Source organism: Hypanus sabinus, chromosome 30 (assembly GCF_030144855.1).
Source record: "Hypanus sabinus isolate sHypSab1 chromosome 30, sHypSab1.hap1, whole genome shotgun sequence".
Taxonomy (NCBI): domain Eukaryota; kingdom Metazoa; phylum Chordata; class Chondrichthyes; order Myliobatiformes; family Dasyatidae; genus Hypanus; species Hypanus sabinus.
In genome coordinates, this window is record NC_082735.1 from 13,608,408 (window position 1) to 13,896,765 (window position 288,358).

At 42.2% G+C, this 288,358-nt stretch overlaps 2 protein-coding genes and 1 long non-coding RNA gene across 10 annotated transcripts; 1 reads left to right on the plus strand and 2 right to left on the minus strand.

Annotated features, from left to right (window-relative positions):
• Positions 1-9,803: 9,803 nt before the first annotated feature.
• On the minus strand, positions 9,804-144,589 carry LOC132383342 (uncharacterized). The gene is made up of 3 exons (XR_009508628.1): positions 144,293-144,589; positions 140,787-140,814; positions 9,804-9,957 (listed from the first exon to the last, which is right to left on the minus strand). It is a non-coding gene; the product is annotated as an uncharacterized LOC132383342 (long non-coding RNA).
• A 21,183-nt stretch (positions 144,590-165,772) lies between these two features.
• Positions 165,773-196,305, minus strand: cdca8 (cell division cycle associated 8). Of its 3 annotated transcripts, none has more exons than XM_059954352.1 (11): positions 196,162-196,305; positions 191,140-191,245; positions 186,382-186,510; positions 184,935-184,975; positions 182,948-183,035; positions 171,407-171,489; positions 170,738-170,805; positions 168,180-168,266; positions 167,822-167,939; positions 167,578-167,664; positions 165,773-165,906 (listed from the first exon to the last, which is right to left on the minus strand). In XM_059954352.1, exons 2-11 carry the CDS (start codon positions 191,237-191,239, stop codon positions 165,871-165,873), a joined length of 837 nt encoding a protein of 278 aa, XP_059810335.1. In that variant the 5' UTR covers positions 191,240-191,245; positions 196,162-196,305; the 3' UTR covers positions 165,773-165,870. The 3 variants fall into 3 exon arrangements, with proteins under 3 accessions (XP_059810335.1, XP_059810338.1, XP_059810336.1); XM_059954355.1 differs by lacking the exon at positions 196,162-196,305 and adding an exon at positions 195,814-196,068; XM_059954353.1 differs by lacking the exon at positions 196,162-196,305 and adding an exon at positions 195,661-195,738.
• Positions 196,306-196,578: 273 nt separating this feature from the next.
• Positions 196,579-214,487, plus strand: airim (AFG2 interacting ribosome maturation factor). Of its 6 annotated transcripts, none has more exons than XM_059954358.1 (5): positions 196,579-196,951; positions 208,350-208,640; positions 209,699-209,878; positions 211,186-211,304; positions 212,549-214,487. In XM_059954358.1, exons 2-5 carry the CDS (start codon positions 208,360-208,362, stop codon positions 212,596-212,598), a joined length of 630 nt encoding a protein of 209 aa, XP_059810341.1. In that variant the 5' UTR covers positions 196,579-196,951; positions 208,350-208,359; the 3' UTR covers positions 212,599-214,487. The 6 variants fall into 6 exon arrangements, with proteins under 6 accessions (XP_059810341.1, XP_059810340.1, XP_059810344.1 ...); XM_059954357.1 differs by lacking the exon at positions 196,579-196,951 and adding an exon at positions 202,115-202,157; XM_059954361.1 differs by lacking the exon at positions 196,579-196,951 and adding an exon at positions 202,199-202,292.
• Positions 214,488-288,358: the final 73,871 nt, after the last annotated feature.

Here is a 288,358-nt window from a genome sequence, read left to right on the forward strand (position 1 = left end):
CTATACATTCTATAGTAATGTATGCATATGGGGGCACACTTCTTTACTGATATTCTGAAGGGAACATACACAAACACAAGAGCATGAAGAAAGCAATGCTTCTTTTATTCTACTAGAAACCACAAAGAATATTTTATTTTATTTAGAGATGCTTTTATGTATTGTTACTGCCGCATGATTGGCAAATTAGATACTTGCATTAATGAGCAGGTGGGAGCAGGTTCACCTCATGAAGTGGGGACTGAGAATATGTACAGTATGTATATTAGTGCAAAAAAAGAGAGCAAAATAGCTAGTTAGTGTTCATGGACTGTTCAGAAATCTGATGGCAGAGTGGAAGAAACAGTTCTGAAAACATTGAGTGCATGTCTTTAGGCTCCTCTACCTCCTCCTTGATGGTAGCAATAAAAAGAGGGTATTCCCTGAATGGAGGGAGTCCTTAATAATGGATGCCACCACTGAAAATGTCCTTGATGCTGGCAAGGCTAATGGCTATGATGGAGTTGGTTGAGTTTACAACTATCTGCAGCTTTTACCGATGCTGTGATCGCAGTCTTCCATAGCTTAACTCTAGTTCACCTAAAAGCTTTTGCAGGGGTGGAGGAAAAATATATTGGAGAAGATAGTGAGGACCACAGTCAGCACTGGCTTGGGTTCTTGGTAAAAACATTGGTCCAGATAATCACACTATGCCAATCAATATCTGAGCACAACCTAATCATTAATCTTTCTCTCCTAACAGAAGTGAACTATTTTGTTAGATCCATCAAGCCCATGTTACTTTAATCCTTACATTTCCCTTGGTATATGCTTTCAGACATATATTCCTTACTGTAGATGCTGCCTGGCCTGCTGAGTTCCTTCAGCATTTTGTATGTAATGTTTTTAGGCTTTGGTATCCTGAATTCCTTTGTATTTTTTTAACTTAAATTTGTAACCTGCTGCTTCCTCGTTGCTGTCAAATCCATTTACACTCCAAACTGACAAGAATGGAAGAGAAGTACAGAAGGACAGAGGGGAGCACGGTTCTTGCTGGAAACCATTTCCCATGCCTTGGGAGATACCTGCTGGAGAAGGCTGATATGAGTTATGAAATTCACCACTGGGACAACACAACCTTTATCTTGAAGACATGAAACCTTGCACCAGACAGTGACCTTTGACCTCTGATCTCTTGTAGCTGTGCAACTGTGGGTATCCTCCAGCAGGCGTCAGAAAGCACTGGAGAACTACCATCAACATACTGCATAATTCGTAACAGAGTGGAATTTTGTGTTCTGTTGTGCTTACTATTTTAGATCCAGCACAAGAAAGAGGAAGTAAACATATTACAGTAGCAGCTAACCTCTACAGTTTGTTAAAGTGAAAATCTAGACAGCCAAGAACCGTGAATAACAATTCCGAACACTCTTTTTGTAAACCTTTTGAAAATTAAACTATCACGAACAGGGAGCGAGGCACTTTTAATGTTTACCTTACATAATCCTCCAGGTCCATCGGCGAGAAAGACAAGTCAGTGTCAGCACCCTCTCTCAGGCCAACACCCATACATCGAGACTCTGCTCACTGTCAACCAGCAATGGTGGAGCAAAGTTCAAGGTTCTGTGTAATCTAGACTACCTTTGTCCTTGATTCTATTACACGACAATCCTGGTGTTGCTCCGGCCCAGCAGGAGGTTAGAAGTGCCAATCCAGCTTCTGAAAAGCTACTTGGTTTTGAGAGTAGATGAAACAAGTAAAGCTGGAAGAAATCCATGGCCTCATCTCTCTTATCCGGGAAATGGAAAGCATACTGAAGATCCAGTCTCACAGTTGTGATTATTCTTAATAAAGGGATTAAAACTGTGACAACATGGATCTTGCTGTTGTCTGGTTCTTTGAATCAGGTCAGGACCATCCTCAACTCTCCTATCCCAGTGGCCAAAGAGCTCCTCTTCCATTCCTGCAATACACAATCCACCCATCGAGATGTAGCAGAGCCGTGATTCTGAAACAATACACAGCACCTGTCAAATAGTTATCATCAGCTGAATATATCATTCTTCTAGGTTTATCTTCCCAATAAAGCATTGACCTGTGAAAATTGTTTGTATATTTTCATTATATGGTAAAAAACTGCAGCTGTTTGATAGTCAGATCCCATGGGTCCATAAGATAGTCCCCATATATTGAAACAGATGCTTAATTAAACAGAAGATGTCTCTGCTGAAAACTGATTAATTATCTAACAGATTAATTAACTGATAAGTTGTGACTCCATGAAGAATCTCGTCTCCTGCTACTCTGTTCTTAAAGCCTCCTTGCTTTAAAATGACAGCAGTCGTCAGTATATGATAAATAGATCACTTCCCTCCAATCAACTTTGTAGAAAGCTCATATCTCCATATTTTCCTTTGTTTACTGTATCGAGAATATTTTATTAACTTTTCCAGTGTTTATGACATGGCCACTTAATGAGGTGAATTTTCACAGATGCGAAATTTAATTTAAAAGTAGTTTTAAAAGACAAACATGGAGCTGTCTTGAGAATTCAAGTGCTAAGCAGGCTGACCAGTAGTGGTGATTTTCTTTGACCTGCTTGCTAAAGGGATAGACATAACTGACGAGTCTAGTTTTAATCATCATTCAACCATAATTGAAGACCAATGAATCCAGCCAAATGGAACATTCCTCCAGGGCCAATGTGCAAAACACAGGACCAACAGTCATCCATAGCACAAGGCACATATCGCACATGTCGGATAGCAAGTAAGCATACAGTCACACAGAAGAAATATATAGCCCAAGTAACTGATGGTTCATGGGTGTTATTGGCAAGAACAAGCAGTTCTCATACACACACCATCCAGTTTGTCATTCAATAGATTGTACTGAGGGCAGCACCAATGGGAACCCAGCCCAGCATGGGCACTGCGCTACACTGCCTTCGACGTCTGTTCTCCTAGACTGAGGCAACAGGCAAGCCTGTGGCTTCAGGCCTAGTCCTCACTCGAACCAAAGCCACGCAGCTCCCCCGCCATTTGTCTCACCAATAAACAGGGGAAACAGAATTGCAGCATTTTACATTACCAAGGTGTAACAGGGTCTTGCAATCTCAAGGGAAAGGTGCAAGACAATCATCAGTTGATTGGTGGCACATCACCTCCACACACTGAGTCCGATGCTCTCCTGTAATAGGCCGCAACATGATACACACCAAGTCCATCTCCTCCTCCTCACTGATGGTGTAGACCTGAAGTACTTGGAGTTCTTAACGTCCTTGTGATGTCTTGTGATCATAGAAAAGACATTTTAAAAAGACTGTACACCGTTGGTTGGCCTCATGAGAGAGGCCATTGTGTTGAAACGCGCTGCCATCTTACCAGAAGGCAAATACTTATCTTAAATTTTATTTAAAGTTTAAATAAAATTTTATTTTAAGTTTAAATTTTATTGACATATCATTGATATGTCAAATCAATCAAAGATCAACGTCGTTGTGTTGGTGGAAAAATCCCCCTACATGTCTCTATTAATCTGAAAACAGAACCAATTTTTATCTTTTCAATGACTTTCCATTACCAACCAGATTTTTTTTAAATCACTGGAAGTTTGAAATAAAAACAGAAAATACTATATTTACAGAATGCATTGATATAATATTATTCTGACTTCAACTGTTGCACGATGCAATTGCAGTTCCCATTTTCCAGTTGGGAATAACTCTGACATTCCATAAATATTTTATTATTTTCCCATTAATAACTTCATATCCACTATTTGATTGCAGATGATATCCTAGTGGATTGTATCTCAAATAATGGTGAGTCAGAGTACAGGAAGGAAATAGACAGCCTAGGACATAGTGTTATAACAACAACCATTCCTTATCATCAACAAAACAAAAGAGTGAGTCGTTAAATTCAAGAAGGAGAACAGTGCCCATGGTCATCTTTACATCAATGGTATTGAGGTCAGGAGATTTGAGAGCTTCAAGTCTGTAGGAATGTACATGAACAACTGTCTGTCCTGGTCCAACCAATCTGATACCACAGCTAAGAAAGTTCACCAACACATCTACTTCCTCTGGAGACTAAACAAATTTGGCATGTGCCCTTTAATCTTCACCAACTTTTATCAATGCTCCATAGAAAACATCCTATCTAGAATCATCTCAGTTTGGTATGGCAACTGCTCTGTCTGTGACTACAAGAAACTGCAGAGAGCTGTGGGCACAACTCAGCACGCCAGAGAAGCCAGCCTCCTTTCCATGGACTCTGTCTATATTTCTCACCGTCTGACTAAAGCAGCTATTGTAATCAAATACCTGCGTGTTCTTTAATCTCCTCAGCTCTTCAGAAAAGGATAGAAAAGCTTGAAAGCAGGTGCCCCAGGCTCAAGTACTCTTTCTGTCAATTGGTTTTAAGTGGTTCTCTAGTAGAATAAGATGGACTCTTGACCTCACACTTACCTTGTTTTGACCTTACACCTTATTGGCTCCTTGCATTGCAGTTTCTCTGTAACTGTAACACTTCAATGTTATCTCATATTGATTTACCTTGTGCTACCTCTATCACTGTTGCAGTTAATTGCTTGGTAGGAATGGTATGCAAATCCAGCTTTTCGCTGTACCACAGTACTTGTGAAAATAATATGCCAATTTAAATCCCATCGCCCTCGAGGCATTCCCACCAAATTGCCGACAAACGTAGTTGGGTGTCAAATCTTAACAAGCTTTTAATGTTGAATGGTATTCAGAAATATTCAGAAGTATTAAAGTTAATCAAATGAATAAGAAGATTTTGTAATATCAAGAATTTTTAAATGGTATTAAGGATTCAAATAAACTCAGACAATGATAATAAATAATAAATCTTAGCCTGTCAGATGGTGGAGAACGTTGCTGGAGGAGAGCTCATTGGTCAGCTCAGTTGCCAGCTCTGCACCAAGGGTCAACATCAGTGAAACACAGCAGTAGTGGATAGTCAGAGCATTAATGTAATAAATCTGTCAGCAAATCTGAGACTTCCACGTTTGCATAAGGTTTCATGGAAATCCCAAACTTTTTCCCAACTACACAGAGACCAATGCAAGCTGAAAGATTTACTTTATGCCTTTACAACCGGGAGAAATTCCATGCAAGAGCATGCAGTGATTGTGCAACACTGTAGTGACTTACGTAGAAAATGATTTTGACCTGGCGATGCATACAGCACATTCCAGCACGTGCAAAAGCAAAATGCAAATTGCAGATGACATTTAAAGGCAGGTCTCAGTATCTACATAGCTTCATGAGACTTTCTACTCTGTTCTAGAAATCAATATGGAGAAACTAGTTGGTCTTGCAGAGAGATCTAAAAGTTGACTGGAGATGAGTAGACTGGAAAAGGAATGGGCTACAGTCTAAAGCTATCCAATGGCCTACATTAGAGAATGGATCAATGGGCTGTGATCTGCCACTAACAAATAGGTCTTGATGTCTAGGGCTGACCATTTGATTATGATATGCAGCTGTCCAATAACCTTTGGCATTCAGCTTGATGTTGGACCACAGTGAAGAATTGATCAGTGGCCTGCTGAGCAGTTGACCAATGCACAATGATCTGGAGCAGACCGATGGGCTGTAGTGTGCATCTGACTGACCCCGACGATCATCCACCTTGTGGTGGTGGAGAGGCCTGTGTGTCCCTGTGATCCCAAGAGCTATTACACCTGGAGCTCAGCTACCCGGCATTCAGCTTAATGGTAGGTTCACCCATGGCGGTAAGGTCAAGAAGGAGGTTCCAGACAAGCAGCAATCCAACCAGAACATGGCAGAAGATGATGACACATCACAAAGGCAGTGCAGGTGGAATAATGCTGCAACAGCGAAACGTCCCCAGCAGTCTTGCATTCCATGTCAGTAGACACAAACCAGGACACTGTGGTGGACTGCCTGTACAACAAGGCCATTCATAGGCATTAGGAGAGTCCACCCTAGCCAACCCTATAGTAGAATATCATAGTTGACTCCAGTGCTTGCACTATTTTAATACACCTCACCAATGAAGTCTCTTGGAGTCCTGACCTATGGAGTGTGAAATGCAGCTAATCAATAAGCTGTTGTGGAAAACCTATAGCGATCATGGACACACTGACAGCGAAGTACTCTTTGAGTCCTACTGGTGACATGTTGAGGTTTGGCTCTGAAGAATAAATGACCCATTAAATGGTGGTGTGGAATTAGCTAGAAGTCATGACTTTTAAATAAACATAAGAAGAACAGGTCTGATGTAAGGTACCAAGGGCTGGATCTGAGTCTATAATTCTTAAATATCTTTTTTATATTTTTAGGTCTTGTGCAGAAATATCAGTTTCATGGAGAAAATGCCATCAGCTGTGATTAAAATCTTACCTCGATGCAAAGCTAAGCACACAGGTAAACTTAATTTAATCTAACGATCAATATTTGTTACACAGTAATGGCCAACTTTACCAGGAATTATTACGCTTTGATTGTAATCAGCCAGTAAAATCTGTCACTTGTAAATGGCAAAATGCCTTATTTAATTGGCCCATCCATATGGGCTGATGATTAGCATTGCCCCCTGACTTGTTTTTTGTTGTTAGGAAATGTGAGATTAACTAGACTTCCTGATATATTCAATTTGTATCTGACACCATTTCAAAATAAATAGTAAAATTAATTACCCATCTTGGTTTGATACCAATCAGAATATTAATTTCCCAACTATTTATTTGTAAAGATAGCAATTAGCTTTATTTGTCACATGTACATCAAAATTACAGTGTAATGCATTGTTCTGCATCAAAACAAATAAGCGTGGGTTGTGCTGGGCAGCCCACAAGTGTCACCGTGATGCCAGTGCCAATACAGCATATCCACCAGTCACACATCCTAACCATGCTTCTTTGGAATGTTGGAGGAAACTGGAGCACCCAGATGAAACACACAAGGTCATGGGGAAAACATACAAACTCATTGCAGACAGCAGCGGGAATTCAGCCCTGATCTTACCGCTCGCACTTCTATGGTATTATGCTAGCCGCTATGCCACTACACCATGTTTTCATTTATCAAACACAGGCATTGCTAGAGTAGCTAACATTCAATAGGTTTCAGTAGGTGCATTTAATGTCAGAGAAATGTATACAATATACATCTTGAAATTCTTTTTCTTCACAAACATCCACGAAAACAGAAGAGTGCCCCAAAGAGTGAATGACGGTTAAATGTTAGAATCCCAAAGCACCCCCAGCTCCCCCCTCCTAAGCATAATCAGCAGCAAGTCAATGCCCCCCCACCAGTAAAAAAGCATTGACGCCTTCCACTGAACACTCAGGAGTGCAGCAAAGCATCAATAAAGACACAGACTTGCAGTACCCAAAGACTACTTGTTCACCCGGTATTCGACATACCACAGGTTCTCTCTTCCTAATAAGGGAAAAAGAGGTGTCCCCGTTTCACAGCGAGAGGGGAGACATAACAAACAACTCACGGATTTATGGTGTTATGTTGTTGAGTCGCTTCTTTCGAGCTCTGTGCCGAAAGAGCTCGAGTCTCCGGGCACACAGCCAGCAGACAGCTTGCTGCTTTCGATCTTCCATCTCCCACAATGTTTCCTGCAGCGGCACCGACCTCCAGACCACCTGCCTGCAGAACCATGGAAAACTGATGCCCTGAAGGCAAGCCGTGTCCTTGGCATATCAGTCATGAGACCCCGAGATCAAGTCCCAATCCAGAAAGAACCAAAGTCAGTGGTTGATTCGTTTACCAATCTGAAGGGAAGCCCCTAGTAAAAAGAAACCGAGCATCTCACACACACTATTTCTATCTAAAGCTGAAAGCAGATGCCATGGCACAAAAGCCAGACAATAGGAGAGAGCTGCCTTTGACTGGGCCAATCGGCAATGGACACAGTGGAGGTAGCTTTTGAATGGCAAGTAAGTTTATACTTTATGTTACAGTCATAATGGATATCAGCAATACTTTGTCTACAAATCTGTTTGGGTCATCTTCTCAATCCGGTGCTCCTGATGCGACCTCCTTTGTCAATCACCTTCACTTCATCCACAAAAAGCAGGATTTCCCGGTGGTCAACTACAGGTAGTCCCTGAGTTACGAATGTCCAACTTACAGACAACTTGTACTTACGAACTGAGGAAGGAGAATGTCATCCGCCATTTTAAGTCAGATCGCGACACCGTCCGCCATTTTAAGTCGTTGCCATTGACACTGTGTTGAGTGTTTAACTTTATATTTGGCTTAAATTTTTCTTAGTAAGATTCACCCTGACTCCGCCCCCCAATCCGGTCGGCTGGTGGCGCAGTGAGATCAGCGCTGGGCTCAAGAGTGGAGGTTTCCGAGTTCGATCCAGTGACAGACCGCTCCCGTGCTGGGTTGATATCGATCCAGTGACTCCTGTATCATCTGTGCCTGGATGATGTCGAGCTCGCAACTCGACCTTGTAAAAAAAAACACTGCCACCTCCAGTTTAAATTCCCACGCGGAATATTGTGGAGGATCAAATACCCAAACCCAGCACAGCCTCCACTTGTCCCATTTAACCTATCTCAGTGTGGTGGAGTTTCGGACCCGGGGAATTCAGTGTGGTGGTCCTTAGGACCCAATGGACCTCGGGAGCCGGCAGAGCTCGTGACCCGCCGCCCGCAGTGTTTCTGTTCCATTGATGGGAAGTGATCACAATTGAAAATAAAGTGGAAATAATAAAGCATTTGGAAAGAAGTGAAACAACATTGGTCATTGGAAAAGCGTTAGGCTACAGTCATTCAACGATCAGAATAATTTTAAAGGATAACGGATAAAGTGAAAATAATGGAGCATGTGAAAGGCCCTGCCCCGATGAAAGCTACAATTATTACTAAGCAACGCAGTGGTTTTATTATTGGAATACGTATGTTTCTTAAGTGTTTTATATGCATAGAAAGGTAAAATATATACTATGTATTAAGACAAATGTTTGACTAACTGACACTAAATAATACCGGATGTACTTGCTCCAACTTACGTACAAATTCGACTTAAAGATGGGCTCAGGAACAGAACTCATACGTAACCCGGGGACTGCCTGTATTTTAATTCCAATCCCCATTCCCATTCCTACATGTTAGTCGATGGCCTCCTCCACTGCCATGAGGAGGCCACTCTCAGGTTGGAGGAGCAACACCTCATATTCCATCTGGGTAGCCTCCGACATTGATTTCTCTAACTTCCAGTAATTTTTCTCCCTTCCCCTTCCTTCTTCTTTGATTCCCTTCTCTGGCCCCCTCTTGCCCCTTCTCTTCTCCTCCCCTGCCTATCACATTCCTCTGGTTTCCTTCCTCCTTCCCTTTCATCCATGCTCCACTCTCCTCTCCTACTAGGTTTCTTCGTCCTCAGCCCTCTTCCTCTTCCACCTACCACCTTCCAGTCTATTACTTCAAAGCTTCTTATCTATCCGTCCCACTGTTACAGATATTCGCAGTCTTGATGAAGGATCTTGGCCTAAAATGTTGACTGTTTATCCATTTCCATAGATGCTGTCTGATCTGCTGAGTTTCTCCAGAACTTTGTGCTGCTTATTGCTAAACTCAGCTTTCTAGCACAGTGGCATGACCTTTCCAAATAGTCAGAGTTGTTGGTGATAAAGTTAAACTTTTAACAAATATTCTTTACCTAGTTTTTTGTTGTAAACGAGAACCAATCTCCCAATCTTAATGTAAATTTCAAGCAACAATCAGTTGGAAGTTGAATGCACAGCTTTGCAAAGTGAAGTGACCAGGAGACATGTTGTCTACATTAGCCAAGTGCAAAACAATGGGGTTATGTCACCTAGCACATCAAACATGGTTACAAGTTGCGATGTTTGTGTACTCATACGGTGTGCCCTCACAGCATTAATTGTGGATGTTGTGGATCTTCGTCACCAGAAGCTTTTAAGACCATCTGTGTGAGTTACTTTATCCCTGCAAAGGTACCTGGAAAAAAAATCACATGTAGATTATGTTATTTAGCAGAAAATAGTATAAATATCAGAAACATTGAAGATTGCAATGAATGACAAGGAGAATGACAAAAAGAAGAACTAGAATTCATTCTTCAACCTTCAGTTTCTGCAATGGACGACTCGTTTATCTGCAACTTGTAGAGATGTCTGTTTGGTTTGTAAGGAAGTACCTGTGTTTGGATATCCTTTGTCGTTTGGAAATCTTCGGTCATTTGAACATTCTTTATAATTTGGCAACCATTTTATAAATTAGAAACCCTTTGTGATTAAGTGTGTGTGGAGAGCTATTTGTCTAAATTTAACTGTATATCATTAAAAATAATATAAACTGTGGTTAAACTAGTTTGTTAGCTGGAAGTATTTCCTCTTTGGTAGGGAGGGGGAACCCACCACTCAAGCAGTGGGCATTGGCAGCTGAAACCTCACCAGAGATGCTAGACAGGGAATTATAGTAGTCCATGAGAAGTACATAGATACAGTATAACCTCCCTATATTGAAGGTACCCATAGATATCTACTGTATGTCAAATAGGGCTTAAAATCTACTTCTGTGTTTATTTCATTTCTTTTATTTTAGCAATACAACATGGAATAGACCCTTCCAACCCTTTGAGCCACATCGCCACAGCAACCCCCGATTAACCCAAACTTAATCACAGCACCAGTTAACCTGCCCAGTGCACCTTCAGACTCTGTGAGGAAACTGCAGCACGTGGGGAAAACCCACACAAGAAATCCAATACCATTACACCCCACCCACCCAGCTCCCCCCTCGCCTGGTTTCACCCGCTATCTGTTAGCTTGTTTTCCTTCCCTTCCCCCCCCCCCACCTTCTTATTCATGCTTCTTCCCCCTTCCCTTCTAGTGAAGGATCGCGGCCTGAAATATCAACTGTTTACTCCTCTCGATAGAAGCTGCCTGACTTGCTGAGTTCCTCCTTCAACTGTGATGCTCAACATTTCCAGTGCCTCTTGTATTTCAGGTGAACTTCTGTTGTAGAAGATGGCACCCTGACATTTGTGCAACAGGTTACTTGTATAAGTTGTCTGGGTGTCCTTGTATACACAATTGCAAATGGAATAGACAAATCTACATTCATTTGCAGGCACTGTACTAAGCATAAGGAGAAATGGTACTGAAGCAGTTGATGATGATCAGGCTGGGACTGATGAACTCTGACAAGGATGTTATAGAGTTGGAATGATTTTTTTTTTTAAACTTTTTTTATTGCATTTTTAAATGATTATAAAGTATGAAAAAACAATGTATATAACCCATACCCCCTCCCCTTAACCCCTCCCCCCTATGACCTCGGCCAAGAACATCCACTTTCTTTTGTTGCAGGTGTGCCTCCATCTGGTGGGCATTTTGTTAATTGTTGACAGCAGTCACTCCTGATTGTTTCTTTACAGCTCTATTTGGATCAGATCTTTAATAATAACTGGAGCCAGGTAGTTTGGCAAAACTGAGCTGGGCTTGATGTTGGTGAATAACTGCTGCCTGACAGCGCAGTTGTCAAACCTTTACACCAGACTGCTAACAAATAAGAATAGTCTGATGAAGTGGGAATTAGCAAGTAGATCTTTCATGTTTTATGTGAAGTGGACAAGCAGGGTGATTTTCTGCATGCTCTAAGTAGTTACCAGCATTTTAGCTCTGCAGGAACGGCTTGATGAGAAACACAACCATCTCTGAAATGCAAATGTGAAGCTTTACAGTCATGTTGCCTTTATGAATCCAGTGCTCTCAGCCATTTCTTAATATTAAACCTGAGTGAATAGAATTAGATGAAGGCTGACTTTATTACTCAGAAATTAGGTCACCAGGCTTCTCTGCGTTCAATAATATTGTGCATGATCTGTATGTAACCTTAGCTCCACATTCCCGTCTACTCACGGTAACCTTTCACCTCTGTATCTCTCAAACCTTTGCTCCTAAGGAATTTGTCTCAGAGTTCAAAGTTCAAATTTATTATCTAAGTATGTATATCATATACAACCTTATTCTTCATCTTCTTGCAGGCAGTCCCAAAACAGTAGAATCTATCAAAAACATCACACAGCAAAACTGACAAACATCCAATGTGGAAAAGAGGACAGATTGTGCAAATAGTTAAAGAAATGCAAACATATAACTCACAGGACATAAACTGCAGAGTCCCCGAAAGTGAGTCCACAGCTGCAGAGTCAGTTCGGCCATGAAGCCCGTCCAGGAGCCCGACGGCTGCAGAGCAACAGATACTCCTGAACCTGGCGGTGCAGAACCCAACACTCCTGAATTGCCCGCCCAGTGACAGCAGAAAGAAGAGAGGCAGATGGGTCAAATGCAGTCAGACGGCACTGAACACCTGCTTAATTCTCACTCATGGCCTCAACAATTTTAATCTTGCTCGGTGCTTTAATCAGTGCAGAGTAATTGAGCCAGGCACAGGTTCATCTTCCGCTATCAGGCTGTCTCAATTGGCCTTACAAATATTTAAAGTTCCTTGTTCCAGTGCTCTCTGAAGGGGAGAGATTCACAAAACTTTGTTTTGCTTCATCTTAACTAAGTTATTGAGAACCTTGTGAATCTTAATCTGCTTCATTTTAAGCATAACGTTTCCTCAGAGGAAAATCTGCCCAGTCTGGGAATGAGTCTTGTAAACCTTCTCTGCAAGCTTCCCCTTCATTAAGCATTGATGCTGTTACGTACTCGTGATACATGACAGTGGAGCCCTTGTCATGTGACTGGGGTTGAAGCTGTACTGGACTTGAGGTGATGGTCTTGTGATGGTGGAATGACGTCATTTTCCCGCCAGTAGAGATCATGTGACGGGTTTTTTTTACAGGTTATAAAAGGTAGACCCCACCCTGTGAGGAGGGGCAGTTCGTGGCTGGATTTGCCAGGTTGACTTCTTGTCACTGCGTGTTTGAAGTGATGACGCAGTTTAGCTGAAGGATGAAGTTTTTATTTAACGCTAAAGTTTAAAAGGTCATTGCCAGCAGGTTCATTATGATTCTGTTAGTTCGAAATTAGAGGAGAGTGAAGATTCGAAGTTGGAAGTTAAAGATCGAGGAGAATCGCTTTCTACGGTGAAATGGAGGCGACCTTTGTTTGATCCTTATTTGGAAGGATTTCGTTGACTATCTTCGTGTTTATCCCTAGGTTTAACTAGAAAGGATTGAAGGTAGTGGAGAAGGAAAGGTCAGTGCCTTTAAGCCATTCTGTTTCATGAATTCTTCGTGGGAAGTTCGACGTCGGGGATCGAAGCAAGCGACGTGAAAGAGAACCTAAATCGTCCTGTAAAGTCTCTCCTGTTAAATGGACTGTGAGCATATCGAACTTTTGGCAATACCACTTTTAAGAACTGTTTTTGGAATATCACTTTAAGAACTGTTTGGGCTGCCGCTCAGCAGCTGTTTCCGGTTACGGTAGTGTTTGTTTACTTTTGGGGGGTTTGTTTTCTGTGTTTAATAAACGTGTTGTTTGTTATAAGAAACCCTTGCCGAACTCATATATTTATTGTTGCCTGAAAACGTAACAATGCACATGGTACACACAGTGTGCTTCTGTCTGATGAAGGCTGCAACATTTCACCCTTTATTTTAGTAGTTATGCACAGAACCAATTAATTGTTGAAGATGATGATATCTTTGAAGGCTCCATTTCATGATACTTGTTTACTTATTCTCCACTATTCCTGAGCTAGCTGTAGTACAACTGCTGATCTTGGTACAACGTTTTACAGCACCAGCAGCAGAGGTTCAATTCCCACCACTGTCTCTTAGGAGATTGAATGATCTCCCCGTGACTGCATGGGTTTCCTCTGTGTGCTCCAGTTTCCGCCCACATTCCAAGGATGTACAGGTTAATCATTTATGAGCATGCTACGTTGGCATCAGGAGCACAGCAACATTTGCAGGCTGCCCCAGCACATGTCAGTCATTGATGCAAAACTTCCACACTTCTCTGTGTGTTTCAATGTACATGGGACAAATAAAGCTAATCTTTGGTGTGACCCATTGTTTGCAAGGCTGCAATATACTGTATCAATTGGAAGCTGCTTTTGCAGTTGAGTATGAAACTACACACATTGTTTAAAATGGCTGGCATTTGCTCCCAGAATATCCTCCTACATTCCTCAAAGAGCCAGGATTGGGTCTCTCAGCTGATTTACAATTGATTCACATTTAGCAAAGTAGTAACGTTGCACAAAATAATGGAGGGTATCATTGGAATGAAGGAACGTGGCTGGTTACCTGCTTCAGAATAGTATCATGGATAGATGCATCTGCAATAGATAGTTTGGTAAGGGCGCAGTCAAGTAGATTTTCCAGTCATATTAGGTCCTGCTGCAGGCACAGCTCTGTCCTTGAAGGATCCTCCAATTTAGTCCATCTCGGTGCTATTAGGCTACTCTTGGTGTTGGACATTGAAGTCTCCCACCCATGTATGTTCTAAGCTCCAGCTCCACTGAGTGATGTTTCTAAGTGCTGAAGGAGCACTGATCCTAAGAGCTGGAGAAACACAGAGGGAGAACAATGGGTGGCAACCATGAAGTTATTTCCATGTTGACCTTGTGCTATGAGATTTCATGTGATCTTCAATGATTGACGACTCCTCAAGCTACTCCTTCGTGACTTTGTACCACTGTTTGAACCTTTCTGGTGGATCCATCATGCTGATAAGGCAAGTTGCATCCAAGGATTCTGATGGAGGAATCTGGGACATTGGCTTATTTATAATTCTATATGCATATGCATATGGGAGTGTTCTCTGACTAGTTGGTATCAGTAGTTCATCTGAGTCACCGGATCTCAGATAGACTTTCCAATGTGTCCAGATTGATGCCAGATGGCATAACCAGCTTTGTTCTTATTGCACTTTAATATAGTGATCTTGAAACAACCTAATTTCTCTGTATGTCATTTCAGTGGTGCTCTACACATCACTGAAACAGATAAATTTTAATGATATTCCAATTGTGAATTTGTTATTACTGCAGCTATCAACTCCAGATTATTTAATTAATTGAAGTTAAATTAGTCAGCTCCTACAGTGAGATTTGAACTCAGGTCTACAGATTGTTATCCAAGTCATTAGATCACCAGTCTATAATAAGCACCACACACTGCTCTTTTATAACTTTTTCATTATTAAATATTGCTGCTTCATCTCCAATGCAATGTTCATGTCCTGTGGATGTGCTCTTGCCCGATATAGAAAACTGACCTTAATCATTTGACAACATTGATTTTAGAAAGTGACATAACATTGATTTTAATTGTATTACAACTGTCCTTCATATTTTGCTTATCTTTCATGAAATTATCCCACCACGTCACTAGTTTCTTTGCAGTGTTTAGACAACTCTTTGCTACTTGTGACTTCTTCTACAGATGTATGAGTTTCACATGTATAATAAACTTAATACTTCTGAGACCTAGATATTCTCATTTGCATTTTCCCTACTGTAACTTACTGTTTTCCTCTTGGTTTTACTCCATACTCATTTTGCAATTAATTCATTACCTATGATAATGTCGAAAACAAAGGGGGGCAAACCCAGAACCTGAATTTAATCCAGTTATCATTTTCAAAGGTGACAAATGATCAACATATCTACCCCAACTTTAAGCTTCAAGATTAGTTATCAAGTGTACATCAAAATACACAGTGTAATGCATCATTTGCACGTGTGTTTGGGGCAGCGCAAGAGTGTCACCACACGTTCCGGCGACAACATAGCAAGCAACAAGACAACAAAGGATAAACAAAGCCCGTTCCTCCCTCCCACCCACGCACACAGACTGTTTTTTTAATCTCTGGGAGAAGGTTCCGGTCTCCAGCCTGTACACTCGGACTCAAGCTTGCAGACATTTGGTTTCAACTTCCCAGTCAACTCACAGGAGATTTGCAGACTTAGCTCTGGACAATGGGCCTTGTCTTCCAGACTTCCAATTCGAACCTCAGGCCTTGATCTTCGACACTGGTCCCCGGATACGTCACTCACCGTACTCTTTGCTCAAACTTGTTCCTTCTGCCCACATGAAACTCCAACTCTGAACCCCACCCCCCCCCCCACCAAAATCTCGCTGACTTGCGATGGATCCACTTTCTGCTGGCCCACATCCAACATCTGACCATAGATGTCTCACCTCCACGCCTCTGGACTTCAAACATGGAGTAGAGATTCAGACACCAGTCTGTCCTCTGATTCCCCCACATCTCTGACCCTAAACCTAAAACTGCCCCTGACTCCCCTCTCTGTCACAAAACCATCCCTACAAATGTAAAAAACAATTAAAAAGCAGCTAAGTCTGAGTCACAAAGGAAGGAAGAGCACAGTGCCACATCGAATATTCCTTAAACTAAGAACAGTTTCAGATGAAACACAGGAACCCGTGCTTCAGTGTCGAATTGAAAGAACGAATATATCTTATTAGAGACATAGTATAATATTGGGCCAAATGATTACTTCCTCTGCTATAAACTTCTTTGGTATTGGGGACAGAAAACAGTAGGGAGCTAATCAGGCCCAACAGAAAAGTTTCATAGTAACATTTCTATTAAGAGAATTAGGTTTTTTTTAGCTGCTGATATAAATCCACTTGGGCTTCTCTCCCATGTTTTATCCTGTCAGGTACTCCCCTGGAGATTTACTTTCATTTGACTCTATTAGTTGTGACTAATCTTCCGTTTATATGACTTGTAAATGAGCCCATATGTTCCAAGGTTTCCTTCAAAAGCACTTTAACTGGTGTAAATGAAAGGAGTTCTGGTGGGGCATTTTTGGTAGAGGTAAGCTTGAAGAAAAACCTAACTGCTGTGTTGATGGGTTGGATTAGACTGGTAGCTAGCCTGTAGCTCAGTAAAGAACCACTGTTCATCTGCACTGCTTGTGTCGATGTGCATGTGTGCAGCAGAGCAGGAGAGTTCAGGGCATGCCGAGGGCCAGGTGCAGGCACATGGAGGGCAGAGGCATTCTGTAACATGGTGCTGGAGTCACTTCCCAAGTGGCCTTCAGAATTAAAATCAGAATCCGGATCAAGTTTATTATCACTGACATATGTCGTGAGATTTATTAAATATAATATACTGAAAAATTATGAATTACAATATGAGAAGTATAAAATATAAATAAGTAGTCCAAAAAGTGAGGTAGTGTTCATAGATTCATTGTCTGTTCAGAAATCTATTAGCAGATGGGAAGAAGCTGTTCCTAAAACATTGAGAATATATCTTCAGGCTTCTGTACCTCCTCCCTGCTGGCATCAATGAGAAGAGAGCACATACTAGATTGTGAGGGTCCTTAATGATGGACGTCAGCTTCTTGAGGCATGGCCTATTGAAGATGTCCTCGATGGTGGGGAGCTAGTGCCCATGACGGAGCCGGCTGAGCTTACAACTTCCTGAAGTTTTTTCTGATCCTGCGCACTGGTGCACCCATAGCGGACAGTGATGCAACCTGTCAGAATGCTCTCCACAATCGAGTCCTTGGTGAAAACAATAACTCTAGGTGGATTATCTAGCCTGGTCCTCTTCATCTGAATACAATTTCTGATCTACACTTGGAAGTTAAGTGAAAGGAAATGGTTTGTTTATTTTATTGAATTTTAATAAAGATTTGATGTTCTAATTAGATTACAGAAATGGTGTATTATGTCTTCATGTTTTTTAATGTTTAATTTTCCTAGCTATTTAAACTACTTTAAATCATATTAAACTACATTAACTCAACAATCATTGTGTACCGCTTTAATGCTCATGTACAGCTAATCATCAGACACACTTGGAAATGGGAGAAGAGGATCTTACAAGCATGCGCTCAGGAAGACGTCAGAAGCCATGGGGCCACTAAAGTTGAGAACAATATGGGTGTCAATATCTCTGCAGATCTATACTGGGCACAACATATCAATGCAGCTGCCAGGAAAGCACAACAGCAGCTACATTTCATTCTGAGTTTGAGGAGATTTGGAATGTCACTAAAAACACTTGCAACTTTCTACAGATGTACGGTGGAGAGCATTCTAACTGGCTGCATCGCCTTCTGGTTATGGAGAAACTACTGTGCAGGAGTAAGATAAGCTTCAGAGAGGTCTAAACTCAGCCAGCTCCATCTTGGGCACTAGCCACTGTAGTATCGAAGACATCTTCAAGGATTGATGCCTCAGAAGGGTGGCATTTGTCATTAAGGACGCTCGTCACTCAGGTCAAGCTGTGTTCTCATTGCTGTCATCATGAAGGAGGTACAGAAGCCTGAAGGCATACACTCAACATTTCAGGAACAGCTTCTTCCCCTCTGCCGCCAATTTCTTAATGGACGTTGAACGCATGAATACTATCTTACTACTTTTTTTATTTCTATGTTTGCACTACTTTTTTAATTTAACTATTTAGTATATAGATGTACATAATTACTGTGATTCTGATTTTTTTGTATTATTATATATTGCATTGTACAGCTGCCGCAAAGACAACAAATTTCATTACATAGGCTGGTGATATTAAGACCATAAGACAAAGGAGCAGAATTAGGCCATCTGACCCATCAAGTCTGTTCCACCATTCAATTATGGCTTTATTTATATCTCCCACTTAAACCCAGTTCCCAGCCTTCTCCCCGTAACCTTTGATGTCATGTCCAATCAAGAACCTATCAATCTCTGCCTTAAGTATACCCAACAACCTAGCCTCCGCAGCTGCATGTGGCAACAAATTCCACAGATTCACCACCCTTTGGCTAAAGAAATTCCTCTGCATCTCCGCTTTGAAAGGCCGCCCCTATACCCTAAACCTGATTCTGACTATACAGAAAGCAAACATGAAACAAGGTTTCAGCCCTGAGCCATCTATTTTGTACAGTAACAATATTTGTAGATTCTGATTACCTGAATATATGTCTCAATAGCTCTTGACTTTGATTTTATGAACTAACTATATTCCATAAAGTCCATTATAGTTCTCTGGTTAAACTCAAAACAGTGTGAAAAAGAGGCTACTACAATGATATTTTGACATTTCCATTGGGGTTAAAGCATTCTGTTGACATATCCTAAGTTTGAAAACCACCAGATTCAACAACCTATTTGATGTCGCTTGCCATGGTGCAGCTGATCACAATACTCATTTGTGGTCACTGATGTGCAACTCACTACCTGGTCTTAATACGACCTTAGACCAATATAGACAGTGGGCCTGAACACTTAAGGCAGCATCTAAGCGTAGTAATAAGGAGTCCTTGCAGCTTAAGGAATCTTGTCACAAGAACTAAGGCGCCATTAAAGACAACGAACAAAAGCAATGTGGTGGACAGGATCACTTGTGGAGGCTGCAATAACAACTATGTCGGCCAGACAGGACATAAAAGCTCATCTCATTTACAGGACACAAAATGGTGGCACGGAGACGTGATCCATTCTCACTGATCTTGGTACATGTAGACCAAGAAGGATACCACAGTTAACAGGGACACCGCGGAGGTTCCAGCGTAGGCCAACACGAGGCAGGCATGAGAAATTTAGAAGCATGGTTCTTTTCTGATAATTCCGTAAACAAACATATTAAAAGCGACACCATCTACAGAACCCTGCGAGCAGAAGAAATGCGAGCCAATAGAATTCAAAGGTCAACTGTAGGGGTTTGAGGCAAGCGAATGGGGGGGTTGCTATATAAACAGAGAAAAACACCAACAACTTGTGCACTGAAGATGTCACCTCAAATGGTGATGAAGCATCTGCAAGCTAATTGCCAAGCTCGGTGAACACTGCAAATCAAGCCCTAGCAATAGTTAATGCTGTAAATCTAAGGGGCATTTCTTCAAGATGGTGTCGTGCTATGTTCAAAGAGTGCTCTAGTTGAAGATCAACGTCTCAGTGTTGCCAAGATGGCGCTAGCGATATACGGCGATGTTCTGCGGTTAAAAATCAATTGTTCTAGACGCACGGTGTTGCTGTAACAGCTCCTCGAGAGGGAGTCATGGGCCCAGCTTTCCTTGGTTGCTTCACCAGTGACATTTCTACCACCACTAGGTCAGAACTGGGGATGTTTGAGATGTGTACAGTTCAATTTACAGCTCCTTCGGGAAAAGAAGAATCACATTCATGTTGCCTGCCATATTCATGATCCCTGATCTTTACAGATAGTGAAGAGAAGTTTAAGCGTGGCTTTTATAGATAGTATTTACCAATATTCCACTGGGGAGGTATAGGGCACTCCTTCCCTTGGTAGCCTGTAGGCCACCCCTGGGCAAGGTGTAGCACTTGTTTAATATCACCCCCCCATACCCCAATCAGGGTCAAGTGAAACATGGAAACAGCTGGTGCATATCGCAACTCCTGGTTATGTAATGACTGAGGCTATCCAGAAGAAAGCAAGGGCCACCATCTTCTGTAGTAAAATTTGCGAAGATTGATCGTGGTCACGTAGGCCATGATTGTCCACATCATACAACACAGCACATAATGATGATGATGGTATCTATGTAGATAGCATAGGGTTGCAGTGATCATTACTGGGAGATAGAAACATAGAAATTTATAGCACAGTACAGGCCCTTCTGTTGTGCTGACCTTTTGACATACGCTATGATCAATCTAAACCAGCCCTCCTACATAACCCTCCATTTTCTTATGATCTATGTACCTGTCTAAGAGTTTCTTAAGTGCCTCTTGGGTATCTGCTTCTACAACAACCCCTGCCAGTGCGGTCCATCCACCCACCACTCTTTTGTGTAAAAATCAACTTACCCCTGACATCCCTCCTATACTTTCCTCCAATTACCTTAAAATGATGCCCCCCCCCCCCCATATTGACCGTCACACTAAAGAGGTCCCATTTCCCATTAACAAGCACTATGTCATAACTTGCATCTATTAGGAAACACGTTAAGGTTTTAATATATAATATTCAAAAGCCAATATCTGTAACTTCACTCCCTTGCTTCTTCCATTGAAACATAGGTATAGATTATTTTGGCTGTGTACTCTAGATTTGAAGCGCTTGGTCAAATTTCAAGAGCACAGGGAAATAATCAATATTTTCCATCACATAAATCTGAAAAATAAGTATTCTGGGCATCCTTGTTTTGATAGATACTTTCATACCATATTTCTTTAACTGCAGTTTTAGGAGAGAAATCATAAATTAAATGCAATTTTAATTACAATGCAGCTCTGATTGCTATCCCGGCATAAACTATATTTGTTTGTGATGTTATTTTAATGAGTAAAGAAGCTGTGTCTAATAGCAAGCCAGATGGAGAACAGCATATGGACAAAGTATCTGAGGAAAGAAGCTACATTTAAAATGAACAAATTATTACTCAGAAACTGAGCCCCCTCCCGAAAAAAAACAAGCGGTAATTAAGACAACAGTTAGCGTCAGTCATCCTCTTCTAAACCATCGTCACACTTTTTTATTGCTAATTTATCTAGCTGAGCCAAGAGCAAACTTTACATTGCAATTGTTCACAGCAAGGTTCACAAGGGAGAATTTATTTACAACATTATTTCCCCAAGATATACTAATTGTTGTCACTTTAAATGCTCCCACTTGTGATCCAAATTGCACCCTAGGTAGACTTTATTTATTGGCAGCAGATGGCTCTACTGACACTCATTTCACTATTTTCTTTACAATTTTATTTTATTTTATTATTGTTATGTGCACTCATTAAAATGAAGGATGGATTTTTATTTTATCATCCCCAAGTGAGCTGCAGAGTTCTTTACTTTCAAGTCGGAGAGTTAGAAGGCAGACCATTGTCACATTCTTTGGTTTGAATTCTTGCCCTCCTTTTGGACACTGGACTCTAAAGGTGTTTCTTCTTACAAAACCCTGACTCCTCTGACTCCTAAACCAACTTCTTTATGTTAAATTGATAATACCTTGAACAGCATCAAAAATATCACTGCCAACAATTCAAAAGTAGCCAGAAAATACTTGCACTTTTTTTTTAATTGAGGAAGATTTTGGTAAATAAAAGATTGTGAATTGTTAACTCTTTTCACTGCTCTCCCAAATTCAAAGTCCAAACTTCAAAGTACATTTATTATTACAAACAGGGGGAATGTGTAGTGAGGAGTGGCTGTTGACGGGGCAAAATTGCAGTCGACAGGTTGAGTTCCAACGTAAAAGGCAGACAAAATCGAAAAGCGTGAATACAAGACTGAAGGTGTTATATTTGAATGTGTGCAGTGTACAGAATAAGATAGATGAACCTGTAGCACAATTACAAATTGGCATGTAAGTTGTAGGCATTACTGAATCATGGCTAAAAGAAGATTATACAGTAGCCAGGAGCTTAATGTCCAAGGATACAAATTGTTTCAAAAGGACAGACAGGAAGGCAAAGGAAGCGGCATTGTTCTTTTAGTAAAAGATGAAATTATTAGAAAGGGGTGGACATAGGGTCAGAATATATTGAATCTTTGTGAATAATGCTAAGGAACTGCAAGGGTAAAAAGACCCTGATGGGAGTTGCATACAGACCCTCAAACATTAGTAAGGATGTGGTCTACAAATTACAACAGGAGATAGAAATGCATACCAAAAGGGCAAAGTTACAATAGTCATGTGTGATTTCAATATGCAGGTAGATTGGGAAAATCATATTAGACAATAGACAATAGGTGCAGAAGTAGACCATTTGGCCCCTCGGGTGCTGGATTCAAAGAAGGGGAATTTCTAGAATGCCCAAGAGATGGATTTTTAAAGCAGCTTTTGGTTGAGTCCAATAGGAATCAGCTATTCTGGATTGGGTGCTGTGCAATGAACCAGAATTGATCAGAGAGCTTATGGTAAAAGAATCCTTAGGGACAAATAACCATAATATGATCGAATTCACCCTGAATCTTGAGGAGAAGCTAAAGTCAGATGTATCAGTATTACAGTGGAGGAAAGGGAATTACAAATGCATGAAGGAGGAGTCGGCCAGAATTGATTGGAAAAGAACACTGGCAGGGATGACGGCAGACAGCAATAGCTGGAGTTTCTGGAAGCAATTCAGAAGGCACAGGATATATACATCCCAAACAGAAAGAAATATTCTAAAAGAAACCAAAAATTAGTAGGAAGTTAGAGGATTGGATAGCTTTTAAAAACCAACAGAAGACAACTAAAAATTGTCATTAAGAAGGTAAAGATGGAATAGTTAGATAGATAGATAAATAAATACTTTATTCATCCCCAAGGGGAAATTCAACATTTTTCCAGTGTCCCATACACTTATTGTAGCAAAACTAATTACATACAGTATTTAAATCAGTATGAATATGATATGCATCTAAAATCACCCTCCCAAAAAGCATTAATAAATAGCTTTTTAAAAGTTCTTAAGTAGTTTACTAAAGTGCATTGAGTGGTAACTTAAGCTCAGTCCTAACCCCGGCACTTTAACATGTCTTCCCCTGGTGGTTGAATTGTGGAGCCGAATGGCATTGGGGAGTAATGATCTCTTCATCCTGTCTGAGGAACATTGCATTGACAGCAACCTGCCGCTGAAGCTGCTTCTCTGTCTCTGGATGGTGCTGTGCAGAGGATGTTCAGGGGTTTCTATGATTGACCGTAGCCTACTCAGCGCCCTCCGCTCTGCCACCTATGTCATACTCTCCAGTTCTGTGCCCACGACAGAGCCTGCCTTCCTTACCAGCTTATTAAGACGTGAGGCATCCCTCTTCTTAATGCTGCCTCCCCAGCACGCCACCACAAAGAAGAGGGCGCTCTCCACAACTGACCGATAGAACATCTTCAGCATCTCACTACAAACATTGAATGACACCAGCCTTCTGAGGAAGTACAGTTGACTTTGTGCTTTCCTGCACAGGGCATCTGTGTTGGCAGTCCTGTCTAGCTTCTCATCTAACTGCACTCCCAGATACTTGTAGGTCTTAACCTGCTCCACACATTCTCCATTAATGATCACTGGCTCCATATGAGGCCTAGGTCTCCTAAAGTCCACCACCATCTCCTTGGTCTTGGTGAAATTAAGTAAGCCAATAATATTAAAGAGGATACCAAGAGTTTCTTCAGATACATGAAGTGTAAAAGACAGGCGAGAGGGAATATCGGATGGCTGGAAAACAGTGCTGGAGATGTTGTAATGGGGTACAAGAAAATGGCAGATGAACTGAATAAGTTCTTTGCATTAGTCTTCACTGTTGAAGACACTAGCAGTATGGTACAAGTTCTAGATGAGAGGGTCATGAAGTGTGTGAAGTTACCATTAGTAGAGAAAAGGTTCTTGGGAAACTGAAAAGTCTGAAGGTAGATAAATCACTTGGACCAGATGGTGTGCATGCCACAGTTATGAAAGAGGTATCCACAGAGATTGTAGAGGCATTTGTTATTGTCTTTCAAGAATCACTAGATTCTGGAACGGTTACGGAAGACTGGAAAATTGCAAATGTCACCTCACTCTACAAGAAGGGCGAGAAGCAGAAGAAAGGATACCATAGGTCAGTTAGTCTGCCTTCAATGGTTAAGAAGATGTTGGAGTCAATTATTAAGGTGGAGATCTCAGAGTACTTGGAGGCACATGATAAAATAGGCCATAGTCAGCATGGTTTCCTCAAAGGAAAATCTTGCCTGACAAATTGGTTGGAATTCTTTGAAGGAATAACAAGCAGGAAAGACTAAAGAGAATTGGTTGATGTTGTGTACTTTTGGCAAGGTGTCACACATAAGGGTTCCTAACAAGCAACGAGCCCGTGGTATTACAGAAAAGATTCTAGCATAGATAAAGTGGTAGCTGATTGGCAGGAAGCAAAGAGTGGAATAAAAGGAGACTTTTCTAGTTGGCTGCCGGTGACTATTGGTGTTCCACAGGGGTTTGTGTTGGGAATGATTCTTCTTATGTTTACGTCGGTGATTTGAATGATAGAAATTATGGCTTTGTTGCAAAATTTGCATTTGACAAGGAGGATAGGTGGAGGGGGAGGTAGTTCTGAGCAGAAGCTACATAAGGTCTTAGATTAAGAAGTTAGCAAAGAAATGGCAGATGGAATATAGTGTCAATATATAGTGTATAATACAAAAATCCGGAGGCACAAAGCGACTATGGAGTCTTTGTGCTGAATTCCCTAAAGGTTAATTTGCAGGTTGAGTCTGTGGTGAGGAAGGCAAATGCAATATTAGCATTCATTTTCAAGAGGACTAGAATATAAAAGCACGGTTGAGACTTCATAGTATTGTGGAGTATTGGGAGTAGTTCTGGGCCCTGATCTTGGAAAGATTGTGCTGAAACTGGAGGGGGTCCAAAGGAGGTTCATGAAAATGACTCCAGGATTAAATGGCTTGTCATATGAAGAGCATTTGATGGCTCTGGGTCTGTATTCACTAAAATTCAGAAGAATGAGGGGTGACCTTAATTGAAAACTGTCAAATATGGTGAAAGGCTTCGATAGAGTGAATGTGGAGAGGATATTTCCTATGCTGGGAGAGTCTAAGACCAGAGGACACAGAATAGGGGGTATCCTTTTAGTACAGAGATAAGGAGGAATTTCTAAAGCCAGGAAGTGGTGAATCTGTGGAATTCTTTGCCACGGGCAGCCGTGGAGCCCAGGTCTTTATGTAAATGTAAGACAGATGTTAATAGATTCTTGATTGGTCAGGGCATGAAGGGATACGGGGATAATGCAGGAAACTGAGGCTGAGAGGAAAGATGGATCAACCGTGATGAAATGGCGGTGCAGACTCAATGGACCAAATGCCCTAACTGCTCCTATATCTTGCAGTGCCAAAGTCTGCATACATTATGCAACCTTGAGGTTCATCTCCTTACAGGCAGCCACAAAACAAAGAAACTCAAATAGACCCATAAAAAAACACTGTTGAACACCCAACATGCAGAAAGGAAAACAAAACAAATTGTGCAAACAATAAAAAATAAGCAAATAGCATTCAGAACAAAAGTGAATCCATTGACACAGCCCCTGCCTCAGTTCAGTGCAGAGCTCAGTAAGCATTCTGGAGGCCTCAGATACTGTAAATATATAACCATATAAAACAATTACAGCACGGAAACAGGCCACCTCGGCCCTTCTAGTACGTGCCAAACGCTTACTCACCTAGTCCCAATGACCTCAGGGCCAAAGACCAAGAACGAATGGGTTTCAGCTTAACACTCCGCGAGGTTTGCCTACTTTGGTGCTGAACTGACTTTGCCGCTGTGACTTGCAGCCATTGAATTTGCCTCAGCACTGATCTGACTCCCTGGCTATGGCCTGCAGCCATCGGCCTCCTGGACCAGCTCCACTCACCCCCGTGGCTATGGACTCACTTTCAGGGACTGTGGTTTATGTTCTGTGTGTTTTTGTTTGTTTTTATTATTTGCACAATTTGCTCTTTTTTCCACACGTTGGATGTTTGACGGTCTTTGCTGAATGGGTTTTTTTAATGGGTTATATTGTATTTTTGTGTTTTGTGGCTGCCTGCAAGAAGTTGAATCTCAAGGATAAATACAGTATACATAGTTTGGTAATGTAACCCTCAGGCTCGGCCAGCACGTGTTCGTCTAGGGGAAGACAAATTCTGACCCTGCCAAACATAGAAATCTCGCTTGTGGGGATGCTGTGTGATGTGTTGCCTGGTTACAAATCCAAACCGCAAAATATCAAACAGTACACCATACGCAACTAAATGATGCACTCTATAAATCTTCACCTGAATATAGGGTTAGTAAAGAAAATAAAAAGAAAAAGGGCCCATTTTAAGGAAAAAGTCAAAAGTGCACGTTGGAGCTCACTGATACAGCCATTCATCAACCATTGACCTCCTCCGATCATCGCTGACCTTTGGACCCTTCATCCCAGTCCATTCTGTCCGGTGGTCTACCAGCTCTCTCCACACGCATCTCCCTTCTTCTTCACTCGCTGACAAAAGACTGTAAAAATATCTCTTACCAACCCACAAGAAAGAACAACATTTCTCTCATTGGATAGCCCCACATTCCAAAACCCTGTTATCTCTGGTCATAACCAAGCATTGCTGCTACAGAGAAACCATTACATCAACAGTGAAACCTTACAGCATGTTACACTAATCAATATACTTTGAACTTTAATGATAGTTAAACTACTTCAACAGTTTGTTTTTCAAACTTAACAAGTTTCTTCAAGGGGTGCCTACACTAAAGGTGTTTAAATCTTCTCTTTAAAAGGAGTTCAGTGAGATCCTGTCTCTCTGCTCCCCTTCCCTTATGTGATTGTTGTTACCCTCTGGCTTTTCGAGCATTTACCCACCAGATCCACTCCCTTTCCTTTCCGGTCCTGTTGAATGGTTTTAGCCCGAAACATTGACTGTTTATTAATTTCCATAGATACTGCCTGACCTGATGAATTCCTCCACCATTTTGTGTGGTACACTGTATCTCCAGCACCTGCTGAATCTCTTGTGCCACCATCTGCAATTTTTTTGCCTGCTTCTGCCTATCTCACACTGCCTCTCTCTCCCAAATCTACTCCTCCGCTGCCTTGCCGCCACCTACTAGTTATTCTTAACCTCTTGTCAATTCAGCATCACCAAGCCGCCCATTTCACTCCATCCCCTTTCCTCTCTACACTGGCTGTCTCCCCTCTCCACAATCATTCCTGATGCACAGCCTCAACCTGAAAACCCAGCAGTTCCTTCCTATTCTTAGATGCTGTCTGACTCATTAAGTTCCTCCAGCACCTTTCAGATCCCAACACCTGCAAAGTTAACCTGCATTTAATACCCACACCATATTTAAATGCATTTGCTCCCCATTCTCACTGAAGCTAGTTAAAGTTAGCAATGTTTTGTGGTTTAACTTGATTTGAAATTGATTCTGCTTGGCAAAAGAAAAATTCTCAAACTTTTAATTACCAGGCCAGAAGCAGAATTTTCAAACAGATGGACATTGCACTGGCCAGAGGCTCCAGCCTGGGGTGCTGGTTATCACTGTAGATATTTATCCGGATGGAATAGCGATGGCGTACTTCATCGAAGTACCAACTTGCTGGTGTGAAGAGAGGCAGCAGATGCTCCAATGAATCACAATATCAGTTCCAACTCAAGGACTGTCAACTATGATTAAATCAGGCATGTCACTGTGTGGGGCACCCACTGCTGAACAAGGCAGAAACATCCTGTCATCAGCTCCTGGGTCTTTGTGATAGCTGGGAAGGTTACTGCGGATAAGGAGGAAAGAAAGACTTGCATTTTATTCAGTGTCTTCCATGCCCTGAATACACTGCCGAATGTTTAACAGCCAATGAAATCAGAATCAGAATCAGGCTTAATATCACTGGCACAGGTCATGAGATTTATTGTCTTTGCAGCAGCAGTATTATGCAGTACATAATAATAGAGAAAAACATGAATTACAGTAAAATATATACAGTAAGTAGCTGATTAAATAAGTAGTACAAAAATAAAAATATAGTGAAGTAGTGTTCATGTGTTCAATGCCCATTCAGAAATCGGATAGCAGAGATGAAGAAGCTGTTGCTGAATCATTGAGAATGTTCCTTCAGCTTGTGAACCTCCTTCCTGATGGGAACAATGAAAGGATGGCATGTCTTGGGTGATGGAGGCCATTAACGATGAATGGCTCCTCTTTGAGGCATCACTCCTTGAAGGTGGCCTGGATACTACGGAGGGTAGTGCCCATGATGGAGCACACTAACTTTACAATTCCCTGAAGCTTATTTCATTCCTGTGCAGTAGTCCCCCCCATACCAGGTGCTAATGCAGCCAGTCAGGATGCTCTGTCTGGTACGTCTGAAGAAATTTGCAAGTGTCTTTGGTGACATACCAAATCTCCTCAAACTCCTAGTGAAATATAGCAATCTCATTGAGCCCAGGGGTTTTTTCCAGGCTGTGACTCTATGGGTGGTCCTCTGTGTTCTGGCTGGTCAAGGAACCAGCTACGTCATGACTCATGCATCTTCTTGTGTGTTCACGTGAGAGAGAAAAATGTTTACGAAGGTCACCCAAAAGATGGTTTCCCCTCCAAAACAAGGTTCACATTCTCTCCATACTGCATTGGAGAGCTGGGGTCCACAGACGCCTTGCTTAACGATATTTATCCGTGACATAAAAAAGGTTGGGAACCCCTGTTCTGGAGTATAATTTGATCCCATGAACTTCTGAATCAGGAGCAAAGGTAGGCATGGTGAAGACAATGACAAATGCAAATATATGTCAGACGTTTGATCCACATTCTTTTAATCAAACTATATACAGTGGCCTTCATCTCTTATGTAATGACAATACCCTAAAATGGTCAAATTTACAACCCATCAGGGGTAAGTTTTTTACTCAGAGAGAGGTGAGTGCGTGGAATGGGCTGCCGGCAACAGTAGTGGAGGCGGATACGATAGGGGCTTTTAAGAGACTTCTGGACTGGTACATGGAGCTTAGAAAAATAGAGGGCTATAGATAAGCCTAGTCATTTCTAAGGTAGGGACATGTTCAGCACAACTTTGTGGGCTGAAGAGCCTGTACTGTGCTGTAGGTTTTCTATGTTTCTATCAGAATATGCCTCACTTAGATTGAGTGTACTGATGTCTTTATTTGCCCTTGAGAAGGTGGTGCTGAATCATTCTTCCCCATTATCCTTCTTCTGACAAATGGTCTCTAACCTCTCTTTCCAGAGATTCCGCCTGACCTTATCAGTTCTTACAATATTTTTGTTCAAATGTCCTGCACCTGCAGTTTATTACTCATCCTTCCAGCCCTCTTGCTCACAACTACCATCGGTGCATAATGGCTGAGTGTGTAGCATCTTACAAAATGCAGTGAAGTGGTTTAATCTCAGCTACATCAAAGGACAAGGATAGCAGGTACATAAGAACAGCAATGTCCCTTTGAGACAGCTAACATCTTGACTTGGGGAACGTACTATTGTTGTTTCAGTGCTGGGTCAAAATGCATCTGTTCCTTACCTAAGAACACAATAGAGATAACTTCAGTACAAATATTGCCATGACTTGCTATTGAAACATAGAAACATACAACTGAGAAACAATTCCTTTCAGCCCACCTCATCCACGTTGACTGTAATAACAATCTATATCACTTGCTGACATTGGGTGCCTATCGTTCTATTTATATCCTGACTAGCTGTCAGTCTAAATGCCTTTCCAAAGTTGTAATAACAGCTGCTTCTACTACCTGCTCATTCCAGATATTCAGAATCAGCTTTACTATCACTGTGCAAAAGTCTTTGGCACATATACTGTATATAGCTAGAGTGCCACAGTATATAGCTATGTGACATGAAATTCACTGTTTCCTGGCAGCAATGCAATGAAATGAGACATAAAAATTACCATAAATTGTAAAATACATTGCGCAAGATAAAGTAACAAAGAGGTAGTGTTTATGGACTGTTCAGAAAGCTGATAGCACAGGGGAAGATGTTTCTAAAATGTTAAGTGTGGTTCTTTAGGCTCTTGTTCCTCCTCCTCCATGGTAGTAATGAGAAAAGGGCAGTTGTTACATACCCTGTGCGTATCTTGTGACTGTCTTATGACCATGATGTAATTGAGTATCTTGTGAGCATGATGTAATGGTCTTGTGATGGTGGGGTGATGTAATTTTCCCGTCGGTGTGAGGTCACATGATGGCCTGTTCCAACAGGTATAAAACGAGAAAGCCTTCTGTGACGCAGGAGTTTTGTGTTGGTTAGTTCGTCAGTTACTTCGTTAGCTTTTAGTTTTGCTGTGTATTCGTCTCATAATGCAGTGTTGTTTTAAAACAGTTTTGCTTTCTATTTTAAGGTGCAAAGATTGGTGCTGGCCCAATCGCTGCCAGTTTTGTGTTTTGCACCTGTGATTTTTTCTTTACAGTCCAGGATTGGAGAATGAAGAAAGAAGTGGGGGAAAGTTGATGTCGTTCAATGGTTTTAGAAAGGATCAGCCTTATTGAATCTTCACTCAAGAATAATGGCCTGCATCTGAGATAACCTCTGCAAGAGCAGAAAGTTTTGGTGCAGTGTCTATCATCCAGAATAAAAACATCAGTTCCTTTAAACCATTTTATTTCCTTCATCATGAATCCTTCTGACAAGGCATATTTCGGCTAGGACCAGCAGTAACATCACGTCGTCGAGAAATTCTTTACTTCCAGGAAGTCTCTCCTAATTGACTGTATAAATCACTTGGACTTTCAAATTTACAACTTTAAGACTGTGTTCGAATTTACCACTATAATAATTGTTCCAGAGTTGCCGTATAGCAGTTAACTTCTGGTTAAGTTAGTCGTTTGACTACTTTTCACTATTGTTGAGCGGAGTTTAATAAATGTTATATGTTTGTTTATAAAATCCTGACTCTATTCTATATTCATTGTTGTTGATTATGTAACAGGAAGTCCTGGATGATGAGAGTCCTTAGTGATGAATACCACCCAAGCTGTTAGACGACTGTTCACCCAGAAGCTAGAAGATTTGGATCACAAAGTATTTAAAGAATTGGATAACTGGCCTGAAAGCCTGTACGGAGCTACAAGGTGGAGCAAGCTTACTTCTGAGCTTAAGTAACCTGATTTTCAACTGCCCGAGACGGGGTACCTGACCGAGGAGTGGGATTGGTGGAGACGTATGACAGAATCGTGAGCCCTGTCAGCCTTTGAGGGAAGAGAGCCATTGTGCTCTACCATTCTCCCCCAGGGTAGTGCCTCAGTAATCCGGCCACAGATGAATTGCTGGAGAGCCCAATCGTCACCTCGGTTGAGCCGTGCTGGTGGCCTGACCTTGCACCTCAGAAGCCTCCACCTCCCCTGCAGGGCTCATGTGAGGCAGCTCCTGCCTGGGTGGCAGTGACAGCCAAGGCTTCTGCCATCAAATCTTACCTTATGGCTAAAGTGGAGTTGGTTTCATTTCCCCACGCTGGAAAGGATGGATTCCGGGAGCCACACAACCATTCTCAAAGTTTCCCTACAACATTTACCACTGCTCTGTGGAGCCTAGAACCTAGTTTGGCAAAGATAGACAACTCCATACAGACTTTCGGGTAGGGCATCCAATTCACGAAGTACTATCTCTACTAGCTTTCTCGTTTATTCACTCCTATTAATTCACTCTTTTTGTGTAGGCTTATATTTTATCCAAGGCCTCCACAACAAAATGCATGTAATCTTGCCCTCATGGGCACTGGGATTGAGCCACCTCTTTACCTCTGCCTTGCCCTGTGAACTGCAGATGCAGATCTCACCGTTAATCAGTGTGCAGTGCCAGACTCTGATCTGGAGTGGTGTTCAGTGTCAATCTGAGGGCTGAGCCCCCACTGCCACTGACACCTTGCTCACTTTTCAGCAAGAGGGGTCCCAGGAGCTGTTGTGAGTCTGAAAGGAGAGAGGTACAATGAAGGGGCACTGTTGAGTGGAATGGACCAAGCAGAGGTGAGAGTAAGAAAAGAGTGCTTTCCTTTGTCTCATGGAGATTGGAACATTAAAACCTACGGTGAAGGGCATCGCTTGCATTGATGACCTGTGATGTGTTGGGGCAGTACGCTGTTGGTGCTAACGTGGCATGCCCACAGCTTAATAAGTAGGTCACTTTAACCTGTATATCTTGGAATGTGGGAGGAAACAAGTGGACCTGGAGGAAACCATAGGGAAAACATACAAACTCCTTACAGACAAAGTAACAGGAATTGAACCACGATCTTCTGATTATTGGTGCTGTATGCACGAACTGCCTCATTACCGTGTGCACTGCACCATTCGCAGCTGGTAGACCAGGAGGGACTGTGGGCTGAATGGGAAGCGAGATGTGAGAAAGCATACTGGATACTTGCTGCAATCTCATTTTCCGTGATCTCACTGGCCGCAAAGACTGCAGGGGCTCATCCAGAATTGCCAGCAATTTCTCCTCTAGGTCACTAAGCTGGCAGACATGGACCACCCCCTGCCAGCTGGCTGTGGCTCTCTCCAAAAATGAAAGCAGACTATACTGGAGCTACACTTCAGGTCAGGGAGCATCTGTGCTGATCCAGTTCCACATTCTCTTGTCCAGCAGAAAGGAGAGCATGTTACTGAGGGTTCTGCAATGAGCAGGAACAGTTCCCTATATTTGGTTCCTTAAGGTTTTACAGCGGGGGTGGTAATGGGGATAAGCTCCCACTACCTACTAAATGCTCCCAATGGTGTGCGCCTCAAAGAGCCTCTGACAACCAAGTACAGCTCCTGGTCTTCATGTGCGGCATAGCTACTAAGCTTGACAGATGAAGGGGTCAAAGTTGGGTTACTGGCACCTTAAAACTAGTCACTGGGCAGATGGGGTTCATCAGCCGTGGTTGGCAGGTCGCCTAGGAGAAGGAAAACTCTGATTTCAAACTTGCGCTGCCTTGCGGCTGAACTCATTCATGGGGAAGGCTTCGGGAGTAAACCCCAAGGGTGGGGGGGATTCTAGAGCTGGCATCCTTAAGGCAATCCTACATTGAGTTCAACACAGACTGGCAACTGCTGCATTGCTCTATCGGTCTCTGCCATTCCTTTCGGTTTATCAGATGTGTGGAGAGGGGGAGCTTGCTACATGTGCAAATCCAAATCGTACTGCCCATCTAGAGAGCTAGGTTGCAACATTCCATGGTGGACCCTGACCAATGGAGACCTCACTCTCAGTTCCCTCTCATAGCTGCATAGCTGCAGGTTGCCGCTGTGAAATGTGGGTGTAGAAACCTAATGTGGCAGTTAAAATGTAGTTGTGCATCAGCATGTCAGGTGATGAATTGCACTATGAGAGTTGGCAACTGCTGTAACTAGAACACGGCTGCCACGCCAGAGATCCTGGTTCAGTCCTTATCTGGCTTCACCTATCACCTGCCAGCTTGTAATCCATCCTTCTCTCCAACTATTCTTCTTCGGGCTTCTACCACCTTCCTTTCTAGTCCTAATGAAGGGTCTTGGCCCGAAACGTTGGCTATTTATTTCCCTCCATAGATGTTGCCTAATCTGCTGAGTTCCTCCAGCATTATGGATTTCCAGCATCTGCAGAATGTCCTGTGTTACTAGTTTAGTCCTGACCTCTGCTGCTGTCTGCATGGAGCTTGTGTATTGTCCCTGTGACTGTGTGTATGTCTTCTGGGTGCTCTGGTTTCTAACCCTATCATAAAGACCTGCATCTTAATAAATCAATTACCCACTGCAATTTGCCTCTAGTGTACACGTGAATGATAGAACCTGGAGGATGAGAAGCTGATGGGAATTTGGGAAGAACATAAAATAAACTGAATGATGTAAATGGCTGGTTGCTAGTCAGTATGGAGTCAATGGGCCAAAGGGTCTTTCTCCATGGTGTTTGGCTCTATGGCAGCTTGGAATGTGAGTAAGGCTGTGGTGCAATTGTTTGGTGATGGGAAATTAAACTAGACATGGTGGAGAATCTCAGTAGGTCAGGCAGCAATCACCCTACTGGAGGATGGAAGCGAAGAGGGATTGGAACACGGTGAAAAAGGATCAGTTGGGCCAGGAGACTAGATGTTGCTACAAGTCAGGGGTCATCAGAAGTGGGTGAAGGAGGAGGAGTCTGGAGAAAGAGGAAAATAGAAGAGGCCGTGACTCGCACTTGAGTTTGATTAAAGTGAGGAAGAGGTGTGCAGGTCATCAATCTCATTTTCTCATCCTGCTCAATCTGGATCCAGTGGCAAGACGAAAGTCAAGACAACTGGAGACAGGTCAGGATGCGGTGGACGACCAGGGTGACCTCTGTATCTTGCCGTGCTCTTTGTGCTCCACAACACGTGCTGGAAATGCCTTCCTGCCCTTGAACCAGCTGGTGGTTTCCTCCGCGCAGTCCGCTGAATCAAGTCTTCATATGCTTTGGGTAGACAAGTCTGAAGTCACGGGGGGTTCAGAAAAACCTCAATGGCTATTCTCACCTGGTTTGGCCAGCCTGTCAAAGCCATTCCCTGGGGTGTGTCCTCTGTCGCATGCTTTTTACAGTTTTCTTGGAGCCACAGGTGAGAGCTGAGTTCCAGGTGAGAACCAAAGGTGGAGGACCTTACCTGGAAGGTACAACAGGTCTTTACACCAGAGGTGCTACCCCTCCCTGACACCCCATACACCCCAGTTCATCGCAACATTGACTGATGTTTTATGTGGCAACCAAAGCAAATACAGGAGAGATGGAAAGCTGTTAACCCGAGCAGACATCAAGCTGTTACTGAGGTCAGAGACAGTGCTGAGAGACTTCCTATTTGCTGACGACTGCGTTCTCTACACAAGCTCTGAGTCCAACATACAGGACATCATTGACATATGACAACTTTGGTCTCACCATCAGCACCAAGAAGATGGAGGTCATGCACCAAGCAGCCCCAGATCAATCCTGTGTGGAGCCATCCATCTTGGTGAACAACCAGCAGCTCCAGGCAGTCGACTGGCTCACGAATCTTGGTAGCACCCTCTCAAGGGCAGTTCGTATGGACGAGGAGGTCAGCTGCCAGATCACCAAGGCTAGTGTCACTTTTAGGGGACTATTGTCTGGCAGCGAAGGGGAATTACTCTGAAGACCCAGTTGAAAGTCTACCACACAGACATCCTACCCACTCTCCTCTACGTGCACGAAACGTGGACCATGTACACGACTGAACCGCTTCCACTCATCGTGCCTACAGAAGGTCATGAAAACCAATTGACAAGACAGAATTCCTGACACAGAAGTGCTGTCTGCAGTCGACATGCCCACCACTGCTGATGAAACATCAAGTCAGATGAGCAGGCCATGTCGTCAGGATGGCAGACGATCACAACCCCAAGCAGTTCTTCTTCGGAGAACTGTCCACAGGGAAGTGCTCTTGTGGTGGTCAGCTAAAACGATTCAAGGACACACTCAAGACTTTGCTCAAGGCCCTTGAGATCAAATACACTTCTTGGGAACTTGCAGCCTTGACTCGTTCACCCTGGTGCAGCCTTCCCATTAAAGGTGAAAAGAATCGCAATGCTGAAGTAAAACAGAAGTGATAACAGTGGAAAGAATGAGCAGCAGGCACCTCAACTGCAGGACCCTCACACACTTGCCCCACGTGTGGGAGTTACTTCCTAGCCTGGATTGGACTCATCAGTCACTTCCAGACACACACACACACACACTCACACAACCCCCCACCCCACAAAACAATAGTATTTACCAAGACTGTACTGTTCAGAATTTTGGAAAAGAAGTAAAAGACGATTTTGCTGGGTTAAAGGTCAATAATGTCATAATGGTGGAGGCTGTGGAGAGAACATCCTAAAGCAAATAAAGCCTGGAAGACTATAGCCTGATATTAGTGGTGGAATTATAGTCCAGTTGGAGATATGTCTGAAAGCCTCCTTGAGGTAAAGGCCAGTTTGACAAATAGTAAAACCACCCTAGTCAGCGGGTTTCATGGTAATGTAGACTTGATCCTCAGTGGCGAATTTTAAGTTCAGCATGGGGTTAGATAGAGTGATTGAGGGAGGTGTAGATATTGACCTGACCCTTAAGTTTCAAAGTTTAAGTTCCAAGTAAGTTTACTATCAATATGCATTCATGGCCTCTTTATTAGGTACACCTGTGCACCAGCCTTTTCATGTGTGTCCAATCAGACAATCATGTGTCAGTAACTCATTGCATAAGAACATGCAGACATAGTCATGAGGTTCAGTTGTTGTTCAGACCAATCTTTAGAATGGGGAAGAAAGGTTATCTAAGTGACTTTGACTATGCAGTGATTGTTGGTGCCAGACGGGGTGGTTTGAGTATCTCAGAAACTGCTGGCCTCCTCAGTTTTTCACGCACAACCTCCTCTGGAGGTTATGGAGAATGGTTCGATAAACAAAAAAAATCCCTTGCTAGTGAGGAAAATCAGAGAAAAAGCCAGACTGGTTCAAGCTGACAGCAAGGCGACAAATAACCACACATTACAACAGAAGAGCGTCTCTGAGTGCAAAACGCGTCGAACCTTGAAGAGAACAGACTACAGCAGCAGAAGACCATGAATGTTCATTTATTGGCCACTTTATCGGTACAGGAGGTATCTAATAAAGTGATCACTGTGCATGGACTGTATATGTTACCATATACCACCTTGAGATTTATTTTCTTGTAGGCATTTACAAGGAAAAAAACATAGAATTTTATGAAAAACTATACAAGTCTGACAAACACTAATGTGGAAAAGAAGACAAACAGCATAAACAAAAATAATGCTGAGAACATGACTTGTAAAGAGTCCTTGAATGTGAGCCAGTAGATCATAGGATCAGTTCTGAGTAATGGTGAATGACATTATCCATGGCAATTCAGGACCTTGTTGGTTACAGGGTAGTAACTGTTCCTGAATCTAGTGGTGTGGGACCTAAGGCTGCTATACCTTCTTCCCAATGGTAGTACAGGTCCACAATCCCTTATCCGAAATTCTGAAATCTAAAAAGCTCCGAAAACCAAAGGTTTTCTCGCCAACAGCTGACGTCACTCACGTGTGACGTGGCAGCTCTAGCAGAGGCCGCCAGACGTCAGTTGTGGCTCAGCGCTCGTACTGGTTACACGTGCATTTGCTGTTCGCTGATATTTTGTGTTCACTGTTGACTTTGTGTTTAATTTCATTGTGAAAATGTCAAAAAGAGCTGCAGATACCCCTATGGGTAACAATGAGAAAAAGAGAAGGAAGCATCTATCATTATCAATAACGCAGTAAGTGGAGTTATTGCAGAAGCTTGATCGTGGTGTGTCTGTGCGGTGTCTTACTGAAGAATATGGTGTTGGAACTACCACTGTATATGATTTAAAGAAACAGAAAGACAAGTTACTGAAGTTTTATAGTGACAGTGATGCTCTACATTTATTCCAATAAGTCATTTACCATGTTTTCGATTCAGTTCGTTTGAAGCTGTGTATTTTTATGTTTTATCGAATGTTTTTGTTGGAAATAAAATATTTTTCTTGTCATTATTCCCTAAACAATACAGTAGAACTATTTACATAGCAGTTACATTTTATTAGGTATTATAAGTAACCTAGAGATGATTTAAAGTATACAGGAGGATGTGCGTAGGTCCAGAGCTCCATCGGATCCCAAAGTCCACCAGCACTGAGACAGGTTAAATAAGGGACTTGAACACACATGTTTTTTGGTATACATGGGGGTTCCCAGAACCAATAAGGAGGGATTCTGAAATCCGAAAAATACTGAATTCCGAAATGCAACTGACCCCAAGGATTTCGGATAAGGGGTTGTGGACTTGTAGTGAGAAGAGGGCATGACCTGGATGGTGGGGGTGTTTAATGGTAGATGCTGTTTTCTTGTGGCAGAGTTCCATGTAAATCTACACAATGGTGGGGAGGGCTTTGCAAGTGATTGACTTGGCTTTATCCACCACTTTCAGCAGCTTTTTCTGTTCCTGGGTGTTGGTGGTTGCGAGCCAGATGTGATGCATCTTATAGAAGCTTCTCAAAGGTTTAGATGACATGCAGACGCTACGCAAAGTTCTAGAAAAGTAGAGGCCTTCTTTGTGATGACACCTAAGTGTTAGCCCCAGGACAGATCCTCTGATATGTTTATGCCAAGGAATTTCAAGCTCTCCACGTCTGTTTACCAAATGAGGACTAGCTTATGGACCTCCACCCTTTTTTGTGGTAAAAATTCCTTTCAAATCCCAGAAAACACAAAGAAATTGATGAGTCTTCATTTCTAGGCTGTACAATCTACCGGCCATCGATAGCTATGTACAATAACCCATAATCTGGCTTGATTGCTTTCCCTTGATTGAAAAGACTTGTGTTGCTGCATCAACACCACATGATATGTGATATCACCTGTATCCATCTTTGCCAATTAAGACTCCAGTTAGCGGTGATGTTCCCAGTATTAAGATGGACCTTCATTAGTCCCACACTTAGCCCACTCCTATAGTATAGCTCACTCAAGGTTCAGTTCTCATTGTCCTAAATTATTCTGCCTCACATATTGTCATATATGGTGTGTCCTGTCTTCTAGCTATCAACAGAGTTAGCATGATTTATCTTGGATTATTATCATCTGAGATGTGACTAATTTCTCATGAAGGCGATGATTTATTTCCCTCCTGCAATTCTTCTCACTGTCATATTCTCCTGAAGACTTCCTCTGATGCAGTAATGACATCCATTTGTCATGGGGGGGGGGGGGGTGTTGTTGGGAGCAGACCCTAAAGCAAGACACAGACACTAATCTGCCAGGAACAGGACTAGGTGTAGAAGGAAGCAAGGGAAGTGAGGAAGAAAGGACTCTGGAGATGACACAGGCCCAGGACGAGACAAGGATTCCAGGCCTGGGCTAGGACTTGACAAGGACATGGAACTGGGGACTAGGAGCCTGGGCTTGGACTCCGAGCCAGAGACTGGACAAGGCCCCAGAACCTGGGTCTTAACACGGCTCAGACCCCAGAACCAGGCAAGGACATGACGAGGTTACAGGATGAGGAGAGGCAACAGGACTGGACGTGAGACTCATGGACAGGACAAGGGAACCCCACCACAGGACGGGGGAATCCCAGCACCAGGCTGGGCAAGGTACTCCTGGGCTGGGCGAGGCACATGGACATGACAGGAACACAGAGCCTTGGCTTGTACAGGACAAGGACCTTGGACGTAACTCGGACTGGATGAGACTCCGAAGCCTTGACTTGGTTGAGGAAGAGACAGGAACACAGAGCACAGAGCCTGGATCGAAGAAGAGTCAGGAACATGGAATACAGAGCCGGGACCCCTCCTTGGATACAGGATGTAGGACTGGGACTCATTACACAGAACGCTGAACACAACAAGAGAGTTCGCAACGCTAATTAGCGGCAAAATGGCCAGACCTACCTAGCAAAGGTGTGGACATGGAGAGGCAGTTCCAAACAGGGCAGGGCTCTGGGGGAAAGGGGGAAAGGGGGAAAGGGGGAAAGGGGGAAAGGGGGAAAGGGGGAAAGGGGGAAAGGGGGAAAGGGGGAAAGGGGGAAAGGGGGAAAGGGGGAAAGGGGGAAAGGGGGAAAGGGGGAAAGGGGTTATGATAGGAACAATCCAGCAGTCAGAGGCCGAATCCTGAAGCTATTTATGAGGCCAGCCCAAACCAGAATCAGCTGCCTTAACAGAAACTGGGGAAACCCAGAAAACCTGGAATAAGGAGCGTAGACCAGACTGTGAACCGGAATACGGATTTCACGGACTGGACCATGACACCGTTATGTTTTGTTATGGAGTCCTGTGGACATCCTGCATGCTGCAATGATCATACAACTCTTCTGTTGATTTGACTTCTATATGTTAAAGAAGTCACCAAGATATAAAGTTCTAAAATTATTTAAAAATCAAAAGTAATATACTTTTTACCATGCTTTCAGTAAAAGTGAGCATTTTTTTCTTGATCAATATATCTATTCATATGTATTCATGTTCCAACAGTAGTTGTAATACTAGTTGGCCAATATGAGATGAGACTACTGTTCTTGGTCAGCATTTGATTATTAAAAAATATTTTTGATTCCATCTATCATCAAAGGACTTTTATTAATTTATTTTTTAGAGATAGGCCCTTCCAGCCTTTTGAGAGCCGCACCTACCTAGCAAACACTGATTCAACCCTAGCCCAATCATGGGACAATTTACAATGACCAATTAACCAAAACCAGTAGGTCTTTGGACTGTGGGAAGAAACAGGAGCACCTGGACAAAACTCCCGCATTCACAGGGAGAATGTACAGGCTCCTTGCAGATGATGTCACAATTAAACTCCAAATTCCGACTCCCCAAGCTGTAGTAGCATCGTGCTAACCGTTACCCTACTATGGTGCCCATAATAGGACAGTAGTTACTTGCCATGTTACTCCAAAGGCTATTTGCATTCATAAAATTATCATCTAACCCTACATTACTGTAACGTTCATTGCTTTGGCATATGTTTTTAGCTTCTCTGTCTCTTTTACATCCTGTGACTATTCCATACCCTGTCTATGTAGGGACAACGGATCAATCACATAGACATTACAACAAGGTCTGCTACAATCCTGTGACTTTGTTCTCATTTGCGTGTAGATTTGCTCATTTTATTTTTACTCCCACTAGATCTGACTTACTTAATGGGTGAGAATATTTGTTCTGCATCATCATACAAAGTGCCGTCGGAATATTTTGTAAAAATATTCTCTAACAATACAGTTTCCACTATAAAGGGTCTCATCAGGTTCTTGTCCAACCTCCCTTTTACTGTCTCAGGTGGGAGTTACTGTCAGAAACTTCTTCTTCTCTTATTCTCTTCCTTTGCCCATCTTTCAATCTGTTATCTATCCTACAGCTCCTGTTTGTACATGATAACCCTCTCAGTTCCCAATTAGTGAAGTTAGTCCTGCCCAGTCGTTCTTACAGCAATGGTTTACAGCTGTCTGTGGGACTAATCCACAGCTCCCCACTCCTCCACTTGAACTGATGCAGCCAAAAAATCAGCTCTGTGTACCTGCTCCCTGATCATTTTTCAAACTGTCTATTGCAGCTCAAAAGGTCTGCTTTGATAGCATTTGATCAAGTGTTTTCTTGCTGTTTTCTGCTCATTGTACATTTAAATCAGCTGCTATATACAGCACAGACATCACACCGCTGGACTGTTACATTTTCTGGTTTTGTCATCTTCATTATGGCCATCACACTTCATGGAAACGCGTCATAGGTCATTAGCTTTATCATTTGCAGAAGATCTACATCAGATTTCTTTGGACATGGCTTTCTGCCGCAACTTACCTGTGGGATCTTCTATTATCTTTAGTCTATCTTTAATTGTCCCACATTCTCAAAAACAAATAAAGTACATAAATGCATGAGAGCAGGGGGAATATTTAAGCTGCATACTTTACCTCGAATATCATATTCGACAGACTCATGGATGAGATAAATTGATAATTAATAGGATATCTAATAAAAGCTTAAATTAAAAAGAGGAAAATTGCCTTCATAAGTGGGGGTTTTCCTAAAATAATTTCAGTGAGTAAATTGGAATAAATCGCCAAGGTACAATTTACCAAAAGTTATCTGGTGCTATTAACGTGTGTGTTTGTCAAGTTCAGAATGAATAAGGGAGAAAAGCTAATTGGCAAATTTGTATTAAAAATGTTCACAACCTTCCCCACAAACACTCACAAATCAGATAGTAAGGCTCTGAGACATCAGAAGTAAGGGGTGAGAAAAATTTCAATGTTCAAAGTTCGAAATAAGTTTAAGGACTTCTCGTCACCTCCTGAACCCAAAGTAAGTCTTGCATTTGTTGATAAATGTTTTGTGATACTGAGATGCCGGAGAGTGTGCATTAGTATATTTTTCCTATATGAAACAATTATATACAAAAATGCTTGATGGAAACTGTAAAGAAGGACAGTTTTAGATGTGCACGGTTGAGCGACAACAGTTCAGTACAAAATAATTAACATGCCTCAGGATGATGTCTCAGCTTTGAAATCTGAGGTCCTGACATGAATTCTGTGCAAGAATTAGTTTAGAGTTAACACAATGCCTATTACAGAAAATAAAAGTAGTCACAAGGCAGATTTGGTTCATGATAATATTGAGATTTGGAGAGATATCAGAATGAGTAGAATTATCCATTAAATAGGCATGCTTAGATGGTAAGCTGGATAATATTTACAATCAATGGTCTATAGATCCTATCATGAACTGTACATTGAAAGAGTTTCATGATCCACAATGGTGATGTCATAATATTTTGCTTGAGCCTAATCTTCAGAAATCTTGGTCAGCAATGCAACCATATCTGCAGGAGGGGCATGAGTAAGTCTACCTATATTAATAAGACTAGATGGATGTCCTCCAAGGAGACCACAGTCTTGTTGTTGTGTTTGGAGCCTTGCAAGCCTCAATGACCCAGAGAGCTACATTGGCTCTTGGTAGGGCCACCCATGCTAAACAAGTCAAAGGATAGAGGCTACACTAAAAGTGGTACACCAGTCCTGTAGGTTCGGGGGTTCAGCTCAGGGCTAACAACCCAGACTGGTAAAAACAAAATTGTTATGGAAACAACAACGAAGAATCCTTCCACACCTGAGTGTGATGGTATTCCTGAGTCTCCATCTGGGACTTGCATGACTGACAGTAGTGAAAACTAAGTGGATGCTACTGACATGGTAAAGGAAGCTCTGAACACCATGAGAGATGGAGGACCTTCATTGCTGCCCTCAACACCAGTGGTATAATGGGCATCTGGTGGCTGGTGAATGGATGTACTGTTAAGTCAGTTTGTGATCAATATTCGCAAAAGTTGACAAAAGCTAAACATATTATCTTGTTCTTTTACTTCTCTGACTCCTTTTGGCTTTTGTTAATCTATAAAAATACTGAAATCCAATGGACTTCATTAAACTGATCTCCAAGAGGTTTGAATTTGACCCTAGTATCAAAGGATCTATAAATTTAACTGCTTAACCACAACAAAAGTGTGTTTAATGAGGAACAAGATAGTGCCAATACAGATGTTAACTCTTCCACAATGAGGGAGTCATATGAAATGCTCACTTCTCATCAATCTAGAATAGGAACGTTTTGGCCTAAGTTATATGTTTTAGATATGAAGTGTTCTAGGATATCTATTGGCTCCATGTGTGTGTTTGCACCACAGACAGAGACTTTTGAGATACATTTCTTGCTCCTTGATGCCAACTTATTTAATGCTTTGACATTCTTTGCACACTGACTGACTAGGGCACCCTTTGTAAAAGCTAGATTATAATTGGTTATTTTATGCTGAAGTATTAACCTGCTCCATTGTGTTTACTCAGTTAATGAATTGGTTCCAGTCTATTTAACAGTAAACTACCCTTGCACTTTTCCACATTATTTCAATTTAGGCTATCATTTGCCAGTAATTTATCTTTGATGCACAAGCAAATATTCAGAAATGAAATCATTCCAAGCATTCAATATTTCACTTCTATGCATTTCAGACAGGTTGAATTTGCCAGGTATGTACTTAACCCTATTGATTCCGATCGCATCATACTGTCAAACGGATACACGATCACAATGTAGAATGGAGTGCATTTATCTGTTTAGGTGGAACAGTTTATTCTCAGTGGTATCATGGATGCATTGTGGTTTCAGAAACTGGGCTTCATTTTTGACTGTGTGGAGTTTGCATACCCTCCATGTAGGCTCCAGTTTCCTTGTAAATTGTAAAATCAAGGTGGTAGCGTAAAGCATCCCTAATGTAGGTGGGTGGGAAGAGAACGTCCGAGGTTGTTAATGGCCATGGTTGAGAGAAAGGTTTAAAAGAAATAAGAAGCAGGATGGGAATGACGGGTTGCTTTTGAGAGTCAGCACAGATTTGATGGCCAAACTTTCTATATTGTAAAGAAATGTGAGTGTTGGCAAATCACCGCATCCAGAAATGCTGCTCTCTAGAACAAGTGTTTTCACACTTTTCTATCTTTTCCAGCACCCTTTCTCGTTGATTATCTTGGTTCCTGTTTACAATGGTGCTGAACTTCAACACTTCCAATTGGGTTGGAGGAACATACTATACGTCAAACCTGTGACACAGCTTGTCAGGATAGTGAAGAAGATGCTTGCTTTCATCGGTCAGGGCACTGAATAGAAGAGTTGGGCCATCATGTTACAGCTGCACAAGATACTTGGAATATCCTATGCAGTCCTGGTTTCCTCAGCATCTGAAGGATGTGATTAAGCTGGAAAGGATGAAGAAAAGATCTAAAAGGCTGTTACCAGGACTGAAGGGTTTAAGTTTTCAGGAGATAATGAATAGGCTGGAACTTTTATTTTCCCCCTGGAGCAGAGGAGACCAAGAGGTAACCTTATAGAAGTATAGAAAGTCATGAGGGATATGGATAAGGTAGGAGGGGAATCATTTTAAAAGGTCTTAAGGGGAAATTTTTCCACCCAGAGGGTAATGGTTGCATGCAACAAGCTGAGATGGAAGTGATACAGGTGGATAGAACTACAAAATCTAAGAATATTTTTGGACAAGTTTATGGATAAGAAAGTTTTAAAGCAGGTGTTGCCAGGCATGGACCCTAGCTTAAGAGTATTGCTCCATGGCATAAAAAAGGTTGGGAACCCCTAGTTTAATGGGCCAAGCAGAGGCAAAAGGGACCAGCTCATGTGAGCAACTCAGCAGCATGGATATATTCAGCTGCATGGCCTCCTTCTGAGCTGTATATCTCTGTATCATCAGTTCTAGCTTCCCGTTTTCTTATGCCTCATAGGAAAACACAGTAATCTTAATGGGAAATTGGGTGGCAGAGGTCCTTATTTTACATACAAAGTACATTTACTTCAAGAAAGGGGAAAATTCTGTAACAGCCTGGCACGTCTTCCTGCTATGAACACGCCATCCAAGGCAAATAAACCACGGGCAGCCTTCTTGTTTACTTACTGAATCAACAAGATATTGTTTTAGTATTGCCACATGTACTAAGTTACAGTGTCTCGCATATAGTTTATATGAATTATCATTATGCTGTCATTGGGCTAGAGTAAGCTAGAACAATAACAAAGCAGATCGAAGTATACTAGAGTGCATGGCAAGTAAATGATTAAGTGCACAATCTTAACGAGGTAAGATTGTGATGTCAGGAGTCTAGTTATTGTACAAGAGGTCTGTTCAAATGTCTGATAACACTGGAATAGATGAATGTGCCTTCAGCCCAGTCTTCAGCTCAATGGCAGAGGAGAAAGTCTGGGATGGGTGATTATGCTGGCTGCTGGTCAAAGACTCCACATTGACAAACATAGGAGTGACATCAGACCACTGTAAGTGCAGTCCATTTAGAGAAATTAACATGTATTATGAAAGAGATACTGGTACAAACTTCTATAGATGCGCAGTGGTGAGTATACTGACTCTCTGTGTCACAGCCTGGTGTGGAAGCACCAGTGCCCTTGAACGGAAAAGCCTACAGAAAGTAATGATACAGCCCATTCCAAAAAAGGTAAGACCTCTCCACCATTGAGCACATCTACAAGGAGCACTGTCACAGGGACAACGGTTTCCACCATCAAGCACCCAGGTCATGCTCTCTTCTCACTGCTGACATCAGGAAAGAGATACGGGAGCCTCATGTGCCACACTCCAGTTCAGGAACAGTTGCTCCCTCAGCCTTCAGGCTTCTTTCCAAACCAGATGGGCTAAACTTACTCACCCCGATACTAAACAGATGCAACATACAGTCTCCTATGTAAAGACTCTGTAACTCATGCTCTTAATATTTATAGCTTTATATTTATTTATTATTTTTGCATTTGTACAGCTTTTGCCTTCATTACCCCTCAACCATCAGTCTTCTGCACATTGGTCATTGGTCTTTTTTTGCTGTGTGCATCTTTTTACTGATTCTATTGTTATGATCTCAGCCCCCTCCTTTGTGAGAATCGCAAGAGCACCCGTTGAAGGGGGGGGGGGGGGTCAGTAGACCCAGTCGGAGAGAGAGAGAGAGAGAGAGACGTGCCAAATTGCAGGTACCACCAGCGATACAGAATAAAGACAACAGCGACTATTGTCTCATGGAGACCACGTGAAAAGCCTTTGGGCAAGGTGGACTGGTTGAGAGAGAGATTGCATCATCCCAACCTGATTGACACCTGCGACCCCATGAGGAAGTATAAAGGAGAGTCTCAGGGGGACAGCCCCTCAGATGCACCAAGAAGACACGAGAGTGTCCCGCAGCAGCGGGAAGCCATTCTGAAGGAAGCCACGTGCGTTAGATTCCGGGATTGGAATCTGTGGCTGGAATCACAGGAAACCGCTTTTACCTAACATTGGGGAGAGGAAACCAACGCTCCCCCGATTTCACGGATGATTCATCAAGACTCAGCAAGTTCTTTCTCTTCTCCCCCAATCTCTCTCTCTCGGTCGCCCCACGAAAAACCCAGCGATTTCCAATGGGCTGAGGCCGGCAGACTTTCAGAGTGACTTTTATATTTCCAACGGACAATCTATTAACCCCTAGACATCAGCAGAGCTCATTTAATAATGATGATTATTAATATACCCGCGCTTTAGATTGAGTGTTGACAATGTGCCCTATCTGAATGTATGTATTAACCCTACTTTTGTGTCCCTTTACGAATAAAACGTTTGAAAATAGTGACAACAGACTTCAACAGACCTCTCTATCTTTGCTGGTAAGTTATCCAGTTACGGGATTCGTAACAGTTGGGGGCTCATCCGTGATTTGACACCAAATTGGGAGACCAGTGAATCGGGCTTGTAAATCAAAAACTTGAATCTGGTTACGCGGGTAGCCAGACGGGAAACCAGCAAAGATGGACGTGGGTGAATTTATGAAAAACCCGACGGTGGGGGCGCTAGAGGCGGCCACCAAATCAGACTTGTTAAATTTGGCGAAGGGGTTGAACCTCACAGAAGTGAGGTCGTCCATGAAAAAACGGGAGGTACGAAGGGCCATAACTCAGTATTCCGTTGGGAAGAACGTGTTTGAAGATGAGGTATTGGAAGATATCCCTGACAAAGTACCATCAAGTGGGACGGTTCAGTTAGAGGTGGAGAAATTAAAGTTGGAACATGAACTTAAGTTAAAAGAGCTGGAAGTGGCGGAGAGAGAGAGAGAGCTGTGAACGAGAGCAGTTTAAATCTGGCCAGTTTTGACTTGGCCGAGACGTCTTTGCCGACCTTGTGCCACGAGGGTTCCGAGGGTAGTAAAACGGAGAGTAGTAAAGTGAAAGGGGGTAAGGGAGAGGAGATAGATCTGCCTTTAGCGAAGAGAAAGGTCCTAAAGGTAGGAAATAAAGATGAGAAACAGATAAAGGTGTTAGAGTTCTAAAGGTGTTACCGATAACGAGAGGAGGGCAGTCCTAGATGGAAAGGATACCCTTGCCTCAAAGGAGTCTGCTGAAAAGGCCGAGGAGGTTGTTTCAGCTCGCAGGGTTGCGCCTTCCCTGGGTGGGAGCCTCCCAGAGAATAACTGGGAGGATCGGGGGAGGTTAGAATTTGAAAAAGGTACGGGTGTTGAAAGCCTGGAAGAGGCCAATGTCCCATTTGAGAGTGTCCGAGATGGGGATGCCCGAGGGGCTGAACCTAGTAACGGAGCTCAGAAGAAGTCTGAGGTATCTGACCCAGTGGAGCGGGGGTGGCCGTCCTTGTGGGTCAGATGGACTCGGTTCAGTGGGAAAAGGGTTAACCTTGGTAACCGGGGAAAGTGTGAGTTCCCCGGCGTCTGTACTCGAAGGAGTGTTCAAAGTTAATGCAGAATTTAAGAATGGGGGGATGAGGATTGTTGGCGAAGGAAACAAAAAGCCTGTAGTTTCCAAATCGAAGGAAGAAATCTTAAACCTGGCAGATCGCTCACAGAGTGAGCCGGGGAATAGCGGGGCCCCCCACTTTATTGTTATGCCAGGATGGGGCGTGAAAAGGCTGCCTTCGACAGGCTACTTGAGCGAAGAGTTCGAATCAAACACCAATAGCCTGAAGGGGACTGATAAAAGGGCCAGCCACCTGGGTAAAATCAAAGAGTTGGGTGGAAATGGTCTAAGTCTGGGGCATGGTGTTGCTAAAATAACCCCGATGAGCGGGGCGGGCGGGAGTTCACCACAAAAACCTACTCAAGTTCCCCACGGGGGGGCTCGCCGGAAAAGAGGCGATGGTTAATGGAGATGCCATTGTTAGATAGCCAGGCAGGTTGAGCAGGTTTGCACCAAAGCCTGTGAATAATAAAGACAGCCCTTTGGAGACCTGCCGGTTAAGTTAAATGACTGAAACAATTAGTATTCGCGTAAACTTTTGTAAATGCACCTAAGCTAAGGACACACCTCCTTAGTTTTGTTGCTTAGAAAAAAAAATTAAATAGGTGGTTATTGAATTGAAGTCTGATGTACGGTTCGCAATGTTAAGATATGAAAGAAAGGGACACTGTAATCGTTAACTATTTAGATACTGACTTGAATGTATAACGGTAGTATTTTGTGAAAAGAAAAACTTGTGTATTGTGTTAGATCCAAAACTCCGGTAAGACTGTGGACCACTTCGTTTTAACCGCTGGTAAAACGTCTTTTAAGAGGGGAGGTGTTATGATCTCAGCCCCCTCCTTTGTGAGAATCGCAAGAGCGCCCGTTGAAGGGGGGGGGTCAGTAGACCCAGTCGGAGAGAGAGAGAGAGACGTGCCAAATTGCAGGTACCACCAGTGATACAGAATAAAGACAACAGCGACTATTGTCTCATGGAGACCACGTGAAAAGCCCTCGGGCAAGGTGGACTGGTTGAGAGAGAGATTGCATCATCCCAACCTGATTGACACCTGCGACCCCGTGAGGAAATATAAAGGAGAGTCTCAGGGGGACAGCCCCTCAGACGCACCAAGAAGACACGAGAGTGTCCCGCAGCAGCGGGAAGCCATTCTGAAGGAAGCCACGTGCGTTAGATTCCGGGATTGTAATCTGTGGCTGGAATCACAGGAAACTGCTTTTAACTAACATCGGGGAGAGGAAACCAACGCTCCCCCGATTTCACGGAAGATTCATCGAGACTCGGCAACTTCTTTCTCTTCTTCCCCCCCAATCTCTCTCTCTCGGTCACCCCACGAAAAACCCAGCGATTTCCAATGGGCTGAGGCCGGCAGACTTTCAGAGTGACTTTTATATTTCCAACGGACAATCTATTAACCCCTAGACATCAGCAGAGCTCATTTAATAATGATGATTATTAATATACCCGCGCTTTAGATTGAGTGTTGACAATGTGCCCTATCTGAATGTATGTATTAACCCTACTTTTGTGTCCCTTTACGAATAAAACGTTTGAAAATAGTGACAACAGACTTCAACAGACCTCTCTATCTTTGCTGGTAAGTTATCCAGTTACGGGATTCGTAACACTATCAAGTTTCTTTGTATTTACTGTGAATGCCCGTAAGGAAGATGAATCTTGAGTAGTATATGGTAACGTATATGTACTTTGAAAATACATTTACCTTGAACTTTGAAAGATCACCAGTGTAACGATGGTACAACTTGTTGTGTCCCAAATGAATAAGGGATCACCACCAATGAAAGGCAATAGTGATTATTGATTTGAAAATCCTTCCCTGCATTTGGGAGGATCAGTTGGAAATGTGGTAGCTCTACGTTAACTTTATTGCAATTGGATAAGCTGTCCATGGAGGAATGCTGCCGACTGGCACATCCCAGGCTGCAGGAGTACATGCTGAGGGATGCACTGCAGTTTGGTGCAGCCACCGTAAGGGCTCAGTGGGGAAGGACCACAGTATAGGTTTCTTCCAACTTCTCTGACGGTGGTGTCTGAAAAGAGGATGCTGTCCAAGTTGCATGCCATCTCGGACAATGTCTCTTATCCTCTTCATAATGTACTGGTTAGGCACAGGAGTACATTCAGCCAGAGACTCATTCCACCGAGATGCAACACTGAGCGTCATAGGAAGTCATTCCTACTTGTGGCCATCAAACTTTACAACTCCTCCCTCGGAGTGTCAGACACCCTGAGCCAATAGGCTGGTCCTGGACTAATTTCCACTTGGAATAACTTACTTATTATTATTTAATTATTTATAGTTTTATATTGCTATATTTCTACACTCTTCTTGGTTGGTGTGACTGTAACGAAACCCAATTTCCCTCGGGATCAATAAAATACGTCTGTCTGTCTGTCTTCCACCACTGGAGAGGGAGGGGCTGGGTTGGATGAGGAAACCCCTCAATTATTGTAGTGGTGTACCTCTCCATGGGTCCACATTGGTGACAACAGCCATATTGGTTTTGAGGACTATAACAGAGCAGTGTTGAAATTATTGACTATGAATGGAAGTTGAAAAGGCATTGCATGGTTTATTCCTGTGAATAATGTTTTTATGAATAAAGTTTATTTTGATACAAAAATTGGATCAGCTTCTCTGTTGCTGCATCTGGTATCCCTGCACGTAAAAGACAAGGAGTAATTTCAGTCCTCCTGTGGATCTCTTGATGTGGATTTCAGACTGGTATGTGGTGCCCTAATGCATCTAAACTAGGTGCTTTGGCAGTATTACAAGTTCAGAGTCCAATTCCAATGTCACCTGTAAGGAGTCTGTATATTCTCCCCATGGAATGTGCGGGTTTTCTTCTGCTGCTCCGGTTTCCTCCCACAGTCCAAAGACGTGTCTGTTAGTAGCTTGATTGATCATTGTAAGTTATCCTGTGATTAGGCTACAGTTAAATCGGGGTGAGCGGTGCAGCACAAGGGGCCAGAAAGATCTGTTCCATACTGTATCTTAATAAAATAAGCAATAACTAAATAAATCTAGCATCCTTAAGAAAGAAATAATGCTATTTGTATATAATAACCATTTTCAAGGATAGTGGTTGATATGGGTTTTGTGGTCCATTTGTTACATTGTGTGATTACAATCCCACTGATTTAAAAAGAGAATGAGCTGAAATTTTTGAACTAAGTTCCCTGATTTGTGCACACTTCAGAGGCCGTTTAATTTCTGCCTTGTTAAACATGGAAGTAATCCACATTTGTAGCAAACTTTTTGCTCTTACTTCCTCAGAAATTGAAGAGTGAGAGGTCAAGCATATTTTTACGAACCTCTAGACAAGACTTCCTTTGTAACCGATGGCCCATTGCAAAAAGAAACCTACTTGCATCTTGTGTTCCATTCAAAGTAATTGCACCAGAGTGGAAAGAAGCTTCTGGAATGAGCTGACAGGGGAAGTGGGAGAGTCAAGTACATTAATAATATTTAGAGGCAATTAGGTGGGTACATGAATAGAGAAGGTTTATCAGGAAAAATACACAAAATGCTGGTGAATTCGGAGATCGGGCAGCAACTAGGAAGTAGAATAAATAGCCGATGTTTTGGGACCTTCATCAGGACTGGAAAGGAAGGAGAAGGAAGCCAAAATAATAAGTCGGGGAGAGGGGAAGGAGTGCAAGCTGACAGATGACGGGTAAAACCAGGTGAAGGGGAAGGTAGGTGGGTGGGAGAGGGGCAATGAAGCTAGAAGCTGGGATGTGATAGGTGCAAGAAGTAAAAGGCTGAAGAAGAAGGATTCAGAAAGGAGAGTGGACCATGGGAGAAAGAAGAGGAGGAGGAGGAGCACCAGGGGGAGGTGATGGGCAGGTAAGGAGAAGAAAGGGGTAAGAGGGGAGCCAGAATGGAGAATGTAAAAAAGTAAGAAGGGGGAGTGGGAGAAATTACCCAAAATTAGAGAAATCAGTCTTTGTGCTATCAGGTTGGAGGCAACCCAGACCTCTATAAAGTGTTGCTCCTTCAACCTGAGTGTGGCTTCATCGTGGCAGCAGTGGACCAACATGAGTAGTGGAATTGAAATGGTTGGCCACTGGGAAATCCTGCCTATTGTGGATGCAGCAAAGGTGCTCAACAAAGGTGTATAGGGATATGGGCCAAACTCAGGCAAATGTGACTAACTTAAATGGCAATCTTGGTTGGCATGGATGAGTTGGGCCAAAAGGCCTACATTGTTCCAAATGCCTTTGTGACTCTATGAGTTACTGCTGTAAAGGGGGTTTCTTTTTTTTTCTTTGTTACTGTTGGGAAAGGGTTTCCTTTTGTTAACTAGCAGGAATGCTAATTTACTGATAACGAGAATGGTATTCCTTTGTAAACCAAATGGGGATTAATGTTCTTTCTTCTGAGTCTGTAAGCTTTTGTTGACGGGCTTTTGGGCAGATTGGCGCGAGGGGGTCGAGAGAGAGGACGCAATGCTCTAAGCTGGGCGAGGATTGGACCCCAAAGGGGGGTCCGAGGCTGGGAGATTCTCCGAGGAGGGGGGGGGATGAAGCTAGATGTGCTTGGTTGACCACTCGGAGGGTCCTGAGCTGTTTGGAGAGTCGAGGAGTTCGGAGGGTCCTGAGCTGCGAGTCAAGGAGCTCGGAGGGGATCGAATGGTGGCCAGAAGACTTCAGAAATTGAGCTCCAACGGTTGTGCACGAAGTGGTTTGGACTTTGATAAGTTTGGCGCCTTTTCTTTAATTTTCTCTTCATATATACTGTATCATTATTAATCATGTAGTTATAGTAACCTTTATAAATTGTACTCATTTAATCGCATATGGTGTACTGTCTGGTTTTGGGCGAGGCGGGGACATCACACAGCTGATTACCCAGTTTGGCGGGGCCGAAGGCTGCTCCCCCTAGACAAGAACGAGCTGAGCGAGCCTGAGGCGACCCAGGGAGATACACTGCTTAACTAGACAAATTCTAACATAATCTGCCAATGAATATATCACAAACACCAGACCACAGATACATTGCTCCAATAGTATGGAAAAACATGACCACTTTAAAATGCAATTTTGTAACCAGTTTTTGACACAGAGTTGGTAACCATCGCAGGAAATGTCTAAAATGAAATTATAGCTGAAATGCTCTTTAAATTGTGTCTGCGGCGAAGAGCTGGTGTGCCTTTGTGGGTGTGCGATTGCTGGTTATCGCTGTGTGTGTGTTGGGTGGGGTGGTTGCTGTTGGTAGCCTGGAGGTCGTTGTTGGAGTTCCGACTAGTGCTGACAAAATGGTGGTGGGACCATGGGTTGTCCATACTGTTTGGAGATTGAGGAGTGACAGGTTGGGATGTTTCAGCAGTGGTGAGCTCCGCCCGGTTATTGGAATAATGTCCAGCCCTAAAGGGGCGGAGGCGTGGGTGGAGCGGACTTCTCAGTTGTTGGGTGAGTGGCAGTGCTTGGCTGAGGAAAAGCGACAGGGACGGGTTGAAAGTTTGAGTAGGCGGGCTGGTGACTTTGTTAGAACTGTCAGGCGCAATTACCTCAAAGTGACTGCTGCCAGTTCTGGGAAAGTGTGGGAAAATGCGTGTGGTTCGACTGGAAGTCAAATGCTGCAGCTGGGGGGCTTATTATATCTGTGGCAGGAGATTGGTGGGAAGTTTTTAGGGTATCCCTTTTTGCCTAGGGGGGCAGATAAATTGCTTGTGGTGCCAAGGGGATCTGTCAAGGGGATCAGTTGTTCCGTTGATTCGAGAGGTGTCGGGAAACTTAGAGGAGGCCCAGTGGGGGAACGGCTTGGGGTCTCTGGGGGAGCACGTTCCCAGCAATGTACCAAGGAACTCCCGAAAGGAACAAACCCTATTCCTGAAGGCTTAGAGGGGCCATGCGCACAGGTGTTGTTACGGATGGATGGAAGTCAAGTTAAAGCCATCCTCGGCACCGGGGCGCCGGTGAAGTTGCTGTACAGTTTGTTTCATAACCGTTATTGGAAGCATTTACCCATGACAACATTGAGGACACTGGAGATTCGGGGTACCAGTGCCGGTGATTATCCAGACAACGGTTGTTGGTCAGTGAAAATGGAGTTCTTAGAGGCAAATGTGGAGGAGACTGAGGTTCATGAATCATTAATGCTGATGTGTCCGGACCCTGCTGAGATGGGCAGCGTTTCTATTCTAGAGAGAACCAAAACCCTGCTGGTGCGCTTGGGAGCCTGCCCGGAGGAGGCGGGTGAGCGCTGTTTGGAGGCATTGTCGATGCACCCAGGGTTTCGAGCTGCTTGTGCAGACGTGTGTAGCAGCATTGGGCTGATACCGAATTCAAACAAGAGCCAGTGGTGGTACGGCCTGGGGGAAGTATCTGAGGGTGAGACCCTCTTCGTGGATGCTGCGAAATACCACAAGGGAGGGGAGTTGACTGCTGAAGACACCTCGGAGAGAGAGAGGTTGCGGCGACTGGCCCCTACAGCCGTGGAAGATGTAGGCAGCGTGTGTATGGATTATATTGTGTTGAAGAGGCGCACTGTCAGTGACCAGAATATGGCCCTGAGGGCCAGAGAGGCGATGGCCTGTCTGAGTGGTGTGAAGTGGTTTAAGGTGCTGGATCTGAGGAGTGGATGTTGCCAGATCCCGATGAGTGGGGCCAACAAGGAGAAGACGGCCGTTATAAATTCCCTAGGAGTCTACAGTCCGAAAAGATGCCACAGGGCATATCTGGAGCCCTTGCAACCTTCCTGCAGGGCAGGTGGAAGACCATAGGAGATGTGGAGGCGTTTGGAGTTTTGGTGTATGTGGATGATCTATTGGTATTTGGATTTGCCTCAGGAGAATATGAAGTGAGGTCGTTGCAGGAGCAGCTGAGAACTACCGAGTTAAAGTGTTTTCGGGACACGTGCCAGGGCTGGTGAAGGTCGCAGCTCTTGAGAGACTGTCTCTACGGAATCAAGTTTGAAATGAAGACGGAGAGACTGGAGAAAGTGATCTGGAACCATTCGGAAGACTTACAAGTTGGAGAGAATGAAGAAAGTTGTCTGACTGAGGGTAATAGCAAACTGAGAACCCGGAGAGGGGAGTTTGTGGAGGTGAAGAAATTACAGACGAATCTCAGAAGAGAGAAGCGGAAGCTTGAAGGGAACCTGAAGATGACCATCGACAGTTCAAATGAAGTGCAAAACCTGAAAGTTGATCTGGAAGAAGTCATGAGGAAGAAAAAGCTGGAGAGAAGTGCAGTGAATACTGAACAGGAGGCTGAAGAGACTGCGGGAGCAGTGCAGGCCACGTGTTTCCATTTGGAGAAGATCAAACAGCAGCTACCGATCACAGGAATGAGGAAGAATACAGATTCGATGGATGATGTGCTGCATGTGTGGTACATGCTGCCTTTTGCTGACTTTCCCTCGATTGAGGAAGAGACCTTTGGCCCTTTTCCCATTGAGTCAGGTGTAGCGGGGAGGGTTAGCTGTGTGCAGTGTGGGGCATGAGTGAGAGGTTGAGAGAGGAGTTGGTAGTGGGTCCAAGGTATCCCCAGTTGTGTCCGAGCCTGAAGGGTTTAGGTGAGGGGGTACGGAGGCCTCAGAAGAGTTAGGGAACTCCCAGATAGTTGGCCTAAGTAGCACCTGAGGAACAGGTGAGGGTTACTGTGTGGGGAGGAGATGTCACTGTTTGTGCTTGGGTTACGGTGTGTTGGCAGGAAAGGTGGCGAGTTATTTAGTAGTCATGAGGACATGACTTTTATTTGATGGAGGAAGTGTGTAAAGGGGGTTTCTTTTTTTTTCTTTGTTACTGTTGGGAAAGGGTTTCCTTTTGTTAACTAGCAGGAATGCTAATTTACTGATACCGAGAATGGTATTCCTTTGTAAACCAAATGGGGATTAATGTTCTTTCTTCTGAGTCTGTAAGCTTTTGTTGACGGGCTTTTGGGCAGATCGGCGCGAGGGGGTCGAGAGAGAGGACGCAATGCTCTAAGCTGGGCGAGGATCGGACCCCAAAGGGGGGTCCGAGGCTGGGAGATTCTCCGAGGGGGGGGATGAAGCTAGATGTGCTTGGTTGACCACTCGGAGGGTCCTGAGCTGTTTGGAGAGTCAAGGAGTTCGGAGGGTCCCGAGCTGCGAGTCGAGGAGTTCGGAGGGGATCGAATGGTGGCCAGAAGACTTCAGTAATTGAGCTCCAACGGTTGTGCATGAAGTGGTTTGGACTTTGATAAGTTTGGCGCCTTTTCTTTAATTTTCTCTTCATATATACTGTATCGTTATTAATCACTTAGTTATAGTAACCTTTATAAATTGTACTCATTTAATCGCATATGATGTACTGTCTGGTTTTGGGCGAGGCGGGGACATCACACAGCATCCACACCAGCTGATTACCCAGTTTGGCGGGGCCGAAGGCTGCTCCCCCTAGACAAGAACGAGCTGAGCGAGCCTGAGGCGACCCAGGGAGTTACACTGCTTAACTAGACAAATTCTAACATAATCTGCCAATGAATATATCACAAACACCAGACCACAGATACATTGCTCCAATAGTATGGAAAAACATGACCACTTTAAAATGCAATTTTGTAACCAGTTTTTGACACAGAGTTGGTAACCATCGCAGGAAATGTCTAAAATGAAATTATAGCTGAAATGCTCTTGCATTAATGAATTCCAGATGCTTTGTCTATTCTACTGTTATTACAGCCTTAGTGTGTATATAAAGGCTGGAGATAAAATATCATTAATCTGAGTGAGGAACATTGGTTAATCCCATCTTCAGCTGCAGAGTTACGCATGAGCAAGTTTGCCAAATTAGTTGGCAGATCTTCAGAGAATATACTCTTTCAGGTGCTTCAGCTGATGTACAATCCGATGACCACAGTGAATCTTTCAATCTTATTATACCCTTCCTCTGCACTCACATGGACAGGGAATTAGCCTCCAGTTCCAAAGGCTGCTGATCTCTTTCAGTTCTCTAATAGAAAGGTCTATTGGCATCGCTATTGTGTCTGTGTCCAAGCAATGTTAACCCCATGAGAGATATCAGAGTAGAGTTTATAGTTGATGATAAACTTCATAATTCATTAATAGTCTCATTACTTGACGGATGTTGAAGAAATGTCAAGAAATCTTAGGAGAATATAAAATGTAAGAGAAAAATTATTTGTACAGATTTGAGCCAATGATTTTATGATTTTTTAACTAGAACAGCAGGTCTTACTTTTTACATTTTTTGTTTCACACATTAGTTTGTTAAGTTTGCGTGTTTAAATTTGTAATAAGGAATTGTTGAGGCGTGATCCACACATTTTGTACGATTGGAACATGACTGATTGTACCACAACAAAGAAGGGACTAGCAGGTTTTGTGTGGGTTACAAAATACTGTATTGATGAAGTAAGTCCTGAAGAAAGACCTGAACCCGAAACATCAACTATTAATTCATTTCCGTAGATGCTGTGAGTCCTGCTGATTTCCTCCAGCTTTTTGTGTGTGTTCCTTCAAAAAAAAATTATATTGTCCTGTATTTCTGCAAACAGGTAGCATGGCAGATATAATATAGTCAACAGAAGAAGGTTACCTGCTTAACGTTGCAGTCTGACCAAATCTGCACCAGGAACTACAACAGGGGAGTTTGTATGTTCTCCCTGTGACCACCTGGGTTTCGTTCCACGTTCCCAAAGAGTCAATGTCAATAAACAGATGGATCTCCACCACACTTCCATAAAACCGTAAGACGTGGGAGCAGAATTAGGCCATTTGGCCCACTGCACCACCATTCAATCATGGCTGATCCCATGTTTTCACCTCCTCAACCACATTTCTCGGCCTTCTCCCCATAACCTCTGATGCCATGTTCAATCAAGAACCTATCAATCTTTGCTTTAAATACACCCAACGACCTGGCCTCCACAGCTGTATGTGGCGACAAATTCCACAAATTCACCACTCTCTGGCTAAAGATATCTCTCCGCATCTCTCTTTTCAATGGACGCTCTTCTATCCTGAGGCTATGCCCTCTTGTCCTAGACTCTCCCCCCATGGGAAACATCCTTTCCACATCTACTCTGTCTATAAACAACTCAAGCCAAACAACAGTGCTTATTTGAAGACAGCTTCTGGCATCTAAGCATTGTGTTACAGATTCCACCTCCTCGCTGAGAGGAAAATGTTCTTGCTCATGCCACCTCTAAACCTTCTACCCCTTAACTTAAACTTGGGCCCTCTGGTTATTGGCAACGTTTAAAATATCTGCCTAGTGGCGCCAACCTGGCATGCCTATAAATCACTAACCGCTAACCTGTGCATCTGTGGAATGTGTGAGGAATCTGGATTACCTGAAGGAATCCCACATGGCCATGAGGAGAATGTACAGTGATGAGAATTGAACCCTGCCTGGTGAGTGATCACCGGGGCCGTAAAGTGATTGTGCTAATCACTATACAAGTGGGCCGCCCAAGCTTACTCTTTGTCCAGTTAAAATCAACAAAGCATAACACTGCATCAAATGAAATGCCAACGTGGCACTCAACCCTGTGGGATTATTTTTATCCTATGAGTTAAATTAAGAAAAAGATTCTCTCATTTGTGGTATAAACTATCTGTGTGTATAAATATATCTCTACAAGTGCCTGCGTCTCTTGATTGTTGCATATATTACTTCAACTTTCATTTGCAGCCTAGAGTTACAGTGTAATTGACATTGGGAAACAAGGACTATAGAGACACCATCAATCAGCAAGTGATCTGAATTTAACAACGTAGACATATAGACCACAGGGTCATATCTAGTGGAAAATAAGCCTTCCATTTTAACTAGAACCATTCTTCCTTTTAATATAGAGTATATTAATACTCCAGAAGCTCATCTCCCTGTCCTACCTCCATTTCTTAATTTAAATAGCTTCTGTCAAAGTCTTCTGGGACTGTAATCTTTCTTTGGTACGAAGTCTAATTAAAGATGAAAGGTAATAGTCTTTGAAATTTGAAATGAATTGGCATAGAGGCCTAAACAGCAGTGTTCATCTTATGTAATTTTATCCAGGGACATTTAATATAAGCTGAATTGAGCTTTGGGCCTGTTTTAAGATAGTACCGTCTTTTACAATAATCCTTTGTCATTATTTGGTTATCTGAGATCTAATTGATTTGGCTTAATGTGCATCGCCTCCATTCATATTTGAATATGTAAGTTACTTCATGCAAATTATTGCAAGGCATCTGCGTGGCAGTTATGGTCCAAAGAACGAGAGGCTGTAAAAATGAGCCCAGAGTTAATGCAAATATGAGTGAGGGCTTCATTGGAGGAAGGGCTGAGGGAAAGAAGTAGACTGAGCCTGGTGTGGGGAAAGTAGAGTTAGATAACTGTGAAGTGGTGAAAGGAGATGCTGAGAAAAGTGAAATATTTGACAGCTAAGATCTAAACTGGCAAGATCTTCCTTATGTATTCCTGGAATGAGGATAACCAGAGTTCAATACCCATCTCTAATCACCCTTGGACAGAATAATTAATAGCAAGTGTAAGGCATTAAAGTATGCTGTACAATTCATAATGTCATGGCTAATGATGCACTCTGGACCCATTGTCATGCTCTGTCCCCATATCAAGAAATCTGTTGATCATTCTTTTGAATGAACCCTGTGACTGAACCTCAACAGAATTTCAGGGTGGAAAATTTTGAAAATGCACCATTCTTTGAGTGACAGACCTTTTCGTCATCTCAGTCCTAAACAGTTTATTCTTTATTCTCAGTCTGTACCCTCTGATTCTAAACTGCTCAGTTTACAAGAAGCTTCCACCCTGCACCTACCCTAAGAGCATTGTATGCCTCAATGAGTCACCTCTCATTTTTCCTAAACTCCAGAGAATACAAGTCTACTTTCCATCTCTCCTCATATGACAAAATCACCATCCCAACAACCAGTGTAGTGTATCTTCACTTGGCTCCCTCTACAGAAGTCGATTTATTTTAGTAAAAGATACCATCACTGGGCACAATGCTCCACAGATGGTTTTACCAAGGCCTTGTGAAATTGCTTGAGTCATCTTTGCTCCTGTACTCAGGTCCTCTCATAATAAAGACCAACATGCCATTTCCATTGTTTGATGCACCCTATGTTATTCTTCAGTCTTTATATACAAGGATAGCTTGGCATTTTTGAACTTCAACGTTAACCAGTCTATCACCATCTTAAAAATCACTCTGCTTTTCTACTTAGTCCATCAACATGGATGAACTCAACATTTTTAACATTGTTTCATCTGCTAAATTCTCATCCACTCCCTTAGTTTGTCTATATCCCCTGAAGGCTTTTTACATCCTTCTCTGTACTTGTCATCCCACCTTCTATTATATCATCAATGATATGGAAATAAGACTTTTCAATCCCCTTGTCCGAATCATTATTGTAGATTATGAATAGTTGGTGATCAAGCACCAATCCTTAAGGCACTGTACTGGTCACAGACTGCCAACTGGTAAAGGACCTGTTTACTTCTCTTCTTTGTTAACCAATTCTGGGTCAATATTAGTCATCATCATCATTATGTACTGCACCATATGTGTGTGATCATGTTCTTTGATCATGATTGTTCTAGCAAATCTTTCTACAACAGTGGCTTTGTCTGGACAGTGTCTTTACAAGACAGGTGACTCCAGCAATTATCAATATTTTTCAGAGATTGTCTGCCTGGCGTCGGTGATCACGTAACCAGGATGTGATATGTCCCAACTGCTCTTACGACCATCCACCACCTGCTCCCATTGCTTCAATGTGACCTTGATCAGGAGACTAAGAGGGTGCTACACCTTGCACAGAAGTGACTTCCAGGCTAGCAGGGGGAAGGAGTGCCTTCACCTCATTTGGTATAGACATTGTCTCCACCCTGTCACCCAATATTAGTATATTATCCAAAACAGCATATGCACTAACATTACTCACTAATTTCTTGAATGTCGTCTAAAGTTTCAAATACTGTAAGTTACCTCTACTGATCCTCTTCCATCTACTCTACTTAATGCCTCCTCAAAAGTTCCAGATATTAGTTCAACGCACAACCCAAGGGCAAGAAAAGGCAAAAGGCCCATTTATTCCCATTCTTCGCTTTTGATATGTTAATCAATTCTCATTTTGTCTCAGTTTGTAACCCCCAAATCACATGGTTTTCCTTCTGAAACTCTACAGCTGCCACATCTCCTAAAACCTCTGCAAGTCACATCCTCAAAACTTTCAATAATGTATTCAAAGATGATCATAATCCTTGTCATAACTGGATTGGATCCACTCAATTCATTTTTTGGCATTCTGTTATTGCTTCCTTCATTATAGATTACAGCAGAGATTCAATCTGTAATCATTATAATCCAGCACGGATAGTCCATTTTTAATGTAATGCTACAAGTTGTCATAAGCTGACTGAAGACTCCCTGGTCTGTTTGCTCTCAACAGATTCTCACTGTGTCTCCATTTCATGTAGGTTTGGATCCATTGCAGTAGAGCCTGAAGCAATGGTTAAAAGAAATGATTCTTGGGCAGGTAAATCACGAAACTCCAGGCTGTTTTGATTTGTCAAAGCAATTTGATAAAATTTGCTCAGCCATTTAAGGAATTGCTAAGTGTCAACCATATTGATCTGGGCCTGAAGCCACAGATGGGCTAGAACAGCTAACCTCCTTCCCCAAATTCAATGAACCAAGTCTTTTGTGACAAGCAAGAATTTCCTATTCAGTAATTAATAGAAATTAAAGTTTTGATGGATTCTGTTGATTAATTAGACCTTGGTGAGTCTCAAAACTCATCCCTCTGGTTGAGTATAAGGTTCTGGATTACTAGTTCAGCAGCATATCCACTCTGGTGCCACTTCAGTGAACCATCTTGGCAGGGAACTGAAGAAATCCCTGATGACAAAGCGCTTGATTCACACCTGGCATTTAAATTGGAAAGAAAATAAGGTCTGGCAAAGTTACAGAGCCTTCTTACTGTCAGTTACAATTACATCACAATTGATTACCAACACAAATTGGAAGCAGTTTGCATTGTTTAATTCCAATCAGTTCCACTGTCTCATTGCAATCACTAATGCGGTCTCATTCCAGCCAAGTTACACTTGTTCAGATTGAAAATTAAGTTTAAAATATTCCATTTGCCTTGGTAATGCTGTACTCCAGAAGTGCAATACCAAGCCAAGCATCCATCCTTGTTACAAGACAAACTATAGATGTATGGAGTAGATCCATGCTTTCTGCAGCATCTATATTATTCCATGTATGGATTAACTACTTTTGTGTGAGAAAGAAAGTAATGAGCTCTCTGCCCAAGTCTCCAGCAAATGATCAGCAAGTGGTCATGCCAAGAATGTTTCCACTGTCCACCTTCAGGAGAATTGATAATTACGCGTTAACGTCAGTGGAGGCCCGGAAAGTTGTCTCTCTCCATCAAGCTGCACATAACTTTTTGCCAGAAGGGTGAAATTTAAGCAGAAAATAAATATGTTGTGTTTCAGTAGCTGCTGGTACTGAGGAGTTGCAGTAATCTTTGCTAACAGACCAAATACAATTTGGATTTCTGTTGGCATTTGTGCTTTATGTGAGCTGGCTTCTCCTTATAATGTTACCATTTATCTTCTTTCTATTCCTCTCATTCTCACTTCATCCTCATTGGACCTATGGTCTTTCCCTCAACTGCTCTATGGGAGCAAACATTCACCACTCTGAGAAGAATTCACTTGCATTTCCCTTAGGATTTATTATTAATTTTATTACCTCTATTTGCTCCTACTGACATGGTGTCACATTTTTGTATCTTTGCATTTACCTGATTGAACCGTTTCATAATTTTAAAGATTTCATTTGGAGAACTTCCCCTTTAAACAGAATTGAAAGAGCAGCAAAGAAATTGGCGGGGAAAGTGTTAAGGGAAATTCTTGCCTGACTAACCTGTTGGAATGCTTTGAGGGAACAGGATCACAAGCAAGAGAAAATCTGAAGATGCTGGAAATCCGAGCAACACACATAAAATGCTGGAGGAACTGAGCAGGTCAGGCAGCATCTATGGGAAAAAGTACAGTTGACTGGAGAGAAAAAGGAGTAGATTTGAAAAGTGGGGAGAGGGGAGACAGAAATGCCAGGCAATAGATGAAACTTGAAGGCGGAGGGATGAAGCAAAGATCTAGGAAGTTGATGAAAGAACTTAGCGTAGGCCATGGAAGAAAGAAAAATGGGGGAGGAGCACCAGAGGGGGTCAATGGGTGGGCAAAGAGATAACATGAGAGAGGGACAAGGGGATGGGAAATGGTGAAGAGGGGGTGGGGGGGGGAAGGCATTACTGGGAGTTTGAGAAATCGATGTTCATACCATCAGGTTGGAGGGTGCCCAAATGGAATTTAAGGTGTTGTTCCTCCAGCCTAAGTATGGCCTTATCTCAACAGTGGAGGAGGCCATGGATGGACATATCAGAATGGGAATGGGAATGGGAAGTGGAATTAAACTGGGTGGCCACTGGGTGATCCCACTTGGTCTAGTGGATGGAGTGTAGATAGTCAGCGAAGTGATCTTCCAGTCTACATCGGGTCTCACCGATATGCAAAAGGCCACACCGGGAGCACTGAACACAGCATATGGCACCAAGAGGGCTCACAGGTGAAGTGTCACCTGACCTGGAAGGATTCTTTGGGGCCCTGAGCGAGGTAGTGAGGGAGGAGGTGTAGGGGCAGGGATATCACTTGATCTGCTTGCAAGAATAAGTGCCAGGAGGGAGATCAGTGGGGAGGGACAAATGGACAAGGGAATTGCATAGGGAGCGATCCCTGTGTAAAGAAGAAAGTGAGGCGAGAGGGAAAGACGTGTGTGGTGGTGGGATCCAGTTGGAGATGGCGGAAGTTACAGAAAATTATGTGCTGGATGCAGTGGCTGGTGAGGCAGTAGGTGAGGACAAGAGGAACGCTATCCCTGGTGGGACGGTGGGAGCATGGGGTAAGAGCAGACATGCATGAAATGGAAGAGATGTGGTTGAGGGCGGCATTGATTATAGAGGAAAGGAAGCCCCTCTCTTTGAAAAAGGAGGACACCTCCTTCATTCTAGAATGAAAAGCATTATCCTGGGAGCAGATGATGTAGAGACTGAAGAATTGAGAGAAGGAGATGGCGTTTTTTTTATAAGTAGAGGGTGGGATGAGTTATAATCCAGGTAGCTGTGAGAGTTTGTTGGTTTATATTAGACATCGGTGGATAAGTTGACTGCAGAGATAGAGGCAGTGAGATTTAGAAAGGGAAGGGAAGTGTCAGAAATTGGACCAGGTGAATTTGAGGGCAGGATGGAAGTTGGTGGAAAAGTGGATGAAATCATTGAGTTCAGCACAGATGCAGGAAGCAGCACTAATGCAGTCATCAATTTAGTGTAGGAAAATTGCAGGATTGTCACCAGTGTAGGCTTAGAACAAAGACTGTTCCACTTAGCTGACAAACAGACAGGAATAGTTGGGACCCATGTGAGTGCCACTGGCTACCACTTTTGTTTGAAGGAAGTGGGAGAACCTCAAGGAGAAATTATTTAGAGTGAGGACAAGTTTCACTAAGTGGAGGGGAACTAGTTGGTTGAGGGAAGCTAATTGGGTAAAGGATGTTGTATACTTGGTGATGCACCATCAATAACTCTCCAAGACGTGAGGCGAGATATTGGCTTTTATTGACTGGAAGAAAGAACAAGCAGCAATTGACCACCATGCTACATCCCAATCGCCTTTATACCGGGGTCTATGGGAGGAGCCACGGTCAGTGGGAGGGGCCACAGGAGCAGTCAGCAGTGGGGGCGTGTCCAGGCAGGTATATGTCGTTCACCACACTTGGATTTTCAGAAGACCCTTGAGAAGATGCTGAACATGGCTCTGCTTAACTAGTTATGAGCCCATGGTACTACAGGAAAGATACTAGCATGTATAGAGACTTGGTTGATTGGCAGGAGACAAAGAGTGAGAGTAAAAGGAGCCTGTTCTGGTTGGCTGCTGGTGACTAGTGGGGTTCCACAGGGGTCTGTGTTGCTTCTTTTTACATTAAGTGTCAATGATTTGAATGATGGAATTGATGGATTTGTGGCCAAGTTTGTGGATGATACAAAGGTGGGGGGAAGGTAGTGTTGAGAAAGCAGAGAGTCTGCAGAAGGACTTAGACAGAATATGAGAATAGGCAAGGAAGTGAGAGATTAAATATAGTCTAGGGAAATGTTTGGTCATGCAGTTTGGTAGAAGGAATATGGCGTAGATTATTTTCTAAAAGAGGGTGAAAATCCAATGGTAGCATTCATTTCCAGAGAACTAGAATAAGAAAACAAGGATGTAATTCTGAGGCTTTATAAGGCACTGGTCAGACTGCACTTGGAGTATTGTGAGCTGCTTTGGGCCCCTTATCTAAGAAAAAAATGTGTTGGCATTGAAAAGGGTCTAGAGGTGGTTCATGAGATGATTCTGGGAATGAAGGGGTTAACATATGAAGAGTAGTTAATGGCTCTATGTGTGTTCTTGCTGGAGTTTAGAAGACAGGGGTGATCTCATTGAAACCTATCAAATTTTGAAAGGCCTGGATAACATGACATGGAAAGGACGTTTCCTGTAGTGGGAGAGTCTAGGACCAAAGGGCACTGCCTCGGATTAGTCTATAGTCCCCTCACCTAATAGTAGAAATCCATGGCATAAAAAAGTTTGGGAACCCTGATATAGAGGAATGTCCCTTTAGAATAGAGATGAGGAGGAATTTCTTTAACCAGAGGGTGGTGAATCTGTGAAATTCATTGTCAGAGACAGCTGCGCAGACCAAATATTTGGATATATTTAAAGCAGAGTTTGATAGGTTCATCATTAGTAAGGGTATCAAAGGATGCGGGGAGAAGGCAGGAGAATGAGGTTGAGAGGGATAATAAGTTGGCCATGTTGGAATGGCAGAGCAGACTTGATGGGCTGAATGGCCTATTCTGCCTCTATGTCATATGTTCTCTTGATCTGCATCCATATTGCTGCAGCAAGGCAGACATCTGTACCAACCCCACTGGTGTTTGGACTATGTTCAGTTATCTCAGGACAACCTGGGACTTACAACTGATACTTTATTGAATAAAAATCTGATAATCTAGCACTCTAGGAGCTGGCACTTCTTTTGGTTGTTAGGACATTACTCCTATTAATAGTCATACACCATGGAAATGAGCCCTTTGGCCCAAGTTGGCTTTGCTGACCAACATGTTCATCCACACTGGTTCCATTTTCCCACCTTTGACCTATATCCCTCTAAACAAACATTTCACAAATCTTTATATGCCAAGGACCAATACCATTAAGTAAGGGGTCCATGGAACCCAACTCGGGAGCTCCTGCTCTAAATCTTTCCAATCCATGTACCTGTCCAATTTTCTTTTAAATATTATTATTATACATGCTCAAAGGCTTTCTCTAGCAGCACGTGTAAGTGCCATTCTCTGTGTGAAAAAAAATTGCCCTTAGGTTCCTATTATATTTTGACCCTCTCTCCTTAAACCTGTACCTTCAAATTCTTGATTTTTCCAACCTTGTGAGAAGTGGATTCACCTTGTCTATGCCCTGTTGACTTCATACGCCTTTATCAGATCACCATTCAGTCTCCAGCGCTGCAAGAATAAAACACCAGCCTGCCCAGCATTTTCCTGATGCAGATATTGTCTCCAGTTACCATCAGCTAAGTCTGTAGCTCCAATCCAAAGGGGTCTAATAGCTAAACTTGGCAGCTGTGGTTTCACATGTTTCGGAGGGAATTGCTCAGCAGTTCAAGCTTTCCCACTACCGTGAATTTAAAAATCTAGTCCGCGGGATGGAGCTCCCCTGTCCTGAATTAGCTATTTGTTACATAATGTATACATTCAAACGTATAGTAAAATGTGTCATTTTGCATCAGTGACTCACACAGCCCAATGATTGTGTTGGGGACAAGTGTCGCCATGCTTCCAGTAGTAACATAGCATGCCTGCAGATCACCAACCCTAACTGTACATCTCTGGACTATGGGAGGATACCAGAGCACCAGGAGAAACCCATAGTGTCATGGTAAGATCATACAAGCTCCTTATCGACATCAGTGGGAATCAGAGCCTGGTTCGTGATTGCTGACGCTGTAAAGCGATTGCGCAAACCACTACCCTACTCTGCCGCCCCCTTACACCCATGTTCCATGTGCCTGCACCACCTGACCTAGGAGAACTTGCTTTTCTCTAACTCTGAGGATTTTGTTGGTGTTGTTTCTGTAGCATCAAAACAGTATCACAAGAGAAATTTGCTCTGAACTTCAGCATGGATCATTTCCCAATTCTTTGTAAATTTAATGAAAACTTTGTGTGAGGACATGTTTTCACATATGAAAGCAGCTCAAGAATATTTTATATAATTGGTGACAACAAAATCCCTTTGCTGCTTATTGTGCAGTTGCCTGTGACAAGGCAGAGCCCTAGCTGAACATGTGGGTGTTTGGGAGTTCCAACTGTGTAGGATAGGAGCAAAAGTAGGATACCATTGATAAAACTTGCACTTAGGTCTCTACTTACAAAACCCAAGGCTAAATGACTGGATATAGCAAAGTTTTGGCACTAAGAAGTTGTAGCCTAATAGTCCTTTTGGAGATGGTGCTCAGAATGATGAGGGGCTACAGGACCAAGCTCGGACAGAGATGGGAGAGAGGAAGGATATGTGTTAGGGTGGAGGCACGGACATTGGAGATCCAGCCATTGAACAGTGGAGGTGGATGCATGGGAAATGGGTCAGGATTGGACTGCAGTTGGTTGGGAGCTGAGGAGAGGATGGATGGTGAGTGGGAACGGGCCAAGATATTCATCGACTGGGTGAGGTAGGGGTAAATCTGGGGAGCCAAGTTTCAGAGCTAAAGAAGCCAAAGCTGGTAATCACTGAGAATACAAATGAAATATACTTTGCCTCGTAAGAAAAGCAAAGAAAACTAAACAATTAAACCAACAGGCAATAACTCTGTGTAATTGGCTAATTAACACCATAAGCAAAGATCAAACTGAATGAAACTGGGTGAGTTATATTCATAGTGACACAGCTTTTACATCAGGGGCACTTTGCTCAGTTCTTGTAAACACCAACCAAGATGGAACAGCTATGAGGTGGAGAGATGATGAGGGTGGAGTGGGGCAAGCAGTGACTCTGTAAATGTCATATCCTACTTTGAAACGCAGTTTTCTTGCTTTTAAGAACCATGAAGAGAAATATCAGTGTTTTGGATGAAAAAAAATCATATAAGATTTGAAATTCCCTCTTTAACATATTTGCCATTACTGTCTTAGACATGAGTAGATATTGTTCTGTGAAAAAGCAATGCTATTCTTTGTTTTACACTCCAGGTTGTTTTTAAGGTCTGCCCCTGTAACATTGGGCCAGCAACTGAGTCCTAGGCCCCTGCTTGTCCCAAATAAATCATGGTCCCAGTCTCAAGCAGTTGCAGTGTGTCAATACTCCCATCTGCAAGCATTGTGGATTCCCTCAATGAAACTAATGAATTACTATGAAGCCTGCCTTTCACCATGAATTGAAAGCATTGGATTGCACTAGTTGTTTTCTATACATGATTAGCTGCAGTAATTGTAAATTCTCCTGGTTATTTTGCTTTTGTTTAAATCAAGATTGCCAAAGATAATCTGGAAAAATCCATGAAAGAACTTCTGATTTATTTTTCTCATGCTTAAAAAAAGAAATGGAGCAATTTTATTGACAATTTTTAAAAATATTATTCTTCATAGCACTTGCCAATGAAGGAGTGGAGATGTGGACCTATGGATACAAACCTACATGATGCTTAGTTTTAGTTTCAATGCCTTATGAAAAGTTCAATGGGCAGCACTCAGGGATTAAGACTTTGAGTACAAAAATCTCGCCTCGAGAGCACCTCCTGAAATTTAAAGGTAGATTTATTATCAAGGTATGTATGCAGTATACAACTCTGAGACTCATCTTCTCCAAATGGCCACAAAACAAAAAAAAACATAGAAGCTGTTCAAATAATGAAAAACATCACTCCTTCCCTGTATGAAATAGAAACAAATCACGCAAACGGCAGCAAAAACAGCAACCCCCAATGCAAAAGACACCATGCAAATGGCAACAGGAACATGAATCCCATGCCCTCCCCCCACCAGACACACACACACACACACACACACACACACACACACACACACACACACACACACACACACACACACACACACACACACACACACACACACACACACAAATCCAGGTACACTTAAGAAGTGCGGTTTCTAAGATGAAACATTAAACATGCACCACATTTGATCTCTTAGTATATATCAGAAAGCCAACAACCAAGTTGCACCAAGATCCACAAAGACAATAGAATGGCCAAATAAAGAAAAATTTCCCAACATTCATGGATCTCATAGCAGATGCTAAAGCAGTGGTGAGAAAACACATTTGGGAAAAGGTCTGCACAGCTCTATGACCAGTTTGATAAGGGCCATTTGAGCCCATGTACAGTAATGTCACAGATTATTAGGCCAGTTTGTAATCAGGCTGTGGGAGCCCTTTATGGAGATGTGCCCAAGTATAGCCTAGGTACATTCCATAAGGGAGAATAAATAAGGAATTAAAGTCCAGAACTCTCTGAAGGACCATAATGATGAAGAGGAAAATAAAGCACAATAAAGAGGTCTATGATAGATAACAGGCACCTGATTATAAAACTTGACAGGAGACTCAAGAAAGGAAGTAAGTAAAGTTAGGAGAGCATGAGGAAAATTTAGCAGGAGCACAAAACAGGAGCAGGAGAGGGCCACCAGACCCCTCAGATCTGTCCCACCATTCAAAATAATTATGGCTGATCTTTGCGGGCAACAAATCCTCTTCTGCATCAGTTCCTCATAGCCCTCAGTTCCCCAATCTTTATAAGTGTATCTAGCTCCACTTTCAATAAAGAGGAATCCAGATGCAGTGAATTCCAGTTAATTGGGCCATTGGTTAATTGGGACAGTCATTTATTTGGCAAACTCTTAAAGAACAAAAGCTAATTAAGAAAGAGACATGATTCCCATCTTTTATTCGGGACACTATGATGCTTATTTGGGGCAGGAGACAATTGGCAAATGGTTTCTAACTAGCGTAAGTGGCATGCACTTGTTTGGCTATTAGACTTGGGGCAACAATTTTAAAATAGCTTAAGTTGTGTGCATTTGTGTTAAAAATGCAGTGATTTTTGTCACTGATAGTTGGTGTGAAATAAGCAGAAAGACAATTCAGAGCTGTTTTGCTCGCCACAGTTCCAAGCATTCAGGCTTGGAGATGCTAGAAACAGCCAGGAGTGAAAATGAAATGATTTCAATACTTCAGTAAGTTAGAATTTGAAGGTATCAGTGATAATCTTGGATGTTCACAATTGATCAAGTTTAATTGACATTCAACCACACATGAATACCCACGAATAAAGCCAAATGAAACAGTGTTACCCTGGGACCAATGTGCAAAATAGGGCACGAGGCACGTACAAGATAGCAAACACATACAAGGTATCAGTAAATTACAGTCACACGGAAAGAATACAGTCCAAGACCCTGAGTCCATGAGGTAATCTGCAGTCGGACGCGATAAGGCTTGTCTTCTGCCAAGCAAACACTGAGAAACAGCTCTAACTCCAGTTCGGATGCTGCATCATACTGCCTCCAAAGCCTCTCTCCTGAATGGCTTGAGGCCTAGTTCACACTATGACCGAGGCCATGCACGACTCGCCATCGGGTAGTGAATCAGACTAGAAGCGCTCCACATTAACAATGTCCAACGGTGTGTTGTGATCACAAGTGTCTGAGACTGCAATCCAACTTCACGCACTGTAAGCCAGCTCTCCGACGCACGCAGCAGCACCTTCAGTTTCACCACTACTGAGCAACTGCTCATGGGATCAACCTGCAGAAGTTAAAGTTCTTAATATCCAGCAGAGTCTTGCGACTATAAAAGTACGTTTAAGAAAAGACACTAAAACCTTTGGCTGACCCGGTAAATGCTGCTGTGACTGAGTGTGCTGACTTCCTACAGGAAGGTTACATTGAAAATTAAGTTTTGGAGGATGAAACTTCAAAAGGATTGTTTGAACGCAGTCCATTATCTGCACTAGGAGTCTGTGTTGATTTTGTTCATTTACAGTCAATCAAAAGAACATGGCAGCATACAATTGAGTGAATTATCCATCAATAACTATTAGGAACTAATACACAGTTTTATAGCACTGGGAAAGTATTGATAGTATCTTAATTTGTTTTGTTTTTCATTTAAATACATAATTTGTTCCTCAGCTAAACAGCAGTTTGGCCTTTTTATACCTTTTTAACTATTTCCATGAAGCTTTGGCTAATGGAACCAGCCACTTAAGCAGGTCTAGATGTACTGGACCCAATGTGCCCTAATTAAGCAGAATTCACAGCATCATCAACAAACATGTAAAAAGCCAGTAGAAAAAGAAGTGGGGTCAATTAGGCAGAAAAGTTGATTGGGGAAGAGGGCATGGCTGAGATATTAAATGAGGACTTCACAGCGCCAAACTTCCAACCACAACCTTGTTGTAGTTTGGAGGAACACACACAAAATGCTGGAGGACCTCAGCAGCTGGGCAGCATCTGTGGAAAAGAGGACGGTTGACACCTCAAGGCCGAGACACTTCAGCAAGACTGGAGAAAAAAAGAGGAGGAGTCCGAGCTAGAAAGTGAGGGGAGTGGAGGGAGAAACACAAGGTGATAGGTGAAACTGGGAGGGGGGGAGCCGGGAAATTGATTGGTGAAAGAGATACAGAGCTGGAGAGGGGGAATATAATAGGAAAGGACAGAAGGCCATGGAAGAAAGAAAAAGAGGAAGGAGCACCAGAGGAGATAAGGTGAAAGAAGGATAAGAGGGTGGGTGGGGGGAGGCATTACCGAAGTTCGAGAAATTAATTTTCATCCCATCAGGTTGGAGGCTACCCAGATGGAAGTGTTGCTTTTCCAACTTGAGTGTGGCCCCATTGCAATACTAGAGGGTGCCATGGATGGACATGTTGGAATGGGAATGGGAAGTGGATTTAAAATGGGTGGCCACTGGGAGATCCCACTTCTTCTGATGGATGGAGTGTAGGTGCTCGGAGAAGTTGGTCTCCCAATCTATGTTGGGTTTCACCGATATATAGAAGGCCATGTTAGGAGCACTGGATATAATAGATGACCCCAACAGACCTACAGGTGAAGTGTCGCCTCACCTGGAAGGACTGTCTGGGGCCCTGAATGGTAGTAAGGGAGAAGGTGTAGGGCCATGTGTAGCATTTGCTTTGGTTGCTAGGATAAGTGCCAGGAGGGAGATAAGTGTGGAGATATGAATGGACAAGGGAGTCTCACAGGGAAGAATCCTTGAGAAAAGCAGAACATGAAGGGGAGGGCAAGGGAAATATGGCTTGGTGGTGGGATCCCATTGGAGATGGTGGAAGTTACGGAGAATTATGTGCTGGACATAGAGGCTGGTGAGGTAGTAGGTGAGGACAAGAGGAATCCTATCCGTTGGAGGGGTGGTGGGCGGATGGGATCAGAGCTGACATGCGTGAAATGGAAGAGACGCGGTTGAGGGCAGCATTGACGGTGGAGGAAGGGAAGACTCTTTCTTTGAAGAAGGACAACATCTCCTGCATTTTGGAATGAAATTCTTCATCCTGACAGTAGGTGCAGCAGAGTCAGAGGAATTCAGAGAAAGAGATGGCATTTTGTACCACATGGTTTGGAGGGCTGTGTGACTCAATGACCCAGAGAGCTATGTTGGCTGGAGTCAGGGCTTTATGCTTTAGCGACTGGTAGGGTCAGCCATGCTAAGCAGTTCAATGGGTAGAAGTCAGATTAAGAGTGGTCCACTGGTCCTCCAGCTTCGGAGGTTCAGCTCAGCATTAACAACCCTGAATGGTAAAAACAAAATTGTTGCAGAAACAGCAATGAAGGATCATTCTACCTCTGAGTGTGAGGATGTTCCTGAGTCTCCACTCAGGACTTGCATGAGTGACAGTAGTGAAAACCACGAGGAAGCTCCTGACTTACGAAGGAAGCTCTGAACGCCACCAGAGATGGAGGACCCTCATTACTGCCACTAAGTGCCAGAGCATAGCAAACAGTAAGTTTTACAGTGCCAACAAAAGTAGACACTGCTGGTTTCATAACGTAAGAAATAGGAGCAGAAGTAGCCAATCCAGCCCATCGAGCCTGCCCCGCCAATTGATAAGATTATGGCTGATCTGTCCATAAACTCAGCTCCACCTACCTGCCTTTTCCCCACAACCCTAAATGCCCTTACTATGTAAAAACCTATCCAACTATTTCTTAAATATATTTCGTGAAGAAGCCTCAACTGCTTCCCTGAGCAGAGAATTCCACAGATTCACCACTCTCTGGGAAAAACAGTTTCTCCTCATCTCCATCCTAAATCTTCTCCCCTGAATCTTGAGGCAATGTCCCCTAGTTCTGGTCTCACCTACCAATGGAAACAACCTTCCTACTTCTATCTTATCTATCTCTCTCAAAACTTTGTATCTCTCTATAAGATCCCCTCTCATTCTTCTGAATACCAGAGAGTATAGTCCCAGGCAACTCAATTTTTCCTCATAGGTTAACCCCTTCATCCCTGGAATCAATCTAGTGAACCTCCTCTGCACTGCCTCCAAAGCCAGAATATCCTTCCTCAAGTATGGAGACCAGATCTGCACACAGTACTCCAGGTGTGGCCTCACCCATACCCTGTATAGTTGCAGCATGACCTCCCTGCTCTTGAATTCAATCCCTCTAGCAATGAAGGCCAACATTCCGTTTGCCTTCTTAATAATCTGTTGTACCTGCAAGCCAACTTTTTGTGATTCATGCACAAGCACTCCCAAGTCTCCCTGCATAGCAACATGCTGCAATCTTTCACCATTTAAATAATAGGCTGCTCTTCTATTATCCCTTCCAAAGTTGATGATCTCGCATTTACCAACGTTGTATTCCATCTGCCAGACCTTGGCCCACAGATTTAACCTATCTATATCCATCTGCAGACTCTCCACATCCTCTGTACAATTTGCTTTTCCACTCAGTTTAGTGTCATCAGCAAATTTTGCTACGTTACACTCAGTCTCCCTTCCAAATCATCAATGTAAATGGTGAACAGCTGCTGGCCCAGCACCGGCCCCTGCGGCACCCCATTCACCACTGACTGACAACCAGAGAAACACCCATTTATACCAACTTTCTGCCTTCTGTTGGTTAACCAATCCACTGTCCATGCCAATACACTTCCTCAGACACCATGCATCCGTATCTTATTTATATGTATCTTGTGCGGCTCCTTATCGAATGCCTTCTGGAAATCCAAGATTACGACATCCACCTGTTCCCCTTTATCCACTACACTCATTACGTCCTCAAAGAACTCCAGTAAGACTGTCAAACAGGACCTGCCCTTTCTGAATCCATGCTGTGTCTGTCTAATGGAACCACTCCTTTCTAAATATTTCGCTATTTCTTCCTTAATGACAGCTTCAAGCATTTTCCTGACTACAGATGTTAAGCTAACTGGCCTATAGTTGCCCATCTTTTGCCTACATCCTTTTTTAAAAAGTGGCATGACATTTGCTGTCTTCCAATCCACCGGGACCTGCCCAGAGTCCAGGGAGTTTTGTTAAATGATTACCAACGCATCTACTATAACCGCCACCAATTCTTTCAACACCCTGGGATTCCTTCAGGACCAGGGGAGTTATCTACCTTCAGGCCCTCTAGTTTGCTCATCACTATCTCTTTAGTGACAGTGATTTTATTGAGGTCCTCACCTCCCATTTCGTCCATTACATCCTTATTTGGCATATTAGATGTGCCCTCCACCATGAAGGCTGACACAAAATAGTCATTCAACGCCTCAACCATTTCCTTATCACCCAATACCAATTTCCCCTTCTCACCTTCCAAGGGACCTATGTTGACATTAGCCACTCTTTTCTGCTTTAAGTATTTATAAAAACTTTTGCTATTTGTTTTTATATTTTGTGCTAATTTTCATACTCTATCTTCCCTTTCCTTATTTCTCGTTTTGTTGTTCTCTGTGTTATGAGTGCTGAACAGACCTGATGGAACTGGGGTGTAGAATTAACCATTCTCCCCACCCCCCCCCCCCTTGAGAACTGTGAACTATTGCTATTGCTATGCTGCTAATGAGAGAGAGAAAGATGAAGCACAGAGGCAGGAACATCTGCTACAGATAAGAGAGAGAGAGAGAGAGAGACATTTGATTTATGTATTATGGCTTTTTCCTGGATTGTTTACCTTTCGCTGCAAGGACGTTACTTTGCTCGTTAACATTCCTAAGGAGACAGCAGGAGTGGCCTGATTTGATGGACATGGTCATTTTGAGTTGATGGATGGCTGATATCCCGTCAATAGGGATAAAAGACAGGTGTGGGGGAGACACCCCTCAGACACTGACCGAGTGTTGTGCACCCACAGGAAGGTGGGGGCTTCATGGACTGAATCGGGAGATTGGTCAATAAAGCTCACAGTGTGACAGCAGGGCCGGTGGGGACTTGTGTGTGTGTCCACTCATGCCAGAGTGACGAGTCCTCCACAGGAGAACGGTCTAGCTGAGGACGGAGTGGTCATAACCGAATGACCACAACGTTATGACGGGATCAGAAAGCAACAGAAGGTTTGCTGGCTGCAGCTGCTCAATCTCTTGCTTGCTCTCTCTCTCTCTCCAACGATTGCAACACAACCAGAACTACCTCAGCACACATGAACTGAACTGAACTCTATATTCTTCTATGACAATTCATTTACCCCTAGATATTGATGGAGCTTGTTTATTATTGCTTATCATTATTCCTACATGTAACCCCCTGGGTCACCTCAGGCTCGCTCACACTCGTTCTCGTCTAGGGGGAGCAGCCTTCGGCCCCGCCAAACTGGGTAATCAGCTGGTGTGGATGCTGTGTGATGTCCCCGCCTCGCCCAAAAACAGACAGTACACCATATGCGATTAGATGAGTACAATTTATAAAGGTTACTATAACTAAGTGATTAATAACGATACAGTATATATGAAGAGAAAAAAATAAAGAAAAGGCGCCAAACTTATCAAAGTCCAAACCACTTCATGCACAACTGTTGGAGCTCAATTTCTGAAGTCTTCTGGCCACCATTCGATCCCCTCCGAACTCCTCGACTCGCAGCTCAGGACCCTCCAAACTCCTCGACTCGCAGCTCAGGACCCTCAGAACTCCTCGACTCGCAGCTCAGGACCCTCCAAGTGGTCAACCAAGCACATCTAGCTTCATCCCCCCTCCTCGGAGTACCTCTGGACCTCGGACCCCCGCTTGGGGTCCGTTCCTCGCCCAGCTTACAGCATTGCGTCCTCTCTCTCGACCCCCTCGCGCCGATCTCCCAAAAGCCCGTCAACAAAAGCTTACAGACTCAGAAGAAAGAACATTAATCTCCATTTGGTTTACAAAGGAATACAATTCTCCCAGCACTCTCTTGCAACAAAGGAGCATTCCTGCTAGTTAACAAAACAAAAGAAGCCCTTTTGATTACATACACAGTAACAAAAAAAAAGAAAAAAACCCCTTTACACATACTTTTATGTTTATTATTGCTAACCTGTTTTATATGTATATTTGCATTTTTTGATACTGTATTGTGTAGTTTACTAATAAACACCTTTAGTTTTTGGTACCACCAGACTCCAACGGATTCTTCCATTTCGTAACATCTGTTGCTTTTTAAAGTTTTCCCAATCCTCCAGTCCCCCACCACTCTTTGCAACACATGAGTTTTTAATTTGATACTATATTTTATTTCCTTAGTTATCCAAGGCTGGATCTCCCCACACTTACTGTCCTTACTTTTGACTGGAATATACTTTTGTTGAGCACTGTGAAAAATCTCTTTGAAAGTATTCTACTGTTCCTGAACTGTCCTACCAAGTAGCCTGTGTTCCCAATCTACATTAGCCAATTCCTCCCTCGTCCCCTTGTAGTCTCCCTTGTTCAAGCATAATACACTAGTTTTAGATCTAACTATTTCATCCTCTATATGAATGCAAAATTCAGTCATACTATGATCATTTTTTCCAAGAGGATCCCTGACTACAAGATCGTTAATCTTACCTGTCTCATTGCACAGGACTAGATCTAAGATAGTATTTTCCCTTGTAGGTTCACTAACCTGCTGCTCCAGAAAGCCATCACAGATGCATTCTATGAAGTCCTACATAAGAACATAAGAACATAAGAGATAGGAGCAGGAGTAGGCCAATCGGCCCCTCAAGCCTGCTCCGCCATTCAACAAGATCATGGCTGATCCAATCTTAACTCTAGTTATCACCGAATCCCACAAGGCAACAGTGCCAACCAACAGGGCACCATGCCGCCCATTTTATTTTATTATTCATCCCGCCCAAACCCATGTGATCACCCGGGGACAAAAAAATCTCTTCAAGACTTCCTTGACCAACCTGATTCACCCAAGCTACGTGTAAGTTAAAATCCCCCATGACAACCGCCGTTCTGTTCTTACAAGCCTCAGTTATTTCTCGATTAATCGCCTCTGCCACTGCAATATTTTCATTAGGTGGCCTATAGACAACACCTACCAGTGATTTTTTCCCTTTACTATTCTCAATCTCTATCCAGATGGACTCAATATTCTGCTCCGTAGATCTTATACCATCTCTCACAATTGCCCTGATCTCATCCCTTATCAAGAGCACCACCCCACCTCCTCTGCCTTCTTGCCTATCTTTCCGTATTACCTGATACCCTTGGATATTTAATTCCCTGTCATCCCCACCTTGCAACCAGTTTTCTGTAATGGCCACTAAATCATGTGCCTTGGTACTGATCTGTGCCACAAGTTCACTAACCCTGTTTCTAATACTACGGGCATTTAGATAAAGTGCCCTTATACTCATTGTCCTTTTAGAATCTAGTGAACTATGCGATTTTTGCTTTTTACTTTTATGCACTCTACTCTTACTTTTTTCTTCACTCACTCTAGCTTTGGTCTCTGCATCACTTCCCTCTTCTTTCCTCTGTGGGTTCCCATCCCCCCCCCCCACCCGCCGTATTAGTTTAAAACCTCCTGCCAAAGGATGATGTAGGTGAGATAGTAGATGGGCTAAAATTGATAAAAGGGTAATAGTAGAAAGGCAGGCTTCCTGTACTGGGAGTGGATAGATCAGATGGTCCAGATGAGATGCATTTAAACTTGCTACGGGAACTAAGGCTGGAAATTTTAAAAATAGCGACCTTAATCTTCCAAGCACCTCAATGGTGCCTGAAAGCCGGAGAATTTTAAATGTTTCCCTTCTTTTCAAAAGAGGGTGCAACTCAATCAGTTTACGTTGAAATGCCAAATTTTTAAAAATTGTGTTCAGGGCATGAATCAGAAATCACACAGAGAGGCACAGGTTGATTGGAGAAAGGTGCATGGATTTATTAAAGACAAATTGTTTTATTAATTTTGGTACTTTTTTGATCAAGGTGCCAGAGGGCCAATGAAGGGAATAAGGTTGATGCAGGTGTTTAATAATGTCCTGGTGTCAAGATGAAAAGCTCATTAAATAAAAGGATCTGTGCAAATACTGACTGAAGAACTGCCTGAGTAAGAGAAATCAAAATCATAAAGCTGTACAGCATAGAAACAGGGACAGTGTTCTCGTTAATGTATATATTAATGTATAGAATGATGATATATTAATGATATAGACTTGAGTAATGCAAGACAAATTTCCAACTTTCCATATGGCCTCCAAACTACAAGCATTCTTAACTGAGGTAGATCATAATCAACTTCAAGAAGATCTGGACAGGATGGTAGACATCTTTTCCCTTTCTATAGAAGCAATCTAAAGTGGTTAGTTTCTCAAAGCTGCAGGATATATACACACTCACTGGCCACTTTATTAGGTATACTTAGACAATAGACAATAGACAATAGGTGCAGAAGTAGACCATTCGGCCCCTCGAGTCTGCACCGCCATTCTGAGATCATGGCTGATCATTCACTATCAATACCCAGTCCCTGCCTTGTCCCCATATCCCTTGATTCCCCTATCCATCAGATATCTATCTAGCTCCTTCTTGAAAGCATCCAGAGAATTGGCCTCCACCGTCTTCCGAGGCAGTGCATTCCACACCTCCACAACTCTCTGGGAGAAGAAGCTCTTCCTCAACTCTGTTTTAAATAAGAGCTTCTTCTACTTGTACATCTGCTTGTTAATGCAGCTATTTAATCAGCTAATCATGTTGCAGCAACTGAATGCATAAATGCCTGCAAGAAAATGAATCTAAGGGTTGTATATGGTGATATAAATGTTCTTTGATAATAAACTTCAAACCTTAAAAAGCATGCTGACATGGTCTAGAGGTTCAGTTGTTCTACAGACCAAACATCGGAATGGAGAAGAAATCTGATCTAAGCGACCTTGACCATGGAATGATTGTTGGCGATAGACGGGGTGGTTTGAGTACCTCAGAAACTGCTGACTTCCTGGGATTGTCACACACAACAGTCTCTAGTTTACAGAGAATTGTGTAAAAAACAAAATAAAACATAAAGTGAGCAACAGTTCTGTGGGTGAGAATGTCCTGCTAATGAGAAAGTTTAGAAGAGTTTAGAGCCAGACTGGTTCAAACTGTCAGGAAGGCAACCCTGCCTCAAATAACCATGCATTTCTACAGTTGTGTGCAGAAGAACATCCCCAAGCACACAATACATCAAACCTTGAAAATAAGTTACCTAATAAAATGGCCATTGAGTGTACAGTACTTAAAGAATGCCTTCATAATTACCCTAATTCCATCTGCCAGTAATCTTTTTCATAGCCCTTCTTAGCCTTCCTAATTTTCTTTTTGAGCACCACCTTTTTCTTCTTAAAATCTTGCCTGGCCTCTTCCTTCAATAATTCCCCATATCTACTATTCCTTTCTTTTCCTCAGTACTAACCTTAATATCACTCAACATCCTGGGTTCCCTGTACTTGAAACATGTTGATCAATCCTGCTATTTCTCCTTTGAATCCTATAATAAGGAAAAGGGAGTTGTCCCCCATTTTCACAGTGAGCAGGAGACATAACAACAACCTATTGGTTTATGATGTTAAAAAGTCCATCTCATCACTTTTTACAAGCTCTGTGCCCGAAGATCGCAAAGATCTCATGCCTTCGGGCCCACAGTGAAAGATTTTCTGACCTCCCTGACAACACACTGACTCCTGCCATAACACCGACCTTCGATCTGCCCGTTTCCAGAGCTCCAAGATCTTAGGCTTCGAAACACTAGGCCGCCTCTCAGGCTGACCCCTTGGCGTGCCGTACAGCGACCGGTCCTGAAACCCCGAGAACGGGTCCCATTCCCACAAAGAACCGAAGTCAGCTTGCAACTCCAGCTCAGGGTCTTCAAAAGAACCCTGAAAGGGGAAAATAAAGATATTAAAGATGGAAATAGAGCTGTTTCTGAAGAAGCAAGCAAAGGAGTCGCTGTTTAGTGCCATCTTAATATAGTGATAGTTATGTTTTTCAGTAACTAATATGTTGTGTGTTTGTGTACCCAAGGAGAAGCCCTTCTGTGACTTTCAGAAGATTTCAGTAATATGTTGCAATATTGTCAAAATATTTAAGCAATACTTTAGTATATTGATATGAACTATTTTGTCTTAAGATCTTCTCCCATTGTAAATATGTCAATCTCTGCAACATAGAAGTATTGAAGTAAACTTTGCAATTGTAACTATGAAAGTTCCTCCAAGAGGACCACAACCTTGTCGTGGTTTGGAAACTTGTGTGCCTCAATGATCCAGAGAGCTATGTTGGCTGGAGTCAGGGCTTTATGCTTTGGCTCTTGGTAGGGTCGCCCAACCCAAACAGGTCAGAGGGTAGAGGCCAGACTAAATGTGGCTCACTGGTCCTTCAGGTTCACAGTTTCAGCTCAAGGCCAGCAACAGTTTGTTACAGAAATAACAATGAGGAATCTTTCTATACAGTCAGAGGTGGAGGACCTTCATTGCTGCCCTAAATGTCAGAAGGTAATGGACAGAACATAAAAGTAACTATTCAAGTTGTATTTTGTCACCTGCTGTTCTTTGTGCTGAAAGAGTGAAGGGGTGGGGTGGTGGTGGGGGGGGGGGGAAGCTTGCTGGATCCGGATCTAATGGAGTCTCTACAAAATTTCAAAGAAAGCATCCTCACCTCATCTGTTACACTTCTTGCTACCTCAGAAAAGCAGCCAACGCAATCAAAGACCCTTCCTACACTGAACATCTTCACATCGGGCAGAAGATTCAAAATCCTGAAATCGGGTACCACCAAGCTCAAGGACCTCTTCTTTCCCACTGTTATTAGATTTGAATGGAGCTCTTGCACAATAAGGTACATAGATTCACGCCCTCACAATTTACCTTAAAATGGCCAGGTGATTTATTGTCTGCACCACGCTTTCTCTGCCACACTTTATTCTGCATTCATTGATTGGTGTTCCTCAATGTACTAATGGGATATAATGATTTGTATGGATGGCGTCCAAAAGAGCTTTTCGCTATACTTTGGTACAGGTGACAATAATAAACCAGTTTACAAATGACCAGCTTCTCTGACTACAGACTTGTTACATCTACTGCTCTGGTCTCTACAAGGCTCATTCAACTGCCAACAAATGTGTGTTTGTTCTTTTTAATTGCTCTGTGTGACGAGACTCTAATTCTGTGCTTCCTGTGTCTTTGAAACCAATAAATCTCTCCTCACATTATAAACAACCCATAAAAGTATTAACACTTGATGAAGATTGCAATATTGTCACTTTGTGAAAATGATTAATATTTCTTGTAGAATTTTACATTCTTTGCAGCTACTATTACTAAAGTCGTTCAAACTCCTGCTACGACAGATTGTCATAGCATCAAACTGCTGATTTTTATTTCTGGATCTACGTTTCATGATACAGACATTAGAATAATTATTTAAGTGCTGGAGAAATTAAACGCATTGATAAAGATGAGCTGTTAGGACTGACAGTTCAGGATATGCCTGGAGCATTACATATGGATGCAGATAAAATCCCATTTGAATAATGAGAGGACTCGGTATTATATATCAAATGTTTCTGACAATATATGTGGTGTTATATACATTGACTCCTTTTCACAGGAAACTGACTGGAGTAATTTTGTAAAAGGCTGAATTTGGAGTATTGTGTATAGTTCTGGTCACCGAATTATAGGAAAGTTATCAACAAAATAGAGAGAGTACAGAGAAGATTTACCAGAATGTTACCTGGGTTTCAGCACCTAAGTTACAGGGAAAGGCTGAACAAGTTAGGTCTTTATTCCTTGGAGCATAGGAAGTTGAGAGGGGACTTGAAAGAGGTATTTAAAATAATGAGGGGGATAGATCGAGTTGACATTGTTAGGCTTTTTCCATTGAGAGTAGGGGAGATTCAAACAAGAGGACATGATTTGAGAGTTAGGGGGCAAAAGTTTAAGGGTAGCACGAGGGGGAATTTTTTTACTCAGAGAGTGGTAGCTGTGTGGAATGAGCTTCCAGTAGAAGTGGTAGAGGCAGGTTCGGTATTGTCATTTAAAGTAAAATTGGATAGGTATATGGACAGGAAAGGAATGGAAGGTTATGGGCTGAGTGCAGGCCAATGGGACTAGGTGAGTGTAAGTGTCAGCACAGACTAGAAGGGCTGAGATGGCCTGTTTCCTTGCTGTAATTGTTATATGGTTATATGGTAAAAACACTGGTTACTTGATTAATATTGCTAACCCTTTAGATGTCACTGATAATGATGAATGGTGTTTCCCCACTGTATTATGTAGTATAGAAACCTGTGTAAGATCCCTTAAAGCTAACATTAGTAGTGATCTCACTCTAAATGCATTTTGAAATTTTTATCACAGGCTACATAAGGGTAATCATTTATCTGCACAGGTTGCAGAAAGATCACAGAATAATTCAACTGAACAGTATTTTCCTTTGTGTTGTACTTGAACCTGAAACCAGCACTAGTGGACGATTGTTCTCCCAGACAGCTGCCACACCAACAATAAAAAGATGTGCAGGGAGGTCATGTGGATTCGTAATAAATTTGTCACTCATGGAGTATCTTTATGCTCTGAAATATAACCCTTGGTTATAAGATATCTAAGTCAGGATCAGAATCAGAGTCAGGCATCAGAGCCGGTGTGTGGCATAACATCCAGGCTAGAGTCAGTGCCGCTAACCCCCCACCCCTGTGTTTGCGCTGCTGAACACCCCCTTTGTTCTGGTAAACTGCAGATTGGTGGTGCGAGTTTGGACTCTTTTCCTCTTTTATTGTGTGATTGTGATACTATTTGTACTTGCCATCTTACATGTGCTTTGTGCTGTGCGTGGCTGTTGGCACTGTGTTTTGTACCTTCACTCTGGAGTAACGCTGTCTCATTTGGCTGTGTTCGTGTATGGTCAAATGACAATTAAACTTGAATTGAATTGAATATGTGTTTATTTTATTTAGAGATACAGCAGGGTAACAGGCCCTGCTGCCTGATTACACATTTGTAACCCATATGTCTTTGCAATGTTGGCGCAAACTGCATCATCCAGAGGAAACCCTTACAGACACGGGGAGAGCAAACAAACTGCCAACAGTGGCAGAACTGAACCCGTATCGCAGGCACTGTCATAATGTTATGCTAACTGCTATGCTATCGCGATGCTCTGAGTATCTACAAGTAGTTTGGATGATTACACAATTTTTTCAATTGCACTGCAGATTAAAATATAGTGCTGTTAGTATAATTATTACACACTTCACATCATCACCAAAAGTAAATTTACCTTCAATTTGCTACTCCACTTCCATGTTTAACCACCAGATCGAAATGTTGTCAGGTAATCTAAGTCATTTTCTGAATTACCATAATTAACAAATTGGGAACTTCAGTGTTCCAACTATTATGCTGTAAGATACCTAAAGAGAATATGGCATCTTGTTCTTCCAGTTTGTATTTGGCTTTTCGGTAGTAGTGGTGAAGGCCAGGGACAGGCAAGTCAATGCAGGAGTAGAAAGGGGAGTTAAAATGATATGCGACAGGAAACTTGAGATGACCATAATGGACAGATCTCAGGTATTCTACAAAATGGATGCCCACCCTTTGTTCAGCACATCCCAGGCAGTTGGTCAGAACAGACTATATTCCTCCATTTCTCACACATCTTCTCTGATCCCCTCTCCATGCACCCTAAACCCTCCCCTCACCTCCCAGACTCTGTACCACTCTCCCTTGACCAACTTCTTCCATCAGGTGAGTTACTCCTGCGTTCTGATTTTGTTTCCTGGAGTTGGTTACGGCAGCTCTCAGAATATGTCACTGAACTCTGGAACTCTGACTGGCATCTCCTGCCTTGAAACGGTTGGTTATGAATCGGTCATTCTCTGTAACAGGTGCACATATCAAGTTATAATTTCTGTGTATTAGACTTATATAAAACAAACAGGCCAGCCATCAAGCAGCCCTTGGCACTAATTCCATTTTCTTATTCTCCCTACATTCCCATCAATTCTTATCATCACACTTCTACCTCCAAGGAGGAGTTCTGCTTCTGTGATTAGTATTCACCAACTTGAGAGGTGAATGGAGCACAGTAATAAAAATTAGACTAACATCTGAAATCCCCTTCCTCTCTCCCACTGCTCCTGCTGAAAAGAATAACTTACACCGAACAGGGGAGCACAGGAACAGGCCTTTGGCCCACCATGTTTATACCTACAGTGACGCCAACCAAGCTCAGCCCATCTGCCAGCATAATATCCCTCCATTCTCTGCTTGCTTGGGCATGTCTAATACTGTGGCCCAAAATGTCCACTGTTTATTCCTCTCCATGGATGCCACCTGACCTGCTGCATTCCTCCAGCATTTTCTGTGTGTTACTCCAGGTCTTAAGCATCTGCTGAGCCTCTTGTTTTTTTAAATGATGCTGTTATATGTGCTTCTACTACCTCTCCTGAAAGCATGCTTCCATGAAACAGTCCTACCTACTCTTTTTTATGAGGCTGCTCCGCCAACCATCTGACACTTTACACCAAAGTCTTACTTCCCTTAACCCAGTGGCAGATGGTTCATCCACTGGGGCTGTGCACACATTGACTGTGGCCTTCCTCCAACTAATCAACTGAATTAATGACCACCTTATGAAGATTCATTTTTGAAGCTAAACTCCAGGTATGGTTGGGGATCTGCGCTGTTGCTTGTCTGACAGTGTATGACTGACTGGTCGATGCAAAATTCAAGTTCTGTTGCTCCATTATACCTTCCCCGTGATGGATCCTGGCATAATTTGACTGAGCATGCGAGGGCTTTTCTCATTGGAGCCAAGGAGCATGAGAGGTGACTTAAGAGCTGGATAAGATAAGTGGCCTAAAGTGCACTGTCAGTGCCTTTCTCTCAGGGCAGAAATGGCTGAACGAGAGGCAGAACTGTAAGATGATTGAAGGAAAGTATAGGGGGGATGTCAGAGTAATTATTTTTTATACATAGAATGGTGGGGTGGGGAACGTGTTGTCACGTTGGTGGTAGAAGCAGATACACTGTGGACACTTAAGTGACTCTTAGATAAGCACATGGATGAAAGGAAAATTGGAGGGCTATGTGCGAGGGAAGAGTTAGGTTGATCTAGGAGAAGGTTAAATAGCCTTCACAACATTGAGGCCTGTACTGTATTGCTGTGTGATTTTTTTTTCAGAGATACAGCATGGTAACAGGTCTTTCAGACCCGATAAGCTTGGGCTACCCGATTACACCCATGTGACCAATTAAACCACCAGCCTGTACATCTTTGGAATGTGGGAGGAAACCACAGCACCTGGAGGAAACCCATGTGATCCCGAGGAGAATGTGCAAACTCCTTACAAATAACAGATGAATTGATGGCAATAATGTTGCACCTACTGCTGCCATACCACCCTTGTCAGGAAGTGTAGAGGAGGGTTTACCCAGAAACAGAGCAGCAGAGGTGATTTGGCAGAGAACAATAAATTTAATAACAATCTGCAAAATAACAAGTCAGGAGGGGCCATAAAACAAGGAAGAATAGGGTATACTTTAGGCAGGGAGAAAACTAAGAGCAACTGGTTGAGGCTGGCTAGTTCAATGAATGAGCCAGGACGATGGATGAGAACTGGGGTTAAATAGGCCGCAGGTGATAAGACAGGAATGAGGGGCAGGCGAATCCTATTAGCTGGGTGGAGACTGAGAGGAGACTGCATGTGCAGGCAGGGGGATGTCACCGAAGACACTCTCAAATTTCTACACAGGTAACACAGAGTGCATTCTAGCTGTCTGTATGGCCATCTGGAAAAGGAGAGCCTATTGCACAGAATCAGAGTAAGCTGCAGAGAGTTGTAAAATGAGTTAGCTCCATAATGGGCACTAGCCTCCATAGTATCCAAGATACCTTCAAGGAGCAATGCCTGAAAAAGAGGACTTCTTTCATTAAGGATCCGCTGTCATTTAGGACATGCCCTCTTCTCATCTTCCAATGATATGCTATTGTCTTATACCTCTGTGTGCATTGGCTGTTGTGTTTCATACTCTCCAACATTGTTTACATTTGCTTGGCTATTGGGTCTGAAGACATCCTGAGATTTTGAAAAGTGCAAGTTATTCTTATGTTTAAAATAGGGATGTTGGGCAGAGGAAAGATATACCAATACTATAAACTGATATGGTTACAATAGTCATGATGGATTTCAACATGCAGGTAGATTGGGAAAATCAGGTTGGTGCTGGATTCCAAGAGGGTGAATTTCGAGAATGCCTTTTAGAGTGGCTCGTGGTTGAACGCATTAGGGGATTGGCTATTCTGGATTGGATATTGAGCAAGGAACCAGAATTGATTAGAGAGCTTAAGGTAAAAGACCCGTTAGGGGAAATTGATCATAATATGATCAAATTTACCCTGAAATTTGAGAAGGAGCAGCTAAAGTCAGATGTATCAGTGGAGTCAAGGGAATTACAGAGACGAGAGAGGAGTTGGTCAGAATTGTTTGGAAAAGAACACTGGCAGGGATGATGGCAGAGCAGTAATTGCTGGAATTTCTGGAAGCAATTTGGAAGGCAAAGGATATATACATTCCAATGAGGATGAAGTATTTTACAGGAAAGAAGACACAACTGTGGTAATAAGAGAAATTATTTATTTATTTATTATTATTACTATTTTTTGTCTTCTATATTATGTATTGCATTGAACTGCTGCTGCTAAGTTAACAAGTTTCATGTCACATGCCGGTGATAACAGACCTGATTCTGATTCTAAAGTCAAAGCCAACATAAAAACCAAAGAGGAGTTATATTTAGAGCAAAAATCGGTGGGAAGTTAGAGGATTGGGAAACTTTTAAAAACTAACAGAAGGCAACTAAAAAAGTCATTAAGAAGGTAAAGACAGAATACGAAAGTAAGCTAGTCAATAATATTAAAGAGGATACCAAAAATTTCTTCAGATACATAAAGTGTAAAACAGAGGCAAGAGTGGTCCACAGGAAAACTATGCTGGAGAGGGAGTAATGGGGGAACCAAGGAAATGACGGACAGACTGAATAAGTACTTTGCATCAGTCTTCACTGTGGGAGACACTAGCAGTATGGTGGAATTTCCAAGTGTCAGGGGGCATTAAGTGTGTGAAGCTACAATTACTCGAGAGAAGCTTCTCTGGAAACTGAAAGATCTGAAAGTAGATAAGTTACCTGTACCAGATAGTTGAAAGAGGTAGCTGAAGAGATTATGCAGGCATTAGTAAAGACCTTTCAAAAATCACAAGGCTCTAGAAAGGGTCCAGAGACTGGAAAATTACAAATGTCACTGATGGGGAGGCATGTAGACTACCTCACTATTTATTTCTCTTTTTTTTTGCTCTTGTTTTATGTTACTTATTTAATTTAATTTTTTCATTAATTTGTTATGTACCATGTCATATGACGTGGGCAGTCATCATCTTTCCATGGCCATGATTGTTCTTGGCAAATTTTTCTACATAGGAGTTTTTTCTGGACAGTGTCTTTACAAGACGGGTAACCCTAGCCATTATTAATTCTCCTCAGAGATTGTCTGTCTGGTGTCAGTGGTCACATAACCAGGGCTTGTGATAAGCACCAGCAGCTCATACAACCATCCAACACCTGCTTCCATGGCTTCTTGGGACCTTGACCAGTGGTGTGGGGGCTAAGCAGGTGCTACACCTTGTCCAAGGGTGACCTGCAGGTACACCTCCTGCAGGTACACCTCCTTTGGTAGGGACGTATCTATCCCACCATCCAGGAATTCTTATTGTAATTTTTCTATCGTTATGTATCCTACTGTGGTGGTTGGGGGTTGGCATCTGTCTGTCTCGAAGGACCATGGGTGATGACCATCATTACAAGCCTGGGCAAAAGGTACAGAGGTCCTGAAATGCCCAATTATCAAGATCCCCCTCTCGGCCTCACCAATGTCGTCCAAAGGAAAACTTATGAAGCAATACGTTTAGTACCAGCTTGGCTGCAGGAGATGCCAGAAGGATGTTAAATGACATCCAGCTGCCTCAGGGGCTCCACTCCGGATTTGCTGTCTGGATTTACTCCCATAGCCTTTGTTTATCCCGAGGCTGCCACAAGGCAGTGGACTATCTACCCATAGCTGGGGATCTGGTTCATGAGCACCAGGACATGACCACACACTGGTGGGCCTGCGTGCTACGTGGGCAGGGTCCAGACCTCCTCCCCGTCCTCTGTAGTTCAGCCCGAGTCCGAAAGGAGTTCAGTTTCCGTGTGTCGCCTGCAAGGAGGCACTAAGTGCTGTTGGAGGTGCTATGTACTGGCAGGGAGAGACTTACACGTTCAGCTCTACTTCTTGTAACACTGCTAGCCAGCGGTGGAAGCTGAAAGTGAGAGCGACAAGCACTACCCACTACACTACCACACTAGCCGTGTCACAACAACCATCTTGACACCATTCTACCATAGTATTGCCACAAAACAATAAATTTCATGACAAGTATTGAATAGAAAATAAAGCCTGGGAGATGCGTGCAGGGTTGTGGAACTAGTGGGATTGCTCTTTCATTGTGCTTCCATGAACAGTAGGTCAAATTACCTCCTTGCCTGCAATGGCCATTCTGTGATTCTCTATGAGTACACAGATGTAAATATTCACTTTTGAGAACATAGCAGAAAACAAAGAGCTCCAATTACTGGAACCCCAAATTAATTAACCCTGTTGAAAAATACAATGAACCCTTTGCAATTTGTCTCAAGTGGGACTGAGTAGACAAGCAGATACAGAGAAAGTTGTACAAGAATTTGATTAAACTAACAAAAGAAGTATTTTTCCCTGATGGGGAAACTTTGAGAAATAACCTCGAAATTACTCTATGAAGGGGGTGTCCCACATGATACTAAAGTGGGTATCCTATACAGAACATAGAATGTTATAGCACAGTGTGGCCTATGACTTTTTAAACCACTCAAAAATCAATCTAATGCTTCCCTCCTACATAATCCTCCAGTTTTCTCTCTACCTATCATCCATATTCCTATCTAAGCATTTCTTAAATGTTCCTAATGAACCTACCTCTACCTAATATATAATCTCGTCAAGAGATTCAGAAAAAACTTCTTTACTCATGGTAACATTTTGGGGCTTGCTGATGAATATGAAATGCGTAAAATGAATGGTGTTTCCTTTCGGGGAATGTGGTACAAGTACCTGCTGTCCTGTGCGAGCAATCACAGCAGTCCAGTTTCCTCTCTCCTTACTTTCCCTGCACTCCTGCAACTTTTTCTCTCTCCAACGCCCATCTAGTTCCCGTCGGCTATCTTGCCTCCGACGTCCGTCCAATCCCTATTGACGATTTTGTCAATTGCCTTCACTAAGTAGGAATTAACAGTGAACAATTAACATGCTCACATACCTTTGTGCTGTGGAGAACCTGGAAGAAACCCACAGGGGTCACAAGGACTCCAAAGCATAGCAACCAAAACTGAAACTGAAACTCAGCAGGCCAGGCAGCATCTAGGAAAAAAGTACAGTCAATGTTTTGGGCTGAAACATCAACTGTACTCTTTTACGTATATGCTGCCTGGCCTGCTGAGTTCTTCCATCATTTTGTGTGTGCTGCACGGACTCCCAGCATCTGCAGATTTTCTCTTGTTAGTAACCAAAACTGAAATCAAACTTGTCTCACAGTTCCTGAGATCTAACAGTCACACTAGGCTTCCTATCCATGAGTTGACAAGGAAGGAATAGAAGGGTATTGTGATAGTGTCAGATAATATGATTTATACGGTGTGGCCTATGACACTTGCTGAGCCCAAATGAGTCAAATGTCTTGCTTTGGATTCTTTACTGTTGTGCATACAATTACTATAATGAAACTGTGATAAACTGTTATCCTAATCTTTGGAATTCCTGATGGTTTGGCATAAAACTTGCTGTTAATTAGAATTAGTTTATTATTAAACTAAGGCCTAGCTGGTCGAGTTTGGAGATGAGTTTGCTGGGGATGACAGTATTAAAAGCAGAGCTATAATCAACAAACAACATCCTCACATATGTGCCCTTTCCCTCCAGATGTGTCACGACAGTGTGAAGAGCTAATGAGATGGCATCTTCCGTGGACCTGTTTGCTTTATAGGCCAACTGGTGTGAGTCCAGTGTAGCAGGGATAGTGACTTTAATGTGGGAGAGGACCAATCTCTCAAAGCACTTCATTATTGTTGGTGTGAGGGCAACCGGACGATAGTCATTCAAATTGTTGATGTATGTATGTTTTCTTCGGGACAGGCACTATGCAATGACAATAAAGATATTCCACTTTCAATTTATCACATGCACCGGGTACAGATAAAAGCTTGTCTTGCAGATCAAATCATTGAGGTAAAATAGCAGCAGTTCATCAACAGAGAACATGTTTTTTTATTAAACAAAATATACTTTATTCAAAAATAAAATTATACACAATACCCCCAACCCCCCCTACCCCTCAACTCCCATGGGAGAAGAAGCCAAGACTGTGGTCCATTCCCACCGGGCCCTTGCGGTGGCTGCACTGAGTTTGAGTGCATCCCTCAGCACATACTCCTGCAGCAGAGAATGTGCCAGTCGGCAGCATTTCCCCTACGAACATGTCCACGTGCTGGTAGACCATCAAGTTTCTGGCCGACCAAAGAGCGTCTTTGACTGAGTTGATGACCTGCCAGCAGCACCGGATGTTGGTCTCGGTGTGCGTCCCTGGGAACAGCCCGTAGATCAGAGAGTCCTCTGTTACGCAGCTGCTGGGGATGAACCTCAACACTGCCCCTTCCATCCTCCTCCACACCTTCTCCGCGAACCCACAGTGTGCAAAGAGGTGGGTCACCGACCCCTCCTCACTGCAGAGACCATGTAGTGCAGGTAAAGAGCACAGAACAGGATCATAGTCAGGTAGATTGTGAGGTTAAGATTCCATCTTATTTTACAAGAGGTCCATCCTAGAATGGTATGTAAGGGGTTTCTCCTTTATGTTACTGCATATGTTAATCAAAATGGCTTCTTTGTTTTGTTAAAAATAAAAATGCTTCTTTGTTTTGCTAACTGGAGGGAGAGTGCTTCTTCTTGCAGAGCACTCTCAAAGCTTGTTTAGGTTATAGTTACTGATAACGGGAATTGTATTCATTTATTAACCAATTGAGATAGATGTTATTCTCTCTTCTGGGTCTGTAAGCTGTTGTAGGCGGGCTTTTGGGGAGTTGGCGTGAGGAGGTGAGAGAGAGATGATGTGATGCCGTAAGCTGGGCGACAGAATGGACCCCGAGCGGGGGTCCGAGGCCAGTGTTTTCAGCGAGGAGAGAACATGATGACAGACGTTCCGGGGGTGTTTGGTTGATCACTTCAGGTGGTCCTGAGCTGCGAGTCGAGGAGGTCTGAGGGGATTGAATGGTGGCCAGAAGACTTCATTAATTGAGCTCCAATGGTTGTGCATGAAGTGGCTGGACTTTGATAAGTTTGGCATCTTTTACTTTTCCTTTTATATTGTATCTCTATTAAGTACATAGTTCCAGTAAGATCTATTAAGTGAATTCATTCAATCGCATATGGTGTACTGTCTGTTTTTTGGTGTGCTGGGGACATCACACAGCATCCACACAAGTTGAATACCCAGACTGGCGGGGCCAAAGGCTGCTCCCTCAGATGGAAGCGAGCTGAGCGGGCCTGTGGCTTACCAGGTGTTACGGGTGTAACAGTGGGGTAGAAGCTGTTCTTGAGCCTGGTGGGACAAGCTTTCAGGCGTTTGTATCTTCTGCCCGATGGGAGAGGGGAGAAGGGAGATTGGCCAGGGTGGGTGGGGTCTTTGATTATGCCAGAGTCCGCAGAAGGGAGCTGGGTTTTCCTGATTGCAGTGCTTGCTGTGGTCGCTTGCAGAACAGTTGCTGTTACGCATCCAGATAGAATGTCTTCTGACATTCATCGATAACTAATGCTTGCCGTGCCCCCTTCCATCTCTTTGGATCTACAGATACCATACATCCTCTGACCCACTACGGCCTTCAGTAAGTGACCAAGGTACTGTTTCCCACAGTCCCTCTAAACTCATACATTTCACTGGGAAATATGTAATAATACTTAAAATCACATTTTTTTGAAAGTGAATTGATATGCGTGGGACAGGTACAGCATCTACTAGTTCAGAAAATACGCTTGTCTGGCACCACCAAAATCCTGAGTGTGTCAAATGGCCAGAGTATTTCTCTGTCACTATTGACAAAATAAAGCCATGAAGGGCTGTGACAGAAAGGACTGGCTGTTCAGGCAGGGATCAGTTGTGCAAGCTTCCTTCTTGAATTAAATGCTGTTAACAGGCAACAAAAAGAAGGGTTTGTGATAGAGTTCAGGACTCTTGAGGGATAAATGAGTGTTTGTTGTGAGATAATATACCACTAACATAATTTTCACTGACTTTTTAATGAAGAGGAATTAGCTATCAGGATGCAACTGTTTTCACTGCAAGATTTGCTGTGCAGTCTGAGAAGCTGCAATTTTGATAATTTTAGATGCCAAAAGTGTTTGCCAACATTACATTGATTCACAGATTCGCAACTAATAAACATCATCCAGACAAGCCGTCGTCATTACCATGAGTGATGGGGAGTAATGTTGATTTTAATGACAGAGCATATTCATAAAATGTTACTGATGAAGACTTCCCATAACATTCAAACACTTTTGATGCATCTCCAATGGATAGAAAGCAGTTATAACCCACAGTGATCTATTATCTAACTTACTGATAGACTTTTAAATATATTGCTTTGGATTTTGATGGTCTTTGCCTGCTATTTTTCAATGTTATTGCTGCATAAGTTAAGCCCCAGTCTTGCAGGCCATGACATGTCAGTGTTTTATCTAAGAAAGAGAAACCAAGGCAGGTCACTCAGTCCTCAGACTGTTCTGCTACTTCCTCAGTAATAATTCTCAGTTCTGCCTCTAAATCACTTCAGAGTCATCGTGTCCAATGTCTTTCAATCTCTAAGCATCCAGGGGACCCTCTAAGTGAAAGGATTTTGAATGTAGAACATTACAGCACAAGACAGGCCCTTCAGCCCACAATGTTGTGCCAATCTTTTAACCTAGTCTAAGATTAATCTAATCCATTCCTCCTACATAACCTTCCATTTTTATATTTTTATGTATCCAACTAAGAGTTTCTTAAATTCTGCTAATCTATCTGCCTCTACCACCACCTCAGGCAGGGTGTTCCACCCACTCACCACAGTGTGTGAAAAAAAAAACTTACCTCTGCAATACTCCTATGCTTCCTTCCAATCCCTTCAAAATTATACCCCCTCATATTAGCTAATTCTGCCCTGAGAAAAAGTCTCTAGCTATCCATTCAATCTATGCCTCTTACAGAACATGGAACATAGAAAAATCTACAGCACAATACAGGCCCTTTGGCTCACAATGCTGTGCCGAACATATCCTTACCTTAGGAGTTACCTAGGCTTACCCATAACCCTCTATTTTTCTAAGCTCCGTGTACCTATCCAGGAGTCTCCTAAAAGACCCTATCGTTTCTGCTTCCACCACTGTCTCCGGCAGCTCATTCCATGCACTCATCACTCTCTGTGTAAAAAACTCATCATCTTGTACACCTGACTCCAGTCACTTCTTATCCTCCTTCATTCCAAAGAGATAAGCCATAGCTCGCTCAACCTCCCCTCATAAAACATGTCCTCTAGACCAGGGTGTATCTTGGTAAATCTCCTCTACATACTCTCTAAAGCTTCCACATTCTTCTTGTAATGAGGTGACCAGTCTGAATATAATATTCCAAGTGAGGTCTATCCAGCATTTTACAAAGCTGCAACATTACCTTGTGGCTCTTGAACTCCATTTACATGACTAATAAAAGCCAGTACACCTTACGCCTTCTTAGCAACCATATCCAACTGTGCGGCAGCTTTGACCATGTGGACTCCTATCTCCCTACACACTGCTAAGAATCCTATCATTAACCCTGTATTCTGCCTCCAAAGTGAACCACTTCACGCTTTTCTGGGTTGAACACCATCTGACACTTCTCAGTGCAGTTCTGCATCCTGTCAATGTCCCACGCAACCTATAATAACCTTCCAAGCTATCAACAACTCGAACCAACCTTCGGGTCATCCGCAAACTAATAATCCGCACTTCCACTTCCTCATCCAAGTTATTTCTAACAATCTTCTTACTTTAGTTTGAACTGATGTTCTGAGGCTGCGTCCCCTTGTCATAGATTCTTAAGTCAAGAGAAACGGCTTCTCTGCAGTCAGCTTGTTAAACGTGTACGGTTTACCTCTGTGAAGCAGGAGAACACACATTGTAGTACATAGTTTCTGTTTTATTATTTTGTGCATTATTATTGCACATTATTGCAAATTATTGTGAATTATTATCCTGTACTTTATTATTAGTTAAGTCTGCATACTGCTAAGTGTGTTTTTAAATGCTGCTGTTGTAATGAAAGAATTTCCCTTTTGGGATCAATAATGATGATGATTATTACTATTACTATTATTATTATTACTTATGATGAATTTTGTGTGGTATCTCCTCATTCTTCTAAACTCTGAACAATTAGACTCACTAAGGAGGATACTGGAAGTTAAAAGTGCAATGGATTGGAATTTCAGGGAAGAGGATACAACAGAGGCAATGCCAAATAGTTGGGTGGTCATTTGGAGCAGAAGGCAGTTAGTACTAGAGTCATTCAGTCTAATCTCCTCTCTAATGAGTACACTTTTCATACAGGTAAATGAGGAAATGATAGATAAGATCTACATAGAGGTAGTCATCCCAAAGTTGCAGGAGGCAAGTTCCTGGGTAACTGTCTGGAGAGGGAATAGGAAGCCTGTGCAGAGCACTCCTGTGGCCATTCCCCTCAAGAATAAGTACTCCGCTTTGGATACTGTTGGGGGGACAACCTACCAGAGAAAGGCCAGGAGACCAGTGTCTGACACCAAGCGTGGCTCTGTGGCTCAGAAGGGAAGAGGGGAGAAGAGGAGTACAGTAGTGACAGGGGATTCCATAACTAGAGGAGCAGAAAACAAATTCTGTAGATGTGAAGGAGACACCTGGATGGTATGTTGCCTCCCAGGTGCCAGGGTCAGGGATGTCCCAGATCTTTCTTTCTTTTTCAATCTTTTTATTGTCATTAATAATATGAACAAAATACAATTGATATATTAATAAAGAGATTACAAACATACAAATTCCCATTACACATGAAAGAATACATAAGCAATAATTACAATATAAATGAGTTTTCCCAAAACATGAACCATACAGTATATGTATGAACAAGGTAAATCTAGGTATTTCATAATATATAATATTAAAAAAACACAGAAAAAAGACAAAAAAATGTTATGCAAAAATCTAAACTACTAATCTAATAGCTAATAAAGAAGAAAAAAAAGAAAAAAAAGAGAAAAAAAAGAAAAACTAGAAAAAGAAAAAAGGGCTGTTTATAATATCTCACAAGAATTCATAATCATCAGTGTCATCAACTCCGATCCTCTCAACATGAATAAGATTAAAGCTGGAAAATCAAATAAGCTTGGAACAAGGTCATATTACATCATATGAAAATATTGAATAAATGGTCTCCATATCTTTTCAAATTTAAAAGAAGTATCAAATACACAGGATGTCCCAGATCAAGACCATGAAATTCTAAAGGTGGAGGGTGAACAGCTGGAAGTATTGCTACCAACAACATAGGTAGGAAAAGGGAGGAGGTCCTGAAGAGAGAATATAGGGAGTTAGGCAGAAAGCTGAAAAGCAGACCTCCAAGGAGGTAATTTCTGGATTGTGCCCTGTGCCACATGCCAGTGAGGGAAGGATAGGATGATTTAACAGATGAAACATTGGTGCGTGGGACAGGGTTTCATATTTGTGAATCTTTGGGATTTCTATTAGGAAGGTATGACCTGCACAAAAAAGATGGATTACACCTGAACCCAATGGGGACCAATATTTTTTTGGGCAGGTTGGCTAGAGCTATGGGTGATGATTTAAACTGATTTGGCATGGGGATGGGAACCAGAGTAATAGGGCTGAGGATGGGGCAGTTGGTGTACAAGTAGATGCAATAAGACAGTAAGGAAGGACAGGCAGATTCTGTGGAATTCATATCTGGTGACCCAGACCTGTACCAGAAAACCAGCTATGACTTACAGAGGGCTATTTCAAGGGTGAAGAGATAACATTGGATGCACGGCAACTCTGGCAGGGTTTGCAGGTCATTATTTCCTACAAAACAAAATCCAATAGCATGAATGGCAGCGAAGCTTCACTATCAGATGAGCTCAATGCCTTCTATGGCCACATTGAAAAGGAGAACACAACTACAGCTGTGAAGATCCCTGCTGCACCTGATGACCCTGTGATCTCTGTCTCAGAGGCCAATGTTAAGCCGTCTTTAAAGAGACTGAACCCTCGCAAGGCGGAAGGTCCAGATGGAGTACCTGGTAAGGCTCTGAAAACCTATGCCAACCAGCTAGTGGGAGTATTCAAGGACATTTTCAACTTCTCACTGCTATGGGCAAAAGTTCCCAGTTTCTCCAAAAAGGCAACATTTATACCAGTGCCTAAGAAGAATAATGTGAGCTTTGTAAATGACTATTGCCTGGTAGCTCTCACATCTACAATGATGAAATGTTTTGAGAGGTTGGTCATAACTAGACTGCACTCCTGCCTCAGCAAGGATCTGGACCCATTGCAATTTGCCTATTGCCACAAAAGATCAATGGCAGATGCAATCTCAGTGGCTTCCCATACAGCTTTAGACCACCTGGTCAACACAAACACCTACATCAGGATGCTGTTAATCAACAATAGCTCAGCATTTAATACCATCATTCCCACAATCCTGATTGAGAAGTTGCAGAACCTGGGCCTCTGTACCTCCCTCTGCAATTGGATCCTTGACTTCCTAACCAGAAGACCATAATGTGTGTGGATTGGTGATAACGTATCCTCCTTGTTAACTATCAACACTGGTGTACCTCAGGGGTGTGTGCTTAGCCCACTGCTCTACTCTCTATATACACATGACTGTGTGGCTAGGCAGAGCTCAAATACCATCTATAGATTTGCTGACAATACAACCATTGTTGGTAGAATCACAGGTGGTGATGAGAGGGCATACGGGAGTGAGATATGCCAACTAGCGGACTGGTGCCACAGCAACAACCCGGCACTCAACGTCAGTAAGACGAAAGAGCTGATTGTGGACTTCAGGAAGGGTAAGATGAAGGAACACACACCAACTCTCAAAGGGGGATCAGAAGTGGAGAGACGTGAGCAGTTTCAAGTTCCTGGGTGGCAAGATCTCTGAGTATCTAACTTGGTCCCAACATAATGATGTAGTTATAAAGAAAGCAAGACAGTGGCTATACTTCATTAGGAGTTTGAAGAGATTTGGTATGTCAACAAATACATTCAAAAACTTCTATAGTTGTACCATGGAGAGCATTCTGACAGGTTGCATAACTGTCTGGTATGGAGGGGCTACTGCACAGGACCAAAAGCAGCTGCAGAAAGTTGTAAATCTAGTCAGTTCCATCGTGGGTACTAGCCTACAAAGTACCCAGGACACCTTCAGGGAGCGGTGTCTCAGAAAGGCAGCGTCCATTATTAAGGACCTCCAGCAACCAAGGCATGCCCTTTCCTCACTGTTACCATCAGGTAGGAGGTACAGAAGCCTGAAGGCACACACTCAGCGATTCAGGAACAGCTTCTTCACCTCTGCCATCTGATTCCTAAATGGACATTGAACCCCGGGACACTACCTCACTTTTTTTTAATATACAGTATTTCTGATTTTTGCACATTTTTAATCTATTCAATATACATATACTGTAATTGATTTACTTACTTATTCATTATTTTTTTTTCTCTTCTCTATTATGTATTGCTTTGAACTGCTGCTGCTAAGTTAACAAATTGCATGTCACATGCCGGTGATAATAAACTTGAATCTGTCTCTAGGGCAACATAGCAGTGAGTTAAAGTGTAACAGGGGGCCAAAATCAAAACGGGTCATGAATTAAGGACTGAAAGTGTTAGAGTGTTGTGCAGTGTATAGAATAAGATATGTGTTCTTGCACCACAGTTAGAAATTGGCAGGTATGGGTTGTGGTCTTCTCTGAAAGATTATCATAGTTGGGAGCTTCATGTCCAAGGATAAACATTGCATTGAAAGGCAAAGGGTCTGTTAGTGGCTCTGTTAGTAAAAAGTGAAATCAAATCTTTAGAAAGAGGTGACACAGGTTCAGAAGACATAGAATCCTTGCTGGTAGAGTTAAGCAACTGCAAGGGGGAAATCCCCTGATGGGAGTTATATACAGGTCTCCGAACAACAGCTGGGATGTGGGCTGCAAGTTCCAAGAGGAGACAGAAAAAGCGTGTAAAAAGAGCAATGCTGTGATGATCAGGGGGATTGCAATATGCAGGTAGATCAGGAAAATCAAGTTGGTGCTGGATCCCAGAGAGAGAATTTGTAGAATGCCTTTGAGATGACTTTTTAGAGCAGCTTGTGGTTGTGCCCATTAGGGAAAAGGCAATTCTGGCCTGGGTAGTGTGTAAGGAAACAGATTTGATGAGGGAGCTTAAGGTAAAGTCAACCATGGCTGACAAGGGAAGTCAAATGTAGCATAAAAGGAAAAGACAGGGCATAGAGAGTTGCGTGGTACATGGAATGCCCTGCCAGTGGAGATGGAAGAGGCAGGTACAGAAGGAACATTTACGAAACTCTTAGATGTGGATGATATAGCCAGTCAGTGGTGTAGTGCCATTCACACAGGAGTTTCGAGGGAAGTGACTCTGGGTTCGAACCCGTCTGGCTCCTGGCACGCTTTCCATCCGTGTTGAGTTGAGTATCAAGCCAGCAACTCGGTCTCGGAAAAAACAGACAAAAAATGCTAAAGGGATGGCAAGGTTGCCGCCCAGTGCACCACGAGGAGCAGGAAGGAACAACAAGACATGAATGACAGTAAAATGGAGGGTTACATAGGAGTGAAGGGTTCAACTGATCTTAGAGTTGGTTGAAAGGTCTGCACAACATACTGGGTCTGACAGCCTGTACTGTTCTATGTTCTATGTAATCTCAGGTTACTCCCTACGCTAGCGAGGCTAGGAAGAGGCGGATAGGGTAAATAGACTCTTGGCTGAAGAACTGGCACAGATCGGATGGCATCAGCTATTATGCTCATTGGGATCTTCTCAGGGGTTGAGGTGGCCTGTACAAATGGATGGGCTGCATCAGAATGGGTTGGGGGCCAGCACCTTTGAAGGGAGATTTAGACCAGAAGACCATAAGACAAAGGAGCAGAAGTTAGCCATTCGGCCCCTTGTGTCTGCTCCGCCATTTCATCACGAGCTGATCCAATTTTCCCTTTAGTCCTAGTAACCAGCAGCCAACCAGAATGGGATCCCTTTATTTCCATCACTTTACTCGCATTTACTAGTGCTACTTGAAACAGTTTAAGCTGATCTGGACCCAAAGTGGTGAAAAATATAAAGGTTAAAATTAGCAAGTTCAGCAGGCAGGGCATGGAACATTAGGATTCAGATGTATTCATCACATGTACATCAAAACATAGAGTGAAATGTGCCATTTGTACTAACAACAACACACCTAAGGATGAGCAGTGGGCAGCCTGAAATTGTTCCAGTGTCAACATCGCATGCTCACAATAATTGGTAGAACAACACAGGACACAATAAAATGGGGATGCTCCCATCACATCCTCGGGCTGGGTGGGATGTTAATGGAAATGACATTTTTCACTTATGGTTCAGTGTGCATGTGATTAATAAATAAACCTACTGTAAATCTGCAAACATTTATGGAAAGATGTTTGAAGGGTGGACAGGAGTGGCAGCCCTCTGTTCCACTGTGAGAGAGATGGAGGTATGAGAGAAGAGGGAGTTGCACTATTAACTAGCGAGTACAGCATGGCAGTACTTAGAGAGGATATCCCAATGAAACATCCTTTTAGGCCATATGGTTAGAACTTAGAAATAAGGAAGGGATAATCACATTATGGATTACACTATGTCCGTAATTCCATAAGACATAGGAGCAGAATTAGGCCATTTAGCCCATCAGGTCTGCTCTCCAATTCAAATATTGGCTGATCCTTTTTTCTCCTCCGCAGCTCCAGTTCTTGGCTTTCTTCCCATAACCTTTGATGCCATTTCCAATCAAGAACCTGTGATGCTCTGCCTTAAATACACCCAATGCCCTGACCTCCACAGTGGCCTGTGGTAATAAATTCCACAATTTCACCACCCTCTGCATCCCTATTTTAAATGGATGCCCCTCTATCCTGAGCCTGTGCCCTCTTGTCCTGGACTCCCCCACAATGGAAAATACCCTTTCCACATCTGCTCTGTCTGGGCCTTTCAACATTCAAAAGGTTTCAATGAGATCCCCCCACAATCATTTTAAACTTCAGTAAGTACAGACCCAGAGCTATCAAACGTTCCTTGTATGATAACCCCTTTTATTCGCAGAACCATCCTTGTGAAACTTTGAAACCTCTCCAATGCCAGCACATCTTTTCTTAGATGAGGAGCCCAAAACTGTTCGCAATACTGAAGGTGAGCCCTCATAAAGCCTCAACATCACATCCCTGCTCTTGTATTCTAGACTTCTTGAAATTAATGCTAACATTGCAGTTGCCTTCCTTCATTTGCATATCCCCCCATAGTCAGCAGAATTAATGGAGCAAATGTGTAGGGAAATATCACATGTGTAGAAAAAATGGGGTTGTAACAATAAATGACTTTAATTTCTCTAATATTGACTGGGGTTGCCATAGTGAAAAGGGAATAGATGGAGCAGTATATTTTAAATATGTCCTGGAAAGCTTTCTGAAAGAATGTTTAGCTGGTCTTACTAGAGAAGGGGCTACACTGAAAATTAGACTGAGCAAGTGATTGATATGTCAGTCAGGAGCACCTTGGGACCAGTGACCAGAATTCTATTAGTGTCAAGATTGTTATGGAAGGAGAAAGAACAGATTATCAAGTTAGTCTTTGATTTGGGGAAGGTTAATATACAGAGAGTGGCAGAGCAATGGGGTGTATTGTTGAACAGAGAGATCTTATACATAATGGTTGAAACAGAATTGGAACAGAGGTAGAAAGGGTGCAGGAGCAGGCATAAGCCGTACTTGCCTTCATCGGCCAAGCCATGGAGGATCAGAGTTGCAACGTCATGTTACAACAGATTGGTAGCATAGTGGTTAGCAGAACGCTTTACAGTACAGGCGACCGGGGTTCAATTCTCCTCGCTGCCTGTCAAGAGTTTTGCAGCGTCTCCCCTTGATCACGTGGGTTTCCTTCAGGTACTCTGGTTTCCTCCCACAGGTAGCAATTTTTAAGTCAGTTACCTCAACCTCTTTATGTGCTCGCCATTGCCTTTTGCAGTTTAAGGTTGTACATTGGGCTCACTTGTCTAAAACTAAATTATCGCGGTTTTATCCTGACATTAGTCCTGTTTGTGACAAGTGTAAAGGGGGCGAAGCTTCCCTTATCCATATGTACTGGGCTTGTCCTAGTCTAGAGAAATTCTGGAGAGCAGTTTTTATATCTTTATCTCATATTCTTAATTGCCACTTAGAACCTAACCCTTATTGCCCTTCTTGGCAACTTGGGTGAGGCAGACGTGCATTTAAGTCCGACTAAACATTGAACATTATCTTTTGCATCTCTTTTGGCTAGACGCTTGGTTCTTCTCAGGTGGAGAGATGTTGCCCCACCCACTCATGCTCAATGGCTTAATGATACTATGTCCTGTTTAGACCGTGAAAAAAATTCATTATTCACTTCTCAATTCGGACATAAAGTTTCAAAAGCTGTGAGGACCTTTTCTTGAATACTTTCATAACTCCTCTTTAGATTAAGCTTATTCTTTTTTTCTGTGCCATAATCCCTTACTTTCAGCTTTTTTTCTGTAAGTTTTATGTTTTTTTTTAATGGGAATTACGTTATAGTTTTGGTAATAGGTATTATATTATTTTTACATTTATTTACAGCTCTGTGGGGTTGAACGCTCTGATTAATTTTTCTTTCACATCTTGTAACAGTTGGCCTGAAGTTTTGTAGTGGGAGGGCGAGGAGGATACTAAATTTATATGATTTTATTTTGGGTGCTTTTTCTTTATTGTTATTAATTATATATTAGACACGTTTGTTTTGCACTGTATTAATCTCCATTTTGGTGATATTTTTTGTAGTTGTATTGTAGAAACTCATAAAAAAATTAATAAAAAAAGAAACATAGAATCATAGAAAACCTGCAGCACAATACAGGTCCTTTGGCCCACAAAGCTGTGTTGAACACATCACTACCTTAGAACTATCTAGGCTTTACCCATAGCCCTCTATTTTTCTAAGCTCCATGTAGCCATTCAGGAGTCTCTTAAAAGACCCTACCATATCCGCCTCCACCACCACCACTACCGGCAGCCCTTTGCACGCACTCAGCACTCTCTGCTTGAAAAACTTTCCCCTGACATCTCCTCTGTACCTACTTCGAAGCACCTTGAAACTATGCCCTCTCGTGTTAGCCATTTTAGCCCTGAGGAAAAGCCTCTGACCATCCACACAATTAATGCCTCTTGTTATCTTGTACCCCTCTATCAGGTCACCTCTCATCCTCCATCACTCCAAGGAGAATAGGTTGAGTAAATAGGTTTACTCAACCTATTCTCATAAGGCATGCTCCCCAATCCAAGCAATGTCCTTGTAAATCTCCTCTGCACTCTTTCTATGGTTTCCACGTCCTTGCTGTAGTGAGGTGAATGGAATTGAGCAGAGTACTCCAAGAGGGTCCTATATATCTGCAACATTACCTCTTGAATCTTAAACTCAATCTCATGATTGATGAAGGCCAATGCATCCATATGCCTTCTTAACCACAGAGACAACTTGCATAGCAGCTTTGAGTGTCCTATGGACTCGGACTCCAAGATCCCTCTGATCCTCCACACTGCCAAGAGTCTTACCATTAATACTATATTCTGCTATCATATTTGGCCTACCAATTAGTGCAAAAAAAGAGAGAAAATATGAAAAAATATATTGAGGTGGTGTACATTGTCCAGTCAGAAATCTAATGGAGATGGAGAAAAAGCTGCTTCTGAAACATTGGGTGTGTCTCTTCAGGCTCCTGTACCATCTCTTTGATGGTAAGAATGAGAAGAGGGCATGTCCTGAATGGAGTCCTTCATGATGGATACTGCCTTGAGGCATTGCCTTTTGAAGGTGTCCTTGATGCTTGGGAGGCTAATGAAGCATTTTCTGGTCCTGTGTAGTGGCCTCCTCTGCACTAGACCATGATGCAACCAGTTAGAATGCTCTCCACGGTACCTCTGTAGAAACTTGCACAAGTCTTTGATGACGTATTAAGTCTCTTCAGGCTGCTACTGGGATATAGCTGTTGTCATATCTTCTTTGTAATTGCATCATTATGTTGGGCCCAGGATAGATCTTCAGAGATGTTGACACCAGGAACTTGAAACTGCTCACCCTTTCTATTGCTGCTCCCTCAATTAGGATTGGTGTGTGTCCCATGACTTCCCCTTCCTGATGTCCACAATCAATTCCTTGCTCCCACGGACATTGACTGCAAGGTTGTTGCAACACCACTCTACCAGCTGACCTATCTCACTGTTGTACACCTCCTTATTAACATTTTAAATTCTGCCAACAATATTTATGTCATTTAAGCTGTGCATAGACACAGAGCCATGGGTGTAGAGAGAGTAGGACAGTGGGAAATCGCTGAGGTGTGCCGGCGTTGATTATCGGCGAGGTGGAGATGTTATTTCCAATCCGCACAGATTATGGTCTTCGAGTTAGGAAGTCAGTTGCAGAGAGAGCTACAGAGACCCAGGTTCTGGAGTTTATTGATTAGTACTGAAGTTATGATGGCATTGAACGCTGAGCTGTAGTCAAAATACAGCAGCCCGACATAGGTATTGCTCTTGGCTAGGTGATCCAAGGCCAAATGCAGAGCCAGTGAGATTGCATCTACTCTAGACCTATTGCGGAGATAGGCAAATTGCAGCAGGTCTAGGTCCTTGCTTAAGCAGTTAATCCTGGCCATGACCAACCCCTCAAAGCGTTTTACCACAGCAGAGGTGAGTGCAACTGGGTGGTAGTCAGTGAGACAGCTCACCCTGCCCTTCTGAACCAGGTGGGAACCTCCGACTGCAGCAGTCAGGGACTATTAGCTCACCTATTACAGAGTTTTGGACAGTCTGAGTCTGAGTGCGCCAAACAGTTGCCCTTCTTGCCTGGCCTGGGTGAGGCTAGGCCTTCAGAACTAATGGACCACATGCTATCTCTTTTGGCAATCATCATCCTTATTTTATTTTTTAAGAACTCTTTATGCAGCAAGTGTCTGATCAAGTTCACTTTGCCCTTGCTGTTACACCCGTAAAGGGCTAGAATGTCCAGTTGTCCACACTCAGCCAGTCAGAGGTGCATCGTTCCTCCTCCCTTCCCTACCTCAATAAACTCTGTCAGCAGACTCATGCCCACGGCACCATTCAGACAACACAGTATCTATAAATGATAGTTTTTGCCATGTAGGCTTTGGCATTAATACCAAAAATTGCCGACTGCCAGGCAGCTTTGACAGTGCCTGCACATTTGGGCATCAAAGATCTATGAACATTATGCGCACCAGCTGCCAAGGTCATCTACTGTTCATTTCAGGGTGATGCTTCCTGTGTGACAGGGGTGATCAAGTGAGTGTGTTCCCAGCATCACCCATTGATTATAAGGCAGAGAATCCTACACTGTCTCTAATTTCAATCAGAGTTGGTTCTTCGCTCTTAAAGTAGCCTTTTGAAAGTCATAACTGGACTTCTTATATAATTCCGGATCACTGGTCTCAAATGTCACAGATCCAGCCCTCAGCAGATTACGAATCTCCAGGTTCATCTTCGGCTTTTGGATTGGGTATGTCAAGTATGTTCTCAAAGGCACACACTCATTCACAAAGGTCTTGATGAAGTTGGTGGCAATTCATTCAAATTCAAAGATGAAGCTCTGAATATTTTCCAGTCTACCAACTCAAAGCAGTGCTCCTCCACCTCCTTTACCTTTTTGGTCTTCACCACTGGTGTTGCGGCCTTTAGTTTCTGCCTATATGCCAGATCGGACTTCCCAAAGTGCGGGCATATGATGGTACAGTATAAGAGTGGTCAAGTGTGTTGGCTCCTCTGGTTTCACAGGCAATGTGTTGGTGGTTGTTGTACAGAGAGTTCTTCAAGCTGCCCTGGTTGAAATACCCTGCAATGATAGGGAAGGCATCAAGGTTTGTTGTTTTGTGACATTGTTTCATGTACCTGACTACCAAAATACAGAAGTGAGTTAGTGTCACCTTCAACTTTTATGACTTGGCAAATTCCTTGGAACGTTAACAGTGAAAAAGTGTTGAGTATTACTTTGATTGAGGCTCGGATGTGAGGAGTACGAGGCATCTGGGACTGAAGCTTCTGTGTCGTGCCAGCTGTGCAGCAGCGAAATTCATTCATTTACAAATTGCTACTTGCTCTTTCTAAGCTCCTTATAAAATACGTTTTATAAAAGGACCAAAAGGAAAAGCTTAAGAGGATTTTAATACAAATGGATCTCTGTCTTTGTAAATAAAGAGATTACATCTATTGTGCAGTTTGCCTCACTCCTTTCCTTTAACAGCAGTCACCAATACGCTACCTGCTGGGCTTCAGTTTCATGGCCATAATTGATATAGTAAGGAAATAGGACATTCAGCCCTTCAAGTTTGTTCTGGTACTTAATTAGATTGTGGCAGGAATGTATTTTATTCCTTATATTTCCCTTCATTCTATTCAGTAATGGTCTCAGCAAACAAAATCCATCCACACAATGCAACTGAGCAATCTCTGATATGACTAGATGTCTATAGGAAGTCCATTTGACATGGTTGAGTGAATTCTATAAAGCAACATCTGCAATATAAGGTGGTAGAGAGAGAAAAATAAAAAACTGTTCATTATGAGATCTATGAATTAAGGAAGAGTAAATTTGGCAGTGGCTGCATTTTCACGTTTTACCTATTCCTGATTTTGACACCTTGGGATTTTGAAAACTGTCCTTTGGTAACTTTTAATTGCAGTAATCATTTGTACTTTGTGTAGCTAAGGTGGAGGAAAATAGATTATAAGTAAAAATGTTAACCAGGTAGTTTCTACAGTGATGAGGTAGCAGTATTTCACTCTTTTTGGGTTGTTTGAACAAAACAAATCTACTTGTCAGCACATAAGTGCTCTGGAATGGAAGGCATGCTGTATCACAAGCTGTAAGAGATATTCGACTCTCTAAGGCTTATAGGATCATCTATTACTCGATGGGGTTCCCTCTGAACAGAACTGATTAATCTGCAGACTCTATTGTCATCCAGTTGCAATCCCCCTTTTTCACTCTATATTGGCATTTAATGGAATTCATAATCAATGAATCATCACTCCATTACACTGGGAGATGGAATCTCTGTCCTACCATGGCATTTTACTTAGCCATTGAAAAGCACTGCAGTGTGAACTTAATTTTGTCAAGTCTTTTTCATGGAAAAGCAAAAGGAAAAGTTCACAAATAATCTGCCGACCATGGTCTTTCTTTCATCTTATGTACAAGCCTGATGTTTCTCCACAATAAAGAAAGAGTCACAGAGGCAGAAAGGTAGTGGTTTCATTTCACACTACATCAGCAGGCTGAGTGGCTTTTCAATCAGCCGTGACACCATTGTCAGGCTGGAGATGTAAACATTGATGAAATGGTATCAAAGTACACTTTGTGCTGTCTTTCTGCTTTCATCTCTTGTTGGAACTGGTGGCAGAAAGCGGCATTTTGCTCAAGAAAGAAAATGAAGCAGAGACCAGTACCCATTAACAAGTAACCTGGTCTGTCCTTTTCAGTTACGTTTTGTTCCCCTCTTCTTCTGTTCCTTTTGTGAAGTAGTTGACTTTTTATTGAGTTATTGGATTCAACAAGGACATGGCATATCAATAAATATGTCTTGATAGTTTTAAAATTACTTCTATCAAAACAGTTTACATAAGTTACAGTGTATTGCCGTAAATAGATCAAAAAGGAATTGTTCCTTTTCTTTTATCCTTTTGCCTTACTGTATTCATTCCATTAATGAAAAGTAACCACAGAAAGATACTTCCCATTTAAAAAAAAAGCTTGATAACTGCTGAAGATTAGGGTCATAGTTAGGTTGAGTGATGCCAATTCTGAACATAGTTAAGAAAAAGTCATCATTCTGAAACTTTAAGTTCGTTTTCCTCTTCATAGATGTTGCCTGACCTGTGGTGTATTTCCAGCAATATCTATCATTATTTCACATCTGTAACATCTGCATCTTTTTGCTTCTCAGTCAAGTTAGGCTACAGATTAAGGGTGTTGGTTCGTAATGTGTCTTGGGAAAATATTTGATTGAGGTTAGAGTCAGATTTAAGTTTTTGGGAGGGTTGAAGACATGAAGGTTAATGTTACAATGAGCATTAAGAGAAAGGTAAAGTGTTAGTTTAGGGAGGGGAGGGTTAGAGTGACAGATTGGTTTCGATTATGGTTCGAGGACAAGTTTAGGTTTAGATTTAAGTTGATCGGGGATAACTAATTAATAAGTTTAGGGGCAATATTAGCATGAGGAATAGGGAGGGAGCAAATTTGCTTGATAGTTCATTTTTTAGACTGAGATGTAGTTGAGGGTATGGTTTTGGGTGACATATAATGTAGGGGTTTGATTGCGATAGAAGAGTTGGATTAATGTAGATGGTTGGCTCTGAAATTAAGGTTGGCATCACTGTGAGGAGTTCAGGCTATTTTGAGAATTGTCATCTCCATTGTTTCACCAGTAGCTGCTCCTTTTATTTGGTTTAAGTCTTGCATTTACCTGTCTTTGCTTTTTTTAAAAATCTTCTGATGAAGATTATTTTATGCCATTCAAGTCAAATACCCACTTTGCAAAAGCAGTACACGTATTTCAAGGAGCAAGCCTACTTTGACCAAGACAGCTCCAGCCCCTCACACCACTTAATTCGTTTGAATTGGTTACTGTTGTTTATCTCATAAAGCGTGAACATCCCACAAGCCTTCCATTCCCTCTAGTATGGAAGTAAGTTGATACATTGAGTAGTGAGTTCGTGAGGAACGACAAGTGAACAACAGAGCAAAATTGCTGTCAGTGGAATGAGTTGAAGTGTAACGTGAAAGCAAAACAGAAAAGAATGATGAATACATAACTGTAGGTGTTACGTATGAATGCATGTAATATACAGAATAAGCTAGATGATCTTGTAATTAAAGATTGGCAGGTACAATTGTGTGGGCATCACGAGTCATGGCTGAAGGATCATAGCTGGGAGCTTAACATCCAAGGATAGTCATTGTATGAAAGGGACAGGTGGTTAAGAGGAGAGGATAGGTTGGCACTGTGGGTAAAAAATGAAACCAAATCCTTAAAAGAGGTAGAATTGTAGGTAAAGTTAAGAAACTGCAAGGGTAAAAATGTCCCTGATGGGAGATATATACAGGCCTCCAAAAGTAGCCAGGATGTGGGATACAAATTACAATGGGAAATTTTAAAAACACATGTAGAATGGGCAATGTTATGATAGTGATGGGGTTTTTAATATGGAGGTAGTTTGGGAAAATCAGCTTGATGCAGGTTTCCAAGAGAGGGAAATTGTAGAATGCTTATGAGATAGCTTTTTCTAGAGCAGCTTGTGGTTGAGCACACTAGGGGAAAGGCATTTCTGGATTCAGTGTTGTGTAATGATTATGGAGCTTAAGGTAAAGGAACTCTTAGGAGGCAGTGACTGTAAGATGATAGAATTCACCTTGCAGCTTGAGAAGGGGAAGATAAATTCAGTATTACAGAGGAGTAAAGGAAATTACAGCAGCATGGAAGAGGAGCTGGCCAAAGTTGATTGGAATGAGACACTAGCAGGGATGACTGCAGAACAGCATGTGGAAGTTTCTGGTGACAATTTGGAAGGCACAGGAAACCATCTCAAAGACAAAAAAGTATTCTAGATGGAGAATGAGGCAGACATAACTGACAAGGGAAGTCAAAGGAAAAGAGAGGGCATATAATATAGCAAAAATTAGTAGGAAGTTCCAGGATTGAGAAGCTTTTGAAAACCAACAAAAGACAATTTAAAAAGCCATAAGGGGATAAAGGATGAGATATGAAGGTGAGCTAGCCAATAATGAAACAGAGGAGATCGAAAGATTTTTCAAACATATGAAGTATAAAAGAGAGACTAGAGAAGATACTAGACTGCTGGAAAATGACACTGGAGAGGTAGCAATGGGGTCAAAGTATGTCAGTATGCCAGAATTTCAAAAGTGCCAAGGGGCAGAAGTGAGTGCAGTTGCTATTACTAAGGAGAAGCTGAAAAGTCTGAAGATAGATCAGTCAGCTGGACCAAATGGACTACATCCAGAATACTGAAAGAGGTAGCTGAAGAGATTGTAGAGGCATTAATGAGCTTTCAAGTATCACTAGATTCTAGAATAGGTCTGAAGGACTGGAAAACTGCAAATGTCACTCATCACTTTAATAAAGGAGAGTCAGAAGAAATTAAATTATAGACCAGTTAGACTGACTTCAGTGGTTGGGAAGATGTTGGACTCCATTATTAAGGATGAAGTTTGGGGCACTTGAAGGCACAGGTTAAAATAAGCCAAAGTCAGCATGGTTTCCTAAGGCGTTGGTCAGACCACACTCGGAGTAGTGTGAGCAGTTTGGGGCCCTTATCTAAGAAAAGATGTTCCGACATTGGAGAGGAGCCAGAGGAGTTCAACGAGAGTTATTCCATGAATAACGTATGAGGAGCCTTTGATTGCTCCAAGCCTGTACTCACTGGAGTTTAAAATGAGGGGCAGTCTCATTGAAATTTATCAAATATTAAAAGGTCCGGATAGAGTGGATGTGGGGAGGACGTCTCCTATAGTGGGTGAATCTAGGAGCAAAGGACACAGTCTCTGAATAGAGGGATATCCACTTAGAACAGAGATGAGAAGGATTTCTTTAGCCAGTGTGTAGTAAATCTGTGGAATTCATTGCCACAGATGACTGTGGAGGCCAAGTCATTGAGGTTGATAGGTTTTTGATTAGTCAGGGCTTCAAGGGTTACAGGGAGAAGGAAAGGAAATGGGATTGACAGGGATAATAAATTAACCATGATGGACAGAGTGGCCAAATGGCCTTATTCTGCTCCTGTGTCTTGTGGTTTTATCTGTGGTCCTTGGCTCCGAAAGTGATGGATAAAGCCAATGAGGTCTTTGACTCTAACAATCACAGAAAAATATCTCCAGAGAGGTGTGATTGACAATTGAGATGTAAGAAAAGCTAATTCCATTAGAATTCACCTCATAAGCACATTGTCAGGATTTACATCAGGAGAGACAAATACAAGACCTTGAGCCTATATGCCCATTAGTTACCTCCACTAAGCTACCCTCCCCAACACATTTCAAGCATACAGTGAGAGATGCTTGTAAATGAATTGTACGCCTATAGCCTGAACTCGCCACCACAGGGACTATGAAATCTCAGTGCCAAGAGGAAGAATTTGCACTATGTAACATTCTTCTGGGCCTCAGGATGTCAGGAAGTGCTTTGTGTAATCTATGTTGTTGTTTTATGGTTATGTATGTATCGGCATATATGTTACTGGCATTTAAGAAGCTCTTAGATAGAACATTTTCTTATTGTTATGACTAAATGACCTTATCAAAAAGGTTGGATCCGTCCTTAGCTACAACCCAGACTCTTTTGAGTTAGTGGTGGAGAGGAGGTCACTAAACAAACTGTTATCCATTATTGACAATTAGGCACATCCTGTCCATGACCTACTGAATAAGCAGTGGAGCACCCTTTCGAACAGACTCATTCAGCTCCGCTGTCACAAGGATCATTACAGAAAATCTTTCCTATCAAATGCAACGAGCATATACAATAGTTCATCTCTGTGTGACAGGAGAACACACACCATTGTACAATAGTCTTTGTTTTATTATTTTATACATTATTATTGCACAGTATTGCACATTGGTAAATTATTATAATGTATATTATTATTCTGTACTGTGGCGACCCATTCCCTGGCACATCCGAACCAGCTCACAATTAGCCAGCGTTCCGGCTAAGGGAGATAGCCTACAGGGGTTTGTGAGCACAGAGTTTTGGAGCCTCTGCGCCACGGGGGGCAGGTTGATGGAGGCTTAAAAGCAAGGCTGGGTATTTCGAATAAAGTTTTTCTTCGACTGCAGTTACCAACTCCGTGTCTTAATTTTAGCGCTGCGTGTAGCACACCGCTACAATTGGTGACCTCGACGGTCCAAACGAATTTTGGACCAGAAATGACCGACGCCGCCTCTGCTCATGCGGTTTCGTTGAAACTGCCGGGTTTCTGGACACAGCGACCGAACCTATGGTTCCAGCAGGCCGAAGCCCAATTCCACGTTCGCCAGATCACCTCAGAAGACACCCGCTACTTCTACGTGGTGAGCTCCCTCGACCAGGACACAGCAGCCCAGGTCGCCGAGTTCGTACAGTCGCCCCCGGCAGACGGCAAGTACACGGAATTCAAAGCCCTGCTCCTCAGGACTTTCGGACTCTCACGGCGCGAGCGGGCTGCCCGTTTACTGCACCTGGATGGCTTGGGAGACAGACCTCCATCGGCTTTAATGAATGAGATGTTGTCTCTGGCCGGCGGACACACACCCTGCCTCATGTTTGAGCAGGCATTCCTGGAGCAGCTGCCCGAGGACATATGCCTGCTGCTGTCCGACGCGGATTTCAGTGACCCCCGGAAGCTGGCGGCCCGGGCGGACTTGCTGTGGAACGCCAAAAAGGTGAGCAGGGCGTCCATCGCACAGATCACCCAGCCACGCTCCCAGCAGCAAACCAGTCCAGGCCCGGCCGCAGAGCCCGCCAACCCCAGGGGCAGGGGTGGGGGGCCCAATGAACAATGGTGCTTTTACCACCAGTGGTGGAGCGCAGAAGCCCACCATTGTCGCCCGCCCTGCAAGATCCCGGGAAATGCCAGGGCCAGCCGCCACTGATGGCTACGGTGGCTGGCCATCGGGATAGCCTCCTGAATGTGTGGGACAAGTGTTCAGGACGCCGCTTTTTGGTTGACACCGGTGCTGAGGTTAGCGTCTTACTGCCGATGAGTTATGACACCCGCAGCAGGGCACTGGGTCCCCCCCTGAGGGCCGTGAACGGCAGCACAGTAAGGACCTATGGAACCCGTCAGGTGCAGCTACAGTTCGGCTCCAGCCAGTTCACGTGGGACTTCACACTGGCCGCCGTAGCCCAACCGCTTCTGGGTGCGGATTTTTTGCGGGCTCACAGCCTGCTGGTCGACCTGCCCAGGAAGAGACTGGTACACGCCGAGCCCTTTCAGACATTCTCCCTGGGTGAAGCCCAGTTGCCAGCCCCTCACCTCGGCTCCATCACGCTGTCCGACAACGACTTCACCAGGGTCCTGGCGGATTTTCCTTCGGCTCTGGCACTGCAGTTCACAGCGGCCATGCCCTGACACGGCGTACAGCACCACATCCCAACCCAGGGACCACCCCTCCACGCCCGCGCTTGGCGGTTTCCCCCGGACAAGCTCCGACTGGCAAAGGAGGAGTTCAAGAGGAAGGAGGAATTGGGGATCATCCGGCGGTCCGACAGCCCATGGGCCTCCCCCCTTCACATGGTGCCCAAAGCGACAGGGGGCTGGAGACCATGCGGCGACTACCGCAGGCTGAACGAGGCTACCACACCACCCTGTGGCTACCCTGTGCCACACATTCAGGACTTTGCAGCAAACCTGCACGGCGCACAGATCTTCTCCAAGGTAGACCTCGTCCGTGGGTACCATCAAATCCCGATGCATCCGGACGACGTCCCCAAAACGGCTCTCATCACCCCGTTTGGCCTTTTCAAGTTCCTTCGCATGCCGTTCGGTCTGAAGAATGCCGCACAGACGTTCCAGCGGTTGATGGACGCGGTGGGACAGGACCTGGACTTCACGTTCATCTATTTGAACAACTTCCTCATAGCCAGCAGCAGACGTCAGGAGCATCTGTCCCACCTTCGTCAACTCTGCGCCCGACTGAGTGAGTACGGTCTAACAATCAACCCGGCCAAATGCCAGTTCGGGCTCGACACCATTGACTTCCTGGGTCACAGGATTACTAAAGACGAGGCAACCCCTCTGCCTGCTAAGGTAGATGCGGTCCGCCACTTCCCCTGACCCACCACAATCAAAGGCCTTCAGGAATTCGTAGGTATAGTCAATTTCTACCACCGTTTCCTCCCTTCAGCTGCCTGGATCATGCGCCCCCAGTTCGCCCTGCTGGCCAGTCCGGGCAAGGACATTACCTGGGACGAGGAGTCCGCCGCCGCTTTCGTTCAAACGAAGGAAGTTTTGGCGAATGCCGCATTGCTAGTACATCCCAGAATGGACATCCCTACCGCCCTCACAGTGGACGCATCTAACACGGCAGTCGGTGGGGTACTGGAGCAACTCATCGCAGGTCGCTGGCAACCCCTGGCGTTTTTCAGCAAACACCTGCGACCACCCGAGCTCAAGTACAGTGCTTTCGACCGGGAGCTGTTGGCGCTCTACCTGGCAATCCGGCATTTCAGGTACTTCCTAGAAGGTCGGCCCTTCACCGCGTTCACGGACAACAAACCGCTTACCTTTGCGTTTACGAAAGCGTCCGACCCCTGGTCGTCCCGCCAGCAACGCCACCTGTCCTACATCTCTGAATACACGACGGATGTCCGGCACGTCTCGGGTAAGGACAATGTCGTGGCGGATGCGCTCTCTCGCCCTACCGTTCATGCCCTTTCCCAAGGGGTAGACTTTGAGGCACTGGCAGAGGCACAGCAGGCAAACGAGGAGATCCTGAGTTACAGAACTGCAGTCTCCAGTTTGCAGCTCCAGGACCTCCCCATAGGCCCAGGTGAGAGGACCCTACTCTGTGACGTCGCCACCGGCCGGCCCTGTCCCATCGCCCCGACAGCCTGGTGGCGCCATGTTTTCGACTCCATTCATAACTTGGCACATCCCTCCATCTGGACAACTGTCCCAATGGTTTCCAGCAGGTTCGTTTGGCACGGACTCCGCAAACAGGTCAGTGAATGGGCTAAAACGTGTATGCACTGCCAGACGGCCAAGGTGCAACGGCACACTAAAGCCCCACCGCAGCAGGTCCAAGCCGCCCACCGGCGTTTCGACCACATTCATGTGGATATCGTGGGCCCCCTGCCAGTGTCGCGCAGAGCGCGGCACCTCCTGACTATCGTGGACCGGTTCACAAGATGGCCAGAGGCGGTCCTGCTCACCGACACCACCTCCAAATCTTGCGCCCGGGCACTGATCACCACCTGGATATCTCGCTTTGGTGTACCGGCCCACATTAACTCTGACAGAGGCGCCCAGTTCACCTCCAGCCTGTAGTCAGCTATGGCCAGGCTTTTGGGGACTCAGCTGCACCACACCACTGCCTACCACCTGCAGTCGAACGGGCTAGTGGAGCATTTCCACTGTCACCTGAAGTCGGCCCTCATGGCCCACCTGCGAGGAGCCAACTGGGCGGACGAGCTTCCCTGGGTCCTACTCGGCATCCGCACGGTGCCCAAAGACGATCTGCACGCCTCGTCGGCCGAGTGGGTGTACGGCACACCCCTGGTCGCCCCCGGGGAGTTCATACCAGCCCCAAGGGGGCAAGAGGAAGAACCCGCAGCAGTCCTGGGCAGACTACGCGAGAAGCTCGGTAACCTGGCCCCCATACCCACTTCACAGCATGGGCAGAACCCAACCTGCATACCCAAAGACCTGCAGAACTGTAAGTTTGATTTTGTATGAAGGGGCGGGCATCGGCCACCGCTGCAACGGCCCTACGAGGGGCCGTTTACGGTGCTCCGGAACAACGGGTCCACGTTTGTGCTGGACGTTGGGGGGAGAGAGGAGGTTTTCACGGTGGACCGACTCAAACTGGCCCATGTGGACCTGGCGCAACCGGCCGAGTTTCCGGCACCACGGCGCAGAGGCCGACCTCCCAAACAGGTTCCGGCCCAGACTGTGGACATTGGGGGTTGTGTTGTCGGTTCTGGGGGGGGGTTATGTGGCAACCCATTTCCTGGCACATCCGAACCGGCTCACAATTAGACAGCGTTCCGGCTAAGGGAGATAGCCTATGGCGGTTTGCGAGCACAGAGCTTTGGAGCCTCTGCACCACGGGGAGCAGGTTGAGGGAGGCTTAAAAGCAAGGCTGGGTATTTTGAATAAAGTTTTTCTTCGACTGCAGTTACTGACTCTGTGTCGTAATTTTAGCACTGCGTGTAGCACACCGCTACAGTACTTAATTATTAGTTAATATTATTATTGTATTTGTTATTATGTATTATTATTGCTTAGTTTGTTGGTAAATGTTGCTGCTGTAACAAAATAATTTTCCACTAAAGATCAATAAAATACTGATGATGATGATGATTATTATTATTATGATTATTATTATCATCATCATCATCACCCTTACCTCAAGCTGCTATTGGTGGCATAGGCCAGAGTCCTTTGTCCAGGACCAAAGTTTCATCAACCCTGTGGCCTCCATTTTCACCACACAACCTCATACGTCTTCTCGGCGAAGATCCATTCTCTCCCAGGGATGAGGCCTACGGAGCTTCTGTTGGTGTTTCTGTAGCTCTGGGCTTTTATGGGATGGGGATACCCAGCCCTCCTTCTTTCACAGTCAGGTTTGGGACTATCTATGGCAGAGTTGCATAAGCACAAGTATAATGGAAAAATGGAGGGCTATGTAGGAGGGAAGGGTTAGATTGACCTAAGAATAGGTTAAAAAGGTGACACAACAGCCTGTACTGTGCTGTATTGTTCTATGTTCCAAGCTGACGCTATCTGCTCATGATCTTGCTGCAAGTTATGTTTCTCATTGCACCTGTGCAGACACGTACTGGTGCATATGATGATAAACTTGACTTAAACCTCACCTATCAGCCAATCAGATGTTTAGATTTAATTGACATCATTGTTGCCAAGCAGTACAGCACAGTTCCACACACATGTGGTAAGAACCATATGATCTTTCCAAATTGTGTTAGCTTGAAGTATAAATTTTTGAGGGGAATACTCATTCTTCAAACAGAATCGTGATGAAACAGAGCATCTGTTGAAGATAACTAGCTAGAGCTTTTTGATGTGGTATAAGTGTGAAACTGATGTCAACAGATATGTAGCATTTCTGAAGTGCAACACCTGCTCTGTACTGTACTGAAATGTCAATGTACATGGGTTCTGCAAGCTCCGGAGTGGGATCACAAGCCCAACTGTCCGACTCCACAGCAAAAGAGCTACTACTGGCCAATGTCTGATATCTCAGACAAGAGAGAATCTGCAGATGCTGGAAATCCAAGCAACACACACAAAATGCTGGAGGAACTCAGCAAGCCAGGCACATCTATGGAAAAAACAGTAACGTCTGATATTTATTAGTTTGGCCAGGTTCACTTATAGCATTACTTCTCTTACATTGCTACTGCTTTCTTTAAACACGACCTCTTGGGATCAAGGGTGGCACGTTTTGACTCTGCTTCAGTTCTGTTTCCACTCTGGTTATGTGAGATCTGATGTTGTTGACGGGGTCAGTGTGAGAACCAAACTCTTCCATAGTTGGGGCAGGAGATGGCTGATGGTAGTGGGGGGGGGGGTAATTTATAAGTCAGGGTACTCCATCTGCCTTTACGATCATAACACATGGAATTGAGGTTTCCAATACCAACCCTGGTCCTCCTCCTCTGCCTTGTTAACATGGGCTGCAGATTCCCTGGAGTCAGAGGGGAGGTTACATACTTCAAGCTGTCATTGAGCAAATCCATGAATCTTTTCCTTTCTCTCTCATGGTAACTAAATGAATGCCAACAGTAAGCAGTGAGTTCATATGGTTCCATTTAACATCAGAGTATGTATAGAGTATACAACCTGGAATTCTTACTCGTCACAGACATCCACAAAAAGCAGAACCCCAAAAGATCTGCATTCATTGTCTTTCTGTGATTTTGAGGTCTATATACTCAGCAATAGAAATTCCCAGCATGTTAGTGTCAAAGGTGTTGTACAGAATCTGCTGTAACTGTTTTGTCTCATACAATCCATCAGTGAATACAAACTCACATCCGCCCCCGAAATCAAAAACAGAAATGCAGGACATACTCTATGTCAGGTGATGAATTTGAAAGGCCATCGACCGAAAATGTTAACTCTATCTCCATGTTTACAGAAGCTGCCTGAATATATCCAATGTTTTCTGTTTTAATTCCTTTTCCTGGCATCTGTGGATTATTGCTTTACATCAGTGTTTTCATTATGTTGTTACAAGGATATTTTTCAATTCTGTTCTGAAGAAAGGTTTTCAGCCTAAGACATTAACTGCACTTCTTTATCCATGGATGCTGCCTGACCTGCTGAGTACTGTTAGCATTTTCTGATTTTGTTTCGGGTTTCCAGCACCTGCTGCTTGTTTTGAATTTTTAATGCAGGAAAGTGAAAAATTAGTCTGCAATCAAAACACCTGCTCCTGCAAAAACCATACTCTGCACGACTGTGTGAAATGACATCAGCTGATTTGCTGGCTTGAACAATATCATTAAGTTGTCATCACCTATTAATGAAAGTAATTGTGGTAGTGTTCCAAAGAGGAACTAAATTAACTAAAATGCTTTAGAATCTTGCTTCTTGAAGCCATTAAGTGTCAGTTTTGTGCACGTGCTCTTTTCTCATTGCTGCCACCAGGAAGGAGAAACAGTGAGCTTCCCATCCCACACCACCAGGTTCAGGAACAGTTATTAACCCTCAACCGTCAAGCTCTTGAATCAGATGGGATAACTTCACTCACTCCAACACTGAACTGATTCGCTTTCAAGGGCCCTACAACCTCATGTTCTCAATATTTATTGCTTATTTATTTATGATTATTATTTTGTTCTTCTTTCCCTTTTTTGTACTTGCACATCTTGGTGTCTTTTGCACACTGGTTGTTTATCTGTTTTTGCTGCTGGCGTTGTTCTCATCGATTTTACTGTGCATCTTTGCACTTACTGTGAATGCCCACAAGAAATTGAGTCTCAGGGTAATATATGGTGACATATATGTACTTTGATAATAAACTTACTTTGATTTTTGAACCAGATGGCAATGAATAATAATTGTTAGAGTAGCAAATATTGATTCAGTGATCTAGGCAAAATGACTCTGACAACAGGCAGCAACATATCCCCAGGCTAAGTCAAGTTTATTGTCATGTGTGTACATAAGTACAGAAAGGTGCAGGAAAAATGACAAACTTGCTTGCAGCAGCATCTCAGACACGTAGACACAGACAGCACACAATATAAATTATACCGTACAGTGAAAATAAGACTGTCCAAAAACAAAACAAAGACGCAATCAAAGAGAGATTCGGAGTAGTCCTTTGGTAGCTTAGCACGGTTTACCTCGATAGATTTTTAGATTTAAATGTTTTCAGAGTTTGTATGAAAGAGCGGGTGAGGTTCAGCTATGAACTTCCCAAGTAACAGGATGGGTTTGAATCTTGCTCCTGATTGTTCTCACTGCAGAATTCTTTGGAAAGTCACTGGATTTAGTGAATGGGGGCTAATGAAGTAGATGCCAGGTACCCAGATTTTCAGAAAACTTTCAACGGGGCATCATAGAGGAGAACTTCACAGGTGCTGAGATTTTAAAGAAAGATTGCAAAAGCAGTCTGGAGCCTGCATTCCAGTTCTTGATGGGGTCCGTGGACTCCGGACTCCAGGTCTTGTAGCCGTCCCTCCTTTCACCCTTGAGCCCAAGTACTCCCACCTGTGGATCATTGTGGCTTGTTGGGGCTCAAGGAGGCGCACCTGCTGCCCATTGGCTGGCGGTGTATATAGGGGGGCTCTGGGACTGAGTGGAGTTGGGAGGTTGTTGTCATCCTGGTTTGGAGTTTGGTGAGTTCTTTGAGTAAGTCTGGCAGTTAACCTGGACCTAGTTCCCTTGCCTCTTTTGGGCAAGCCTGGCTGGACTGCTGTTGCCTGGTGGGGGACTCTGCCCCTTTCCATCACTTGCTGCTGATGGGTTGTGCCCCACAACCTACCCAGGTGCCCTATGACCTGCTCAGGCCCCTGTGTTCCTGCCTGAGAGGTCTGGGCCCTGCCTGGGAGTTATGTGGCCTGCCCAGAGATCTCAGCCCCTACCTATCTCTTGTTGTTGATGGGGTTGTGCTCTGTAACCTACCCAGGTGCCCTGTGAACTGCCTGGGAGGTCTGGGCCCTGCCTAGGAGTTGTGCAGCCTGCCCAGTGAACTAAACCCTGCCTGAACTCTAAGACTCTCCTGGAACCCCAAAATCACCTTGAATGTCATGTCCCTCATGCACACCAGGGTCACCACATCTTATCTATCATTTAGTTGTTCCTGTCCTGCCCCTAGTACTTCAGTGCCTGTGTCCTATACATGGATCCAGCCTCCTGTCCCCTTATGACAGGTGAAGTAGGCAATTGTTGAGTATGATTAAAGTGTTCTTTTCACTAGAGTGTGATTTTAGGGTTCTGTTGTGGAAGCATTCTTATTTCCAAATGTATTTCATGCTGGAGTAAATAATAGTGATGTATAGACCTGGAAGAGGTGGGGTTGATGGAATGGAAGATATTGTCAGATGGTTAATTATAATCTGTGGAAGGTGAAAACTAAGAGATTTGGGGAAGTAGGTTCAGAAAGCATTACACACAGCTGCTGGAAGAACATGGTCATGAAACCTAATGAAATTCTAGCTGTTCCACTTGCATCCGGTGGACATGTAATGATGGATCAATGCAAAGCCTTAGTAATATCATTGCTAGCTTGTGTTGTGAAGATGTGGTCTACAGAGAATGAGCTTTGTTGAGGAAATGGGGAAACCACAGCCCAGAATCATTTAGCAGGGTAGGCAATAGCATGGAATGGCAATGCGAGGAGGAGTTCGTCAGAGGAAGTTGTTTGAGGAAGAGGAATTATGCAAAGGTGGGGCAGAGAAGTTAAAAGCTGGTACTTGGTGAATGAGTCAGTGACTGAGTAATCTGCGGCCCTGGGTACGGGAAACAAAGATGGAAACAGCATTCCACCAGGAGTTAGCTGATCATGAAGGATATATAACATCAACAGGGCTGAAGAATCTCTTCCCCTGCTGTGGTTTCTGTGTAGTTACACACATTTGTAACTATAAAGTTGCTGTTTAACTTTTTAGAAGTTTGTAAAGACACACAGTGGATAGGGTTCTAACCATTGCACCACAACCTGGTATGAAAGCACCAGAGCTCCCCAACAGCAGGAACTGGTGGATACAGTCCAGACGAACACATCCCCTCCTACTCCACACCCCACCATTGGGTACATTTACCTAGAACACTGCCACCATTCAGGTGATGTTCTGTCCTCACTACTACCATCCAGTAGGAGGCACAGGAGCCTTAAGTCTCACATCACCAGGTCCCTACAACCATCGGGCTCCTGAACCGGAGGATAACTTCACTCACCACAACTCTAAACTGATTCTACAGATTCACTTTCACAGACTCTTCCCAACTTGCTCTCAGCCTTACTTTTGTTTGCATATTTTGTCGTCTTTTGCAGCTTGGTTGTCCGTCTTTGTCTGTTTTTTTTTTTTGCACTTTTTTTTGTATTTCTTTCTTGTAAATGGGGGCAAGAAAATGTACCTCAAGGCAATATATAGTAGCATATACATTCTTTGATAATAAATTTACTTTGAATGTTTAAGTATTGAGGGATTCAATCTTTAGGTATAGAAGTTGACCCTTGCCTTTCTCTCAGCAGTTCAGCTATTCAGATTCATTATGGCCAACATTGATCTTAATTTTATGTACTTGCATTGGATTTGGAGTCTCTAATAGCCCAGCTCTGTCAGGTTTGAGCCAAAGTCATTATAGAAGTTACCTATCCAGCAAACTGCCTTTTCCAAAAGCTCTGTTCCAGAAAGTGCTATAGGGCTGTCAAATCAAAAAAGAAATCACGCCATCTTAAAAGTTTCTTCCCTGCAGGCAGTCCACCTGGTCAGGTAAAGTTTAAAGTATATTTATTATCCAGCTGGAGATTTGTCGTCTTGAATTCCTTTAAACCATTCCAGTTAGCCACCCCCACCTGCTCTATTTATTATCTCATTCGCTACACTGTAAACACTTAAAACCACAGTTTATAATGCTGTTTACATTGTAAATACATGCTGATATTTATGTTAATGCACATTTTATTCCGTCTGTACTTTAATCTGTAAGTTTATTTATTTTTAATACTTTATCCTCCTAAGTGTTGACAACTGCTGTTTGTTGTTTCATTGATTTGACCAACATACCACAGCAGATTTCTAATATACATAAATAAAGTTGACCCTTGAACCCTGATCTTTGAACCCATCCATAAGTTCCATCAGTCTTGGCTGACTGGGTGAGTAACATAGAGGAAAAAAGGAACAAGAGTGATTCGCTGCAGCCCCACAAGGGTGGACGACAGCTGACTCCCAAGTGTAAGCGGAATTGCCCGCTGTCGGTTCACACCAACTGATGAGAGATGGTTAAGATAATGAAAGCTGTAAGAACGCGCGCAGCTGCTTTAACCCACATCCATATAGGTCTTCTTGAGCAAGTTTGTGCAATGTATTGATTGCTTTATTCATTAGTGATTTTAATGCTAAGATTAAGCCATTTGTTTTCTCCTGCATGCACAAGCCTAGATTATATCTCAATTGCTAATGGGTTTACCTTTAAGACACAAGCCTGTGGGTTAACACACCACGCAGTACTAATGAGGGAGATCTCATCAAACAGCTTGTCAGGAGTTGTCAGGCTGTTTTATAAGCTTGGAACTCAGTTTTACTTTTCATTAGAACTTGATGCTGGCCTGACAAACAATCAAAGCAATATGAATCTTTCCTACCCACCCCCCCCCTTCTTACCCCTGTTCTCCGTGCTCCTCGTTTCACTGATTTTCTCTTGCCACTACCCCAACCCTTTTTCAAGGACATAAACCTTTATGTGCCAATGCGAATCTGTCTCAAAGGCCACAGTTTCTAAGTTAATTTTAAAGCGGCTCTCTCTCTCCTGTAGCTCCCTTGGATAAGGGCAAAAAACAACTTTGGCTCTCTTTAACCCATTGCTTCAAATGCCTGGCTTCTTGAACCTGAATCATTAAGTCTGCTTTCCTTCCTGCAGATGCTGCCTGGACTACTGAACCTCTCCTCCATTTTCTGTTTTTATTTCTGATTCCTGGACTCTGCAGTGGTTTTTAACTTTCATTTTGCTAAATGCAGCCGGCTAAGGTTCTGATACTTGTGTATCTTAAAACTTTCCATCTGTGCAGTTAATTCTATTGACATCTTCCTCAAAAGTACACATCTGAATCACAGTCGTCATGTGCAAAGCTCCTGCTGGCAACAAGATTCTTGGATTAAAATAATATCCCTTGAAGGAGTGTTGAAACTGTGAAGCTAATGAATAATCAAAACTATAATATTGTATTATACTGTGTAACAAATTCAAATTCTAAGAATGGGAAATTGCCCACAGATAAAACAGATGCAGCCTATTTTAAGTAGGCCTATCAACTAGTCATAGATGATATGCACGATTAACATGTTGCTACGGTTTTGTGTATTGACTTTCGCATGACCGAAGGAAAAAGAAATGGTCCAGATTTTCCAGTGAGTTTGAGCTCTCCATGCTGTCCTTCCTCTGCATACCTTGTGCAGATCTTCCGGCAGGAGCACACTTGCAGAATGGGTTTGTAACCCTCTTGGAGTCGAGGACTGGGTGAGAGCAGCAGTGGGGGGCAAAATGAGATTGGCCCGCAGAGCTGCGGAGATTCTGCATTTAATTTACAGTCAGGCTGTCCCCAGATCGGGGAATGCTTCTGAAATTCTGTCATTCATAATGTTTAAAAATATGAAAATAATGTGGAATATTAAAAATGATAAAAATTAGAAAAAATATAAACATTTTGTTGTTTGCCATTTATTAAACAAAATATAAATGAATTGTTGTTCTATTACTATTTGACAGTGTGATTAAAACTGTAATTAACTTGTGATTAAATATTTCAATCCCATGAATAATTTTTTAATTGATTGATTTCTCCAATGTTTATGCCAGTGATTTTTTTCAATAAATTCATTATCAGATTAAAATGGTGGTGGTTTGAGACACTGGCACCAAGCTAATTACTCGCCTTTGGTAGTGGCGTTTTGCGCACCTAAAAATGGCTTTCAGTTCCATTTCAGAGGATACACAGAATGACTATCACAGTTCATTATCTTCACCAAATTTAGAAGAGCTTTGTCATGTACAAACATATTTACAAAGCCAATATCTAAGCATATGTCATGAAATCTGTTCTTCTGCAGCAACAGTACAATGTAGTACATTTAAAAATCTGTAAACTACAATAAGACATATATAAGTATATAATACAAATTTAAATTAAATAAGTAGTGCAAAAAGAGAAAAAAATCGTGAAGTAGTGTTCATGGGTTAATTCATTGTCTGTTCAGGAACCTGATGGTGGGGGGGAGGGGGAGAGGAAGTTGGTCCTAAAATGTTGATTGTGTGTCTTCAAGCTCTTGTACATCCTCTCTGGTTGTAAGAAGGTAGAAAAGAGAAGAGGGCATACCTGGGTGATGAAGGTCAATGATGATTCAGAGCCAACAACCTGTCTCTGAATGTCAACAAAACAAAAGAGATGGTTGTTGACTTCAGGAGGGCACGGAGCGTCCACTCTCCGCTGAACATTGACGGCTCTTCCGTTGAGGTCATTAAGAGCACCAAACTTCTTGGTGTTCACCTGGCGGAGAATCTCACCTGGTCCCTCAACACCAGCTCCATAGCCAAGAAAGCCCAGCAACGTTTCTACCTTCTGCTGAGGAAAGTCCATCTCCCACCCCCGATCTTCATCACATTCTACAGAGGATGTATCACTGCCTGGTTCGGGAATTGCACTGTCTCAGATCGCAAGACCCTGCAGCGGATAGTGAGGTCAGCTGAGAAGATCATCGGGTTCTCTCTTCCAGCCATTACGGACAGTTACACTACACACTCCATCTGCAAAGCTAACAGAATTGTGAAGGACACCATGCAACCCTCACACAAACTCTTCTCCCTCCTGCCATCTGGCAAAAGGTACCGAAGCATTCGGGCTCTCATGACCAGACTGTGCAACAGTTTCTTCCCCCAAGCCATCAGACTCCTTAATACCCAGAGTCTAGACTGACATCTACATAATTTATTATCATATTGTAATTTGTCCTCTATTGTGCCTATTGTCTTGTTTATTAATTATTGTACTGCCCTGCACTGTTTTGTGCACTTTATGTAGTCCTGTGCAGGGCTATAGTCTAGTGTAGTTTTTATGTTGTTTTACGTAGTCTAGTGTAGCCTTGAGTTGTCTCACATAGTCTAGTGTAGTTTTGTGTTGTTTCATGTGGCACCAGGGTCCTGGAGGAACGTTGTTTCATTTTTACTGTGTACTGTATCAGCAGTTTATGGTCAAAATGATAATAAACTTGACTTGACTTGATGAATGCTGTCTTTTAGTCACATCAGTCTTTGAAGATGTCCTTGATGCTGGGGGAGCATGGTGGAGCTGGCAGAGTTACAACCTTCACATCCACAGCTTTTAACTGGAGCAAGATACACCAGCTAGTTGAGTTTGTTATGCAGCAACAACCTTGCAATGTTAGTAAGACCAAAGAGCTGACTGTGGACTTTAGAAAGGGTAGGATGAGGGAGCACAAACAAATCCTCATAGAGGGATCAGAAGTGGAGAGAGTGAGCAATTTCAAGTTCCAGGGCGTCAAGATCTAACCTGGTCCCAACATATTGACGCAGCTATAAAGAAGGCAAGACAGCAGCTATACTTCATTAGGAATTTGAGAAGATTTGGGTGGTCTCCTAAAACACTCGACAATTCTACAGATGCATCATGGAGAGCATTCTGGCTGGATGCATCTCTGTCTTGTGTGGGGGGAGCGCTTCTGCTTAGGACTGAAAGAAGCCACAGAAGGTTGAGCAATTAGTCAGTTCTTCCTTGGATACTGGCTTCTGTGGTATCCACAACATCCTTAGGAAGCAGCGCCTCAGAAGGGTAGACACTGGTAGTGTTATTTTGTGTGCCTAAAATGGCTTTCAGTTGCAAAGTACCCAGGACATCTTCAAGGAGTGGTGTTTCAGAAAAGGCAGCGTCCTTATTATTGAGGACCCCCAACGCCCAGGACATGCCCTTTTCTCATTGTTCTCATCTGAAAGGAGGTACAAAAGCCTGAAGGCACACACTCAGTGATTCAGGAACAGTCTCTTCCCCTCTGTCATCCAATTCCCGAATGGACGTTGAAACCATGAACACTACCTCAGTTTTATTATTTCTGTTTTGCATTATCTTTAATTTAACTATTTAATATACATAAATACTTACTGTAATTGATTTACTTTTTTTTTATATTACCATGTATTGGCATTGTACAGCTGCCACTAAGGTAACAAATTTCACGATATATGCTGGTGATATTAAACCTAAATCTGATTCTGTAGACAAAATTTTATTTGCCAGTGTTACTTCACCTAAAGCTATGAAATTCAAGTTTTAGTAACGTTGCTTGCAAGAAGTATTGTCAGAGAAACAGGTCTCCCAAATGAAATCGAAGAAATCCATGTGATGCTATGCAGAGATATAGAAGGCTGAGGGATCTAAATTCTTCCTGTATCGTCCTGGTTGGAGATACAGTACTGGGCAAAAGTCTGAGGCACATATTTATAGCTAGGGTGCCTAAGACTTTTGCATAGTACTGTGTACTGGTTAAAATAGGAAGGCAGTCGGGAACCAGAAATAAGAGTACTTGGCTTTGTAGTAGTTCAGTTGTGTTGTTTTTTGGTAACTGTAAAGACACAATATAGGCATCTTCGCTATATACATGTGCCTAAGACTTTTGCACAGTATATCGTAGCCTGGGAGAACTGACCTGCTCTTTACAAATAGCCCTGTTGGATTTTCTATGTCCAACAAAGAGAGATGGTAGGATCTTTGTTTAATGTTTCATCTGGAAACTAACAAAAATGTTGAACAAAACTGTTTTTATTTAAATCATCGCTAACGTTTATCTCAATGCCCTATCCTTTTTTGCAGTCAACTTGTCCAGGGCTCAGTCAGCCTTTATTTTATTTTCGATTTAATGTAAATATAATGTTTTGATGTTATGGATTCCTTCTTCCAAATTTATCCTGGATTTAGTACACAAACCACACAATTTGTCTTGCATTGAACTTGTTTCATTATAAATTTGACTGAAACTTCCAATATATAAAATCAAATGGACTGCAGATGTTAGAATGTTCTGTTTTAAATATTTTTCAAATCCCATGAAATGAATTTATGCACATAAGCAATTCACTGAATTCTACCTGGTTATCGAGTTAGTCGAAAAGTTAAGCATTCAGCGCCATCTACTGGCTATCAAGAAATTAACAGGCCATGTTTTTCCACCGTCCACTGGAGCAGATCATGTTTTTAAACCTTTTAACTTTTAAAGAAATTACTTTTAACAATTAAAAATGAATTAATGCCTGTGACAGATTTTACATCACGGAAATGAGGCTGCAGCTGTTGGAGTGTTGGGAGAGGTCATGTCACACCCTGTACCACAGCAATGTGCTGGCACCTCGGAGATCACATCCCATGAACACAGAGGAAGTGCAGAAGTGGGGCGAGTGAAAGATCTGTCCACTGCTTTTATTGTTTGATTTCTGTTTACAGAGCTTGAGTGAAATTCCGATTTTTAAAAAGCCACTTTGATTGCGTTTCAAATTTGAATTTAATGCTCATTGTTTATCAGTCAGCTTTCAGGTGTTGTATTTATTTATTTATTGAGATACGGTGAAGAACAGGCCCCTACGGCCCTTCGAGTCGTGCCACCCAGCAACACTCAATTCAGCCCTAGCCTAATCAAGGGACAATTTACAATGAACAATTAACCTACCAACTGGTACATCTTTGGACTATGGGCAGAAACCAAAGGAAACTAACGCAGTCACAGGGAGAACATACAAGCTCCTTACAGGCAGTGGTGGGAATTGAACCCAGGTCCCTTGTACTGTTAAGCGTTGTGCTAACCACTGCACTACCAAGCTGCCACCACTATGTCCATTCTTATTCTTGTTTACTTCCAGTTTTTAAATTAGTTTATTAACCCGGAAATTGGAATGTAAAATTCATTGGGTTTGATCGGTAAAAGCACTGTGTACAAAACTATTGTGTCTTACAGCAGAAGGATATTAAATGCACAAAGGTTAAGTAGGTCATACAGCAACTTTGGAGAAAGAAAGTTCCAGTTAGTCTGAAATGCTACATGCACAAAATGCAGGCTAAGGCAAGAAGTTGGATTTCCACCATCTGCAGATTTTCTCATGCTTCAGGTCTGAAATGCAAACAATTTCCTCTCTCCACAGATGCTGCCTGACCACCCGAGTATTCCCTGTATTTGCTGTTCTGAGTCACCATGGATAACTTTACTCACCTCAACACTGATTCCACAACCTACAGGCTCTCAGTCAAGGACTCTACAGCTCATTTTCTCAGGGGTTTTTTGCACCATTTGTCTTCTTTTGCACATTGCTTGTTTGTCAGCCTTTGTTTATGTGTGGTCTTTCATACATTCCATTGCATTCCTTTATTTTCCCTTGAATGCTTCAAGAAAATGAATCTGAAGTTAGTACATGGTGACATACATGTACTTTGATAATCAATTTACTTTGATTTTGATCTGATGTCAAACATTTGAAATATTTTGTTTTGGTAGCAAAAATAAAAACGAGGAATTATATCGCAGATTATCCATTGCCCATTGTATAGATCCAGCGAACAGCCGGAGTCAATTTCTACAAAGCAAATTCCTACAAACTAAACATGAAATTGAGTTTATCCTTGAAGTCCACTCTCTGGACTATATATCTCATATCTATTGCTCTCAGATTGCTTTTAGTTTGGACTTTAGACAATTCTTCTATTGAGGACACAGTACTGTTGCTGCATAACAACACATTTCACACCATATTTCAGTAATAATCTAATTCTGATTATTCATGGTCATGGTCACCAGCTACAATGGGATACATTTCAGTCTTGGTCCCTGTAGCAATCAGGTGTGTTTCTGTTCTCAACCTTTCTGAGAATGTACCAGCCCTCGTTTTTTGGTAGAATTAATTATACGTGAATGAGTGTGATACTTCGACACAAAGAAATGTTCCCTCCTTCACCAATTTTGCAAAACCTACAAAACTCTTTGTGATTTTATTTTTTCATGTTAGTTTTACAGGATGTAGGAAAGACTTTGTTAAGGTGTAAAGAGTTTTTTCAAGAATATTGCTGTGCCTCGAGAGCCCGAATTTGGCCAAGCGAGGTCTTTACTCCTTGGAACCTAAGGGTGTGACCCGTGACCTTAACAGAAGTGTATAAAATACCAAGAGGCATCGATAGGGTGAATGCACAAAGTGGTTTTCCCCCAAGGAACAGGAAACAAAAGCAAGAGGGCATATGCTTAAGGTAAGAGGGGAAAGATTTGAAAGGGATTTGAGGAGCTACTTCATAGAGAGGGTGATATGTGTGTGTGATGAACTGCCAGATAAAGTAACTGAGGAAGATTTAATAACAACATATAAAAGAAATCCCCAAGGGCAAATAGGAGAGGTTTAGAAGGAAATGGGCCAAACATGGGTAAATGGGACTAGCTTATCTGGGCACCTTGCTCAGAATGGATGAGTTGAGCTGTAGGGCCTGTTATTGTCCTAAGGCTCCTTATGCAGTAAATACTTATACTTTTACAAATTTGACCAAATAAATCGCGAAAACAAAACATTTTTATTTGCTGTCCATTATAAAATCAAATGGACTGCAAATGAAAATGTTCTGGTTCAACTATATTTTTTTATTTTCTATTGAGGATGCTAAAGACATTCACAAACATTTAAGGTGGTGGCTACACTGGCAGTCAAACCCATTTTGTGAGAGCAGCTGCCTGCTGGTGTTGAAAGAGGGTGTCTCCGCCCTGCACCATACTGACATCCAGGGAAGGTAGTATGTCCCAGACCACTCAGGAAGGAAGAGTGGACTGAAGCCTTTTGGCTAGTCGGTCTGACCACCAATCGACTTCCAATCCTGATCAGTGAAAGCTTTCAGCATCTTCTCTATGGGTTTTTAATTTAACACTTTTCTCTGAACTCTTTTCCTCTTCTAGAATACCTCAAGTAATTTAGCCTAATGTTTAGTGAATAGCTTTTGACAAGCAAGCTACTCTCCAGCCTCTCCCTTTAACCCACCATTCAGTGATATTGGCTGTCTAAACTCTATGACTTTTCTCTTCTATGCCTTGGCATTCCATCACTTCTAAATGTCAAATAACGAACAAGCTTCATAATAGTTTTGGTAACTCCTGACTTGGAATCTCAGGGAGATCACAGTTCTCAGATATCAATGAAATCCAATTTCTAGGTGGAGATTCTTGAACAAATACATGCACAATGTCACAGATTGCTGTAGCCAGAATAACAGCCTGTTGTTCATTATTTAGAACTGTAATCACTCTCCTGCAGCATACAAATTGCAGGGTGAACTCAACAAGCCAGGCAACGTCTACGGAAGGAAATGAACAACCAACTTTTCGACCTCTCATCAGCTCACTGCCTTCTTTATTTTTTTGTTAGGAAGCTGTTCCGACTTTGTGTTTCGCTACCAACAGGCAGGTCAACTGGGAAACTTTGTTTACTATCAGAGGTTATCTGGGAAGGGAATAGTCTTGGCGCATTGGAAGTTGATCAGTGACGGCAGACATAGGTTTGGCATGAAATGTCCTTTGGTCAGCTTTAGCACTTGTTTAACTTTATTACTGAAATGATTAATCCATCACGTTTGGACCTGCTGACCCAGGGTCCACCAGAGAGACTAGGCAACAGATACGACGTGTCACTGAGCTAAGGGTGTTCAGCACTTGCCAAGGCTGCTGGCCTTTGACAATGCCGTATCAAACTAAGATCCCATCTGTCATTTATAGTGGGTGTTAAAGTTTGCTGTGTGCCACTTTGAAGAACAGGACAGTTGACCTTGGTAGTTTTTGACAACCTGCTGTAATTTGGTTTTGTTTAGGATTGGACTTTCATTTGCAAGGAACTGATAAATGAATTGGCAATGCATTTGCACCCTGACCAAAAGATTTAGCAAACTGACTGAAATTCTTTAGCCAGTGGTGATGAACCCCTATTTGAGATTGGGAGATCAATTTTAGTGGCAGGCATACAGTAACCTATCTCTCTTACTTTGTATGAAATACACTTACCCAGGTTATTTTATTATACATCAAAATCAACTTCATCTATCATAAAAGTATTATTTACATTGTTACATTCATAGTCAATGTTTTAAGTCATGTTCTACTACATTCCTTAAAACCAATAGGACTGTTGTTATTCATGAGGCCCCCTCCAGTGGTACAATTCTACAATGACTGAGGAGGTTCTCATCTAACCTGGCCCCTCCCTGTCCAGTAGCAGAACTGATGCACCATCAATAACTCTCGGAGACGTGAGGCGAGATATCGGCTTTTATTGGCTGGAAGAAAGAACAAGCAGCAATTGACCACCACACTGCATCCTGGAGACTGAGGCGGGGGCAGAGTCCCCAATCGCCTTTATACCGGGGTCAGTGGGAGGAGCCACAGGAGCAGTCAGCGGGGGGGGGGGGGGGGGCATGTCCAGACAGGTATGTGTAGTTCAGCACAAGAACTTCCTTCAGAACTTGCTACACCGAGCTTCAGTGTGTCCCCTAGCATGTACTCCTACCATGCGGCCTGGAATCTGCTGGTCTGCTGGTCAGGCATCTTGATGTACCAGCAGACCTACAAGTTTCGGGCAGGCCAGAGGGTGTTGATCTGCCAGCCGCACTTGATGCCCCGTTTCTGTGTACGTTCCTGGGACGGCCCATAGGTCAGGGAGCCCCCCATTTCGCAGCTGCTCAGGATAAACCATGACACAGGCCTTAGCGTCTTTCTCTACACTGAATCCTGTACAGCAAAGAATGTACTGGGGTGTCAACTTTCGATCTGGTGAAGCATAACTTCTAATTGACCCTTCCCCAATTGTAGTAACCTTTAAGTGAAGCTAATTACCTAAATAAACTTCATTCCCTAAAATGTAGAAGATTGAGGGAAGATTTCACTGAGGTATAAAAAATTATGAGGGGTATTGATAGGGTAAATGTAAGAAGGCTTTTTCCACTGAGGTTGGGCGACACTAGAACTGAAGGTCGTGGGTTAAAGGTGAAAGGTGAAATATTTGAAGGGAACATGAGGGGCAATTTCTTCACTCTGAGGGTGGTAAATGTGTGGAATGAGCCAGCAGCGCAAGTGGTGGATATGGGGTTGATTTTAACATTTAAGAGAAATTTGAATAGGTACATGGATGGGAGAAGAGTGGAGGGCTATGGGAATGGGTGCAGGTCAATGGGAATTGGCAGATTAATAGTTTGGCACAGAACTAGATGGGCTAAAGGGCCTGCTATAGTGTTCTAGAACTCTCATCAGCTGTAATTCACACAAAATGCAGTGGGCCAGGCAGTATTTATGGAGGGGAATAAACATTCAGAGTTTTGTGCCATGATCCTTCTTCTGGATTAGAAAGGAGGAGATAGTATAAGAAGGTGGGGAGAAGAAGGAGTACAAGCTAGCTGTTGATAGGTGAAACCAGGCGATGGGGAAGCTGGGTGGATGGGCAAGGGGCTGATATGAGAAACTGGGAGTTGATAGGAGGAAGAGGTAAAGGACTGAAAAAGGAAACTGATCGGAGAGGAGAATAGACCATGGGAGAAATGAAAGGATGAGGGGCACCAGAGGGAGGTGAGGGGCAGGTGAGGAGAAGGGGCTCAGAGGGTAGCTAGAACAGGAAATAGAAAAAAAAGAGAAGGGGAGGGGGAGAAATCAATGTTCATGCCAACAGGTCGAGGATACCTGAATAGAATATGAGCTGTTACTCCTCCAACCTAAATGTGACTTTATTGTGACTGAATAGGTAGCCATGGACTGACATGTCGGAATGGGAATGGGAAGGTGAAGGAAAATGTATGGCCACCGGGAAATCCCTCATTTTGTGATGGTTACAGCAAAGATACTCGATGAAGTACTCGCCCCCATCTACAATCGGTGTCAATGACATAGAGGAGGCCACATTGGATACAGTAGATTACCCCGACAGGCTTGTGGGATTGCTTTGATACTATGGAGTTTTGGAACACCCCATCCAGACTGATAAAACAGGATTTCACACTGAATTAAACTTCTCCTTCCTTCACTCTACCTGTAGTAGTCGGCCAGTCATAGTTTTAAGATTTTACATAGTCACAACGGAATTATACCTGGCAAACGAGATTCCAATGGAATTATATTTCAGATGGGAAAATATAAATTCCAAGACTTCTCGCCTCCCTTTGAATTATGGACTTCCTTTGTGATGGCTTGGGTTAGCAACACTATTGTTACTAATGTAACGCCATTCCCTAACCAACCTGTCCTTCAGGTGTTTCGTTCAAGGGGCTATCTCTGTCTGAATTTGGAAGAAGTTTTATTGTTTTGTTTCGTTCAACAGCCTTTTACCATTTACAAATCCTTTGGGAATGAATCCAGACTCTTTGAACACTGGCTGTAAATTGCATATGGTTTTTACAGAGTTCAAAAATTACCAAGGGTGATTCTAGAAGAAGAACAATGTAGATCTTAGCAAATAAATATCAGTTCTCTCTCTCTCTGTGCCTCTTCTCACAGTTAATACACGCACACAACCCTTGCTTCCTGTGATATTAAATTTTGTGTACCCTGGCTATGTGACTTATAACCAATACAGTACAGTCATCTGACTCCATGACTATTGGCACAACAACCTGCTGGAAGAACACAAGAGATACTGGAAGATCTCAACAGCAAACTAGAGAAAATCTGCAGATGTGGGTTTCAGGCTGAAATGTTGACTGTGCTCTTTTCTATAGATGCTACTTGGCCTGCTGAGGTCCTCCAGCATTTTGTGTGCATTGGAGGATCTCAGCAGATCTGGGAGCATCTATGGAGGACAATGGTCATTCGACAAGAGATGAAGGATCCCAACCCATAATGTAGACTCCCCACTTCCCTCCATAGATGTTGCCTGATATGTGGAGCTTCTCCAGCATCTTGACTGTTGCTCCAGATTCCAGCATCTGCAGCCTCCTACATATGACTCCAATCAGCTGGAAGAGCTCAGTGGGCTGAGCATCATCGGCAGGAGAAAAGATGTTTTAGATTTAAACTCTGCAGGTGTTGGCACACTTGGCCACAATTTTCTCTTAGATTGTTCAAATTTATTTATCACATATAAATCAAAACTGACAATGGAATGCATAGTTTGTGTTAACAACCAACACAGATTGTTGGGATGTGCTGGGGACACCCCATAAGTGTTGCCACACATTCCGGTGTCAACATAGCATACCCATAATGCTCAGTTAACAACTACAGCAAAACAAGCCCCTTCCTTCCCTCTCACCCTACGTCTCACCCACCCACACACACAAGGACGGTCCTCCAACCCCAGCACAGACCTCCAGCGTCCAACCTCCAGGCTTCAGCCATCAGGGTTCATCTTATGGCCTTCTGATTGACCTTTGAGCCCCGATATTTAGTATTGACCCTCAGTCTAGCAGAAGACCAGGCCCCAAATGTCAAACAAAATTCAGGCACCTGACTGACTGGACCTCATGCCTCCTGCTCACATGGGCTTTGAATACCAAAATAACCCAATGCCACTTGGCTTTGAGATAGCATCGTGGGCACGAAAGCCACTATAGCATTACAAGTTCATTCCTAATGTTAACTTCACCACTTGTGTTGCAACACACACATTTATTCTCTGTCCTTTTGATTGTTCTTCCCGATCAGCCCTCGTCAATAAGCACAATTGAATAGCAGAGCCATTTTGAAGGATCAAATGGCCAATTTATGATCCTTTGTTCTAAGATGAAATGTAAAGGGCTGGGAATGTTCAGTGACAAGAGATACAACTGCTCAGAGCCTGCCTTGTGATGAGAGAAGCAAGGTGAAGAGTTAATAATACAGATTGAGTTATGAGTCCACTCAGAATAAGTTGTACAGGCAGTAAATAGAGCAGGCAACTCAGTAAGAGGCCATAGTGAAGACTTACCTCAAGGAAGTCTGCAAGTTGATGAATACAGTGGACAACAATGATTTTGTTTCCTGAATACTTCTGGGTGTATCTTAATGGATTTTGAGCTAATGATCATGAAAATCACCATGAAATTTCCCTATTGCTCACTGTTTTTTAAAATATTGCCTATATTTGTTGTTTCAGTTTATAATTCAAGTCAAGTCACTTTTATTGTCATTTCAGCCATAACTGCTGGTGCAGTACATAGTAAAAATGAGACAACGTTTTTCAGGACCATGGTGTTACATGACACAGTACAAAAGCTAGACTGAACTACGTAAAAAATCAACAACACAGAGAAGGCTACACTAGACTACAGACCTACCCAGGACTGCATAAAGTGCACAAAAACAATGTAGGCATTTCAATAAATAATAAACAGTACAGTAGGGCAAAGTGTCAGTCCAGGCTCTGGGTATTGAGGAGTCTGATAGCTTGGGGGAGGAAACTGTTACATAGTCTGGTCGTGAGAGCCTAAATGTTTCAGTGCCTTTTCCCAGACAGTAGAAGAGAGAAGAGTTTGTATGAGGGGTGTGTAGGGTCCTTCAAAATGCTGTTTCCTTGCAGATGCAGGATGTAGTGTAAATGTCCGTGATGGCAGGAAGAGAGACCCCGATGATCTTCTCAGCTGACCTCACTATCCACTGCAGGGTCTTGCAATCCGAGATGGTGCAATTTCCGAACCAGGCAGTGATGCAGCTACTCAGGATGTTCTCAATACAACCCCTGTAGAATGTGATGAGGATGTGGGGTGGGAGATGGACTTTCCTCAGCCTTCGCAGAAAGTACAGACGCTGCTGGGCTTTCTTTGCTATGGAGCTGGTGTTGAGGGACCAGGAGAGATTCTCGGTCAGGTGAACACCAAGAAATTTGGTGCTCTTTATGATCTCTACCGAGGAGCCGTCGATGTTCAGCGAGGAGTGGTCGTTCCGAGCCCTCCTGAAGTCAACAACCATCTCTTGTTTTGTTCACATTCAGAGACAGATTGTTGGCTCGCAATTAAAATGTTGCCCATAATGTAAACGGAAACCATGAAGTGCCACATGTCACTAAAGATTCACGTTCTGCTTTCCCATTTAGATGTCTTGCCTGCAGGTCTTGCCACTGTCAGTAATGGGTATGGTGAAAGGTCTCACCAGGACATTTGTAGCAATGGAGAAACAGTATCAAGGCAATTGGAATCTATCAATGCTGGCTAGTTACTGTCGCACACTTACGCGAGAAGCCTCAAGCACCAAGTACAAATGAAAATCATCAACAAAGCATTTTGGCTTAGTTAAACCATTGCAAGGTATCAGCACTGTGCAGCAATTAAACACATTAAATTCAATAAAAGTTAATTTCTTTTTTCTCCAATTTCCTATGTGATATAAGTAGCCTAAGATTGTATTTATTTTGAGCTTCAAGCAGTCTATCATAAATAAACAAATTATTTTAAGGAAACAAAAGTTTTGAAAAAGATTTGTTGTCCAGTATATTAAGGTAGATTGTCAAGAATTAGGAATTTAAGAGTTTGGCCTACAGTAAGGTGGGGTGTTCAAATGAAGCCAAAGTAATTACGGGGAGTAGTCTACATCAAGTTTTGATTGGGCTAGCCCAAATATAGTGTGTATGGGTACCCAGAGAGGGTGAAGGGGCTTGTCATGTCCATTCTGGGACAGCTCACTCAACTTTGGTCCCCAGCAGACACTCAGCTTTCAGCTGTGGCTCCCAATTAGCTGTTTGTAATGTGACAGCAGCCAGACCCCAGTACACCACTTCAAAGGTAGGCTAAGTAGGTGAGGGTAGATGGTGGGCCTCATATCCTGCTGAGGTAGGGAGATGCCTATCCTAGCATGTGAAGGGCAGGGCGGATGAGATCAAATGAGATCCAGTGGCCAGGAAGACATTTTGTGGAGAGTGAAGGGCAAGACAAAGCACAGAAGAAGTCATGGTCATCCACTGCAATAAAGGCAGACCCCAGTGGTGACGACTACTCATACCACTAGACCCAGACATCTGAGGCTGAGAGACTGGTACTGCCCAACTGCAGCAGCTTTTCCACTCTCCAAACTCCCCTGCACAGTTTCCAAAACTCATCACTGGATGTGACAGACAACTAGCCAACCACTCCAGCAGTCTTGTTCTGGGTTGGACAGGATGGATGAAGAAATACATAGCCAGATGTGGTTGCACCAGTAACTGGAAAGGTGAAGGAATGCCCTGCAATATGGGAGGCCGGTTTATGTTAGGATCCTGTTTGCTTCATTACCACAATTGTCAATGATAACAAAAGCCGTGCTCAGATGTTAACTAAACCACCAGCAAACACCACTCTATCAACAGCTGGCAGGATGAGTGGAGTGGAGACTGAAGGTGGGACACATATGGTTCACCTGCAAGGAGGATGTGATAAGTGTCTTGGTTGGACCAAAGAAAGGCGTGGAGAGAACGACAAAGGTTTGGGAGAAAATAATTGGATGGGTGGGGGTAAAAATGAAGAAACATGAGAGAAACGAGAAAATCTGTGGTGGTATAGTACAGACAAATTAAAACAACAGCACAGTGTAACAGATCTTCAATCTGCAGCAGAGGACAGAATGCGTCTCAAAGTACGCAGGGAAGTTTCAGGTTAAATTGCCATTGGGCAGATTAGCATGAGAAGACCTTCGTTGTAATGACAGAAAAAGATTAATCCAAAATTGAAACCTTAAATAAATGCCTCACAAGTAAATGAATATTTCTACATACCTCATTTTAATTTGTCATTAAACTTTCATTCAGTTTGCTGAAGTATATTGCCATCAAGTGGTGAAATAAGGCAACATTTTATCTGCGAATTGAGCTAGCTCTATTCATTCTAAGGAAGCATTAAAATTTAAGAGATCTGTTTTATAACTTAATCAGATATGTCATCAGCAGTGTATTCTTTGTAAGCAGGATGGTTTATAACTACGTAAGGTCTAAACACTCAGCAGAATCAAGGTGAATTATGTGCTGTTTACAGTTTAATTAAAACTCAGCATTGAATGTTGAAAGCTGTTCTGATCCAGCAAGTTTTGTTGGCAATATAACAGAGAATTTTTCATCATTCTCTTAGGAGTACAGACCTCGCTACGAGAAGATAGCAGTTTTAAGATCGGTCAATATAATTTGGAAATAAATCAAATCTGGTGAAAGTGTCTGTATAGGTGTATGTTTTTCATTAAACTGCCACCATTGCCTAGGGCATCCTCTTTGCTCCCAGTTCAAATCACACCCACCGAGTTATACCTTCATTATAGGTTGGATAGGGGAAGAAACATGGGGAAAATGTGAAAGACAACATGATTCACAGATGGTATTTTACCTCCCAGTTGCCAGGATCAGGGACACTTTGGATCAAGTCCATGGCATTCTTAAGAGGAAGGATGAGCAGCCAGAGATAAGACCATAAGACCACAAGACACAGGACCAGAATTAGGCCATTCGGCCCAACACATCTGCAGTGCAATTTCACCATGGCTGATCCATTTCCCTCTTCATCCCATACTCCTGCCTTCTCATAAACTTTCATGCCTATAATCAAAGACCTATATATCAATCTCTGCCTTAAATATACCTAGTGACTTGGCCTTCACAACTACCTGTAGCAACAAATTCCTCAGAATTACCACTTTCTGCTCTTCAATTATTCTTGAGAACTATTTCTGAACCCTCTCCAAAGTCAGCACACCTTTTCTTAAATAAAGGGCCCAAAACTGTTCACAATACTCCAAGTGAAGCCTCACCACTGCCTTATATCATTGCATATATCTTCTAGTCCACTTTAAATGAATTTTAATGTTGCATTCACTTTCCTCACCACAGATTCAACCTGCAAATTCCCTCTGGGAATCCTGCATGAGGATTCCCAAATTTGTTTGTACCTTGGATTTTTGATTTTTTTTTCCCATTTAGAAAACAGCCTATGGTTTGATTCCTTCTACCAAAATGCATGACCAGACATTTCCTAATACTGTATTCCATCCACCTCAGATTATTGTCTTAATCCTACTCAGTCCTTCTGCAGCCTCTCTATTTTCTTAAAACTACCTACACTTCCACCTGTCTTTGGATAGTTGACATACAACTTAAAAAGAAATAGACCCAACACAGACCATTGTGGAACACCATCCATCACTTGTAGCCAATCCAGAAAGATCCCTTTATTCCCACTCTTTGTCTCCTGTCAATCAGCCAACACACTATCCACGCTAGTATCTTTCTTGTAATACTCTGTGCTCTTATCTGGTTTAGCTGCTTCATGTGCAGCACCTTGTCAAAGGCCTTCTGAAAATCCAACTACACAACATCTACCAAGTCTCCCTTGTCTATCCTGCTTGTTATTTCTTCAAACATTCCAACAGATTTGTCAGGCAGGATTTCCTTGCTGACTTTGGTCTATTTTGTCATGTGCCTCCGAGTACCCTGAAACCATACGCTTAACAATTCACTCCAACATCTTCCCAACCACTAAGGTCAGGCTAACAGGCCTAGAATTTCCTTTCCTCGGCCTCCCTCACTTCTTGAAGAGTGGAGAAAGATTTGCAGTTTTCCAGCCTTCTGGAACCATGTCAGTACCAAGACAGAAAAGGAGACAAGGTCCTGCAAAGTGAGTTCAGGGAATTAGGTGCAAAGTTAAAGGACAGGACCTGGAGGGTGGCAATCTCAGGATTTCTACCCATGCCATGTGGTAATGAGGCTAGAGATATGATGATGTTAGGTTTGCTGACTGCGAGATTCTAAACTCAAACGAGAACCTTAAGCCCTATCAGATATAAATAGTTATGACTACTCTCACTAATGGGAAGTTAACTACCCAATCGTCAAAGACTAGTTTACTTCCTGTTTATTCTCCCTGCTGACTTTAGCTGCCAATACCCACTATTCAAATGATGGGTCACCTCTCCTTACTGAGGAGAAGATACTTACAGCTAACAAAATAGTTTAAAACACAGTTTATATACTTTCAGTAATAGATGTTTAAATCCAAACAACATTCTTAAAACACATTTAAGACTCACAGAGGATCTCTATCTTAACCATTTCTAAAACAAAAAGCAGAAAGCAGTTCCAAAAGATGGGTATGATTCCTATAAACTAAAAATATATTCCAATGATGCAGGTAAACAAATCATCCATCACAAAGCCAAAGGAATGGTCTTTAATTCACCCCCTATTTCTTTCATATTTTTGATAGTCCCTACCACATTCCTAATGTTCCTGACCTGCACTCTACATTTACACTGCTTCTTTACTGCTTGGATGACTTCATACTCATGTGATACCCTTTTTATACAAACAATCTAAAAACATCTTGAAGGCATAAATCACAGAAAGTGCTTTAAGCCAGCTTCCCTGAATACATAAAGCTTCCAACATTAATAGATCAAATATTTGATATGCTAAGTGATATTATCCATCGGGTCTGCAAACATCCTTGAACTAAGCAACTTTGAGCCAGCTTGTCTGTTTTGAAACAAGCCAACTTAAACAACCTATAGTCTTGTACACAACGCCCTGACAAGAAATAAACCAGGTGCAGTGAGCTGCATGTGTTGCTGCAGAGAGTGTCTGTTAAACTGCTCTACAGACAATATTTTAACTTCAAACTACTACTATTTGTCATGTGTTTTTAAGAATAGAAGACTGACTTCCATTAACAACCAGAAGACAAATAAAGAAATATTAGTTGGAAGTTTACTTACATCTGTTTGATCTTGCAGGTGGCAGCATCTGTGTTCAGAAAACAAGATTAGTAATCATGAGCAAGGTTGCCCAAGAAGTGAATATCCATCACACCCCCTCTTGTTAAGTGAAGATTTCTACACCAGCTTCTTCCTACGCACATCAGCTTTGAGATCAAGACTCCTGCCAAGATTCCTCTTGGGAACATTGGAACTTCTCCATCTGTTCCAATGGGTTACCAGTACTAGAAAGTCTCCCTTTGATCAGATGCTCAGAGAACTCATTTACTCCCCAATGTAATGGTTTTGTGTGATTTTCTCATTAAGAAAATGCAATTCCTCAATCTCAGCTGCTCATATTACCCAAACCTCAAAGGAAAGTCACCATTACCACTTTCCATAAACACACAACTATGCATCAATGTCCATATTATGTCCATATTTGTCTGTCTTTAAAACCTTCTTTCCCTCACACTGTTCTTTTCATTTCCTTAATGCAAATTCAAATCACTGTCTCTGTCACCATTAGCTCATCAGGTAAGCTGGCAAATGTCTTTGGAAAAGCTGAAGATCGTTCATCACTTTCACAGGGATGTCCACATTGCTTTCAAAGGGATGCATGACTTTACTCAGGTCTCCTGAAAACACATCTTGTAAATAAGTTACTGATTGTGTATTGCTGTCTTTTTCTGCCCAAGGACTAGTAACCACACGGTTTAGTTATAGAAAATTATATACGTTAATTACCAGTTCACAATATAATATTATACGTAAAAGGAAGACTACAGTTCTCCTGTTGAGAATTCTGTCCATACTTTTAATTTTATGCTCCCAGAATAAAGATGTCAAAATATAAGTAATAGTTACGTCTCTCCTATGGGAGTGAACACTCATTGGTATGGTGTAACTTTACATTCTGATACCAACTACACCATCTGCATAAGTTTCTTTCCACTTTAGTGATTCTGGACACTGGGTATTATTGTTCAGAATTTCCCCCTTTAAGGATTGGACCTAACTGAAAAGAATTGGCACATCTTCTCAACTTTTGAGTTTTCCTAGAAAATCTTAACTGAGTAAAGGCTATCCAGAATGTTCTATCAAACCATGGGATTTTATTAACCAAATATACAAATTATTCTAGTAACATTAAATATAACATGAATAGCTGTATTAATGGGTCCTACTTATTGATTTGTAGGAGTACCACAAACACAATATATGCTTATACAAATAGCAAGTAAAACACGTTCAACTAATTCTACCTTACGACAATTTAACACCTTGTATACCACAGAAGCCCTAAGATTACAATCAGGAGGTTGGGGGGGAGTTTCTTAAGTGTGATAAAGATAAAGGGTGTAGTGGGTGGTGCTCCATAAGGGCTTACAGGCTTAATTTAAAAAATGAATCACTTATTATAATCATTTAATCCTCAGTGCCTCATAACTGATTACAATGGTGACGTAATCACCTCATCTCTTGCTAACCCACCATTCTCCTCGACTTTGCTCAGAAATGTGCCCTAGTTGTTGAAAGACGATGTGGCACTTTTATATTTGGCGTACCTTGAAAAATCTGGACTGTGTACAAGATAATCAGAGGCATTGATCATGTGGATAATCAGAGGCTTTTTCCCAGGGCTGAAATGGCTAACATGAGAGGACACAGTTTTAAGGTGCTTGGAAATAGGTACAGAGGAGATGTCAGGGGCAAGTTTTTTATGCAGAAAGTGGTGAGTGTGTGGAATGAGCTGCAGACGACAGTGGTGGAAGCGGATACGATTGGGTCTTTAATAGGTACGTAGAGCTTAGAAATATAGAGGGCTAGGTAATTTCTAAAGTAAGTACATGTTCAGCACAGCATTGTGGGCCAAAGGACCTGTATTGTGCTGTAGGTTTTCTATGTTTCTATGAAGAAATTGTGTTATTTCCGGACCTGTCCCACGCATTATTGCTGTTTACTACTGTTGTACAGTGTTAGCTAGTACGATTCCCCTACTCTAATCATGAAAATATGCAGGTCCTGTGAATTAGGGTATGGCATCCAATAGGATAAAGTTCAGAATCTGTCCTGTTAAGTGGCCTTGATGGCATTTTTCTAACTCACAGCTCAACTGAGAAATCACTTGCCCCAGTTTGTGTACCTTCAGGCAGAAAGTCAGATTTTGCCTGAACAATTATAACATCATAACTTTCACTTTTATCCTTCATTCAGTAATCAACTCAAGAATATTAGGCATGACATTGCTTATTTGTTAGAATTATTCACAGTTTAATTAACTCCGTCTTCTATTGCCAGGAAATGACGTGAATCTTATCAAAATCAAATCAGTCATCTCCTCATTTCCATCCAAGTTATCCCATTTTAAGTGCAACATTAGCTGTTGCAAACCTTTTCCAATTTCTGAGCCTCTCTGAGTTGGAAGAGAAATAAAGAATACCAGATGACGATCTTCAAGTATACTGTGCCCACTTGGGCGAACTGCATAGACATATCAGAAAGATTTCATGATCTTCTCTCGATCCAAATTCCAGATTGGGTAATAAATCCAGTCCAGAACGCCTGTAATGAGGATTTAACAGGAAGGGTGGAAGAAGAACTGATCTCACTACAAAATGACTTTGATCTGAGGCCGAATTTCAAAACATCGTATCAAGAGTTTTGGTTGCCTAAAGAAATCTCTGAACACTATCCTACACAGTGGAAAAAGGTCAGGATGTTCTTTATTGCTTTTCCAACATAATTTTCAGTGGCTTGTACTTTAGTGCAGTTTCCAAACTTCTTTCAAAGCAATAAAACAGACTCCCAGTTACTGATCATAGGGATCTGAGACTCCTTCTGAGTGGCATTCAGCCTGATATTGAGAAGCTGATATCATTGCACCAAGCCCATCCGTCTCATTGAAAGGTGGAAAAGTAATGAAGCAGTGAACAGTTGGATTTCTAATGTCTGCTCCAAGATTACTGATGAAAATTGTTTTTACTGCAATTAAATACAAAAAAATGTGTAACTTTAAACAGATCTGAATAATGTTTGCAATTATTTGTTACTGCTTTGAATTTGCAGTTCGCATTTTCTTTCACTGTACATCATAAAGCAAAATTCTTTACAGGTTTTATGTAATGGCCAGAAAAGGAGAGGATTTGGTGGTCTGCTGGGGATTTGGTGCGAGAGCCAAGCGGATGGAAACCCAAAAACGTTTGGAAACCAATGATTTAGAACATAATGCAGAAAATTGTCATGACACTTAACAATGGATCAGAATAGTAGCCATAATTGGAAAAAAGGAAACATCTAAAATCTTTCTAGTAAGCATGTCCATATACTTATTGACTATAAAGGGAAAGTGCAACAATATATCTGTCTAATGTAGAAGTCTTCATTAAAAAAATAGGGGTTTTCACAACGTTCTAGTCTCACAGTTTCAAAATCATGATTCCATGAATGGGACAATTCAATGACATAACAGAGTTTTCTTGAAGTGTAGAAGGATCCAATATCAAGGAATTTCTCTATTAACTTACCTTCAATATTGGTGCTGAAATCTTTCAGTTTCGATCAGGTGTTACTAATCATTTCTGCAAGTGATTCTTTGCCTTCTCATATATCTATGTTCATTTCATCTGCAATGCGGTCAGAGTGAATGTTTAAGTGGACAGGAACAATAACTTTGCCAGAGGCAAGCATCAAGTGTTCCAATGTATTTGTCACATCTGAGCAAAAGGTAAGGGCCATTTAGTGATAATTAAAGTAGAATCAACAATGCTCACAGATCCGCTTAATCCAATATTCTCTGAGTCATTATGTTTAAGGACTGTCTGAGCCAGATGAGACAAGTTCACCAGTAAGTGCTAACTTGCCTGAGAAAAAAAAAGCAAATGGTAAGTAAGGGACAGCACGGAATAATACTAAAAGTAAAATTCAGCAGCAAGCAACAGTTCTGTTTAGAGTTCAACTCTGGCTTACTCTGAAAACAACAACACATTTGAGATGTATTAACTCTGGTTAATCAGTCTATGAGATCTTCCTCAAGCGAACAGGAATCTTTTTTTGTTGTTCTTTAGATCTGAAGATGTGTTTTATCATTTCATCACATCTTACTCCCCTTCCTGCTGGGGTGTCCGGCTTGTAAGGTGGGCCCGTGTACTGGTTATACTCATTCTGGGGGAATAAATCCTGATGGGGCAGGTTTGATGTTCTCTGTGAAGGCAGTTTACATGTATCCCCAAGGAAGTTTAGGGTGGACACTAGGGCCAGAATTACTTTGATGGAATTTTTTTTTTGGACTCAGTCCCCTTTTAGTGGTCTCCAAACTGTCTTGAAAGGTTCTTCTGCTTTCTCTTGAATTCCCATAAACTCTCTCAGTTCTTTGAGAAAAGTTGTATTGCGTGAAGGCGATGCTTGGCTTGAGTTAGCAATCGGGGCATATTTAGGTGGACATTGTACCTTAAGAAATCCGGTGCAACATTCATGTATGGTCCTATTTTTGCAAGTGGCACCTTGTTTACAGATAGATGCACTTCAGGGACAAGGGTAGCCTACACTGCCTCCAGAGTAGTTTTGCCAGGCTCCCTTAATCTCAATAATTTCAATAGTCTATAGTTCCATTTAATATATATAATGTATACAATATACAAGCTGAAATTGTTGGTCTTCACAGGTAACCACGGAAACAGAAGAATGCCTTAAAGAATGAGTGACAGTAAAGATGTTGGAACCCCAAAGCCCCCCTACTTGCCCCCACCCATGCACAAGCAGCAGCAAAGAACTGGTCCTCCCCACACCCATTTACATCACCAACAAAAAAACATCGGCATCCTCCACCCACCAAGCAAGCAATAGCAAACCCTCCAAGAAAGACATGATCTGCAGTAAAACAAAAACTAGCCATTCACGGGACAACCTAACATACCACATTCTCTCTCTCTCGCTAATAAAAGGGCAGAGAGGTGTCACCCTTTCACAGCGTGAGGGGAGACATAAGCAAAACAATTCGCTTAAAGTCTGCCGTGTTGCTTTTTCTCTGAGTTCTCCTACTCGAGAATGGGCAACAAACTTCCCCCCCTAAGAGAAAGAGAGAGAGCAATTCGAGTACGGAGACCCCTATAGCTGATTCAATGTTCTGTTTTCTCTCATGATGCTTCAGTCAGTGGCACCCCCATAGAACTGGCTCATCCCCGGGGCCGCAAAGTCTCGGAAACCCAAAAACACGCTTGTCCTCTATGCTGCGTCCTTGGGTTACCAAAAAACAGCCACAAAAAAAAAGAAAATTTGAGTGTAACTCTAGGTCAGCGGCTTCAACAGAGACTCATCTACCTTGAAAATGAAAAGGAGAGACACTTAAGGTTGAAATTAAGCTGCTTCTGCAGATGAGCCTGAAGAAGTGGCAGTCGGGCACCATTTCAGCTTCGCCCACCATCTCAATTCCTTCACCACCACCAGTTCACTCAATTGCAGCTGGAACGGAGAGATGTACTCCACTTATAGGTCTGTTTGTTCACTCATGGCTCGAAAGCATTTACCACTGAAAGACAACAGTCACCGTGCATGTAGGCAGAGGTGACAGCATGTGGAGTTTTGGAATGCTGTGGTGGTTGTGGTCTCACTACAAGAATGCTAACCATGTATATCCCACACAAAGATCAATTATCACAAGAATATACTTCGTAGGTTTCTGATCAGGTGGATTGCCCTGGGATGCCACAAATAGATGTAAATAAGCAATTTCCACACCTGCATTGGTTTTGTTTGTCTTATAGGAGGTGATCTTGTGACACCTCCTTTATTATAAGCCAGATGTTCTTTACAATTTGCATTGAATCACCTACAATCACTCAGCATGTAAGGTCATCAATATAACATAGAGAGGCTTGCCGCCACCATAATTTGCCTGAATCCTTGGTGGGTTTCTTGCATCAGTGCCTCTCACTGATGGGCAGGAGGTATTTCCTTCTTACCCTTCTTAGGGTGGCATACTCAAACCTTACCTTCACCAACAGCTTGTACCATCTTGCAAATTGTTTTGAATTGGTCTGGTAGTGTCCAGGAGAATTCTTAAAACATCATCCTTATTATTTTTTATTGGTTGCTTAGTTTCTACCAAAGCCCTGGTCTCCTTTACAGTAGTAAGGTCAATTCCAACAGCTTGTTTTGCTTGTTCATTACTTTGTTTATTACCACAGCTTAGTAAAAGACCTGCAATATATCCTTTATATGTGTATAACAGCTGTACTAATGGCCTGGTCAATAATAATTCATGAATATTCTCCACACGGACTAATGGGGAACAGGTTATTTCTGTGTGTTCCCCATCTAGTACTTCACCAGATGGGAAAATCTCTTTATACCACATTCCTAATGTAATTACTGTCAATGAGTCAATAGTTTTCAATAGGTATGTTTAATGTCAGAAAAATATATAAAATATACATCCTGAAATTCTTTTTCTTCACAAACATCCACGAAAACAGAGGAGTGCCCCAAAGAATGAATGAACGTCAGAACTTCAAAAGCCCCTCCAGCTCCCCCCTCGCAAGCACAAGCGGCAGCAAGGCGATGATTCCCCCACCCCCACCAAGCATCAGCACCCTCTACCAAACACTCAAACACGTAGCAAAGCATCAGTAAAGACACATGCTTGCGGTACCACAATAACTACTCGTTCACCTGCTAATTCCACATAACACGGGCTCTCTCTCTCCCTAATAAGGGAAAGAGAAGTGGCCCCATTTCACAGCGAGAGGGGAGACGTAACAGACAACTCACTGATTTACGATGTTAAAAGTCTGTTGCGTCGCCTTTTCCGAGCTCTGCGCCCAAAGCATCAACACAGCTCTCTGGACACACAACCCCCGGCAGCGAACCCGCTCCTCTTGCTACCTGTGCTCTTCCGCAACAATTCATTCAGGGACGCTGGCCTAGAACCAACACTTCTCCAGTGTCACAAAACCCTGAAGGCACATTCTTCTTCCAGGCTGCGTCCTTGGGCTATCAAAAGAGAGCAGGTCCCATTCCCGCAAAGAACCTATGTCAGAGTGTAACTCCAGATCAGGACCTTTAAAAGAAACCCCAGCACCCTGGAAAGGGAATAAAAATGAGATACCAAAGATAGAAATAGAGCTGTTTCTGAAGATGCAAGCAAAGGAGTCGCCATTAGGTGCCATCTTGACTTTGCCTGCCTCAGTACACATCAAGACTTGTTCTGTTGTATTAACTTCTTCTAGACATTATTTTAGGATTTTACGCTATGCAAATTGAGCTGTATAATTTCTTAAAGGATGTGCTTGCAAATCATGTGGTTCAAATTTAGTTTACAATAAAAATTTTCCTTTTACAACCATTAGCAGGGATTATAATGGAGTGGATCCACCTATCTGGATTTTCATTACTGATCCATCAGTGGTACCATATTTGAGAAAAGTGCTCAAAAGGATGTTGTGCTATATTGCATTATGGGGAAGATGGTTCTGCATTTTGCATGACATGCAGGGATTGCAAATCACAGCTCTTAGGAATGTATCCCACTTTAAGGTGTTGTCTTGTAAAAATATTTCCCAATCCCCATATCTAGTTATGGCAGCTCTCCATTCATTTGTTGGGAATTTGCAGTAATTTTTCAAAGCCACAAACTCTGCTTATGTAATAACTTGTTAGTTCTCTAGCAGTGGTTTTACTGCAAAAGGTGTTGGAATACCAAAGTAAGATATTGGTCTAAGGTCATAAGTTTCTCTTCCATTGGTGCAAGATCATATGAGGCATAGTGAATGGGAACTTGTGTTTCTTCTCCCTCATTATGGCAGATGGTTACAGTGACTTTTGGAGAAACACAAATTTGCAGAACAGGAGATGTTGTTGAGTCCCTTGTCTAGAGGTCTATTGCTTACTGAACTGCATTCATCAATTTCTCTAGTGCCTAATACTCATCTGGGATAAAAACACAAGTCTTTGCACTTTGCAGTTTACATCTATTCTATAATGGTTTTAATGGTTGATCGTAGTCAAGCATGAAAGCTTTAGCGCAATTCTATGGCTAAAGGTTGAAATATACTTTACTTGTAGTAACAAAATGGCATTTTTGTCTGTAACAAAATGGAACCAGAATTGTACCAGAGTGCTTTGCTAATAGTGTTCATGGAACACTATGCCAATGGACCTTGAGCATAAAAACCTGCACAAAGACAAGTGGATTCAGTTACCAAAAGAATGCCAAGTACACTAAATTAAGCAGACTAACTAAATGCGCCCTGTCCTTGAACTGGTGTGGATAGATAACACTTGTGTATAAAGGAGTGACTATGCTGACTGTGATTATTTAAAGTACCACTGGCTCTTGTCCGGTGATGGCAGCAAGCAAAATAAATGTGCCTCTCATTGATCCACTCTGAGTTAATTGTTGTTTGTTATAAGGTGTAGCATAAAGGCGCTGGACAGAACTTGGAGGTTCTTTCAAGATTGCATGTTTAGGTGTGGGAGTGGACCAAGGGAAATCTGGTGACTACCTACTCTTGGGACAAATCTGGCAGAGGAGCGTTCACCAAAAAGTAATTTAGCTTTTTGCTCTGTATGGCCTTTTCAGGTGAGTAGCAGATACCAGGTTCTGCCCCCTTCCCACTCTATACACATCGATCTACGAGTGTCTATCAGTTTCTCTCTCTGTGTTCATGAGTCTTTGGCACAGCAACTAGAAACATATGGGTAGCAATGATTAGATTTGACCAGTAAGAGTGTCAGGGACACCTAGGGCATCAGGGACACACCAAATTTGAATGGTAAGACTGTCAGGGAAACACCAGTATTGGTAAAAAGAGTAAGTAAGAGTGGGGTTTTGTAGGAAATAAGCTCATAATTTTAATCCCTACAGGATTCTGTAGTGAACAAAAGAAAGAGAAAATACGGTCAGTAGGGTGAGGAAGAGAGACTGGAAATTGGTAATAATGGGACAAGGGAAGTCCTTCCCTGTCCCAACTAAGGGGGATACCAGCATGGTACATGTTTAATAATTATGGGAATGGGTTAGTAGAAGAACTGCATAGATGGTTTAAATGGATAAATACTGACAAACCCTTCCCACCAGATAGGTCTTTTAATCGGGATTGGTTTGAGCAAATTGAAAATTGTACTGGAGAAGTGTACTGGAGTACCAGTATTGCAGTGGCATCGAAAACACCCACCCCCCACAAGGTACAGTAGACGATACAAGACCAGGAGAACAGGGAACCCCATCTTTCTCTAGCAGTGTCCAGAGGCAAGGCAACAAAGGACCTTGGACCACTGCAAGGACTGACATAGAGAAGATCCTGGACATGACTGGATGGAGTCAGTGCCGATTGGAGGGAGGTAAAGGCTTTCTTTTATCACTGCCTAGTACATGACGAGTAGAGGCAACCTTTGAACTGGAAGCTGTAGGAGGGCTGTTGTTCAGTGATGATGTGGAACCTTTACTTGCCAAGGCCCTACCACAACTTTGGGCCCTTCAGCTGACCATCAACTCAAACACTCCACTGCCCCACGGGGGCACAGTATCCCCTTTCCCCGGAGGATAAAGAGGAGATTTGAAGGATCGTTGAATCCTTTCTGCAATAGGAGATTATTATATCCACTACCAGCCCTTGCAACCAAATTTTTTACCAATTAGGAAAGTGGGAAGGAACGCTTGGAGGTTTTTGCAAGATCTGAGAGCTGTCAACAACACAGCTGTGCCCATTTATCCTATTGTCCTGAATCCTGCAACTGTCTTGACCAAGCAACCAGACCCATGGGTTTAAACCCTGAGGTTGAAAAAACACATTCAAACACATTAGTATTGCAATATTGTCTGCCCCCACATTGGGGCCACACATCTATAATAAAGAATCCCATCTCTTCGTGCGCTATAGAGAGGGGTTTGCACAGGTAATCTTGACTCAGGATCATGGTGATAAGAAAAAGCCTGTCATTTATTTTAGCACCCAGCGAGATCCAATTGCCAGGGGACCTGTCTGCTGTGGCAGCCACCTATTATACTGTACAACAGGCCCAGTCTATAACCCTAAACCATTTTTACATGTGTCCATGCAGTTGAAATATTCCTAACTCCCTGGGCTACCCACTACCTCACTCCAGTAGACATACTCAGCATGAGGTTGAACTACTGGCAAATTCTACCATTCGGCTGTGACCAAGATATTGGCCTTTGGTATCACCCAGATGGAAATGCAGTTGTCCCTGTGGAATTGTTACCATGGCTTTCTGCTGTGCTCACAAGTTCACACGTGAGGGGACTAACAGACTGCATAATTCAAACATGGTATGCCCCTGGTTTAATGTAAGCTGTAAAACTAGTTTGTGAACAATATATGTATTTACAAATTCCAGGTAAACTAGTGAAGTTGGGAAGATCTTATGTACCGCTCTCTGATAGCCCATTCATGAATTTACAGATGAATTTTACAAAATTACTTCTGTGTGAAGGATATAAGCATGTATTGGTCATTATTTGTGCTTTTTTCTCAATGGGTTGAAATACTTCTTTGTAGAAAGAATGATGCAGTTACAGTAACAAAAGGTTTATTGAAAGAAATCATACTGAGGTTCAGGATCTCTTGGAAACTGTCTAGTGACAATGGTACCAGCTTTACTGGGAAGGTAACGAAAGAAATATGCAAGGCTTTACAGATTGACCAATATTTCCATTGTAGCTATCACCCTCAATCTGCAAGCTTCATAGACAGGACAAATGGAATGATTTAAAAACAAGTTTAACAAAATGCATGAGCAATTGAAAGTTAACAAGGTGAGAAAAGTCTTTTACTAATTGAAACGCCAAGCATCCCTGATACAGCTTCACAATTTACCCATCACCATCCACACTCAGGAGAATTACAGGGGTCCTGGAACAGCGACACCATCTGAACACCAAGGAATTGCAGAATGACTCTACATTGGCCCCTAGAGACTCACGTGGGAATGACAGTGATGAAACAAAAGATCAACAGCTATGTCAAATGAAACTATCGCTGATTAGTGTATTGACAAGCTACTGGCAGATCAATCAACTGTTGCTCATCCGCTCAACAATTTCCTGAAGGACAAGTGCTCTGACAATCCTGTGACTCTTAATGAAGAACAACTGAAAGAATTTTAAACTTTAAAGGCGACCTTGCGTACTGTAGTCTGTAGTCTAATGTAGCTTTCTCTGTGTTGTTGTAGTTGTTTTTTTTAACGTAGTTCAGTCTAGTTTTTGTACTGTGTAATGGTCCTGAAAAATGTTGTCTCATTTTTACTATGTACTGTACCAGCTGTTATGGTGGAAATGACAATAAAAGTGACTTGACTGCACCTCCATTGAGAATGTATGTCAACAAGTACCACTTGATGGCAGTCTTGATTCAAGAGCATGGAGACCAACAGCATCCTGTTGGCTATTATTCTGCCCAAGATTTGATTTTATACACTGATGGCTCCTCAATGATTGAGAGAGGGATTCAAATGGTTGTTCCTGGAACTGAAGAACTGACATCAGGTCACTCCAACTAGAAGAGCAGGGCCCCAATCTGGGGAGTGGTAAAAGTATATATATCTCATTCCTCCCCATCCAATGAACAGCACTGGATGTGTATGTGATCACTGGGCCTACCCCTGGCTGCTAGGCCCATCTCCTGAGTATGAGGTGAAGTGGAGAGAGCCAAGGCTCCAGCAGGGCAGCTGGTATCTTACCTATGCAAGGCCCCACATATGACACTTGGCATCACTACTTCACCAACCTCTGGTCTGGCAGCACCAGAGGTCCATAACAGAGGCCAAGAAATTCTTTATGATTGCCTTTCCGGGATACGGGGCTGTGAGACTGGCTTTGATAAAATCGCAAATAAAACCACGCATGCCTTTGATCAAACCCCTGCAAGCATTAACCAAGTTGTCGGCAGAACCGATAGCTCTTTGTACAGTAACATGACAAAACAAAATGGGTTTGGACATCATTCTTTCAGAAAAAGGGGGCACTTGGGTTTACATATCTGATGAATCAGAAAATATAACTAACTTAGCAAACCACATTCAAGAAATTACCAAATAGATTATGAAATTAGGGGATCAGAATCACAACTATTATACTCTGGGAGGTAGATGGTGGTCATGTGAATGGTGAACAACTATTCTTCATTATAGAATAACTATTGGTATTTTAATAATGGCTGTTATACTTTATGATTTTTGTGTGAAATAACAGGATGAAGGAGAGGATATTATGGAAAGGAATTGGTACACATTGAAGTTGACAGATGAAAAGGGTATTTTTGGTAGAGCTTTGAAACTGCACCTTTGGTTTATATACATATATATCCATATTCCAATTATCACATTGATGAAATGTAGTGTTGTCATGAACTCACAATAAGGACACAACAGCTGCTGTGTTTAAAAAGCGAGATAAGCAAACATGAGCAAGGGGCCCAAGAAGTGGATATCCACCACAGGAGACATCGGATGTACAACTCTGGCAGGTTTGCAACATTACTTCTTACAAAGTCCAATGGCATGAATGGCGGTGATGCTTCACTACCAGATGAACTCAACGCCTTCTTTGTGCACTTTGAAAGTGAGAACACAACCACTGCTGTGAAGATCCCTGCTGCACCTGATGACCCTGTGATCTCTGTCCCAGATGCCGATGTTAGACTGTCTTTAAAGAGAGTGAACACTAGCAAAGGTGGAAGATCCCAGTGAAGTACCTGGTAAGGCTCTGAAAACCTGTGCCAACCAACTAGCGGGAGTATTCAATTTCAACCTCTCACTGCTAAGGGTAGGAGTTCCCACTTGCTTCAAAAAAAGCAACAATTATACCAGGGCCTAATGAGAATAATGTGAGCTGCCTTAATGACTATCACCCAGTTGCACTCACATCTACAGTGATGAATGCTTTGAGAGGTTGGTCATGACTGGACTGTATTCCTGCCTCAGCAAGGACCTGGACCCACTGCGATTTGCCCATCACCACAATAGGTCAACGGCAGATACAATTTTAAAAGCTCTTCACACGGTTTTAGACCACCTGGACCTCACAAACACCTACGTCAGGATACTGTTCATCGACTATAGCTCCACATTTAATAATATCTTACCCACAATCCTGAATGAGAAGTTACAAAAGCTGGGTCTCTGTACATCCCTCTGCAATTGGATCCTCGACTTCATAACCGGAAAACCACAATCTCAATAACTGGAAGGAACACATACCAATCCTCAAAGAAGGATCAGAAATGGAGAAAGTAGTCAGTTTCAAGTTCCTGGCTGTCTAGATCTCTAAGGATCTAACCTGGTCCCAACATATCGATGCAGTTATAAAGAAGCAAGACAGTGACTATACTGAGGAGTTTGAAGAGATTGGGTATGTCAACAAATACACTCAAAAACTTCTATAGATGTACCAAGGAGAGCATTCTGACAGGTTGCATCACCGTTTGGTATGGGGGTGGGGGTGGGGGTGTGGGCGGCTACTGCACAGGACCAAGAGAAACTGCAGAGGGTTGTAAATTCAGTTGGCTGTATCTTGGATACTAGCCTGCAAAGTACCCAGGACATCTTCAAGGAGTGGTGTCTCAGGTAGGAAGCGTCCATTGTTAAGGATCTCCAGCACCCGGGGTATGCCCTTTTCTCAATGTTACCTTCAGGTAGGAAGTACAGAAGCCTGAAGGCACACACTCAGCGATTCAGAAACAGCTTCTTCCCCTCTGCCATCTGATTCCCAAGTTTGGACATTTAACCCTTGACTACTACACAACTTTTTAAAATACATATTACTTGTTTTTTGCACTATTTTAATCTATTCAATATACATATCCTGTAATTGATTTACTTATTATCTATTTTTTCTTCTATACTATGTATTGCATTTATCTGCTGCTGCTAAGTTGGAAACATAGAAAACCTACAGCACAATACAGGCCCTTTGGCCGACAAAGTTCTGATGAACATGTCCCTATCTTAGAAATTAATAGGATTACCCATAGCCCTATATTTTTCTAAGCTCCATGTACCTATCTAAAAGTCTCATAAAAGACTCTATCATATCCACCTCCACCACCGTTGCCAGCAGCCCATTCCACGCACTCACCTCTCTCTGCATAAAAAACTTTTCCGACATCTCCTCTGTACCTACTCCCAAGCACCTTAAACCTGCGTCCTCTTGTTCCCTCAACCTGTTTTCATAAGGCATGCTCCGCAATCCAGTCAACATCCTTGTAAATCTCCTCTGCACCCTTTCTTTGGTTTCCACATCCTTCCTGTAGTGAGGCAACCAGAAATGAGCTCAATATTCCAAGTGGGTCTGACCAGGGTCCTATATAGCTGCAACATTACCACCTGGTTCCTAAATTCAATTCCACGATTGATGAAGGCCAATACACCATATGCTGTCTTAACCAGAGTCAACCTGCACAGCTGCTTTGAGTGTCCTATGGACTCGAATCCCAAGATCCCTCTGATCCTCCACACTGCCAAGAGTCTTACCATTAATACTATATTCTACCATCATATTTGACCTACCAAAATGAACCACTTCACAATTATCTGGGTTGAACTCGATCTGCCATTTCTCAGCCCAGTGTTGCATCCTATCAATGTCCTCCGTAACCTCTGACAGCCCTCCACACTATCCACAACACCCTCAACCTTTGTGTCATCAGCAAATTTACTAACCCATCCCTCCATTTCCTCATCCAGCTCATTTATAAAAATCACGGAGTAAGGGTCCCGGAACAGATCACTGAGGCACCCAACTGGTCACCGACCTCCATGCAGAATATGACCTGTCTACAACTACACTTTGCCTTCTGTGGGCAAGCCAGTACTGGATCCACAAAGCAATGTCCCCTTGGATCCCATGCCTCACTACTTTCTCATTAAGCCTTGCATGGGGTACCTTATCAAACGCCTTGTTGAAATCCATATACACTATATCTACTGTTCTACCTTCATCAATGTGTTTAGTCACATCCTCAAAAAATTCAGTTAGTTTGTAAGGCACGAATTGTCCTTGATGAAGCCATGCTGACTATTCCTAATCATATTATGCCTCTCCAAATGTTCATAAATCCTGCCTCTCAGGATCTTCGCCATTAACTTACCAACCACTTAAGTAAGACTCACTGGTCTATAATTTCCTGGGCTATCTCTACTCCCTTCCTTGAACAAAGGAATAACATCCGCAACCCTCCAATCCTCCGGAACCTCTCCCGGCCCCATTGATGATGCAAAGATCATCTCCAGAGGCTCAGCAATCTCCTCCCTTGTCTCCCACAGTAGCCTGGGGTACATCTCAACCAGTCCCGGCGACTTATCCAACTTGATGCTTTACAAAATCTTCAGTACATCCTCTTTCTTAATATCTACATGCTCCAGCTTTTCAGTCCACTGCAAGTCATCAAGATCCTTTTCCATAGTGAATACAAGTAAAGATTTCGTTAAGTACCTCTGCTATTTCCTTCAGTTCCATACACACTTCCCACTTTCACACTTGATTGTTCCTATTCTTTCACCTCTTATCCCCTTGCTCTTCACATACTTGTAGAATGCCTTGGGGTTTTCCTTAATCCTGCCCACCAAGGCTTTCTCATGGCCCCTTCTGGCTCTCCTAATTTCCTTCTTAAGCTCCTTCCTACTAGCCTTATGATCTTCTAGATCTCTAACATTACTGAGCTCTCTGAATCTTTTGTAAGCTTTTCTTTTCTTCTTGACCAGGTTTACTATGGCCCTTGTACACCATGGTTCCTGTACCCTATCATAACTTCCCTGTCTCATTGGAATGTACCTGTGCAGAACTTCACACGAATATCCCCTGAACATTTGTCACATTTCTTCAGTACATTTCCCTGAAAACATCTGTTCCCAATTTAAGCTTCCAAGTTCCTGCCTGATTGCTTCGTAATTGCCCTTGCTCCAATTAAAAGTTTTTCAATCTTGTCTGTTCCTATCTCTCTCCAATGTAAACCTACAAAGGAGATAGAATTATAATCATTATCTCCAAAATGCTCTCCCACTGAGAGAACTGACACCTGACTAGATTCATTTTCCAATACCAAATTAAGTACAGTCTCTCCTCTTGTAGGCTTATCTACATATTGTGTCAAGAAACCTTCCTAAACACACCTAACAAACTCCACCCCATCTAACCCTCTTGCTCTAGGGAGATGCCAATCAATATTTGGGAAATTAATATTTCCCACCATGACAACTCTGTTATTCCAGGATCTGTTTCCCTATCTGATCCTCATTATCTGTTATAATTGGGCAGCCTATAAAAAAAACACCCAGTGGAGTTATTGACCCTTTCCTGTTCCTAACCTCCACCCACAGAGACTCCGTAGACAATCCCTCCATGACGTCCACCTTCTCTGCAGTTGTGACATAACTTCAAAATTTTGGACTCTCTCTTCCAGGGAAGATGGGAACTGTACAATTGGGAAGTAACTGGATGGGGATGTGTTTACTTGCAGGAAATTTTGCTGGTTAATCTCCAGGGGGGTTTAAACTAGAGTTGCAAGTAGAAGGGAGTCAACGTGCCAGGACAGCCAGTGGACTGGTTGTGGGTAAAGCAGATGTTAAACCTACAAAGGCAGGAATCAAAAGGTTGAGAATGGTGAGACCAATTTTTTGAATTATGATCATTTCAATGCAATGTCATAGATTATGGATCAGCATGTGGAGTTATAATATTTTTAACTATTAGTAAGACTTGGTTACAGGGAGTGGGGGGACAGAACTGGCAGCTTAATGTTCTGGGGTACTGTTTATTGAATTGACTTTATTTTTTACATCTTTCACATACAGGAGGAGTTAAAATCGTCTGTCTGTGCAAATTATAGAAATTTGTAATAAATAGTATGTACAGTAAGATGTACAATAGAACAGTCAATATAGATTAGAAATACAATTGTGTCAGTGTGAATTAATCAGTCTGATGACCTGGTGGAAGAAACTGTCCCACAGCTTTTATGCTGTGGTACCATTTCCCAGATGTTAGCAGCTGGGACAGTTTGTGGTTGGGGTGACTTGTTTTCCAAAATGATCTTTCGGGCCCTTTTTACACACCTGTCTCTGTAAATGTCCTGAATAGTGATAAGTTCACATCCACAGATGTGCTAGGCTGTCTGCGCCACTCTCCGCAGAGTCCTGTGATTGAGGGAAGCACAGTTCCCAAGGCAACCAGTGATACACCCAGTCAGCATGCTCTCAATTGTGCCCCTGTAGAAAGTCCTTAGGATCTGGGGACTCGTACTCAACTCTTTCAACCATCTGAGGTTAAAGAGGTGCTGTTGTGCTTTTTCACCTCACAGCTGGCATGTTCAGATCTTCAGTGATGTGTATACAGTACTGAGGAACTTGAAGCTGTTCACCCCCTCAACCCTAGATTCATTAGTGTCATGGGGTGAGCCTGTCTTCTGTAGTCCACTACCAGCTCCTTTGTTTTTGCGACATTGAGGGAGAGGTTGTTTTCTGGACACCACTGTGTCAGGGTGATGACTTTTTCTCTGTAGGCTGCCTCATTATTATTTGAGATAAGACCAATCAATATAGTATCACCTGCTATGGTTGGCGACAGTCATGGGTGTACAGAGAATAAAGGAGGGGGCTCCTTTGTTGAGGGTCAGAGGTGAGGAAGCCCACTCTTAATACCTGCTGGCGATCTGACAGGAAGTCCAGGATCCAGCTGCACAAGGCAGGGTGAAGGCTAAGGTCTCTGAGCTTTTTGTCAAGCCTGGAGGGAATTATGGTGTTGAATGAATTGCATTGACTTTATTCCTTACATCCTTCAAATACATGAGTAAAAATCTTTATTTAAAAATGCTGAACTGTAGTCTAAGAACAGCATTCTCATATAAGCATCCCTCCTCTCCAGGTGTGTCAGGACGATGTGGAGCTGGAGCTGTAGTTATTGCATCATTGTTGGTTGTGTTGGTAGATGAATTGTAGGGAGCCCGAGTGTGGGTGGTAGCATGCTGCAGCTGTAGTCCTTGACCAGCCTCTCAATAAGCACTGATGTATGTTTTGAAACAGGAAGGCAGTCTGCACTGGGAGAGAGATTAAAAATACCTGTAAACACACCTGCCAGTTGTGCCGCACATACTGAGTACCCGCCTGGGATACTGTCTAGTCCGGCAGCCTTGCGCCTGTCCAGATGACAAAGATGCAATTCGCATCACTGGCTTAGTGTTGGTGACATCGAACAGTATGTAAAAAAAATTTAGCTCATCTGGGAGAGGGGCAGCAATGTTGGCAGCGTCACTACATTTAGCTTCGAAGTCTGCGACTGTGTGCAGACCTTGCCATAAGCTGTGTGCTAGTAGTTTATTTTAGTAGTGCTTAAATAGGATAGACTGGAGAGCTCACTGCTGAGGCTATAGGGCTGGAAATGAGAAAGAAAATGTGTTGGCCAAATTAAATTGGATTATATTATTGACCACCCAATAATCTGATTTACAGGAGCAAATTAGCAGAGAGATCGTAAACAGTTACAAGAAAAATAACATGATAGTAGACCATTTTAACTTTTCAAATGGGACTCCCATACTATAGAAGGACTGGATAAGATAAAGTTCATCAAATGTGTTCAGGAACATTTCCTTAATAAATAGACAAGGCAGGTGGCAGAAATGTGTAGGGGAACACTTTGAATCTAGTGATCTTAAATAGACAGAAAGATAGCACTGGTCCTTGAGTTGATACTCTAAATTAGACGAAGGCCAATTTGATGGCATCAGAAATAATCTAGCCATTGTGGACTGGGATAAATTGTTTTCTGCAAAGGGATGCTTGGTAAGTAGGAGGCATTCAAAAGTGAAATATTGGGAGTAGCCTGTAACAGGTTTAAGGAAACGGAGGGGCTCTGAAGCCCTTGTGTGTGCCTTCTTAGGCACAGCAAGGAACAAATGAGGTGTTTGAGCAGTGTAAGAAATGCAAGAAAGCACTTAAGAAGGAACTCAGGAGGGTTAAAAGGCATTAGTTTTCTCTGAAGGAGAGTCCCAAGGACTTCGACAGATATACAGGTCCACAATCCCTTATCCAAAATCCTTGTGGCCAGTTGCATTTCTGAATTCAGAATCCCTCATTGGTTCCAGTACCCCATCACCACAGCTACAAAAAAAAACACATTTGCTCAAGTGCCTTATTTAACTTGTCTCAGTGCTGGCAGGGCTCCAGACCTATGCACATCCTCCCATATACTTTAAATCATCTCTAGATTACTTATAATACCCAATACAATGTAAATAGTTGTTATACTATAGTGTTTTGAGAATCATGACAAAAAATATTTTATTTCCAACAAAAACATTCAATAAAACAAAAATACACAGCTTCAGATGAACTGAATCAAACATATGATAAATGACTTATTGGAATAAATGTAGAACATTATTGTCACTATAAAACTTCAGTAATTTGTCTGTTTTAAAAAAAATCAAATACAGTGGTAGTTCCAACACCATATTCTTCAATAAAACACCACACAGACACACCACGATCAAGCTTTTGCAATAACTCCACTTTCTGCATTATTGATGATAGATGTTTCCTTCTTTTTCCTCACTGTTACCCATAGGGATATCTGCAGCTCTTTTTGACATTCTCACAGTGAAATTAAACAAAGTCAACAGTGAAGACAAAATATCAGCGAACAGCAAATACATGTGTAATCCGTACCAGCGCTGAGTCACAACTGACGTCTGGCGGCCTCTGCTAGTACTGCCACGTCACACCAGAGTGACGTCAGCTATTGGCGAGAAAAACCTTGGTTTTTGGAGCTTTATGGATTTCAGAATTTCAGATAAGGGATTGTGGACCTGTAGTGTAAAGAGCAAAAGGATTGCAATCGACAAAATTGACCCACTTGAAGATCAGTGTGGTTACATATGTATGGAGCTGAAAGAGACAAAGCAGTCTTAAATGGAATTTTTTTGTATCTGTACTTATTCAAGACACAGTGTATAAAAACTGAGGCAAAGCAGTTGTCAGACCATGTACTATATTGGCATTACTTAAGAGGAAGTGCTCGCTGTCTTGAGGAAAATTAGGGTGAATAATACCCTACAAGCTGTCTCCTCAGATCTTTTGGGAGACTAGTGCAGAAATTGCAGGGGTATTAGCAGAGGTATTTAAAATGTCCTTAGCTACAAAGGTTCATTTTATTGTCAAAGTAAGCATTTACAATACAACTTTCTTTTCCAGAAAGCCATAAAATACAGAAAGACCACAGAGGTTGTTGTAAGAAAAGACATCAACTCCCCCTCCCCGGCATGAAGAAAAAGAAACAGAACTTGCAAACCCCAAAACCCTCACCCTTGAGAAAATGTCACAATAGCAACAATCCACAGGGGGAGAAAAACCCAGCAATATCAAATCAACTCCTTTACTTGCAGAAGAGAACAGTGACAATAGCATGAAAGCCCCCAAACCCCACACAAAATTAACAGATCATTCAGCTGCAAGAAAGAAAACATCAAATATTGAAGGACAGCAATATGAAGTCCAATAATCACAGAAAATTCACAATATCAAAAACATGTTTCTGTCAGCATATAAGGAGAGCAGCCACATTAACTCTGTCCTTCCGTGAAGGCTGACTGCCACGTCGGGTCCAAACACCAGCTACCCACTGCTAACTGTCGTCAGCAATCACCTCAATGTTTCAATCTTCAATGCTTCGAAATTGAGTCATTCATGTCCCCGCACCCCATTTGCCTTTTCCATGAATCAGCTTATGTTGTCAGTCCTTTGTGGGACCCTGTTTCTGATCTTCTCCATAAGGCAGCTCTCTGAACACAGGAGAGCACCAGATCATTCAACAGTATTCCAAACTGCATATCACAGGATCCAACAGCTTCCATAACACAAAACAAGAAAAAAAAGAGTTGAAAAAGTGAAATAATTGAACAGGTTTGCTATCTGGAAGATGTGGCCCAAGGAACTGTTGTTTGTTGGCGCCATTTTGACCAGAAGATCCTCACAGATGAGGTGCCAGAGAACTGGAGGATTGCTAATGTTCTGTTGTTTAAAACAAAAAAAAAGAATAAACTAGAAAATTATAAGCCAGCAAGCTTAATGTCAGTAGTCGGTAAAATATTGGAATATATTCCAAGGATATACAAGTAAACTGTTGGAGAAACTCATATCAGGCAGTTACTATGGAAATGAATAAACAAGCTTACATTTTGGGCCAAGAGACTTAATTTCCATAGAATCTCCCTCACCTGCTGAGTTTCTCCAGCATTTTGCATGCACTATTCAGGATTTTCAGCATAGTAGAATCCCATGTTCAGAAATACAAGTATTTGGATAGACAGGAACTCATTAGGGTTAGTCAACATGGGGTGCACAGTAGGTGGAATCTAACAAATCTCAACATCATTTCCAAGGACACTATGAAAAATGATGAAGGAAAGGTAGTGAACATCACCTACATGGACTTTAGCAAGGCCTTTGGATCAATCGCCCTTGCAGAACTAGGTCAGATGGTTCAGTAGTAAATAGGATTATTCCTTCTTTCTTCATTAATCTTTTTATTAATTAAAAAAGTACATATATATATATTAACAAGAGCAGACTTATCTCAAATATTCATATCGATAACAATTCATATAAAAGGTAAAATAAACATTATCAAGATCATACATAGTATTAATCTAATTGTGTATAATAAAAAACAATCAATTCTCTTATCATTCCATGAAAAGAAGAAAAAAGATAAAGAAACTTTTATAATTTTTATATACATAAAAAACCCACTAAACAAAAAAGAGAAAAAAAAAAAGGACTGGGCAGCCCATACTGAGAGTAAAAACAAGAAAAAAGAGATGTCCAAAGTTTTGAGAAACTGGAAATGCAATAAATCAAACCATATGAAAATATTGAATAAAAGGCACCAGGTCTGGGGTGCTGAATGGTGGTGAGGGCAGGTGTAGCACTTGTTCCGCTTACAAGGTTAAGTGCCAGGAGGGAGATCCCACTACCAAGCACATCTTTCCTCCCCCCCTTTCTGCTTTCCGCAGGGATCGCTCCCTACGCGACTCCCTTGTCCACTCGTCCCCCCCATCCCTTCCCACTGATCTCCCTCCTGGCACTTATCCTTGTAAGCGCAACAAGTGGAGGAACAACACTTTATATACCGGCTGGGTAGCCTCCAAACTGATGGCATGAACATTGACTTCTCTAATTTCTATTAATGCCCCTTCTCCCCTTCATACCCCATCCCTGACATACTTAGTTGTTTTTTTTCTTCTCTCTCTGCCTGTTCTCCATCTCCCTCTGCTGCTTCCCCCCCCCCTTTCTTTCTCCTGAGGCCTCCCGTCCCATGATCCTTTCCCTTCTCCGGTTCTGTATCACTTTCGCCAATCACCTTTCCAGCTCTTAGCTTCATTCCACCCCCTCCGGTCTTCTCCTATCATTTCGCATTTCCCCCTTCCCTCACTACTTTCAAATCGCTATCTTTCCTTTCGGTTAGTCCTGACGAAGGGTCTCAGCCCAAAACGTTGACAGTGCTTCTCCTTATAGATGCTGCCTGGCCTGCTGTGTTCCATCAACATTTTGTGTGTGTTGTTTGAATTTCCAGCAACTGCAGATTCCCTCATGATTAATAGGAAATAACTCACTTTTGTGCAAAGTTAATTTATATCCAGAAAAAACTACTAAATTCAGAAAATATAGATAACACAGAAGGAATAGATCTTAGGATCTAAATATAAACTAACAAATCATCTGCATACAACAAAACCTTATGCACGTTATCTCCTCCCTTAATACCTTGAACATTGTTGGAGTCCTGAAGAGCAATAACAAAGAGGTTCTAAAGCCAGGTTGAATAACAGCGGACTAAGAGGTCAACCCTGCCTGGTACCTCTGTATAGCCTAAAATAAGGAGATTTTTGATTGTTAGTTATAACTGCTGCCATAGGAGCTTGATAGATTAGTTTAATCCAGGAAATAAAACCTGACCAAAATTAAATATTTCTAAAAGCTCGAATAAATGACCATTCTACCCTATCAAAGGCTTTCTCCACATCAAGGGAAACAACACATTCGGATTCTTTAGATGGAAAGGAATGAATAATGTTCAATAATCTCTGAATATTAAAATATGAATATTTATTCTTAATAAATCCAGTTTTATCCTTAGAAATAACCTTAGGTAAAATAGTCTCCTGCCTGTTAGTCAAAATCTTAGAAAGAATTTTAGAATCCACATTTAATAAGGAAATTGGTCTGTAAGAGGCACATTCAGATAAATCATCTTTTTTGGGAATTAATGAAATTGATGCCTCATAGAAAGTTTTCAGGAGGGTCCCAGAAGATAGAGAATCAGTGAAAATTTGGCATAAATGAGGTGTAAGTATTTCAGTAAATTTCTTAAAAACTTCTACTGTAAATCCATCCGGTCCCAGAGTTTTACCTGATTGAAAAGAGGATATAGCCCCTACAATTTCCTCTCATTTAATAGGTGCATCTAATGTATTCATATCTTGAACAGAAATTTTGGGTATATTCAATCTTCGCAAGAATCTATTCATAAAAGTAGTGTTGTCTGGAAAATCAGATTTATAAAGGTTAGAGTAGAAATCCAAAAATACGTTATCAATTTCCTGACAATCTGATGTTTCAGTTCTTTGTATTTTCAAAATGTGCCTTAGTTGCTTTAAGTTGACCAGTCAACAATTTACCTAACCTATCCCATGTATATAAAATTGAATTAGATTTCAAAAATTGCTGCTCAATGGGAAAAGTCAAAAGCAGATCATGCTGCGATTGAAGTTGCACCCTTTCCTTACATAAATCTTCACTCGGTGTTACTGAATAAGCTTTATTTCTTTAATCCTGTTAAATTTAGTTAAACTTCTTTAACTAAAAGCTCCACTTTAGCTTTCCTTCTTAAAGTTACTGAATATGAGATTATCTGTCCACCATTCCGATCTTTGTGTTAATATCTTGCAAAAAAACATTCTTTTTGTAGTAGAGACTTCCTCTGCCGCCTTTGTTTGTTCAGTTTTAGAAACAATTTTGTCACCTCTTAATTCGATTCCAGTTTGGGTTCCAACCATCGTAATTTAATTGTAAATCCTTTACTGAAAGTAATAAACCTTCAAAGTTTAAACAAAACTAGCAGTGGAAAATAAGTTGTAAAAGGAAGGTATAGTGCCCACACATCTTACTCCATGGGCTGCCAAGAGGAGACCATTAAATAGGATTCAACATTGACTTAGCAAGCAAAGCCAGAATGGTCACTAACAATTGCCTCTGACTGAAGGCCTGTCTGGAGCACTGTGCTCCAGGGATTGGTGCTGGGTCTGTTGTCATTTGTTGTTACGTTAATGATTTGGATGATAACCTGCTAAAATGAATCAGCAAATCTGCAGACAACTCCAAGATTGGCAGCATAATGGACACAAGGATGAGAGCTTCTGGCACATTGGTCTTCATAAATCAAGGTATCAAGCCCAGGAGTTGGGATGTTATGTTGAAGTGGTATTAGATGTTGAGGACAACAAATTAGGAGTATTATGTCCAATTATCCACAGGAAAGATACACATAAGATTGAAATGTACAAAAAATTACAATGATTTTGCCAGGACTTGAGGACCTGAGTTACAGGCCAAGGTTGAATGGGTTAGAATTTATTCCCTGACACATTGGGGAATGGAAGGAAATTTGATAGACGTACAGAAAATAATGAGGGGTATAGATAGGGGAACCTGAGGAGGCTATCCCATTAGGGATTTGGTCCAGGTGCGGGTCAATGGGACTAGGTAGAATAACAGTTTTGCACGGACCAGATGGGCTGAAGACTGGCTTCTCTTCTGCATGACTACAAGAACTGTTTAACACAATAACAACTTTATTTTGAAGGTAAGGATACAAGAAAAAAAACAAGAAAATTCAATGTAAGGTCAAGGCAGAAATAAGCACTGCATGAAACTCAGTGACAAGAACAGCTTGCTTGTGCAGTTGTTAATTTGAATCAGCAATGTTATTCCTTCCAAAGGCAAAATCCATAATGTTTATTAATAAATGTTTATTTACTACAAATCATATGTCAAATTTCAAACAAGTCACATGAATTATATTTTGTCAACTTTGTTTTCACTTTCTCATCTTCATCACTTCATTGAGTTTATGCTACAAAAAAGAGAAAATAAATCAGAATGCTGTACTTTGTAACATTTATTGTTCAATTCTCACCTGTTTTTCAAGCCAACACAGTTGATTATGGTTAATTATTCCCTCGAAAAGTACAGAAGTTGCCAGGGCCTTAGCAGAGATTACATCCCTGGTGACAGGAGAGGTACCAGAGGATTGGAGGATAGCCAAAGTTGTTCCTCTGTTTAAGGGTCTAAAAATAAACTAGGAAATTATAGGCCGGTAAGCCTGACATTAGTAGTGGGAAAGTTATTGGAAGGTATTCTAAGGGACTGGATATCTAAGTATTTGAATAGACATGGACTGATTAAAGATGGTCAGTCTGGCTTTGTGCATGGTAGGTCATGGTTAACCAATCTAAGTATTTTAAGTTAACAGGAAAGCTGATGAAGGCCAGGTAGTGGAAATTGTCATCGTCAACTTTAGCAAGGCATTTGTCAAGGTCCCACATGGGAGGTTGGTCAAGAAGATTCAACCATTTGGCATCCAGGATGAGGTAGTAAATTTGACTAGACATTGACTTTGTGGAAGAAACTAGAGTAGTAGTAGATGGCTGCAAGAGGTCCCTGACTAGTGTTGTGCTGCAAGGATCAGTGCTGGGTCTATTGTTATTTGTCATCTATATAAATGATGTGGATGCTAACATGGGCAACTGAATCAGTAAATTTGCAGATTGCATCAAGACTGGAGTGTAGTGTACAGCGAAGGCAGCTATCGTGGTTTGCAACTGCACCAGCTGGAAATGGGCTGAAAAATGGCAGATGGTATTTAATGCAGATAAGTGTGAGGTCCTGCACTTCAGGACTAGCTGGGAATACAGGTCCCTAATTCATTGAAAATGGTGTCACAGGTAGATATTGTCATAAAGAAAGCTTTTGGCACATTGGCCTTCAAAAATAAATAAAGTATTGAGTACAGGAGATGGGATGCTATGTCAAAGTTATACAAAACATCGGTGAAGCCTAATTCGGAGTATTTGGAGCAATTTTGGTCACCTACCTGGAGGAAAAATGTAAATAATGTTGAAAGTGATTTTTGGATGTGTGTTTTTTTTTTAAACTACATTCATGGAGATATCATAACTTAGACCAAATAAGAGAATAGGTTAAAGTCATTTAATAAATGACTTAATGGCTAATGAATTTATAAATGACTTAAAGTCAAATTGATGTAATATTTTATTGCTAATCATCTAAATTTACATCTCAAAAAGGGGCTCACAGTGATGCATTATCCTACACAACTAAACTGAGATGCACAATTCACAATATGCTTTTCATAGCTAAGAGATAAATATTTTCCAGTGCTAGGAAATTAACATTTTATTTCCAGCTTTTCTCAAGAAACAAGCATTTTTCCTTCAGTTTTTACACAATGTTTAAGCAAGATTGCCATACTCTTTTCCTTTACCCATCTCTCACATTCTGCTCTAAAAACTGATAACCAAGTTAATTACTTGAATGTTAAGAAAAGGCACTTTCAATGTCACTAATAAATATGGAAAATTACATTAGACATGCATAAAGGCCCAAGAACTTGGACAGCTGACTTGACAGAGGATCACATTAGTAATTAATTATAACTATATTATAGTTATTCAAGGTATTTGCAAATGCAATCAGTCAATACATTTAAAGATGAGATACTTACTGATAGTTGTTCAAAAGATTTAAGTGTGTGGTCATCCAGTTGACTTAAATCTGTGCTGGTAATTTTGCTGGCTATAAATTGTTTGCTCTGCGGTACAGGATACAAAATGAAACTTGTTAGAATCAAGTCAGCTTTCTATCTGCCCAAAGAACAAGTAGAAGCTAGTAGGCACTTTAATTAGAGAACAAAACAATGGAAAACAATTGCAGAATTTTTATAATGAACTCTTGTCAGTTCAACTCACCTGTCCATCCCCAGTTGGAACACTGATTATCATTTCTGTGGGATCAGCAAGTGGGCTTCCTGTGAAACTAAATACACGCTCCCCTATTTTCCGCGCACGAGTTGCTGTCTTTGGAAGTCTAGGTGAATTATAAAGGTGACATCAACTACTAAATACAAAGATCATTTAAAAACATAAATCCATATAGCTTCTGAAACCAAGTTTTTTTCCTCCCCATATAATCAGAAATGATAAAGATTCCTGTGTAGATTGGTTTATCAGCACCCATTTTATCTTTGATACCAAGAAATGACAATCTTATAGGATACAGAACAAAACCTCCAGTTTGGTTGCTTCACTCAATATTTGCTAAACTAACCGTGGATTAAACTTGGGTGTTATCAGCGGCGTGGGTCCCCAAATGTCAGAAGTATTTGTAGAGCTGAGTCCTTTGTTTCGACTTGTCCTGTTTAATGAAAAGATTATTAGAAGTTAAATTAAACTGCAAAAAAACAGCAAAGTGTTCCCCAACTACCTCAAATTTAGCACCTAGGACCTACAAGCAATAGAGGAATTTTGCTATTTTCATATTCCAAGCTAATCTTCAGAGAATAAACTTTCAGTTACCTCTTCTGGTTAGAGAACAAGAGGAAAAAATCTGCAGAATAGAGCAGTTAATGTATAAAGAATTCTAGTTTAGATGTCAATCTCCTGGTTTCTTATCCTTGTACACCAGAACACAAGATAAAGAAAATATTGTACAGGTAACCATATCAAGCCAAGTTCAAATCAAGTGTGTTGGATTAAATGCTCGCACTTGTGAATTGGATCAATTAACCCATCATTGTCAAAAAGTTTTGATGTTAAACATATTCGTGAAAAGCTTTCAGTGTTGTACCAGCATATTATAGAATCACTAATAATGAGACCATTTCAGTATCAATTACAAAGAAGGATATTAAAATTTAAACCCCTTATGCATTGCACCAATGAAACAATATTCGTTGAGGTTACTGTGCCTCAGGTTATAGAAATGATAATCTGAAAAAGGATACAATCAGGAGGTCACAATGGTGCATCTCAAAGGAAAATGTTTAAATTTCAGTATTTGATTATGAACTCAAGGGAATTATTCCAGATTAAAATCCTTATCCTAAAAAGAAAAATCAATCTAGCCATCACTAAAAAATGATGAACAGCAACCAATCACAATTGGATTGATTGCTTTAAGGGCCTTTACTTAAAATTCTTGCTGAACAATTAGCAAATACAATTGTGATTAACAACCAGAAACATTTTATAACTGCCACCCCTAGTGTAACCAGAACATCACTATTTATTGATTGGTGCCAAGGGAAAGTAAATACCAAAAAAAATGAAGCAGTTCTGATAAATGAAATACTCAACTCGATGAAGCAGCTTCAGTGACATCTTTAAATCAATGAGATGACCAATCAAGTGTTTGAAAGTCACACATTGAGAGAATAGTACAAAAAGAGAACAGTACACAAGTATAGTGGATTTCAGTTAATTGGGATACATCCGGACCAGTACATTTTGGCCCAAATATGCAGCTCCCCAGTTAGTCAATGTTTCATCAAAATAGTTAAAAGGTATTAAGGCAAGCATTATTTATTGTTCAGCTTAGAACACTACTAATATTACAGTTCCATTAAACAGTATTAGTTCTTCATCGTTACTGACAGAGAAATTTTTCCTATTCACGCTGCCATATTCTTTTGATTGACTAAATGAACAAAATTAGCGGACATCTAATGCAGATAGGCGATTCCCTTCACCGCCTCCCTGCAAGAAGTAGTGTCAAAGTAATAAAAAAAAAATTTCAGGAATTACTCCTTTTTGAATTGGCACCCAGCAGCCTGGATAACAAAGCACAAGCACACACAACTAACACCATTTAAAAATTTTGTTCCAAGCACGGTGCAGTGTCTAACAGCCACACAAGTTCACGTGACCGAATCTAGTTAGAAACAGTTTCCTGTCCCGATTAAGCAGAACAGTATCCCAACTAAACAAAGGGAACCCTGACTATTTTCTCAATTTGTTTTTGTTTTTTTTTAAAGAGTTGTCCCAAATATGGCCCAATTAACTGGAATCCACTGAACTTAGTAAAATACTAAAGTGAGCTTTATAATCAACCTTTTTGGAAGATACACTTCAATAAAATGCAATAGAGGGAATTATGGCTATATAAAAAACTATTTTACCATAATCATACCACAAACATCAATCCTGAACAATACACTAAAGGAATACAATGCAGATTTGGGAAAACGCAGTGTACAACTAGCACTGGAACGTCAAAGCTCAATTACAAAAGATTATGCAATTAGTGTTGAAACCAAGGAGGATATGGGGGAAGGTTAATTGTCCTTAATATTAAGAGGCAAATGATTGGGTGGGAAGGGAATGCATGGAAAGTAACAGGCAGCAGTGCAAAAAAAAACTAGGAAAGATTTTTATACGCAAAAACTGTTACAATTGTTGAATACTCGTTTGTGTTCAATTATTAGGTCTATTAGCTGACAATGGAATATTCTGCTGTACATTACTGCTTAAAATTAAAAAAAGAATATGAAGTAAATACTGGTACTGGCATTAGATCAGAATAGTGGGGGAGCTCCACTATTAATTGGCTTTTTTCTAGTTTAAGATATTTACTATGGGAAATGCAAAGGATGCATCAGTTATAGAACATGCTCAGAGTAGACAAGAACTATATAGGCTGAAAACAATTGAAGACCCACATCAGAGGTTATTTGAAACATTGGTTAAAGTAGCAAAAATATTACACCAATCAAAGCTACTGCTTGGTTGTAAATGTTAAAAGTTGAAGTACTTGTCACTTTGCAATCTCAACTGGTCAGCTCACCAGGAGAGTGGAAGTGGGTGAGTGTGGTACTGATGAATATTTACCTTCTAGTCCGACCATTTGTGGTACACGGAGGTCTATTTTTAGCTGAGAAGGTAACGCCATGCTTAGCCTACAGGACAATAATTTTAAAATAACATTTCAGAATATTAGACTTGGGAGAACTTGTATAATCAAAACAATACATACAAAAAAAAGAGATCAAACATCCTTAAATTTCAGCAGAACCCTAATCCTGAGGACTATCATTGATCAAGTTCCATCAGTGTCTTTGACTATGGAATCTTGAACCAAAGTTTCATAAGAACAGATTTTAATTTGTTAGACTGCACATCTGACTAGTTTGTTAAACTATACTGGAATTGCTTGAGTAGAGAACAACCCTCCTACATTCTAATTTCATATTACAATTACAGTAAAAGCAATTTATGCAGATTTAAATTGTTAGTCAAATTGCAATAGGCAGATTTGTTTACCTACTGATTATGTATATAATGTATATCAGTCCCTTAAATCTGCTTCACCATTTGATAAAAGCATGGATAATCCGAATGTAAAATCAACTCCATTCCAATTTACCTCTTCACCCCCTTATCAAGTTTCAATCTACCTCCAACTTCATTTCCATCTCTGCCAGCCACTGAGGAAGTGTGTTTCAAAAACTTTTCAAGTATTCTTGTGGATTACAACAGCTCCATTACAAAGATACTCACTTTCCGTAGCATTTTGGCTGCTGGAGAAACATTTTCACTCTCGTTTACAACTGAGTCATTGGCAAGCTTTGCTTTTTGTTTACCTAGATGGTAATGGTATTTAAATTAAAACATTTATAGACATGTATTATAGTTAGAAAAGGTAGAGAAAATGGCTAGACTTAATCAAATCACTAACTAACATAATACCAAGAATAATCCCTGATAGATTTTGGCATTTAAAATCCAAGGTTCTTTTAGAAATCAGGAGCAAAACACAAAATTTTCTGCTTCACGATAGTTTTATTTAGAATTGACAGAACAGAGGGAGCAGAAACAGGTAGCAGGTTTACAGAAAAGAGGCTACGATTAAGACCAATATGGCACTGCTTTGTGTTCAGCTATTTTGTACCCACTGAGATAAGAATATTCCATTCTAATCTATAGATAAGAATTTACCAGTTAGAAAGTACCTATTTACTTAATGCAGAACAAAGCTTTCAGTGCTTTCCAGAATTATATTTTGTACAGCCACTAGAGGCACATTAAACTTATGCATATAAAGGCTACCGAAACAGCAAAGAACAATTAAACAGTTGGATTCAACATTTATCCTAATTCGAATAAGACCAGGAGCAGAATTGGCCCAGCTGGCCCAGTCTGCTTTGCCATTCCTCTCAACCCTGTTCTTCTGCCTTCCCCCAATACCTCTGACCCCTTTACCAAGCAAGAACCCATCAACTTTAAATATAGGCAATAACTTGGCCTCAATCTATGGCAATTAATTCCACATATGCACCACCCTCTGGATGAATAAATTCCTCCTCATCGGTTCTAAAGGGACATTCTTCTATTCTGAGGCTGTGCCCTGTTCATAGAGTCTCCCATTATTAGAAACATCCTGGACGTTCACTCTATCTCAGCCTTTTAATCTTCAATACGTTGCAATGAGATCTCCTTTCATTCTTTTAAACTGCAGCTAGTACATACTCAGAGCCATCAAATGTTCCTCATACATTAACCCCATTCATCCCCAGAATTATTTTCGTAAACGTCCTCTGGACCCTTTCCAATGCTGACATCCTTTTCAAGATATGGAGCTCAAAATTGCTAACACCTCCAAAAGTAGTCTAACAATTCCTTGTACTTTATACCCTTGCTTTTATATTCTAGTTCCCTCAAAATGAATGCTAACATTGCACTTGCCTTCTTTACTACCGACTCAACCTGCAAGTTAACCTTTAGCCAATCCTGCACTAGGACTCCCAAGTCTCTATACCTCTCAGATTTCTGAATTTGCTCCCCATTGAGAAAATAGTCTACATCTTTATTCTTTCTACCAAAGTACATGATCTTACACTTCTCTACATTGCTACTTATATGCCACTTATTTGCTCATTTGCTGAATCTGTCCAAATTCTTCTGCAATCTCACTGCTTTCTCAACACCATCTGCCCCTCCACCTATCATCTGCAAATTGGCCACAAAGCCATCAACAGTGCAATCCAGATTATTCGTATATTAAATGAAAATTAGCAAACCCAAATGCTGACTTTTGGACAGATGCACAAAAGTTAACACTGCAATAGGCCTTGGTATTTATGCATCAACCAACTTGAACAGCTTTAGATTTTATTTTCTTTATTTGCCCTTGAACGATCCAAGAGATGTATCCTTGAGAATACAAAGTGAAATCTGAAATGGGAATAGGTTGTTAAAATTTCCACAATGTATACCTGCATGTGCAATGACAACAAGACAAGGCACCATTCATTCAGTGACACTGGGTTTGCACTTACCGGATTCCACGCCCCAAAAGGGCAGTTTTATTTTGCTGCCAATGAACCAATTCCCTTCTACACTACTCCAATTTGATGCTCAACTAACTCAAAGCAAATAGTCAGACTGCAGGACAGGAATAGGTTGTGAGGTAATGCTCCAGAGATTACAGAAATATGGCTAAAGGGTAGGAACTGCAGCTTATATTCTTAGTTCAGCATGTCCAGATGAGATAGAACAGGAAAAGTAGGAAAATTGTTTTAGTATCTTGTAGTAGTAGAAATAATATGCCAAGAGCTACAGAATAGCTAATACAGGTTGAACTAATAAAAAGATCTTGTGCTTCTGAGTGTATTGCGACTCTCTTGTCAAAGGGAAACAAGTGTAAATATAGAAAAAATGGAACAATCGCTGTGAAGATTTCAACCAGCCTAATAGCAACTGGCATAAAACAGAAAATCAGAATCAGCTGTATCATCATTAGTGCAGGTCATAAAATTTGCTTTTATGGCAGCAGTACAGTGCTATACATAAAATACACAAGTTATAAGAAATATATACACGTATAATATCCTAGCGGGGAGGTTTGCTAGGGCTACAGGGCGGACTTTAAACTAGTAAGATGGGGGGGCGGGAGACTATTTGAGGAGACTATGGGAGAGGAGGTTAGTTCACCAGTGGAGCAAGTAAATAGACAGTGTGTGAAGGAGGAAAGGCAGGTGATGGAGAAGGGATGCGCTCAGCCCGAAGATGTAGGGGAGAAGAAAGAAAAGGATAATAAATTTGAATGCATTGTTAGGGATGGAAAGAGAGGAGGAGATGGAGAGTATCTTAAATGTATCTATTTTAATGCTAGGAGCATTGTAAGAAAGGTGGATGAGCTTAAAGCGTGGATTGATACCTGGAATTATGATTTTGTAGCTATTAGTGAAACATGGTTGCAGGAAAGGTGTGATTGGCAACTAAATATTCCTGGATTTAGTTGCTTCAGGTGTGATAGAGTAGGAGGGGCCAGAGGAGGAGGTGTTGCATTGCTTGTCCGAGAAAATCTTATGGCGGTGCTTTGGAAGGATAGATTAGAGAGCTCCTCTAGGGAGGCCATTTGGGTGGAATTGAAGAATGGGAAAGGTGCAGTAACACTGATAGGAGTGTATTATAGGCCACCTAATGGGGCGCGTGAGTTGGAAGAGCAAATGTGTAAGGAGATAGCAGATATTTGTAGTAAACACAAGGTGGTGATTGTGGGAGATTTTAATTTTCCACACGTAGACTGGGAAGCTCATTCTGTAAAAGGGCTGGATGGTTTAGAGTTTGTGAAATGTGTGCAGGATAGTTTTTTGCAACAATACATAGAAGTACCGACTAGAGATAGGGCAGTGTTGGATCTCCTGTTAGGGAATGCGATAGGTCAGCTGACAGATGTATGTGTTGGGGAGCACTTCGGGTCCAGTGATCACAATAGCATTAGCTTCAATATAATTATGGAGAAGGACAGGACAGGACCTAGAGTTGAGATTTTTGATTGGAGAAAGGCTAACTTTGAGGGGATGCGAAGGGATTTAGAGAGAGTGGATTGGGTCAAGTTGTTTTATGGGAAGGATGTAATAGAGAAATGGAGGTCATTTAAGGGTGAAATTATGAGGGTACAGAATCTTTATGTTCCTGTTAGGGTGAAAGGAAAGGTTAAAGGTTTGAGAGCACCATGGTTTTCAAGGGATATTAGAAATTTGGTTCAGAAAAAGAGGGATGTCTACAATAGATATAGGCAGCATGGAGTAAAGGAATTGCTCGAGGAATATAAAGAATGTAAAAGGAATCTTAAGAAAGAGATTAGAAAAGCTAAAAGAAGATACGAGGTTGGTTTGGCAAATAAGGTGAAAGTAAATCCGAAAGGTTTCTACAGTTATATTAAAAGCAAGAGGATAGTGAGGGATAAAATTGGCCCCTTAGAGAATCAGAGCGGTCAGCTATGTGTGGAACCGAAGGAGATGGGAGAGATTTTGAATGATTTCTTCTCTTCGGTTTTCACTAAGGAGGATATTGAATTGTCTAAGGTGTGGGAAACAAGTAAGGAAGTTATGGAACCTATGACAATTAAAGAGGTGGAGGTACTGGCGCTTTTAAGAAATTTAAAAGTGGATAAATCTCCGGGTCCTGACAGGATATTCCCCAGGACCTTGAGGGAAGTTTGTGTAGAAATAGCAGGAGCTCTGACGGAGATCTTTAATATGTCATTAGAAACGGGGATTGTGCCGGAGGATTGGCGTATTGCTCATGTGGTTCCATTGTTTAAAAAGGGTTCTAGAAGGAAGCCTAGCAATTATAGACCTGTCAGTTTGACATCAGTGGTGGGTAAATTAATGGAAAGTATTCTTAGAGATAGTATTTATAATTATCTGGATAGACGGGATCTGATTAGAAGTAGCCAGCATGGATTTGTGCGTGGAAGGTCATGTTTGACAAACCTTATTGAATTTTTTGAAGAAGTTACGAGGAATGTTGACGAGGGTAAGGCAGTGGATGTAGTCAATATGGACTTCAGCAAAGCCTTTGACAAAGTTCCACATGGAAGGTTAGTTAAGAAGGTTCAGTCGTTAGGTATTAATGCTGGAGTAATAAAATGGATTCAACAGTGGCTAGATGGGAGATGCCAGAGAGTAGTGGTGGATAATTGTTTATCGGGATGGAGGCCGGTGAATAGCGGGGTGCCTCAGGGATCTGTTTTGGGCCCAATGTTGTTTGTAATATACATAAATGATCTGGATGATGGGGTGGTAAATTGGATTAGTAAGTATGCCGATGATACTAAGGTAGGAGGTGTTGTGGATAATGAGGTGGATTTTCAAAGCTTGCAAGGAGATTTATGCCGGTTAGAAGAATGGACTGAACGTTGGCAGATGGAGTTTAATGCTGAGAAGTGTGAGGTTCTACATTTTGGCAGGAATAATCCAAATAGAACATACAGAGTAAATGGTAGGGCATTGAGAAATGCAGAGGAACAGAGAGATCTAGGAATAACTGTGCATAGTTCCCTGAAAATGGAGTCTCATGTAGATAGGGTGGTGAAGAGGGCTTTTGGAACGCTGGCCTTTATAAATCAAAGCATTGAGTACAGAAGTTGGGATGTAATGCTAAAGTTGTACAAGGCATTGGTAAGGCCAAATTTGGAATATTGTGTGCAGTTCTGGTCACCGAATTATAGGAAAGATATCAATAAATTAGAGAGAGTGCAGAGACGATTTACTAGGATGTTACCTGGGTTTCAGCAATTAAGTTACAGAGAAAGGTTGAACAAGTTAGGTCTCTATTCATTGGAGCATAGAAGGTTGAGGGGGGATTTGATCGAGGTATTTAAAATTTTGAGAGGGATAGATAGAGTTGACGTGAATAGGCTGTTTCCATTGAGAGTAGGGGAGATTCAAACTAGAGGACATGATTTGAGAGTTAGGGGGCAGAAGTTTAAGGGAAACACGAGGGGGTATTTCTTTACTCAAAGAGTGATAGCTGTGTGGAATGAGCTTCCTGTAGAAGTAGTAGAGGCCAGTTCAGTTGTGTCATTTAAGGTAAAATTGGATAGGTATATGGACAGGAAAGGAGTGGAGGGTTATGGGCTGAGTGCGGGTAGGTGGGACTAGGTGAGATTAAGGGTTCAGCACGGACTAGGAGGGCCAAGATGGCCTGTTTCCGTGCTGTGATTGTTATATTGTTATATATGGTTATATAAGTATATAGACACACATACATATATAAGTAGTGCAAAAAAGTGAGGCAGTGTTCAAAGGTTCATTTGTTATCAAAGTATACAAATCTGAAATTCTTCTCTAGATAGCCACAAAAACAAGAATGGCAACATGACCATTAACTCCAAATCCCCCCTCGCTGAAAACAATGAACAGACACAATGACCCCTTCCAAATCTGTCTCCCACACACAAACAAGAAACCTTAAGCAAAAAAAAACTGTAAGACAGGAAAAAAAAAGCCTATAGTCCAAGTCTATATCCAAATCCCAGAAAATCCAGCTAACATTCTCCAGGCACAGTGGCAGGCCTTTCCTCTCCAGCAGCAAAGCGATCCCCTAGCAATAGAAAGACAGGTAGCTAGTGCTGATCTTCTGTATTCGCCTTGATGTTTCAATCTCCCTCATGGCTTTAATTAGCAAAATAGTCAAACACCATCTCATACTCTGTCCCTCAGCCTGCTGTCTCTGCCTTCCGGAATCCTCTTGGAGACTGCAGAACACTGAAACACTCAAGCAATCTCCAAACTTCATATTACAGGCTCCAAGAGTTCCAGAATCATATTCAAGACGAAAAACAAACACAAGAGACATAAAACTGAAATGTATGGTTTCATGATACATCCAGAAGATGTCAAGGTTGTACTCTTGACGGGAATATTCGTGGGTTCATTGTCCATTCAGAAATCTGGTGACAGAGCTGAAGAAATGTTTCTAAAATGTTGTGCATCTTCAAGTTCCTTAACCTCCTCCCTGATGGTCATAATGACAAGAGGGTATGTCCAAGGTGGTGAGAGTCTAATGACAGATGCTTTTTTAAGATGTCTTTGATGTTCTTTACTCCTTGCAGAGCAGTGGCCCCTCCATACTAAAATGCCCTCCATGGGACAGCTGTAGAAGTTTGCTAGTCTTTGGTGACTTAGCAAACCTTTTCAAACTCCCGCTGCTGGCACGTAATTGCAACAATATGGTGGGCCAGGATAGAACAGAGATGTTGACTCCCAGAAACTTGAAACTACTCACCCTTTCCACTGCTGACTTCTCAATAAGGACTGGTGTGTGTTCCCTTGACTTCCCCTTCTTGAAGCCCACATCAATTCCTTGGTCTTACTGACATTGAGTGCAAAGTTGCTGTTGCAACACCACTCAACTTGTCAATATATCTCACTCCTGTATGCCCCCTTGTCACCACCTGAGATTCAGCCAACAACAGATATGTCTTTGGTGAATTTGGTGAGGAAGTTGCAGAGGAAAGTTCAGAGGCTCAAGTTTTGGAGCTTGTTCCTTAGTATTTAGATTATGATGGTGAATACTGAGATGCAATCAATAAACAGCAGCTTTTCACAGGTGTCGCTATTGTCCAGGTGGTCCAAGACGAAGTGGAGAACCAGTGAGATTGCTGGATAATCCACTGTAGATCTATTGTGGCAGTAGGCAAATTGTCTGTGCCCATGCTTAGACAAGAGTTAATTCTGGCCATGATCAACCTCTCAAAGCACTTCATCACAGTAAATGTGGATGCAACTGGCGAAAGTTGTTGACGCAGATCCCACGACTTTTCTTGGCCACCAGATGATTGATGCCCTTTTAAAGCATATGGAAACCTAACTGCAGCAGTGAGATTGAGTACTGTTTATCCTTCAATTCTCTAGCCAGCTGGTTGGTACAGATTTTCAGTGCCCTACCAGGTATACTAATGGGACTTGAAGCCTTGCAAGGGTTGAACCTCTTGAAAGATGTTCTAACATTGGTCTCTGAGATGGGATCACAGAGTCACCAGGTTCTACAAGGATTTGCACCGGTGTAGTCTTATGTTCCCCATCAAAGTGTGCATAAAAGCTGTTGAGCTCATCTGGGAGTGAAGTATCACAGCCATTTATGACGTTAGATTTCACCTTGCAGGAAGTGATACCCTGCAAACCTTGCCAGAGCTGACATGTACCCAATTCCATCTTGAATGTCGCTCAGAGTTGTTTTATTTTTCACTCTTAAAATAGCCTTCTGTAGGTTATACCTGGACTTCTAGAAGAGTTCTCGATCACTGATTGTGAATGCCACAGATCCAGCCCTCAGTAGATTGCAAATCTCACAGCTCATTCATGGCTTCTGGTTTGGGTATCTCCAGTATGTTCTTGAAGTCACATATTCATCCACACAGGTCTTGATGAAATGAATGACAACTGTGGCATATTTATTAAGACCTGAAGATGATTCCTTGAATATTGTCAAATCCACTTATCAAAGCAGTCCTACAAGTGTTCCTCCACTTCTCTTGACCACACCGTCATGGTCCTCACCACTGGCACTGCATCCTCATTCCTGGCTTACAGGCAGTGACCAAGTTCAGTACTGTGCAAAAGTCTTAAGCACACGTAAAAATGTTTACACAGCAAAGATGCTTTCAAAAACAAAGTTTAAAAAATGTCAAAAAAAGATACAATAAAGAGCAAAAAAAAACAGTAAAAAGAAACTAAATCAAATTAATATTTGATGTGACCACACTTTGCCTTTAAAACTGCATCTCAGGTACCTACTGTCCTTAAGTTTTTCAAGAAAATCAGCTGATAAGATTTTCAAAGCATCTTGGAGAGCTTGGCTGTGACCCCAAGTCATCTCAGACAGCCTGAATGATGCTGAGATCAGAGCTCTGTGGATATTATACCACCTGAAACAATAAAAAATCTAAAGCGCCTAAAACATACCCAAGTGATCAGATTTACTGAATTGCAGGCGTGGGGTGGCCCGGTAGGGTTCTTAATAGTGGTGCAACAGTAGTCAAGTATGGTAGCTCCTCTGATTCTGCAGGCAAGATGTTGGTGCTTACTGGCCAGAGACTTCCTCAAGCTGGCCTGATTGAAGTCTCCTACAATGATAGGGATGTGCTGTCTTGTGAATGAAAACGGTACAACAGGATGCCATTCAGCATGCAATTCCATTCGGCTCTACAAATGCCCTACAAAAGTCCTTCATTTGAAAGAAGGCTGGACAATTATCTGAACGGAACTCCCTTCACCACTACCTACAAGTCAGTGCTTTATAAAGATTCATCATAATTTCCTTGTACTCCCTGAATCTATTTATAAAGCTCAGGATTCCAAATGCTTTTCTTAAAGCATCTTTTTCGTGAACTATGTGGCCATATCGTCAGAAGTTTGTCATCAACTTTATCCTACCTCTTCTCATTCTCCATATCAATGTGCAACACTTTGCATTGTGCAGTAGGAATTCTCAGCTACCTAACCAGTCATTGGTAATTATTTTCCAATGTTCTATAGATTCAGGATCAGTTCCTGCGGATTGGAGGGTGGCTAATGTCCCACTTTTCAAGAAAGGAGGGAGAGAGAAAACAGGGAATTATAGACCGGTTAGCCTGACGTCAATGGTGGGAAAGATGCTGGAGTCAATTATAAAAAAGGAAATTACGACACATTTGGAAAGCAGTAGAAGGATCAGTCCGAGTCAGCATGGATTTACAAAGGGAAAATCATGCCTGACTAATCTTCTGGAGTTTTTTTTGAGGATGTAACTATGAAAATGGACAAGGGAGAACCATTGGATGTAGTGTACCTGGACTTCCAGAAAGTCTTTGATAAAGTCCCACATTGGAGATTAGTGGGCAAAATTAGGGCACATGGTATTGGGGGCAGAATACTGACATGGATTGAAAATTGGCTGGCTGACAGGAAACAAAGAGTAGCGATTAACAGGTCCCTTTCCGAATGGCAGGCTGTGACCAGTGGGGTACCGCAAGGTTCGGTGCTGGGACCACAGCTGTTTACAATATACATTAATGATTTAGATGAAGGGATTAAAAGTAACATTAGCAAATTTGCCGATGACACAAAGCTGGGCAGCAGTGTGAAATGTCAGGAGGATATTATGAGAATGCAGGGTGACTTGGACAGGCCAGGTGAGTGGGCGAATGTATGGCAGATGCAGTTTAATGTGGATAAATGTGAGGTTATCCACTTTGGTGGCAAGAACAGGAAGGCAGATTACTATCTAAATGGAGTCAAGTTAGGAAAAGAGGAAGTACAATGAAATCTAGGTGTTCTTGTACATCAGTCAATGAAAGCAAGCATGCAGGTACAGCAGGCAGTGAAGAAAGGTAATGGCATGCTGGCCTTTATAACAAGAGGAATTGAGTATAGGAGTAAAGAGGTCCTTCTGCAGCTGTACAGGACCCTGCTGAGACCCCACCTGGAGTATTGTGAGCAGTTTTGGTCTCCAAATTTGAGGAAGGACATTCTTGCTATTGAGGGAGTGCAGCGTAGGTTCACAAGGTTAATTCCCAGAATGGCGGGACTGTCAAATATTGAAAGATTGGAGTGACTGGGCTTGTATACACTGGAATTTAGAAGGATAAGAGGGAATCTGATTGAAACATATAAGATTATTAAGGGATTGGACACGCTGGAGGCAGGAAGCATGTTCCCGCTGATGGGTAAGTCCAGAACTAGAGGCCACAATTTAAGAATAAGGGGTAGGCCATTTAGAACAGCGATGCGGAAAAACTTTTTCACCCAGAGAGTGGTGGATATGTGGAATGCTCTGCCCCAGAAGGCAGTGGAGGCCAAGTCTCTGGATGCTTTCAAGAGAGAGTTAGATAAAGCTCTTATAGATAGTGGGGTCAAGGAATATGGGGAGAGGGCAGGAACGGGGTACTGATTGTGTATGATCAGCTATGATCACAGTGAATGGCAGTGCTGACTAGAAGGGCCGAATGGCCTACTCCTGCACCTACTGTCTATTGTCTATACTACTTTCACAGTTTTATCTTTAAGTGTATTACTATCTTCCTAAGTCACTTGACCTCTAATTTTAATGTCACATCTGCATTGCACAGCCAAGTCCCAATCACTGAAATATCCTAAGAGAAATAAGAGGTGACTTCACTCATTTCACTATTTGCTATTAACTAAACAGCTTTTTATCAACATTAAGGGATGGCCAGACACACAATGATAGGAAGGAGGGTAATGTACTACTATGACTTTTGTATTGTACATTGCCCTTAACTAAGATTAGTCCTGCACTACAGACTTATCAGCAAAGTAAAAGATCATAAGAATTAAGGTAAGCAGCAACTGCAAGCAAAGGTTAATGAAGGCATGCATTTCAGTGATTAGAATGGTACATGAAGCAAGTAGCCATAAGATTCTGATTATATTAAAAAGTGGTTGCATTATCTGATAGTGAGAAATTTGATTCAGTTGAAAGAAAACCGTGAGAAAAGAGATAAATGGCATTCAATCCAGTAATGTGAGGTAATACATGAGGAAATAAAATAAAGGAAAGGAAGTATTTCAACAAACAGTACTGAGGTACCTTGGAGTGCACATCCAGACCCCCCAGAATTACAAGGGGTGTCTAGATACTTTATCCAAGGCAGTATATGGGATTCTTTCTTTCATTGACCAAAAATATCAAATAAGAGATGAGATGACATGACATGCTCAAAGGTATAAATTGGGACTTGGAAAACAGTGATTAGAGTCCTGATCGCTAAAGTGCGGGAAAGATATAATAGCATTAGTAAACACGGAATTAATAGAATGCTGCCAGGGCTGTGAAGTTTAATTATTAGCAAAGCTGGGGAGAGTTCCTTTGAAATGACATTTAATTAAGATGTCTAAAATTCCAAATACATGGATGGAAACGATCCATTTCTCTTGGGAGAGAACTCAATAACCAGGGGTCAAATCGAATATAGCTGGTGGAAAACATTAGAGGGGAATGGAAGGTTATTTTATCCCCATCAAGAGGGCATTGAAGCACTGAAAATGCAGTAGAAGCAAAAAATTTCAATACACTTAATGCAACCTACAAATCATTTACCAAGAGCTAGAAACAAGTAAATTCAATAGTACACTAGTGCAAGCAAGTAACCTTCTGTCCTGTAATTTTCTAGTTGCGCAATGACTTTTATGCAAATAAATTGGCACTGCCTGAGGGAAACAGGTTCCTAATTTGGTCGACAAGAATCATTTGTAAGCAGTCAGCTTTTCACTTAAGCAGAAAACTAAATAACTGTTAATAGCCTACGTTTTCTTGTAGTCTTCAGTTGTGCAGCATCTTTCAGGATCTCGGATTCAATGGCTTCAACTTCTAAACAGGCAGCATTAATACGTTTCTGTAGTAAACAAAGGTAAAAATAAAATAAATTTTCCAACGGTGTTGCCCTTATTGCCCAGATAGCTAGAGACTCCATCTAAGATTCCAAAAGCAGGCAAAATCATTGAACAATGAAATATTGTGTTTGCTGGTTTCAAATAGGGCAAAAGCCAAGTAAAATGTTTTCTGTTTAAAAATTACAGCCTGTGATCTTCTAGGAATAGTGGAACTTAACAAAAACCTACTAATAGTTTATCTACAAAAGAAAGTGAAAATTAAAATAGCTGAGGTACATTACACTGATTAGTGCATCCATGACTCACAGCCTTGTCAACATGCAATCGATGAACTGTAGCAGCCTATTCGGGCCCAAGTCAGTTCAGTCATACATAATCTGTGCTGAGTCCTATTACTAAAAGTTTTATTACAGTTTTAATAAAAATCAATCAGGAACACTTCAATTATTCCAGGGTCAGCTACTATCTGAAGAGAATTTCTTGTTGCAGGTGTCTTATGAAAGAAGTGCTTGAAATTACAAGGCAGTGTTGCAACTCTTCAGTTTTATAGTTGCGCCTGTCGTTCTGAATCTCTCCTAGGAAAAAACTTCCTCCATCTCAGTATTTTAAATACTTCCAATTTAATAACAAAAATAAATACAAAGTCACGGCACAGTAAGTCACTCAGCCAGTGTGCCGGTATCGATTTTAACCTAATCCCACTCTCCAGCTCTTGATTTATAGACCAAGTCATAGCACAGATGCTCATCCAGGTTCCCTTTAAATACAATAAGCATATTTTTTTACCATCACCACTCTTACAAGCAATGACCTCTAGACACCTGACACTTTTGGAATGAAATAATACTTTACAAAGCCCCTTCAGTCATCCTAACAATTAATTTAAGCCCTTTCTCCCTAGTTACTGAACTCCTTGCTTAGGAAATAGGTCCTTTACAATATGCAGTTTTTAATTAATTTTACACTCTACAATTAAATTTGCAGCTCACTTTCCTTTGATACAAAGTATTAAATACTTGTCACGCTGCTGGTGCTTAGGGCAGCAATGAAGGTCTGCCATCCGTTTCTCTGTCAAGCGCCAACATCCTGGCCTGTACCAGAGCTGTGGGCAGGACACAGCTCTGGTACAGCTTCACTTTGGTGTGAATACCGTTGCACACAGATATAGGATTCTTCATTGCTGTAACATTTTTTTTTCTGATTAGTCAGGGTTACACACACACCCCCCAGAACTTGCTACCTCACAATCACACCTTTAATTTTAGCATCACTGATAAATTTATTAAGCATGAGGCAGCAACAAAGTTCAAATCACACACATTTATACACCATAACACAAAAATGCCTATTCTCATAATTCAACCTTAGACTTTGTGAACTTTTCCCCTAAACTGATATTTAACCATGTTATCCTGATGGGATCTGACAAAGCTCTGTATAACAATATTAGTCTCCCTTTGAATGCACACGCATTGCAAGTTACCATTTGAAGCCAAAACAATGAAGAATTAACTGCATTAAAAAGCAGTGAGATTCTTGCACCAGCTATCTGACAGGTGCAAGGGCATACAATTTGTTATTGCACTGAGTGCCATAAAGGAATTTGTACAGCAGAGTCTCTGCTGCGACTGGATACTCAAGTGTTTTCAATTGGCTTCTCTTGATTACATTTTCATAACCAACTCCGTTTATTGTTCACTAGATAGTTCACATCCTAATGCTGCTATAAATTTGCAACAATGATCAGTTATACAAGTTAGCATCAAGTAATAAAGTCTTATTTACTTAATAAAGGAAGACTTTGAGATATACCTCTCCAGAGAGACATTCAAGCCTTAATGCAGCAATACAATTTGCACTAGGCACACAAAAGTTACATGCAACATCAGGAAAAGTCTTACTTGTTCAGCTGCAGCCACCGCCTCTGCACTTCCACCCATAGCTTTAAGAAACAAAATAAGAATAGGCATTTAGTAATACACATACAAGTGGAGATTTTTAAAAAGTTGCCAAAGTCACTGCTTCACGAAACCAAACACTTGCAATTACAAACATAGTGAAAATGATGCACTGTCCGTTGGCAACCCAAACACAAGGAGAAAGCTTCTAATGAACATTTATTTTAAACCTTTCTTTATAGCAATTATATAGCAGTATTCAAATGATTGCATTCCTTGTTCTGAGGACATCCATTCTTATGTCATTAATTAAACTGACAAGTCTATTTTACAAACTTAATGAACAGGGGCAGGTGGGAGGAACTCACAGCACTTGGAGAAAGCCCACACATTCCAGAGAGAGGGGCGGATGTATAGACAATGTCAGAATTGAACTCCGACGCCCTAAACTGTAATAGCGTGACCCTAACTGCTATGCTGCGTTGCCTTTACTACTACAACACCCTTTCATAAGGTTGCACGAGATTGTGGTAGTTGAACAATTCACCAATCGTGAAAGGCAAGGATTCTTATATGGTGTTATGACATCAGAACTGTTTGAAGAAAATACTGAAGGAATCATGTTAATTTCCAAGCCTAGAATGGATTTGTAAAGTGCAAACAAATATTGTTTGTGCACATTTTAGTAAATAATTTAACATTTTGAAAACTATAGTTGAAAAGGTACTAGCTACCAGCTGGACTCCTGACAATGCAGTTATAAACCTGCTGGATCCCTTATCAGAAGGGATATTATGGTAACAAGACTCTTCATAGCACAATGAAATTATGGAGGGAACAGTGGGTGGTACAAGAAATATGCTAAAGACCAAATAGCTGCAAAACTGATATCTGAGTGAGCTATATTCCCTAGTTGTTTGTCAGACAATGCCATTGGTGCTCAAAAACTTGCGTGTCAATTTAAGAACTTAAACACACAACTTATCTATTACAAATCAGTCTTTCACTATCCTATCCTCCACTGAAGTGGACGTGCAGGTACTCCTGACACCCATCTTCAATCTGGTGTGTATTTCCTACTTTGTAGCTGGAGATTTATCATAGTAGGACTTCCACTTTGAAAGAAACCAGCAGAGGACTGCCTGACAAAACAATGGTGAATTGTTGGCTCTCTCAGTACTTGTGAAATCCCAGATTTGTCAGTTAAATGGGGAAATTCCAACATTTCCACCACCAGAGCAAATTGGTGACCCTGCTACACAGATCCGAACTCCAGAATGGAGAGTTTAAAATGCATTTTTTTTTTTAAAAAGATGCTATAATCTTAAAATAATAAAGGCTCATGTTATTCTAGAAAATGCATCACTAACATTTGTGGAGATATTCCCAAGCTCATTAAAAGTACATAGCAGTTATCCAAGATATTCCAAAGTTGTCCAAGATAACTTACCAAGGTACTCCAAATAATTCATTTGTCTCACAGCCATTGGAAGTTTCATAATTGCTCGACTGTAATGTGCTTCTACTGTAATAAGCATATTGTTCAAAGCTTTCTCCATCTCTCTTTTCCGCCGTTCAACTGCAAATGAAACAAAGTCTGAGGAGAGGCCAGCAGATATTAAGTACAATTACTGACTAATAAATTTACAACTGTTCAGTATCATTCCGAATTCAGTGCCATTATGAGGCTTTTCCCTAGTCATTGCAACATATTTACTAGAAACAGTCCTGCAATATCACTGCACAAATTTCTTCTAAAAACATACAATGTGATTTCCCCCAATAATAGCCATATCCAAATTGATCTGTGGTCTTAACATACGGTATTAATTTTCTGTCCTAGTGCTTAATGCAAATTTTTTTTTAATATAAGAACGACTACTGTTGAAGGTTAGCACTGAGGTTAAGTGCAACATACCCTTGCCTCAAAACTCAGCAAAAACTGCAACTATACAGGTCCTCCTCAAGTTACAATTGCTTGACACGTCATGCCCGCACATAGGTCAGGAGAATGGAGATTGAGCTACCATCTGTTGTGGGACTGCGGACATCTTTTACCATGTGAAACATTGTCTGAAGCAATATCATAGCCTGGTGCAAAGAAATCTGAATGCTTGAGTGAACTGATTAGAGGGTGGAAAATGTTACACCATTCAAGAAGGGACCACCCTCGCAATTTTAGTCTTCCTTCAGTGATAGACAAATTATTGGAGAAGATTATTAGAGATAGGATCAACAAACAGGATTAAGAAAGCATTCTTCTAGGGTGCATTACAACCTGGTATGGAAGTTGTCCTGTCCAAGACCAGAAGAAGCTGCAGAAGATAGTGAACATAGCCCAACACATCACACAAACCAATCTTCCATCCTTGGACTTACTTTACACCGCATGCTGTCGGAGCAGTGCTGCCAGGATAACCAAGGACACGACCCACCCAGCCAACACACTTTTTGTCCCTCTTCCCTCCGGGAGAAGGTTCAGGAGCTTGAAGGTTCGTATGGCCAGATTTGGGAACAGCTTCTTTCCAACTGTGATAAGACTGCTGAATGGATCCTGACCCGGATCTGGGCCGTACCTTCCAAATATCCGGAACTAACTAGCACTACCTTACTTTCCCTTTCCTATTTTCTAATTATGATTTATAATTTAATTTTTAAAATTATATTTACTTGGATTTGTACTTCAGGGAGCACAAAGCACAGAATCAAATATCGCTGTGATGATTGTACACTTGAGCATCAATTGTTTGGTGACAATAAAGTAACAAACATTTGAAAAGCAGAGTCTGATTAGGGATAGTCAGCATATATGTGTGTTAAACAGCATTTGCAAGAATGTTGCTGGAGAATTGTAACTATGCCAAAAGTTTCTTCAGATCAGGATTATTCGTTGCCCTACAAAAGGACAACTTTGTCGTAGGGTTTGCAGGCTTACGTACTTCAATGACCCAGAGAGCTATGTTAGCTGGAGTCAGAGCCTTGTGCTTTCACTCTTGGTAGAGTAACCCGTGCTAAACAGGTCAAATGGTACAGGCCAGGCTAAGAGTGGTCTACTGGTCCTCCAGCTTCAGGGCAGGTCATGCTTCTGAGACTGACTGAATTGCTTGAGGATATGGCAAAACACAATGATGAAGGTAGAGAAATGGCTGAGGTGTACATGGATTCTTGGAAGGCAACCCCCTCGGTAGGCTCATTCAGGAAGTCAGTAGACACGAGATTCATGAAAACTTGCCTATATGGATTCAGATTTTGCTTACCCATCTGCTTGGTGGTCAGTGACTAATGATATTTCAGAGGAACCTGTTCTGGGACCCCCTTCTCTTTGTGGTTCTTATAGCTGACTTGGATGAGGAAGTGGAAGGGGGAGTTATTAAGTTTGCAGATGACACAAAAGTTGGTGGTGTTGTGGATAGTATAGAAGGTTATCATAAGTTACAACAGGACAATGACAGGATGCAGGGCTAGCTGGAATTCAACCAGGAAAAGAGTGAAGTAATTCATTTTGAAAGGTCACATTTGAAGGCAGAATATAGGGTTACTGGTAGGATTCTTAGTGTGGAGGAACAGAGCAATCTTGGGGTCCATGCCCATAGATCCCTCAAAGTTGTTGAGCAAATTGATGAGGCTGTTAGACTATGGAGTCTTGGCCTTCATTGGTTTGGGAATTGAGCTCAAGAGCCGTGAGATATTGTTACAACTCTATAAATGCCTAGACAGACCACATTTGGAATATTGTGTTCTGTTCTGGTAGCCTCATATAAAGCATATAGAACGTGCAGAGGAGATTTATCAGGATGCTGCCTGGATTAGAGAGCATAACTTATGAAGATAGGCTGGGAGAGCTAGGGCTTTTCTGTTTGGAATGTAGGAGGACGAGAAGTGACTTGACAAGAGGAATATATGAGAGGCACAGATAGAGATCTATACACAACTGGCATAGACTGAGTAGACAGCTACAGATTTTTCCCACTTTGGAAATGGTTAATACAAGAGGGCATAATTTTAAGGTGACTGGAGGAAAGTATGGGGTGGGGAATGTCAGAAGTATTAGAGTGTGGTGGGTGTGTGGAATGCCTTTACAGGGGTGGTGATAGAGGTAGAAACATTAGTGATATTTAAAGAACTTAGATAATTGAAATAGAGGGTTATGTGGGGGGGGGGGGGGGGTGATAGGAGGGCAAGGTTAATCTCAGAGTAGAGAAAAGAGTCAGCACAAGGGTCTATACCAGACAACCCCAATAGGCGGACTGCGGGCCAGGTTTGGACTGCGCCTTGGCACCTACATAAACACACCTGTCATAACATGTGAATAAAGCACTCGCTGCTCCATTTTAACCTCATCCCACACTGTACACTTGACCTACACCCCAGTAGAGCGTGTAACCTACTGCGCACTCTCTATGGTCCTCGAATAGACAGCGGCACGCACCAGCTTCCCACCTGTCACCTAAGAAGCGGATCTGTCATCTAAGCGAATTGTTACCAGCAGTAAGCCACGGACCCTAAACCAAGAACAACATGGCCTGCGTAAGTTGACCAGAAAACCATCAGTTCAAATCTGGCTGGACTGATCAGTTTTGTTTTATTTTACAGGACCATGCCAATGCTAAACTGACACACTTAATATGCATGCTGTCCATAGCTGTCTGCAAATCAGAAAATCTAAAGTGGCACTTCAACACTATGCATGCCGCCAGTTTTAATGCCAACTACCCTGCAAAATCAGATCAATGCAAACAAAAAATTGCAAATATATCATACAAGCAGTCCGTTTCTACTACCTGTAAGTCAACATCTGCACAAGAGAGCACATCAGCTGCATCGTTGCATGTGTCACAACAGAATACAGGCCCAACATCAGAAGGATTGTGTCACCCCGTCGCTGTCACTTCTCACACTGTGAGTGAATCAATTTATTTTTGTCCATTTGTTAATCTTATTGTGGTATAACCTTATTGTGATAATTTCATTTATAGCTACACTTCATACTTCAAATACTACAGAGCTTAATTAAAAAGAACAACTAGATTAAATGAGAGAACAGAAGCAGTGGAAAAGGCAACACTAATAAAACTCAAACACGAAGAAATCTGCAGATGCTGGCAATTCAAGCAAATACACAAAATGCTGGTGCAACACAGCAAGCCAGGCAGCACCTATAGGAAGAAGCACTGCCGACATTTCGTCAGTCCTGACGAAGGGTCTCGGCCCGCAATGTTGACAGTGCTTCTTCCTATAGATGCTGCCTGGCCTGCTGCGTTCCACTACTAAAACTCTGTGTGGAAGGTGATGGTGGTGGTGTGTGCGTGTTTTTTTTACGTCTCCAATGAGTTCTCAATGTGACAGCTGACAGTCGTGATAGTTACAGTCATAATTAAATGGCTGGTTTTGGACTTGAATTTTGTTTCAAGAGTGCATTTTTTTTCTTGTGTGACCCACAACACAGGATTTGAGAATCCCAGGCCTAAATTATTACCACTGCCACTAATAATAATAATGGTAATAGCAGCAACAACATCTGCCCATAAAACAACTTACTGGCGCAATGGGTAAACCCTTGGCTTCGCATGCTTGACATAATTTGGCCCTTGTGGAAAACTAATTGCGGAACCCTGGTCTATACAGTGTTGTAATATTCTACGTTTTGGAAATGCCCTGGTTTAATTTCACATTGCACTTGATTAGCCCATGTTTTTAGTTAGGTACACCACTAGCACAACCTGGAGAGAACAATAACTTCCCCCAGAAGGGAAAAGGTGGAATGACAAAGAACAGAAAATTGACAGAATTTTTTTTAAAGAATGACAGAAGTTTGACCTGAAATCATAATATAGCTTGAGAATGTAATTAATGGTAAGAGTACAGAAAAGGCCAAATTATTATGAACTAGCTCAAATTCATGTAGGACCAGCAATAACAGAAAACACTAAATATGAACAGAACAGGATCATCCATAAAAAAAAAGTTAACAGTATAGATAGATGATCTTGCATCAGAAGTTGATTGTTTGCTGAAACTTATTATTCTGTTTAATAAACCAGCAGAAAAAGTAGTGACTGTAAAGTCAAACACAAAGAAAGTATGAGTGACTGATGAACACAGAATTACATGGAGGTCACAGGATTAACTCGAGAGAGCAGCGAGCCAGGGTGAATTGAGATGTACTCCCTGTACAGACTTTGGAGATAAGACCAGTTAACTATAATACCTTCAATGTCAAAATCCTTTAGAAAAGCCTGAAGTTTTTCATGTTTCTTTAAGTCCAGTGAATTATTTTTGCGACCAGTTGCTTTTCGTTTTGAAGGCATTCTTTCCTGAAAGAGGAATTGAAAATAACCTCATACAGTAGTTGTGATAACCAATGCCCTGATTACAGCTTCCCAAGAACAAGAATAAAAATTCTTATTTCATTTCTACTAGCTTTAAAATTCAGATGTGCAAGCTTTGAGTTAATCCCACATTTTGGAAGATTAACACCAGTGTACTTACTTGACGAAGTCAATTCCCATTTTATATAAATATGATTTAATTTCACCAGAAGTTTTTGAAACATTTCTTCTAACACTATTAGAAACTTAGGGCAAGAACATTTGTTAATTATACAAGCATCTCCATCTCACCAAGTCAGTAAATGCAATGAAGAAGAGATTAAGATTCCAGAAGATTAAAGGAATAACAAGTAATAGATTTTTTCAATAAATTAAATAAATTAATTTGAATATACGCAAATATCACATTGTCAGCTTTAGCACAGGAAAGGACAGATCAGAGCTCTTTCTACATACTGAAAACCTAGAACCAGCAGACCTACGTACCTGAATAATTAAAATACTGCTAGACAGCTGCAGAAAATAATGCAAAAGACTAATTGACTGTGAGTTATATATCAGTTATGATTCTGTGTTATGTCTTTCCTGATTTGGATTGTTACCTTATCTTTAATTATTAGATCTCACTAATTGTAAGTTCACTGCTGTTGTTGATAGCACACATCTTGTTGTTCAGCAATTAGCTTGTTATCAAGACGGCCACTTGTATAGTTTGTACATTTCAGTCAGTGAGAAGCACTTTGTTAGTGTCGAAGGAATTTCAATTAATATTTGAATCTGCCTCGTGTGAGAACGCCAAGAAGTACTATCTTTTACAACTGGCTCCTTGCTTTCTGTAATGCACTGCTAAATAATAGAACTGCTTTCAACTACAGCTACACCGGGACAAGAGTTATCTATCTGTTCAGCCTGAGAAAATGGGAAAAACTCTTTACATTAGAAAGTTTTTGACAAGAACTGGCCATTTGGACCCACAAAGCTTGCCAAATTCTTAATCACAGTGTTTTGAAATAACTATCAAGTTTAGATTCACAAGCCTCTCAGGTGCTACTCTCAACTACACAACTGGGTAGTTTGGTTTATGTGTCTACAACTTCCTGTGTAAAGAAATGCTTTCTGATGTTTGACTGAAATCTCCCTTTAACCAATCGCCCCACATCCTCCTTGATGGATTAACTTTGAATAGAATCTAGCATCCACATTACTTATACCTTTAATTATTTTGAACATTTTTATCATGTCTCCACTCATTCTACGTCTACTTAGGCTAAAAAGATTTAACTCTTTCAATCTTTCTTCATAGCTCACACCTTTCAGACCTGGAATGAGTCTCATCACCCTTTTCTGAACTCCCTCCAGTGGCTTCACATCCCTCATAAAATTGTACACAGTACACAAGGTGTGACCTCACAAATGCATTATACAGCTTAATAAGAATGGCTCCAGACTTGAACTCCACTGAGTGCATTATATGGTCTAACATTCTATTAGCCTTCCTAATCACTTCTGTGCATTGTCTGGATGTTGATAGTGATGAGTCTACCAGGACACCAAAACCGTTCTCATACAGTGCACTTTCTAATTCAAGACCCCCCTCCCCATTGTATATTTATATCTAGTATTTCAACTTCCTGTATGCAACATTTTACATTTATTTACATTAACTTTCATTTATTTATCTGCCCACATTGGACTTTGTTTAGATCTAACTGTATTAATTCTGCTGCCTGAATGTTATACCTTTCTGCCCCTTCATAGAACTGCAGCATATTAGTAAAACACGAATTCCCCTTTAAACTCAAGCTGGCTGTTAGCTAACATACCTGCTTTTATCAGCTGCTTTTCCATCTCATTCTTTATTAACGCTCCCATTCTTTCACCTACTTATTGGTCTATATTTACCAGGGTCAGTGCAATCACCCTTCTTGTATAGCAGGACAATATTAGCCCATTTCCAGTCCTTGGGGATTTCACCAGTCTTCACTGACTTTTGAAAATATACGTTAGGGTTTGTTTATATAATCACAGACCTTCTAAGTACCTTGGATATACCTTGTCTGGTGCTGGAGATGTAAACTTTCAGCTTTCCCAGCTGAAGCAGGAACTCACTTTCTGAGATCTCCAAGTTACTGAAAACGTTATTTTTCTCTACGCTAGCATCTTCACAAGTGAATACTTAAGCACAATATGAATTTAAAGTATCTGCTACATCCTTCTCTGTGTAATTTATCACACCACTATTATTTCTAATATACATAACTTCTGGTTCATTACATAACAGCCAATCCAGTGTAGCAAATCCCCTAGAAGGCTCAACAACAAACCGTTCTAAAAAGCCATCTCTTAGGCATTCAACAAACTCACTCTCGAGATCCATTACCAACCTGACTTTCCCCAATCGACCTGCATGTTCAAATCTCCAATGACAATCATAACATTGCCCTTTTGACACACCTTTTCCATTTCCTGTTGTAATCTGTGGTCCACCTCCCAGCCACTGCTAGAAGGCCTGTATACAACTGTCATCAGGGTCCTTTTACCCTTGCAGTTTCTTAACTCTACCCAAGGATTCAACATCTTCCAGTCCTATGTCACATCTTTCTACCAATTTGATGCCATTCTTTATCAGTAGAGTCACGCCTCCTCCTCTGGCTACATTCCTGACCCTCTGATACAACAGAGTTTCAGCTCCCAACTACAACCATCCTTCAGCCACGATTCAGTGACGGCCATATCATACCTGGCAATCTGTAATAGTGCAACAAGATCATCCACTTTATTACTTCCACTACACGCACTGAGATACAACACCTCGAGTATTTGCTACCCTTATTGAATTTGCATCCTTGATGTACAGATAGTCTATATTATCCTTGAGTTTCCCTATATAGTGCCTTGCACGTCTCACTGCCACCCGACTTTGTAATAACAGCAAACACACCCTTCACCTAAATTAAACCAGTAAGTTGTCAGCAGTAGCGAGTCCACTGACTAATGGTTGCCACAGGGTAAACCTGCAGTACCTCATTAGACAGCCTCCCCACTGTCAATCTGTACCAATGTATTTTACCTTTATTCCCACAATCTATAATTTGCTTTAGATTTATTCAGATGACACCCCAACCAACATTCCAAAGAGACCAAATACATATCATTGACTGTTTTGCCTTTTAGCATCAACTTTGCAGTCAACCCCAAAGAGCTGATTAGGGAATTCAGTAAGGGTAAGACGAGGGAACACAAACCAGTGCTTCAGAAATGGAGTGTGAGAAATTTCAAGCTCCTGGGTATCAATATCTCTGAGGACCTAACCTGGACGCAACATATTGATACAGCAATAAAGAAGGTGAGACAGTGGCTATATTTCATTTGGAGTTTGAGGGGATTTGGTTTGCCAACTAAAACACTCAAAAACCTCTACCATTGTATAGTGGGGCGCATTCTGACTGGGTACGTCACCAACTGGTATGGGGGGGGGGGGGGGCGGTATACAGCACAAGATCGAAATAAGTTACAGAAACTTGTTAAATTAGTCCCCAGCCTCGGTAGTATCCAAAACATCCTCAAGGACCCATCACTAAGGATCCCCACCACCCAGGACATGCCCTCCTCACACTGTTACTGTCAGGAAAGAGGTACAGAAGCCTGAAGGCACACTCAGCAGTTCAGAAACAGCTCCTTCCCCTTTGCCAGCTGATTGCTAAATGAACATAGAATCCATGAACACTACCTTATTACTCTGTTATTTATTTCTGTTATTTTGCACTAATTTTAACTGAACTATTTAATAGACATAGATACACATAATGTAACCCAGTTTTTTCTCTACTTAATCATGTACTTAATCGTACTGTTGCTGTAAATTTAACAACACGTCAGTAATATTAAGCCTGATCCATCTTACAAAAAATTGCTCTCAGACGTATGAAAGAATTTCTGATCATTCTGAAGATCATGACATCCATTGGGCTTTAACTTTTTCTCCACTAATGCTACCTGACCCAACATCCTTGTAGCGGGGCTGCCCACCAGGGTCCATTCAGTTAGAGCTTAGAAACATGTCCTCTAGCCCACCACATCCATGCCAATTTATTTTTTGCTCATCTATATCTTTTCTTTCTTTACTTCCTGAGATAGAGCTAGTATGGGAGTAAATGCTTCAACCATTAGACAGCACAGAACCAACCCCACCTTGTCAGCACCAACCTCTAACATTTGCACTAAGCATTCTCTGACATGTCATTCCATGGCCTCCTTCACTACCGTGAGGGAACCAGACTCCGGTTGGAGGTGCAACACCTCATATTGTCTGGGCAGCCACCTACCTGATGGCACGAGCATCGATTTCTCAAACTTCAGATAATTGTCTCCCACCCCCCAATCCCACCTCAAATCCTTACCTGTTCATCACCTCCCTCCGGTGCTCCTCTCCCTTCCCTTTCTTCCAATGTCTCCTGTTCTCTCCCGTCTGATTCCCCCCCCCCCCCCCTCACCTATCAACATCCCAGCTCTTTACTTCACCCCTCCCCTCCTCCCAGGTTCACATAACCTACTAGCTTCTTGCTCCAAGTTATTATTTCCCCTCATCCTCGGTCCTGAGGACGGGTCTCGGATCCAAACCATGGACTGTTTACTCTTTTCCACCGCTGCTGCCTGGCCTGCCGAGCTCCTCCAGCATTGCGAGCATTCAAACCGGCTGCATTGCCGTCCAGGACGGAAAACTCGAGGACATCTCCAAAAAGGCAGCACTGTACTGTATGTAAGAGTCACCGCCCCGGCGGCTGGACTCCCCAGGGCCGCCGTGTAGTGGGCAGCCCACCCCGTCCTCCTTCCCCACGCCCCGCTCTCCCCACCGTCCCCTGAGGTGCAGCACCCCCGGGACCCAACACCGCGATACCCACAAGGCAGTCCACGTTAGACCCACAACTCGTCCTCTCCTCCACACGGCCGCGGCCCGCCTCGCACAGTTTGAATTTCCAAGCGCAACGGACGCACTGACTAGAGCCTGCTACTCGACCAATCACAACTCAAACGCGCTTCCACTACTGCCCAATCACAGTCTGGGCAATGACGTCCAATCACGGAATGACCAATCTTTGATGCCAACTGTTTTAGGAGCGCCCAATCACAGGTGGGCTCGTTTAAGAGTAGCCAATCGCAAACTTTACTGACCCAAGGCTGATGACTCGGCTGGCTTAGCGATGGCCAATCACAGATCGGCGCGGAAGTCTGAACAGGGTACACACTGTTGAACTACGTAAAGTTTAGCGACTACTTAGAACCACTTAGTCGGGTTTAGTAAAGGGAGATCTACGTATGATGGAAAATGATATCCCGAAAGCTCTAACAGTATCAGTGGTCTGCAGTGTTTTTGGACATGGAAAATCCCAGGAACACATTGCAAACACCAACTATTGAGCACAGCTACATGAAATGTTGTCATAAGAAAGCAGCTTGCGTCATCAGAGGTCTCCACCTCCGAGGTCATCTTCTCTTCTCCCTGCTGCCGTCAGGTAGATGGTACAAGAGCCCCAGGACTCGCACCACCAGGTTCAAGGACAGTTCAATGTTCAAGGATACTACCCCTCAACCTTCAGGCTCTCGAACAAAGGGGGATAATGACACTCACTTGCCCCATCATTAAGATATTTTCCACTTTAAGGACTCTTTGTCTCATTTTCTCATGTTACTGTAAGTTATGTCTATTTATTTATATTTGCATTTGCGCAGTGTGTTGCCTTCTGCACTCCACTCGATCTTTCATTGATCCTGTTGTAGTTACAATTCTATTGAGTTGCTGAGTATGCCCACAGGAAAATGAATCAGACCTTCAGACCTAGGATCTCTCTGGATGTTCTTGAGCTCTCTAATACCTAGTGAAAGGTATCACACCATGACTCAATTACAAGTGAATAGGCTTCATTCCAGGGTGAGCATATGTAATGAAAATACTGTGAAAACGTGTCCCTTGCTCTTTTCTGATTCAGCAGCACGAGGAATTCACAAAGGAGCCACTGAAACACGTATTCACGGTTATGAAAATTATCTTATTAAAGTAATATAAAGAATAAATAATGAAAGAAAAATGGTTAGTGAAGTTGTAAAAGAAACAAAATAATACTTATCAACCAATCAATGAGCCACACGACATAATATAATGCTAGAGGGAGCCATAAGTGTCCAACAGCTTTTCCATTTTCTCTCTCAAAGTCCTTGTTTCTACCTGCAACTCTTAACACTAATCGTAACCCATCCTAAGAGAAGGTTCCCATTCACAGGAAAAAATTGCCCCTTTTTTAATACCCTTCAAGACCCCACGCCCTAATATTTTCTTGTGGGACAATACCAAGCGGTATCTGCATCAGCAGAATGATGGTCCCTTTTTCAGACAACATGTTTTCTACCATAATGTACTTTCAGACCTGTACACTATTATTCACACTAAGTTCTCAAAACGTTGTTGTGGACTGGTTCCCTTGTACATTCTGAAAACATTCTCAGTTTCCAAGCAAACACCATTTAGACATACAAATTTCCATTTCTAACATATATTCGAGCATATACCAAAGAGGAATCAAATTTAATTCTTCCTTTGGAGCATTCACCCCATGTTCTCTCTGCACAGACTCTCTCCACCCCACTAATGAGGAGGGTACATATCTCTGTAAGTGATCTTCCTGATTCACGAAACCTTGATATTGAAGACAATCGAGTGGATTGCCTTCTGAGTCATAAGTGTGTTATATACTGGTGTTAAGTGTTGAGGTTCTTCTATAATGTGCAGTTTTCTGGGGAGATTGAACACTGCCAACATGCCACAGATTTGAAGAGTGAGTGGCAAAATTGTTCTCTCTAAATATGTCAACACAGTCAACTCTTTCTGGAGTGTTCACCTTGAAAACGTTCAGCTCCACTCCCAAAAGAGTAAATGCTCCTCACCACTTTATGTCAACCTGTCACATCTTCAGGTCATGCACTCAGGGACGTGTGTTCATACTACTTTGTGACTATATGTACTGTATTTTGCACCTTGACCACAGAGACCCCAATGTTTCATTTAGCTGTATACATATGTATGGCTAAAGCTGAACCAGAAATGAGTTTCTGCTTCTCTTTTATCTTGTTCACTGTCATTAGCATTTTTTCTGGTGTTTTTCTTCTATTTTATAAGGTGCCTACTGAAATTTACTTCCACATTCAGATCTCCCACCTGCTCCCATCGACTTTTTCTTAATGGATTCCAATTGAAATTCCATCCTGTATATTTTAGATCCACCTATGATTACAGTTATTGAGATATTCGCTATTCCTGTCATCCTGGGATTCAAGTGTCGGCACGTTGATGCTCTTTCATGTCCTCTTTTGCCACATTTAGTTTTTTAAAAAGAAAATTATTTTCCTTTCTTTCAAGTTTAAGGATTGCAAACTTCAACAGCATAAGGATCATAATACCTTTCTCATCCACCATCCTTTCTTCCTTTCCTTTTATACTAATAACATCAGCACTTACTGTTTCTGTTATCCCGTTTGAGCTTTAACTCTCTGACCCAGAACAGTCAATGTTCAGTTTAATGTTTATGCTTACCTGAGAAGCAATAATCTGTGGTCATAGTGAAAAGGGAATTATGGCAAGGGTTCAGACCTTGCAGGGTAGAGGTCTACATGCCATAAGAAGCCAGCAGACCCCCTCCTAGTTAACAAATGTATTGCAATTATATGGAAGGTCCATTTTAACTGAAGTACTGTGGGCTGTTTTATTGGTTCAGAGTCCTGATGTGTGACTCTCTCTCTCCATAGATCCTGCCTAACCTGCTGAGTTCCTCCAGCACTTTGTCTATTCTCTATTCTTCCTCCGTTTTCCAGTCCATTTCCACATTCATTCAAGACATTTCTGATGCCAGAAGCCACCATGAAAGTCCAACACATCTGCATCCCCATTTCACAAAAGCCCATCCTGAGATCCCTTTGCTTTTTCTTTGAACAGCTCTGCCAAACCACTTTTTCCATCACTACCCTCCTTCCTGTTGCTAAATGTATTTTCAGACTGGATAATTCCCTAGCAATTCTATTCCCTTCTTTCAACTAATAGGCATGGTTAGGAGAAAAAATATTGGTCCAAGCTCTAGACCTATAGGCAATGCAGCGGGTGCAAGCGGCTCCAAGCAAGTACGTGATTCAACACCTGTCTTTCCAGATAAAGCTGAGGCTCATTTTCACTTCTTCCAGCCTAGTTTACCACATCCAGAATTCACAATCTTGTCCAGTGAGGAAACCAAAATCAGACTGGGTGACACGTGATGCAGATAGGATGATTGTCTTGTAGATCAACTACATTCACTATGAAGGGCTGATATTGGATTTCTAGTAACAGTGGAAAAGAGCAACACCTTATAAATTGTCTGGGTCTTTTACAACATAATAGTATGAATACTGAGTATTTCAATTTAATTAAACACCTTTTTTCCCTTTACTTTCTACTTTCCCTCTCCCTTTTTTATACTCTCTTCCTTTAGGTTCCCCCAGTCATCCCATTTTTACCCCTTTCCCATTTGCATCTTCACCCTTGTCCATTTCCCTCTTCTGGCTTCATCCAGTTACTTCTAACATAGGTACCTCCCGCCACCACCCACCCTTTTGGTTCCAACAGTTGTCCATCTCTACCTTCTCTGACAGCTCTGAGCCTGTACTCGCTGGAGTTTAGAAGAATGACAGTGGATCTCGTTGAAACCTATTGAATATGTTAAGGCCCAGACAGAGTGGGATGTGGAGAGGACATTCCTATAGTGGGGGAGTCTAGCATCGGAGGGCACAGCCTCAGAATAGAAGAACGACTCTTTAGAACAGAGGAGGATTTTCTTTTGCCAGAGGGTGGTAGACCTGTGGAATTCATTGCCACAGATGGCTGTGGAGGTTGATTAGTAGAAGGCAGGAGAATGGGGTTGACAGGGTTAATAAATCAGCCATGATGGAATGGCACAATAGACTCAATGGGCTAAATGGCCCATTTTTGTGCTTATGTTTAATGGTCTCATGGTATTTTCACCTCCTTTATTTATCCAAATCCAACACTGTTAGTACATCAAGTTCATGGTTATTTTCCGGCTGCAGCTGTCTTCCATTTTCCTACCCTCCTTGCCCCACCTTTCTTCATCTGTTTCAGTACATCTCTAACTGTCCCGATCTAGCCTTCAGCCACGATCTTCCAACTCCACCCCAGCCCTCCACCTCGACCTGCCTGTCACCTTGCATCCCTCCTTCACATTTTCTTTCCTCTCACAGATGCTGGTTGACCTACTGAGTTCCTTCAGCAGTTCAGAGTTCAAAGCGAGTTTTTGAGGTATACTCTGAGATTCGTTTGTTTGCAGGCACTCACAGTAAAACAAAGTAGTACAATAAAATCAATGAAAAACTGCACACAGACTGACCAGCAGCCGATGTGTAAAAGAAGATAAACAGTGCAAATACAAATACTGTAAATCAATAAATGACACCGAGGACATGAGTAGTAGAGTCCTTGAAGGTGAGACCATAGGTTTACAATGGAGACGGAAGGTGTTATGTTGGCTGTTACTGTTGAGGTATATTTCCATAAGACCATAAGATCATGTGAATGCGTTTCTGATGGCTGCCACGTCTGAAGCTACTGTCCAGTTTCCATCGTATCAGAATGTCGAGGAACGGGAGGTAACCATTCCATTTCCATCGTAAATTGAATGTTTGGATATATGCTGTAAGCATTTGTTGACCACACTGTCTCCCTTTGTTGGGGGCTGTGAATCACATCACAAATTCGACCAACTTCATAAAAACGATAACCAGCATCCAGCTGATCCCGGAAGACATAATGGTCAGTTTCAACATGGTGTCCCTGTTATTAAGAATTCCCTTGAAGGACAGCAATCAAGGTTTGATGAGGGTACCATTGACCTTTTTGAACACGTCTATGATAGGAGCCACGATGAACAAACTGGCAGAGTGGTCATGGGATTGCTGTTGTCACACGCTACTGCTAATTTCGACATGAAGGAACTTGAGGAGCGAGAACACTGAGTTCATCGCCCTTGCACCCAAATGCTACTTCAGATACATTGCTGACACCTTTGTAGTGTGGCTTCATGGACTCCAAGCACTCGAACATTTCTAAGACATTCTGATCAGCATACATCCAAACAATCAATTTACGATGAAGATAGAGAAAAATGGTTGGCTCCCAGTTCTGGGTTTATTTGTTATACTATGTACACTTTGTCCTCTATCTCCAGGTCAACCCTGAACTTCCCTCATATTCCTCTTCCTGACCCCCTCTCCCAAAACTTACAGTGTCTCCTACAGTGCCCTTTTTTATCTAACTTTACAGTAAATGTTCCCGTCTCCACAAATGCTGCCTGAACTGCCGAATACTTACGGCATTTTCTGGTTTATATCACCAGGGTGACTGAGAAATCTTTACATTTGTAACCACATTTGACTGGGATTAGGAGAGAAGTCACGGACCAATCCGGCGCCTGACTATAATCCCTCTGACCAATAACATAGGGCATCGCGCGGTTCTGTTTACGCATCCAACATATTAGCCAATCAGAATGCAGAGGCGGTGCACATCCCTCTCCAATCGCAGTCGAACCTGGTGCCGTTTCTGCTCAAAGAGCCAATCACAGTGATCCTACCTCCGCAATGTCGATGGGTTTACAAATATTTTTGAACCTCCCTTGTTAAAAGTGAAATGAACTTTATTGAGTATGTATTTCTAGTTATACTCTCAGGTTGAGGTGCAAGTTCGCATTTTAACAAATAAATTCGCCTCGGCTGTTAACCTGGCAAGGCACGACGGGAGTTGTAGTCCGCTTTGGGTGTTGCGCATGCGGTTTTGACATGCTGCCGGTGGGATGTGGAGCAGGTATTTGTGTTGCGGAGCCAGTGGTTCTGCCAGGACAACGTAAATCTGGTCTTGAGTGTTGACCAAGGCCCCGTTATTCTGAAGGGCCTGTTTCCCCTCTGTTAACGTAGTAATGTGTACAGCGGGGCAGAATAGGTGCGCCGATAGGAAGTGGGCCAGAATCAGGTTTAATTTCACCGGCATACGTCGTGAAATTTGCATGTACTCTAGCAATTACTTCTCATCTCGAATTGTCCTACTACTGTAATCTTGGTAACACCTACTGGCACCATTCAAAAATTGACGCAATTAGTGGTTATAGTAATAGCACGAGGTTATGGCAAATAATAATAGTTATATCTACTAGTTTTAATAAGGAGTGGGGAAGAGGAGCAGAATTTCAGGTCTGTGACACTTTCAGATTTGGTAAAGTGAATGTACAGATTGGTTGTAAATTACAGAAAGGGAAGCATAGAATAATGAGAATATTTGTGAGAGTGAGAGGTGTTCATCTATTGAGCAACCTAAACTTAGAGGGTCTCGGCCCAAAATGTTGAATGTACTCTTTTCCATAGATTCTACCTGGCCTACTGAGTTCTCCCAGCATTTTGTGTGTGCGGCTTAAATTAAACTTAAGTTCTGCTTCATGCCTGCAAGCTTTGTGGCAATTTGCCCTGCTATATGATTAACTGAGACCGAGGCTTTGGGCTACTCCTGTTGCTCAGGGATTTGGGTCTGTGTTCTCAGTTTGGTTCAGGATGCTGCTGTTTGCATGATTTGTGTCCCTCCCCACCCCCTTTCCTTGTGCATTGGGTGCTGGTCTTTTAAAAATTGGGTTCTTTTGAGTTTCTTGCATGGTGGTTGCCTGTAAACTGACGAATCTCAAGGTTGCGAAATTAATGCATTCATTGATAATAAATGTACTTTGAATCCTTTGCTAGATTTAATGCGGCAGTTAGGCGGAGAACATGGCCCTTTATTCATCAAAGTTGTGAAAAGAGGACAGTTAGAAATACTGTATGTTGAAATACAGAAATCATCTCAGTAGTCATTTGGTTTACATGGATTGTGGTGACCCTAGTTTTGGAGTGAACATAATATAAATTGGAAAAAAACCAAATATACAAATCTGAAATGAAAGCAAAATGCTGAAATCTTTATTTCTCCACTTACTTTGTTAGAAATATGAAAACTTTAAAGAATGTCTAACAGAGATTTGATAATGAGGAATATACAATCTCTGCTTTTCATTACCATCCTAAAACAATGAACCATTTTAATAGTTTTATTAATTTCTTGCAATATGTAGTTGTTTCTATGTCAAGATCCCTTGGCCCTTTAACTTTATGCAGAGTTATTATTCAATATATGCTGTCCATAATATTGCTTTGAAAATTTGACTCTTTTGAAATCCACTTATCAATTCAAAGTAGATTTTAAATTTCTGTATCAGGTTTAATATCACTGGCATATGGGGCAGCAGTAAATTTTAATATATAAAAACTAACAAGTATATTAAAAATTTAATACAAATTTAATTTAATATTAATTAAATTAAATAGATAATCTTGTAGCCAGCCTCTTTCCCCTACCCCACCTTTTTATTCTGGCATCTTCCCCCTTCTTTCTCAGTCGTGAAGAAGGGTCTCAGCCCAAAATGTCAACTATCTGTCCATTTGTATGGATGCTGCCTGATCTGCTGAGTCCCTTCAGAATTTTCTGTGTGTTGCTTTGTGTTTCCAGCATCTGAGACTTTCTTGTGTATATAATTAAATAAGTAGTGCAAAGAGGAAAAAAAAAGCAGTGAGGTAATGTTCATGGGTTCAATGTCCATTCAGAAATTGGATGGCAGAGGGGAAGAAGCTGTTCCTAAATTATTGAATGTGTGCCTTTGGACTCCTGTGCCTCTTCCCTGATGGTAGGAATGAGCAGAGGACAAGTTCTGGGTGATGGGGATCCTGAATGATGGATGCTTCCTTTTTGAGACATTGCTCTTTGAAGATGCCTGGATGCTGGGGAGGCCAATGCCCATGATGGAGCTGAACTTGCTGCAGTTTATTTTGATCCTGTACAGTCCCCCTCCCCCCCCCCCTCCCCATACCAGATGGTAATGAAGCAAGTTAGAATGCTCTTTATGCTTAAACTGTATCTCTGCAAACACCTAATTAAATATTGCCATTGTTGTGCCTTCTTTGTAACTGCATCGATACATGGGGCCCAGGATAGACGCTCAGAGATATTGACACCAAGGAACTTGAAATTGTTCTCCCTTTGTTTGATTGCCTCATTTGACGTCATCACTCCAATTCTCAATCCAAATTGTTTATTATTGTGAAGGTTGTTTCTTGTTGAACGTGACTTCTCTCTTGATAGTCATTGTAACTGCACTATTACCGCTTTCTGTTCTGTAACTTTTCTGTTTCTGTTTACTTTTCTACAGTTAACATGCTATATTGATCCACTGATAGTAAACATCTTGATTTGGTCACAAATTTACTAACCAGCAAATTGTTGCAATTTATTTTGGAAAAGTGCAATAAATTGTAGCTAATCTTTCACCCAAGTCCCCAGCATTTCTTGATATTTTTACTAATTCCTCTGGTAATTCTTTATTGCAGTTTTAATACATGTGAATAAAATCCATTTGTTGCACGACCTTTATTGTACCACTTTATTGTATTTTTTATATCAATTTTCTATCTTGACTACAGTTGTATCTTATTAATCTCTTCTAATTCCATCCACTGTGTTCTGTGTTAGACTCTGAACCAGTTTGATTAGTCAGAATTTTGGTCGTTTTGTTCTTAGTTACTTTCAAGCATTCAGCAAGTATTAGAGATCTATCCTATTAAGATTTTTGCTCATCTAATTGTATTCCTATTGCATTGTTAAGGTTTCCATTGACATTAAGCCAAGTATTCAATAGTCTTTCTCCCTTTTTGACTGAAGGAATAATGTAATTTCTACACATGCCCCTTGGCATCTTTTTCTTTTAAACTTTTGTTTCTTTAAGAGCCTGTCTTCTTGCTCTTTCTCCTGTAACCTTTGGTATCCAAATGCATTTAGACTAGTGATTTTTTTTTTTTTGCTTTAAATTGAATAAATTTGAACTTTTATTTCACCCTTCCTATTTGAGTAACCTTACTTTGTTAATCTGTTCATACCATTATTGTCTCACAAGTAAGCATCAAGCCAGACTATTCAGACTGTTACTATCCATTTACCTTGTGCTTTTCTTACTGTTCGTGGTCAATGTCATTAATCTTTGGGTATATATATTTAAGTACCGTAAAGGGTGAATATTTGCATGTATGGTTCATTATTTTGAGAACTTACTCCTAGAGATGAAACAGGATGAAAAACATCCATATTTTACATGGTGCAATACAGATGTGTTTGATATTTGATCTAGAACGATAAAACAGTACAGGCCTTACAACCCACAATGTTGTGCTGACCTTTTAACCTACTCTAAAATCAATCTAACCCTTCATTCCCATGTAGCCCTCTATTTTACTTTCATGCATGTGCTTTTCTTAAAGTCTCTTAAATGTCCTTAATGTATCTAATTCTTCCACCACCCCTGGCTGCACCCACCACCCTCTATTTAAAAAAAAATACCTCTGACACCCACCTTGTACTTTCCTCCAATCACCATAAAATTAATGCCCTTTTGACCCTTTCTAGATATTCTATGTCCCTTGTTAAGTTCCTTCCTGGCTATTCTGACGAGCTTTGTCTGATTCTTGCTTCCTAACCTAAACTAAGCTTCCTCCTTCCTGTTGACTAGATGTTCCACATCACTTGTCAATCATGGATCCTTCACCCTGCCGTCCTTTGCCTGCCTGAATGGTACAGACTTATCCAAAACTCCCTGCAAGTTCTCCCTAAACATCTCCACATTTCTGTTTTGAATTTCCCGGAGTACATCTGTTCCCAATTTGTGCTACCAAGTTTCGGGCGTATCATAATTCACCTTACCAGTTTTCCAAACTTTTCAAAACAGTCTGCTCCTGTTTCTGTCCACGGCTCTGGTAAAGATTAGGAAGCTGTGGTCACTGTCTCTGAAATGCTTTCCCACTGGGAGATCTGCCGAGTGTCGGGTCCAGTGTAGACTCTTCCTTTAGCTCACTTGTTCACATATGTCAGGAATCCTTCCTGGCCTCACCAAATAAATTGTGCTCCATCTAAACTATTAGCATTAAGGAGGTGCGAGTCAGTATTAGGGAAGTTGAACTCACCCATGCAACAACCCGGTTATTTTTGCACCTTTTCAAAATCTGCCTCCTCATCTCAGTGTCTTGTTTCTGTTGGGGTCCAGAATACTCCCATTCGTGTGATTATGCCCTTCCTGTTTCTGACTTCCAACCACACTGACTGAGTAGACGATCCCTCCACAGCGTCCGCCCTCTTTGCAGCTGTGATACTGTCCCTGATTAGCAATGCCTCTCCCCCACCTCCTTTATCTCCCTCCCTGTCCCTTTTGAAATGCCTGAACCACAGACAATCCAGCGGCCATTTCTGTGCTGTGACAGCCAAGTCTCTGTCACGGTCACAACGTTATAGTTCCATGTACTGATCATTGTTCCTGATATTTCTCACATTCAAGTAGACAGATTTCAACTGACTGCATATATGCCTATCCTTCCTGATCGTCTCTTTTATACGTTGCATTTACCTTTACACCAACTGTTCCATCCTCTGACTTGTCACTGTTTTCTACCCCCTGCTGACCTAGTTTACATCCTCCCCGATAGCTCTAATGAACCTGTTCTCAAGAATATTGGTGTCTCTTGAGTTCAGTATTAACCCTTTTATACAGGTTATGCCATCCCCAAAAGAGATCCCAATGATCCACACATCTGAAACCTTCCTCCACTGCACCAATTCCTCAGCCATATGGTAAAGAAATCAAATTATTGCCAGTGTACTATTAAAGATCAAAGTACATTTAATATCAAAATATGTACACTATGCAGCCTTGAGCTTCATCTCCTTACAGGTAACCACAACACAAAGAAATCCAAAAGGACCATCAAACACTGATGTGCAGGGGGAAAATAAACAAATCATGCAAGCTATAAAAGTAAGCAGATAACATTCAGAACTGAAGTTCACAAGAGTGAACTCAGCCACGAAGCCAGTCATCATTGCACCCAATTCAGGAGCCCTTTAGTTGCAGGCCACAGCCTCCGTTCATTGCTGAGACGAGCAAACTTTGCCCCTCACCTTTGGGCATGACACTCTGAACCATTCAGTCTGGTTTGGCCAAACTTGGGTCATTCCTCACTCTCCGAGCCAGGCCCTGGTGCTTCGATAAACGTTTGGGCCCAAACCCCACTGCCTGTACACATTGTGGTTAACACAGTGCTTTACAGCATCAGCAACCCGGATATACCTGTTGGTAGTTTAATTGGTCATTGTGGATTGTCCTAAGGTTAGGTTGCGAGATTGCTGGAAGGGTCTACTGTGTGTTGTATGTCTATAAATTTAATTAATTAATTCAGCATGTGAGGAATAGGAGAAATGGGAGTGCACTAACATCTCTATTTGAATAACAAATCACAATCTAGTAGCTTTGCATTGAACTAATGCCAGGTATTTATTGTACAATTGATGTAGAGCACTTGAATTAATTTTGACTTTAAGATTTTGTAAAATTAAGAGGAATCTGCTGTTTTAGCTCATTTGACATCCTATTAATAATTCAGAAGGAAGTTTACATTAAGTAGCAACTTCATGACCTTGGTCCCAATGAAGTACTATTATTAATGATGTAGGTACTGTTGTAGCATGGTTTGGAGTATAGAATTTTATACTAAATTTGCATGAATCACTTAATGGAGTGTGAATTTAATTATTTCATTTAATTAAGACTTCATATGATTTAATTGGTAATGGGTAGCTAAATAGCAACAGAAGGACTGAATATGGAAACATTGGTTGGTCAGATAGTATCGGTTGAGTGATGTGAGGGACTAACATTTATAGTGTTAGTCCTTTCAATTTATGATCTTTTGCACAAGTGAAAAGTTTTGTTTAACTGTTTCATGTTTTTAAAAAAAGAAATAGGAAATAGTCTATTACAGCCCGCCAATTGATGCATTAGCCAAATATTTTTAATTTTGGTCTACCTGAACATCTTCCTTTACAGTCTAGGATATTTGTGCTTTTGCAGGTTGGATTATTTACTGTGCAATTCTCTGTTTCTAGGTTACCATAAATGAAACTAATGGCTCAGAAACAAGCATTGCTGGCTGTTCATCAGTCCTTGGAGAAATGCTTCCAGGTGATTGAGAAGCAGCAAAGTTTGTGGGACAGTACACTGGTGGAATGCACTCCACTCCTGAGCTCGTTGAGTAACCTGGCTGAGCAACTCCAGGCATGCAACAAGGTTGACTTTAAGAATACTCCCTTTCGAGAATTCCCTGATCTGAAACACCGCCTGAAGTACAAACTTACCCAAGCAATGGAAATCAACTTGGAAAAACTTGGAGAGAAAATGTACGCTGAGCTATTGATAATGAAGCAGTGTTGGAGTGTTTATTTGTGCAATTACTCTGTTGTGTTAATCTTGAAATTAGACTACTAAGCAAAGTAATCAGTTTGGTGAGGAACACTGATGTGCACAATCATTGAGTTGGAGAGAGTTACTGGCCTCCAATGTTCGGAGAAGCTGATCAATAACAGCAGTTGGAGGAGTCTCATTGGGAAAAGTTACATTTATTAGAGACTGTGCAAGCAAGTGATCCCATTTTGATTTAAATAAACGAAGGCCTGTTTGACGACACTAAAGAAAGCTTTGATCACAAGGCAGTATTTCCCCTGGAGAAATGTTCTCAAATTAATTTTCTTACTTTTATTGCTGTATTTCTCTTCAAAATGTTAATCTTGTTTTTGATTTATCGTTTCTGAAATTCTGGTCATACTTTAGTGCCCCAGATGTTGATTAATAGTCTAAACTGCTCTTAAAAATCCAGGCTGGCCTGTGTGCTCTGGTTGAAGTTTCATAATTACTGCAAACTTGCATCTGGTTTTCTGGATCCTAAATGTGACACTGATAATTCTGGTTCCATTTTGGAGTAATTTACCTCTAGTTCAGAGGAATAGTACATAGAAACAAAAGAGAAAGCACTGCAAATAGCAATTTATTTGTCAACTGGTAATCTGTTTTTGGTAGTTGAAAGAGATTTATTGGCCTGAGTACTGAGCAAGTTCCTTCATAGTTAGATAAAATCTGACCTAAGGCACATACAATATGGTATTACCCTGGAGTTTTGATGGAACTCTGCACAGGTACTGAGTGAGGTTTCAAAATATATAACCTGACACTACTTGGAATTGCTAGATTAAGCTATTTCACAATGCATCAAAACATGAAGTTAAAATGTAAATATTTGATTTTGAGTAACTTGTGGACATTGTAATGAATTTCTGGTGGTACAGAGTAAACTTATTCCTAATGAGTGGAAGGTGGAGAAGGACTGCTTTTAAAAACTGTATTGTCCAGAAGGCTTTAATTGGGGTAGTAATTAATCAACTGGTTGTGCTTATCTTTTAAGGAATGTTCTGCAAAGGGTGTGTGACACAACGAGTAACCATGTGTCAACATGCTTCCAAATGTATGAGCTACATGCTGACACCATTGGTTTGGCTGCAGTCCTCGAGCGATCAAGTCTCAATCCTTCTGTGGCGGACATGCTGGAATGGCTTCAAGATATTGAGCGGTTTTACAAAAATCGGTATCCTTTTGCACGGCCACTTTGTTGAAAGGGCTTGTTGCTGCTTTGTAAGATCTAATTTCTCTGGTGTTTATGGGTCTGTAAACTCCAGGCTATTCCTTGAAGTATAAAGTCTGGAAAGCTTCATTGTAGTGTAGCTGTTGGAGCAAAGCTTTGCAACGCCAGCTGTAAGATCAGGGTTCAATTCCTCCCGCAAGTGTGAATGTTCACCCCATGACCGTGGGGGTTTTCTTGCGGTGGTCTGGTTTCCTTCCACATCTCAGAGATGTACAGGTTAGGGTTAGTAAGTTGTGGTGTTGGTGCCAGAAGTTTGGTGACACTAGCAGGCTGCCCAGCACAATCCTTGCTGATATAATTTGATTTGACCCAAACTGCATTTCACTGTGCTTTGATGTACATGTGACAAATGTTAATCTTTCTGAGGAGCCTTGCTTATGAGATGTTTGGAATGAGGGCTGTAGGTGGTGAGATGCAATGAACATATTTAGTACTGAGAAAAGGAATAGGTTCAAGCCAGTTGCTTTTCTCTCAAATAGAAATAGGGTGAAGGAGATTATCTCTGGAGTCAAATTTACTTTTGTTCTGGGTAGCTGGCTGCATCATGTGAGTAATTTTCTATTCTGGGAAATTCCTCAATAATGCAAGAGAAATTGTTCGATCCTAGCAAACTGTCTGCCTCTGTCTCTAGCTTCCTACTATTGCTTGGGTTGTTCTTTTGAAGTCTGCTTTGCATGTTTTTCCCATCTTTACACTGGAGCTTTCAGTTGTGGTTTTATCACACACAGTCTCCTGTAGAGTTTTCGTTACAAGCCTGTCTTTGATTACATCACTGCTGATACTATCAGTGAACACAGTCGAGAAGTGACTTGTGTAATTTGGGGATGGCTGTCACCCTCAAATCCCAATGGCGTCTAGGCAAGCCCATCGTAAACCGTGGGAATATACCAGTAATGGTGGTAATGGGGATCATCTCTAACCCATTTTCAGGCGATTACAGCATGTTTTTAGCAGACAGCGGACCCTCAAATTCACCCCTTAGCTTGTTTTTGTTCCTGAGCAGTATCTTCCCGCTCCCAACCAGGTACTTTGCTAACCAAAGCAGAAAATGCTGGAAGCATTCAGCAGGTGAGGCAGCATCTGTTCACGGAGTCATTCCAGCATTTTCAGATTTCTAGCATCTACAGCATTTTAGCCAGACTTTCATCAGTAAGCATAAATTGTTGGTTATTGCAGATGAAAGGAGTGATAGAGTAACAATAGAAACAGGTGTTTTCTAATCGCAGTATTTTCGTTAACAATCATACAAGGCTTCTTGCCAAGAAAGTTTTACTTCAGAATATTAATTATGATAAACTACCAAATATTCAAGCTCTCCCGCAATCCTGGAACAGAATTAAAGAAGAGATGGATCAAGATTTGGTTCGAGGTAATTTGGGCTCGCTCCTTCATCCTGTGTGCATAGTGTGTTCATACAGCAGACAAAAGGTGTGGCAAGTTGGTTTGGTTACTGCCCCGAAACTGGGGAATATTTTTCAGTAAGGTAGTTGAAATAGCATTGGGAGCAAATTTGGAGGACAGAATGGAGAAAGGTAAGAGGTTAAATCTGAAGCCTAGTAGCAGTACCATGGAGTAATACAGCTTTAAAAGGGCTCAGAGTTCAAAGTAAAATAAATTTATTATCAAAGTACGTGTATATCACCATATACAACCCTCAGATAAGACGTCTTGCGGAAATATGCAGTAAATCCAAGAAACACAATTGAATCAATGAAAGACGGCACCCAACAGATCAGACAAATAACTTGTTTGCTAAAGACAACTAACTCCAAATACAAAAGAAAAAATGAATAATAAAAAATAAATAAGCAATAAATATTAAGAACATGAGATGAAGAGTCCTTGAAAGTGAGTCAGTTCAGTGACTGGGCGAGTGAAATTGGGTGAGGTTAGTTATCCCCTCTGGTTCAAGACCCTAATGGCTAAGGACTAATAAGGTGCTTCAGCAATTTGGTTTAAATACTGTTGAGGCTTGATTTTTTTTCTCTGGCATTTTCAGAAGTGACGTTTGTTATGTTTGCTTTCCCACTGCCCTCAGCCCATCTCAGTCAGACCTCCTCCCTCTGCAACACCACCAGTATATTGACATGCTATCACTGTGTACAAGACCCTTTCACAATAGCCATCTTCCTGCAATCTCCTAAGGCAGATCACTCTCTTGAAGCCTGTATCAACCTCATTTGGGCCTTGCCCCAGATTGTGGGGGGGGGGGGGGGGGGGAACAAACATCTTTGCCAGGGATTTGGAAATGGAAAAAAAGCTGGTAACAATTAAAGCAACTAAGGTTGTTGGATTTTTGTTAAAAATTATAATTACTGGGATAGCAAATCTACTGGCCTTATTCACTACAGTCCTGTATGTGACTCCTTTCCCACATCAGAGTGGTTAACTAATAACCTTCAAGTCAAGTTGCACAGGGATGGACTGTAAGTGCAAACTTGGCAGAGGTGCTCACGCTCTTCAGCTTGTAGACGGTGGGCTGGGGTGGAGTAAGGGAGAAACTTGAACCTTTATTAAAATCAAATTGCTGAAGCGCCTTTCAACGGGTAGAAATACGATTGCTTGGCTTCGTTTTGTGACGAGAAGCTGACGTGGCTCTTTTATTCGATGCAGATACTCTACTGAAGGTGGCGTTCTTCATGGAATCCAGGCAAGGGTCCTAATCGATCTGAGGTTGTTCACTGGAGCTCTTGGATTTTGTTTTCATTTTTATTTCCTTGTGGCAACACGTTCTGAAAGAGAAGCTGCTCGTCACGTACTGATGCAAAATGTGGCTTGGGAGTGACCTTACTTCCTCCATCTTCTCCTTGTTTAATTAAGCCTCAAGTGCAAGCATAGTTTGTACTTTACCTCATTTTTAGAATATGTTTGTCATGTCCCTGCCCTATTAAATATACGGGCACCCTTATATTCTGATCGAGCTGGGGTGCTAGTACAATGAAGCAGGGTTGTGCCCATGTTGTCACATGCAGAAAGGTATTTATATCTCACCCACAGTCCTTTTTGAAGCACGTTGTGGACTTCAGAATGTAAGGGAACACTGAAGTGGGAAGATACCTCGGTATAAAAGCTCCATATCTTCAGAGGTGGTGAATGATGTTGAAGCAAAATGCCATGAAAGTACTGATGGGGCAGTGTGGGATATTCATGTTCCCATTCAGAGCCCGTGTTAGTGGTACACTGCAGTGCCCTCTAGAATGGAGAGATCAGCTGTGTGCTACAGCATGAAAAACCCTTTAAGGTTTAGTATCTTTATGCTGCCAGGTTTCACAATGCAGTATACTAGTCCCATCGAAATAGTCCTATGAATGGTTCTGTACGGTACAGGGCCTTCGGCCATGAAGCTATGCCAACTTGTGTAAACCTACTCCATGCTCGATCCAACCTTTCCCCTCTGCACAGCTTATAAATCTACATTTCCTTCTAACTAGGTACAGTGGGCCTTCATTGCACATAGCTGTAAGAGACATAAAGGTACAAGAGTCTCTGTATGTCCCTATTGTATCAGACTCTATCACCATCCCTGGCCGTGTTTTCCAGGCACCTACCGTTCTGTGTAAACCATCTACTGTACCTCTGACATTTCTGAACTTTCTTTCACTCACCAGTTCCTCTGATATTGGCCATTGTTGCCCAGGGCAAAGGACGCTAGCTGTTCATTCTCTCTATGCCTCTCATAATCTTATACACCTCTGTTAAGTTGGTTCTCACCTTCTTTCAATCCAAAGAGAAATGACTTAGTTTGCTCAGCCTTTCTTAAGGTATGTTCTCTAATTCAGGCAGCATCCTGGCAAATCTCTTCTGCATCCTCTAAAATTTTCACATCCTTCCTATCATTATGGGGAGAAGGCTGGAGAATGGGGTTGATCGGGGGGAAAAAAAAGGATCAGCCATGATTAAATGGCAGAGCAGACTTGACGGTCCAATTGGTCTAATTCTGCTCCAATGTCTTAATGGTCTTATAATGAGGTGATCAGAACTGAGCACAATACTCTCTGTGGTCTAACTGAGTTCAGACCACCAAGTAATGAAGACCAATGCACCATATGTCTTCTTAGCCATGCAGCAACTTTGAGGGATCAGTGGACTTGGGCACCAAGATCCCTCTGGAGTTTTAACAGTTGTTTCAAATGTTAAATTACTCCACTCCAAAGTTAGAGGCATTTTTGTTTGCAACAGACCTAAGAGCCTGATTAAGAAAGTGTGTAATGCTGTTCTTCAGTCGCATTGTATTGTGATGCATCCTGTACATTGTGGCTCGACAGCAGCCCTGGGAGAGGCAGGATTTAGTGTGGTCATCAGAGGAAAGATATGTGGATTCAATTCTTGATTCTAACACATTCCTTTGTGCTGCCATTGGAAAAACTTTTCAGCCAAGTGTTTTGCCATTGTAGGTAAAGTAGAGGAAGAGTTATGTGAATTGTGTAAAAAAAAAAAAAAATGCATGGTGCAATATGTACGTTTACAAGGGCACAATTTTAGGAAATTAATACATTTGTAATTAAATGGAATCATTTTTATTTGCTTTAATAAATCCCTTATTAACAATAGACTTAAGTTGCATTTCAACTTGTGTCTCTTTACCTGTTTACGCATGCTTGAATGCGTGCATGTATGTGTATGTGTGTTTATAGAGAGATGGCATTGTGGAAATCACTTTCTTGTTGTAACAACCATTCTGGCTGGAACATGCAGTCATTAGAAAATTGTTAAAACATTTAGTAAAGAAGGCAACTTTAATATGCTAATATTATTAGAAACAAAGCTGAAACCATACGAACATACTGAGTTTAGATCTTGAAAATATTTTTCCTGTAAATGGATTTGGGTCTAGTGCATTACTGATTTTGAATTGGTCACTATATGTTCATGATACAGATACCATACAGTGGAGTTTTGAAGAGAGTTGGTAGAGATAGTATGCTGCTACCACTCCGTCAGGAAGCAGAGTTAAATTGCTATGAGGGAAAAAAAGAACAGGCTAATGATTCTTGGAACTAATAGTGTAAGAGCACAAAGTTTTGTAGCAACCAAAATCAAAACAAATAGAATAATGTGAAAACCCTGCTTGAACCATGCAATGCTCTGGTCAGGATGGGCATGTTTCACTGCCTCCTCTCAGCAAAACTACCCAGAAAATATAAAACTTGTCACCAAGGGCTGAACCTCGTCGACAAACTTGTCAAAAAGTCACAGAGCACTGGAACTTTGGCCCTTGTTTGCTCTGCTGCATAGTTCTCTATCTACTAGTCCTGCGGTCACCAGGTAATAGGTGTACAATTACGTGCGGCCATGTGGGTGGTGGTATTTAAGATTGCATGTGCTATGATTCAAATGTCTCCCTGAAGATGGGAAAAGGCTAACTTCACATCACATGAACTTACACATTTAATCACACTGGCCACTGGGGATCAGCAGCCACTGTTTATACTATGCGTACAAAGTCACTATCGGAAGGATTTGTCCAATGTTGGTAAGAAATCCCTCATCAGTGACTTGCTCATAAGCAGGTTCCTGGCTTTGACTTAACCCAAATGTGATGGACAACACCCAACAGAAATTGCACAGGTCAGGAGCAAATATAATATCTGCTCCACAAATGCTGAACCCACTGTATGATTGTGACCACAAATCCCAAGCTATGGTGCAAGTCCTTCACCCAGTAAAATGTGTTTTGAGATCTCATTTCTCCACTGGGGCTGAATCTTTCAGTCTAATTACAAGGACTATTTTTGCCTGGTAAGCATTTCCACAAATTGTGCAACAAGAGATCTCAGAGTATAAACAGGCTTTACAGAAATTAATTGAGTTTAATGCATGTGATCGGAAGACAATACACTCCCTTGTAATTCTGAGAGCTAGTCTGGACATTTTGGGCCAAATGGCCTGCTGTGTGGACTATGAATATGTAGCTACTTACCATCTCAGGATTGACAGATTTGATATTCATTAAGACTTGTCATGCACAAAAGAAGGATAGTTTGGGTATGCTTATCAGCTGAGCTGGTAGCACTATTACACTGTACCTCTGAATTAGAAGGCTGCAAGAAATGCAAACTAATGGAATACTACAATTAGACAATGTCCTTTAAAAGACACATTGTCACTGACCCACAGCACACTTCTTGATTTCATCTTGGCCAATACAGTGGTTGGATTGAATTGTCCTCTAGTCAGGCTGAGGCACAAAAGATCTCTTTTGTGGAGAGCGGTGGAGGGAAGAACATTGGGCCATGTGTCCATACGAAGACCTTTGTCTTAACTGGCTTCATTAAGGCAATTGATCTGACCTATCAAAGTTTAACTTAGTATTGCATGAAGCTAGTTAATTTAAAAAAATACACATTTGCTCGATTGAACCCGCAGAAATTCATGAATCTCATTCCAGTGCAGCAATTAAGTAACACAGTTTGCTTGCCTAAATTATTAGTGTGCAATGTTGACAAGATACTCAAAATCAAATTTTCCTCTGCATTGGCAATTGTTCCAACTGCTCTGCATTGAATGTCAGTAAAAAGAATTAAAAAAAGCCATGAGAAATTTGTTCCTGGTCATTTTGGATATATTTATGTATAATAAATTCTGAATGCAGGCTTCTATAAAATAATAACAGTTTCTATTCAGCAGTTTAACCATCATTAATGCCCTATTTGATTGATGTCAATGCAATTTCAAATGCAGCTGTAGTAATGCATTTGTATTCTATCATTATATTGTCATTAGCTTTTCATTTGAGTTCCTTTTTGAAATAATGTAGCATTCTGACAAGGAGTAGTTACCTCAGATTCTATTATTTATTTTTGAAGTCTTGTGAACAGTGTCTTACAACAAATTGAGTTCACATATTTATCGTACTGAAGTCATTGTTAGGAAGATAGAGAAATACTGTGTTGCTGCAAGAGAATCTAATGAATTCAGGAGGTGGACTCTGGCATAGGTAAAGAAAGGCACTCGCACCTCAGTGTGCTGTGATGCGCAGTCCTGCACTGTGTGACTAGTTACCAAAAGGATTAGTTAAAATGAACTAAAGTGGTGTATTTTAAGATAAAATTATAAGGAAAAAAATATAAGGATGTGTTGGCAGGGATAGATATGAGGGAGGAGTCTCGGGGAACACAATCACCAGCACGGACCTGTTGGATAAAATGGAGTATTCCTATACTATGAAGTTCTTTAGCCTGTAATATAGGGAAAACTCCCAGCTAATCTGTGCGCTGCGTGATCCTACAAATGACATTGAGATATCTGGCCAGGTCAACTTCTTTTGTTTAAGATTAATTTATTGCAGATACTTTTTAAAAAAAAATAAATCTCTTGCTTTTGGAGTATCATGCGTTCTGGTTGCCACATTACAGGAGGGATAAGGTAACATTAGAAAGAATGCAGAAGAGAGTCACCAGGATGTTGCCCAGAATAGAGAGATTTACTTGTAAGGATAGACTGGGTTTAGTCACACTGGAATGTAGACGGGGGACAGGTGACTTTAAAGAAACTTATAAAATTATGAGGGTCTTAACTAGGATAGATAGTCAAAGTCATATTCCTGGAGCAGGGCAGTGATGATTTGGCTGGAGGGCCCACTTCTGTGTATTGCAAGATCATTTAAATCTACCAAAGGGGGAGAGAAACCTCAGCTTAATGCCTTAACTAAAAAGTGCTACCTCTCGTATCAGTGTTGAATCAGCCTGAATAATGCAGTCAAGGATAAGAGGTATTAACAAATAGTTTCTTGATAAGGGAATGAGAAAGTGAGGCAGCATTTTGGAGAAAAATATCCACTTGTACTGTTGGAACAAGTGAATCAGGTTGGAAGAAGGACATTTGGTTCATCAACTCCAACCTAATTTGGTGCAAGAATAATCCAGCTACTCTATTGTTTCACTTTTCAAGCAGATGTCACAACATCTTACCAATGAATGTTGTTGATGACAAAATACGGAAGTAGATCGCCAGGCCTTTCTTCCACGCAGATGCTGCTGCTGTCCAGGTTAGGACCTGGCTGGGCTTGAACTCAGGACCATCTGCCTTGAAGTCCAGTGCTGATGCCACCACACCACCAGCCAGCCCTACCTATGAATACATACCACAAGAAGACTTTCTACCTATTAAAGTATTATCTATGGGTCACATCTCCAAACTATGTGTGGGTTGAACACTAACTCCAGTTCCCTTTTGACCACCTTGATAGAATCTGCCTCCACTCTCTCTAGCCGCAATTCCACATCCTGATAGTTTACAGCACAACGTTTCCTGCTGTGCTTTTGCCAACTGCCTTCATTCTCTATTTTGTGATCTTTGAATTTGACACAGGTAAGTACTTGAACAGACTTATCTAAAGTTAAAGGACTTGTATTGGGCAAGCGATGAGCAGCATCTATGGGCAGATGGGACTGGAAAAGTTGATGTTTAATTTAATGAGCATGTGCTTAATTATGTCATATTCACTGACCCAAGATTTTATACTGAAAAGTCAAAGTACACTTATTATCAAAAGATGTATATGTTACCATCTACCACCGTGAGATTCATTTTCTTGCAGGCATTTACAGAAAAATAAAGGAATACAACAGAATTTATTAAAAGCTGTGCATAAGCTAAGACTGACAAACAACTAATGTGCAAAAGAAGGCAAGTTACACAAGTAAAAATAAATAATGCCGAGAACATGAGTCCTTGAAAGAGAGTTTGTAGGTTGTGGAATTAGTTCAGAGTTGAGGCGAGTGAAGTTATCCACGCTAGTTCAGGAGCCTGATAGTTGAAGGGTAATAACTGTTCCTGAACCTGGTGGTGTGGGTCCTAAAGCTTCTTCAGGTCCAGTGGTAGTCGCGAGAAGAGAGCATGGCGTGGATAGTGGGGGTCCTTGATGCTTTCTTGTGTCAACAGTAAGTGTTCACTTACTATCAAAGAAATCTGAGCACAGGTTCCCGATTCACCACTTGTCATTACATGCAGGTACCAAAAATTGATAAAGGTCAAGTAAATACTGCAGAGGTGGAAATCTAAAATAAAAATTGAGCATGATGAAAACTGGGGGCAAATCAGGCACCATCAGTGAAAAGTGAAATACTGTAGTTAATCGTTCAGGTTAAAACTCTTCATCATTGTCTGCAAACAGAAATATTAGCCACAGATGCTCCCTGACCTGCAGTGTGCTTCTAGCTTTTTCCATTTTTATGGGAACTGATGTGTGAATTACTTAGTTCTTTCATTGTGTGTGATATACCAAGACCTCACTAAATAAATTAGCATTGAAATTCAAGACAAGGTATGAAGCCGAGTTGTTTTTCCCACGTGATCCACTGTTCAGGAAATGAAGGAGAATAAATTGTGCATTCAGGAATAAGCCTGAATCATAATCACCCCCAAGTCACCACTCTATGAAAAGGTTGGTTTATAAAATAAAAGAGTCCCGTTCCTCCAGGATTAATCAAAGTGATATGAAAAAAAAATATTTCAGCAATACACACAAAATGCTGGAGGAACTCAGCAGGTCCTCTTGCATCTATGAAGGGGAATAAAAAGATGACATTTCTGGATAAGACCCTTCATCAGGGTTGGGGATGAGGGAACATACTGCATGTGGTGAACTACATATACCTGTCTGGACATGCCCCTCTGCTGACTGCTCCTGTGGCTCCTCCCACAGACCCCTGTATAAAGGTGGTTGGAGGCACTGCTCCCCCCCACCGAGTCTCCAGGATGTTGCATGGTGGTCTCTTGCAGCTAATAAAAGTCTATTGTTCGCCTCCCGTCTCCGAGAGTTATTGATGGTGCATCACTGCATAACAGCCAAAATGCCACTACTACCAAACTGACAAAACATTACGGTAGATGAATTTTGAAATCGCAGCAAGAGGTGGAGAGGGAAGAGGTAAAAGAAGCTCAGAGAAAAGCTGTTATTTTTAACTGACCGCTGCAGAGAGGCTAGACTGCACAAGCGCATTAAAGTCGGCCTCTGAGATCAGCGGGGGAGTTTAAAAAGCGAGCAGAGGCTGAGTACGAGCTTCACTCCAGGTGAGGTGAGGCCGGGTAATCTCCTTTAAGTAATCTAATTAGCTTAGGAGTAGGTACTGGAGGCAGCAGTTAGGGCAGTTGATTGCTCCGTTTGCAGTATGTGGGAAATCAGGGTGAGCACAGCTGTCCCTGATGACTACACCTGCAAAAGGTGCATCCAGCTGCAGCTCCTGACAAACCGTGTTAGGGAACTGGAGCTGGAGCTGGATGAACTTCGAATCATTCGGGAGGCAGAGGCTGAAACAGACAGGAGTTTCAGGGAGATAGTCACCCCTAGGAGTCAGGAGACAGGTAGTTGGGTGACTGTCAGGAGAGGGAAGGGGAATAGACAGGAAGAGCAGAGCACCCTTCCCATCAACAATAAGTATACCATTTTGAATACTGTTGGTGGGGACGACCTACCAGGGACAACTTGCAGTGGTTGCTGGCACTGAGACTGGACCCTCAGCTCAGAAGGGAAGGAGGGAAAAGAGGAGAACAGTAGTGATAGGGGATTCAATAGTTAGGGGGACAGATAGGAGGTTCTGTGGAAGAGATCGAGAATCCCAGATGGTCTGTTGCCTCCCTGGTGCCAGGGTCCGCGATATCTCATATTGAGTTCTCAGTATTCTCAAAAAGGAGGGTGAGCAGCCAGATGTCGTGGTCCATGTAAGGATCAATGATGTGGGTAGGAAGAGTGAGGAGGTCCTGAAAGGTGAGTTTAAGGAGTTAGGTGCCAAGTTACCTAACAGGACAGGACCTCCAGGATAGCAATCTCAAGATTGCTACTAGTGTCATGTGCAGGTGGGCTTAGAAATAGTAAGATAGTGCAGAGCAACACAAGGCTGAAGACATGGTGCAGGAGGGAGGGCTTCAGATTTATAGATAATTGGGCAGTTTTCCAGGGAAGGTGGGACCTGTTCCGGCGGGACAGTTTACTTCTGAACTGGAGGGGGACAAATATTCTTGCAGGTAGGTTTGCCAGAGAGGCTCCAGTGGATTTAAACTAGATACGAGGGGGGAGGGGAACCAAAGTGTGGGGACAGATGTATGGGAGAAGGAAAAAAAAGAAGACAGTAAAGTTCTTTGTACTGTTAAAGATAAACAGAGAGGAAGAGGCAGAGAATTTCTTAAATGCATTTATTTTAATGCTAGGAGCATTGTAAGAAAGGTGGATGAGCTTAAAGCGTGGATTGATACCTGGAAATATGATGTTGTAGCTATTAGTGAAATATGGTTGCAGGAGGGGTGTGATTGGCAACTAAGTATTCCTGGATTTTGTTGCTTCAGGTGTGATAGAATTGGAGGGACAAGAGGGGGAGGTGTTGCGTTGCTTGTCAGAGAAAATATTACAGCAGTTCTCTGGCAGGATAGATTAGACGGCTCGTCTAGGGTGACTATTTGGGTGGAATTGAGGCATGGGAAAGGTGTAGTAACACTCATAGGGGTGTATTATAGACCACCTAATGGGGAGCGAGAGTTGGAGGAGCAAATTTGCAAGGAGATAGTAGGTATTTGCAGTAAGCACAGGGTTGTGAGTGTAGGAGATTTTAATTTTCCACACATAGACTGGGAAGCTCATACTGTAAAAGGGATGGATGGTTTGGAGTTTGTAAAATGTATGCAGGATAGTTTTTTGCAGCAATACATAGAGGAACCAACTAGAGAAGGGGCAGTGGTGGATCTCCTGTTAGGGAATGAGATAGGTCAGGTGACAGAGGTATGTGTTGGGGAGCACTTCGGGTCCAGTGATCACAATGCCATTAGTTTCAATATAATTATGGAGAAGGATAGGACTGGACCCAGGGTTGAGATTTTTGTTTAGAGAAAGGCTAACTTTGAGGAGATGCGAAAGGATTTAGAAGGAGTGGATTGGGACAATTTATTTTATGGGAAAGATGTAATAGAGAAATGGTGGTAATTTAAAGGTGAAATTTTGAGGGTACAGAATGTTCCTGTTAGGTTGAAAGGAAAGGTTAAAAGTTTGAGAGAGCCATGGTTTTCAAGGGATATTGGAAACTTGGTTAGGAAAAAAAGAGATATCTACAATAAATATAGGCAGCATGGAGTAAATGAGGTGCTCGAGGAATATAAAGAATGTAAGAAGAATCTTAAGAAAGAAATTAGAAAAGCTAAAAGAAGATATAAGATTGCTTTGGCAAGTAAGGTGAAAATAAATCCGAAGGCTTTCTATAGTTATTTTAATAGCAAAAGGATAGTGAGGGATAAAATTTGTCCCTTAGAGAATCAGAGTGGACAGCTATGTGTGGAGCTGAAAGAGATGGGGGAGATTTTGAACAATTTCTTTTCTTTGGTATTCACTAAGGAGAAGGATATTGAATTATGTAAGGTAAGGGAAACGAGTAGGGAAGTTATGGAAACTATGACAATTAAAGAGGAGGAAGTACTGGCGCTTTTAAGGAATATAAAAGTGGATAAATCTCCAGATCCTGACAGGATATTCCCTAGGACCTTGAGCGAGGTTAGTGTAGAAATCGCAGGGGCTCTGACAGAAATATTTCAAATGTCATTAGAAAAGGGGATGGTGCCAGATGATTGGCTCATGTGGTTCCATTGTTTAAAAAGGGTTCTAAGAGTAAACCTAACAATTATAGGCCTGTCAGTTTGACGTCAGTGGTGGGTAAATTAATGGAAACTATCCTTAGAGATGGTACATATAATTATCTGGATAGACAGGGTCTGAATAGGAACAGTCAACATGGATTTGTGCATGGAAGGTCATGTTTGTGGTGACAAATCTTATTGAATTTTTTTGAAGAGGTTACGAGGAAAGTTGATGAGGGTAAAGCAGTGGATGTTGTCTATGTGGACTTCAGTAAGGCCTTTGACAAAGTTCCACACGGAAGGTTAGTTAAGGCGGTTCAATCGTTAGGTATTAATATTGAAGTAGTAAAATGGATTCAACAGTGGCTGGATAACTGTTTGTCAGGTTGGAGGCTGGTGACTAGTGGTGTGCCTCAGGGATCTGTATTGGGTCCACTGTTGTTTGTCATATATGTTAATGATCTGGATGATGGGGTGGTAAATTGGATTAGTAAGTATGCAGATGATACTAAGGTAGGAGGAGTTGTGGATAATGAAGTAGGTTTTCAACGTTTGCAGAGAGATTTAGGCCAGTTAGAAGAGTAGGCTGAATGATGGCAGATGAAGTTTAATGCTGATAAGTGTGAGGTGCTTCATTTTGAATAATTCAATAATTCTAAATATTCATTTGGAATAATCCAAATAGGACATACATGGTAAATGGTAGGGCATTGAAGAATGCAGTTGAACAGAGTGATCTAGGAATAATGGTGCATAGTTCCCTGAAGGTGGAATCTCATGTGGATAGGGTGCTGAAGAAAGCTTTTGGTATGCTGGCCTTTATAAATCAGAGCATTGAGTATAGGAGTTGGAATGTAAGGCCGAATTTGGAGTATTGTGTATAGTTCTGGTCACCGAATTATAGGAAAAATGTCAACAAAATAGAGAGACTACAGAGAAGATTTACTAGATTGTTACCTGGGTTTCAGCACCTAAGTTACAGGGTAAGGTTGAACAAGTTAGGTCTTTATTCTTTGGAGTGTAGAATGTTTAGGGGGGGACTTGATAGAGGTCTTTAAAATTATGAGGGGGATAGATAGAGTTGACATGGATAGGCTTTTTCCATTGTGAGTAGGGGAGATTCAAACAAGAGGACATGAGTTGAGAGTTAGGGGGCAAAAGTTTAAGGGTAACACGAGGGGGAATTTCTTTACTGAGAGAGTGGTTGCTGTGTGGAATGAGCTTCCAATAGAAGTGGTAGAGGCAGGTTCGGTATTGTCATTTAAAGTAAAATTGGATAGGTATCTGGACAGGAAAGGAATGGAGGGTTATGGGCTGAGTGCGGGTCAGTGGGACTAGGTGAGAGTAAGCGTTCAGCATAGACTAGAAGGGCCTAGATGGCCTGTTTCCATGCTGTAATTGTTATATGGTTGTATGTTATATGAATGGATTTCCAACAAATGTTTGCAGCTGTTTTATTGGCTTAGTTTTCAGGGTATTGGTAGCTTTTGGTAATAAGTTCCAATTTGTTGGTTTTAATAAAGGTCAGAGGTCAGCTATCTCATACCATATTAATGAACTAGAATGGGTTTGGGTTAGCCTGGGTGAAAAGGACCTGTGTTCAGTCAGCAGCATGAAAAAAAGGCTTGTTCAAGAGTCAATGGAGGTCCATGGCTGGAGAGGAGATCTCCACCACCAGGTTTTTTCTGCTTGAGAAATGACATGTGATAAAAACCAGCTCAAATAATCACACAGGACTGATTGAGACGCAGTAACTCCCCAAAAACCAGAGTGGATCTTGACCACAAACAGTAACTCCCACAAACCAGAGTGGATCTTGACCACAAACAGTAACTCCCACAAACCTCACCAAACTCCTCACAAAACAGACTGGAGGTAGTTTGTTGCACTGTCATGTGGCCTCAAGACAGGAACTAACAGTAAAAATGAATGGAATGAAGCTGGGAAAGACTATACTAAGTGTTTCATGACATTGCTTCTCACTTCCAGAAGTAAAAGAAAATGTCCATTATTTGGGAAATGATCAAGTTCTCTCTCCATTTCTTTGTTTAGTGTCTTGCACCTTAAGTGCCACTTGCATGACATGAGAGTTGATCTCCAATATCTAATATAATCACAACAGCTTGTGTACTCTGTGTACTGCTAATCTGAAACAGGGCAGTGAGAAACATATAAGCAGGGGGAAGTCCTGCAATGCCCTAAGCTTAATATAGCAATCAATTAGGGTATGGCTATCCTGTCTCTTAACTCCAGTCAGTCACCTTGTTCCATATATCTTAATACCGTATCATTCTTAGTACTGAATATATACAAGAGATTTTGCAGATGGTGGAAATCCAGAGCAACACACACAAAATGCCGGAGGAACTCAGTAGGTCAGGAAACAATCTATGAAACAGCTGATGTTTCAGACTGAGGCCTTTCATCGGGATTGGAAAGAAGGTGGGGATTGAGTGCAAGCTGGTAGATGATATGTGAAGCCAAATGAGGGGTAGATAGGTGGGTGGGAGAAGAGGGGATGAGGTGAGAAGCAGGGAGGTGATAGGTGGAAGAGGTAAGGGGTTGAAGAAGAAGGAATCTGGTAGGAACAAGCAGTGGACTGTGGAAGAAGGGAAAGGTGGAAATGGGACCAGAAGGAAGTGGTGGCAGGTGAGAAGAGAAGGGGTGAGAGGAGAAGCAGAATGGGGAGAAAATGTAGGGTTGGAGAAATACTGGAAGTTAAAGAAATTGATAATCAGGCCAACAGATTGGAGGCTACCGAAATGGAATATGAGGTGTTGCTCCTCCAACCAGAGAGTTATGGTAGAACAGCAGGCCATGAACCAACATGTCAGAATGGGAAACGGAGGCAGAGTTAAAATGGGTGGTCATGTGGTGGACAGAGTGACAGTGGTTCTAAGTACTGAGCTGCTCCTCAGGGCAATTTGTTCTTTCTCTTGAGACTTAAGTTCTCAGTTGTTGTGTTTTACCACAAGGAGATTGTCTATATTCACACTTCTCTTGAATAAACCATGCTAGAGGTTTTTACGTATTTCCTTGGTCCTGTGCTTTAGCATTGAAAAGCAGCAGATGGTGCTATTGTAGTATAATAGTGACACAGTACATTATTTACAAATCCTCCAGATCCTTACTACTGTATGCATTTCCACGGTGCTTCTCAGTATTTCAAGACTTACTGTAGCAAATCAAACCAAAAACAAAAATGTCTTGAAATATAGTCACTATTGTAATGAATGAATGCTGCAGGTAATTTGCAAATGCCAAGATCCTACAAGCAACAGTGTTTTGACAGCTAGCAACTCTTGTCTCAGGTGATGCTGATTGAGGAAATAATATTTGTCAGTGCCATCGAGAACACCTCATGTTCTTAAGAGCAGTGCCACGTGATTTTTGTTTTGCTTGGGAAGAATGATGGGATCTCAGCCTAACATCAGAAAGACAACTCCTTAGTGCAATACTGAAGTCTTCCGTCTAGCAAATGATCCCAAGGTGGACATCCACAACCTTTTGATTGGGATATGAATGTGTCAACATGCACCATTGATGAAATGTGAAGATGACATCACAGAATAAAATGCAGTTTCTAAAATCAAAAACATATTTTGTTTTTATCATTTATGTATGGAGAGGGACATATTCGCTCCTATCTCCATTATAGTCAGTCAGCATCAGTAATCAAGACTGAAATTAAAGTGTATCTTATTTTGCCACAACTACATGGCCTGATATTCATTCTTAGAGCAGTAAACCTGCTTCTCCATTTCCCAAATTATTACTGACAGCTTTGCCTGGAGACTGTCAATTAGTGATGTGTTACTAACAGCTCTGAAACACTGAATATCCAGTGGGATTTTTGTCCCATGGATTGGATAGATTTTTAAAGAGAAAAGACAAAATGCAGCCCCTATCTGAAATAATTGTAAAACTGAACCATTTGAATCATTCATTCAATTTTCACAGGTATTCATTACATTAGACACCAAGGGAGAGATGGCATGGTTACAATGCTGAATATTGGCCATTATTCTTCCAGAGCTCTGCATCATCTGGATGCATTGCATTTGGAGGGAACGATAAATTATTTGTTGCTTTCGTGAGTTGGTATTTCACAGTAAGGAAAACTGATAATCAATAGTTTTAGGCGCCATAAATCAGGACAGATTCTGAGTCAGGACTTCTCGTAAACTAAGTTTGTGCCCACAAACATGAGGAGGATGTTTCCATTACTGGGAGACTCAGACCAAAGGGACCAGTCTCAGAATGTAAGGATATCCCCGAAGAACAGAGATAAGGAGGAATTTGTTTAGCCAGAGGGTAGTGAATCTGTGGAATTCATTGCCTCAGACTACTGTGGAGGCCAAGCTATTGGGAATATTTAAATTGGAGGTTGATAGGTTCTTGATTAACAAGGCTGTCAAAGGTTATAGGGAGGAGACAGGAGAAAGAGGTTGAGAGGGATAATATGTCAATAGAAAGGAGGAGCAGACTCATTGGGCCAAGTTCCACTCCCATGTTTTATTGTCTTAAATATGCAGTAATGTGACCTATAAATGGAATGGATACAATTAATTTCTCACTGTAAGGTATTATGCAAATATTGTAAAAATGGCTTCTGGAAGTTAACACCAAATAACATACTAAATGTTTTCTGAAAGTACATACTGTATGTTCATATAGGCTTGGACAGCTATTAATGTCTATTCAAATCTTTCAAGTTACCAGTTGATGCACAATAAGCTTGATGAGCAGTTAATTAATTACCCGTCAGAGCATCTGCACGCAGAGTAAGACAGAGACATTGACGTTCTGCCTTTCTGCGATTCTGTTTGCTTGAAATTCTTACTTCTCTGAGATTCTGATTCTGTGAGGCTCTTCTTCTCCCTACTACTACATGGAAAGTCCTTTGATTTTGGAAAAGCTTTATCAGCATACGAATGCCTGTCATTTGAAGCCTTTCATAACATAAGAAAATATGATTTCAAATCAGTATGTCAGTTGTACTGAAACTTTCATTCGTTTCCAAGTTGCAAAGTTATAAAAAAAAATTCTTAAGTACAGCACAAACTCCTTCTCACTGCATTATACTAAAAACAATAATTCAAACATATTTTACAAACTAGCAGCAACCTCCAGCATCCTTGACTGATCTTAAAGATGACAGTAAAGTTTCAGTGCATGAACGCTTAAAACATAATGCATCTTTATTTGAGAAATTGAGAGGAAGATTTAAATAATCGTATTTAAAAATAACAATCAGTATCTATAGTAGCAGAAGAAAATGGGCCCAAACTCTTCGATTTTAACCCCACTCTTCTCGTCTTAAGAATTGAAGATTCCCTCTGTTTCTTTGACATTTTAACTTCATTTTCAGCCTTGAGGCAAACTGATAAAGAGTACGTGGCACAGATCTGCATGCAATAAATCCATTCTTGCAGAAAGATTAAGACAGGAGTACATACACAGAGCATAGGATTTGCACCTTCTTCCAGTGATCATATGGATGCTCTTGTTTCCTCCCACATGGAAGGTGGAATTTGAAGGCAGAATACAGGGTTAATGGCAGGATTCTTAGCTAGGAACAGAGGGATCTTGGGGTTCACGATCATAGCTCCCTTAAAGTTGACCCACAAATTGATAGGGATGTAATTAATGTATACGTTTTATTGGCCTTCATTTGTCGGGGGATTGAGGTCAAGCATTCCAAGATAACTTCACAACTCTACAAAGCCAAGGTTAGAGGGCATTTGGAATATTGTGTTCTGTTCTGGTTGCCTCATTATAGGAAGGATATGGAAGCTTTAGAGAGGCTGCAGCAGAGATTTACTAGGATGCTGCCTGGACTGGAGAGCAACCTTTTGAGGATAGGTTGAGCCAGCTAAGGCTTTTCTCTTTGGAGCGAAGGAAGATGAAAGGTGACTTGATAGAGATGTACAAGATGATAAGAGGAGTAGATCGAGTGGATGACCATGTACTTTTCCCAGGATGGAAATGGCTAGAGTAGTGTATGGATCTATTTCTTTTAGAGCAATGACCAACCTTCCTGCCCTTAGCACTATGTATTGATCTGTTGTCTGCGCATGTGCATTGTTCTCTCTCTCTCTCTCTCTCTCTCTCTCTCTCTCGCTGCAATGTGGATACACCAGTTAAAGTCATCTCCCACCTGCATGCTTTAGATTCATTTTATTTTATTTGCACAGACAGCATAAATTGCCAATGAGTAGGAACTTGAATGACAGAAAAGATCACAAACTGCACTGACAGTTACGGGACAAAATAGCAGGAGTTGAACAGCACGAGAAAGCCGAGGGATGCATGAGTAACAGTGAAAGACGCATTAAATTTAAAGAGACAATAACATGGCGATGGCTTCAGTCAGGAAAGTTGACGAATTTGATAGCTGTGAATCGTACATCAAGAGGGTTGAACTGTATTGTAATGCGAATAATGTGTAGAAGTGAAAGAAAGCCTGGTGCAATGGGTGCAAGGATGCACGGTCTCTGATGTAACCTAGTAACCCCGGCAAAGCAAGAATGCAAGATGGTCAATGAAATGGTTACAACTTTTGCATAATCACTTGAGCCCTCAACCATGGGTAATAGCTGAGAGATATCATTTTTACAAAAATCAAATGATGAAAGCATTTCTGAATACATTGCAGAACTGCGCAAACTTTCCCAGTACTCTGAATTTCAAGTCAAGTCAAGTCACTTTTATTGTCATTTCGACCATAACTGCTGGAACAGTACGTAGTAAAAATGAGACAATGTTTTTCAGGACCATGGTGTTACATGACACATTACAAAAACTAGACTGAATTACGTAAAAATACAACACAGAGAAAGCTACACTAGACTACAGACCTACACAGGACTGTGTAAAGTGCACAAAAAACAGTGCAGGCATTACAATAAATAATAAACAGGACAATAGGGCAAGGTGTCAGTCCAGTCTCTGGGTATTGAGGAGTCTGATAGCTTGGGGGAAGAAACTGTTACATAGTCTGGTCGTGAGAGCCCGAATGCTTTGGAGCCTTTTCCCAGACGGCAGGAGGGAGAAGAGTTTATATGAGGGGTGCATGGGGTCCTTCATAATGCTGTTTCTTTTGCGGATGCAGCGTGTAGTGTAAATGTCTGTGATGGCAGGAAGAGAAACCCCGATGATTTTCTCAACTGACCTCACTATCTGCTGTAGGGTCTTGTGATCCGAGATGGTGCAATTTCGGAACCAGGCAGTGCTGCAGCTGATCAGGATGCTCTCAGTACAACCCCTGTAGAATGTGATGAGGATGGGGGGGTGGGAGATGGACTTTCCTCAGCCTTCGCAGAAAGTAGAGACGTTGCTGGGCTTTCTTTGCTATGGAGCTTGTGCTGAGGGACTAGGTGAGACTCTCCGTCAGGTGGACACCAAGAAATTTGGTGCTCTGTATGATCTCTACCGAGGAGCCATTAATGTTCAGTGGGGAGTGGTCGCTTTGTGCCCTTAGAGATGAACTTTCTGATGCACTAAGGGACAGGCTTGTATGTAGCATGCATAGTTAAAGGACGCAAAAGAAACTACTATCTGAAAGAGACCTAACCTTAGAACAGGGATTGACCATTGCAGTATCGGAGACTGCTTCAAAGGATGCAGCAAAATGACAGAAAAGGAGTTTAGAATGTGATGTGCACGAAATCTCTCTGAATGGTGCAGTAAGTACCAATGTTATCAATATGGCAAATCCTCCCATGATGCAAAAGAGTGTTGGTACAAAGAAAAAGTCTGCAGAAATAGTCATAGCCAAGGTCACATGGAGAGAACGTGCAAGGCAAACAAAAAGAACAACTGAGTGAAAAGTCTCAAACACAAAACTCAGTAAATGCGTTAAGTTACAGAATGTAAAACCACAGAGAGTCTGACAAAGGTGACCAGGCATGTTTAGAACTGCATAGGATAACTGAAGCAGGTCACAAAATCATCCGGATCACAATAGATCTGTCCGGTACAAAACTGAAAATGGAGCTGGTTACAGGGTCAGCTTTGTCCATAATTCCAGAGACTGACTACAACAGACTATTTCCTAAGATACCACTGGAGAAGGCCTCGGTGATGCTAAAGACTTACACAGGCAAAAGAGTGTCTCTCAAAGGCAAACCGAAAGTAAATGTGATGTATGGAGGCCAAAAACAATAGTTAGAGCTCTATGTGCTGAAAAATGGAGGGCCTACACTTTTCAGATGTGAATGATTGAGAAAAATCCAACTAGACTGCCCGTCAATCAAAGCTCTTGCTGTGGCAGCAACAGAAGACCGCAGCCCAAATGGTAGCACTAAGCAAAGGCTGTCACTGCAGATTAATGTTAATCAGAAGGTATTTGAGAAGGGATTAGATAAGCAGATCGAAGACTTCGCTAAAAGCTGTTTAGGATGCAAAAAAAATTCAAAATTCACCCACACAGGTACTGTTACATCCATGGGAGTTCTTCACCATGGCAAAGAGTACATTATGATTTTGCTGAGCCATTCATAGATTCCACTTTTCTGATCGTTGTGGATGCTCATTCGAAGTGGCTGGAGGTTAGACTAATGAAGTCAACCACCTCAGCAAAGACTGTCTCCATTCTGAGGATTATCTTTACCAGCAATGGCTTACTAGAACAAATCATGAGTGACATCAGATCATAATGCTCATCAGAAGAGTACCGACTGTTCATTAAAAAAAATACCACCAGACCTTTCAAGTCAGCTCCTCACCACCCAGCAATGAATGGGATAGCTGGAAGGTTTTTTTGGAATATGGGTTCATGAAAGGGAAATTGAATGCTTTGCACATATAGAGCTTTATGGTGCATTAACATAAACAGGGAGCAACTGCAATGTATGGATCTACTTCTCTTAGAGCAATGAATCCCCCCCTTCCCTTTAGCATTAAGTATTGATCTGTTTTCTGCAAATGCACATTGATCTACTGTTGCCTACATGTGCGTATTGTTCTCTCTCTCTCTCTCTTTGCAATGAGAAAGCCACCTATCGTGTGCATACTTTTATTTAATTGATATGTAGTTGTGCACAGACACAACAGCTAATATGAGGGGCATAATTTTAAGGTGATCGGAGGGAAGTTTATACTGGATGTACAAGGTAATTTTTTTTTACACAGAGAGTGGCAAGTGCATGGAACGGCCTGCCAGGGTTGTGGTGTTGGCAGATAAGTTAGGGGTATTTGAGAAACTCTTAGCCGTATGGGTAATAGAAAGATGAAGGACCATGCGGGAGAGAAGGATTAGATTGGGTAAGTGATTGACACAGGATTATGGGCTGAAGGGTCTGTGCTATGCTGTTAGGTTCTATGTTCTGTGTTCACATCCGGGAGCTGTGCAGGTATATTAGCTATCTATTCTAAATGACCCCCTATTGTAGCAGAATGACTAAAGAAGTAAAGACGAATTGAAGGGTATGTGGGCGGGAATAAGGGCTACAGAGAAATAAAGAGAGGGTGAAACGGACTGATGGAATTATTCTTCTATCAGATGGCCTGCAGCCAATGAGCTGTATAATTTCCAGCTTTGCTTTCTCACCCATTAATCTGCAGGAATGAAAGGTTGACCTCCTTGGGTGCAAAATCTCAAGGGCATTTAAAAATAACTGGGCTTCACACCCCCACACCCTCATTTTCTTTGAAAACTTAGAATTAATAGTTATAATAAAATCCATGAATGGAATTTTTCTGTTTAAATGATAATTAAGGCTCAGCTTTGAGTTATGCAGGTACTTATACAGAAATAATACTAGTGTATAGGACTGGCGGGGACAGGTCTGTCACTGCATATCACCAGCATACAGTACTAGTAGGATGGGTCATCACAGTATAACATTGGAGTATGATATTGGTGGGGACAGGTCTATGACAGTATAACACCAGAATACAGTACCAGTGGAGATGGGTATGTCCCTATATAGCCCCACTATGGTACCAGTTGGCCAGCTGGTGGCGCAGTGGCATCAATGCTGGTCTCCGGAGCAAATGGTCCGGAGATTGAATCCAGCCGGCTCCCTTGCACGCTTTCCATCCGTGCTGGGTTGAGCGTCGAACTAGCAACTCGACCTTGTTAAAAAAACCTGGAGAATGCTACAGAAATGCCACATGATGAGCAATCACCAAAAAGGTCGGTGCAAAAGGCTTGTCATGACGGCACCCCGATGACTCCACCAGGAGTTAAGGGCATTCTTCTTCTCTTCTTATACCAGTAGGGTAGATCTGTTGCTGTATAACATTGGGGTATGGTACCGGTGGGGATGTATTTGACCTGGGAACAGTACCAGTGGGTTCAGGTCTGTTACTGTATAACACTAGAGTACAGTACTGATGGGGTAGTCTGTCTTCAATGTATAATAGCCAGGATAATTAACAGTGGGAACAGGTCTGTCACTGTATAACACCTGGGTACACTACAGTGGGGACGTGTCAGTTGCTGTTTCATTCTGGGGTACAGTACCAGGGGGAACAGGTCTGTCACTGTATGACACCAGTACACTACCTGTGGGGATGTGTTAGTACTGTATACAGTGGGGTATGCAGCACAAAACAATTGTGCTTTTACCACATCACCCTCCTCCTTATTTTCTTTGATGATTTACAAATGGGAATGATGCGAATACTACTGTTTAATGGACAACTAAGAATCATCTTTGAGGTATGCAGGAGGGCTCCTACTCCAATTGGTTCCAAAGCTAGCCCTGCCAGGGAGACAGATGTCTCTAGTGTCCACTGATAGGAACACGGGGAGGAGGATGGTGGGAGACTCCAGCTCATTCTGTTAAACCACTGGAAGTAAAATTAACAGAGGAGACAGCTTGGGGGAGAAGGACAATGTTCACGATTTGATCTAGGCTTGGTGCAGGCACTGGTTAAACAATGCAGAGTGCAGCCAAGCTTTCTGTTTCTAACATTCCAAACTTGAAAAGCATAAATTGTGTATATGAGCCACTAAATAATTTAAACTGCCCGACTTATGCAATTCATGGATCTAATTGAGTAAATTCAGTTCTGTTTCGATAAAATATGGATGTGCTCTGTAAGTATCTCATGAATACAGTAATCCCAACTCAGTTATGACTTTTGACATAAATTAAGTTTAAATGAATGCCCCTGGGCCACACACAGTTGAAGTTTTGTAGTTTTGAAGTGTTGCCCCCAGGATATCGGCACTTTTCACAAACCAGATTTGTTCTCAGAGGCTGGGAACAGGTGAACATTTTTGCAGGTAGGTCAGTTAAAATACTCTGCTCGCAATAAGCAATAACACAGATGGTGACTGTTAGCTGCTGTGTCGTGGTATTATGAAAATGTATAAGGAAAAACAATTATCCCCTGTCATTGCTTCTGCTGTCGAAATGCAGTGACCAAGGAACTCAAACCTATAACTACAGTTCCATATGCATCTTATATAAAGCAAATAATCTATGGGCATTGTACCAGGTTGTAACATTTTCTGATCCAATTGTAAGTGAGTGATTAAAAAAAGAGAGACCAAATCTACTGTTTAAAGGGATTGAAGTTTCAAATTAATGTTACAAATCTATAAGACTCTGGTTAGCCCACACTTGGAGTGTTGTGTTCCGATCACCTCATTTTAGGAAGGATGTGGAAGCTTTGGGAAGGGTGTAGAGGAGATTTACCAGGATACTGCCTGGATTAGAGAACATTTGTTTTGAGGATAGGTTGAGCTGCTAGGGCTTTTCTCTGAGGAAAGGTTGAGCAAGTTATGCTTCATCTCTTTGGAGAGAAGGAGCATGAAAGATAATTGATTATAAGAAGCATAGATAGAGTGGACAGCCAGGGCTGCAATGGCCAATACCAGAAGACATCTGTTCAAGGTGAGTGAGAAAAAGTTTAGGGAAGATGTCATAGAGTCATTATAGTCATAGTCATAGAAAAGTCCAGCACAAAAACAGGCCCTATGGCCCATCTAGTCCATGCCGAGGAATTTCAACTGCCAACTCCCATTGGACCATAGTTTTTCATACCCATACCATCCATGTACCCATCCAAACTTCTCTTAAACGTTGAAATCAAGCTCCACTTGCACTGGCAGCTCATACCACACTCTCATGACTCTCTGAGTGAAGAAGTTGCCCCTCACATTTCTGTTAAACTTTTCACCTTTCACTGTTACTCCATGACCTCTAGTTGTAGCCCCACCCAACTGCAATGGAAAAAGCCTGCTTGCATTTACCCTATCAATACCACTCATAACGTTGTATACCTGTATCAAATCTCCTCTCAATCTTCCATGCTCCAAGAAATAAACTCCTAACCAAATCAATCCTTCCCTATAATTCAGGTCCTCCAGACCCAGCAATATCCTTGTAAATTTTCTCAGTGTTCTTTCAACCTTATTTACATCTTTCCTGTAGGCAGGTGACCAAAACTGCACACAACACTCCAATTTAGGCCTCACCAATGTCTTATACAACTTCTACATAGCATCCAATCTCCTCTACTCAGTACTTCATCTTTATGAAGGCCAATGTTCCAAAATTGTTCTCTATAACCATGTGATGCCACTTTCAATGAATTATGACGTACAAAAAAAGCTGGATGTACTCAGCAGGTCGGGCAGCTTCCGTTGCAATATGACCTGTATTCCCACATGTCAGTTAGTTTCTTTATAGGCAGAGAGTGGCAGGAGCCTTGAACACATTGCTAGTGGTAGTGGTAGGGACTGTTACTTGAGTGACACTTAAGAGACTCTTAGATAGGCTTTTGGATGAAGGGAAAATGGAGGGCTATGTGGGAGGGAAGGGTTAAATTGATCTTGACGTAGGTTAAAAGGTTGGCACATTCTCTTGCTGTATTGTGCTGAACTGTTCTGCGCTCTAAGGTCTATGTTTAGTAACGATTAAAAATCGTTTCTTAGTGGGCCAGGTTATTCAGAGAGTCAAAAGCAACATTTAAAAGTTTGCTCATTAGTGAGAATGTTAGTAATGAGGAGGAAACAAATGAACATCAAGGGGATGTTGACAAACTAAGTGACTGGGCAAGTGCATGGCAGGTGGATGTAACGCTGAGATTGTGACATAACCCACTTAGATAGAGAATACAGATGAGTGGTTAACTGATGAGAGAAGGGAAATGTTGATGTTCATAGGATCCGGGATATCGCTGTAAACAAGCTTAGAAGGACAAAGTTATATTGGTCTTTACTATGAGATAATATATGAACCAGAGTAAAGATGACTTACTGGAATTTCAAATGTCCTTAAAGAGTCTATCCAATAAGAAGAGATTGAGTAGTTTAGGCTTGTTTTCTTTACAATAAGATAATACAGAAGCTTATCAACTCCTTAGAGAGGAGTTACCTGAATTGGATCCAATTCGCCTACTGTCACAGCAGGTCAATGGCAGATGTCATTTTATTGGACTTCACTCAGCTCTGGAACATCTGGACAATGAAGATGCTCTTCACTGACTACAGCACAAAATTCAACATTTTGAAACTCATCGCTAAACTCCAAGTCCTGGGCCTCGATACCCCCTTGTGTAACTGGTTCTCCAATTTCCTCACTTGGCCCAGACAGTATGGATTGTCAGCAACATCTCCTCTACAATCACCATCAGTGCAGATGTACCACAAGTCCGTATCTTTAAACCACTGCTTTACTCACTGTATGCCTATAATTGTTCATCTAAGAACAGCTCCAATGCTGTATATATAAATTCTGATGACACCACTGTTGTCGGCCAAATCAAAGGTAGTGACAAATTGGCATATAGGAAAGAGACTGAAAATCTAGTTGAATGATACCACAACAAAACCTCTCACTCAACATCAGCAAAACCAAAGAGCTGATCATCAACTACAGGAGGAAGAATCCATTCGTCCATGAGCCAGTCCTCATTAGGGGCGAAGGTCAGCACCTTAAAATTCCTTGGTGTTATCATATCAGATGATCTGTCCTGGGACCGATACGTAAATACCATCAAAAAGAAAGCATGACAGTGGCTCTAGTTCCTTTGGGGTTTGTGCTGATTTGGCAGGTGCCAGCTAAAACGTTTACAAACTTCTGTAGATATGGTGGAGAGTATCCTAACAGGCTGTGTCATGGCCAGGTATGGAAACACCAATTCCCAGGAACAGACAAGTTTACAGAAAGTGGTGGATACAGTCCAGTCCATCACAGGTAAAGCCCTCCCTACTATTAAGCATATTTATATGGAGTGCAGCCAGAAGAAAGCAGAATCCATCATCAAGGACTTACACCATCCAGGCCGTGCTCCCCTCTCACTATTATTATCGAGCAGGACGTAAAGAAGCATTGGGTCCTAAACCATTAGGTGAAGTAAAACTTAATACCCTATAAGCATCAGGCTCTGAACCAGCATGGAGAACTTCACTCACCACAACTCTGAGCAGATTTTAGAAGCTACAGACTCTCTTTCAAGGATTCTACAACTCATATTCTCAGTATCTTTTATTATCTGCACAATTTGTCTCATGGTTGTTTGTCAGTCCTTTAATGTATAGTTTTTCAGATATGCTACTGCACTTATCTTTTTCTGTAAATGCCTGCAGGAAATTGAATCTCGAAGTAGTATACGGTAACATACTGAACAAAGAAACACACACAAAGTACGGGAGGAACTCAGCAGGTCAGGCAGCATCTATGGAAATGAATGAACAGTCCATGTTTCAGACTGAGACCCTTCATCAGGACTGGAAAAAAAGGGTGAATATGCCAGAATAAAGGGATGGTGGGGCAGGGAAGGAGGCTAGCCAGAAGGTGATAGGTGAAGCCAGGTGGGTAGGAAAGTTAAGGGGCTGGAGAGGAAGGAGTCTGATAGGAGAGGAGAGTGGATCATAAGCAAAAGGGGAGGAGGAGAAATAATGGGGGGGTGGTGGTGATAGGCAGGTGAAAGAAGTTAGAGGCCAGCATGGGGAATAGAAGAAGGGGGGGGGATTTTTTTTTTACCAGAAAGAGAAATTGATAATCATACCATCAGGTTGATGGAACATAAGAAGTTATTTCCACCCTGAGGGTGGCCTCCTCATGGCACAAGAGAAGGCCATGGAATGCCTTGTCCCAACAGGAATGGGGATTGGAATTAAAATGCTGGGCCACAGGGGAGTTCCACTTTTGGTGGGTGGAACAGAGGTGCATGATGAAATGATCCCCAATTTATGATGGGTCTCACCAATATAGAGAAGGGAGCATTGAGAGCACAGGATGCCAGAGATGACCCCAGCATATTTGCAAGTGAAGTGCTGTCTCACGTGAAAGGACGTTTGGGGTCCTGAATGGAGCTGAGGCTGGAGATAAATAGACACTTATAGTAGTTCAGTTGCTTGCAGGAATAAATGCCAGGGGGAGATTAGTGGGAGGTATGAATGGTCAAGGGAATCACAGAAAGACAGATCCCTGTCAAAAGTGGAGATGGGGGGAGGTAAAGATATGTTTGCATATGTCCAAGGATAAATTGGCTCATTTTTACTCCTATATAAATCCTATTTGTGATAGATGTCAGTCTGAGATAGCGTCTTTAACTCATATGTTCTGGTCGTGTCCGCTTTTGGAAAAATATTGGAAAGATATTTTTGATATTATCTCTGCGGTATTGAACATTGACTTACAACCTCATCCTATTACTGCAATTTTTGATTTACCAATGATGGACTCACTCCATTTATCCTCTTCCGCTTGTCGAATGATTGCATTTCTTACACTAATGGGTAGAAGACTTATTTTGTTGAATTGGAAAGAAATTAATCCTCCTACTGTATTTCATTGGTTTTCTCAAACTACGTTATGTCTAAATTTAGAAAAAATTAGAAGTGCTGTATTTGATACTTCTATTAAATTTGAAAAGATATGGAGACCATTTATTCAATATTTTCATATGATGTAATATGACCCTGTTCCAGGCCTATTTGATTTTCCAGTTTTGATTCTAAATATGTTGAGAGGATCAGAGTTGACGATACTGATGACTTTGTATTTTTGTGAGATATTATAAACAGCCCTTTTTTTCTTTTTCCATTTTTTCTTTTTTTTTCCCCCTTTTTTCTTTTTTTTGTTTTTTTTCCTTATTAGTTACTAGATTATTAGATTAGTTTTTTTGCATATTTTTTTCTCTTTTTTTCTTTTTTCTGTTTTTTTATTATATATTATGATGTACATAGGTTTGCCTTGTTTATTTGTATATTGTATTGTCTATGATTTGGGAATACCCATTTATACTGTAATCATTGCTTATATATTCTTTCATGTTCAGTTGAATTGTGTATGTTTGTAATCCCATTATCTATGTACCAATTTTATTTTGTTGATATTAATAACAATAATAAAAAGATTGAAATAAAAGATATGTTTAGTGGTAGGATCCCTTTGGAGGTAGCAGAAGTTGTGGAGAATGATGTGTTTGATGCAGAGGCTCATGTGGTGGTAGGTAAGGACAAAAGGAACTGTTAGTGTTGTGGGAAGATGGGATGAGCGCAGATGTCTGGGAAATGGAGGAGATGTGGCAAGTGCAGCATCAATGGTGGAAGAAGGGAAACACTGAAAGAGGAAGACGTCTCTGAAGTGCTGGAAAGGAAATCGTCATCCTGGGGACAGGTGCAGGGAAGATAAAGGAACTGAGAAAAGGGAATAGTCTTTTTACAGGAGACAGAATGGGAAGAGGCATATTCAAGATATCTGTGGGAATCATTAGTCAACAGTTTGTCTCCAGAGATAGAGACAGGGAGATAGAGAAAGGGGAGGAAGGAGTCAGAATGAACCAAGTGAATTTAAGGGTGGGGTGGAAGTTGGAGACAAAGTTGATAAAAGTGACGAGGCTCGGAACATGGACTGTTTTAAGTAGCCAACAAAAAGGTAGGCAAAGCTGGGTTCCATGCAGTTGTGCATGGCTACCCCTCAAGTCTGGAGAAAGTAGGAGGAAATGAAGGAAAATTTGTTGAGGGTGAGGATCAATTCAGCCAAGAGAATAGTAGTGGAGGGGAAATGGGTGGTTCTATTATTGAGAAAGAAGTGGAGGGCTGCAAGACATTCGTGATTGGGAAGTGACGTGTACAGGGACTGGATATCCATGGTGAAAATAAGGTGGTCAGGGACAGCAAATTGAAAGTTAGTGAGGAGGTTGAAAACATGAGAAGTTTTGCTGATGAAGGTGGGAATGGACTGGACCAAGAGGAATTGAATGGAGTTGAGCTACGAAGACACAGGATCAGTGAGCAGGAGCAGGCAGATATAATGGGCCTACCCAGAAAATCAGGTTTGTGGATCTTGGTGCTGGAGGTAGAAGCAAGCAGCGTGTGTAAGAGAACTATGAGTTTGGTGGTGATTGATTGGAGTTCTCCAGAGCTGATGAGGTCAATGACAGCTTTGTGATGGTCTGAGGTAAAGCCTTCTTCAAAACCTAGGTATGATGAGGTCACTGCGAGTTGCCATACTGTTTATGTACTTTGATAATAAATTTACTTTGACTTTGACTTCATTGGAGTGTTCAGTATTCTTGTTGGGTTCAATAGAGTATATGAAAGGAAGATACTCTTCTTGTCTAAAGGGCTAAGAACCAGTGTATGGCAGACTCAAAATAGTGTATGAGCCATTTAAGTTTGAGACAAGAAGAAGATTATTCACCCAGAGGGTGAATCAATACAGAGGAGAGTGCAGACTCGGTCACTGATGATTCCAGTACCAAGATTGAGTTTTCTCTCTGCTGGGAACAGGACAGGAGAATGGTGCTTGAGGTGGCAGATCAGTCTTGGGTCTTGTGAATGGCAGGGCAGCAGGCTCACTGCGCCAAATGGCTGATACTGGCTTCTATTTATATTGTTCTCACAGGCACCTCATGTAATCCTGTTTACTGCAGATCCAGTTAAAATCTGATGAATAAATCCACAAACTTAACAATACTAAGGTTGAACTTCTAGATGTCCCAAGAATTTTAGTATTAAGAACATAAGGAAAAGAAGCCAGTGTGGATCACTTATTTCCCCACATATTCTCTGCCTTTTATTAAAATCATGATTGGACTTCTAACTGGATACAAGTGTCAAAGCAAGCAATAATGTGAAGTGCAGGTAAATGAGAAAGTGCAAGATCATAATTTATGAAGCATTATCAATAATTCAGCTAACCTGATTAATGAGACTGGCTATTTTACATCTAGGGGGCCAGCTATTCTGGATTGGGTGTTGTGCAATGAGCCAGAAGTGATTAGAGAGCGTAAGGTAAAAGAACCCTTTGGGGAAAGTGATCATAATATGATTGAATTCACCCTAAAATGTGAGAAGGAGAAGCTAAAGTCAGATGTATCAATATTACAGTGGAGTAAAGGGAAGTGCAGAGGCATGGGAGAGGAGTTAGCTAGAATTGATTGGAGAAGCAGGGATGGCAGAGCAGCAATGGCTGGTGTCTCCGGAAGCAATTTGGAAGGCGCAGCATATATACATCCCAAAGAGGAAGAGTATTCTAAAGGCAAGATGACACAACCATGGCTAACAAGGGAAATCAACACCAATATAAAGGCCAAAAAGAGGGCATATAATAGACCAAAAATTAGTGGGAAGTCAGAGGATTGGGAAGCTTTCAAATACCAACAGAAGGCAACTAACAAAGTCATTCAGAAGGTAAAGATGGAATATGGAAGTAAGCTAGCCAATAATATTAAAGATAATACCAAACGTTTCTTCATAGAAACATAGAAAATAGGTGCAGGAGTAGGCCATTCGGCCCTTCAAGCCTGCACCACCATTCAGTATGATCATGGCTGATCATCCAACTTTGAACCCTGTACCTGCTTCCTCTCCATACCCCCTGATCCCTTTAGCCACAAGGGCCATATCTAACTTCCTCTTAAATATAGCCAATGAACCGGCCTCAACTGTTTCCTGTGGCAGAGAATTCCACAGATTCACCACTCTCTGTGTGAAGAAGTTTTTCCTCATCTCGGTCCTAAAAGGCTTCCCCTTTATCCTTAAGCTGTGACCCCTTGTTCTGGACTTCCCCAACATCGGAAACAATCTTCCTGCATCTAGCCTGTCCAATCCCTTTAGAATTTTATACGTTTCAATAAGATCCCCCCTCAGTCTTCTAAATTCCAGTGAGTATAAGCCTAGTCAATCCAGTCTTTCTTCATATGAAAGTCCTGCCATCCCAGGAATCAATCTGGTGAACCTTCTCTGTACTCCCTCTATGGCAAGAATGTCTTTCCTCAGATTAGGGGACCAAAACTGCACACAATATTCTAGGTGCGGTCTCACCAAGGCCTTGTACAACTGCAGTAGAACCTCCCTGCTCCTGTACTCGAATCCTTTTGTTATGAATGCCAAATACGTAAAGTGTAAAAGGGAGACAAGAGTGGCTGTTAGACCACTGGAAAATGATGCTGGAGAGGTTGTAATGGGGAACAATGAATTGCTAGATGAACTGAATAAGCATTTTGCATCAGTCTTCACTGTGGAAGACACAAGCAGTATGGTGGAAGTTCCAGGTGTCAGGGGTCATGAATTGTGTGAAGTTACCATTACTAGGGAGAAAGTTCTTGGGAAACCGAAAGGTCTGAAGGTAGAGAAGTCAACTGAATCAGATGGCGTCCACCCCAGGCATCTCAAATAACTGGCTGAAGAGATTGTGGAAGCATTAAGAATGATGTTTCAAGACTCATTAGATTCTGTAATGGTTCTGGAAGACCAGAAAATTACAAATGCCACCACCCTTCAAGAAGGAAGAGAGGCAGAAGAAAGGAAATTATAGACCAGTTAGTCTGACTTCAGTGGTTGGGAAGATGTTGGAGTTGATTGTTAAGGATGTGGTTTTGGGGGACTTGGAGGCACATGGTAAAATAAGCCAAGGGTAGCATAGTTTTCTCAAGGGAAAATCTTGTCTGACAAATCTGTTGGAATTCTTTGAAGAGATAACAAGCAGGATAGACAAAGGAGAATTGTTTGATGTTTGCACTTGGATTTTCTGAAGGCCTTTGACAAGGTGCCACACATGAGGCTGCTTAACAGGCTATGAGCCCATGGTATTACAAGGAAGACTATAGCATGGATAAAGCAGCAGCTGGTTGGCAGGAGGTAGAGTGGGAATAAAGGGAGCCTTTTCTGGTTGGCTGCCGGTGGCTAGTGGTGTTCCACAGGGTCTGTGTTGGGACCGATCCTTTTCATGTTATATGTCAATGATTTGGATGACGGAATTGACGGCCCTATTACAAAGTTTGCAGACAATACGAAGATAGGTTGAGCAGCAGGTAGTTTTGAGGAAATAGAGAGGCTACAAAAGAACTTAGACAAATTACGAGAATGGGTAAATAAGTGATAGATGTCTTGGGAAGTGTATGGTTATGAATTTTGCAGAAGAAAATAAAAAGGAAGACTATCTTCTAAATGGAGAGAAAATACAAAAATCTGTGGTGCAAAGGGGTTTCGGAGTCCATGTGCAGGATTCCCTAGAGTTTCGTTTGTAGGTTGAGTCTGTGGTGAGGAACACAAATGTGATGTTAGCTTTCATTTCAAGAGGACTGGAATATAAAAGCAAGGGTGCAATGTCGAGACTTTACAAAGCATTGGTAAGGTCTCACCTGGAGTATTGTGAGCAGTTTCACTTCCCTTACCTCAGAAAGGATATGCTGATACTGGAAAGCATTCAAAGGAGGTTTATGAAAATGATTCCAGAATTAACCAGTTTGTCATATGAAGAGCATTCGATGGTTCTGGGCCTGTATTCACTGGAATTCAGAAGAATGAGGAGTGACCTAATTGAGATCTATCAAATGGTGAAAGAACTTAATAGAGTATATGTGGAGGGGGTGTTTCCTATGGTGGGAGTGTCTATGACCAGAGAACACAGCCTCAGAATAGAGGGGCATCCTTTTAGAATGGAGGTGAGAAGGAATTTCTTTAGCCAGAGAGTGGTGAATCTGTGGAATTCATTGCAACTGGAAGCTGTGCAGGCAAAGTCTTTACGTGCATTTAAGGCAGAGGTTGATAAGTTCTTGAATGGTCAGGGCATGAAGGGAAAAGGTGGGGGGTAAGGCAGGTGATTGGGTTTGAAAGGAAAGATGCTTCAGTCATGATGAAATGGTAGAGCAGACTTGATGGGCCAAATGGCCTAATTTTGCTCCTGTTTCTTATAATCTTATGGTATGAACTTTCAATCCCCAACTTGATGCCAGAACAAGCTTTTGCTTATGAATTCAGGATTTTCTATTTAATTGTAAAACAGTTCAATCTCCTGAGGTGTTCCTCATGATAATATGTTAATGCTAATGTTATTGCTCTGTGAGAAATACCTTCCCAATACTAAAACAAAGCCCTTGAATAATTACAGCAGTCTATTTCTTAAAATTTATTCAGGCAGCAGTCAGAATGATATCTTATATCATATAGACTAACATTAAAATAACAGAAAAGTTCCTTTATCTTGCATCATTCGTGATCTGAAAATAATTATTGTACATTCAGTGAGGTATATTAAAGTTCAAAGCTCATATGTCACCAGTTACAAACCTGAGATCCATTTTCCTGCAGGCATTCATAGTGAATATAAGTAAACACAAAAAAACAAACAAAATAAAATATTGAATAATTAAGCAATAATTATTGAGAACATGAGATGAAGAATCCTTGAAAGTGAGTCCACAGGTCGTGGAAAGAGTTCAGTAATGGAGTGAGTAAAGTTGAGTGAACGCATTCCCTTTGGTTCAAGAGCCTGATGGTTGTAATAACTGTCTGTGGACCTGGTTGCATGAGCTCTGACTCCTTCATAATGGAGAAGCATGAAGAGAGCATGACCTGGATAATGGGTGTCCTTGATAAGGGATACTGCTTTCCTGCAACAGTGCTCCATGCAGATGAGCTAATGGTGGGGATGACTTTACCCATGATTGACTGGTCTGTATTCATTACATTTTGTAGGATTTTCCATTCAAGGGCATTGGTATTTCCATACCAGGCCAGGATGCATTCAGTCTATACACTCTCCATCACACATCCATAGAAATTTTTTAAAGTTTTAGATATCATGCCAAATTTTCAAAAACTCCTAAGAAGGTAGAGGCACTGCCATGCTTTCTTTGTAATAACAATTACATGTCGGTTCCAGGACAGATCCTCTGAAATGATAGCACTGAGGAATTTAAATATGCTGGCCCTTGCCATCTCTGATTCCCCAGTGAAGACTGCCTCATGGACCTCTGGTTTCCTCTTCCTGTTGTCAATAATAAGCTCCTTGGTCTTGCTGACATTGAGTTGGATGTTGTTGTAGCACCACTCAGCCAGATTTTCAGTCTCCCTCCTATATGCTGATTTGTCACCAGCTTTGATTTGGCTAATGATAGTGGTGTTGTCAACAGAATTAAGTATATCATTAGAGCCCCATAGTCATAAGCATAAAACAAGAAGGGAAGGCTGATAAGTAGACAGCCTTGGTTTAAACCTGTCATGTTGGTGATTGTGGCAGAGATGTTGTTGCCAATCCTAACTGACTAAGTTCTGCAAATGAGGGAATCAAGGATCAGGTTGCACAAGGAGGAATTCAAGCTTATTGATTAGCTTAGAGGTGTGATAGTACTCCATGCCAAGCAATAGTCAATGAAGAGTATCTTGATGTATGCATCTTCACTGTCCAGATGCTCCATGGTGGAGTGAAGAGATAATGAAATGGTGTCAAGAATGCTTACAATGCCATCCCGCGCCAAAACTTTAGAAAGTCCAATCACCTGGCTCTAATTCTACTCATAGTGTATAGGCAGAGACTAAAGACTGCAGCACCAGTGGTGAGGACTGAGAAGGTATGGTCAAGGGAGCTGAGGGAAAGCTTATAGCACAGCTTTGAATCAGTGGACTGGACAATATTCAGGGACTCATCTTTGAACCTGAATGAATATGCATAGGTATCATCGACTTCATCAAGATCTGTGAGGATGAGTGTGTGCCTTTGAGAACATATACCAGACATATAGAAATCAAAAAACCGTGGATGAACTGGGTGATTTGTAGTCTGCTACAGACTTGATCTCTGACATTCAAAGCCGATGATTCAGATCTACACAAGAAATCCAGCTACGTCCTGTGGAAAGCTACTTTAAGGTCAAGAAAACAATTCCACTTGGCCTTGAATCATGTGGGCAATAGCAATACCTGCCTCAGCCAGCTGTTTATTGATTATACCTCAGGATTCAACATAATCATACTCTCAGTTCCAATCAATAAGCTCCAAACCCTGGGCCTCAGTAACTCCCTCTGCACCTGAATCCTTAACTTCCCCAAAAGGAGACTCTCGTCAGTGCAGATCAGAAATAACATCGCTCCTTCGCTGACAATCACCACTGGCACCCCCAAGGATGTGTGCTTGGGTCACTGCTCTACTCTGTCTACGCCCACAATTGTGTGGCTAGCAACAGTTCAAATTCCATCTATAAATTTGATGATGATACAACTATTGGTGGTAGAATTACAGGTGGTGACAAGGAGATGTACAGGAGTGAGGTAGATCAGCTAGTTGAGTGGTGGTGCAACAACAACCTTGCCCTTAATGTCAGTAAGATCAAGGAATTGGACTTCAGGAAGAGGAAGTTGAGAGAACACACCCCAGTCCTCATCGAGTGATTAGCAGTGGAAAGGGTGAGCAATTTCAGGTTCCTGATCTATCCCAGGTCCAACATATTGATGTAACTACAAAGAAGGTACAACAGCATCTGCCATTCATTAGGAATTTGAGGAGACTTGGAATGTCACCAAAGACTCTTGCAAATATCTACAGATGTAATGTGGAGAGCATTCTAACTGGTTGCATCACCTCTGGTATGAAGGGGTGATTGCATAGGATCAAAAAAAGCTGCAGAAAGTTGTAGATACAGCCACCTCCATCATTGGCACTCACCTCCCCAGCAGTGAGGACATCTTCAAAAGTCTATGCCTCAAGAAAGTAGAATCCATCTTAAAGACCCCCATCACACAGGACATTGCTTACTTTATTTGCCAGAGGCAAAGATTGTGAATTAAGGAAGCCTTTTCTGGTTGTCTGCCAGTGACTAATGGTGTTCCACAGGGGCCTGTGTTGCGACTGCTTCTTCTTATCTTATATGTCAATGATTTGGATGACGGAATTGATAGGTTTGCTACAAAGTCTGTGGATGATACAAAGATAAATGGAGGGGCAGGTAGTTTTGAGGAGGTACTGAGGCTACAGATGGACTTGCACAGGTTAGGAGAAGTGGCAGATGTGTCCGGAAGTGTACAGTTGTGCACTTTGGTGGAAGAAATAAAAGGGTTGACTATTTCCTAAATGGAGAGAAAATTCAGAAATCAGAGGTGCAAGGGGACTTGGGAGTCCTCATGCAGGATTCCCTAAAGGTTCGTTTGCAGATTGAGTCTGTGGTGAGGAAGGCAAATGTAATGTTAGCATTCATTTCAAGAGGATTTGAATATAAAAGCAAGGATGTAATGTTGAGGCTTTATAAAGCACTGGTGAGGCCCTACCTGGAATATTGTGAGCAGTTTTGGGTCCGTCAGCTCAGAAAGGATGTGCTGACACAGAAGAGGGTTGAAAGGAGGTTCATGGAAATGATTCCAAGATTGAACAGCTTGTCATATGAAGAGCATTTGATGGCTCTGGGCCTGTATTCAATAGAATTCTGAAGTATGATAGGTGACCCCTTTGAACCCTATTGGATGGTGAAAGATAGAGTGGATGATAGAGTGGATGTTTTCTATGCTGGGAGATTCTAGGACCAGAGGACATAACCTCAGAATAGAGGGGTGTCCTTTTAGGACGGAGGTGAGGAGGAATTTTTTTTTGTCAAAGTGTGGTGAATGTGTGGAATTCATTGCCTCAGGCAGCTGTGGAGGCCAAGTCTTTATCAATATTTAAGGCAGAGATTGATAGATTCTTGATTGGTCAGGACATGAAGAGATACTGGGAGAAGGCAGGAGACTGGGGCTGAGAGGAAAAATTGTTCAGCCATGATGAAATGGTGGAGCAGACTTGATGGGCTAAATGGCCTAATTCTGCTGCTATATGTTGAATAAACTCTTCATGGGCTTCAGTCAGGGTAGACATATATAGAGGTACAACATTGGTTTTAATTGATGTCTGTACCCGGCTGGAAGCACAAGAAGAGTTTATTCTACATATGCGCTGGGAAAGCACTAGATCCTTTTTCTGCTCCTATATCTTATGGCCTTAAGGTCTAAATTAATTTTTTATATACATTTTTTGATATTATTTCTAGTTTTTAAACATTATTATGTATTGGAATTTGCTGCTGCCAGAAAACAACAAATTTCATGACATATGTCAGTGATATTAAACCTTATTCTAATTCTGATTTTGATCATCTGCAGTTAAACTTCATGCCTGATCGAATTCGCTCCTCAGACAGGTGTTGATATGTTACAACAGAAACTTTCCAAAGCACTTCATCACAGTGGATATGTTATTGGATGATAGTCTTTGAGACAGGGCACCACATTTTTTCCTTAAGCTTTCAGGTCTGGCGCCTGCTTGAAGTAGGTGGGTACGTCAGACTGCTGAAGCAGGAGGTTCAAGATACCAGTGAGTACTCCGGCCAGTTGATCAGCACAGGTCTTTAGTACTCAGCCAGGTACTGCACCTGGGTCGGATGCTTCTTGTCGGCTCACCCTCCTAATAGCTGCCCTCACTTGAGTCTCAGAGACTGAAATCACAGGGTGGTCAGAAGTTGTGGAAGTCCGTGAAGTTGCCTCCATGTTTTGACAGTCAAAGCAAAATCACCTGTGTTGCTTGGCTTCACTTTGTAGAAAGTGATAACACTTAAACCCCGCCACAGCCATCGAGCATCCTTCTGTGATTCAAGTTTGGTCTAGAATTGCCACTTCACACATGAGGTGTCCTTCCTGGACCTCTCGTAACTTAATTTGGTCGCCAGACCTGAATGTCACCTATCCGGCCCTCAGCGAAGTGTGTATTGTGGGTTTCTTTGAGGGCTTTTAGTTGGAGAAGGCTGAATGGGGACACATTTGTCTATGACTGTTCTCTGTTATATGTTCAATGACTGCTATAGCACAGGAAATGTTAACATAAGGCAAGCTCTCATAAACAGGAACAATATAACAACCAGATCATTTGTTTTCAAATGGCCAGGGGAAAAATAATGGCAAGACAGTAGGGGAGAATTCTCTGAATAGTCCCATTGGATTTTTTACTGTCCCTAAAATAGCGCACTCACTCTCATCTAACTGCACAGCATTTCTTCAGTATTTCATTGCTATAACCTCAGGGTTATATTTAAACTTCAAGAGCAGAGTTTGAATCACAGGCTTTTACACTGAGACAAGAAGAATGTTTCAACTGAGCTACAGGGAGCACCGTGGTTGAGGACAGAATTTGATCTGTTTATTACCTCTTCTCTTCTTTGTTGATCATGTTTTACATTCATTTTTATTAATATATCTTGTCCTAACTTGCCTACCCTTGTCTAGGTTTCACTAACATCGTTCCATCTTGTTTTTGAGTAGAGGTCACTGCAGCTGTACCCCAGAACCCTCTGAGTCTACGCTTGGTTGAAAACTAGAATCAACGGTTATGTTCCCTGGTGAATGGGACGGACCAGTCTCTATTCCATACATTGTCGGATGTGGGTAGGAAGTTTTTTATTCCAATTTATTTATTTTCCTGTGTCCAAGCATGACTACCCTTGAGAAGATGAGAAGACACTTTCTGTTCACAACAACTGTTCCGGCTGGTGGTGGCCCTGACTTTGCCATTGTCCCTCCCCGGTGCATCTCTTCACAATGTATTTGTAATTAAAGTCGGGCTCGAATCTTTCACAAAATAAAATTCTGAAAGATCGTAAAGATGGCTGGAAAAAGGTGAAATGAGGAAAAGCATATCCAGTACACTCTTCCCAGTGCAAGTTAGTTGTCTGTCATGGCAGGAAATATACAAAACTAATTCAAGAGAGGAAGGCTTTACTCTGTAACTGTCATGATTGTGACATTTGTAAAAATAACACTATTACAGAAACTGACAACAAATGCCCAAACAGTTTATTTTGTGAGAGGTTATATTGACTGGGGGAGTCTTCTGTCTGACGAGATATGTCACATAATGTTTCCCTTCTCCTCTTCCATTTTAGTTTTCCATGCAATGACTTTCACAATTGCCTCAACCCTCAATTTCTGAACTATACTTTATGGCACTGAAGTGCGATGTTGAAGTATTGTACAATTTTTGCTCATCCTGTGAGTGCCTTTCCAATTGACAATTAATGTTAGGTGATGATGGATGGTGTATGCAGACTTGTTTCACTGGAAAATTAGGCTAGGGAATGAGCTCGATTCAGTTAGCAACCACCAGAGAGGCTTGAAAGGTCATCAACTGGAGTTCCGAATTCAGTGACAAAGTTTTTAAAACAGCGACTTTGCATCCCACTTTTGCTGAATCTGAAACTTGGAGGTGGTTGATTAGGAAGAGTGTGTAGAACAAACAAAGGTATAGTACAATAGAGGAACAGGAACTTCGACCCATTATGTTTGTGCTGACCATGATGCCAATCCAACCAATCCCATCTACCTGATCCCTTTATTCTTTTCCTGTTATGTATCTGTCTAAACACCTCCGAAAATTGTTGTTGTATCTGTTACTATCACCAGCCCTCCAGCCACCAGCAGAGTTGTCCATGCACCTACTACTCTGTGTAAAAATATTTGCCTCTAGATTTCCTTTAAACCTTTCCTCCTGTCACTTTAAACCATGCCCTCTAATATTTGATAGCTTTACCCTGGAAGCAAGACAATCTACCCTATCCCTGCTTCTCATTATTTGATGTATTTCTCTCCTCAGCCTTTGAGCTTGAGACAGAGCAACCTAATTTTGTCCAACATCTCCTCATGGTTAATACTCTCCAATCCAGGTGACATTTTGGTGTGCCTCCTCCACATCCTTCCTGTATTGTGGCAGCCAGAACGTCACACAATACTCCATAAGTGGTTCGGCTAAACCTCTATAGAGCTACAACATGACTTCCCAGCTTTTACACCCAACACCCCAACCGAAGAAAATAACACTTGCTTCTTTATCACCCTATCTACTTAAGGTGCTATTTTCATGGGACTTGCACCCCATGATTCCCCAGTACATCAATGCCGGTAAGGTCTCCTGCCACTTACTGTATAAACCTTATATCATATACTTTACAGTAATGTAATCATTTCCATGGGCACAATTGTGGCAATACCACTTATAGCATGATTATACAACAGAGAACAGAAAGTAGTGAGAGGTTAACTGCTCAGTGCAAGCAGTTGGTCTGAAGCAGGTGGCATTCAACTTTAGCCTACTGTTTTCCATGAATCCCATTTTCCTATGTCTAAATGTTATGGCACGCACCTGTCCACGCCAGCCTCTGGGGCTTAGACGCTCTGATTCTCCTGAGTGTGGAATACCGGCACAGCCCCTTTAGAGATTCCGGCCTGCTCCAGCAATTGGCGGCCATGTTTTGGCACCAAGATTTTGGATACTTAAAGGGCACCTGAAGTCAGGTTTGGTGCTCCATCGTCAGCTGAACTCTGGTTCAGAAAGCAATCACACTTAGGGTTTCTGTCTCGTTTGCCTTCTCATCCAGTCTCATCAGGTTCTTGTCTGGCATTTAGTCAAGGACCCTGTTCTCACCTCAGTCTCAAAACTGTGTCTGGATTCCAGTCTCGGATCCTCCCGCACTTGGGTCCTTACCATCCTCGCCTGGGCCTCTCATCATGCTAAGCAAGATTCTCGGTCAGAAAGCGACACGGTGCTGCAGACTTGCTCTTCTGTCGCACAACTCCACAGACACAAGTTCGGCCCTGTCCTCTGGTGCTGTCCAAGCTATCACATTTTCACTGAGACTGCATGGGGTTACCTTCAGGGGTTCTGTGTATTTGCTCCTGTAGGTTGCCCCTCGTGTGGGGAAGTGGCAGAGCGATCAACCGGTTGTTGATTAACAGATGAAAGAGAACAAGTTAGAGGAGCACAGAGCACTAAGGAGAGGGAGGAATGAATTTCTATGTTATGTGCTGGGATGCCCTTAATAGCTCTCCGTGCCTCGAACAAGTAATTGTTTATATTTCTTGTTATGATAAGCAAATACATGGTGAATGTATGATACATTAACATAGAGTCATCGAATTATAGGGAGCTACAGCACTGATACAGGCCCATTATCCCACACTGGATGCAATGATTATTGACAACCTTTTACATTAAATCTACAGTACATCAATTTTTAATTCAGAATCAGAATCAAGTTTAATCTTACCACGATCTGTCATGAAATTCTCAACTTTGCAGCAGCAGTACAAAGCAATATGTGATAATATGGAAAATAAGTGTGAATTATAGTAAGTAAATAGTTAAATTAAACAGATAGTGCAAAAGCAGAAATAAAGAAAGGTAGTCAGATAGTGTTCATGGGTTCAATGTCCATTCAGAAGTTAGTGGCAGAGGGGGAGAAGCTATGCCTAGCTACACAGTCATGTGTATCTAGAGAGTAGAGCGGTGGGCTAAGTACACACCCCTGAGGGGTACTAGTGTTGATCCTCAGTGAAGAGGATATGTTATCACCAATCCGCAGAGACTGTGGTCTTCCAGTTAGGAAGTCGAGGGTCCAATTACAGAGGGAGGCACAGAGGTCCAGGTTCTGCAACTTCTCAATCAGGATTGTAGGAACGATGGTATTAAATACTGAGCTATAGTCAATGAGCACCAATCTGACATAGGTGTTTGCGTTGACTAGGTGGTCTTTCTGCTGCTTCCAATGTTCTTATGTGCAGGGGCACCATATGTCAATCAACCTGTTGTGAGAGGCCTAAACCTGCTCTACAAATTCTAGATAACCTCATCTCTTTGTTGCCGGACCTCACTCTGTGTGAAAATGGCTGCCACATTTGCCAATGAGACGAGGGTCACTCTTCAACAGTAACTTATTAGCTTTGAAGTACTTTGGGGCAAGAAAGGGCCATTCATCACCTTGGTCTTTCTCTGTTATTTAATTCGATCAGAACTTTCCACATTCATTGAAGTCTCACAGAAATAACCTGCCTTGGATGCAAAGTTCTTATTGCTCAAACCCCAAGAATTTTCAGAGGGGAGAGATTTTGACACTTCCATGTGACAATTACTTCTTGCTTTTTCCTCTGGCTTATATTTAAAGATGATGCCTCTTAGTGCCCAAGGATACAAGAGGTACCAATAAAGGCAAGTTCTTTATTTCTTATGGTCTCAGAAACAGTTAAGCACAAATGAGAGTGGCATCATGTTTTCCTTTACTTGAATTGTTTCGAGAATTAAATTTAATTCATTTTCACTCGTATAGTTACAAGAATTATTTCAGGTTTGCCATTCTAGAAAATATGCACTGATGCACAAGGCCAATAATAATTTTACTGTTTCTACATTTTTATTACAGAAATTAATTTAATAAACTCATAAGGAAATATAACTTCTGGGGATTAATATATCCATGTCATTGTTTCTGCGCCAATGCTGATAGAAATTCTGTAAGATGGGAATAACAAAACAGTTGTTGGTAACAAATTCAATTAAAATATGATATTACCAGCTATATGACCCACTATTTTAATGTATGTTAAATATTACTGGTACTAATCTTCCATTATTTGTGTAATTCATGTTAATTAAAACAGTTTAACATTTTAGCCATTTTAACTATTCTAATATGGACAAAGTTGTTACAAATATCCTTCGTATAATTGGGGGAATCTTTCTTAATTATAGAGCATGGTTGGGAAGTTTAAATGTGTTGGTTGTATACAGCAGGAAATTCTTTTGTATAGTGCATTGATTTTCAGCAAAAGTATAAACCTAATGAGCCTCCCAAATTCATGACTTTTCTAATGAGAGAGAAAAGAGCACAGGAATTGCACCAGCCTTAAGTCACATCTTATCCTGACTTGCAAATATAGTATATTTCCATACTTCCATTGTCTCAAAATCAGAATCAGGTTTAATATCACTGGCATATTTGGTGAAATTAGTTGTCTTTCGGCAACAGTACAGTGCAATACACAGCAACAGAACAAATGTGAATTACAGTAAGTACCTATATTAAATAGTTAAATAAGTAGAGCAAAAATAAAATTAAATGAAGTATTGAGGTAGTGTTCATGGATTCAATGTCCATTCAGAAATTGAATAGCAGAAGGAAAGAAGCTATTCCTGAATCATTAAGTGTCTGTCTTCTGTACCTCCTTCCTGATGGTAGCGATGAGAACAAGGCATGACCTGGGTGATGGGGACCCTTGATGGGGATCCGTAATAATGGATGTTGCCGTTTTTGAAAGTGTCCTGGATACTGTGGAGGCTGCTGATGAAGCTGACTACTTCCGCATCCCGAAATTCAATACCAGCAGCTCTGTGGGAATACCTTCTCCAGATGGACCTGAAGTGTTCAAGGAAGAGGTTCATTGTGACCTACTCTAAAGCAATTAATAATGGCCATTAAATAGCATTTATATTCATATCCTGCCAATCATTTATTTAAAAAATTAGTAACTGAAGTTTCTCAGTGGTTTTGAATCTCAGCACTATGTAGCTGATATCACAATTACCCTGGCTATAGATGCCAAAGTACTTCTCCATTAAAAGGAGTATTCACTGGTGTTTTGGGTGTTGTACGTGGGCAAGGCTTCTGCCTGTTTAGGAAAGTAGTTAAATTGGAGATCATTTCCAAAACTAAAAGTCACCTTGAAGTGACAGTAATGATTTGTAAGGATGCAGTATCAGGAGAGTTCTAAGCAACCTCAAAGGAGAAGAAAAAGCAAGAGAGACTGAAGGTTTAGAAGGGAAATCTCTGAGATTAGGGTCTTGGGGAAGAACTGAAATTCCCTCTTTGTACATGGTGGGACAGTGAATATTGGAGAAGAGCAGTGGCCAGATGTGTTCTGAGTTTGGAGAGTTGGAAGATTGGGTGTGAGAAAGACAAAGAGAGGTAAGGCAGCAGAGGGATTATAAGCACAAGGATTTTAGTTCTAAAAGGTAGCCACTGCTATTTGGCTGGACACGAAGCACAGAAACAAGCTCAGAAGTGAAAGACAAGCTTCAAGAAACTATTTAGAAAATGGGACATGAGACAAGGAAATATTCTAATCCTGTGACAAATTATGGTCATATTGTATTTGTCAGAATAATTGGCAAGTCCACTGCATTTCCATTCCAGATCTGGTCACCATGGTGATCACAGCAGGTACTGCAATGAAGGCAGATTTTGTGCGGTAGAGTTGCATGGAATATTCTGTCACTAACAGTTCATTGAGCTCTACAAATATAAAAAAGCCCCTAGTTCAATTCTTGTTCTTGTGTCCTTTGATGCTCGGCTTTCAGTTCTGATTGTTAAGCGTGGCAACACTAGCCAGGAACTACAGAGAGAAGAGCTATCTATTGACCTGCCTTCAGACGATTAACTATATAAATGCAAGCTACTGTTGCTGTTGGAGTTGAGGTTGAACTGCAACATTGCTTAAAAGTGATTGCACATGTGGAGCACACAGAACCGCTGTCTCACAGCTCCAGTTCGATCCTGCTGGGAGGCACTTGTACATTCTCCCTGTGAGGGCATGATTTCCCCCAGACACACCCACTTCTTCACACATCCCAAAGAAATACAGATTGGTAGGCAGATTGGCTATTGCAAATTCTGCGGGTGAGCCGTAGGAATATCAGATAGTTGAGAAGGAGCGTCTGAGGAGAAAAGGTTGGAAGGAAATACGTTTAGGAAAAGGACTGATGATGTTCTAAGAACTACAAAAGACTCAGTGGGTGGATTTGTCTTCTCTTTCATAAGGAATTGTAAACAACATGGGCATCAGTTCCCTACCTCTGTGGATTCAACAAATCTTCTGGTATTTGTCCTACCAATTGTCCTAGGATTGGTTTTCCTTATATGACTGGTTCTATTTTTTCCCTAAAGGACTAGAGATAAAATAGCCTTTATCTATCATCTTTCAGGACCCAAGATATCACAATACTTGCACAGCTAATGAGTTGCTTGCAAAATTTAATGAAGGAGTTAAATTGAGCATAACACAATTCTGGCAACAGCAAAATGCTTAAATTTCCTTCAGGTGTTAATCAAAAATAGACGTGTTTCAGATTACTAGGGAGAACTCCTCTGGTGTTTCTCAAATATAATTTTATTTCTTATAGTCTTTAAAGTTAAGTAATGCTGTGATTCAACATCTAATCCCTGAGGTGCAACTTCTAACAACGTGGAGGTCTTGCATTGCCGCGTTGGCTATCACCATAGATTGGGTCTTGAAAAAGAGTCTTGGCCTGAATTGTCGACTATTTATTTATTTCCATAGATACTGCCTGACCTGCTGAGCTCCTCCGGCGGTTTGTGTGTGATCAGGAATAACTGCTGGGATTTACTATGGTTTCCATTCTGTAAAAAAAATAACAGAAGACTAGTTTGCTGTGGCTCCAGCAGATACTTTGGCGAATGGGGAAGGATATTCCAGTGTACTGTGCTAAGTCCAATACTGCTCATCCAACTTGCTGTACCAGACAGTGATGTAAGCAGACAGAATACTTCCACGCACAAACCATGAAACACAAAGTACAAAGTAGGCGTGGAGACCTTTCACAAATGGCAACCAGGACTAAGTTGGCCAAGGAGTTGAACTGTGCAACTCATTGTTCAACAATAAGTCATATGGCTGTAAAGGATCACAGAGCTAAGGACAGCTATCCAACTGGTCAAAAAAACCCTCTTGTGTTCTGGAGTGCAAATCTGAACCTGAAACATTCTGATTCACTGTTGGTTTTGGGTTGAGCCCCCCGCCCACCCACCTAAACACCTTCTTCCTGTTGTTTATTTAATATTTGAGTAATCTTGTGGCGACCCACTTACTAGCACACTCGAACCGTCTCACAATTAGCCAGCGTGCAGGCACAAAGGCTAGGTCTGCAACAAAGGGAGAAAGCCTGAGGGGGTGTCAGTACGTGCCTCTCGAAGCATCCGCGTGGGGGAGGGCGGATTGAGGGAGGCTTTAAAAGCAAGGTTGTGAAGTTCGAATAAACTTAACTTTGACTGCAGTTTACCGACTCCGTGTCGTTATTTTAGCGCTGCGTGTAGCACACCGCTACAATCTTGTATATATTTATTGTTTGATTAAGCATTCCTATTCGTTTAAAGTTCACTGTGGGTTATATCTAAAAATCTGTTAATTACATCCATCATTATGCTACCACTTGATACGCGCCTTGTTTAAAGTAAAGACAAAGTTTTACCTGTGTTCCTAGACTCCCCACATCTTCCTTTGAATTAATTTCATGTTTTAAGGTTATAAAACATAACACTGAAGAAGAGGTATTTTTAAAACGCTCACAACATGGCACCAGCTGCAGAGAGACATTCGAAAGAGAATAAAACACATTGAGAGCAACATCGAAGTAGCATGTGTTCTTTGGAAAGGAAGACGTGATAAAGTTTTTAAAAAAAGACTGTAAATGGAAGAATTCAGGGTTCATAAAGAGTGAGTACCGAGTGATAATAATCATTAAAAATATCAGAAATGGCTGGCTGCATCAGACAGAATTTGATTACACAACAGGTAATTGGCACATGTGCACTGAGCTATTGGAACAAATGTAATAAGGAATGAGAAGTGGTTGTCCAATTTGCTAAGTGCATTAGGTTTAAAGGGATATAGTTTATCTTGAAGTTTGAGTGCTTCAGCCAAACCTGCAGATGTGAGCTTTCCTGATATTGTCAAAATAATGCAGAGACACCTAGGACCTATTAACACCTGTTGTTAATTGCAGAACACTTCAGGTTTCATAAGCAAAATCAAAAGGAAGGGGAATCCATTTCAGTGAGGGTGGCTTAAAGTTAAGAGATTGTCTGAGTATTCTAAGTTTGGCAATGGTCTTAATGATGCGCTGAGAAATCACTCAGTTTCTGGAATCTTACAAGAAAGCATTCAGAAATCACTCCTAAGTGAAATACAGCTTACATTTGAATGAGCAGTGGAAATTGCTGTTTCAATGAAAACCGCAGACAGGGATGCAATTGGCTTGCAGCCAGGAAGGAAGGCGAGCGTGAACAAAATTGCATTGTCTAAACAGAAATCGGCTAGGCCGAACAAATTGTGTGACCGTTGTGGCAGGGGCTCACATACACCAAACAAGTGCAGGTTTAAAGGCATGATTTGCAGAAAATGCATTGGCTATGTCCAGGAAGATCACATAGACGATTCTTTTGTCCTTCCTAGCTGCTTGAATCTGGTACCATATCATGTGTGTATGTTCCGAATACCTGGAGAACCCTGGAATTCCTGCTGGACAGATGTATCAATGTACATGTTTCTCTGCAGGAAGTTGGCCAGCCTCTGTGCTATTACAGTGAAGAAGATTTTCCCCTCGACGTACAGAAGGCAGATTGGTCAAAACTGACTGACGTTTTCTGCATTGTTTTCTTTAGGGATCAGGCCACTGCCAGCCCTTCACCACGCTTTGGGTATTATTCGCCTCTGCCACACCACCCTCATGAGCCTCCAGAGAAACTTCAAGACATCCGGTGCATTTTTATAAAGCCTATATGGTACTCCATTAGGCCAGAGAGCAAATGCTGCTCTTGCCCATTGGACTGCCTTCTCTCCACTTTGGAGGGTCAAAATCCAGGTGGTAGGTGGGGGGCTGAATTGGCGGGATGTCGGATGGAGTTTTCATGTCAGTATGAATCTTTCCCAGGTGCTCTTCCAGTTCTTGCTTTGATGTTTTCAAAGTTCCTGTTTTTTTCCTGGTGTGAAGCAACCTTTAGTGAGCTTAAAAGGGTCCTTGTCGAACGGTGTACTTGTTTGTTCTTTCTTTCTGCGCGGCTTCCTTAGATTCTCAGCTCTTCACAACTTTGTCAGCCAGCTCTTGATGTCCACTTGAAGTTGGTTGAGGCGTTCCCTCTCTTTATTTGGGGCTCTCCTACTCTGTTTCCTCGGCTGTCTTTTTCCTCAAACCAGTCGCTCAAACTCCAGCTGCCTCCTGGATTTTATTGGCAGTGAAGATGTTTTTCCACTCGTTCCTGCGCTGACTCCAAACCTCTCTTTCCCCTGTAGCAGTAGATGATGTCACCCATTGCATCCAAATTCTCTTCTGCCGTTCCTTTTAATTGCTCCAAAATTTTCATCAAGTCCTTGTTGATGGTTGCCCACTCTTTCTCATCAGCAGTTTCGGGCCACTTCACGAGTGGTCTGTGCCCTTTGATCTTTCTCTCCTTAGGAGGTGTTGGTGGTTGAGTGGGTCCCTCAGCTGGGATCTGATTCTGTTAATGACGAGAGTGAGGCAGGATTGTGTAGCCTTATGGTCAACAGTGTGAAAATTGCCAATAGACAAGCAATATGGCTTACGCCAGAAGTGAATGACAAATAAATTATAATGAAATTGGACATTGGCTCGGCTGTTTCAGTCATTCCACAAAATGAATTTGAACAGCATTTCAAAGATACTAAACCAAAGCCTATAGATATCCAACTAAGAACTCATAATGGAGAAAAGCTACCACTTGTGGGGATGACAGTGAAGCTTGTATTGTGTTGTATGTGGTAAAAACAGAAGCGTTGTGGGGGCTTAAATGTTACACCTCCTTACTTACCTCTATTCAGGTTCCCAAACAGTTCTTTCAACTGAGGCAACACTTCACCTGCGAACCTGCTGGTTATCTATTATGTCTGGTGCTCCAAATGTGGCCTCCTCTACGTTAATGACACCTGTTGTGAATTGGTGGGACAGCTTCGTCAAGCACCTCCGCTCCATCTGCCTAAAGTGGAACTTCCCTGTGGCCAAGCATTTTAATTCCAAATCCCACTCCCATTCCAATGTGTCAAGATGAGGTCACCCTCATGGTGGAGGAGCAACACCTTATATTCCACCTGGGCGGCCTCCAACCTGATGGCATGAATATTGATTTCTCCTTCTGGTAATTTTTTCCCTCCCTCTCCCATCTTCTTCTATTCCCCACTCTGAGCTTTTATCTTTTCTTACCTTTTTTTACATTTTCCCCTGGGTCCCATCTTCCTTCCCATTCTCCCATGGTCCACTCTACTCTCATATCAGATTCCTTCTTCTCCAGTCCTTTACTTTTCCCTCCCACCTGCTTTACCTATCTCCTTCTAGCTATCTTCCTTCCCCTTCTCCACCTTTTTCATCTGATGTGTTTCTCCTTCCTTTCCAGTTCTGAAGAAGGGTCTCGGCCCAATGATACTGACTATTTATTCATTTCCACAGATGTTGCCTGACCTGCTGAGTTCCTTCAGCATTTTTTGTGTATTGCTTTGGGTTTCCAGCATCTGCATACTTCCTCGTCTTTATGATTTGATGCCCCTAATGGATCTGCTTCTACCATGACCAGGACAAACCATGCACTCACCATTCTCTGTGTAAAAACTCACCTCCAACATACCCCCCCCCCGTACTTTCCTCCAATCACCTTAAAATGATGGCACCTCATATTAGCCACCCTTTTACTGTGTGTCTCTAGAGACAGCTCATTAGCTCCTCGCTAAGAGCCACTGGACTCCGTAGTGAGGAAACAGCCTTTCTCAGGCTTTGTACATTAGGGTCTCTACGATCTTGGTCCTGCCAGATCCGTGGGACTGGGATGTCTCTCTCGTCCAGTCAAGCCCCGGTTCGTGTGAATGCTCTGTGATTTACTGCTCCCCGCAATCGCCTGTTCGCATGAAATGACAGATCACACACTGCATACAATCATAAAGAAAGTACATTTATGAACGTTAACTTAACCAGAGTTAGTAAAGAAAAGAAAGAAAAGAACAAAACAAATGGCCCATTATAATCAAACAGTCAAATGTGCACAGCTTGGAGCTCAAATCTTCCAAAAGCCATTTTCACAGATCTTCGCAAAGCCTCCATGCCATGGGTTCCATTGAGTCGCATTTCCCACCAGAATGAATCCAACAGCTGGTTCTCTCCAATGTCTTCTCTCCTCATCTCCCGCCGGCCAAAGACCTTAACCCCCCCACCGTTGTTCGTCAAAAAACAACTCCCCCAGCATTCTCTAGAATATTCTCCCAGTTCTACTCTCCTGATTGGATGAGACACCTTCCTAAGCATCCCTTATCTTTAACGGTAGCCTAAACACTGCCAGCAGAAAGATCATTACATGAAATACCCTGCAACCTTAGCAGTAAAACCTTTACCAAGGCATTACACGAGTTACAACTTGGGAAAAAGTTCCTGACTATCAACTTAATTTATATCTCTTTTCATCCTGTACATTCCTGTCAATCACTTTTTATCCTCCAGTGAAGGAGGATAAAAAGTGATTGATAGAAATGTACAGGATGGAAAGAGATATAGATCAAGTGAATAGTCAAGGAACTTTATCCCAGGGTGTAAAGGGGAAAAGCTCTAGCTCACTCAACCTATTCTCATAAGACATGCTCTCTAAACCAGGCAACATCAAGGTATATCCTCTTTGCACCTTCTCTAAAACGTTCACATCCTTCCTAAAAATGAGGTGACCAGAATTGAACAGAATATTACAAGACTGGTTGAATCAGGGTTTATAGATTTTCAAAATTATCTTGTAACCTTTGAACTCAATTCCCTAACTAATGAAGGCCAACCTATCAGACGCCTTCTTAACAATCCTCTTATCCTTAACTTCTGAAGAAGCTTTTGGACAATCATCTCCAGATCTCCAACAGCACCATCAACTGAAACAAGGCGGACACTGTAGGGATAAGGGAATAGCAACATACAATTTACCTGCCATGATATGAGAATTCGGATAGGATGAGGTATTGGAGGTAAAATAAATGTGTGTGTGTGTGTGTGTGTGTGTGTGTGTGTGTGTGCGCGTGCGCGTGCGGGTTGGTGTCAAACTAGACTCTGGGAATTGAGGAGTCCGATGGCTTGGGGGGGAAGAAGCTGTTACACAGTCTGGTCATGAGAGCCTGAATGCTTTGTTGCCTTTTCCCAGACGGCAGGAGGGAGAAGAGTTTGTATGAGGGGTGTGTGGGGTCCTTCACAATGCTGTTTGCTTTGCAGATGCAGCATGTGGTGTAAACATCTGTAATGGCAGGAAGAGAGACCCCTATGATCCCTTCAGCTGACCTCACAATCCACTGCAGGGTCTTGCAATCCGAGATGGTGCAATTTCCAAACCAGGCAGTAATGCAGCAGCTCAGAATACTCTTGATACATCCTGTGTAGAATGTGATGAGGATGGGGGCGGGGAGATGGACTTTCCTCAGCCTTCGCAGAAAGTAGAGACGCTGCTGGGCTTTCTCTGTTATGGAGCTGGTGTTGAGGGATCAGGTGAGATTTTCCGCCAGGTGAACACCAAGAAATTTGGTGCTCTTAATGATCTCAATGGAGGAGCCGTCGATGTTCAGCGGGGAGTGGTCGCTTCGTGCCCTCCTGAAGTCAACAACCATCTCTTTTGTTTTGTTCACATTCAGAGACAGGTTGTTGGCTCTGCACCAGTCTGTTAGCTGCTGCACCTCCTCTCTGTAAGCTGACTCGTCATTCTTGCTGACGAGACCCACCATAGTTGTGTCATCGGCGAACCTGATGATATGGTTCGAGCTGTGTGTTGCTGCACAGTAATGGGTCAGCAGAGTGAACAGCAGTGGACTGAGCACGCAGCCCTGGGGAGCCCCCGTGCTCAGTGTGATGGTGTTGGAGATGCTGCTCCCGATCTGGATTGACTGCAATCCAGTTGCAAAGGGAGATGTTCAGGCCCAGTAGGCTCAGCTTTCCAATCGGTTTCTGAGGGATGATTGTGTTGAATGCTGAACTGAAGTCTATGAACAGCATCCGAACATATGTGCCTTTTTTGTCCAGGTGGAGGGTGGTGGCGATGGCGTCATCTGTTGAGTGGTTGGGACGATACACAAACTGCAGGGGGTTCAGTGAGAGGGGCAGCAGGGTCTTGATGGGCCTGATGACGAGCCTCTCGAAGCACCTCATGATGTTGGATGTGAGTGCAATGAGACGATAGTCGTTGAGGCAGGACACTGAAGACTTCTTTGGCACGGGGACAATGTCAGCAAGACCAAGGATTTGATTGTGGACTTCAGAAAGGGTAAGACGAAGGAACACATACTGATCCTCGTAGAGGGATCAGAAGTGGAGAGAGTGAATAACCTCAAATTCCTGGGTGTCAAGATCTCTGAGCAACTAACCTGGATGCAATATATTGATGCAGCTAAAAAGAAGGCAAGACAGCAGCTATATTTCATTCAGAGTTTCAGATTTGAGGTGTCAACTAAAGCACTTGAAAACTACTACAACTGTACCATGGAGAGCCTTCTGACTGGTTTCATCACTGTCTGGTTTGGGTGTGGTGCACAAGATCAAAGTAAGTTGCAGAAACTTGTAAAATTAGTCAGCTCCACCATGGGTACTAGCCAATGTAGTACTTGATGCACCATCAATAACTCACTCTGAGATGTAAGGCGAGATATCGGCTGTTATTGACTGGAAGAAGGAACAAGCAGTGAGTGACCACCATACTACATCCTGGAGACTGAGAGGCCGGGCTCAGGCCTTGATCGCCTTTATACAGGGGTCTGTGGGAGGAGCCACAGGAGCAGTCAGCAGGGGGCGTGTCCAGACAGGTATATGTAGTTCACCACATTCACCCCCACTTTGTTTTAAAAAGAGTCCCCATGTGGCGAAGTTTCTTACAGGTTAAGTCTATCAGGTGGTCGAATCTGTTGCTGCGATCTACGTAGCACCGGCTGTGATTGCACAGATGCCGGCGGTGGCGGTGATTGCACAGGAGACGGAGGTTGTGCTTGTTCCAGCCCACTAAGTGCGGTGATCCCTCACGCATGTGCGAGGTGCCTGGTATATATGCGTACGAAACGCCCGGTATAGGAGTGTCATGAGGAGTCTGTGTAGGCCCTGGTGTGTGCAGTGTCACCTCAGGTGCAGGGTCCATAGTTACTAGAGAGTGTTCAGGGTAGTGGTCTGCTGCACCTGCGGGTGCCAGGTCACGGACGGAGACCGCGTCCTCCCGCCCATCAGGTAAGACCACATAGGCATACTGGGGGGTTCCAGACAGGCACACATTGTTCACCACAGTATCTAAGACATCTTCAAGGAGCAGGGCCTTAGGAAGATGGTGTCTATCATTAAGGACTTCTGTCTCTTCTCATTGTTACAATCAGGAAGGAGGTACAGAAGCCTGAAGGCACACACTCAGTGATTCAGTAACAGCTTCTTCCCCTCTGCCACCCAATTTCCCATTTTACCCATGAACACTACCTCACTACTTTCTTACTTTTTTTGTGCACTTCTTATTTTTAACTTAACTATTTAATAGATATACAGTATATATACTTACTGGAATTTGTTATTTTTTCCTCTATATTTATGTATCATGTATTTCATTGTACTGCTGCCATAAAGTTAATGAATTTCGCGACATATGTTGGTGATATTAAACCTGATTCTGATTCTGACTCTGGTTATTGTCCTGAATATTTTACTTAAATATTTTATATTCCTGTGGTGAACTACGTGTGCCTGTCTGGACAAGCCCCCTGCTGACTGCTCCTGTGGCTCCTCCCACAGACCCCTGTATAAAGGCGATCTATCTGGAATCCTCAGTTTTGTGGGACTTCATCACTACTGACCACACACACACGGGCCCACACATCCCACCCAGCACCATGCCGACAGCTGCGCTACCGACACCACTTGCAGTCTCTCCACCCTCACGGTCCCTCCCCCATCGCTGTTCGCCAACCTGATCCCCGACTGTAAACCTGTGGCAACTAAAAGCAGGGGGTACAGCGCGGGGGGCAGGGCCTTCATTCAGTCAGAGGTGCAGCAGCTGCTCAGGGAGGGGATCATTGAGCCAAGCACAAGCCCTTGGAGGTCCCAGGTGGTTGTTGTTCGGACTGGGCAGAAAAATAGGATGGTGGTGGACTATAGTCAGACCATCAATAGGTTCACACAGCTTGACACGTACCCCCTACCCTGCATCGTGGATATGGTCAACCAGATAGCTCAGTACAAGGTGTACTTGACAATAGATCTGAAATCCGCTTATCACCAGCTCCCCATCTGCCCAGAGGACCGCCCCTACACCGCCTTCGAGGCGGGCGGCAGGCTCTATCACTTCCTGCACATCCCTTTCAGTGTCACGAATGGTGTCTCTGTCTTCCAGAGGGAAATGGACCAGATAGTGGACCAGTGCCAACTGAAGGCCACATTTCCCTATCTGAATAACATCACCATCTGTGGTCACGACTGGCCAGATCACGATGCCAACCTCCAACGATTTCTCCAAGTGGCCGCAGCTCTGAACCTTACTTATAACAGGGACAAGTGTGTGTCCGGAACCACCTGCCTTGCTATCCTTGGGTATGTCATGGAAAACGGGGTCATTAGCCCTGATCCCGACTGTATGCGCACCCTGTTAGAACTCCCTCTTCCTACCACTCTCAAAGCCCTCAGACGGTGCCTGGGTTTTTTTCCTATTACACCCAGTGGGTCCCCCATTACGCAGACAAGGCCCGCCCTCTGGTCAAGTCTACCACTTTTCCCCTCTCCGCTGAGGCCTGCGCGGCCTTCAGCTGCATTAAAGGGGACATTGCCAAAGCTACGATGCATGCGGTGGACGAGACTGTTCCCTTCCAAGTGGAGTGTGACGCCTCCGATTTCGCTCTGGCTGCTACCCTCAATCAGGAAGGCAGGCCAGTAGCATTCTTTTCTCGTACCCTTCAAGGCTCTGAAATTTGGCACTCTGCGGTGGAGAAAGAAGCCCAGGCCATAGTGGAAGCTATTAGGCACTGGAAGCACTATCTCGCTGGCAAAAGGTTCACCTTGCTGACCGACCAGCGCTCGGTTGCATTCCTGTTCAGCAACCAACAGCGGAGCAAAATCAAAAATGATAAGATTTTGCGGTGGAGAATAGAACTCTCCACCTACACCTATGATATCCTGTACCGGCTTGGCAGACTCAATGAGCCCCCTGATGCCCTATCCCGGGGAACGTGTGCTAGCGCACAGCTCGACCAGCTGTACGCCCTTCATGCACAACTTTGCCATCCGGGGGTCACCCGATTTTACCATTGTGTGAAAGCCCAGAACCTGCCATACTCCCTGGAGGACATCAGGACGAGGACCAGGGACTGCCAAATTTGCGCTGAGTGCAAACCGCACTTCTACCGTCCTGACACGGCACAACTTGTCAAGGCCACCCACCCTTTAGAACGACTGAGTGTCGACTTTAAGGGCCCCCTTCCCTCCACTGACCGCAATGTCTATTTTCTCAGTGTTATCAACGAGTACTCATGGTTCCCCTTTGCCATTCCCTGCCCCGACACCACTGCCACGTCCGTCATAAAAGCCCTGCGCCAGCTCTTCACTCTGTTCGGGTATCCCTGCTATATCCACAGTGATAGAGGGTCCTCCTTTATGAGTGACGAGCTGCGCCAGTACCTGCTAGCTAGGGGCATTGCTACTAGTTGGACCACGAGTTATAATCCCCGGGGTAATGGACAGGTGGAGTGGGAGAATGCCACGGTATGGAAGGCCACACTTTTAGCCCTTAGGTCAAAAGGGTTGCCGGTCTCTCGATGGCAAGAGGTCCTCCCTGAGGCACTCCACTCTATCCGCTCTCTGTTATGTACGTCCACCGATGCCACCCCTCACGAACGCCTATTCTCTTTTCCCAGGAAGTCTGTCACTGGGACCACCCTACCAGTTTGGCTGACGTCCCCGGGGCCAGTGCTGCTCCGGAAACATGTGAGGGGCAATAAATACTCCCCGCTGGTCGAGAAGGTTCACCTTCTACATGCAAACCCCCAGTATGCCTACGTGGTCTTACCTGATGGGCGGGAGGACACGGTCTCCATCCGCGACCTGGCACCCGCAGGTGCAGCAGACCACTACCCTGAAGGCTCTCCGGTAACTATGAACCCTGCACCTGAGGTGACACCGTGCTCACCAGGCCCTACACAGACTCCTCACGACACTTATATACCGGGTGTTTCGTACGCATATATACCAGGCGCCTCGCACATGCGTGAGGGATCACCGGCGCCTAGTGGGCTGGAACAAGCACAACCTCCGTCTCCTGTGCAATCACCAATGTCGCCGGCGTCTGTGCAATCACAGCCGGTGCTACGTAGATCGCAGCGACAGATTCGACCACCTGATAGACTTGACTTGTAAGAAACTTCGCCACATGGGGACTCTTTTAAACAAAGAGGGGGTGAATGTGGTGAACTACGTGTGCCTGTCTGGACACGCCCCCTGCTGACTGCTCCTGTGGCTCCTCCCACAGACCCCTGTATAAAGGCGATCTGAGGCCTATGCTCTCTCTCAGTCTCCAGGATGTAGTATGATGGTCACTCACTTCTGGTTCCTTCTTCCAGTCAATAAAAGCTGATATCTCGCCTTACGTCTCAGAGTGAGTGATTGATGGTGCATCAATTCCTCCATCGGTTGCATTGTATCCTGCTGCTCTGTTTGATGTTCCTTTTGCATTTGTACACGTATTTAGTGCCTGTTATGCCACTAGCAATTAGGGCAGCAATGTATTTGTTGTGTATTTGTCGGCTTTTGAATATTGACTGTTCATTGATCATTGATCATTGTTCATTGATTGTCCATCCTGTTTGGGGGCAGTCTTTCATTGATTCTATTGTGTTTCTTGTATTTACTGTGAATGGATGCACGGAAATGAATCTTACATTTAAATATTACTTTGAACTTTGATAGAAGATTGGGGAAAGCTGTGTAGGACAAAGGGAAAGCCTATGATAAAATGCATTACGGCTCCATGGCCGATGTAATGAGTTGTAATGGCAAGATGACAGGGCCTGCTCAGCAGGAAAAGTCTGTTCAAGTAGCATAAGAATATCTGAGCTGTCTTGATATAAAAACAGAAAATGGAAAACACTGGCGAGTCAATGATTCAATTGACTTGAAGTAATAATCCTCAAATCATGAGTTCAACTTCTTTCATGTTAATATGGGAATTTAATTTCTGATCGAAAAAATATCTGGAAGCAAGAAGCATGTATCTGTTGGGTTGTCACAAATAACTAACTAGTTTAGCAATGCCCTGTTGGGAAGGAAACATTTATATGTTCACTCTTAACATTCCTCTCTGCCTGGCACTCTTCCAACAGCACCTTCTATATATCCCTCTTCTAATACCTGCTTCTCTCTTACACACAGCAACAGTAAATCTTTAAGACTGCAGTATAGGAGGAAACTGGTTACTTGCGAGAAGTTTACTTTAAAATTTGGCCTCAGTGCAAGCCTGGCAAATTTCGTTCTCTTCACACCAGCTAAAGTCTGGCAAACTGTGCTCCCAAGGATAAATTTGTAAGCAATCCTTCTGGAAGATTATTTTTCATTGTGGTATTTGAACATAATGAAAGATAATTGCTCAGTATCTCTGCTAAATACTCTTATTAAATATACAACACTCACTAGCTGCACTCTGATATGCTGACTGCTTTATTACTAATGCAGTTGTTGGCACAGACTTTTCATCCACAGCTGTTTGACGGAATCTGGCCAAGTGGAGTTGGCAAGCGTTTCCAAGGGGCTGGCAAGAGCTGCCATCATGTCCTTTCTGTTAGCATTGTTGTACTTGACTTTCTTTTCCTTTTCTGAGTCGGTTTATAGCTGAACCGCTAAAACACACTGCAGTCTGTGTGGCAGATGCAAGGGGCTCCACGTCTTAGCTGCTGGACGCTCAAGGAGAAAGCCACGCGTTTAAGCTAGTGAAGGAAAACGTTCCACTTGCCCAATTATGACTGAAGAGCTTTCTCAGCCCAGGAACGCAGTGCTTGGTGCCATTTTCTCACAGCTCCATGGACCAGGGCTCGATGCTGAGCTGGGGTGCTGCCTGCGTAGAGTCATAGGTTCTGTTCTTCAAGGTATGGCTTTCCTCAACGTGAGAGGAAACAGTGGTGCCCTCTGTAAGATACCCCCTCACTGTAGGCCGAGGGCACAAAGTAATCAAAGAAATGTGTTAATGTACATGTGTGAGGGAGAGAACAAGTCACAGGGCCACTGTGAAATAAGGAGATGGGGAACAGGGCCAATCGGATCACTCCTCTCATTGCCAGTATGGATCCAAAGGGCAGAATGGCCTCTTTCTATGTTATTATAAAGATAATGCTCCATCTGATTAACGGTGGGATCTCTTCATTGTCAACACAGGCAGGTGGATCACTTTGATGCATTGTCTTTTCATCCAACGTAACACAGTCTTGTAACATTTTGATACCTTAATAATGGAAGCATTGCGAGGTTGATCTTAAAGTATCAGCCTGATTTAGCCTATATGTAACTCTGCAGCTATGTATTTTGAATCTGCTTCCATATAGCTTATTACATCTAGTTGCTGCCTTGCCACTTCAGTGATCCGGGTAGAGTCTTTGCCTTCAGTGTTGTCGGTGTGGAGTTTGCACATTTTCCCTGTGACCACGTAGTTACAGCCAGCTGCTCCACTTTCCTTCTATATATCAAACAACGGAGGTCGATGGTTAATAAGCCACTGCCGATTTCCCCTAGTACGTGGGTCAGTGTTAGAATGTGTGATGATGGGAATGTGGGATGAGCAGGTAAAAGGAAAATTAGAGATTTATCTGCATGTCAGCATGTACTAGATGGGCTGAATGGCCTGCTTCCATGGTGTAAGGAGCTGTGGAAGGCCACGCAACTTCCCCTCACTTTGAGAGATAAATATATTATTACAACCCGGGGAAAGCCAATATTGAAAACCATCAAAAGGAATCACGATTGGTTGCACCACTGCATGTTATGAAGGCTCTGTTGTACAGGATCAAAGAAAGCTTCAGGGGGTTAGTCTCATTCAGCTCCATCATGGGTACTGGCCTCCCCACCATCAGGGGCATCTTCAATAGGCCTTTCCCTAAGAAGATGACATCCATCATGAAGGAGGATTACCATCTTCTCATTACTACCACCTGGCAGGAAAGACAGAGAGACACAATGTGGTGAGCTATATATACCTGTCTGGACACGCACCCCCCCACCTGCTGACTGCCTCTGGGGCCCCTCCCACTGACCGTGGCTCCTCCCACAGACCCTGGTATAAAGGTGATTGGGACCTGAGCCCTGCCCTTAGTCTCCAGGATGTAGTACGGTGGTCAATTGCTGCTTGTTCTTTCTTCCAGTCAATAAAAGCCTATATCTCGCCTCACGTCTCAGAGAGTTATTGATGACACTCAACGTTTTAGGAACAGCTTCTTTCTCTCTGCCATCACAGCTCTGTGGACCTGGATTCATGGTAGTGGTTAGCACAAAGGCTTACAGTGTTAGTGGCCCGAGTTCAGTTCTCACTACTGCCTGTAAGGGATTTGTACATTTCCCCCTGACCACTGGGGTTCCTCCCACAGGCCAAAGAAAGACGTTCTGGTTGGTAGGTTAATAGGTCATTGTAAATTGTCCCATGATTGGTCTAGGATTAAATCGGGGGATTGCTGGGTGGCATAGCTCAAAGGGCTGGAAAGGTCTACTCTGCTCTGTATCTCAATAAACAATATAGATACATAAATCAGAATTCTGAATGGGCAATTAACTGTTTTGTTCCCTTTTGCACTATTTACTTTTTTACGTGTGTGTGTGTGTGTGTGTATATCTTTTTATATAAATGTATTCATTTACGGGATGTGGCTTCGTCAGCTAAGCCAGCATTTATTGCCCATCCCTAGCTGCTCTTGAGAGGGTAGTGATGAGCTGCCCTCTTGAACGGTCGCCGTCCCTGAGGTGTGGGTACACCCAGATATATTGTATTCCTTATTGTAACCGTGTGGCAGCATCAACCGGACATATTAAAGTGTCCTGCAGCTGACCATCCTCCTGATATTCTGGCAAACGATTGAACTGTTGCGTTACACCGGCTGAAGTAGGCGGGGCTGGGTAATTGGTTTGTGCCAGAGGGGTGTCCTCTTGAGCTGCTTCATTTATGCCATATCTTTTTAAGGAGAGGAATGTTTTCTCTCCCCTGCAATTTACTCATGGACTGCTCTGTTCGGTTTGTAAACATTTTGGGTAAATTAGACCCCTATTTTTTTCACCTTTACCTGCTCTCCTAGTTTTATGCTTACCCTGGTCCTCCATAAACTGAGAGTATTTTTTTTTATATATCTTGCAGCGTATGGCTGCTGTAAAACAATAAATTTCACAATCTACATCAGTGATAATAAACCTGATTCAGATTCTAGGTTCCACTGCCTGATTTGCATGTCACCCACCCCCCCCCCCCCCCCGACATCTTCTCCCTCTTTCCTTTGGGCAAAAGATACAAAAGCTTGAAGTAAGTACCAGCAGGCTCAATGACACCTTCTATCCCAATATTATAAGGCTCTTGAACAGACCTCTTTTACGATAAGGTAGACTATTGACCTCACAATTACTCCCTCCTGGTCTTGCACATGTTGCTTGTCTAAACTGCATTTTCTCTCTAAATGTAACACTATATTCTGCATCCCAGTAAGGTGAATGCGCGTTTGGTCACAGCGGCATCTACGAGGTCAACAAAAGGTGCTACTGTCCTATTTAAATTTGCCTCTAATGATGGCAAGATTCTGCTATATGTTAAGAACTCAAAGTACTGCATGTCTACACTAACAGTGAGTTGCTCGCTGATGGAGAAAATTAAGGGGCTGTGCAATGTGCTGAGTCGATGGAGGCTTTACAGTTAAAAGGCAAGTGGCTGTCTTGGTCACTTTTCTTGTGATTGCAAAATCCTTTTGCGATTACAAGAAAGACCCGGGAAAGTCTTTGGGGTAACTGCAAGTCTGTGTCTTTGCTATTGCTTTGCTCACGCTTGGGTGCTCAGTGGAGGTGCTGATGACTTTTTTTTGCTGGTAGGGGAGGGGGGATTGTTGCTTGCTGCCCCTTACACGCAGGAGGGAGGGGAGCTGGGGGTACTTTGGGGTTCTTATGTGTAACTGTTGTTCATTCTTTGGGGCTCTCCTCTGTTTTTGTGGACGTTTGCAAAGAAAAAGCATTTTGGGATGTATATTGTATACGTTTCTCTGACATTAAATTGGACCTTTGAACATCATTAGTCTGGTACGCTGCATTTATTGGCTGAGAGCGGGGGTGAACTCTGTTGTGGTAGGCTGCAGGTTTTGGCAACACTCAATGGGCTCAGCCGCTGGGTTCCTGTTTCACTGCACCCGAGCCGCGTGTCCACCGGGGGGCAGTGTGGCGCAGCATCTGGGCTGGAGTTCCTGCTGCAACCCCTCTCCCCAGTGTTCACTCAGCGGAAGACAAGAACTGTTGCAGTTCTACAGAGTAGAAAGAGGACATTCGGCCCATCGAGCCTTCTCTATCATTCAATCACGGCTGATCTTTTTCTCTTTACTCAATGCTGATCCTCTCTGCCTTCTCCCCGTAACCCTTAACCCCTAACAAATCAATCTCTGCCATAAATATACCAGGCAATGTTCATGTTAGGTCCAGAGGCAACACAAATGCAGCTAGGCTCACACTCAGGGACTTATATCAACAGGTCTGGATGAGCCTTTTGACCTGCCCTGGCTTGGGATCTACTTGAAAGTCCCCAGTGCGTTGGTTATGTTGTTAAACTACCAGAGAGTCCATCTCACAACAGGTTATAGCAACAGACATGAAGTAAGGAATGAGAAACACTAGGATGAGAATTTTCTTCTAAATGCATAAATTCCAATACCGTTGATTGTGCAGAAGCCATTTCATCGTGGGACCAAACTAACAGCCTGAGGCATTAGGATCAGTGACATTTAAGTGACAAGTGTTGAGGGCCGGATCAAACAGTGAGTAGAAGTGCTGCACTCTATCCATGACGAATTAGCCAGATTAGTTAGCAATCTGGACTGTAGCTGGATTTGACTGTAGCATCAGAGGACAGGCAAATACAGACTTTGGAGCTTAACCAGAAAGTGCCTTGCGAATGACGAGCATCGCCAGGGCTCGAATTCAGCTGCATCCTCTTTTCCCACCTGCAGTACTGCAGAGTGGCCATTAGATGGCAGACGGTGCACATGCTGGACAAACCTACTTCAAAATGACATTTTATGCTGTAGAAGTTATCTTCAGCTGGCCTGAGAGAGAAAGGAACATCGCCCAAAGCACTAGAGGACTGAATGACTCAGGCAGCATCTACAGCAGGAAATGGACAGGTGAGGCTTCAGATCGACAAAAAAAAATTATGAGGGCTACGGACAGGGTAAATGCAAGCAGGATTTTCCCACTGAGTTTGGGTGAGACTAGAACTAGAGGTCATAAAATGTTGATTATTTAAAGCAAACCTGAGGAAAACTCAGACAGTAGTGAGAGGGTGAAATGAGGTGCCAGTGGAAGTGAAGCATGCAGGTTCAATTGCAGCATTTAGGAGAAGTTTGGATAAGTACGTGGACGGGAGGGGTATGGAGGGCTAGTGTCCAGGTGTGCGTTGATGGGATTAGGCAGAATACCAGTTCAGCATGGACTAGATGGCCCAAAGAGCCTGTATCTAATCTGTATTGTTCTAAGACTCTCAAGCTATAAGCTTCAAGTGCCCATTTCCCTCTATAATGCTACACCGAGTTCCTCCAGTGTTTTTTTTGTGTTGTGTTTTGTGTTGCTCTGGACTCTAGCATTTCAAGTCTCTTGTATCTCCAGATAGGTTCACACAACCAATTAAAAAAGAACATCATGGTTGCCGTACAAATTCTTTCAACAGATTTCCTTCGCAACCAAGAAAATAAATCAGTAGCTAATAATATATGCACAGAAATCCCGTTGAACTTACAAATTAAAAGTTTAATTAAAATAAAATTAAAATAAAATCTCTTTAAAGAGCAGATGAGCACAAACACTGAGAAGGGCAAGAGCGAGACAGAGGATCTTGGTTCGGCCTGTTCCACCCACCAAACATCTCTGTCATCTTGATTCCCTCATCAGAAAAACAGCTCTTCAGGATTCCTAGAAGTGGTTATTAGCACTGAAGGGAACTGGGCTACAGATTATATTCCTACATTCAAAATATGCCTTGATGCAACTCACTAGGAAGGGTGAAAAGTTAACATTGCATAATCCCTCTCCAGCAGTTCTTAATTGGGAAACTAGGCCTAGCTCTGGGGCCTAAATGCTGGGCTGCAGCAGTGATTGACAGACTGTACTCAGCTTTGAGTGGCATACATTAGAACCGACTGCTATTTCAGTGTAGCTGTGGCTCAGCTGATAGTGCCCTTAAGTCAGAATTCTGTAGTTTCAAGACACATTCTACTTAATGACTGCTTAATGGTATTGGTCCATGGCATTAAAAATGTTCTAGAGACTTTGGACTGTACAGGACAGAGTGAACATTGGGTATGTTGAAAGAAAGCCCGCTCCATTCCCTTGTTTCTGAGGAAGAGAGTTTTTTTCCTTTGATTTGGCTACTCAGAGAGGGGGGAACCTGCCACTGTATCCAGAGAATATTGTCCAGGTTTTCTGCATTTTGGATGTGGACTTGGACTGTAGACTTTTTTTTTCCAGTCTTACAGTTTTTTTGTATTCTGTGTTTCTTGCCTTACCTTTCTTGGGGTGGATTTGGGGCTTGATGTGCCTGTTCAGTTTTTGTTCGCATTTTCATGTGAGGGCGCGGCGGGTGGGATGATTGTCCTGCCTTTCTTTTCATTCTTGGTTTCATGGCCACCAAAGAAGAAGAATTTCAGAGTTGTCTAATTTGATAATAAATGAACCTTTGAATATTTTACACAAACAACATATCATCCATCACACAACCATTGATATGCCTGGATCTCACTGGCCTACAACTGGAACAATACTTCAAAAATATCTGAGACACCTTGAAAGGGACACAAAATGCCTTTTAAATAAAAAAAAGAAAAAAATCTGCATTTATTTAAATAAATTATTTTCCTTACTTTGAGAGACATTGGCAACTTGGTTCACACACTACACAAGGCTCCTGATAAGGTATATATGTAGTAGACCTCCGTTAGTCTTGATAGACCATGGATTTGCGCCTTGGAAAGTTTCCAGGGCGCAAGCCTGGGCAAAGTTTTTCTTTATGGAAGACCGGCAGTTGCCCAAGCTACAAGTCTCCCCTCTCCACGCCACCAATGTTGTCCAAGGGAAGGGCATCAAGACCCATACAGTTTGGCACCGGTGTCGTTGCAGAGCAATGTGTGGTTAAGTGCCTTGCTGAAGGATACACACGCAGCCTCAGCCAAGGTTCAAACTAGCAACCTTCAGATCACTAGACCAACGCCTTAACCACTTGGCCACGTACCAACCCTGAGAAGGTAATACTAATCTGAATAATAATGTGTGAACTGGATCAGCAAATCTATGGTTGACACCAATATTGGGGATGTAGTGGACACCAAGGAAGGCTATCAACATATTCATAACACATAATTTAAGTGGCATATTACCACAGCAGTTAGCACAATTACTTTACAGCATCAGTGATCGGGGCTCAATTCCCGCCAGTGACTCCAAGAATTGTATGTTCTCCCTGTGACTGTGTGTGTTGCCTCTAGGTGTGCCGGTTTCATCCCACATTGGATTGTTAGAGTTAGTGAGTTGTGGACGTACCGCTTTGGGGCCGGAACCATGGCAACACTTGCCCCCAGCACAATCCTGGCTGATTTGATTTGACACAAACGCCACATTTCACTGTATGTTTCAATGTTTTGGTGTACAGGTGACAAAAGTTGGTCTTTGAGATCAATGTCCACACCAAAAGCACCAATGAATTAAATGCCAAGCAGAACTGTTTTGAAATGAGGGAGGAAGTTTGGCTGGAGTGCAAGAACAGGTCCTTTTGCTGTGATAAATATGATTGAGATGGGCTCTGGATTGAAAGTGGGCAACAACAATAGGGAAGTGTGCCCTAAATAACATCTTGCAGCGTCATCTGAGATGAGCGCTGAAATCCCATGCCAAACTTGAAACTCTGATCTTTTGACTCAACTGGCAATGAGCTGAATTCAATTGACCTTGAGTCTAATTAAACTCACCAGGGTGTGGTGGCCTTGTGTTTAAGTTACTCAACCAGCCTCTGAATCCACTGCTAAAAAGGTACATTGAAATGTAATGTGTTGGGAACAAATTCAATGTATTCCAAGCATTCATTGAAACCAAGCTGGCAAGGCAATTTAAATGCAGGAAATTAAATAAAACTGGAATTAGTAATTAACAAAAAATACTCAGTAACAATGATGATAAAACAAGCAGATTTTCAAAAAGAAAATTAGGAGGGAAATCCATCATAGTTACTTGATCTAGCATGTATGTAGACCCAAAATGGCCAGTGTAGTTGACTCATGTTGTCCTTTCAGCTCAGGGGCAAGTAGAGAGGAACAGTAAATGCCACTGTCACTGGCAGCACCCTCTTATCCTTTTGCTGGATTTGGCGTAGCGATCTCATTAAGAGCAATTTCCAATTCAAGTGATCAATGGCCAGGCATTTGCCGTATACAGTTAGCGCAGCACGGTAACGTAGTGGTTAGCCCGATGCTTTCCAGTACCAGCAAGCCAGGTTCAATTCCTGCATCTGCCTGTAGGGCGTTTGTACATTCTCCCACTGACTACGTGGGTCTCCTCTGCCTGTTCCAGTTTCCTCCCACTGTTCAAAGACCTACCGGTTGGTAGGTTAGTAAATTGGCCCGTAGCTAGGCTAGGATTAAATCCAGGGATTGCAGGCTCAGAGGGCTAGAAGGGCCTATTCTGCACTGTACCTCAATTTATGATAATCATAGTGCCTTATTGATAAATAAATAGGTACATTTCCAAGTATTAGGAACTTGCTGTGGTGGGTGTTGGTCAGGGCACGACATGCAACAAAAAGAAATAATGTTGAACAATTCAAACATGAGGAAATCTGCAGATGCTGGAAATTCAAGCAACACGCACAAAATGCTTGTGGAATGCAGCAGGCCAGGCAGCATCTATAGGAAGAAGCACAGTCAACATTTCAGGCCAAGACACTTCGTCAGGACTGACTGAAAGAAGAGATAGTAAGAGATTTGAAAGTGGGACGGGGAGGGGGAGACCCGAAATGACAGGAGAAGACCGGAGGGGGTGGGATGAAGATAAGAGCCAGGAAGGTGATTGGCAAAAGGGATACAGAGCTGGAGGAGGGAAAGGATCATGGGACGGGAGGCCTAGGGAGAAAGAAAGGGGGAGGGGAGCACCAGAGGGAGATGGAGAACCGGCAAGGAGTGATTGTGAGAGGGACAGAGAGAGACAAAAAGAGAGAAACAAAGAGAAAAAAGGAATAGATAGATAAATACTGTAGATAAATAAATAAAGGATGGGGTAAGAAGGGGAGGAGGGGCATTAACAGAAGTTAGAGAAGTCAATGTTCATGCCATCAGGTTGGAGGCTACCCAGATGGAATATAAGGTGCTGTTCCTCCAACCTGAGTGTGGCTTCATCTCGATAGTAGAGGAGGCCATGGGACGTGGAATTAAAATGTGTGGTCACTGGGAGATCCTGCTTTCTCTGACGGACAGAGCATAGATGTTGAACAATTACAGAGAATAAAGAATTGTATAAAAATACAGTTAGAGGTTAAAGGTCAGATATAGAATAAAATGTGCATGAATACATCAATACCAGCATGTATTTACTATGTAAACAGCATTATAAAATGTGGCTTCAAGTGTCTACAGTGCTGAACAATGACAGGCTAACTGGAATAGTTAATCAGATAATCAGATCATGCCTGGGGGAAGTAACTTTGGTGTGAGGTGTTTTAACAGTGCTATAGTTGTATCCAGAATGGACATTTTGGAAAAGGCAGTTTACTGGGTGGGTAGTGTCTGCAAATCTTTTTCCAGCCTGGTTCTTTGCTCTGGACTATAGTGATGGTAGACAATGGCCATTTCTGCTGACCTGACAGTTCACTGCCATTTTCATATCTTGTGAGAGGGTGCTGCACCAAATCAGACAGTAATGCCTGATGTGAGGATGATCTGTGTGAGGGCAGTTTAGAATTGCATCAGTTTGTTCTAGGGAAGATGGGATTTTACCATCTGCCGCAAGAAGTACACCCTTTGCTGGGCCTTTCTGTTAGTGAAGGAGATGACGTTCTCCCACATAAGGTCCTGTGAAATAATGATGCCCAGTAACCTGAGTGTTGAAATGTTGCTGACTGTAGAGTTGTTGATGAGTGGGTGGGGAGGAGACACATTTCTCCTGAAGTTGCTATGCATGCCCACGGTTTTGTCGTAACGTAAGCAAATTCATCCCTAAACTCATCCCCACTAGTGAATACTGAATGGATATGGCTTGGAACACCTCAGGGAGATGCCAGCGTGGCCCATTTGCAGGTATATCTTTTCCAAGACCAAGAAGTCTCCGAGGAAAGCCAGGCAAGATTCGAACCTGTCAGGTTTCACAGTTCTTTGGCAGTCAGCAGGCGGTCCTGGCTGGAGTTGGAGGTTACCCCGGCGACGAACCCCCTGAGCACCAGGGCTGTACGACGAGCAACAATTCTTGGCACTTCCAAGCAACAGAAGGTGCGAGGTATTTATCACAAGCCTCATGGATAGGAGCAGAGAAATGGAAAGGTGTCTGAAAAAACGAAAGATGTATTTGAATAGTCTTGTGGCGAGCTTTCAGACCTTGATGAGAGATGAGAAGAGTTCATTTATCTCGACTGCCGGTTTTATTGCCACGAGCACAGTAAGAAACAGGGCACCATGACCCAGTGAGAAATGCTCAGTCTCATTTAGAGTGCAACTTTCGTCTTTGTTAAAATTCTTTTCCTCTGGTTTTATTTCAATATCTTCCAGAGGGAAAGAACTTTTAACAAAGACGGAAGTTGCTCTCTAAGTAAGAACTGGAAATTGATTGTAAACTAGGTAGGAGAGAAGAAACCTGATTGGATGAGGACTAACCAATCAGGAGGGATGGACGTTCTGATACCAGCGAACTAGACATGACCACACATTATTCCTGGTGAAGATGGTGGAGTTTCTCATCAAAGTGTTGGTTATAATCAATACCTAGACCTGGCTGGAAGCCTGAGAAGAGCTGATTTGCCATATGTGCCAGGAAAGCACTGAACTTTTTTCACTTTATGGACCATTAAGCTGTTATAAATTGTAGGGACTGTTGTAGTTTAGGAAATACAATCTGGAATTTTTGCATGGCAAACTCCCACAAACAGCAGTGTAAGGCATTGCAAAGCTCCAACAATTCACTGTCTGACCATTCAGAAATCCCAAAAGGTTGGATCTGATTTACCAGGTCATGTCTTCTGTCCTTTCCTGAGACTTGCTGGGGTCCGCACCACCCCGAAACTCACTGGGGCATCTGGTTCCCATTCTCCCTCAAGACTCAATACGACTTCACTTCCACAGAACCAGGTTCAGTCCTGAATTTGACTGCTGTCCTTGTGGAGTCTGCACACCCTCCCTGTGATCTTATGGGGTTCCCAGCTTGCTCCATTTCCCTCCCGCATACCAAAGATGGTAGGTAGGTTAATTAGCCACTAGGAATTGCCCTGGTAGGAAGACCAGTGGTAGAATGGTAACTGGTGGGGGAGAATGAAGTGAGTTTATTAAGATTAGGAGAAATGGGGGTTTGATGGCCTGCACAGACTTCATGGGCCAAAGGGCTTGTTTCCTGCCTGTTTCTATGCTGTAGGATTATGCCTGTGATGGTAGAGCTTTGTTCTTAGCTACTGCACAGAAATCCTGGCTGGGGAAAATGTATGAACATTTATGCAACTTGTTGGCTTTTCAAAGCTGAAAAGTTTCTACTTGCACAACTACTTTGGTTATAAGTTGGGCCCTCAGGGAGAATGGTGATTGGCAGTTGCACACAAATGGATTGTCATCCTGAGGCACCATTTCCACTCCAGAACAAGCTCACAGGGAGACAAATAGAACGCCCAGCCTAGACACAGGCTGCAACAACAGTCCTCTGGCTGCACAGAGTCCAATCTAATGAAAAGATTTGCAGTAGGTTTCACAGAATTGAAAGTTAAGAGCAGAATGAGACCTGATCTGCCTGACCTACCGTCAGTTTAGGTCACTGTTGAACAAGACCTGTCATTACACAGTTCCAGTTCTGTGAATCATGAATATGAAGGAATATGTTGGGGCGAGGTGATAGCGTGGTTTGCACATTGATTCTAGTAATGTGGAGATAAATTTCTCAGATTTGCTGGATTCATTTAAAAAATACCGATGCCAGAGTTTACATTATAAGCAGATGAGCTTAGAGTGTGGATCAGTACTTGGAGCTATGATGTTGTGGCCATTACAGAGACTTGGATGGCTCAGTGGCAGGAATGGTTACTTAGAGTGCCAGGCTTTAGATGTTTCAGAAAGGAGAGGGAGGGATGCAAAAGAGGTTGGGGCATTGTACTGTTGATCAGAGAGAGAGGGTCACAGCTGCAGAAAAGGAGGAAGTCATGGAGAAATTGTCTACTGAGTCTCTGTGGGTGGAAGTTAGGAACAGGAAGTGACTAATAACTCGACTGGGTGTTTTTATAGACCTCCCAATAGTAACAGGATATCCAGGAGCAGACAGGGAGACAGATTCTGGAAAGGTGTAATAATAACAGGGTCATTGTGGTGGAAGCTTTTAATTGGCATCTCCCTAGAGCAAGGGATTTAAATGGGTTGTAGTTAGTTAGTTGTGTTCAGGAAGGTTTCATGACACAATATGTAGATAAGCCTACAAGACTGTACAAGTACAAGGCTGTACTTGATCTGGTATTGGGAAATGAATCTGGTCAGGTGTCAGATCTCTCAGTGGGAGAGCATTTTGGTCATAATTCTATCTCCTTTACCATAGCATTGGACAGACAAGTTAGGAAAGTGTTCAATTAGAATAAGGGGAAATACGAAGCTATCAGGCAGAAACTTGGAAGTATAAATTGGGAACAGATGTTCTCAGGGAAATGTACAACAGAAATGTGGCAAATGTTCAGGGGATACTTGTATGGTGTTCTGTATAGGTACGTTCCAATGAGACAGGGAAAAATAGTAGGGTACAGGAACCGTGGTGTATAAAGGCTGTTGAAAATCTAGTCAAGGAGAAAAGATAAGCTTACAAAAGGTTCAAAAAACTGGGTAATAATAAAGATCTAGAAGATTATAAGGCTATCAGGAAGGAGCTTAAGGCTGAAATTAGGAGAGCCAGAAGGGGCCATGAAAAGGCCTTGGCGAGCAGAATTAAGGAAAACCCCAAGGTATTCTACAAGTATGTGAAGAGCAAGAGGATAAGGCCTGAGAGAATTGGACCAAACAAGTGTGACAGTGAAAAAGTGTGTATGGGACAGGGCAATATAGCAGAGGTGCTTAATAAATACTTTGCTTCTGTATTCACGATGGAAAAGGACCTTGGCAATTGTAGGGATGACTTACAGCAGACTGAAAAGCATGAGCATATAGACATTAAGAAAGAGAATTTGCTGGAGCTTTTGGAAAGTATTGAATTGGATAAGTCACCAGGACCAGACAAGATGAACCCTAGGCTACTGTGGGAGGTGAGCCTCTGGCAATGATCTTTACATCATCAATGGGGATGGGAGAGGTTCCAGAGGATTAAAGGGTTGCAGATATTGTTCCCTTATTCAAGAAAAGGAGTAGAGATAGCCCAGGAAATTATAGATCAGTGTGTTTTACTTCAGTGGTTGGTAAGTTGATGGAGAAGATCCTGAGAGGCAGGATTTATGAACATTTGGAGAGGCATAATATGATTAGAGATAGTCAGCATGGCTTTCTCAAAGGCAGGTCATGCCTTACGAGCCTGATTGAATTTCTTGAGGATGTGACTAAACACATTGATGTAGGAAGAGCAGTAGATGTAGTGTATACAAGGTACCCCCATGCAAGGCTTATTGAGAAAATAAGGAGGCATGGGATCCAAGGGGACATTGCTTTGTGGATCCAGAATTGGCTTGCCCATAGAAGGCACAGAGTGGCTGTAGACAGGTCATATTCTTCATGGAGGTCAGTAACCAGTGGAGTGCCTCAGCGATCTGTTCTGGGACCTTTACTCTTTGTGAGTTTTATAAATGACCTGATGAGGAAGTGGAGGGATGGGTTAGTAAGTTTGCTGATGACACAAAGGTTGGAGGTGTTGTGGATAGTGTGGAGGGCTGTCAGAGGTTACAGCGGGACATTGATAGGGTGCAAAACTGGGCTGAGAAGTGGCAGATGGAGTTCAACCCAGATAAGTGTGAGCTAAGTCATTTTGCTAAGTCAAATATGATGCCAGAATATAGTATTAATGGTAAGACTCTTGGTAGTGTGGAGGATCAGAGGGATCTTGGGGTCTGAGTCCATAGGATTCTCATAGCTGCTTCGTTGGTTGACTGTGTGGTTAAGAAGGCATACGGTGCATTGGCCTTCATCAACCATGGGATTGAGTTTAAGAGCCAAGAGGTAAGGTTACAGCTTTATAGGACCCTGGTCAGACCCCACTTGGAGTATTGTGCTCAGTTCTGGTTGCCTCACTACAGGAAGGATGTGGAAGCCATGGAAAGGGTGCAGAGGAGATTTACAAGGATGTTGCCTGGATTGGGGAGCATGCCCTATGAGAATAGGTTGAGTGAACTTGGCCTTTTCTCCTTGGAGCGACAGAGGATGAGAGGTGATCTGATAGAGGTGTATAAGATGTTGAGAGAAATTGATTGTGTGCATAGTCAGAGGCTTTTTCACAGGGCTGAAATGGCTAACACAAGAGGGCACAGTTTTAAGGTGCTTGAAAGTGGATACAGATGAGTTTTCAGGAACAAGTTTTTTACGCAGAGGGTGATGAGTGCGTGGAATGGGCTGCCAGTTACGGTGGTGAAAGCGGATACGATAGGGTCTTTTAAGATACTCCTGGATAGGTACAAGGAGCTCAGAAAAATAGAGGGCTATGTGTAACCCTAGGTAATTTCTACAATAAGTACATTTTTGGCACAGCATCGTGGGCTGAAGGGCCTCTATTATGCTGTAGGTTTTCTATGTTTCTATAATTTTTGAATCCCATGGCCTCTCAAGCTATCAAAGTGAAAGAGAAATATTTATCTTTAAAATTAACCACCCATATCAGACACTGAAATGGAACTGATGGACATATTTAACACCTAGAAATGAACAATAGTTCATAAAGGATGTTCTTGAGAGATAATATTGTGAGGTTAGAGCCTCAGTAAAAGTTTCTGGTGAAGTGGCTATAAGGCTGTGGACAAGTAGACCTCAGCAATAACCACTCTATCAGGGGAGCTTCATGAAAGAATAATCCAAAGTATTTGTTCTAGTAGTCCAAAGAGAACAAGTTATGAGGTTGATTTGGATGTTCCAGCTTCTCACCCCAATCTTTCCATCCATCATCTCATATCCACAGGGAACCAGTAGGCCAAGGGATCAAAATGCTGAAATTCATACTCCTGCCTCAAACCATATTTTACACTTGATACCACAGAGAGCGGTTGAAGCAAATGGTGGAAAAGCACTTAAGGGGGCGATGGATGTAGAGAGGGAGAAAGATGTCACCAGTGTCATAGGCCGAGTTTTCAGGTGGTGATGAATCAGCGTTTAGGTGGGAGATTGAAAATCTGACTGAGTGGTGTCATAACAACAATCTCGCACTCAATGGCAGCCAGGCCAAGGAGCTGATAATCAATTTCAGGAGAAAGAAAGCAGAGGTCTATGAGCCAGTCCTCATCAAAGGATCAGAGGTGGAGAGGGTTCGGAACTTTAAATTTCTCGGTATCATAATTTTGGAGGACCTGTCCTAGTCCCAGCATGTAGGTAAAATTATGAAACAAGCATGGCAGTGTCTCTACTTCCTTAGGAGTTTGTCAGGATTTGACATGTCATCCAAAACTTTGACTATCTTCTGTAGATATGCAGTGGAAAGTATAATGACTGGCAGCATTACAGCCTGGTATAGAAACACCAATGCCCCTGAATGGAAAATAAATAGTGGGTATGGCTCAGTCAATCAGGGGTAAACCCCTCCCAATCATTGAGCACATCTACATGAAATGTCACAGGAAAGCGGCATCCAAAATCAGGGTCCCTCACCACCCTGGACGTGCTCCCTTCTCACTGCAGCCTTCAGGAAGGCTCAGCAACAGTTATTACCCCTCAAGCATCAGGCTCTCGAACCGCAGGGGATAAGTTCACTTAATTTTACTCACTCCAACACTGAACTGTTCCCACAAACTGTGGACTCACTTTCAAGGACTCTTCATCTCATGCTCTCGATATTTATTGTTAATTCATTTATTATTAATGTTTCTTCTTTTTGCGTTCGCACAGTTTGTTGTCATCTGCACTCTGGTTGAATGCCCTAGTTTGAGTTTTCATTAATTCTGTTATAATTATTATTCTGCAGATGTGTTGAGTATGCCCTCAAGAAAGGAAAATGGATCTCAGGCTTGTAGATGGTGACATACAGTATATATACTTTGACAGCAAGATTTTACTTTGAATTTGAACTATATGCAATACTGATAGATTTAAGTGAGTATAGATTTCAGGGGAATAGAATATAAGAACAAGGAGATAATGCTGAGCTTTTATAAGACACTAGTCGGGCTGCATGCGGAGTATTATCAACAATTTTGGGCCCCATATCTCAGAAGGGATGTGTTGTCAGAGGAGGTTTACGCGGATGATTCTGGAATGATGGGTTTAATATATGAGGAGTGTTCGACAGCTTTGGGCCAGTACTCATTACTTTGAAGAATGCTTGGGGATCTCATTGAAACATAATGAATGCTGCAAGGGTTAGATAGTGTGGATGTGGAAATTATCTTTCCCGTGGCGGGGGTATCCAGGACTCGAGTGCATAGCCTCAAAATTGCGGGGTGACCTTTTAGAACAGAGGTAAGGAGGAATTTTTGCTTTAGCCAGAGAGTGGAGAATCTGTAAAATGCTCTGCCATAGACTGTGGTGGGGGGTCAAATCTCTGGGTATATTTAAGGCAGAAGTTGATCATTTCCTGTTTCGTCAGGGCATTAAAGGATACGGCAGGTGTATGGGGTTGAGTGGGATCTGGGATTAGCAAATGCGATAGGCTGAATGGCCTTATTCTGCTCCTATGTCTTATGGGAGGAGGGTCAAGAGGACCACAAACACCACCAAGAACTGACAGGATGAATCTTGAGTGGAAGGAGATGTAATATGAATGGACACAAATCAACAGAAACAACAAAATGTTCAGATTAGTTTGTAGACCTTTGGGATTCTCTCTCCTAGAGGTCTACAGGTTCTCAGTCTCTGTATATGTTCTAGAGATTGAAAAGATTTTAGATATTAAAGGGATTGTGGATATAGAGTTAGTACAGGAAGGAGATGCTAAGGTAGAAGATCTCATTGAACTGCAGAGCAGAAATGAGGAGCTCAATGGTCTACTCCTCCTCCTACCTCTCTCACCTTCTTATTCTTTGCCACGTAAAGCAGCCAAAGAATAACTAACATACACAGAAATATTCAGGAAGTCAGGAAGCATCTGTGCAGAGAGGGCCAGAGTTTATCTCAGGATAATGGTAACTCTCTCTCTCTTTCTCTCTGGGACTGTAAAATAGTGATTCAGACTTGACAACAACCTACAAAGAAAGCAGCATCTCACAGTGAGGGGTAGCATTCTTTCTATGACTTTCATCCAAAGAGGTAGACAGCTTCTGGCAAGTTCCCAAATAAACCACAATGGAGACAGCAGTCAGTCAGGTGATTCAGCACAAGATCCATCCTGCTCCTGTCAGATAGCTCTCTTCATTGGTCTTCCAGGGATGGTGGACTGCCACCTTGAATGACCTGGAGTGCTGTGTGTGTGAAGTCACCACTGCCTTCTGCCCCATGTTGTCTTGGTCCGATGTAGACTTCAACTTGGCAATGCCAGGTCTGTGCGAACACTCCTGTACTGTTGGCCTGACTTTCATGTCCACCTCTAGTTACTCTGCGGCACTTTATGCACTTCTGACTCAGAAGGTTGTTCCTTAGTAGAGAGTGTGGTTCTAGCTTGACTATTTATTGCCCTGCATAAGGAGGTCAACATCTCCTGAACTGGAGACGTTGGAAGTACATGATACTCATGAAGATGAAGATCTGACAGTCATAGCATACCCTTCCTTAGTCATAGAGTCATATAATCATACAGCAGTGTCGCATAGAAACAGGCCCCTTGGCCCATCTAATCCATGCCACGCTGTTATTCTGCCTTCTCATAACACTGCACTTGGGGCATAGCCCTCCATAGTTCTCCAATCCATACTTATCCAAATTTCTCTTAAAGGTTGAAATCAAACCTGCACTCACCACTTCCACAGGCAGTTTGTTCCACCCTCTCACTGCCCTCTGAGTGAAGCAAATCCCCCTCATGCTTCCTCTTAAACATTTCACCCTTAACCTCAGAATGCCATCCAACAGTGGAAAACGCTTGTCTGCATTTACCTTATCTACACTTCTTATAATTTTGTACTCCTATCAAATCTCAGCTCATACTCCAATGCCAGGAATGCCCTAACCTATTCAAAGGTTCATTTTTTTAAGTTGTTAAAGCATGCATGGACAATACAACTTTGTCTTCTCTGGATAATCAGGAAATACAGAAAATCCATGGGTGTAGTTGAAAGGAAGGACATCAACTCTCTTCCCCCCTCCCCACTAGCACAAAAAAGAAAAAAAAAACAAAACTTGCAAACTCCAACCCCTCCCCATCCCCTCTCTCGCACAAAAAAACGAATAGATTTCCCACATGGAAAACTACAGCTAGAAGATCAAAAACCCCCAAATCCTCATCCCCCTCGGTTGCAAAAAGACCAGTGGTGATAACATCCAAACTCCCAAACCCCTCCCTCACAGTAACAGAGGCAATAGCATCAAATCCCCCTCTCTCACACACAAAAACTAACAGATCCCCCACAAAGATAAAACACCAACGAGAACTTCAGACCCCAAATCCCCAATCCCTCCCTCTCACAAAAAGTACCATATCACCCATCAGCAACTAGAAAGAAAACACTTGAGACTGAAGAAGAACAATATAAAGTACAGTCCAATAATCATATAAATCTCAGAATGCCAAAAACATCCTCCTGTCAATATTTGAGGATAGCAGCCTCATGAATTCAGCCCTTCTGTCAACAGCGACCACCATGTTGGGTTCGAATGCTAATGAATGCCAGCACTCCCGTGGCCTCCGTTAAGAGTGACCGTTGACCTCCCCCGCATTCTCCTCTCTGCTGCAGACTTCCTCAAGGCTTTGAAATGGACCTTTCCCTATAATTCAGCTCCTCAATTCCCAGCAACGTCCTTGTAAACTTTCTCTGCACTTCCTCAATCTTAATGATATCTTTCCTGTAAGCAAGTGACCTGAACTACACACAATATTCCCTAGAGGGCGTCACCTCTTTCAAAGGAAAGTGAAGTGATGTTGTCTGGTGGTCAAGCTCTGCTTGTTGTGTACGTGACCTGTTATCTGGGAAAAACACCTTGCTTGATATCCACCATTCCTATCAAGCTCAGGGACCAACCCTGGTTCAGTGAGCAGGGCAGAAGGGCATGCTGGGATCGTCATCTAAACTGATGAAGTGTCCAATTCCTGGACGTTACACTGATACTTAAGCACAAGAGATCCCGCAGATGCTAGGAATCTTCAGCACCATGTGCAAAGTGCTGGAGAAACTCAGCAAGTCAGGCAATGCCTATGGAGGGCAATAAACTGTTGATATTTTGGGATGAAACCTGGCAATTTGTGTATGTTTATTTCATTTACCATGGCTCATTTCCCAGAATCATTTGGGCTATTGCACCTCCCTCATTGAACTTGAAATGTACTGATCAATTTTCTCCTGAATACACACAAGAAGCTCTTGTCCATTGTTGTGTCGTGTGTTATGGCTAACCTACTTTATATTGGATGATTATGTTACAGCTTTTGTGCATCTCTGTGTTTCCCCACTAATGTCTTCCTCATAGGGATAAAGGAGTGGGAGAAGGTGACTTGTCCTCTTAGGCCTGGCCAATCATGTAATATTATCATGGCTGATCTGTCCCAGACATCAGTTCCTCTTACCAATCTAATATCATGTAAGTATGCCTCCTTTGAAATTTGCCCCGTCGTGGAAACATCTCACATTTATCCTGTCATGTCCCCTTGTGGTCGTAAGTGTCTCAACGAGATCAACTCTCATTCATTTGTACCTTTATTAGCTCTTGCTGATGATTAGGCCTCCAAGAATTTCTTGTGCACCAACTCCAAATGTGAGGATATCCTTTCATAAATAAATGCAAATATGTCTTTTCTTAATTAAAAGAGTTCGAAGTAAATTTTATTAACAAAGTGCATAGGCGTTGCCATATACAACCCTGAGATTCATTTTTTTGTGGACATACTCAATAGATTCATAGAATAATAACCATATACAGTATCAATGAAAGGCTACCCAACTGGTTTGTTCAACCAGAGTGCAGAAGAAAATAAAACCGTGAAAATACAAAAGAAGAAATAAAAGTAATAAATAATTAAGCAATAAATATCAAGAACGTGAGATGAAGATTTCTTGAAAATGAGTCCATTGGTTGTGGGAACATTTCAATGATGGGGCAAGTGAAGTAGAGTGGTTATCTCCTTTGGCTCAAGAGCCTGATGGTTGAGGGGTAGTAACTGTTCCTGAACTGTGGTGTGGGTTCTGAGGCACTTGTACCTTGTTCTTAATGGCAGCAGCAAGAAAAGTGCATGTTCTGGTTTGTCGGTGTCCCTGATGATGGATGTTGTTTTCTTGTGACAGTGTTTCACGTAGATGAGTCCTCCTCAAACTCTTCATAACAGGAACTATTCATTGAACTCAGAGAAGAAAGAAGATGTTGTATTCAGGTCTGACAGCAAGAATTCTATTACTGACCCTTGATTCTGGACAAAATCTAAACGAACACTGAGTTATATA

Excerpts from the sequence above, each read along its gene's own strand:
- cdca8 (XM_059954352.1), bottom strand. The coding sequence starts at position 191,239 with ATGCCTTCAAAACGAAAAGCAACTGGTCGCAAAAATAATTCACTGGAC. Across the intron at positions 167,665-167,821 it reads TTCCAACTGGGGATGGACAG|AGCAAACAATTTATAGCCAG; the intron begins GTGAGTTGAACT and ends CCTGTACCGCAG. Across the intron at positions 165,907-167,577 it reads AATCTTTTGAACAACTATCA|CATAAACTCAATGAAGTGAT; the intron begins GTAAGTATCTCA and ends TCTTTTTTGTAG.
- airim (XM_059954358.1), top strand. The coding sequence starts at position 208,360 with ATGAAACTAATGGCTCAGAAACAAGCATTGCTGGCTGTTCATCAGTCC. Across the intron at positions 209,879-211,185 it reads GAGCGGTTTTACAAAAATCG|GCTTCTTGCCAAGAAAGTTT; the intron begins GTATCCTTTTGC and ends CAATCATACAAG. Across the intron at positions 211,305-212,548 it reads GGATCAAGATTTGGTTCGAG|ATACTCTACTGAAGGTGGCG; the intron begins GTAATTTGGGCT and ends TATTCGATGCAG.